Genomic DNA, 241,334 nt, shown 5'->3' on the forward strand with positions numbered 1-241,334 from the left:
AAACCAGGGATGCTACCATGTAAAACAGAGCAGTCAAAACACTCTGCTCATCCTTCCAACCTTGGGAAAAGAAATTAATATCATGGCATTTAGTGAAGAGGCAGCACAGTCGTAAATGAAGGGACTTTTTGAAGGCAGTGATTGAAAATAACCAGTTCACAAGGGAAATGGGCGGGACCAAACACATCAGGCGCACAAACCTAGTAACACTAATTGAGGTTATGTTCCTAGGAGGAAGAGTGTGACTAATAGAGATGGCGTGCAATTTTTTTCAAACAACAGCAGATTGTTAAAAGGCCTTTAAATGGAGTGATACAGCACGAGTGATCCCATCTCTTAACTTGTTTCCTGGCAAACTGAATTAAGTTTAATAGATACAAAAGGCTGCAAGCAGATACATGATCTTCCTCTATGGTTATGTAAACAGATTTTGATTTTGCAGTAACCTATGCACTTCAGCAGAGAGTAAGCAAAACTTAGCTCTGATTCCAGTTGCAAAGAAAGGGAAAAAAATGCAAATTTGAAGAGGAATAATAGAATGGTCTGGGTTGGAAAGGACTTAAAGGTATCTAGTTCCAACCCCACTGCCATAGGCAGCGACATCTTCCACTAGACCAGGTTGCTCAGAGACCTGTCCAACCTGGCCTTGGACATTTCCAGGGATGGGGCATCCACAGCTTTTTCTGGGCAGCCTGTTCCTGGGCCTCATCAACCTCATAGAAAAGGATTTCTTCCTCATATACAATCCAAACTTACTCTCTTCCCGTTTCAAGCCATTCCTCTTGTCCTGTCACTACATGCCTTTGTAAAAAGTCCCTCTCCATTCTTCTTCTAAGCCTATTTGAGGTACTATGAGGCCACAATAAGGTCACCCCAGATGTTTCTCTTCTTCAAGTTGAACAACCCCAAACCCCCAATTGGAGAGGTGCTCCAGCCCTCCGATCCTCTTCCTGGCCCTCCTCTGGAGTCACTCCAACAGGTCAATGTCCTTCTTTTTGAGGGTATCAGAGCTGGACACAAGTACTCCAAGTGGTATCCCACAAGAGCAGAGAAGAGAGGGAGAATCACCTCCCTCGATCTGCTGGTCACGCTGCTTTTGATGCAGCCTTCCAGGCCGCAAGTGTGATTTTATTGGGTTATGTTGAGCTTCTCATCTATCAACACCCCCAAGTTCTTCTCGTCAGGGCTGCTCTCAATGCATTCTCCATCCAGCCTGTATTTGTGCTTGGGATTGCCCTGGTCCAGGTGCAGAACATTGTACTTGGCCTTGTTGAACTTTCATGAGGTTTTCATGGGCCCACATCTCAAGCCTGTTGTGGTCCCTCTGGATGGATCCCCTCCCTCCACCATGTTGACCCCACCACACAGCCTGGTGTCATCAGCTAACTGCTGAGGGAGCACTCTATCCTATCTGCTCCATGATCTTGCCACACACGGAGGTGAGACTGACTTATGGGTAGTTCCCTGGGTCCTCCTTATTTTCTTTCTTAAAAGGGTTGTATTTCTCATTTTCCAGGGGAAATGTTTTCCTTATTAGCCCCCTTTGAAACAGAAAAGTTTGAGCTGTTACCAAAGAAGATGATTCCACTGTCTCCAGCTGAACTCTCAGCTTTCTAAAGGTTGCAGATCTGGCTGGGAGGTTTGCAGCCCATGCATTCCTTTCAAACTGTCCTTGAAGCTCCAAATAAAAGCAAAAGCAGCAGCTGTACAGGGCCTTCCCCGCCTTTGTATGTGCTCCTCTATTAGTATGGGCAAAGTACAAATAGTGGAAATCAAAGAAATTAATTTAGTTTTTCAAGTCAGTGGAAATCTGCTGGTAGCCTGTGTGAGGTCTCATGTCAGGAAGTTTTACCATCTCCAAAGCTGGGGCACAGGAGATTGTTTTCTTTCTGAGGGGAGTATTTTTAATGAAGCTGAGTCAGAATGTGACCTGTCTCGAAAAAAAAATTAGATGGAAAAGTGGAAAGAAGTTCCTGTATTAGTTACTAACACATTTGTTTCCCCTGTTAAAGATGTATGACTGCCCAGACTGGCACTTGCATATGAGCAGTACTTGCAAGGTACATCCAGGAGCAGAATTTAGCCTTCTGGAGATCAGGCCATCATCAGTGTCCCAGTCTCCCACCGCCTTTCAATAACCTGCCAGCAAAGCTCTGTGTGTCCTGAGGGTAAATTTTCCCTCTGCAGATTCTTCAGGAAAACTTCTCCTGCTTATGCTGTCATTCAAAGACATCAAGCCAGAAAGACCTAGGCTTCCTCCATAAATTATCAGCACAATTTAAATTTCTTTCTTAGAAAAACAAAGCCAAGAGTCTGTTTCAATCTTAAATGCTTCTCACTCTCATACCTGCATTCAGTGCACTGGCTCTGGACTTGCAAATAGCTATTCCACAGAGTCATATCAGAGAGAGATTTGAATGTTTCCATTTTTTTTCTCAGCTAACTTCTAATAAAATGCCCTAAAGTCACAGGCCATAGAACTTATGATTAATGTGTACAGAATAGGCTGCCTCAGTGCCCTAAAGAAACCAAAATCAATTACTGAGCAACTAAATTAACACTTTAGCTCATAGATAAATATGTAAATGCAATTCTTGATTAACACAGGAACTTCAACATCTTTCCCCAATGGCCATAACAACCACCAACACCGGCAATGCTGCTGTGCCTTGCTTCTGCAGTGACCATCTGTGACCTGGCTGGGGCAAGATTCACAGCAGAAAAGAACTCACAACAGACAAATAAACAAAGGCTTTCTCCCTCCTTAACAGCCTTGGAGAGGAGAAGGGAAGCTGGTGACAGGCTTGCTGCTGTCATGAGTGAGCATAATGTAAATACCTTGACAGGCAGAATCTGAGATTTTGACAGATGTAATACAGCTGCAAAGCCAGTAATAACTGAGTGTTAAACCCCCGTAGAGAGGGCACAGCCCATCTCTGCTGGCATTCTCCTTATCCTCTCTCCCCCACCCTGCCTTTGTAAGATCTTCTTTGTGGTTTTTAGCTTTTTCTTCCACCTCCTTTCCCCTTTCTTCCTTTTGTGCTTTCCCCCCATCCCCCTCTCCCTCTTGGGAGCCGGCAGTTTGGGCCCTGTGATTCTTCACGGTTCATTGGGTTTGCTTTGCAAGGCTTCATTCCTCCACATCAAACAAAGATTGCGAGGAGGAGAGCAGAGGCTATAGAAAGGAGGTTACATCAGGCATGTTGTAGACAGCACTGAAATGTGTTTGTAACCTTGCCAGATGGATGGACAGCCCCTGCACAGCGGGGACTCTTGAAAGCAGATTCAAAGTCATACATACCAGAGGGTGGGGAGGGGGACAGAGAGGCGGGATGTCAAATTTCCATATATTTCCATGAGCTTGCTGTCATTTCTGCCTAGCATGTCACTAGCAGCGTATTACAAGGCTTTTCTGCAATAGTCCTGCCTATTAAAAGAGTATCCTGACCTAGTTGCTTCATTTCCCCCCCAAAAATCAAACACATGCTGCAGAAAGATCACAGATGCTGCCTGGAGCTGGTGGGAAGCATTTCCTGTCATGGTTTGCTTGTTTGTGCTTGTTGCAGTTGCTGTTCTAAGCCATGCAAAACACTTAAGCGACTATAAACAGGGATATCCCCGCCACTCTTTGAGCTTATCGAGTTGATTCAGCACCATCCAGATACAAAGGAATGTATTGTAAACAGGCAGCTGCTTGTCACGCTGGTAAGTCGTACAGGTGCTACAGCCCATACTGCTCCAGTGCCTGTGGCCCCAGCCCTGGCCGGATACCCACAGGGTACCGGATACCCACGCCAGCGAGAGGTTCATGGGGAAGAGCATGGACCAGGGAGCTCCCACTGTAAGCACATCTGAACAAGTGGCATAATTACAAATAGCAAATAAGAGCATTCAGCATGGTTTATAAAAGGGGCTTTCAGCAATGGCCAGTCCTTGGTACTTCTCTTCTGTCAGAGCCCCAGGGAAGAAGCAGCCTCACAGATACTTCCTCCCAAATGTGGTCTATCTTGGACATGGTGGGCAACACAAGCCCAGCCTTACATCCCACCACACCACCACCATCAGCTTTGCTCTGTTGAAAACCAAAGGGATACCTCTGCCCAAGGTGCCCGGAGGGTGGGGGTTTCAAAGCAGGTTTACTCTAAGCATGCATTCTTCAGTGTTTCAAAATGGGCAGTTGTGACTGAATCCCACGTGGACAGATGGACTACTTTGCAGGCTGCACTGAAGGCTGAGCAATGCCCTGCCTGCCCCAGTAGCTGGGGCTTGTAAGGGACGATCAGAAATCTCCTCTCCCTTCTGCCAATTCCATGATACCAACCCCCATGGAGAAGACTGCTCTCCTCTATCCTGAGAAGCCAATGCCAGCAACACTTCCTCACACCACAGCAACTCACAGGTCCTTCTCTGGCCTTTGAGGATGGTGGTTAGGGAACAAGTTTTTCTAATTCGCATCCCCCAGAACAATATAAGTTTTGTCCTGAATCACATCTGCCAATCTTGGACTCTACTCTTATGTCAGCTGAGCCTTCCTGAGTTGTGATGCCAAGAGGGAGATGGTTTAGCTGGTTAGTTGAAGTGCTCCCAGTACTCAGAAAAGCTAGGACAGATTCTTGGCCACCAAATGCTGCCCTTAACTGGAGAGATGCATTGGGAGAATTCATTTTCTCAATGTTTGTGCCCAAGAAGGGCGAGACATTTTTTGAGGAATTCCTGTCTTAGAAGGTTTGACTGGTTTTTCAGTATCTAAAAGTATAATATTATGTCTATCTAGTATTCACTTTAAAATCAAATCCAATTCAATGCACTTAATTTATCTACTTACACAAATGTGCTGGTTTTGGCTGGGGTGGAGTCAATTTTCTTCACGGTGACTGGTATGGGGCTGTGTTTTGGATTTGTGCTGAACACAGGGTTGATAATATAGAGCTGGTTTTGTTATTGCAGAACAGGGCTTACACAGGATCAAGGCCTTCTCTGCTTTTCATACTGCCATGCTGGGGAGGAAGTTAGGGATGTGTGTGAGTCTGGGAGGAGGCACAGCTTGGACAGGTGACCCCAGCTGACAAAAGGGATGGTCCAGACCATATGGCATCATGCTCAGTATATAAAGTGGGGAAATACTGAGAAGGGGGGGACATTTGGATTAATGGTGTTTGTTTCCTCAAATAACAATTACATGTGATGGGGCCCAGTTCTCCTGGAGATGGCTGAACACCTGCCTGCTTATGGGAAGCAGTGACTTAATTCCTTGTTTTGCTTTTCTTGTGTGCATGGCTTTTTCTTTTCCAATTAAGCAGTTTTTATTTCAACCCATGAGTTTTTTAGCTTTTACTCTTTCTGTTCTCTCCCTTATCTCACTGGTGGAGGAGTGAGAGAGCGGCTGCATGGGGCTTGGTGGCTGGCTGGAGTTAAACCACAACAAAAAGCTAACCTACTTTTGAGAGAACTTTTCCTGTATTTTGTCTTCTGCCAGTGACAACTATGAGTGCATGTGTGTGTCTGAGTTTAGCCAAAGTCAGCCAATCCTTTAGTGGGAAAAAAATAATCTTGTTCCTTCTTATTCCACTGTCTACCTTCCTGCTCCCACTGCCATTCCCCGCTCCAGTGCCTGAAGGCCGTAAAATTTTCACTGAATTCACGGAATCCTCAAAAGTTTACAGGACAGGCCTGAAGACAACAGGTCTTGTGGCTTGAGAGGGGTCAGCTAGGCCTCCACCCATTTTTCCATGCCACAGACTCCCGCGTGCTCTGGCACATAGCAAGCTGCTTAGCTGCCACACCACTTCAAGGAGCTTAAAATAGGACCTTCCCTCAGAAGCAAAGGCAGCGGCTGAGAATGAGCAAGAACATCAGAATGAGCCTGGTTTTGCTTTTACACACAGTGGCTTTCCACTGCTTTTCTAAAGGCGTTTCTTGTCTCCGTGGCATTCTGTAAAACAAGGAGTATCGGGCCCCTCAAATGACTTCAGATGCTGCTGAAACATTTGTCACCGAATGTTAAAGCTGTTGTTTAATCACTTTACGCACAGCCAGATTCCTCCTTTTGCTTATAGAAACTTCTGCAGTCTGGTATGTGTTTTCAGGCAAGATCAAGCTGTTTTCCAGCAAAAAGGTCTTTTCAAATCTGCAGTCATGTCTTATTTGAACTCCAGCTGGGCTCCTTTCTGAGTGCAACTTGTCATGGTCTACAACACGTCTCTTTCTGTAGCTCTTGTTTTACCGTTCGCATTTGAAGCTGACTGAACTCCTGCCATTCTGTGCCCACATCACCTCCTGGTAGGAAGTGCTGGGAAATGGGGGCCACGACCACGCCATGCTTGGTTTGTTGCAATACAAAAAATACATTGGGATGCTACGTTACATTCCATTGTGTTGTGTTATGCTGTGCTATGCTGTGTTATGTTACATTATGTTACAAGCAGAACGCTGCAGCCATCTGTGCACAGCTACAGCCAGAAACTGTACGATGCCATGCATGATAGACAACTGGCTTGCCCAAATATCTGGTGAATACTTGACAGTCTGCTAGGACTAGTTACTGTCTAACCACTGTTTCCTACCCCCATTCACTGGTTAAATGCCAGTAATAAATCAAGTTAACATTTCCGGGAATTACAATTTTTGAGATTTCAAATTCACAGCTCTACATTGTCTGATTTTGCAAGCTAAATGACCAGTCCAGGATCTCTCTTAATCTACTGTCATGAGTGTGACAGGCCTAATCTTTTTTTCTGGGTTTTATGTAGGTTTCATTTTTGTTGGTTTTTTGGGTTTTTTTTCCTTTGTCACTTAAAACAAGAAAATTCAATGAAAAAAATCTGCCTAGTAAAGGTTAAGAATCTTTCAGTGATAGTTTAAATGATCTTTTTTTTCTTCCTAACTTCTAAATTATTTTAAAAACCCCTTCCCCTTACCCCAGTGGGTATCAAGCATAGAAGTAAATTTTCATTGATGCATAGAATAAATGCTGTCTAGGAAATGTCAGTTCTTTCTGCCTAGGAAACGACAGTTCTTCCCAGGATGGCTTTAGAGTGTTCAGATCAAGCGAAAGTAGACAGGAAAGCCCAGGTACATCCCAAAATTTAATGTAGCATTGCCAACAGACAATCTAGTTTTGGGGGGCTGTGCACAGCCCATTTTCACTGCATGCAGACATAGCTTGCAAAAAGCTATTCAGTCATTGATCTACTATTGCCCTGTTTGGCTGTATTCACAAAGCGGAATAAAACTGAAAAAGAAGATCGGCATACAAACAACTTAGACACTGATGCAGTAAGAGGATGTGTAGGATGACTGCTAACTGTAGGTAATTTCAGAGCTCACAGATAGTACAATCTCTTAATTTACATATGGCTACTACCCAGCAATAGTGGTAAGTGCAGATGGATAGAAATGGGTATAAAAGAAAAAAAATTTGAAAAGTTTACATGAAGTTTGGCAGTGTCAGCTGACCAAAGGGACCCAGCAGAGCAGGCCACAGTCAGGTCAGGCAGCAGAAGGGGCTGCCCAGCACACAGCCAGTCACCTCAGCCAGGGGTGACCATGCAGGGAGCAACATCTCCTTCCATCCACTGGCAAATCCACACCTCACAGGAGAGGACTTTTTTCCCCCAAATTTCAGTTAATCCTGCTTGAAAAAAAAGTCATGGAGTCTACCAATGTGTTCTGATTAGTTACATCTACAGACAAACTTGTCACTGGTGAGGAAAACTAAACAGATTCCAAAGCCCTAGATTTGGAAGATCTCAGCTCCTACTGAAATCACTGGGATTTAGGCACCTGTTTCTTCTTGGAGGTGATGAACCAAAGTACATCCTACATCTCCCACAGTTCAAAGAATTCCAAAACAGGAACAGGGCTGTAAAGCTTAATTTCTAAAAGCAGCAGTGTACCCTGTCAAAAAACTCGTGTTATATTTCATTTGGTTGCTGCTCCAGAAATACTCTCAGCAGCTGTTGCAGCATCTTGGTTGGGATTCCTCTCACCTAACTTTAGTCTTCCCAAGTGAGGCCTCCAATCTGAATTTGATCCCTTGGCCTCCCCCGCAGCCAGGCAGCTCCTCCAGATGGTGATTCAGAACTCAAAACACTTAGTAAGGGGAATTTCTGTGGCTTCGTAGTTGAATCTGTTTCAAACAATCAACTGGTTTATAAAATCCTGCCCTGAGAAAACACCCTTCACCCCATTAAAAATCACTCCATTTTGTTACATGGAGCATGAGACCATGTAAAATAAATGTGAAATAAAACAATTGTGTTTACTATTTGAGATTTCAACTGCTCAAAGGCTGTGAACCAGCAGGAAGCTGGCTGGCAATGGCCCACAAGAGCAGGGGTTCCCAGGGACCCAAGAACAGAAAATAACTAATGTTTTGTCTTCATTTCTGTCTCCAAGAATTAGGAGGAGCAGGGCAGGATGCTTTTATTTCAACAGCATCACTATTTTTGAATTGAGGGTGACAAAACCTGTAGTATCACACTAGCTAGAGCTGGAATCTTTGGCATTACAGTAAAAAGGCACAGAGAAGAAAAGGAGGAGAAGGAGAAGTGCTCTCTGGAGCCCATGGCACCCTTCCAGCACTGCAGAAGCAGTTCCGGGGCAGCCCATCAGAGTCAAGACAGCTCCCAGGGAGGCTAAAGAAATACAGTCACTTCCCCAAGGATCACTGGTGAAGTCCTCTGTGCCACAGATTTACCACATTAGCAAGCTTTGTTTAACAGCAGCTTATCCCTCCAGGTAAAATACACACCTCCCAAAACATTGAGCTCCTTCACTCTGGGTAAAAAGCAGTGTCTAGAACATGCAAAATTGAATTCTTTGTCATGCAGAGACATTGAAAAAAAGTGATTAGGACAAGTACTAAGACTTTTAGTAGTGTGGTAGACTAAGCTATTAACCTGGGCTGCTACTGTTGTCGCTGTGTGTAGGGATGGGATATTTCTGCTTATTCAGGCCACCTGAAGGAGGTAATTTAATTTACCAGTGTGGTAGTCAAAGCTGCAATTAATCCTCTGACTTGCAAATGTGGTGAATGCTCATCAGCTGTCTCTAGTGATACAGTGCTTCTGCATGGAGCTAAGGGATAAGGTCAGTCTTGCTGGGAAGTGTGGTGGGTTCTGATTGACTTTGGGTGCCTGCTGTAGATGCTGAGAGGAGCAAATGCAGTTTTCTGGATTGAGCTTCACAGATCTCTGCACAAAATTACTGGTGAGTGTTTGTTTCTACCTGCTAAACCCTTGTGCAGCAGCTTGGCTACAATTGGCAGAACAGAGCATGGTAAAAGCTAGCTGCTGAAAGTGTTTGTGTCCTCTCTAATTGTATCTGAGAATTCCTTTAGCTGTCTGATTGGTAAGGTCCTTTGAAAAGTGTTATTTTCAGATGAGGCAGTTGTATTTTTACATGTTGAAGCTCTGGTGTGCTGATATTTAAGTTTGCAGCAGAGTTAAATGTGATAGTAGTCTTTTTCTGGTCAGACTTTTCTTGATTATTGAGGTCTGGGCGCCCATCCTTTTTGCTTGGAGGGACTGGTCCCAGCTATGCTGAAATAAGTCTGTTGGAAGAGATGTTCTTGCTTTGGCCTGAGGTGACTTCTCATTTCCCCTCTGAAAAGAGAATTGCTCCTTTTGAACAGTTTTTTAATCTTGGCTTTTAGATCTCTTTCATGTGAAGAGGCTGTGTCCTCTTGGGACATGGCATTTCCCTTTCCTCAAACCCTAGCTCCTACAGCCTCTCCAGCTGGTGCTGCTTCCAGAAACCATCTTCGTCTCTGTGGTTGAAGAGGGGTCTCAACCTGTTTCTAAGAAAGTGAAAATGCCCCCTCATTCTTGGGAGTCTGCCTGTGTAAATCGAGCCCCTGTGTATTGGCCCAGGGCCATGAGGCAGAGGGGTATTTCCAAAAAGACTGTAAACTGGGGAAGGGGAGGCATAGAGCTGCTGGGGTGTGACCACTATCACAGCTGTGCTGTGCATATCTCAGCTTTGTGCTGTGGCCTCTACTCTGTTGGCAATTGAATTGAAATCAAAACATAACTCTATTGCTCTGATGCTCTGGCTGCTGAATAGCAGCATTGTGAATAAATCAGTGTTACTTCACAGAATTGCTTTAATGTGGCAGAATTGCAGCAATCAGGGTATAAAGTTAGATTTAAGAGTATCTGGTAAAGAACCTGATTGGCATTCAAAGGAAAACTGCTTTTGTTCACTCTTTCTGCAAGTGGGGGGTAAGCACCATCCAGAAGAATTAGCAGAGCCTGATGGCCAGGGTAACTCCTCGTTCCTGCTCTGCCCCTGATTTTCACCCTGTAGTCTTTATCGAGATAGTTGTGCTTCATACCATTTTTTTTCTAGCTTTAAGAACACTTATTACTTTAGCTCTTAGTTCTGTGTGAGACTGCTCATTTCACTGTAAAAAGAGCTATATGGGCAGTAAAGTACCTTGCGCTACTCAATGCCAAACTAGCCATGTTAAAGGACAGGAAACGGAATTGCTCCACGGCCAGAACTCTGGGTGATAATTGGAAGGATGCAATGGGATTAAAATAGTCCCTCAAGATAACCATATCTTGTCTTCTACAATGATAAATTAAGCCCAAATCAGTATTGCTGCTATTGATGTCTCCTCTGTGTTGATCTCAGGTGCATCCCACTGTCTTTGCTGTTGTTCCCATAACACATCTTCACCATCTGCTGCAGCCTTTAACCAGACCATGCTCTACAAGCCTTGAACAAAAGAATTAGCCTACTCCTCTCTACCAGAGAGGGGCTAAGAGAAAAAAAGATTGGTCTACTTTAAAAATAAAAACCCCTCAAGAGGTTGTTGTTTCTGGTTGGCTTGTGAGGGAAATGTGTACTCCAGGTGTGTCAGGTTGAGGTGGGCAGGGAGGGGATGCTGGCTCTCCTGGCTTCTAGAAGTGACAATGGGCAACAGGTGAACATTTGCTGATCCTGATCCTCAAGGGACTGCATAGCAAAATTTCTGGCTTCAAACTACTCTTGCCATGCAAATGGTGACCAGGAAGCTTGATTAGAGGGGTACCTGAATTTGGTTTTAAATACCAGGTTATCTTCTAGGTATTCTGTTTAAAACACTCGTTTTTCAGGCAAGCTGAGTGTCTGTGATATTAATGTAATTGGATTTGTCAGGTTTTGGAACCTCTGGAAACTTTCACTATAAGGCCATGGATCTGTGACTTTTTTTCCCCCCTCCCTTTGCTAAACCCATAAATTTTTTTTTTTTTTCTCTCTTCTTGCTCTCTTTCTTTTGGGCACAGAGACTTTCCATGTAGCATGAACTGGCAGAGTGAAAGAAGTCAAGGCTCAGTCATGGTATTGTGGGCACTCATATTTTAGTGAACTCTAGTAAATAGCCCTGTGAATAAATAACAAAAATACAATTTGGTTTTTTCAACTTCTTTCAAGATGGCAGAAAAAACAAACTGCAGCTTGCCCATTTGAAAATGTTTTTTCTCTGCTGGGCGTAGGCTAATTAGGATTTTGCAGATTCTGTCAAGAGTTATTCTAGTTTTATGCAGAACTGCCTTTAACTTCTCTAAAGTCACATTAGCATTGTTGGTCAAAAATAATGTCTCTGGCTAGATATGCCCCCTCAAAAATCATAGTGTCACTTTTTTATTGTTTTAAGGTAGAGATAACAGATATCTGAGAACTTGATTTATACATTCATTAACAGACATGGATGAACTAACACTTATTTTAATTTTTAGTGGTTTCTTAGTTGCATCTATGGAAGTCATACTGCTGCCTTTTCCTGGTCTTAAAATCAGGAGTCAAACACGGTTAGAAAGGGAAAAGGGATTTTACCTTGGTATTTATTTTAAGGATCCTTAGGTGCACACGTCCAGGTCATATGCACCAAAATGCACCCCGCCGAATATATGCCCCAAAAGATCTGGTATAACATTATAGGTTTTACTAATTAGCGTATCTATCAAAGATTCCCCAATGAGAGGCTCAAGTGGGCCCCCCTCCCCAAGGAACCTTCCCCTGAATGGTTCTATCTTAGTTTACAAAATGTGTTCTGGAGAGGACCTCGGGTTCTGGGGCACACTGATCCCTAACTACGAAACTTCCGAAATGTTTAGTCTCTTAGCTTAACAAACAAGTCCAAAAATGTAGGGGAAAAGCACTAGGAATACAGAAGTTGTAAAAGGTATAACAGGGGTATAAAAGAAAAGGCAAAAAATCTTCATGGCATCAGTATAAAAGAAACTTTCTGTGTCAGCATGTGCAAATTTATTTCAGTTTTGTGATGGAAAGTATAGCCTGTGGTTTGAGATCTTGCTGTGGTATGTTGGCACTAATCTGATTCAATCTAGATCAGGCAAAATGAATCTATTGTTTCTGATCCTCAGGACAAATCTGTTGCCACTTATAGCTGCCTGTATGACAACTTCAGTGTAAAAGGCCTTCGTGCTTCACAGCCTGGTTAAAGACCCTGAAAATAGATTCCCCCCCCCCCTCCCCCCCCCCCAGTCACGAGCTAAGGAATTAAATCTGCTCTTAGGATCTGGCTATCCATAACACGAAGGTATTTCTTTCTCTGCCCAAAGTTAACCTGTTTGTACTAGAACATTGTATGCTTTGAAATATGCACTGTTGTCTTCAGTGCTATTCCCAAGAAAAAAGACAAAGGTCTAAGGCAAAAGTGGCAATTACTGGAGTAACTGTATGGGACCACGTACAGAATTGCTTGCACCAGGATATTCCTGACATTCCCCTCAGGTGAGTCAAGAAGGGGGATGGAGAGAGCCCACAGGGAAGTAAAGTTCTGCCTTATCAGACTTCCTGTACAACTACAAAGCAGTATGACAAATAGTTTCCAGAGATCTTCTAGGTCAGCAATTTTGGAAGTCTTTCCAAAGCACCTTGGCTGTAATAGTAGCTGTACAACTTGGGTGTCTGCCTTTGCTGGTTCAAAGGCTCTTGCCTATCAGTACAACCATTTCCCTATGCAAAGCTGCCAAACTGGTTTTGTCCTGCCTTCAGAGTTCACCTATCCCATCTTAGGAGGCCAGGAATGAGCTGGAAGAATCCCTGAATTTGTATGGTGTGAAATTCCCTCTCTAGTTTCATAAGCAAGATGAATGCATTTGGACTGAAATACAGTGGGAATAACAGGCCACGGCACTTTTCTTACCTGGCTTTGATAAGTTATTTCCGCAGAAGTTGCAAGGTATTTTGCATATGTCTGGTGATCTCTCACACTTTGCTTGTAAATGGTGTCCTGGATAACAATCTGGAGTTGTCTGTCAACACCATGGAAAGCTCTTTGGTTTTTGTTTCGGCAGTTTCCGTGGTTCTGATTTACTTACAAGAAGTACTCTGTGAACTTCCCTATCCCAACTCCATAGCAGAGATCAGGCTCCAGACAGGTTTGCCATCCTGCAAAGAATTTCATGTCTTCCAAAACTCCTAAAAATATCATTAGTGAGTTATCAGCAGCCTGGAGACCCATGAGATTATTAGGGACCTAAAGCAAGACTAAATGATCTGGGGAGATCAAGAATTTGAACCTGATCTCCAAGGAAGGTGTGACACTTGGGATGGTCCTGTGCAGGGCCAGGAGTTGAACTCAGAAATCTTTGCGGACCCCTTCCAACTCTGCATATGCTGTGTAATTGCTTGTCTACTGGCTATGGTGAAAAACACAGGTGGTTTCTTAATTATGCAGCTTTTGTTACTTTGTTTTGCTTTCCTTTCCTTGTGTAAGAAGACTAACAAAGCATGATTTCCTCACTAGGGGTGCAAAAGGAAAGTTTCTTTTAATAGGATAGGAAAAATATTTCCTGCACAGCTCTAATGGTAATATTCTGTAAGTACTGACAGTATTTCAGGTAAGGAGTGTCTCTGGGAGGATGGGAAACTTCCAGGAAGAAAAATATCCCCCTAAAAACATCTGCTTCCAGTGTTTTCTGGCTCCTGTTCAAGCTCAGAATTAGCCAAAGATGGCCCCACATTTACATCCACCCTCTGCTCTTGCACGATCCAAGGGGAGGCAGAAGGTGCACAGGAAGGGAAGGCTTTGTCGTTCATATTTGTGGTTAGTCAGGCTTGAAAGGCGGCTCAGCCTCAATCTGAGCTGAACTTTGTTTTGGCTGACGGCTCTTATTCTGTCAGCACCAATTCCCCCATCCAAGTTCATCAAAGCAGTTTGTAGGAGCTCACACCTGGGTGCTCTTGTCAGTGGGGAAGGGAAAGCCATCAGCTCCCTCAAACATAAGAATTTTGCTCTCTCTGCTGGGTGAGAGCAGCAAGTACCAGCAGGGCAGAAAGCTTTATGGAAGGATAGTGAGTAACAGGCAGCAGCAGGGATGACTTGGCACTTGGAACATGTCCCTGCCACTGTCCCAGCCTCCTCTGTAGCTTCTCAACGTGCTGTTGTGCTGCTTGCTGCTCCTGCACTTCCTGGGGGCAGCCAGCTGCAGCACAGGCCTGGGCAGGGTGTGCTCTGGCTCCTGCTGAATTCCTCCAGTCAGGAAGGGAACAGTCCTGGAGAAGTCTGCGCATACAGATTGGTTCCAGCAGGCACTGGCATTCAGTAAACCTGCAAACAAATCCTGTGCCTCAGTGCTTAGCTGCTGGGGTTCCTACTTCATAGAAAGCCCTGTTGCTTACAGTATTACTTGAAGGAAATGGTGGGGTTGTTGCTGGGTTTGGTTTTTCCCCTCACTTGGAGTTTAGCCTTGCTAGCTTCCCTCCAACATAGCAATTCCTAGTGCATAGCAAAGATGGGTACAGAACACAGCATTTGTCAGTAAAAAGAGAAATTGTAGCCTTTACTGAACCAAGCTGAAGCATTAGATGACAGATTAAAGTCTTTAAAGCTAGGCCAATTCACATCTGTATTAACAGTGAAGTTTGAAATGCTATCTGCTGCCTCTCTGTACAAATTGTCAGATGCACACACCTTGCAAATGGCAGTACTATGTACATTTTAGTCTTGATTTTTGGTTGTGTATTTATTCTTGCTCACAATGAGCTGCTCTGCAGTCATAAGAGCACAGACATATGCACAGGGTCACCTCTTGGCCTGCTAGTTCTGTCAAAGGAGGATGAAGCCTCTCTCCTCCATACCTTTCAGAGTTTTCTACCTTTTTCTACTGTGAAATATTGGGTGAGAACGAAACCCCAAGTTGTGCAAGGTTGTGCTGGGGAAACAGCCAGGAAAAGCAAGTGTGTGGAGGAAGCATTTAGAGAGCAGAGGTTTTTAACTGTGGGATCTGAGATTTTTCACGTGCTAAAGGGGCAGTATAATTCTCTCTATATAATAGAGGAATTCTCTGTATATAATAGAGGAAAACCCATGAGAGCTATCCCAGACCCTTTGCTTAATGTTTGGGATTTCCTGCCCAGAATTGTTCATTTATTTCAGGCTTAAGTAAATGAAAAAAACATAAGCTCTATTGGGGTCCTGTAACCACAGCCTTGAGCAAATTGTGGTGCTCCAGAGCAGCAATTCCTATTGGTGAAAACAGAACCTTGGACAAAAGCAGAGGGAAGGGCATGTCCTGCCTCAGCAGCCAGGCATGCTGAGCTCTGGGCCCGAACCCAGCTGACAATGGGATCACAACAAAGGGATCCTAGCAGGTGGGTTATCAAGGTGATAACCAGCCTGTTTGCTGTGAGGTCAGGTTTTGGAGGCAGCTCTTCCTGCCCATGGGTTTAGCCTCATAGTCCCAGTCTCCAGAGGGCTGCTGCATGCCACCACAGCCTTTTGGCAAGTGAGCACTCCAGTCTGAGGTTTTTGCTCCTTTTCCCTTGCCCTTCACTAGTTACTTTCCTGCCTTCAAGGCTCCACAGCCACCTCCCAGTGATGATGGCACATTGATGCACAAAACAGTGTCCCCGCCGTGGAAAGGGAAATCTTATCTCTCTGGCACACAATGCTGGATGAATTATTTCCCAGCTGAAGTATGTTTGCAGGGTGGGCTTGGGTGATCCTTTCAGCTGGTGGCAAAGGAAACCAAACAGGAGGTGCTAACAAAGGAGGAAGGGCCTGTCTGCAGTAGGAAGCTTTGAGAAGTAAGAATTTAAGGGATGAAAAGTTGTTGACTTGCTGTAGCTCACGTCAATCTCTGGCAATCCTGTGTTTATAGATCTTGCATCCTCTTCCTGTTTACATCACACTCTTCTGAGCTTTGCACCATGTATGTGAAAGAATCTTCAAAAGTGGACACCCTTTCTGAAATAGATGCTTTAAGCTATGAACTCTTTTAAGAGAAAAAAATCTTCACACAACTCTATTCTTGAGGGGTTTCTGGTGAGCAATTTCAAAACCATTGTTCCTTCATGACTTACAAGTGCTGCTCTGTGGCAGTAAAACTGTGTAGTACAATAAAATTGTTCATATGCTACCTTGGGTTTGAAATGGTAGAGAAAAGTATAAAAGTTCAAAATAACAGCATGCCAAAGTAAGGACTTAACCACCCAATCTCCTTAGGAAGATGTAAAGCCGTGGCTTTTGAAGGGACATGGGTCCTTTGAAGTTCTGTACCTAGCTTTCCTTGTAGGAAGAGCCAAGTTCAATTTCTCATCTGGACAGTGTATGGAATTTAACATAGAGGTCTTGTGTCAGCTTTGGGATTGAAGATCCATCTTGTACCCAGTTGTGAAAGACTTTGAAAGCCTGCAGCCATAGGTGCTGTGACAACTGGCTGAAAGTACACCGTGAACTTGTGAGGCGAGGCAGCAGATGCTGAGCACACGGTCTGCGTGCAGCAAGGGGGCTGCAACACACCAAGGGAAATTAATTTGTTGCAGATGCTCTGTGAGTGAGCCAGTGAAGGATGGCCAAGAGGGCCATATTGCCTCTGACCTGTGTGCTACAGATGCTCATTTTTTTCCCCCCCTCACCAGCTGCATTTTCAGTGTATGTGACGGATGAGAGCTCTCACTTGAAACCTTTTACTGTTCTGTATGGTAAAGAATCGGGTATCCCCTGCATCCTTTCTGCTCTCCCTTCTCTATCTGCCTCGATGTCAGTAAGAGTAAGACAGACTGTGCCATGTTTGAGAGCTGAATATAGCAGCTAAATAAGGGAGAAGCTTGCTGGAGTCCTTAAAGCTGTATAGCAAGCATGTACTTTGCTAATCTTAGATGGGCTTTTCTGCCAGCATTTCAAAAAGAGCTCTGAAAGATCCCTTTTCACCATAACTACAATAAGAGAAAATATAGGGGATGACTCTTAAGCCAACTTTTGAGATGGAACAAAAGCCTGTAATTGAAGTTCTTCTCCAGGCGCCTCAAGGAGGTGCGACAATACCTGGGAAATCAAACTGAAAGGACTCAGATTAAAAGGTTGAAGGCAGTTGCAGGATTTTGCCTTCTCTAATTCATTGAGTATCTTCTATGAAATAGTTCTTTCAAATGAAGATGTTTCCAGTGTAACACTGGAAGGTCAAAAGCAGGACCTTGCACTCTTCTTGACTCTGCTTGTTCCCAGGCCTTCCAGGGCATGGCTCTTCCTGGGCCTGCCAAGGCTTTTTCTGCTTTGCAGTCATTTTGTTCAACCCTTCACAGCCAGCCTCCTGAGCCTCAATCCAAGCTGTTGCTGAATGGAACAAACTTGACTCAAAGTATGTATGTAAGCACCTGACCTGAAGGATCCCCACCTTCACCGGTCATTGCACCTGCAGCTTCCTTAGAAACCAGTGGAAAGCATGAGCACTCCTCTCCTTGGAAAGACAGTAGAGCCTCTTTGGCTCCTGTAAGACAAACAGAAGGAGAAAATACAGGAGAAACACAGCTATTGGATCCCTACTGGGATAGAATCTCAAATGCTAGTGAGATGCAGCTCTTCAGGGAAGTCTAATCACAGGTTTTTACTGCTGTTTGGGAGGGGCACAGTACTTTTTCTATTCTATCTGTGGAGTCCCACAAATAAGAGATAAGCAAAGTCTTTACTCCAGTGCCCTGGTTATGCTGTTAAGTTTGGCAGCCAGGGGTGCAGACAGTAAGGAACTGCCATGGAGGACAAGGACAGTCCCACTTTTTCACTTGAAATACTATTTCTGATCTGTGGGTTTCTGTTGTTGTCCTTGCACAATGTGGGAGGTGATAGCAGCCCAGAGTATCAGTGTACACTCTGGTCTTACGGGTCTGTAAATGCCACCTGCTTCACTGGGCTGTCAGACAGAAATGTTAAGTTCATTACCATGGGAAACTACAGTCTTTTGGCTTAAACTGAGCTATATGGGAGTCCTAACCTAACTACATGGAGAAAGCAAATATTTTTCAGGTGCTGGAAGACACCAAATGGAGGTGAGCCTTGAACTTGGAAAGGAGCAAGTCATCAGAGACCATGAGCATTTTCTGTTTGGTTTGCTCTGAATGGCCAGAGGACAGATAACTGATGAGCCAGTACTCAGATGTGGTCCTTGCTGATAATGCAGCATCAGCTGTCTGGGACCCCGCTGCTCAGTGAAGTTGGGCAGGCTGTTTGGTTTCTGTCCCAAATACACGTGTTCTCAACAGGAAGAAAAATCAGAGCTGATACTAATTGCCACGGCAGAGGCCACCTGCATGCAAGGGGAGGGTGAGCAGGCCCTGAGCACATGGGCTGGGAGAGGACTGGCCCCGAGCAGGGAATGCTGTCTGTGCTGCTGACTGGGCTGAACATAGAGGACAAGTCAGTCTGGTACTGATTTTGCTTTAATGGCCATTGAGGCTTGCTGGGAGAGATGATTCATCATGTGAGAGGTGAAGCTCTGGCTCCAGACTGGGGATGCTAGTAGAGACTGAGAAGGGATAAACTCTCACCAGCTGGGAGCATATCATAGAATCATGAAATGTCCTGAATTGGAAGGGACCCACATATCCAACTCTTGGCCCTGCACAGGACAACCATGACATGGTTGTTGAAGTTAAGACCTTTCTGCCTGCAGAAAGTGTCATCTGTTCAGAAAAAGTTTTGTTCTTGTCCAGGATGTCTTGAGCCCTGTTCTGAGCTAAGGTTTTAGGGCTACCGGCATCTGAGCAACAGGGCTGCTGCTCTGGTTCAGGTGCCAGCACAGTTCCCCCACATCTGAGCTGTGAATCTGTGCTGAAGGAACACACTGCATCTGATACCCTGGTAGATAATAAAGCCAGTTGTTCCTGGCTGCCTACTTATTTTTCGGGTGAAGTGCACTGGAAGTGAGGCTTCCATTACCTGGAGAGGAAGGTGGGAATGATACCTGCATTTCCATCTGTTGGAGTATGGGAAGAGCTTTACAGCTGAGGAGCTTACCTATTACCAGTGAATGCATGGCATTTCTTCTGCATGGGCAACAGTGCCTCTTCTCCTAAAAGACACCTGGGAAAATAAGTGACTCGTTTCTCATCAGGCTACAAGAATTTTGAAACTCCTCTCTGGGGTTCCTTCTACACTCTTCTGTGTGCCTCTTAATTTCCTGTAACAGTCCTAATCTGCTTCCCATAGGTACCCATGGGAAGCTTGCTATTGACCTCAACTGGAAAAAGGATTGTTTCTGTCCCTCATTACGACTGCTCTTAACTGTCGTAGTTCTTGTCTGTCTCCATCACAGGAGCCATTAATGTAATAGGTCAGAGAAAGTGAGCTCTGCCTCTGCCCCTCAAAAGTGTCCCCAGAATGGGGATGGAGAGCGCTGTCTGTGTGAGAGGGAGCTGCTCTAGCTCCCCATCCACTGTGGAGTGCTGAGACCTGGGGCTGTCAGAAAGGGCGTTTGCCAGCATTTGCACCCCCACGCGACGTCTGGGAGAGTGATACAGGTGACAAGCTGCCCTGACAGCTGCTTTTTAATTGCCTGTTCCTGAAGCAGCCTCTGGGCTGAACCAGCACTCAATAGCTTGTTACCTGTGTGGCCTCCATAGGCTTCCTGCAGAGCTGCTAGGTAAGAGAGGTGCTGAATTGACCTTGGAGCTTGCCTTATTCCTCTCCATTCCCAGAGTAACTAGGCACCAGAGCTAGGGTGAGCTGCCAATTTAATCAGTGCTCTTCCTCCCGCAGTAGCGTCACAGAGTACTGTGATCTTTCTCTCCAGCACTGGGAATATCCACATATAAGGCCAGGCCTCAAGTGGAGGAACTGGAAGCAGATTTTGTGGAAAAAAATACAGGGATAGTGGAGTCCCATGAGTGTTCTTGGGGCAGGTCACTAGTCCGACAAGAAGGATGCTGGGTTAGCTGTGGCACCCAAAAACCCTACCTAAAACCCTGCCTAAGTTTTAGCTACCTAAAGTAGATGCATGTAAGGCCAGAGGCAGGTGTAGAACAGGCTTGTCCAGGTCTTGGACTGGCCACTGGAATGTGTCTCAGGTCATGGTGCCTTCCAGAGAGATCCCTTCCTTCTTGAAAAGCAGCCCCTTTGATCAGTGACTGTAGAAGAGAAGGGTGATGCTCATTCCTCTGTGCTTGCTCTCTCATGTTTGCAGTGCCTTGGGCTAGCCCTTGCACAAGGCATTTGAGATGGGAGGGCATGGCAAAGAGTTGGTCCTTCTGGCATGGGCCAGCTACAAACACCTGTGTTACAGCAATAGTCTCAATGTCTGGGTCTTGCCAGGTATGTCCACACATGGCACTCAGTCTGAGACCAGCACAGTATCTGTGCTAAGTCTGGGACAGACCTGCAGTTAAAATCTGACTGATGCCACAGATCTCATTGCCTGATGTCTGTCCTGAATGTTTTCTTGTGCCCATACAGACTAAAAGAGATGTGGAAGAAGAGATAAAAAAAATAAGCTTCTGTGGTAGGCAACACAGTCTTCAATCCTGAGAGATCAAAAGCATCAAACTCCAGTCCGGAAAAAGGAAGATGTGGTGATGTGGTTTTGGGGAGAAAAGAAAATCAGAAAATGAGATTAGAGAAGTACTCATAGTTCTGCACGCGGCCAGTATGCAGAGCCTGCTAAGAGCCATAGAGATCTGTAATTACATTTGTATGGATTATACTAATCCATGAATTTGTAGCCCATGGGACCTGGGCTAGAGAAATACAGAATTATCAGGTAGTGCTTCATGATGTGCTAGTACATGTCTTGTGGCTTTTTTTCTTAACCCCAGGAGGACCTTTCTAGTAAGGTGTTGCTGCCCTCCCCCAGTCTGGGTTCTGGTTGACAGTGATAATTTGTCTTTTTGGGAGTGTAGCTTCAATTGTACATTTAGGAGGCAGGAAAGCTTTACCACCCTTTGAACTTGCTTTAAGGCACAGCATAATCAGGGATTTATTTAAATGTAGTCCAGGAATTTGCTTATGTGTTCTTATTTTCTTACTATGGTGTTGGTCATGCAGATGCAAGCAATCTTAAAATCACTGATCACACTTTACATTGCTCACCTTTGGGATTAAACTCACCCCAGCTTCATCTGTTCGACTTCTAACGTTCCTCATTCTCTGTCTTAACACTGAGATTTCAGGGTCCCAGCCCCCACAGGGGATGGCTCAGCTCAGGCTGCTCGCTGGCATTTCACTGAATCCCAGCTCTCCCTCTTGGCTTTGGTAATTGCTCCGATATCTCTGACAGTAACAATTTATTTGAGAATTTTTTTAACTTGCTAATGTCTCTGCTGGGACAGAGGGAACACTTTCATAAGCTCATTGAAGAGTAATATTCTCTAAAGAGGCTGGTGAGGAGTGTGGCTACTTACATATCCACCTGCAGCAAGGAGGTTGTGGCTCACTTGTAACACCTAACACATTATTAAATGGACTGAAAGATAAATTTTAAAATCATCAGCATCAAGGGATCAGGGCATGGGTTAAAGTAACTGACCCTTTCACTAAGCTGTTGAGCATCCTTCATGCCTCCTGAAACTGAGGATGCTGGAGGGGGTTGTGAGGTGAACATCTAGCATATCTGGTACTGAACACTTCAGGCTTAATGGAGAACACCAATGGGACAACCTCAGCTCAGTGTTTGACTGGACTATGTTTTGTGTTAGAGTTTGTGTTGCTAATGTTGTCTGCAGCCCACTAGTGAAGGTCACTTTTCTGTGGGTTCTGCAACCGTTATTTGTTGGACCTTGGATCTAGTCAAAGTGTTTTCTTTAAAGATGTACAAAAACAGGAAAGGCTGATGAATTGTGCCAGGGAGTAACCCTGAAGAGTCTTTCTGAGAAATCACGTGTTTCTAGGAATTCACACTGGGGGAAAAACCACATAAAGTGCATCTTCCATTTACTGGGGGCAGGGAAATAGCAATATAGTAATGGAGGGGCAGCAGGGATCACAAATGCCATTTGGAAAGTGTTAAAGCAGCAGTAAATGAATTTCTGAACTTCAGTGTGCTTGTGAACTGCTAACCTGATGTGACTGCTTCCTGGCACATAAAGCACTTTAAAACATGCTTCAGCATGCGATGCTGCCATCTGCTATGAGATGGTGGCATCTTCATGGTGGCTTATAACAAGAGGGTTTCTCTCAGCAGACTTCATGTGTTCCTCTGTAAAACACAGATGGTTTCATTACCCTGCCCAGACTCTTATTTCAGACCAAAGTGTCCAGGGGCTGATCCAGAGCATGGCCAGCCTTAGCCCCAGACACTAGTGGCTGTAAATTGCCATTAAGTTGGGGGGCACTGGGATTCAGTACTTCTGGCAAGAGATGTGGGAGGATGGAAGAGACAGATGTACCTAGAGTGGTTCACATGTCAGACACCCAGCACAGGTGTGCAGAGACAGCCCTGACCTGCTGGATTTAAAACAACCATGGCTGGACCTAGTTCAAAGCGTGTGGACTAATGGGTGTTAGAGAGGAATAGCAGCCTTTGGCTTGCTCCAAGATAGTCAGTATTCCTTGTCCTGACAAAATTTAGAAATAAGAATAAAATAAATTTTAAAAAATAGAACTTGCTCTCTGTCTTAGTCACGTAGTGCATCTGCTCTGGGCAGAAGGTACTGTTTGTTCCTCAATATTATTTGCCTGCTGCTCACCAGAGAGTCAAGAGAGGTTCTAAAACTTCATTAGAAGTCTCCAAGCTGGAAATAGAGAAGAGGGCAATATGGCCCTGAGGGTGGGGAGTGGGGGAAGGTGAGGAGAAATATCATGTTGTGTAGAGCATTTGAGATTTAAAACTCAGTCACATTTGCAGAGTAAGCTGATATCTGTGATTCCAAATGGCACGTGAGATGCTGCTTTGCCAGCACTCCTGGGGATGTGCAACCTGTTCCCTGGTTCAGTGGGGCTCAATAGAGCTGTTATTCCTTGTCTGCAGACTATTTGGCACCACCAGCTGTGATGTGGCTATGGTCAAAATAGGCTCCTAGAATCACAGAGCTATTTTAAAACTGGCTAAGCATTATCTGGCACAGATACGGATGTGCCAGAGCTTTCATACAAAACACGTCTGATGTGTTAAAGTATGACTTGGCTCCACAGAATATTAGAGATTCACTGGTGGAGTGAATTCTGAGGCTGATGTGGACTTCTCCCTGGTCCTACTGTAACCCTTTGCATCTGCTGCTGCAGAGCATCCTGTCACTTTGTGCACAGCCACTCTTTGGCATCGTGGGGAAGTGCAGCGCAGTGAGGATGCCCAGCCACACTCAGAAGCTTCCCTGGCACAAAAATGACAGCATTTATGTTAAGTAAGAAAATGTAGACCTACTTATACCAGCTAATTACTGTGTCAGAATCAGTTAATTAGCCCATGTCATGATGAAAACAGGGTCTTTTTATGTGCAGATAGGAATTAGTAGTATCAAAGGGCTGTGAGGTAGGGAAGGAGGAAGTGGCCCTGTGGATTGGATATTGTGCCCTCCAAAGAGGGAACTGCAGTCTGCCAACCAGTCCTGATTATCTTGCCCTTATCTAGACAATGTCTTCCCTGACTGCTGCATGAAATGTGGTACATCTGTCTATGAACTGAGGTTTACTAATCACTTCAGTCACTTCTCTTGGTTTTGGTGAGTCATGGGTGAGACAGTCCCTCCTTCCCCCTCTCAGTGTGAAGTTGATGAGACACAGTGGTGGAATGGCAAACTCCTTACTCCTGCCCCTGAGTGGGTGGCATGGAGGGTGCCTCCTCTGCCTTGGACTGGGCTGCTTCTTGGCAAGAGTATGCTACTCATTTTATCAACTAGGAGAGAGAATAAGAAGGAACTGAAAAAGGTGCCTCCAATGTGGGGTGCAGAATAGAAACCAGCAGTAGGTGGAGGAAACCCTTTGAGCAGGAGGTCTCTGTGCAGAGCAGGCAAATGGTGGGGAACCACTGTTTTTTGGATTCTCTCCACCCTTGGACACAGGTTTTTATCTTGGTTAATGAACCTGGGAGAAGGTTTCAGCTGGGGGCAAAACATTCATGACATTGTTTTGGATGAAAGATGAAATAAAAAAAAAACTAAGGTAGAATTTTTCCTAGTGAATCCAATTACGTCATTGCTGCTACCTTGAAATGCTGAAGTCCCTGAGCTGAAGGATCCAGACTTTTACTTTACTGCTGCAATGCCTACCTTCTGGTGCAGAGTTTCTGTGTCAAATGTCATCACTCCTGTTACTTATGGGCACAAAAGAGATGAACTAAGAGAGGACCATTTTATACCAGTTTCAAAGGGTAAAGGCACATGAGGATCCTAAGCAGAGTTCAGATGCTGTGGTTGCAAACACTGAAACTCTATCTTCTTGTCACCTTAGGCCAAGCTTCCCTCAAGCAGCTCGGACGATACTCCAAAAGTAATTTGTAAACTGCTTCTTGGGCTTAAACCTTATGTTTGGGTTAGAGCTGCTCGTAAAGGTGCAATTCAGAAGTGAAATGCACTTACTGGTTGCTATTACAAGAATCCAGTGTCAGTGTCTGTCTAACCTCAGGTTTCTCTAGCATTTTAATAGCAGAACACTGGAGCCGTGTCAGTGGTGTGCCTCTTGCCTGCATTTTTTTCCTGGTATCACTCTGTGACTCTCCTTGGGGAACTCCACATGATCCTGCACAGTTTAATGCTCCCTCCAGCAAAACCTCTTAAAGGATTACTTTGACTTGTGATTAGAAGTGGCAGGGAACACTTGGCAGATCTGAAACTCGACAAAGTAGTGCAGTTGGCTTTCTGGGATTATTTTTTTGTCCCCTCTTATCACAGAATGATTGGGGTTGGAAGGGACCTCTGGAGATCTTCTAGTCATCCCCCTCCCCACCCTTTCTCAGATTCAACTATCGCTTATGTTTTAAAGTTGTCAGATTGCAAATGATGCCAGGAAGGGCAGGTGGGGTTTGGTTCAAGACCCAGTATTTAGCCTAGGAGATGGTAGGAATGCTTATAGTAAAGTGCAGGATAAGCTCTCCTGTTGACAACTGTCCATATAAATTCTGTACTGTGTCCTTTGCTAGAGAAGGTCTCTATCTGCAAGGGGAAAGCTGAAGAAGGAGGCAAGGTCTTCAGAGGGCATCAGGAGGTGGAAAGAGCAGCTGAAAATCAGTATCAGACCCTTGGGGGAGTAGTTGAGGCTGGAGGAAGGGGAGCTGCTCGCTGGACTTATCCATCTGAGGGGTTCCTGCTGAAACTCATTCCTTTCCAGATGCAGAACAACACTGTTCTTCTATGTGGGGGTAGTTAAAGTTGTGAAGTCTTACTTTTATCCCCCAAACTGCACGAGAGAAATTGTTCCACCTCTTTGTGACTCTTTATGTAACTTCTTGGTCACTGGCTGGGAGTTGCTGGGGCAGTTTATTCAATCTGTGTGAGAATTAAGCTGCATTTAGTGCCCCACTGATATTTACAAGAGCATACGGTTGAAATCCTGTCACCAAGTCATAAGGAAAGGCTTGATCTCTAGTGGGTGCTGACTGTTGCAGGCTATGTAGTCACCCACATTCTGCCTTTTCCTATGCCAAATGCTTCCTGGAGGATGTCTCACAAGCTTTATTTCCTCTGCATCAATCCAGGATTATGCAAAGCCCTGACTAACTGCAGAGGACCATGTTGCCTTTTCAATTACCCCAAGCCTCACTGAAGCACCGTAGGCGTTTTCAAGATCAACCTGGTGCCCAAAGGCAGAGACATACATGAAAAAAGGGTCTGAACATCCTGTGCCAGATGCACAGTGCATCCTTGCCTAGGGGGTTCCCACAGACAGGCCAGGAGATCTGACTGTTTGCTGGTGAGTGGTGGGTTCACCAAAACCAGAGAGGCACGTGGGTTTCGTCCTAGCATTAGCGAAGCAAGAATCACCAGAAAGCTCATCTTGGACAGACTTGACAGCATGCAATGTTTTAATTATAAGGGCATTGGTGAAATTTACTGGAGACTTAGGTTTACATTCTCAAATCACTGATCTGCTTAAAAACCCTGAAGGACCAGGACCTCTGCTCTCTCATGTACCTTCAGCACTGGGCAGCACTGCTAATTGCTAATTTGGGGATAGTTTGGAGTCACCTATCAGGCATGAGAGGTTCAGCTCTCCTGTTTCTCTAAAGCCTTTAACAATCACTAACTGAGCTGCACAGTAATCACCCAGAACTGATGTGTTAACTCCAGCTGAGGCTGGTAGTGCTGAAAGCCTGTGCTCACACAGCCCAGCTTTGGTAGGGTCAGATGGAGATCCAGGCTACCCTTGACTTTTGAATCAGCTTTTGTTTTATGTCCAGGCGGATGAGTTTGCTTTGCCCCTGCAAAGATGGGAAGGAAGGTGTGCGAATGTACCACCATAGCTGATGATCCCCTGTGGGATCCTGAGCTTCCTAGTTCAGGCTGTGTGGTGCTGACAGGGTCCTGTAGCTCATCCTGTGATTCTGTGATGAGATTAACTCCTCTGGGAGAGCTGCTGGGGCAAGCCCCTGCCTGCCCAAAACGTACCTTTTGCCTCCTACTTCAACCAGTTTAACTAAACTTTCTTGCCTCTCTGGTGGTGTTCTGCCAGTGCTTTTTGCAGTGGTGGGGAGAAGATTAGTAGATACTTTGGGTGTGGGGTTAGAGACAAACGGCTCTGCTCTCTGCCTGGCTGGCCTCAACCTCTCAAGAAGCAGATGTGTACAAGACTAGGTTTAAAACAGCTTTCTTTGACCTGAGCCCTGGGGATCCTCAATCCCTGACAAGCATGCCTGCCTCCCCTGAGCATCGGGCTTTGGGCAGGCTGTGACCCAAAGCAGTGAGGGTAAAGCATCTGGGCTCTGTTTATTCCCTCGGATGGAGGATGCGTACGGGGGGGGGGGGGGGTGTGCCTGTGCACATGTGCAGAGTGCAGGGGTGAGCACTGCCACCACCACTCGTGTCCCAGAGCTGATGTGCCAGCCCATGGCAGAGGCAGGATGCTGTGCAGGGAGATCAAAGAGGAAAGCTGAAATGAAAAGATGAGTACCAGCAGTGGGGAAAAAGCCTTGAACTCTCGCATGAATTTTGCTCCTTTCTTCCAAATCAGTGCACCACTCAGGACATGCACAAACCATATGTTAAAGGTGTTAGAGGGATGAATGTGGAGCACATGTGTTTGCCTGAGCCTTTACCTCGGAGTGGACTGACTGGAGAAAAAGATAAGCACCCTGGGAGCTCCTGACCATGAGACATCAAACACTGCTTAGGTGTCTGTAGAGGACTGTCTGTGCACAGGAATTGGCAATATTTTCTTCTACTGATTCAACATCTAGAGCTAAATAACACTGGGTTCCCACAACCCAGTGACCATTAATAGTTCGAGGTGAAACTGAACGTTTACTAATATCTCTTGCAAAAGAGAAGCAGGCTCTGTTACCAATTTATGGGGAAAGTGAATAAAGAAATCCCTAAAAGATTGTTCTGCTGACCTCAATATATCTTCTGGGAAGAACTTCCTAAAGCCCAAGAACTAAGGCTGCAGAACAGGAGACATTAACCACGTGATTTATTTCTTCTCTTTCAGAACACAGTATTGCTCATTGGTTTTTTTGTTTGGTTGGGGTTTTTTTTCTTTTTTTCTTTTTATTCCCCCACAAGTGTAGACCCAATCAGTACTATGTTTCTAATTCAGGATAATAAAAACCCCCACCTACAGAAGGAAATAAAGCTGGTGATGCCTTTTGTTCCCACGTCATAACCAGGGAGTATTACTGTGCTAGAAGAGCTGCTCTGTGTTGCTGCCTTCAGTTCACAAGACTAGAGAAAAGTTCTATGGACAACTGGGTGTTTGGTACAGCTGTAGCATGTATTCATTCAAGGAATTTGGGGTACTTCATGAGAAGACAGAGAAGAAACACTTCCCATCAGGATTAATGGAGAGAGACTGGCTTCCCTTGCTACAGTTCATTATAGAAAATCAGCAATGGCAAATCACATAGGTCTGTGAGAGGCAGGGTGTTCTTTTCACCTCTTCTCTTTCACTTAACAAAATCAAGCAGCACTACATGGATCAGCATCATGAGCCAAGACAAGCAGTGCCTGATGGCTTGGTGCTGGTTGGGTTTCTTTGGGTTTTCCTCTCTTGCAGAGGATGATGAGCAGTGCTGTAAGCGTCTGCGCCGTCTCTCAGGCTGGAGTGCTGTCCAAGTGCTGTGGCAGTGCCTCTGCTTCCCAGCCACCAAGTCTGGTGGCCTGTCCTCCTTGCTACTGCACCATGACATGAGCCCCTAACTCCCTAGCCCATTAATCTGCCTGCACCTGGGAGGGAAGATATTTGGCTCATAACCCTAGGCTTCTCCCTGGTCAGGCTGTGAAGCATTTTGCAATAGCTTCACTCTTTGCTTCCTGGCAAAGATTTACAAGAAGGCCTTCCCTAGCATTTGCTTTCACTTGCCCTTTTGAGCTAAGGTCAAGATCAGAGAGTAGGTAAAATAGGCTTTCCCAACTTGCTGACACCCAGCTGTTCTGTCCTCCAACTCTGCCTCTGAGCTAAACAACAGTTCATGAAAGCATTTCTTCTTTCTGTGCCTCTATTTTTTTTTCTTAAGCTAGTAAGGAAAATGCATATATTTAAGGTAAAGCACTGTGGCTATTCCTCAGTTCTGCAGGTAGCATGCAGGCTGTATAAAATTGAATTGTGGTGTTTTCTGAGTCAAGTGCATTACATCTGGGATGCAGAAGGGCTTTAGTCACAATTTCTGGGGGAAAAAATCTCAGTGGATAATTATGCTCCCTGCTAAAAATTTTCTTTTTTCTTTTTTTTCCTCTTTTCTGTTTTTTTTTTTTGGGGGGGGGGGGGGGGGGGGTTGGTTTTTTGGGGGTTTTTTTTTTTGTGATTTCTGCTACATGAAACAACCAGTAGGCATTGCAAATCTTTCTCCATGTAAATACTAAAGGACCTGAGTGGGTCACACTTTGGGCTTTAGTTGGCAGGCTATCTGTGCTGAACTTTGCTGGTCTTCCTTACAACTTAATTTAGTTTGTCCTAATCTCCAAAGGGCTTCTTGTTCCTCTTTTCCTGAAATCTTGCTTGTTTTTAATTTGTGGGGGCACAGCCGAGTTGTCAGTGCTCATAAAGTCTTGTCAGTGCTGTGTACAGATGTAATGCCATGTTCTTGCTCTTCAGAGTTTCTCATCTCAGGGAGGAAAATAGCCTGGTCAACTATTCAGCTGCTGCTCCAGGAGCTCATGTTATTGAAACTAAAGGAGTAAACTGTGATGCAGTCCTGAAGATGTTCTACCTGTAGAGCTGTGCCTGGGTCTCTGCTGCTGCTCCCGAGCCTTGCCCTGGAGCTGCTACTACAGGGAATCCTGAGAGCGGGCACAGAACTTTTTTTGCGATTGAGCTGATAGACAAAATCTTAAGCCTACTTGACAAGAAAACAGAGAGGTCTTTCCTTTGGTGTTTCAAAGTCTCATTGTCAGAGAAGTAATAAATTCACGGTCATTTTCTTCTGGTAAATTGGGTCATCAGTGTGGAATGGTTTCTTAATTTTCCATTTCTCCAGTGAGATCTATCATGTGTCTCCTACCTGTGCCTTTAATATTCTCTCTCTTGCCACTTAATAAGCAGCCATACAGGAATACTATTATAAACTATTTGTTCAACTTTGCAGGTGATTACAAGAACAAATAGTCTAGTGTTGTGTTGACATCGTGTGTCCTTGACAATGCTCCAACAACCCCTTCCCAAAGATACTGTTCTTCCAGATAAGGCAATAGGGAAAGTGTGACTGAATACTGAATGTGCAGAACTCAAACATTTCCTTACTCACTCAACCCCAGATGTTCTTTTCCCAGCTCTCATATTCAAGTCTTCATTAGAAATTTGAGAGAAATGCTTTGCTGTGGCTGCTGGCTTGGCTGCTTTTCAGGTTCAGGCAGAATCTCCTTTATTCACAGGCCCTCTTTTCTTCTTTTTTTTTTTTTAATACTTCTCCAGAAACTTGTATTATCATCTTTAGCAGTGCAGAAAAATATCCAATATTTTAGAGCTTCTTTGTAGCATGTTAATCTCTGAGACTAAAAAAAAAATCTCTTGGTCCCAGTCTCATTTTCAATAGGATAGTAAACTAAGAGGATACATGAGGATTATTCTAATCTCACCCTGGAGCTCTTTCCAGCACTACTGCCTATCTGGGACCCATTATTGAACTGCCTTCTCCAGTGCTCCAGAAAACAGGCACTTATCTTGATTTAACAACTAATGATAGCAAAAGCCTGAGCTGTCATGCTTTAAAAATAATGGATTAGCTAATTGATTGTGAAAAGAAATATTAGGCTGGAGCTGAACACCCTTTGGAGTGCTCTCCTTTCCTTGCTTCCATCTTTAGTCCCTTGAGAGTATGTTTGTACACTGGGGGGGGTGTTCAACACCATCAACTACTCCCCCTACAAACCACATGCAATAGACTGGTGGAGGTGAGCTGCTTTTCCTCATCTTGCAGCTCTCCTGGAGCAGTTCATTGTGTGTGCTCTGGAAGAGCAAGGGAGCTGGGGATGTTTAACCTGGAGAAAAGGAGGCTCGGGGTACCTCATCACTCTTTAAAACTGCCTCAAAGGAGGGTGCAGCCAGGTGGGAGTTGGTCTCTTCTCACAGGTAATGAGTGACAGGACAACAAATGCACTCTAAGTGCCAGGGGAGGTTAATGTTGGATACTAGGAAAAAATTCTTCACTGAAAGGGCTGTCAAACATTGGATCAGGCTGCCCAGGGAGGTGGTTGCATCACCAGTGCTGGAGGTATTTAAGAGATGTGTAGATGTGGCACTTAGGGATGTGGTTTAGTGGTGGACTTGCTTGGCAGCGTTGGGTTACTGGTTGGGCTCTGTCTCAAGGTCTTAATCTAAATTATTTTATTATTCTATTGCTGTGGCAGAAGACAAACACACAAAGCCTTATTTGCCTATGCAGTCTTCAAACCTTTTGGGTCTGGGCTCTTGGCTAGGGACAGCACATGACCTGGGCAGAAAAGGAACTTCTTTCTGGAGATGTTCATTGTTTGCAGGTGGTGGGGAGACAGTCCACCCAGAAGTGAGAATTCTAGCAAGGATGTATGAAACTGGTGCTTGGGACACCATACACATTCTCCTGGCAATGAACATGTGTAAGAACATAACTTGGACCTCAGATACTGCTGTAGTCAGTGCACAGTCATACTAACCTCCCTTCAGCCCTTATCCATGGGTGAGGAACCGAGGGAGGGCAGGCAGGATTCAGTTGCACAGCAAGACTGAGTCAAGCTCAGACCCAAGTGCAGGTTTTACCTGTCCGTACAGCTCACTGTGTGATACTTATTTCTCCCTCTCATACTGAAAACAGCTACAGGTCAGACTCCAGTCTTGAGTATGTCTTTAGACTGCTTCCAAAAGGCACAACAGACTCCCCCAAGCAGACGAATTGCTGCTGTCAACAGCACAATAATAGTCACACACATGGTTTCTTTCTCCTTTTCTGTCCTCCACTCTCCATGATGAAATTTCTAAAATGTTGTACACTGCACAGAATGCGAACAGACATTGGGTTAGTTAAAAACATATTTCTCTTTATTTGAAAGTTTTCTATTCACAGATAAAAGGTAGTCGATACATTGCATAGTATACCTTTTGTTTAAAGTATGTTTATTATCAAATGTGTCTGAGAAAAGGGATGGTTACTGGCTCTAACTCCCCACAACAAACAGTGAAGTTAATGGAGTAATAAATTAAAGGAGTAGTAGTAGCCCATGTTACATATAAAATAGATGTTAACAGATACAAATGGAACATGAATGATGACTGATTCAGTTTCCCTTCTCCTTAGAAATTCAGTGTCTTATTAGAGTGGTTGCCTAAGTTGAGGTTTTTATTAAAATGCCGTGGTGCTCTGAAGCTTTGAAACACAAAAGCCACATAATTTTTTTAATTGAATGGGAATGTCTTCAAGAAACCTCACTAGTGGGAATGAGGGTGCTGTTCTCCTGCCCATGTGATGGTTGGGTCCTATTCCTATTGTTGAGCCCTTGCTGCTGCAAGGAGGCAGACTTGATGCTTCAGCTGTAGCTGATGCTGGCTCTAAGGCACTTCTAGGGCCTAACAGCTGTTTACATTGCAGGCACTAAGAATTCAAAGGACAAAACTCCACAGGGTGGGAGAGTGGGGTGTCATGCAACCTTAGTTTAGTGTACTGGCCATCATCTCTGGGCCTGTCCTCATGGTCCTATATAAATGCTCATTGCTGGCAATGCAGTACCCTGGGCTCTCTGTGGTATTGAACCAAAAGAAACAGTTTTAAGAGATGTGTCTTGTCAGTGTGCTCTCTCCTGTTTACCTGAACTCACGTGGGTTTCCATGAGTTCTTTCTGGCAGGCAGGTTTTCCCATGGAGCTGGTCCTGTGTGTGGGCTGAATGTCAGGGTGCCACCTGCACTTGTCTCCTGCCTTGAGCTGGAGGCAAACACCTTGTTCATCTGTTCAGGGGAGCTTCAGAAAGTGCCAGAGCTATGGTGGGGAGGTAGGTATTGAACAGGGACACGGAGAGATAAACTTGTCAAGCAGAACAGCGAGAGTTCTCCATTAGGGAACCAAGCACCAGAATCTATGCAAGCTGGAGCTCCAGGAGTCTTTACCACAATGTGAATGCTGGCCCATATATTACTCAATGAGAAAAGTCAACCATGTTCTGAATTACAGGGCTGTAATTCAACCCTGAGGATCTGATGACTACAGAAACCACCTGAGCTCTGCTGCCCTGGTTTGACAACTGTATGCCCCTGGAGGCAATTTTAATCCTGTTGTATGTCTCAGTTGCCTGGCACTTTTTCCCTCCCTCCTTCTGTACTTAACACTGAGGTAGAAGTTTCAACTAGCATTAAAACACACAAAAAATGAACAGAATCTGAGTGGGAAAGTAGTCCAATGACCTTCAAAATTTGCAAAAACACAATGTGGCTATAAATGAGTAACTTTACTAGAAGAGTAATTCTAAAAATGTCAGAAAAACAGTATCAAAAAAGTACAGTACTGAGTTGCAAGACGTTTTCTATTGTATTTTTTAAAATTCAGAGGTGTTTTTTTTTTTTTTTTTAAATTCACCCTCTGCAAAATATGGCAGGAACAGAATTTTTAATGGTATCAGAGATATACTGGTATCAAAGTACACACGGATTTTTGAAGACATTAACTCTTTTGAACAACTATCCAGTTGGCTTCAGTTGAGTATTGCTTTTATTTCCTATAAAAATACAGGTTTAAGTAGGTGTGTGTGTATATATCGACATATGTGTCTTGCAAAAAAACCTGCATTCCTTCTGAAGCTTGCAAGGAAGATCAAAGTAATGGTAGTAATCTTTACAAGGAGACTTAAATGAGTTATTGTTCATACTATATTTCAATATATGCAACACAAGTCACCAGCATAGGAATTTTTTTTTTGCCTTACAACCCCTGTAATACTAAAGAAAGTTTATATTAATACCTAAATAAATTCAGTTAAACTACTGCTATAGGGGCTGCTGTTAGTTACCTCCACTGTACTTAATACCACAGAGCAAATGAGGTCCAAATTTCAGTTGAAAGAACATGGTTAGCTTCAATTTCGCCCTATTGATTTAATTATTTGCAGGAATGTGAAAATACATTCAGCGTAAGAAAGCTGTTAAAGCCAAAGAAAAAAAAATCTTATTATTCTTAGAGCTATTTTCCAAGAAATACTAGATGTTTCAGCTTTAATGCTGCATTTTAAAATCAGGACAAAAAAATCCATGAGTAGAGGAAGACAGTGTTTATGAGCCTTCAAGGAGAGCACTTCACTGACATTAAAGGCAATTTTGCAGACTCACTTGAAATGTATCAATTTGTAATCTACACATTTACAGGAGCTGCTCTGCTCTGAAAGCTGTTTCCCAATCTGTGCCAAAACATGTGAGGCTGTGTAGCATACTTCTGATGATAGACCTCCAGGCTCTGTTTCTCCATAATTGATTTAGTTATTAGTTATGCAGGGGAGAGAAGAGATCCCTGAGGCTTAGTAAAACAGTATTCAGTTACTAAAAGCAGCCCTTTGTGAATTAATGTCATCCTACCAGCTCTTTCTGCTCATTATTCCTTCAAGTCTTGTTTTCCTGGACACCAGCTGTCACAGAGGAAGTCTCCAGCCTTTTCCTCTCCTGCCTCCTTGGCTGACTGAAGCTGCACCAGCACGGTCTGGAGTGTCTCCTTCACCACCTGGATCTCCCTCTGCAGAGACTGTGCAAGCTTTATTAAGGAATAATCTATAGGTGATTGGCAGTCCCTTTTCTCTTTCCAAGTTATTAAGTACATTCTTGTTCTGCTGTTCACAACAGATGGCCATGGCTATCTAATTGTAGCTTCAACTTCTTTCAAATTGTTTGGATTAAATATTAATACATTTCTCACACTTGCTAGCAAAAGAAAAATGCAGGCAAACTCAAGTTCTCAAGCAGCATTATTTAGCAGTTTAAAAAAGGGAGGGGATGGGGGATACTGCTTGGATACTGTTCTCATGGGAAGGAAGGAGATAAAAAATACTTGTACCATTGAGCAGCAGCAATGTTCCCTGTGCGTTCCCTGATGGATGGAGGGTGGACTTTCGCGCCAGAGACACAGACCTGGGTGGATCAGATCCCAGGTGTAGGCAGCAGGAGGAGTCTGACACACAATGCCAAGTGACCACAGCTTGTGTGGCATTAGTGAGCTCAACGTGTGCTATGCAAGGTGGGGTGGGAATCAAGGTAAGGAGCAAAATTAGCTTATAGCAGAGAAAGTGTTTCTGCTACACTTACCTCCAGAAAGCTTTCATGTTAGCTGAATTATCATTATAATTACAGTGCAGAACACACAAATATTAAGCTATATGAGACTCCACAGGGAATGCTTTGAACAAATTGAAAAGCAAAGAGGGCAGTAACAAGGTTGTACTTTTGTGTATTAAAAGGAAGAAGGCCACCTGAAAAGTATCCAATAATTAGAATAAAATGCTTCATTTGGTTAAGAAAGAGTTTTCCACATTTTATTTTCCTCTGTCTAGTTCAGGGTTCCTGCAATGAATTCAGGAAGAAACTGATGGCTAATGATTCAGCCTCTGAAAGAGACCTTCCATTTCCCTCTTTCTGCAGCTGCCCAATAACAAGAGGGAGGGTGTCAGGTGGTGACAAGGGGTGCAGCAGGGAGCAGACTGGCAGATGAAGGCAGGGCATTCACGGAGATAGTAGCAGCTGCTGACGTGCACAAGCCTGTTAAGTGGCTGGGCTTCCTTGGCAGTACAGCTTTTTGTGCTACGACTGGCCTCTCATGGCAACAAGTTTGTACTATCAATATATTGGCCTTTCTGCTGATAATCTTAAATCAACACTATCCATTCTTGGAAGAAGTGCAAGGACTGGGTGTAGCTCAGTGAGACAACCAATTTTATCCTCTCTTCTATAGCTTACACTATGTGAAGAAGAAAGCAAGCAGAGGCAAGTCAGAGCCTCTGAAATGCTAAACCAATGACCAAGTCCGTGCACAAGCCCTAGGGCCCATCCCATCCCCACTGAGGCCTCCTGGACAGGTATGGTAAAGGGCAAAGACCCCAAAAGACAGAAGTTGGTTCATTTCTAAAAGTATGTCATCAAATTATGCCAGAACCTCACTTCAAGGAAAGTGAAACAGGATGACATTGAAACAACTCAGTTTCAAAAGTACAACACACAGAAAGGATAACACACAAGGACAGGCTTTGTCCTTTGCAGAGCTCATACACTAGGAAATATTGTTTTACTTAACCCCAATGTCAACACAATGTCAAGAAAAAAAGACAGCCTCAGGTTATGTGACTGTAAAAAATAAACTGCTACTTTTGAAAAATTGTGACTGGACCATGGTAAAGCTATACAAACCACAGCTCTTTCAGGCAGCCATTATTATGCCTTTGAAAAGTCTTGGCTGCTTTTGATTCTGTTATCAATTCCTCAAAACATCATCTTTGTGTATTTAGATGCATCTACTATGATGTTTTGCCCTTAATATCTTCACGCTTACTTCTAATTTCTGGACAGCTCTGTTAATCTAAAGGGCTTCTGTCTCTGATTACGAGTAGTAGCAGCACACACAAAGCTTCTCCTATCCCAGGATCACAATGCACTGTACAAGGACAAATTAATTATGCTTTGCATCTTCTCTGAAGTAAGAAATATTATTATCCTCTTCTAAGTCCTGGATTCTCCACCCCTCTGCAACTTAATCATGAGGCTCTGCTGAAAACCTAAGTGGTAAACATAAATTCTGCAGTCCATGAGCACCATGAAACTTCTGAAGTTTTACTAATTCTGATGCGTAGTCTCTGACTACATGCTGTTACTTGTAATATTCCAAGCAATTACAAAATTCTTTTCAGGTAGAGAGAAAAAGCAAAACTGAAATGTTTCAGTGACAGTGGATGAGGAATCTTATAGGATGGAAGAAAATGAGGAAGACAGGAAAAAAACTGTTAACCAACAGAAAGACGGAGCAACAAAAAAGATGACTGCATAGTCTAACATCAGCAAGTTCCAATAACCTCATAATTAACACCACAAGCATATGTAGACAAGTAACTGTCAAATGAGCCTTTATGGCTAAGAAAAATATACGGTATATGGCTGAGCATGGCATCTCTATCCATGCACAGAGGTTATATCTGGATAAACAGCTTCACCCATTTTAAAAATGCAAATAAACAGTTCTGCATGGGTCCACATGAAAATGTGTCCTTCATGCTTTAACTCTCTAGTGCTGCCAATATGGAGCCAGTATCCAAGGCAGTAGTGAAAACAAGTGCCAACTGGGAATATTTTCTGGTCCTGCTGTCTTCCTCTGAAAACTGAGAAAATCTCCCCAATGTCAAATAAGCTGTAAATTAAGGTACTTGGGAACAGCTTCACACAAATGCAACCCATATTCAATAATGCTGCAGCTCTAACATTTTCTTGCTTGAAGCTTTTCACCTGTTTGACTTTGTCTCTTTGAAAAACATGAGCATCATGACAGAAGCCATGATTTGCAAGCAGATAAAAAGCAGGTCTAGCTACTGTAGAGACTTAATTTTTGGAAAAAATGGGGTCATTTTGCTCAATTACAGCTTCTGATCTCTCAGCATGGATGTTTAGGGAAAAGAGACAAAAAGTAGATATTATGAATCAGTTGCCTACCTATAAGAAAGGTTAGAAACCAGAAGTACATATTGTAAGATAAAAGGACATTGGAAGGGCAGTGAAGGACTACTATTACTCTGAGATAAGAGGCAACAGGATATTGGAAAGTAACTGCATTTTTTGGACATCTGAAGAAGAAATTAGTTCTTGAAAAACAGAAATAATCAGAAAGAAGTGGCTGGTTTTGGTTGTTTGGTGTGGTTTTTTGTTTTGTTTTGTTTTTAACCTGGTTAACTAACTATTCTGCTTGTTTCCAAAAGCTAAACTCCACAGTGCTCGCAGACAAGCTCAGCTCGATGTCCCACCACCTAACTGCAAGTGTCACTCCTAATCCCAGGCACCAGCACCCATGGAGGGGCTAAGCCAGCTGGAAAGCAGCTCTGCAGAAAAGGACCTTGAGGTCATGGTGGGCAATAAACTGAATATACACAAGCACTGCATCTTGGGGCAAAGGTGCCCAACAGCCTCCCAGGCTGGATTAACAAAAACACTGCCAGCAGGTGGATGGAGACGATCCTTCCACCCTAATGAGCACTGGTGAGGTATCATCTGGATGTTGTGGGCTCCACAGTAAAAGAGGAGGACTTACTGGAATGACTCCAGCACAGGACCAGTTTAATGGACTTTGGTATCCATCACACAAGGAGATGCTGAGAGACCTGGGACTCTTCAACCTGAAGAAAAGAAGGCTCACAGGATACTACCACTGTGTATAAATAGCTGAAAGGCAGGAATGAAGAAGAGGGAGCCAGACTCTTCTGACTTTTTTTGTCCACTGACAGAACAAGGAGTAACAGGGAGAAATTCCAAAATAGGAAATTGAATCTGAATACATGAAAACATTTTTTATCGTTTGAAGGTGGTCAAACACTGGACTATGTTGCACAAAAAGTTGTGGAGACTCCATCCTTGGGGATATTCAAAACTTGACAACATCCTGGACAACCTCCTCTAGGTGACCCTGCTTGAGGCAGGGAGTCGGACCAGATGATCTCGAAAAGGTCACTTCCAATGAAACCATGCTGTGATTGTGTGTGCTACATGCCAAAGGACCATTGAAGAGCCAAGACAATTCAGTAAGCATTTTGAATGACCTGGGTTTTGGCCTTTTTGAAGAGCACTCTTTGGAGCAAGGGAAAGACACTAAGCAAGTCCCTACTATTTCTGTATGAAGCCTGTGTGGTGCCACAGCAAGAGAGCAAAATGGCCTTTAGAAATCCATCAATCCATCACTTCTTACAAAATACAGAGGTATTTGCAGTAGTGCAACCAATTAGAATTTTCCCATTTACCCCCTTGATTACTGTCTCCCTCCTTCACATCCGTGAATATTTCTATAAACTAATATAATACCCCTCCCGTGCAAAACCCAAAATACTCCCCCAAAAACTACTAAACAAAAAACTGCAACAGAATGACTGCTACATATTGAAAAATTGAATACTTCAGTGGTCTGAATATCACTTGTTCCAGCAGAAAATGGAAGGCAAAGAAGCTGCAGCACCTGGAAGGAAATACACTGACCTATCCCCATCACAGCATAAAACTATACAAGTGGAACCATGTTCTCTGTGTGACATGCAGTAGGAAGGGCTCACCCTCCTGTCATCTAAAATAAAATCAAAGAGGGTGCCATTGCCACCTCTGAACTTGGAGGATCCCAAAATCTTCTACAGGTTCACCCAAAGTGAGATTCCTCACTGAGCTACAGCCAGGGCTAAATTTTACATTATTCTGTTGAAAACCTACTCTGGTGTAAAGCAAGACTTGTATGGGAGCCTGCAGCAGGATAAAGGTGAAGGGTTAGCAACATGATCTGCAATGTTTAATAATTGTTTAGGCACAAAATTCTGCTTTTGAAATAACTGATTAAAATGCCCATTTTAGGGCAAGAAAAGAAGATTGTTTTTATCATAATACTCCAGCCAGGTTTTCTTCCAACAAAGCATTTCCACCAAGAAGAACTATTACATGCATTCAAATCGTCTATCAAAATGTAACTACTAATTAAGAACAAAAATGACTGTGAAATTGCAATATAGGCTCCATTTAATTTTAGTGGGAATTCCAGGCCTTTACTATCAGGAAAGTAACACCTCTCATCAGCTCTGCAGACACCAGAACGAGTTACTTCTCATCCTTTGGTTTTTCCAATTAATGATGTGGACTGTTTTCATACACTCATTAATGATCAACCATAATTGAGTATTTTGTGGGTTTATTTGTTTATACTCCATAGAATTTAGCAAATATGTCATAGTGCTACAGAGAACTCTTAACATGCCCCTATTGTTTGATGCTTTTTATATAGAAGTGCAGTTTAATGGTTTTTGTGAAAGATTTCTACAATAAATTAGAATTGCAAGTGGGTCTGTGCCTATATTCAGGGCCAAGAAGTATCACTGGATTTCTCCTTTGTTCAGGTCATGCTGGCACTTATGACGAGCAGCATGGTTGATTTAAGTGTGCTATGCCATCAAAACATAGAATGAAAAACAATGACATCTGGGTTTTTTCTTCTAATACAAACTTAATTATTAATCAAAGCTATGACACACACTAAACATTGGCAAATGGCTCGAGAGCATCAGGAATTTATTTTTCTCAGTGGTGTCTTTAGAAGTCTTTTAATAATCAGACCACAGGACTAATTTACATCTGTGCAGCCCACAGTTAGATTTTTGACCTAATACATTTTGTAACATTTATGAATAAGGCAGTTTTTTTGGGAAGAAGATGAGAAGGATGAAAGTAAGCAGTGAATGGACTTGGAAAACTTTATCCTGTTTTCATTACTATTTCAGGTCTTTGAGCTCCTGCTCTTAGAGTTCTACAGATTTTTAACAAAGACTGCATGATTGTCCAGTACCTGTGATAGGAAATTGTTTTATCTAAAATCAAATAACTTATCATGCAAACAACAGATCCATCTATTAAATAAATTCTTCAACTGAGGTTAATTGTTGTCTCCTATCTTAGTGCTAGTTCCTGCAATACAGGCAAGTTACCAATGAGTGAAAGCTAATTTTATAGGCACTGAGCAGTCTTTATTTAAAAAAAAACAATCTACAGGTCTGTAGCACTGTGGTAGCTATTTTTCTCATTCCTTTTTGAAGTATAGCACAGTGATTACACGTACCAGATGGTAACATTTTATGCACATTGATCTGGACTACCTCTGAAATAGCAACTGAATGTTAATGAGGGGTAGCTGAATTGCTGAACTGCTTCTTTGTATGTCCCTATGTTTTAAACATGGCTTCTTATTTTGTGACTGATGGACCAGGATATCACACCGTGTGCATTTCTGTATTTAGGTAACACGAGCTGAAGTTCACTGATGATAGAGGAAGTCTGATCTCTATCAGAAAACTGTGGCTTAAAACGAGACTAATCTACAACTCTTCTGAAATTTCCAAGTATTAGTTTTAGTTTTTTAACTAACTCTCGCGGTTTCAACAGCTATGAAGAAATAGGCACGCTCCACAGAACATACAAACACTACTATTTCACATACGTCTAGTGTATTATCTTCTGGAACCAAATATGCAGTTTTCTGGCTTATTTTACCTTACCTAATAAACTATAACTATGATCAGATCTGACTGATGTGTTTGAATATTAACTTAAGTCCCCTGCAAAGAACCTGTAACTCCAACCCTCAGTGTTCTTCTATAAGGGCCACTGAGAAAAGCTCATTTGAGAGTAAATATATGCGAGGGAGAAAGGAGTTGGATGCTCTGCGCACACACACCCCCAAGACACATCCATAGAGCTCTGAAAAGAATGCACTGGGGAAACAACTGCAACCAAGCACGAACACTGCAAATATAATGAAAAGAAAGTTGAATAATCTTTCTGTATATTGTGTGTATATTGAAATGCTTAGAAAAGAAAGATTTGAAGTAGTGACCAATTACTGACTAGATTTCTCTCCTCTGATGCAAATCCCCTTCCCCCAGCACCATTCTCCCCTCCCTCTGCCCCTCACCCTTCATTCTTCTGTTACCTTTAAATAAACCAAGTTCCTAGAACAGGAAACTTGCAATGACTTGCAATAGATGCCCAATTACTTAGAACACAGTGGTATTTCCACACACTATTTATCCTTCTTTCTCTAAACTATCCCCTGCAGGGCTGTCCACCTTGACTTAATAGGAACTGAATCCTTTCTAGCACCATCATTACCTCAACTCACCTTCAGATATCTCCAAGGGCTCCTCTGCTGATCTCTGTCCCTTGAACATATTTGTCCTTCTTCATGATCCTCTCAACTGCCACCTCTTCTCTACTAAAACCTAAGCAGCTCAGTACTCTCATCTTCATCAGCTTCACTGGTTCTTACTTTCTTTACCCTTTCTTACAAGAACAAAATCTATTTTATGAAAAGTTCTTCCTATGAAAGTTACAAATGAAACAAAACTTTGTGCTCTTAAATTTTGAAAAATGGCCAAGGAATGCCTCATAAAGGTTAAGCAATCTTCAGAAAAACTGACAGATTAAGAACAGAAAGAGATAAGGGTGCATAAGACAGTATCTTGTCTGGTTACTTGCATTGGAGTGTTAGAGGCAGATTAAAATGTGTAGGATGCCACATGATGCATCTGTTGCCCATTTTCTTTAAAAAGAAAATACCCCAAACTACAGGTGACAATATGCACAGTCTGAGTCAATAATGTAGCACTTAATTCAGCCAAATCATGTTGGGAAATGCAGGTGCATGGACACTTGTATCCATGCAGCTGTTGGTGTGCTACGTATCTAATTATATGAGCATTACAAACAAAAGGATTTTAACAGTAAAATAAGGGCTTTTCAGTGCCCAGTCTTAATTTACAAAGAACTAACTCTGTTTAAAGCAATTAAAGGTGGATCAGACCACAGTGAAAATGCACTATAGGAAAACTTACTACACAAAAATGCCCATTTCATCAAGACAATCAATACTCCCATTCTTAATGTATCTAATCTACACTAAGAACTAGCATTCCATGTGAATCTGAAAGGCAAGTATTTCATGTGCATACTTACACAGATTGATATGTATCTATAGTTATAGCGAAAAGGATATGAATAACTCCTTCATCAACTCTGCAGGCGGAACTTTGCAATTGATCTTCCAGATGCACCAATTTCTCACTTATTGCTTCACATTTTTCTCCCAACTCTGCAGAAAATATGAAGAACTCCTACAGAAAGTTGAAAAAGAAAAGAAAGCACGTTTGCTGCTGACTGCACTTTTCTACATCAAATTTGCATCAAATTAAAGGGAAAATAAAATATTAGTAAGGGGATATGATACTTTGCAGTGCAAAGACATTGCCTGAAAGCAAATTCCCATTAGAGAGACAAAAAGCTGTTTCTGTATAATAAATTGGTGATTAATATGAAATGGAATGAGTTTGTGGTCTCAGTCTTCTTCCCAGCAGAAAAAAGTCATGATCTCACTTTCAGCAGACGATTAAAGGGGTATGAAGACTGAACTGCTCTCCTTCTTCCCTGTTGTCTCACCACAGCAGGGGAGGGAAATCTCCTGCTAACCACCCCATTAAGGTACCCAAATTTCAAGTTGGTCATATAAATATGATTTACACTTTTAGGTCATGTAAATATTTCAAGCAGCATCATTTTGGTAACTCTTACACACATAAAATATATTTTTATTTTTGAAGAAAAATCTGTCTAGAGTACTTGGGGACTTTGCTCAAGCAATCAAAGAAAATGCATCAAAGTCTTTGACATTACAAGATGAAATTATGCTTTTTTTACTCAGTTATCATTAAGCAAGATTAAATTTTCAAAAATAATGCTTCTCTATTTAGAATTTACACAGGCAAATACTTTTTCTATTTTAAACTGAGTATTTTAAACCAGTTTCAAAGCCCTTCTCATAAGTTTTTTCAGATAGATACACTCCACAAGGGTAATTGCTATATTATATATTTTGCATTGAGTAGTACTTTGAGAATTGACCCAAATAGGCAGCAAATATGAGAAGAGGAAAAGAAAAAAATCAATTCGTGCAGCTCTGGGACAAGCCTTTCCTCTCACTCCCACAGCACCATACATCTACAGTAATGACAGGGGTTATTTGTAAGAAAAGGTTATGGTGCCAAGATGAACTTCTGCTGGAACCATGTTAAAAAAAAAATTAGTAATTCATCAGCTGGAATCCAGAAAACTGGATCATCTCTAGACCTAGTCTGTGCACTCATCAATAAAGCTAGCTTCTAATGTGGCCATATATTATGTGCAGAAAGTTTTTCTCCTCAAAGGAGAAAAATACTTGGGGGTGTTTGCACTTATCTGTTGCTGTAAGACCAGACATCAGTGGTTGTTCAAGAGAAATCAAACCTTCAATCAAAGGCCTTTCAGAGAAATCATGCTAACACTTGTTGGAATGCTGCCCATTGTGAAACAATCTGAGTTTTGGTGAACACATTTACCAGATCTGCATTGTGTGCTATCCTTTCACTTTGCATCACACAGTGCATACACGGAGTTGAATGCCAGAAGAGCTCTGTGTGCTGGCACATCCTCTGTTATGGCACAGAGCTTTACCTTTCTGCTTTCCTTGGGCCCTTCCCAGACATGGCTATCCATCAGATCCCACTAGGACCAGCTGCAGCTCAGCCCCTGGATGGGTGGATTGGTTAAGAGGTTATGTCGCAAACCCCTGCAGCTTAGACACAGAGGAGCACAACGTCCAAGTCCCTGGCTCTGCACACAGAACCAGAGCTGCCACTTCCAGGCATTACCAAACCTGAGAATTGACAGCAGCACTCCACAGAATGCATGGCTGTGAAAAAGACCCACTGTTTTTAAAGCGAGAATATGGGAGGAGAAAGCAAACATTCTCCTTGCAGAAACTAGGAATGTCTTTTTCTCAAGATCAGGGACAGAAGATGAGGAAAAGTCTTCCATCCAGCTACTAAATTATCATTCAGCATACCAGCAGGACTCCATATGCTGTTATGGGTGGGATAACCCAGGCCATTTGTATCAATAGAAAGCTCTTAGGGAATCATTCTGTGACACACATGCAATAACAGACGACAGTCATCCAAAAGAACTTGGGTCTTAGGCTAAACAAGTCAGTAAACTGAAAAAAAACCCCAAGTACTCTGAAAGCACATCTAAAATTATGACCATGTAGAGAAAGCTCCACCTTTGAACACTGATTTTTCTCTAACAGTTAATTACACATAAGAAAATCAGTCTTCCCATAGCCCTCATTTCAAACAGAAGAACAACAAGCAAAGAACGCTCAGTGCTGCACAATCAGTGGACAGTTAATTTAGGAAGAACAGCTTTTAATTCCTGCACAAACTCTTAAGTAGCACTCTGACAAACAAAAGCTGCAAGTGAAGTATTCAAACCAGATGCTTTCTACAGACTGTGTACTTCAACAAAATGAATTAGTCCTGTACAGATCTTACAGACACATAAAAAGCACATTCTTGCTCTTATTACATCAAGATATTGAATACTTTAGTCTGATCCAGGTACTGCCTTTATCAAAAATTATTACTTCATGAGATTTTGGATCACATTCATGCTTGCCAAGCAGGATGACACTTCTAACCCTGATTTGAAATCACCAGTTACTACAGACAGACAAATTTTTAGAAGTACATGTTACAGTACACTCCTGAATACCTGTGCCATTAAGTATATTTAAATATAAACAAATGTCCAAAGGTATGCATTACAGTAAGGTACCCCTTTCTCTTTTATGGTACCATTATGGCAGGAACATTTATGCAGGTAATTGGTCACACAATTAGCTCTATCAGTAGTTGCTGTATGAGAAGATACATTTTCTCCACTTTAAAACTGCCCCCACATTTCCTACCTCATACATGCAAATACAATTAATTCACTGAGCAGCTATAAAAAGTACACTGGCTGGATTTGCCTAGCTCTGCTGTGAAAATCCGCAGTGGAAGACTTTTCCCTATTCACAGTGTCAGTGAATGTACAGGACAAAATGGGCCTTTTAGACTTAACCCCTCACTGAACTTCAGGTGAGTCAAAAGATGCTGGAGGCAGCATTTAGATACCTGGGTGATAAAACAAGCTCCGTGTTGCGAGCATGGCCTCACTCTAATGTGCACAGATCCTTAAAACCCAGAATAAAATTTCACTACAGCCTGAAAGCCATAGTGAATGAAGCTGGATGATTACACTTACTGGTGCACTGCTACATAATCTGATGTCACGTTTGACATTTTATTTTCCCTTTTAAAATAAAACTTTACAGCCAAGTAAAGAAAGGTTCCAGGAAGGACAAAAGGAAGGAACCCAGCAAACAAGCCCCCAAGACTGTAGGGTTTCAGGTGAATGCTTGTTCTGCAGCAAAGGCATCTCACTGTGGGAGTACAGTGCTTTGCATCAGTACTAATCTGTATTTTGAGTACTAAGCCTTGGGGAGTAGCTTCCACCCCACTGCAGTTCCAGTAAAGGCCTTTATTGATGCATTGGTCTTGCACTAAACATGCTCAGAAATAAGAGACTAAAATTTTTAACCCACTGGCTTTAATTCCCTTGTCAACTGTATACTTAGATTCTCAGTTAAAGTAATATGTCCGTTCTACCGCATATGAAAAAGTGCAGAGTATTCTTCCTGAATGAAGTACATAATGGTACATAATGAATCGTCCAAAAATGTAACAAAAATCCTGTTTACTTTGGAAATTAAGACAAAGGAACAATAAATACTACAAAAATGTAACCAGTTGTAACAACAACATAGGAAGACAGGGAAATCTAAAAGAGTAAAAGTCAGATCAAACTTGTTTAGGCATTGAAACCAATTTAATCATAACTAAATGGCTACAGTTGCACTGCAGAGTAACGAAAATAACTCTGTAAGATCAGGGTTATATTTAATTAGTCTTTAACTCCTAGTAATGCAGCTTAATTTCTCTTTATTGCAGCCATAATAGTGTATGGATAAACTATTTCTGCACCTACATAACCCAGCTGCCTTTGTAGCTGAAATGAGAAGCTCCTCCAATACCTTAGACAAGCATCAACTCTCAGGAACTTACTTGCAGGTGTCACGTGAAAAACGCAGGAGAACCATCATATAAATTATGATTATCCAGAACTTACATGATTAAATAAATAAATATGAAAATGGAAATGGAAGAAACATACAGTGCTCTCAAAAATACATAAGAATAATTCCAAATATTCAATCAATTCCACAGCTTCTGCCTCCAGACTCTTGTTTAAAAAATGTTTGATAGCCCAGAGAAGTAGATAGAAAAGATTTCTATTAGGGCCTTTCATGCCTGGTAACATCACTGGTAGCATTTTTATTTCACATTTGTCTATGTAGGCAGGAAAACCCCTGTCAGTGATACACAAACTATTCAGAACAGCTCCTGGTTGGAAACTGGCATTTTACACTGATCAACAATATCTCTGAGAGGAAAGTGGACTCTGCCTCAAGCTCAACTTATTAATAAAATACAACTCATCCAAGCTTGTAGGTTATGTCAATGCTACAAGATGCTGTAGGTCTTAAGACTTTGGTTATTTTTGCTCTAATGGCATTTTTAGGAAGCAGCTGGGAGAGATTGCAGGAGTCAGGAGAGAGCTGAAATGCAATATTGCTTTATGGATTTTTCTGTGAACAAGGAATGTAGCTGGCTGGTATTTTTTTTTTACCTCTAAACCCTTAAGGAGGTGAAAACAGCACAAATATGGGTATGATTTACTTTTTAAGGTGCAATTCTTCTGCCTTCTCAGAAAAAGTAGAAATTCTCATTCTCTCCCAAAGATGTGAAATTCCAATGCAAGAAATGATAAGAACAGACAAGGTTCCAGCTGATCCACTGCTGTAGCATCAGCATATTGCATCAAGAGCAGAGGTAATGGTTTTCACTTTAGTCTTATGCATTTTGTTTTACCTTTTTACCAGTAATTATAGTCACTTATGAGCAACAGCTCCTCGACAGCATTACTTGAGGAAAATGTTTGATCAGCTTTGCCAGTGCAAACACCTTCTGTGCTCTTCAATCTAGTTCAACAATTTTATACAGAAGAACCGGTATTGTAGTAGCTAGATTATTTTAATTCTATTAGGGATTAGAGTCTTTGGTGGTTGTGCTGAGAAGGAAGATTCCCAGATATATCCTTAAAATTCATTCTTCCTACAGAGGAACTTTTGTAAAAGGGCATTGCCTTACTTCCAAGCAGCAATATCATAATCCCAATAAAATAGAAGCTTTAGGAGACCTTCTGCAGAGTCAAAGCCAGATTTCTTTCACTGCACTAAACATTCTCTCCCCCATAATAGTTAAAATAAAATAACATAAATAACAACTACAAAAAGTTGCCCTTACAGGCAGATACTTCATATTATGGTACAAGCTTTAGAACAGTGATCTACAGTTGGCAGAAGTGCTGCATGTTTACCCTCGATCTTTGCAGAAGTTAATGGCAATTGTCAGCACTAGAAACTCCAGAATGTTAGGCCAAGGCATATCTTAAATAATTACTAGAAACAAAATGCAACCATCCGTGTCTGTCCTGCTCGAGCAGATGCTTCAGTCACACGCAGGCTAAGCACACATGCCCTCAGATAAATGAGCTGCACGGCCATGAGGTGTCCAAGGTGCAGGGGAGGAACAAACAACAATTTGTGTCTGCTCTGCATCCCAGATTTCCTGCCCCATGTGCATTGTCCCAGGCAGCTGCTGTAGATGAGGAAGGCCACTGAGAACAATGCATGTTACTCAGCACCATTATGGCAAGGCTGCCCAGGAAGCAGCCAGGGACCACCAGAGCCTGCTCTGTCACTTGCAGTGTGACCAAGCCTGCTGTGACTGTCCTCAGCTGGTGTCTGCACACATGGCTCCTTGCAGCTGACATGAGGTCTGGTGGTTCTGGTTGCAGGGTACAGGCTGCTCCAGGGCTAAACCACCCTTGCACTGAGCAGGTTTTCCCCCTGCTCCAAATCAAGATGGTTGTATTTCATTTTACCCTTACATAGCACACAACAATAACTAACAGTCCTCCTATTTATTTATGCTCCTTCAACTACATGTTTTATGTGGTTGAAGACTTTGCTTTTCAACCAGACTAGGATTTCTAAACATTTTATTTCTATTCCTTTCCTTCTTTTCCTCACTGTGTTCCTGTCTTCTACAGAGGGAGGTGTCCAGACCAGAGCCATAGTCCTCTGGAGGCTCTGGCATTCTCAGCTAAGCACAGTAATTATTTCTGTCTTACAACTGACATTCCCAGTAATGAGCTGCAAATGGCATTTGCCCTTTCTTCCAACACAATGAAGGTAATGAATCCCACTATATTTGTAGTCCACTATAAACCTAGATTCTTCTTCTGCAGTATTGTCAACTTAGCTGCTATTTACCATCTGTATACGTAAATCCGACTCTTTTTCTGCCTCAAACGTAATTTGCACCTGTCTTTCAACATATCCCTTCTTATTGATTTCAGACTATTCTTTCAATCTATCAAGACCATTTGGAACTCTAATCCTAATTGAAATTATGTTGACTGGCACATAAACTCCTGGCCTACCTCCTTTTTAAAGGCAAACACAAAATCTGCCTTTTACTGATCCCTTGGGACTTCCAGCTCCCTCTAGGAGTTTTCAAAGGAGCTTGTTAATGGTTTGGAGATTGTTTTTCTTGGCTCCTATGCGCTCAGAAGAAATTTCATCAGTCTAGCCTGACTTGAGTACATCTCATTTGCCTTTGGATCTTTTACTGCATTTGTCTCTTGCTAGCTTGTAGTGAATACTAGGAGCATTACATAACTGGACATAGCTTATAATCTTTAGAAAGACCAAAAGCACAGAGAGTAAGGAGGAAAAAAATTCTGATCCCATTTATTTTCTCATTCACCTTCGCTATTAGAAAACACACATGGTTTCTTTCACCTTTCCCTTACATCCATCTTATCCCTGAACTCCCTTGCCATTTCACATGTCTTTTGTTTAATGCAGCTTAGTGTGCTCGGGGGTCTTGCTGCTGCACACTTATGCTGTGCAGTACCATTTTAAGCTCATTCTTAGAAACACTTTTGTCCTGTCCTTTTCAAAACTTCTGAGCCACTGAAAAACTGCTGACATAGGTATGTAGTCTGTGACTGTGTTTGCACTTCTCTGCACCAAAAGAAGATGGTGCTGTACTATAAACCTGATGTCATCTGGATAGTACCAAAGAACATCTGCTCATTCCTTCTCCTAGAGAGTTTGTCCCACAGAAACCCCCCTATTGTCTCCCTGGTTTTGTTTAGATGAGCTTTTCTTTTGTGGAGGTAGCTATCTAACTTTCATCAGAAGAGGGATCAAGGTTGTTTCCCAATTACTTTTGCTCTTATCACCTTCCACTTACAGACTGCTTGCTTGTTCCATCAGCGTGGTTATATATATTTAGGAAACTTAAACACTACAACACACTCCCCCACTTTCTCATATGCAACAATTTAGGCATAAAGCCTTCCAGCCAGCTGTGACCTACCTCTTTCCCACCATCACAGCTTTTCCCACACTCCCTTTGCTAGTACTGATCCCCTTCCCTTCTCCACATGCGAGTGTTAAATGACTCATCAGAATTACAGTCCAATGTTGGCAATTCTTCCCTTCATGTATCTTCCATTACAGCTACAGAGGAGTGTCCCTGGAAAAGCATCTATGCAGGAATAGAGCTTTTCACTGCCTTCCAGCACCCTGCTGTGGCCTGACAGCAGTCTTCCTATTCTCATCCATAGTAGATTGAAGACCTTCCCTAATTGCAAACTTCCTAAAATGAGAGCACACTACTGCACTGGCTCATTTAATTACACTGGGACAATTCCAGCTCCTGCTGTGGGAGGATGAGGCTATTTACTAACTTACCAATAAAAATGCACAGTGGGTCAGGACTTGGAAAAAGAAACCGAAGTACCAAACTGTTTTCCCGTGTCCACACCCTGCTGTGCAAGGAGTCAGCATAGCTGGGTTGCATTTATAGGTGGTTCCTAGCATTGTTCATTCCCATCTCTGCTCCCAAGTCACTAAGATGTAACAATCTGGAATGACTAACTGGGTGCTCTCCTGCAGGCAGCAGGGAGACTGACCAGTGTGAATTTAGGGGACCAGAGCATCAAAGGTACATTTAGGCAAAACCTGACATTGTACAGGCTGCTGACACTTTCACGTCACTTCAAGGAGAGCTCTCTACAAGTCACCATCAATCCAGCCGTGGCAGTGTGGTAGAGCCTGGTTTCTCGCGTATTTCCATTTCTTTTATTTCTATCGTTGCTTTATATTCTCTTTATGCACTTTTGTCCCCCGCCCCCCCTTAAAAATTCAAAAGTCTCTCTGCTTCTGAGGACTGTAAGATATTAAGCTTTTGGTGCACACTTCTATAGTGGCAGCCCTGTATATTGTGAACTCTGGTGCCCTCAGTATTTTGCCCTGATGGCAGTAGGGCTTTTTGCTGCCCTTTATCCCATGGGATTACCTGCTCCTATTTCATGTCATCTACGGACACAAGCAGCTGCACAGTTTAACTATAATTCACAGCAAAGTTCACTGATCAGAAAGGCCATTTGCATTTCCTGCAAAGTTCACCTTCATTCTCAAGGCTTCCTGTTTTTATTTATGCTGAACTCACACAAAGCCAAGCAGTCTATCCTAGGTGTGACCTCATTTCACAGTCTCCTTGAGCACAATCTGAGCTTGGTGTTGCAGCTAGATTATCTTTCCTGGAGCATTCCAGCTGCTCCACAGTCTTTGGACTCACTGGTGGGAATCTAAAGAAATGCCTCATCTGAATAGTTATCCTAAACCTTAATATTTATTTATTTAATAGTTGTTTGGCTCGGAACACTTGTCACTTGTACTTGACAGGAGGCATGGATGCTGTTAGGGAAGGTGAACTGGGGGTTACTTGTCCATGTAATTTATTTGCTGGCTGGACACAATGCTTGGATACTAAATTTCCTTAATATGTAAGTTGCAACCCAAGGCATACCGATATAAAAATGGACCAGACTGAACCAGTACTCTTAGAACCAGGGTAACTCTCCTTACACATGTATTACCTTAACTCTTAGTGTGTAGGTAGACAGAGTTTTGTATTTTTTTGTGAGTGGATTTTTCTCACAGGCCACACATGTCATGTTACTCAATTATCCTAGCTTTCTTAAATGCATGAACTAGGTTCTGGCACATTTTTATTTATGAAAATGGTGTAAAATTACAAACATCCAGTATTTTCATTCAGACGAAATTCCTGTTACTGGGTATTCTGCTGCAGTATGTTGTCTGCTTTTATACTTCAAAAATAAATTCAAAGGTATTTTTAGTGGCACACAAGAAAACAACCTAAGCATAAAGATTTTGTTCCACTCTTAAGCATCATGACAGTGCTACTGTGGGCCTGGCTAAATATTACTCCTTCACCCCAGTGTGTTCATCCTGTAGTTGGTATGTGTTAAAAAAATTAGCACAGGATTTAACTATAAACTCCCTGAAATACTCAGCAATTATGCCATTATTTTCAATGGGAAAAAAAGGAAAAAAGGAATGAGCCCACTCTAGTTGTAATTGTGTTGCTTTCCCAAGTGTTCACACATTCTAGCAATTTTTAAGCAAAGGTAACACTATAAAAACAAGAGTCATTTGTTCTAATTGAGACAAAGAATAGTCTGTACAATATCACCACTTTATACTGCCTAGGAAACACTTACCTCAGATAAATGACCCTCTGCTCCAAATGAAATGTCTTCCATAACCTGTTAGAGATAAATTATTAAGTATATAGTAGATACATGCTATATAAACAGTATGATTTTAATGGAACTTATAAAAACCATATAGCACAATAAAAAGTTATGTAAGCTGAACAATTGCATCAATTTTCTTCACATGCATGAAAGATTTAAATTGCATCTGTAATGGAGCAGTGGCAGCCACCCAATATTTAAAACTATATTTGAATACATTTTATTAAAGCCTGCTTTGGCTTCCCACTTAAAACCCACAAGGAATACTGCCTCTAAAACTGAAGGACTAACTATAGATTGAAACAAACTTTTCTATCAAGCTCTTGCAGATCTGTACACCATTCAAGAGTCTACAGACTTTTTTTTTTGGTACGAACCCTGTAAATTGTTTCGGGCAGGAGAAATGAGAGACCCCATCAATGTTTCCTATTGGTAACAAATACTAACTATAGTCAGTTCCTCCTTCAAAACTTCCTTCATTAGTGAAGTCTATAAGAAATTAGCCAATGTTTCATTGACTGGCTGAGGAGCAAAGAAATTTGATGTTCCCGATGTTTGATGTCATTGGGAAATCATTAATACTTATCACAAGAGTGTTATTGACAATAAACTGAGATAGGGATATTGCTTTGGTATGCACACACACACACACACACAATAAAAGTCCAAAATCATTAATTTGCCATAAAATCACAATTGTTATTGGATACTATTTTCAGCAATCAATCTGAAAAGAGGTTTAAATTTGTCTTGCCTGTAATATTAATTTTCTGATGGTATTTTTACTGCTAAATTACATGTAAGCATTAAGCTTACTGAGATGCAACCCCTACCTAAAGAGCTGGCATTTTTACCAGCGGACACTCCACCCCAGTCTCAGATGCAGCAGAGGGGCACCGTGCTGCAGAGCTCCACATGTGGCTGCCCAGTGAGGATCTGACCATTGTGTACAAGCCAGCTGCCTCTTGCCACTGCCATCCTTTCCAGCTTGGATCAATGCAAGAAACACGCAAACGCTGACTTTCACTAATGCTTAATGCTGACATTTAAAACTAAGATTAAATTTTAAATTTCCAAATTATTTTCTAAGCTCCACAAATACACCATTTAATTAAAGCTCAGATGAATGCACAGTTTATTTAGCTTTCAAAAGGCTTTGTCCTTTACACATTACACGTTTGCCTCCTGGACCACAGGCCATCCCAATGCACAGTAATGAGTTACAGTCTGCTCACAAAGGTTTTCTTGATGCTTGCCACCACTGAATTCTGAAAATGTTGTATCATGTTCTGTGATAACTTCTTTTTAATGGCAGACACCACATTAAATATTTTTTCATGATGGTCCATTTGGTATTACTTAGACCTTGGTACCTTTTTAAAACTTAAACACATGAAGGCTTACAATTATAGAACGTTTTTCCAACACCAGAGTGATCTTCAGCTGACCCCAAAACATCATCCCAGATGGCCAGACTGAAGTATGTAGAGGAGAGGAAAAGACAGCAGGCCTTACTCTCATCCCTGTTCTCTATCTCTTTCATGATGAAAAAGTGAGAAATTATCTACAAACAATTCTGATGGAACAACTACCAAAAATGCTAACTTACAGAAGGCAAAACTACTGAATTTTGGATTTTACCTTGTAACTTTAATCACCTCAATTTTCTTGAAATCTAGTAGGTGTTTCTTTCCTTCATAGTGATTAAGAGGAAGCACTGCACAGCATGCCAGAGAGCAGAAGAAGAAAAAAGGACAGGTCAGGAACTCAAGCCTGCAGGTGCACGCACACCCATGTTCATGAGGTTACTTGCTGTTAGGGAGGTCCCAGCACACACAAATCTCTCCGTTTATTAGTTATCACTGGTGGTTTTGCTGTTTTTAAAAGCTTTTTATAAACGCTTTTGCTTACACATACATTATCAAGAAGGAAAAAAATAAAGCAAGATATTATAAGGAGTGGAACAAGCAGGCATTAATGTCTGAAGAGAAATGAAATAGTACTGCATATTTTAGAAATCACCCAGATATGCATCTAGCCATGTAGTAATTATCATTGCAATTTCCACCTCACTCAGTTTAAAAGCGTGGCACATTTGTGGGATGAAAACTGAAACTCCCCTTTAATTCTTCAGAGACTTAGAAGAAAATCAAGCCCAAATAAGCACAAAAAGTCTGAAATGATGGGACACCCTAATTTCATCAACACAGCTACAAGCTGGAACGTACACACCTATGTGAGAATTCAAGAATCTGTATCAAATACATTAGACAAGCTGACTGTCACATGACTGAGGGTAGCAATATTGTCTGCAACTTTGCTCCAGTGTTTTTAAAAAAAAAAAAAACATTGATAGTCTAATGAATTATCTGCCACTGAGAGAAGCACATCTAATTTAAGCAACTCAGAGTGGTTCACAGGTTGATTTTTGCTGGGCCCACTTTATTTAGTTTTCACCAAAACATCATTAATGATGTTTCAACAAGCTGAGCTGCCAATGCATCTGATTTTCATCCCTAGTTAACAGTCAGTGTTATAAAGGAAGCTTGATTTACTGAATTATTTTGGGATGCCAGTCTACCACATAAAAACTGAGGGGAAAAAAAACAATCAGCAGTCTCTTAGAAAGCACAGTTATGAAAACTATAAAATAACTGTTGACAGTTAATAAACCTGTGCTCACATGATAGTAAAAGAACAAACTTTCAAAGAATTTATACCTTACACATTTTTATACCAGAATATGTCATATTTTATGATTCAGTGAGGATATTTAATTAAAAATGATAAATGGCCCCTCTGCAAAGCAGTATCTGAGGATCTAAGAGAATGGCTCTTTCATCTATTTTGGTTTTCTTATTATTGCTATGTTTCTTGTTGCTTGTTTTTTTTGCTTTCTAAGGAAACCTATAGAGTAAGATACAGTTACATGCAAGAAAACTATAGCATACATCAACAAAACCAATATTCACCTGGCACTAGTCTTAGCTCTACATGACACAATAAATAACTGGAGAGCTTCATTTATAGAATTCCACTGTAAAGTAAATCCATCACCTGGGGATGAAATGTACTCTTCACGGCATATATGCACATATGCTATTATCAGCCTTTTGTATATTGTCTTGAAGTAATTAATTCAATAATCTCGAAGTACAAAGAACATGAGTCTTTCCTTCTGCTTCAGTGGCCAGTGGTGCTCTCTAGAAATTCCCTAATGGGGAACAGAGGTTGTAACACAGTTGAAGAGGATAGTCATCCCAGAAACATGGCAACCACAGCAAGCTACTCCTCTCACAGGGGCACCACAGCCTTGTTAAATAATATGAAACCACGTATTTTGACAAATACATGCTTTTCTATTAGGTATCCTCACTTGCTGACAAATGGGTATGAAAAGTTCCCTGCTAATGTACAAGAATAAGTTCTTCTATGGCAGTCATATAAATGGCTAAATTGAGAGAGTAAGCACAACATCACTTTTTTTTTTTTTTTGGCCACAAATATTGAATTATTTTTAAATAAAAAATACACTACCATATAACAGAGCACTTAAATGGCTTCAGAAGTGGTTTGTTTTTCAAGTCCATTTACAAATCAAGATGGATTTTTTCTTGCACTTCGGCACGTTCAAAACCAGAAGTTAGCATGATTTGTGTCAGGTTTTTTTGCTTGTTTTTATATTCTCCCTTGTGATGAACTACTAAGAGATGTTAGGGAATAATCTGTTATGGCTCTTCTCTAGAAGTTTAGATACTGTCTGTCACTTCTAATGAGATCCTATCAGTTTTACAACCTAAGCCATTTTTTGGGGGGCAAAACTTCCATGCTCCACAATAAAGAAAAAAATCTCATCTCCTGAAAGTATAAAAGCAGGCAGACCAACCCTAACTCCAGAGCCAGAATACAGTCGATATGCCAGGGCAGTTTCACTGTTGCAATGGGTTTCACTCATCAGTGGCACATAACTTTGCCTCAACGGTGAAGGCTGCAGGCAGCACTGAAGCAGAGGAAAGCTGTTTGAGTAAGCCATGATGAAACACAGCTGTGTTGCTCAACTCCCTCAAAAAACTGGACAATACATGAACAGTCTCATACTGGCAAAACTGCTTCCTTTTTTTCTGTCAAGTGTATCAGTCCTAGGAGTGCTTTAGGAACAGATGGAGGAGTACTGTTGGAACCTTGGGTTCAGAGAATTTCAGTCTTTCAGTGCTGACAGGCAGTGATCCTCAAAACCACACTGCATTTGACCTGAGGCCTTGGGAAAGGCTTCCCTTTTTATGTGATAGCACTGAGATTGTTGCTGTGTAATTAAAAAAGAAGTTTGTTATAACACTGGGTGGAATATGTAGAGATGTAGAAAATTTAGGTTTCTGGGATATAGTAATATACATGTAACAAGATGGAGGATTTTGGGTGTAGGTTAGCTCTTCTTTCTTCACAAGCCTGGGTGATCTGGTATTGGTTCAAAAAACCCACAGTGCAGACATGAATGGTTAGTTATTGGATTATAAGTAAAAAAAAATTAGTTGGCATTCCATAATTGGGTAGTTTGGGCTTTAAAAGACCTTGGAAGGTAGAACTCACGGGCCATTTCCACCTTGTTAATTTAGAGGCACATTCTGTGCAGCTGTACCATAGATAAGAAATAATAAACACCTGAGTCCAAAGAACAACTCTGCATCTCCTGTGTTTGAATCCAAACTCTGAGTAAAAGAACCAAAAGACAGAGGCAGAGAAAGAAAACAACAACAGAAAATTTAATAGAGTACCTCCACAGGTCCTTCCCTGATGGACATTTTCATGTTTATACATCAGCTTCTGAATGGATTTTAGTGCATTCTCAAAATGGAGTTTATTCAGGATACCAGGATTAGTCAGATCCCAGGCAAAGGCATTTACACCACAAAGTTAAAGCACCTAGGTGAAGTGAGCAGTGGGTGAAGTGCATAGTCTTAAGTTCCCTCTATGGCTGATAGAGACAGGAGATTATCAAAAAGCAAGCTCAAAGGAGGAGCTGAATTGGAAGCACTGCAAATACACTTTCCTGTTCCATTTGAGATATGGGGAACCATCCCTCAAGTCCTGCATATCTCTCCAGAACCAGAAGTCACCTCACTTTAGCTGCCCAGTTGTCATTCTTGGATAGCAAGGTTGATTTCAGGGAAACAATCTGGACTTGCAGGGGTGAAAGAGGTGATAATTACAGCACAAATATCAGGAGTGCTACAGAAACAGTCACAAAATCCCAAACACTCCAGAGCCTCTAAGCACTTTTGAAAGAGGAGCACAGATTTCCATAACCAACAGAACTCCTCATATTAGTTCAGCAGACTCATAAAACATATGAAAAGGGAGCGACGGGGGTGGAATCAAAGCCAAGCTGACCATTTTTAATAAAAATGTTCTCTATGTGAAGTCAGTCTGTAAAGCATTTGCCCTGGGAAAAAACTGCAAGAACTACTGAAGCCAATATAAAACCGGAATTTTACTAACAAGAGGAGATTGTACAGTAAGATAAGGGTCTGCTTTCCACTAAGTCTCAGCCAGTGCAAATGCAAAATTACGCATCAGATTTCAGAGCAATCCACAGTTCAGTGGCTCTTAACATCAGATGCAATTAAGCATAATTTAAATTTTTTTCAAATTAATTCCATAGTAATAAAACCAACAACTGCTGTTGGAGGGTCTTTTTGTCACAGTGGTGCTGTTGGGTGATGAAGCTTTTTTAACAGCTTGTTTACCTAGGCAGTACAGTTAAAAGACTATTAGATAGTGGTTGATTTTTCAAGCATTCCAGATCAGTACATGAAAACTTAAAAAGAAATTTGTCAAACCTTCTAAGCTTCATGATTTTTTCCTCCTTTTAATATCTGTTGGATGCTGCAAGCCTATTAGCATCTATTAGCTCAGAAGTCTTTGACGATTTCACTAAGGGAGGAAACCTAACTCTCTCCTCATGTCAGCTAACAATGATCCAGGCTAACAAGTCAGCAGAACCAACTCAGAATGAAACTTGTCAGTGAGATGAGGAACAACTGATAATTTCGGTTAAATACTTAGTAATTTTTCCTTTAAATCCTGATGTACATTCTGTATTTATTGCCTGCATAATTTCTGCATTTTAAGAAGACTGATGGTAAAAGGAAAAAGGGTTGAAGGGCTTCTGAGAAGCTAATAAGCTATTTTATTCCAGATTGGAAGCCAGATGTTAAGTTCATATTTAACCTGCCCTGCTGACTCGTCACCAAGATTCAACTCCTCCTCTCAAAAGGAAAACCAGCAGTATCCCTTGAAATGCAGCTGCAGACTACTTCAGATACCTCTTTCAGCTCCCTGTGTTTGCAGCAGGAAACAGCACCACGCTCTGTGCCCTTTCGTAAGTGACCTTCTTTTCTTTTTTCAGAATCAGGTGGGGCATCAGCAGTCATCTCCATCTCATCCATTTGGCTCTCTTCTTTCTCAAAAACACAGCAACTGGTTTCTTTCAGCTGAAACCCTTGGATCAACAGCTGACAGGCCTCCAAGTCAGCTTCCCACACTCTTTGGAGCAGCTGGCTCCCGCAGCTGAAATAAAAGCCAAAAGAAAATAAAACTGCAGTTCAGGGAGAACAGTTGCTATTTCAAGTAACAGTTGGGGTAAATGCTTATTATAGACAGAAAAATAAAAACATCCAAAAAACTTAAGTACCTCAAATACTCCCACAGAGATAACATTACTATATCAAACTGAAAAGCAATAAAATCATTGCCCTATTACGAAGTCGATGACAGAAAAACCTCCTTGGGTTAAGATGTTGCTTCCAACTGTACGGCAAACATGACGCTTTCTTCTGTTCAGACACAGGTTCAGGGGTCTTGCCTTTATAATCAGAGCTTCCTTCACACTGTCAGACACACAGGCCTGTCATCCTGCAGCCACGTGCCTTGGCTGAATTCACTGTAGAAGATTATATGTGAAAAACCACACAATTTACTGTATTACATCAGCTCTAATTTTTGGAAAATAGGTATACTAAATTTCTTATTAGACTAAAATGTGCTTGCTTCAGCACTGGTGAATCAGATTAGATTAAACCAAAATAGTCTCCCTTTTCTTCAGTCTTATACTTTTGAGTGTTGTCCTTACCTCTTACTAACATGCTTTGGTTTCCTTCTACTTTGTTATGCCACCAAAACAAAACCAAAAGTGTTAGTAAATTCAAAATACCAAACTTCTATAAACTCTTCATCCATTAATCATCTCTCAAACATGTACATTACAAATAACACTCCTGAGATCCATCCAAGAGTTATTTCCACCTGAAATAAATGGGAATTCTAAGTGTAGATAGCTTTTCGGAACTGAACACTAACATCACACTGTTTGTAAGTGATGTGGTCACATCTCCACTTAAAACATGTTGTCTCTAAGGAACCAAATGAGTAGATTGCCTGCTAGAGTATAGCAGAGCCTGGGATGGGACTCAGAAGCAGCTCTTCCCATGGCAATACACACTTCCAGACAGATTTCAATGTTAATAACGGCAATTTTTTTTTCACTGTTCTTTTTCAAATTATATCATTTACTATATAATTGTGAGAAATTATAAGTGACTTAAAAGAATAAAAATAACCATTTGATTTTAACTTTTCTGACTAAATTAAATACCAGCTTATCTTTTATTCCAGACAAAGGATAAAGGAGCTGCACTTCTCACAATGAGATCATTAATCTAACACAAGTATGTTTTTAACTCCACAAATTCTACAAAATGCCAAGCCGTAAAAATCACTCAGCAATATATTGAGACTGAGAGCAAAATCAGGCTTCAGAAGCTGCGCTATTTGATCTGTGCTTAAGAGTCAGTATATATGTTTATTGAAAGCATAATGCAGCATGGGGTCCACAAATTGGTCTCCCCCAAGGAGTTCAAAGTATCACTAATTAGAAAGGGAAGAATGCTTCACTGGATTACATGTCTGTGTTCCATCCAGGTAGCATTTCACTTACCAAGCCAGAAAAATAAAATAACCCCCACTGTTTCTCTACTTGTCAATCACATTATCATAGTTACACAGTCAAAACATTTTCCTGCAGACATACATAAGCTCATTTACTTGCTTTTTGAAAATGTTTTTTTGCATCTATAGACAGCTTATTATTAAAGGCTAAAAAACACTCGAGAGACCTAAACCAGAATTTGCAATGGATAACTTGTTTTGGCTACTTAATTTAATGAAGAGCTTTATTGACAAAATTAGGGCAGAGAAGGTGATGTATGCAGTATTTCACAGTGGGGAAGATGAACAGCATGTATAATAGTACAGCATAATGGTGCCTGGGCAGCTGTTATTTGGCCATGACTCAGCACACTGGTCAATGTGGTTTTGTCTGTGTCTAAGTTTTAAACACGTTTTAGTAATCAGCAATTACTGAACCTACTGCTAACAGATGGCTTTTGTTTGAAGGCCATCATGGCCTTATCATGGTATCTTTGTAAAACTGATACATCTTGAGCTAAGATGCTAAGATGTTATGCTGAACTTTCCAACTAAAACCAGTGAATGCACATACACTTAGATACTCTGAACATATCTAAGCCCAACATAAGAAGGCTCCACCTTTTAGTCTGTATTTTGGAATTCAGTGCCTTGAAGCATTTTTCAAACACACTTTTGGAATGAAAATTACTTTAAAGCTGCAAATAGCTAACACAGAGACATTCCAAACGATTATTAAAAATTATGTTGTCCCCAGCACACAAAAAAACTTTAGCTTTTACATCAGGTGTTAAAATTAAACTCAACTGAATTACAGAGATTGGCTTATTCATTTTCAGTCCACTCTAAAAGTGCATTTGCAGTCTCCATGAAGCCTCCATGGGTGGCTGTACTGAACACAGTGAGATTTTTCAGGTATGAAATGTTTCAAAATGATGGATCAAGTCTGGATGAGATTTTACATTATTCTTATACTTATAAATATTTCATGATTTATCAACACCTCTAGGTGTTATACGCCTGTATATAAGTATCAAAGTGGCATATGTAGCAAGTTCAACGAAGGTGTCTGGAACAATCTGCTGCAATCCACAACAAATCACAATCCATCAACCATTTACATAGACACAAAGCATGCCTTAATCACCTACTGATTCTGAACTGCCAAGAGTCAGTGCCAGGCTTTGTACAAACACCAAACACATTACAATAACAGCCTTTTTCCCAAGGCAACTTTTAAGTTCCAATCAGCAAGAGCTAGGATACAGATGAGGATGTTCAAAGAAACACAGTGGACTGGACACGGCACGTTAGTTACAGTACAACAGTTTAATTAGTTACACAAGTAACTGATTAATCTAAGTGGTGTCAAGAACATTGAGGCTTCACAGTGAATGAGTATTTTAAGGATTTGTGGGAGGTCAATGAAACATGTCATTACATATCCAAGATCTCCATCCCTTCCCAAAGGAATCATGTAAGAACACAAGAGATGCTAGTACAAGAATACAGTGGGCAAGTGATTGACACCAATGTGGTTTAACATCTACAGAGGAAAGTCAGTCTTTTCATATTAAAAAAAAACCAAAAAAACTGAGTAGGGAGTGTAAGATTGTGAACAGCCCTGACACTGGAAGCTAGTATTTAGTCTTAATGAGACAGAACAGAGGGAGTCAATGGAGAAAAACAAAGTGAAATGGAAAAAAAGACAGAAGTGTTCATTTTGAATGAATGAGTGTAGGACAAGACTACTTTTGTCAAGTCATGGCCAGGGAAACTGATGGTGAAGTAAGTGAGATGCAAGACTCTACATGAGTAATTTTTTAGCTGCATGGATAGCTGGGACAGGTTTTACCTCAAGGATACTGTGCAGAAAAGAATCTACAAGAGCAGGCCTAAGCTGACTTGAAGAATGGCTGAGACATCCACAGCAACACAAAAGGACGCAGCAGACAGAATTCTGCATTAGGTCAAGCTGATGATGATGAAGGAGCTGTCAGAGAAACAGAGCTGTTTATGGACAGGAGGAAACGGATGTAGAACAGAGAGGCTTATCCTTGAGTTCTCTTCATAAAGTGGCAATTGACACTGTAATTGCAGTTGCCTTTACTAAATGTCAAGTAGTTTTACTGGAAACACAACCAGGGTAAAAGGGTAAAAGAAGTAAAAAAGGATATCTTCCCTCTACTTGTGATGTTGGGTGAAATTCATGTCAAGAGACATATCCAGCAAGGGTTCTCTCTCTTGAGCTCCAAAGAACATTGCTCCTCTGCCTTTTGATGAGATTCTGGGAGGTATTAACAGGGGCTCTCTATGGCTCTCAGCACAACATTATTCTAAAGCTATTTATAGTGCTAACTGGAACTATGAGAACATGACTTTTCTTTATTGAGGGCCCTGCATACATACAAAAGGCACATTCAGTTCCTGAACATTGTGGTCTAAATGAAAACATGCCTGTGTAAAAATAGAAATAAGATTTTATATTAAACTCTATTTAAAAAAAAAAAAAACCCAAACCAAAACAAAGTTCTGCAAAACCTCCTCAAAAGCATATTGGAATCAACACAGGAAGATGTCACTACTTGTAATTCTCATCATCTATAGTTTTCAGGAATGCCCCTTGGTGAGTGAATTGTTACGAGTGGTTTATAACACCCTGAGGTCAACGCTGTGTGTTGATGAGGTTGCTTATTTCAAGGGAAATCCCTGTAAGAACCCTCGGATTGAAAGCCAAGAGAGTGAGACTGAAGCTAAAGGGTTACATAGTAAGACAACTATTCAGAAACTGCATAATCAAAAGGTAACTTAGAAGGGGAGATCAACCATCATTAAGAAGAGATATTCCAGATTACTTCCTTTTAATAGGTGAACCACATTAAGGTGCAGATTCAGGAAACCATGTACTTATCTTCTCCCAACACCTGGCACATATTTTAACTCTGCATTCACTGACCCTAAAAGCAGTTTTCTCTGACAAAAACAGCAAACAAAATGCAATAAAAATAGTCTGGCAGAAACAACAGGGATTTTCATTTTGACAATTTAAATGATTGGAAACTTTTGAGGCTTGCATAAAATGCCAATGGGAATCAAAAGACTTTGTTCAATATCCCCATTCTTTATTGAACTATTGTACAAACTAGGGAAAGTTTCTCTATATTTTGGTCACTTGCTTCTATTTATATTTTGCACCACAGGGAAGGAATGAGCTCTTCTCACTCAACACTTAGCAATGTCTTTGTTTCCTTTTCTTAAGGCAATAGCTGTGCAGTGAACAAAGGAGACAAGCAAAAGAAAGTATCCTCTAATGATACTTAGAGGAAAAAAGGCAACGGTATTGCTTCGCTCTTAGTAGAGCCTCCCCTTTTTATTTGATTCATCATATTAATTCGCAGTAATGCATTAATTAACTCTTCTTATATTTAACAAGTATTTACTACTTCAGAAATATGCTTTACTTCTCTTCTTCATTTAAAAAAAATAGAAGTTTCCAGCCTGATCAGTTCTTGTTCTTTAACCTTTATATTTATACAAAGGTCATATAATTATATATATATAAGGGCTGTTATATTTTAAGATACCGACAGCCAACCTGTGGAACATACCAAGGACTACAATGTGCCAATCAGTGACTCACATGAGGCTCCTGGGGGAAGGAGGCACATAATCCAGTTTTCCCCACCTGACTGGTGTGCAATGACAGACTGATAAGGGAGAAAGTACAAAGAAAATGTGGACTCTGCCCAAACAGCAAAACTTTTGTTTCCCCTTGAGGCACCTGCACACTAGAAAGTCACCTTCCCTAAATATCTGAAATCAAAACCTTTTTTTTTTTTTAACCCCCTTCTTGCAAGTCTCCCTAATCCTATAAACACCTTCAATGTAATCTCAATTTCAGAATTCAATTCCTTGCATTGTGTCCCTCCTCTCCATTCTCCACAGGAGCCAAAAATCTAATGAATTGACTTCGTATGATTCCAATCGCGTGGCTGTCTCCCAGTGCGGGAGACATTCTTCCTACTCCCTTATTTCAAAGCTCACTGATAACCCTTGTTTGCTGCTCAGCACTATTATCACATTTCTCCATGTGAAAACAAGACTCACTCCCAGAAAGAGACTCCACATATTCCCTCGTCAGATTAACAACCTACTCTACCCTGGAGAATAGCTAAAACTCCCAGGCAAAGTCTGAAGCTTGCAGTCCTTTTTTTCCCCTGGCACAAGCAATAGCAGCTTGCTTCTCCAACCTTGCCTTCTCCTCTATAAAACATACAATACTAACTACAAAACAACAAGTAGCTCTCCCTCTTTAAATGTGATGTTTCACCCACTAGAGAATATTCTGGACCAGAACCACAGAAGCCCAAGAAAGAAATCCTCACAACCCCCATCTAATTTCTGGACTTTTGTATCTTCAACACCTGAAAAATTTGCTCTGGGCTGACTTTTCTAGTATCTACACTTCATAGCCACAGTCAAGTTCTCTGCACATCAGGCAGATTCAAAAGACATCCAGTGCACCCAGACAGGATATGACAGTGCAGCACAGAGGTGAAGACACCACTTTGACGCAGCTGGAAGAATGGGTGATGGCAGTGGCTCTGCTTTCTACAGCATCCCAGGAGCAGAAGCAAATGTGCAGACAGGGGCAGATTTGAGGTAAAAGGAGAGCAGAGCCTCCAAACCAGCCCTCAGTGTGGTGGCTATGGCATCCACATCTCAGGACAGAGTAAATCTGGAGGCAGAGCACCTGGAACCAGATATCCTGTGTCCTTGTTGAGTGATCTAACCTCCACAATACTGCTATGGAACACCCACCACAGTCTTTTAAGTTGTGTTGGGATTAGGAGCTGAAGTGAACATGTACCATATTCACTTCAAGCAGCATCAATTTCTAAACATGTTCCAAACTTCCAGTACTTCTTGGCTTGGTGAGCAAAAAGAAGAGCAACAGTTCAATTCCCTCCTTGCTCACATCTGCCAAATTTCAGACCAGTCCTAGTGGAGAACCCCAAATACATTCAGACACCTGCTCGTCTGAGATATTTAACACTGTAGACACCCTATGCCCAGCATAAAAACCACTTAGAGAATGGAACTGAAGTGTAACACTATGTTGAAAGGAACAATGCCATGCTGGAAGGCGACCACTTAAACACTGCACTGTCTTCTTCGGACAGCTGCTGCCTGTTGCATGGTCCTTGCTTCTTTCACATCTTTGCTTGCCCATATCTGAACTTTCACTCCAGGAAAAGTGTATTTCTGCGAGTCTGGGAGCAGGGACAACTCTTTCAGTTAAAAACTTCAGTCTGTTCTTCACCGCCTCTGTTTTCTCCCCCTCTCTGTTCTGTTACCCAGAAGGTAACCCTGCCATTCTATTACTTGTGGTAGCTCCAGGTAGTGTCTTTAGATGAAGACATTTTGTATATATGCATAATGAGGCTACACCACCAATTCTATAAATTGTGTAATTAAGGAAAAAGCATAAACATTCTATTATGATGGGTTCTAAGATTTCTAAGGAATTTTCTCACATCTCACAAAAGCTATTAACTTGAACCGCCTTCATATTTCTTTAAAAAATTCCTTTCTGTGCAGAATTTTTCATAGAGATACACTAATAACAACAAATATGTAAATTCATATAAAAATACATGGCCCCTCACAGTAATCTCAGTAAACAAAAAAAAACAAAATAAATATATATCTGCCAATGTTTTCTGCCAATGTATTTTTAAAAATTAACCTTATCAATTATACTCATTATCCACAATTTTTTCCACTCAGTGAAACATTACCTACTGCATCCAGGATACTGAAGTTTAGCACTGAAATCTAAAACCAATCTGCTAAGAATTGACACCTTTTCTAAAAAAACCCCACCCTGATACGGCAACTTAAGGACAGAGCTATCACCTCGAATTTTATGTGGAATGTACATATTTTATGTCTGCTTTTTGTTTCCTGAAAGGCCTGTTAAAAACAATATTTCTAGTGCTTAAAACCAACAATAAACATTTGACTAGTGTTATTAAAAAACAACATACCACACAATATCAAACAATACTTTCGTCGTTTTCTCTTCAATTCTCCAGCCATTTATTTTACCTGGCGCAGAACTTTAATCATGGGCTGTCATCTTTTTACCAATATTCAATGTCATTGCATTATACTTAAATTATCTCCACTGGAAACACAAAATTACAGACTGCTGCAGCTGATGGTTTTCGCTTCAATTCTTAACACAGGGTGGATGCAGGAACAGGACCAACATGCCAGGTGCAGGAAATTCAGTAATTTACAAGGGAAGAAGGAAGGCATCTTGTTGAGAGCATTTATAATTCAATTCTGACCCTATATTTACTTTAGAGTTTATTTTTACTGTATTACCTAATCTATAATGTAAAAATTTACTACCTGCTTTCAGGGCTATTTATTTCTCTTTGAAAAAAGGAATGGTCCTCTGCCCTTACCTCCACTGAAACATCTATTACAAATAATCTATTCTAAGACTAAAAAACTTAACCTTGATAGATGAGGAGAAAGCTACCAGGGAATTCTTCTTATTATGCAGTTCACACAAAGCCAGCTTCTCAAACCTAGTTTATCATTCACCTTATTCATAATCTGATAAAACACCTTCAAGCTTGGTACTAACTCTGATAATTCAGTCTGTATCCTGCTTGCCTTTGGCTCCTGCAATAACGGCAAAGCCCCACAATGTCATTAATTTTGGTTGGATAGGAATTGCTGGAATAAAATATTTTTTCTGCACTATTTAATATTTGATCCCAAATTAGATTTAAAGGAGAGGCACGAATTAGGCCCTGATTTTGGAAAACGTGTATCTCAGTATCTATGTATTCCTCTAAGCCCTGTTCAGCTGAGCTGCTACACAAGCTTCAATACTTTCTTGAGCTTGAACTCCACAAAGCATCCAACTCTAGTGACCTCCACAGAAATGGAAGTCATTTAGTGGCTTTCAAAGTCACCACCAGTTCTAATCCAAGAGAATACACTTGTTTCTAAAAGTATGCCACAGGAAGAAAGCACAGCATTTGCATTGAGGCCACATTCTCAGCTGCCACAAATCCACACTGCTGCAAGAGCAGCAATGGCTATTTATACCAAGAGAAGAATGTGTTCTTATTGCAAAGCAATTAGAATAATGAGCCTGATCTCTTATTGCTTATTACATTCTCTGACCACAGTGCTAGGAAGCACATAGAAGGAATTCACAATTCTCCTATCATTTTTATTCACCTCTCTTCCCTGATATCAAACAGTTTAAAATATAATTCTCTGTCTGAAAGGATGAGAGATTTAGACTTTCAGCATCAAGGGAATTTGGGAATGTGAATCATCTTGTGCGCCACTGACCAAACAGGAATTAAGCATACATAATGATTAAAAAACAGGGCAAAGAAATAACCTTTTAGAAGAGGTACAATTGGGAAAGGTGATACATTGTTATCATGTAGGAATGTATCTTGAAATTCAACTTTTGTAACCAGGACACACCTGGAAAAACGAGAGCATTGGCCAAATACCGATGTCAATAGCCACGTGCTTACGGAGTTCCTCTGAAACATCCAAGGGCACCATATGACCTGCTGTAGTTGCAGAGTCATGTAAGTTCAGGAGCCAAATCCTGTTCTGGATCAAAAAGAGCAAGAGAAAGGGCAAGGTCTACAAGTCCTCCCTGGCTGGACCCTGCTACCTACAAAAACCCTGCACTGCTGCTGACAGCACACTTGAAGCTGCTGGGCCACACGTGTCTCCCCAGACTAGCACAGTACACTTCCAGGAGTAAGTACGTTAATTAATGAAAGCTTCCAAATGCTAGCAGGAAAGACTGTCCCAGTTGTATGCAAAATAGAGCTACCCTACATCTTCACACTTATGCTATGCAGATGGCAATACTTTATTTTCTACTTGTTTAATCACGATCAAGTTCCTATCTAATTGGCCAGCCAGGGCTTTGTGCGAATTATCACCCAAAGACAGAACAGGAGGATTTAGCAGCACTGGTGGAGAGCAGGCAGAATGGCGTCAGGCATCCATCCTCATCTTCCTTGACTGCTCTACAGCCATTACTACTGTTGATGGCAATCCCACTCAAGAGAGATGACTAAGCCTCTGTAATTGCACAAACTGGTTTCAAATCTTGTCTTCAGGGATGCATTGGAAAAGAGTAGTAGTAAGAAAATACACATCCACCTCTGAACACTTTTCTTGCCAAGTTCAGAAGGGAGAAGCTCTTTTTCACTACATGTATTCACTTACATGCAGCCACCAAGAGCATCTGGTAGGAGAGCAAAAGCTAAGTGCCATGGACCCAGAGGTGACAAAGAGCTTTGCTATCCCTCCCTTCCCTCACAGAGTCATATCTTCACAGCTAAAACGGGTTGAGGTTTGCATGAAATCAGCTCACAGAGAAGTCAACAGCAGGGCAGAGCTGGGCAAGGCACAGGTGATGCTGAAGGGCAAAGAGAAGCACTTTGAAGAGTTTACAGTTATTTTTCTCAGTAAGACTGGGAAAAGTTACATAAAATTATTGGAAACAGTCCTCTGTGTAAAGGGATATTCTTTAATCATTTTCTCAAACTCAGTCCCTAGTTTTCAGACTGCCTCTCACCTAACACTACTACACCCTGCTGCATGTTTTCCTTGTTATTTGAAGGGAATGATGAAACCACTGTCCTTTAGGTTGACAGTGTCCAAATTTAATTCCTCAGCAGCTACAGCACACTGCAAATACATCCTTATATTGTTGATCTTGGATCTTATTTTCAAATTCCCTCTGAAAATTCTAGGATAAGGTCAGTGGCTGAACACTCTTTGTGAAGCATAGTGGAGCTGTTATAAAAAATATTCTGTCATAGCCAAAGCATTTTTGCATAGGAAATGGGAAACTATTAAAAGCAAACCACCAAAGCTCATTGTATCAATCTTCCCTTCATTAATGCAAGCATACGTTAGGACCAATATCTTCAAGAGAAATTGTATAGGCTTCCAGGTCCAAAAGCCAAGAACCTACTCCTGGGAAAGAGGAAGGATGTATGACTGATGTCAGTCATGGTAGACATTCAATTCATAAAATGGATCCTCTCCACACTGAAAAGTATCACCAATTAACAAACAAGCAAAATTATTAATATGAATTTTAAACTCTTAATCAAATTCACATAATTCAAGCAAGAAGAGCACAAGAGATTAGGGAAAAAGATAAGAAAAATGTTACTTCAGCTCCAAAACAGGGAAATCTCAGCACACCAAAGCAGCAAAGTGATACAGAATTACTTACTCTTGACAAGGCAAGGGTTTGCAGCGGAGGACTACTGTGTGTGCTGGTTTTAGCTGAGGTAATTTTCTTCCCAGTGGTGAGTATGGGGCTGTATTTTGGATTTGTGCTGAACACAGGATTGATAATACAGAGATGCTTTTGTTATTGCTGAGCAGGGCTTGCACAGAGCCAAGGCCTTTTCTGCTTTTTCTACTGCCGTGCTGGGGAGAAAGTTAGGGGTGCATGGAAGTTGGGAGAAGACACAGCTGGGACACGTATATAGACCATATGACATCATGCTCTATATATAAGTGGGGGAAGAAGGAAGAAGTGGGGCATGTTTGGATGGATGGCATCTCTCTTCCCAAATAACTGCTGTGTATGAGGGGGCCCTGCTCTCCTGGGGATGGCTGAACACCTGCCTGCCCATGGGAAGTGCTGAACTAATTCCTTGTTTTGCTTTGCTTGCGTGCGTGGCTTTTACTTTCCCCATTAAACTGCCTTTATCTCAACCCATGACTTTTCTCACTTTTACCCTTCCTGTTCTCTCCCCGATCCTGCTGGTGGGGGAGTGAGCAAGGGGCTGCTGTGTGGGGCTTGGCTGCTGGCTGGGGTTAAACCACAGAATGTGACACTAATGAATTTCAGCACAGTGTTGCACTCTAGCTTTGCAGGCATGACTGACCAGCACCAGAACAATGCAGCATAAGAATAGGGCATACAGAATAAAACAAAATCCTAACAAAATATACAATTACTAACCAGCTAGAGAGGCTGTAAACTTTCACCACATTTCCTTTTCAAGCAAGGGCAATACTTTATGTTTTTAGAAGGGGAGACCCAGCCTTGCCCTCTGACAATTTTTGCTATGCTAAGAATAAAATGAATGGAAGACAAAGAGCCTAGAGGGAAGAAGGGCAAGATTTTCCATGAATAAGCAGCAAAATCTCCTGTCACCTTGTCTTTGACAATGCTGCACACTAACTACTGAAGTTAATTCAGTAACTTGGAAAAAGCCCTGGCTGAAACCTGAATTAATATGGACAGGGAGTTAGTAAAGGCTGTTCAACCATGTGCTTTGCTTTTTCCAAAGCTCTGAGGCACTGGAAACTGGCCTCAAATCTGACCTTCTTTTTTTTTTTTTTTCCCCTAAAAAGATTTAGTTTCAATGCTGAGAACAGCTAAAAAGAACAGAGCTTTCTGCTACTTCTTATCAAACAGTACAGTCACATGCCACAGTTCCCCTACCTCCCAATTAAAAATCAGTATTTGTGACCCAGTGTCTCCAAACAGGCAAAATACCAAAAAAATAAATACATATATATAAAAGGGGGGGGGAGGGGAAGACAATAATTTCTGAGGTTTTAATTCTTGTGCCCTTCTTCACTTCTTATCATCTTATATAGAAGCCAAACAGCTTTTTAAAAATGTTATATGTAACACATATACATTGGTGCAGTTTTAATTGTCTACTACAACTTCAAGTGAGGAAGTAAATTTTCTGTTACCTTCCCTTCCCCCAGAGTACTGTGAGGCCCAAAAGCCTACCCATCTCCCTCCACACCTTACACCAGCAGATGGTTCCCTAGGATATAAAACAAAGTTCTCCTCCCCTTGAAGCAAAAAATTCATTTTATCACTGCAAATTCAGAAGATTCCTGCTACTGCCACACAGTAGATTACTGCTACAAAAGACGTGGTGGGTTCCATCAGTGGAATTATCTCCTATCTTGTGGATGCCACAGACAGAAGTAGTAATGGGGGTGGTTTTCGGCTTGGTTTTTGCTTTGTTTGGGGTTTTTTTTTAAATACATTTTCTCACTTGGTGAAGGAAGCCGATTGCATTCTTTGCCCTCTATTTTTATTGCTTGTGCAATGTGCATTTCATCTATAGATAGATATTAGTCCTGCTAGGGCTGAAACACAAGTTCAAGGCTGGGAATCAAGAGTTCCATCCTGGCACAGACATGAGTTTATCAAGAGATCTCCACTAGCACATGCCACCAGATAACACTGACGATAAAATGCACATTATGCTGCAGAAACATGATTAGAAACTAATCTGCTGCACTTCTATAGAGATGATTTCCTTTTCCACACCCTGTGGGCATTAGCTACATTTTCCACAACCAGAAATGAAAGGCATAGTGAAGATTCTCCCCTTTCCTCCAGACCCAGTTAATCTAGGCTAATCCACTTCTGTGAAGCAATACCATCAAATTTCTTCTGACATTATTTAAATTTACTAAGAGCTTCCAAGATACTATACTTTGTCAGGAAACTGCAAACATTTTCAAATACATTGCAAGTGATCGTGAAGACAATAAGGATATTTAGTGAGAACCTGCAGTGTGGTCATGCAGCCTAAAACAGCTTGAAAAGTAATCTAATGTGGTTTAAAGGTGAGAATAGGTTTTCTGTGTAGAAAGTGCTTTATTATATTCCTACTATCCAACTTCCCCCCGCTCTATGATGCACAAAGGAGATAGGCAAAAAAAGGTGTCCCAAGGGATAGAGTTGGAAACAAAGGTAAGAAAAAAATACACGAAGTGGAAATGAGACAAGACCAAGGAAGGAAGACAGAGGAGCCACAATAAAGGAAAGAGCAGGAGGAGAATCAGAAAGTCCCCTTTCTAAGATTGCTAACTTCAAGGCAGGGCAATTAAAGAACAGCAAATAAGAAAGCACACAACATTTAAAGCAGAGGGGAGAAAACAGAGCAAGAAAGATGTTTACATTTTTCTTCTTTGTTAATTGGATTCACCACTGTGGAACTTTGCAAAACCATTAAAAAAAGAAGATGTATCTCCCAAATAAGACTGGGCCAATATAGCAACCAAAAAATCACCTGTAATTTATTAACTAACACACTTAGCAGTTTGCTTTCCATTATTCACAGCTCCTTTGATTTGTGAGTATTTTGGGCAAGTAAACTTCCCTCACTACAAAAGTACCAAAAGATCCATTGGATCTTGCCAAATTTCCCCTCCCCTATAGAAATCCATTTAAAATGCTACTTTCATTCACAAGTTCCTATGTTCTTGTTACCAGTTACATGGCTGAAAGTGATAATCCTTCAATCCATGGTATCATAACCTTTCCACAGCAAAGTAAGTAGTATGAGAAGAGTTGCTGTTTTCAGGCTGGAAAAGAATATCAGGAAAACATGAACCTTTAAGAAACAATAGTCCTGTTTTCATGACAGCCTCTCTCATGTAGACAGAAAAATAAGGTAACTGAAACAAAGCAGATGTATTGTTCACAACAAGGAGAACGGATTGTCCAAAGTAAAGTGTTCGATTGTTCCCATGAGAGTTTGGTGACACTGCAATGTGTTTTTCACTTTACTGAAACATGAGAAATTATTTGGTGGTGGTTGAAGGCCTTTTGGGTACCCATCAGTATGATAAAACTACACAGTGTGGTCGAGAGAGACTGTTTTACTCTAAAGAAGAGCAAACCATGATTTAGGCAGAATGCCTTCAAATGTCACTGGAGAGTGCAAAGATTTCTTCCAAATTTATGAATCTGGCAAGTTATGTAACATATTCACTTCAAGCAGCATCAATCTCTAAACATGTTCCAAACTTTCAGTACATAAGTTAATCACACTGAGCCTAGTCCCGCAGTCCTTTGTTGTAACAGCAGGCAACACAAGTGATTCCACTGCCATCCAAGGGCATTTTTTCACAGAGATAAGGACCACTCAAAAACAACAGCCTGAAATCATGAGCAAACAACACAGTTGGGGAAACTGCACCTATATAATCAATGTTAAACTAAACCACAAAATATTCCATACAGACAGGAACAACAGAGAAAGAGAGCTACAAATCTGCCAGGATACACAGTCCTTTTGATGTGTCCTGAGATCATCTTTAAGACCATCAGCAGTATGAAACACTGTCTTTCAGTATGCTGTGCTATTCAGAGCATTCAAACCCAGCTCTGCTCCCAAAACCATTTCTGAAACTTAGTATGTTATAAAGGAGACTCAAGACATGTGGTATGTAAGCTAACAATGAATAATAAGGGAAGGCAATAACTTTTAAGACTGTTCATTTTCACGTAAACTGGAATGTGATGTGGTGGCATTTAATCCTGACCTGTCCTCTTATAGCATGGGACTCTCAGAACACTGGATGTCTTGCCTGAAGGGACAGGATCTCAGTGAAGATGACATACTCAAATGCATTAAAAACACTGCCTGCATGAGAAACCCTTGTTTCTGACACAGAATACATGCATGCCCTAGCAGCCAGAGCAACCAGGCTGCAGCCACATTTGTTCTGAACTAGTCAAGTGACATTTGGTTGAAATGCTTTAAAAAAAAAAAAAATCACAGATGAGACCGGGTAAAACAGACCTTGTGCTTGATTTCTGCTGCTTCAATAAATGCAAGTTGCCTGTATCACACCAACCATCTTAACACCTCAGTGAACAAGGAACCACCTGGATGAGCACAACTTACGTGCTGTAAGTTAAGACTCCACGACATTTTCCATACCATGTACCCATGAGTGCAACTAAAGGCACCATTAATATGAAAACAAACATTGTTGAACAGAAAATTAACCCAAGACAAACAGCAAAAGAGAGTCAATTAAAGAAGAAAGGTTTTGCACACATTTGCAAAGTTACCTGGTGCTTTATCACTCAACAATGGCAAAGTAAAGTCATTGCAGTATTGCATCTTGTTATATTTGTGCATTTCCCCTTTCTTGCAGAATAGCACAGAAAATAGCTCAATAAAATACCTTTGTGTAATTGTCACCAGTTATTCTTGAACAATATTATTCCCCAAAAATAATTTCATCATTCCTATCTGGGAATTAGGAAAAGCCACTTAAAAGCCCTGTTTTTGTGATGAATGGAAGTCACAGCATAATCTTTCAAGGCCTAGAGAACAGTACAATCACATTAAATTCCCTCAGCTCAAGAAATGTCATCTTTACATCAGCTAGTACAAAAAAATTGTTTCCAGCCTGAGGCAGCTATGATAAGGGATTTAGAAGTCATCACCATGTGGGCCAAGAGATATGAAGGAATGCATCACCGCATATAAAGTATCTGCTGCTCAGAATTTTGGAGCTAATGTTCTCACAGCTGTGTATGACTTAGACCAGCTGGGAAGAAGAAAGGGACTAAATGAGTCACTAGAAGGATCTAGTATTTTGTCTAACCTGCATTCTAATACTCCAGCAGCAGAACTGTTGGTAAGCAAAATAAGATCAGATCATTATCCAGCAAGGGAAGGGGCTGTAAGGTCTCTTGGAAGCACAGTAGAAAACACACAGTCTTGGGGGCAGGCAGGCAAAGATGACATTTCAGTCCTATCTGTGCACTGCTAAGATACTACCAGCAGCTGGAACAGCCCTCAGCACAACTGAGGAGGGTCATGGGTTATGCAAAACTACCGCAGACCATCTGGCACTCCCAAGTATGTCTGTGCTGCTCCATAGACAAGAGGGAAAAGCTTTTGGAAAGCCTTACTCAGCAGCCTTAGCACAACAGTTCTCCTATAGCAGACATCACAGTTTCTACAACATGACATACAGCCACTAACAGCTCAAGATGAAATCTTTTATGGCTTTACAGCACTCTCTCCTAGGATCAGCTCGTGACCCTCACTCATTTACATGACTTAAGCTCACTTACGGCAGAACTTGGTGGTTCTTGAAAGAGTTGGATGGTTGAAGTACATTTTATTTATGTTAGTGATATAAAGTGCTAGCAGAGCCTTCACTTGGTGTGAAAACAAGCGAAATAAAAAAAAAACCACTTTCTGTGGAAGAACAAGGGTCCCACGAGAAGATGCTCATCTGAATTTCAATTATCTATATCAGGCAATTACTGTAAACTTCTCCTGTACAATCCCTCCTAAACGGCTCAAGTGATGAGCTGAAGTTATCCACGCAAAACTTCTTGTACTTCAGATATTCAGACATCCAGATGTCTCTGCTGAACTCACTTTGGTTACCCTAACTCTGACCACTTTTGCACATCTCCTGTTTGCTAACAAAAGGTAAGCAATTTGCAAGGTCTACCATGGAAGAGATGGCAGTGGTACTTACAATCTCAAGAGAGCAGCCAATGATTTAATGTATAAACTTGAGGAATGGTTTGATGTATGCTGGTGACTGGGAAAGAGACAGCAGCAACATTATTAAATGTGCTATTTGTTCATTCTTTTCTTGTTCATTCTCAACAACTGTCAGTCCACTCTCAGAATATAACCCATACTTTAAATAAGGAAAAAAAAATGTCAAGCAATCTGTATACTTAATGGGTGGTTTGCCTTCCTCGGGGTGAAACTAACAGATACTGAACATATTTCTGGGTTTTGTCAATGCATATTTTCCCATTTTTTCTTTACGTACAAGGCTATCAAAAGAGTAGCATTCCTAATGAAATGTGTTCTATTAAGCTACCCAACAATGGATGCATTTTTTAGGTCACAGTGAAAAGCATTGCACTTGTTTTAAAAACCAACAAACCAACAAACAAAAAACCCTAAAACCCCCACCTCACCAAAAGGTGCTCCAGCAAATAAGCTATGTTCCCCTCCCCACCCTCCAACCATTAAAAAAAAAAAAAAAGGACAAGAGGAATATATTCCACACTAAATAAAAAAGGTGGATGGGAGGGAAATTAACTGAAAAAACTGATATTTTTTAAACCTGAATCTTCATTAAAGCTGTTTTGTTATGAGTTTTCTTCATTAACTTCCTTTTCCTTCTGTTACAAAGTGGTCAAAAACAACATTTCTGAGAGTTCTGCTTTACTTTGAAGCTGTATCTTAAATTGAAGGGTTCTGAATCTAGGCTGTTTCTATTTGAAACATTACCTGGCAAAATTATATATTTCATCTGGAGAAAAGCTTTAGAGGCTTATTTGAATTCATGCTACCCAGACTTGATCCTCTTTTGGTTTCAAGAGCATCCCCAAAGGCGCATCCATGAGCCAGATGCAAATTCTACCTCTGTCTAAAATGTAATCTTAAAACTCACTCTTTAAATTTTCCTTAGAGACTCTTTCTTTAGCTTATGATATATATAAATGAGTAATCTGAGCATCTGTATGAAGACCGCAAATGAGAAGCTCTCTCATGTTACTGCTCTAAGCAGGGGCAGGGTTCAGGGAGGCCTATTGGGCTCTTGCTTGCTTTTTCTTTTTATTGCTCAAGCTGTAAAGATGGTGCAGCTAGCTACTTAAAGACCAAAGAACGTATTAAAAACAAACATCTATAACCACCTTATTAGCATAAAAATAAACTATTTTTCAAGACATCGTATCTTGGAAACTTCTTTCTGATAAAAACATTAAAGGTTTTCTCTTGCCATCAATTTTCAAACAAATTCTTAGCCCTTAATTACTTGAACTATTTTTAGACTTATACCATTTGCAGATCTTGGAAAACAAGTTCAGGAATGAATTGTCACCATCTGGGACCTGCAAACTCTATCTGATAAACCTCTGGAAGGAGAAACAAACATACAGATTCTCCAAGTATTTAACACTTAAAGAGAAATTTACTTCCTTCTGAGAGCCTGATATGTCTAATTAAATCCATACAGTCTAGAAGCATCAAAACATGTTGCTATACTTTATTTTTTATTGAAGAGTATGGTTTTCAAAAAGGCAGCACACAAAGTCCTTAAGATGTGTCTTAAACTAATGGACTGAAGTATATGGAGTAAAAATGTTATTAAGAGAGGGCTAGGCAGCACACAGACACAAAGCTTGATCTTCAGGTCTCTTTCCATCATTTTTAATTCAGATCTGAATATCTTTTAAATTTAAGAGTTGAGTAAAATAAATATTTCTATATTCAAAAGTATGAGTGAACAAAACTAAACATATAGAACCCTCTCTTTATCAATACAACAAAAAAAATAGCAAGGGCAACAATTTACTAATTATACCTGCTCAGTAATGGAAATGGAAGTGGTGTTAATTTGGAGGATTACATTTCATTAAGACACAAACTCCAGTTACAACCCATGAAAGCCTTTTTCAATACAAATACACTCATTCAGGGCAAAGTTCACTCACTAGAAGATTCCATTACAACAGCAGTGTAGTATTTGCTAACCATATTTCAAGGAGAAGCTGAAAGTCAGAAGGGGTCACCTAGAACCCCCTTCACGCAGCAAGAGAAGGAAATATAAATGTTAGCATTTGTTTTAAAAAAAAAAAAAGGCATAAAAATCTGTAAATTCTGCATTAGGATTCAGTTCTTAAGATATCTCTATTGTTGTCTTGGTTTGTATTTGCTCTCCACAATACCCCAAATAGGCATTTTTCCAAAACTGTTACACAGACTGTCATTACTTGCTAAAGATGTACAGAATTCTGGTAAGGGATTCCTTGGCCCTAATCAGCACTGGGTTTTGCATAGGAGCAGAAGGGTGATTTTTCACCCAGTTGTCATATCCCCAGTACTTCGGGGTTTCTGGCTGGACCACCACTGCTCCAGAGCAGTCCTGTGCACTGGAGAATGCAGTGATTCTTTCACCTGCACCCATTGCCAGGCTGCTGAACGCAGCCATGAACAGAGCTCTTAACACAATCAGTATTTCCTACTTTGAACTATTTTTGGTATTATTCTCATGCAAGTTTCTTAACACTTCTATGCATGTCAATGCTGCATGTACAAGCATCTTTAAGATTTCAAAGGGTCTCCACAATATCATCCTTACCTATGTAGTTTATCCTCCAGAATCTCCATGTACTTCTCAGCATTTTCTTTTACACTGGTCACTGCAAAATAAAGGTCAAAATTAGGTAACAGTATAACTGTACAGTTTCATGGGGGTTTTCTTTTTTAAACCAACTCATCTCTTATCCACATATTTTACACATATCAGTTAGGAATAAGAATTTCATTAATCTTTTTCACATTCAAATTAGAGTGTGGGTGTCTTCTCCCTTTTTTCTTGAAAGTCTATTGTCTCTATATTATAATAATAGATCGATAATGAATGCATTAACCTCTTTGTTGGGCCAGAAAAACTGTGAGACTAACAAAGGCACAGTTTGTAGAAGTTTCTTCTTGACAAAATAAAAAGCAAACAAAGACAACAAGAACAGCCAAAAAACAATCATCCCCACAAAAAAAGAAACATTACACATGCAGCTAGGTCCTCCTCTTTATCTTTAGGAGAAGTAAGCCAGCCTAAAACATGCATCAGTGCATGCACAACAGTCCTTTAAATTGTTGTCAATTTTGCATCAAACTTTTTCTGATAAAACCAAAACACTATAGAATGAAAAGAAATATCACTCAAGATTGTTATGAAATTCAGGTTGGGGTTTTTTATGGTTTGGTGTTTGGGGGGAGAGTTGTGTGTGTTTGTTTTTAAAGTTCAGACCTAGATATTGTCTGAGTCCCTACAACTTCTTCACCCAGAAGACACTCCAAAAGACTACTTACCACAACACACAACAAAAAAGCTATTCTTTTGAATTACCACCAGTACTCCATCAATGGTAGAAGGTAAACCTCTTTCAGGAAAGTGGAGCCTTTTAGACAATAACCATTTTCACAATATGACAACATTTTCCCCTCTCCCTAACAGCTGTTTGCCAAGTCCAAGGCTAGTAGGACTGTAAATCAGTTGGTCTCTTTTAAAGTCTTAATTCATTGTACATCAGATGTGTATTTTATATGAAGAGGCATCCTACAGAGCATCACTGTTTTTACACGCAAAACTTGGATCAGGTACCCCTGTGAATTTACTCACTCATCTCCCCCACCTTCCTTACAATACGATGGCTCCAAGCACACACACATATCAAGCGCTTCCCCTTCTGTGTTTGACGGGTTTTTTTCCTTCACAAAGTGGAATGTCACCCACCAAAACCTAACCTGAAAACTCAGCATTAACCAAATCAGCTGTGCTGAAGTTTATACACAGAGGAGTTCACTGAGGTAATACCATTAGCAGCAAGCATCAGGGTCAGTGTAACATCGACTGTCTGCAGAAGGTGGTGCTCACCAGGTCACACAGCAGTCACACATCACTGAAGCCGTCTGCAATGCAATGGCAAGTATAGAAGACATTTTGCAAGGTTGATTTACTTTTTGGTTGGGGTTTTTTTGTATTTTGTTTGTTATATGGGTTTATTGGATTAGCAAACAAACAAACCAAACAACAAAAAAACCTGAAACAAACAAAAACCCAAACCCACCACAGCCCCAGTAGTCTGGAAGCAGGACTCCGCACTATTATACTGTACATAGACAACTGCATTAGTTCATACATCCACATACCCAACTAATCATTAGAAGAGTGCTGGTGGACATTATGAAAAAGGGTTTATCAGGATTTCTGCAATGGCACTGGAGACTAAATAACTTTCCCTAGCTTGCAGCAGTTCTTTAACAACTACAGGGCTTAGTAAAAGCTCAGTTTCCTTACCATGCTGTTATTACTACACATCCTGCGGAACTGCGGAGAGCCTGCAAGACAGCAAGTCTTTCTTTAATGACACACTACAGCTTTATACAAATGGCAACCACTTCTTCCAAACTCCCTACCCATCAACCCCCAAATGCGCTGACCTGAGGCCCAGCGCACGCTTTGATAGCAAAAAGCTTCAAGGTGTACGGGTGCTGTACTTCCCCTTCTCTTGCCATTGTCACAGCGTCCTTCAACATGAGCTGTTACAACTCAGGGGCTTATTCTTTTGGATAATAAAGTCAGCAGATATTATTAATTTTCGGAGAGGGACGAGAAGAGGCGGAGTATCTGTAGCACGCTCACTTTGTTTCTAACCGATATAGTGACTTCTTACGTTACATGAAAGATAAACCTTGCTTTCAATTTCTCCTGCTGTGCTTGTCACTTTTTAATTGGGTTTGATCTGATAGAGTAATTCACACTTTCACAGTTCAGTCCTGCCCCTACATGCAATTTTACAATGCCCTTGAAGCACACAGCTTAATATATCAGCATTATTCAATGACAAAAAGTAATGGACAAGAATACACCACTAGTCAAAAGTAGGTCAGCAAAAAGCTAACACTCATTTGGAAATCACCTCACATCACTAAACCCTACTCTCTCCTGTCAAACGTTTTAACTACATTAAAAGAAATGCAAACTTTGCTGCTGAAAGAAAAAGCTCCCCAGACTAGCTTTGTCTCCTTACCTTCTTCTCTGTGTAATTGGAAAAGCTGTGACCTGGTGATTTTGCTGGAAGGAAAACACATCTTAAAAATCTGAGTAAGGTTACTTCGCTTGTAACAAACCGTAGACAGCACTGCAACAAATACAGAAATACTTCCAGCCTTTTAGTTCATCCATTGCAATAGAAGACAAGCAACAGATTAGCAGATTTTTTGTTCTAATTTAATGAATCTATTCACCATCACTTCAAAGCAAAAAAATGCAAACAGGAAACTGTGTGTGCCTTCAATCTGGCCAAGAAAGTACTGGATGACAGAGAAAGAAAAGAAATAACAATTTATGAGATTCTTCTCTGCAAGCCAAATAGTTTATTTTTATATTTAAGTGAATGGGGTTGCCTTTTTCCGTAAGTTCTCTGGGGATTTACATGCTTAGCTTATATTGGCCTTGAGGGGAGTTATTAAAATAAAGAAGTATAAATTCTCCATTAAAATAAAGAAGTATAAATACTCACAGAAGATCAGAATACCACGTTATTTGCTAAGACTAAAAATAAACTTTTCCTGTGAAGTCTTAATTGAAGAAAAGTGAGTCAGCATTTCTTTCTCTTATTTTATCTTAAAATTTTCTTCCTCTTTACAGCAGCAAGGTCCAGTCTTGGAATCAGTCCTGGTCAGACAGAACTGAGAAGCAGCAGTGAGCTCCTGTGGTGGCCTTGTAACTGCTACAGAATGTAAATCTGCCATTTTAGAAGCTGCATAAGTATCATTCAATAATTAACCTACATAGTGTTCTTTTAAAATAACATCACATGTCATTTCTCATCTGAAAGCAACCCCAGTGGGGTAATGCTATTTCTATTACTTACTAAGATTATTCGAGCCCGCATATGAAAGTGTATCATCACATTTGTTCTTCGGTCTCTTATTCTTTGGTCCTCAAAAATTGAGCTTAAAAGGACCTATGGACTATGATATATGCTTTGGATTCTACGATCATTATTTCCTAAAACTTTATAAAACCTGAGTATCTGACTGGAGATACCTTGAGCCCAGTGTTCATATGGATGTTCCAGATGTGCATACTTGGCAACTCAGAAGAATAAATCTTTAAAATTTTATAAGGGGCTTAAAAACTGGTAGTCAATATCATAGTATTCATAGGCCAGTAGTTCTCTACCAGACAAGTCATCCACTGAGTCCCAGAGATACAAAGTCCAAAGAAAATTCTTTGCCTTCTATCCTAGAAGGTTTTTTTTTTTCTTTTTCTTTTTTTTTTAAATGGATAGAGAGCATGGATAAGTAATGACAGAGTTTTCCACAAAATTAAAGCTTGGAAGAGCTGTGATAGCTCCTAGATCAATACCCAGCATAAAAAGAACTGCCAGACATCACCGGCCTGCATGACAAGACTGAAGCCTACAAAATTAGCCTTTCTGATCAACAAGCATTATGTTTCTTCTCAAATACTTTATTAGTCAGGTAGATCAAAACTCCCACTGGCTTTAATGAGATTTTTTCCTGACTTAAGCATCTAGGAATAAAAATCACTGCATGGACACGCATTCATCTACTCTGAGGATAGAATTAGGTGTGAACAAGGCTGACATGTTGCTTTTCCTGTCACTATTCTTTTTTTAAATGTAGAAGTTGTTATTAATACTAAGAGAAAATGAAAGCAGAAAATGACTCTATGAAAATGATTCCAATCTTTTCTGTCATGGAAGATGTACTACATTAATGCTCGAAGTTGGGGTCTGAAAAACTGAAGAATGGCTTTGATATATTTAAAGGTTCACTTGAAAAGACAGTCAAACTTCAGAGATGACATCTCAGCTGCCCAACTACATGTCAAGATGATTTATCAAGCCCCAGTAACAAGATTTTGGATTACAGAATGGTAAGGAATTTTGCATCCTGCAGACAGACGGGGGAAACCCCAAAGAACAAGCTCTGTGTGAAGAACAATGGCCTCTCTCTAATGCATTGCTCCCAAGGAACTCAAGTAGAAAGAGCAGAAAAGGTCAAGATTAAAGGGACAAAAATAAGTGCCTTAGTAAAAAAGCGTAAATACTCAAAAAAGACAAAGGAAATTCTATGCTGGTTCCCTGTCATCCAGTAATGAAGTAAATACCGAGATAGGTAGTTACTACCTGTCTCTTCCAGGAACTGTGGTTTGTTCTAAGAAATGTGCTAATTCTCTAAATATCATTGCAGAACAGCACAAAATCAGCCTGAGGAAATTACTGCCACCAGAGATGAGGTGGCCAAAATTTAGGGAGTCCAAATAGACTGGCTATTCTGCAATTAGAAGCACTACAGAAAGGTGAACTGGAAACACCAACATCTGTACTGAACACCTGAGAAATTAAAGCCAGACATTTAAAGACACAACCCAATCTTACTTGGTGGAGTTGAGAATATTCTCTGCCTAATTGGAGATGATTCCATAACTCAATCACGAGGTTTTTGCCTCCTTCTGTAAACAGCTGGCTTGGAGAACAGCATACTGTCCTGTCACACAACTGGAAAGCTGTGCTTTGCGGCGGCATACCACTGGAAGGCAGCTCAGGAGCAGCAGTTCTGCTGGGACTGAGATCTGTGAATGCAGCAGGGCTGTACACTATGCAGGGCTGCTAGGCAGCCTCAGTCCCTCTGGATGGAAAAGAGCCTGCAACAACAGCTGGGTGATTCAGTAATATTGATTTTACCATAATCCCATCCCACAGGAGAAGAGGGTGCTTTCAAGGATCCATTGTCAAATGACACTCCACTGCTTTCAGAGCCCTCAGAGGGATGGAGTAGGTTGTATCTTGTCCATGTGAAGATTTCCATCAGCATCGCTTGCCTCTCCAGCACGAGACACTCAACTGCTCTGATACCGCAGGGCAACTCTTCTGATACATAGAAGCAAACAACATCGGGAGCATCACTGTCTTAAAATACTTCGCTCACTCTTACATTTAAATACCTACAGCATATTTCCACTTTATACCCTCTAACTCTGGAAAAATATGGGAAGTAATAAAAATCTATGAAGAGTAATAGAGAAATACAAAATTGGCAGAACACATGACAGCATAGCATTTTGCCCCAAACACTGCTCTGAAACAGGAAAACACTGAAAGTACAGTGTGAACAACTCGCCTTCCTCAGGAAGTTCCCTTTGGAGCTGTGGATACAGAATGTCTACTGTTCAATTTCTCCCAAACACATTGGTACATCCTGAACAGGAGGAAGCATCATCTAACCTCCAGACATGCTGGGAATGGGTGGGCACTGCAAGCCCAGGAGAAGCAGCTTCCTCTCTCTAGGAGATCACATAAAGGCCAAGTTTGGCCAAGTTTTTCCAGCTTCTTTGGAAAGATGGCAGTATTTTACACATAGCAGAAGCAGGCAAAGAAAATGCTCCTTCTGCTTGTGTCAAAGTTCTCAACATATTTACAGATGGCTTAATTTGAAGACCTTGGTGCAACAACGATTTGGAGCCTGCAATAAGACAAGTGGCACCTTGCCTTTGATGTAAAAAATTACAGCTAAACATAGATAGCGTACAGAAAATACTGATTTTAACAGAGAATCCACATTCTGCTCTCAAGTTAGACGTCAGGGCAGATATAAGTTATGGAAAATCTCAGAATGAACAGAAGTTTGACAAAGAAATAAAAAACAGAAAATAGATCTTACATAGAGAAATGACAGGAGGTGCCAGCAGCTCTGCCTATAACAACAACTGACAATTCTGTCTCTGAGCAAGGCATAAAAGGTTTGCAGAGGTGACAGGGAGCAGGGGAAAACCACCCTGCATAAAAAGGCACATTTGAGAAACAGACACTCCCAGAATCTGCCTCCTGAACCTTCTTTGTTGTATGCAGTACTTTTCATCCAAAGAGACAGGTGACCCTTCAAGTTCTGTGATGATTAAATTGCCTAAATTCAAGAGAATTACCATACTTTCACATGGTTTCTGAGTTTCTTTCAAATTTCTGCAAAATCTGTCAAACCTGACACAGGGATTCCTTCCATGCTACATGAGGGAGACAGCGGGCAGAAGGAGGCAAATTACTTTCAGTAAATAATTTACCTTAAAAAAAAATCAGCTGAAATTTTATGCATTGTTTTATTGCACAGTATCAAAGCAAGCATACTGATTTTAAATTAAAGGGCTGTAGGCCCAGCAGTCACCAGAGCACATAACTACATGACAAGAGACCTGCCCTGATACTTCAAGAGACTGAAGTGTAGGGAGGCTCACAAAGCAAACAGCAGCAGACCACCCACCTGTCCAGCCCCAGATGTGGAAGCAACCTCCTGGCCTTCCAACTTCTCCCCTGCATGTACCACCTCTGCAGTAACCACAGGCTACGTGCAGATCCCCTATCACAGGTTTGGTCACTTTTCCACAAATGATTCAAAAGCTACAAATGACAGGAGTGCACTAAATGGAATTTTAAATTGGCTGCAGAAAACCAGGAAGAAAACCATTCCTACTTCATGCATTTGGTACTGGATGACAACATTCTCACTTCAGGGGAATCTGAGCTCAAACCAAACTCTCTCTCTGTTTTACACTGCTGACCTAAATAAACCAACTTGCCCCAGAAAGGTCTTCTTCATTGCAGACAGGTTTAACTTTATTTAAAATTAGATAGGATATGGATCCATACACAATTTCTAGCTCCAGAGTGACTGGAGTACCACTTCTGGAAGAATGCTGGAGATCTTCACCAATAACATCCTCAGGGGATGGAGGCGCCTGAATTCTCTTATGGGAAAGTGAGGGTTGAGTTTTCCTCTCCCATTCCATCACATGGATAGGACCATCCTGTTTTGCTTGCTTCTCTGCAGCCACCAGAATCATTGTTTACATTTTGTTACACAGTAACTTATTAACGACTTTAGCATTGAAAGTACAATCTCTTTCCCAAAACCCATGAGAAAAGTTTCCTTTCACTTCCTATTCCTATTTCTCTTGCATTCTTTACTGAACAACTGGGGAGGAACAAAAGGGAAGGCAGAGGTATCAGAGAGCAATCTGCTTACATTTTCTCCTACCTGGTTCTCCTCTCTGCCTGTTTGCCACCTATTAATTCAATCCTCTGCTGACCATCTGTTCAGCCTCCCCGCTCAAAAAAAAAAATTTCCTTTTTTCATTTCTCCTTATAAAGCAAAGCCTGAACATCAAGGAGAGCCATGTGTCCTGCTTGCCCTCTGTAGATTGTCAGCAGTCACAAGACATCATCTGGAAATCATTACACACCCAAAAACAAGGCAACCAGACTCAACATGTGCAAAGGCACCAGAAGAGTTCAAACTTGTTACTTGAATTTCCACAAGTTTTTCCTGGAAGTAAGATTTATTTTAAAACTGCTAGATAAGATAAAAAGACCCAGAATGAGCCCTTTATATAGCTATCCAAGACAAACAACAGAGAACAATTAAGGCTTTATGCATGGGCTAAGCTCCACGACAATTACTGACAGCACCTAATGCCTATGTTATGAAAAGCAGGAACAGATCAAACATTTTTGTCTGATGAGACAAACTATAAAACAAGTGAAAGCAGAATTCAATTTTTGGCTTAAGAGGATACTTTACAGCTAATATGGATGATCCATAGACCACTGGACACATGTCACAGCAATTCAAAAATATCAAAGCTTCTAAAAGACACAGTATCTGGTTTCAGGTGGCTCTTCTGCTGAACTTTCAAGTATGCAGTATTACACCTAATGCTTTAGTAACTAAAAAATTATATTATTAACCCATTTTGGCTTTTTAATTTAAGATTGTAAAGGAAAAATGACCAAAGATTTCTCTGAATCACTCTAACCCCTCCAGAATTTTTTTCTAAAATATCTTTGCAAAATTTCATGCTAGTCTTAATACTGCTGATTATTTTTCCCTATCTCAACATGCTTGCTAGTCAGGCCATACAAATTAGCAAGAACCCAGGCAGCTACAGAGAGACAACCATAAGTCAGAGGAAAAATTATATTTTTATTTCAACAAATACAATTATTTAATGAAGAAGATGTTTTTGTTCAAAATTTTATAGAACAAAACCACATCACTGCAGCATAACAAAAAAAAAAATTTAGAAAAATGAAATATGCCCCCAAATGCTGCTGTAGAATCTGGTTACTAAAAGAGATTAAAGGGAGAGCAGCATACAAGCATGAGAGCTTTGAAAAGCCACAAAAAAAGGGAAAAAAGTGTTTAAAAAGCCAATGCTATCACTGACAAAGGAAAATCTCAAACACCTTCATAGTAGAACAAATTGCTACTAAGGCATCAGTCCTTCAGGTAATTTTAAGGAAAGCAAAGTGGACCTCAAAGGTATATACTGAAGGTTAGAAGTAATATAAATTGCAATAGTGATGAGAAAGAATATTCAGCATTGCAAGCTATTTTTTAACAACCTTGAAATGACATCAAATAAAGCAGGGACTTCCTGTACCAAGGCTTACAAACGAGACCTGCAAATAGCACTAGCTTACATTTTTGTACTGCTGTTCTCTCCAAGGATCTAGAACAGGTCTTCAAACTTCAGAGAAGCAGCAATTTCTTTTTTGAAAAATAGCTGACAATGAGACCATGATACAGAGAAGCAGTGTCCCACATACACTGAAGTTTTCAGAAACCCCTTGTAAACTACTTGACCACTGTTGGCTATACCAGGCTTCCTTTCTGCAATGCAATTACAGGGCTTCCATACAAGAAAAAATGTGAAGCTGCCCAGCAGAGAGGCTGAGCAGAGCCTGTTCTGTTCAGCCATTTCAGGGACAAGGGAGCTCTAATATATCACTTTCCTTAATCCCTAATAATCTTTGCCCTAGCTGCTTCCTCCTTTATGCATTATGCAACCTGCACATAACTGCATACGAGTTTCATTAAACCCACAAGTAATATTTGGCTATGCCTGACACATCAATGTAAACATGATGCTTTTGACCATGAACATGCAGTGATGCCTTAAAAGCCTCTCTGCTCCTTACACACAAAGCTGGGGCAGAGATTTACACAATGTATGTGGGAGAATTACTGCAGCTGAGCAAAACAGATACACCTACAAGACTGTATGTGCACTGAGTGCTTCTACTAATCCTGAGCACCCAAAAAGGCAGAGTCACAGACACAAGGGCGCACTCTTGAGTGGACAGATGTTTTTTTAACTGTTCTCAAGACAGGATCATTAATTTAATTGGCTGACTTAAAAATGTTGTTTATACTATAAATTCTTTGTTAGTTTTCTTACTAACTTCCTAGTGCAAAACTCTACTACAGTAGAGTTCTTAAGAGCAACGGCTTTAATATCTCTAAGCTAACGTGGTCACAACGAAGGGATAAGATTTCACATACGGTGATAAAGTGCACTTTATAAATTAGTTGTACACATCACTTTACATTGCATAATAAAAATGGGTTTCCAATGACATTCCAATGGAAGACAGACTCAAGTACATTGCAAATTACCACATAATCTTCCCTGATGCTACCCTCTCTTTCTTATCTTTTTTTCCTTGATACTGTCTTCTGTCACTAGAATTAGGCATAAATCTGCATCTTCCCCTTATCTGGATAACCATAAAATATTTGAGCTCCCTGTAACCTTTTGGTTTTGTGGGTTTTTTTAAAGAGACAATTCATATTTAGCTTAGAAAGATGATGAAAAGAGCAACCTTATTACTAGTTCAAAATCTCTTTCTAGATTGAAGCAGACAGTTTCAGCATCAATAGAAAATCTTTTATTTGAATTAAACCCTAAGACCTCTGCTTATGTAATGTCCATAAAGAAAAGAAATTAAAGACCTTGCCCTTCATATCGAGTCTCTGCACTGCTATATTGTAAGTAGGATGAGTGAACTCATTCTTCAGAGCAGCAAAATGCTTTAATGCAGGGGCCATTAGAAAAAAACAAACAACTAAAATAGCAACTTCTGTTGAAATTGACACTTTCTTGACTTTTGACTGACTTTCTTTTTCGTGCATTTTGTTTGCCATATGACCCAAGCTGTCTCCCTCCCTGACTCCTAAGTCTATGCTGTTTGTGTCATTTTCTCCTCCGTTGTTCTTTTCAGTTTCCACTCTGCCTTTCAAATTCTTCTTTTTCAGATTTTGTCAGCTTTTCTCTTTCACTTAAGCTGCAAATCATTCAATACCACAAGGAATTTTACTCCTTGTTTTGCTCTTCATACCAAACTTGCAGTGTTTAAGCCGCTTCTAGAAAAGAAAACTTGTGTAAGGATTTCTGAGACAGCAGTTTGTGGATACTTTACTGGTTGTTCTGGTGATGTTGAAACAACTTCCCAATGGCTGATGCAGACTCTTCTACAATAGCTTAATTGAACATTTTCTAATACCAAATGTTCTTTAGGTATGATTTCACATGCTTAGTTGATGCAATCTTCACAACCTAAATTATTTTTCAAGTGTCACCTTGAAAAGGCAAGTTTTAGTTTCTTAAGTTTTGAAGACATGAGGCAGAAATCTAATTCTGGCAAAAATCAAGGTCCAAATCTTCAGAATATCCCAACACCTACAGCAAGAACAGCATTATGAGGCTATTCCAAAATGTACAACATTAGGATTAGAATTATGCCTCCTCAACCTTCTCACTAAGGTGCAAGAGAAGCAATAACTTCTGCACACTCCCAGGACAAACTAATCAGCTCTACAGACAACATCCATCCATTTGTCATTACTCCTTCATGGAAAAGGTGGACAGGCAGATAGAATGTTGGTCCACCAGCTGGACCACAACAAATCTGGGCTCTGACACCTAAGGAATGAAATCTTCCATGAGTCTCACAGCCTGAACATAGAGAAGATGACTCAGGTTTCCTGCTCAGGTATCCAGTCTAATCATTGGGCAGTTAACAGCTTAAGAGAGACAGTCTGCCCAAGAAACACACTAGAGTAGTGCCAAAAAGAGAAGTGGAGGGAGTCAAATAGGAAAAAGAAGGAATGACGAAGAGCAGGTTGAAAGGTACTGCTGAAGAACTGAGCCCAAGGGAAACCCTGTTGGTCTGAACTGGTCTGCAGCAGACAAGCAGGTTACAGCTGACCTTCCAGGGCACTCTGTTCACATGTGAGTAGAGCCAAGTGCTACAGTTCACCACACTGGAGAATAATTTTTCAATTGAGCTGCTGCCTCTTTGCCTGGCTGACTAATTAATATGTCAGTTGAACAATTAGAGTGGCTTTTCTGTCATCTTCCCTAGCAACTGAATTTTAAACATTGGGACAAATTGCCCACCATCTAGTAGAAGTGGACTTGCACCAGCCTGCATATTTATGCAAAGTTGAGGAACATTCAACAGTTTTCTCAGCTTTAAGGTTTTCATAGATTTTGCTGCTAACACCAGGTCAAGTTGTAGAAATGAGAAATGCTCACACAGCAAATGCTTCCACAGTGTTGGATTGTAAGAGGCTTTTTCAAAGCGCTGTTTGTGCATTTTAGCCGTGAAACTTCCAGGGATATCAGTAGGAGTCACACAGCTAAATCCCCAAGCAACACTTTTGGAAGATGACTTATATTTAAAGGAGGATTAGAAGAAAATACTTCTTAAGCCATTTTCCATGTAACATTATCAGTCTAAAATGTGGAGAAATATGGAGTCATTTGGGGGAAATATATGATTCACTGGGTATCAATTTTTCCATCCAATTAGGCTGGGCAGCTACGCTGAGTATTTAATACACACCCTTGCTTCCCCCACCCTTTCCACAGAGTGTATATATTAAACACAAGTTAAGACTTCTGGGTTTTCAACTTTGTTGATTTTACATTCCTTCTGGGATTGAAAGTACTACTTTGTTTAATTATTTTTCCTCTACTCATCCACAGTATTGAATGACAGTAATAATGAACTCAGAATCATTGTACAAATCCCAGTAGGAACCATTCATAGTTTGCTAATAGGACATTATATTTGCATTACCAAGTTCAGTTCAAAGCACATTGTGTAAATTAGCTCTGAGGGTTACTACCAGGAATCTAAAACCAGAACATCAGGTCAATTAGCACAGCTCCAAAGCACACTATTTTGGGTCAAAACAAAATGGGGTATGATTAAAATTCTAGGAAGTCCTCTTCTTGGGCTAAGAGCCTTTTAGAAGATGTCTGGTTTCACTTCTGGGAGAAACCAGAATGCCTCAACTCACAGCAGTGACCCCGATGCCTGATAAGCACTACTGACCTGTTCTAAAGAGGGGGCAAAATTAACTCCCAGGAGGTGTGGAAATCCTCAGAACCACATAGAGACACTTTCTTTCCCATCCAAATTCAAAGAACAGATGAGTATGAGGAAGACATAGAGGATGAGTGAATTTTACACAGAATCTATTGCTTACATAAAAAAGCAACTAACGCACAAAAGATACTCCGTTTCCTCCACAGAGACAAACCCAGCACGCACCAACCCACAGCCAGAGACTAAAAAGTTTAATAATGCTGAAAGGAAGCCCACAACAAATTAAGGCAAGGAGTTCCCTGTAACAAATACTGTAGGACTATTTACTTTTAGGGCAGACAGCAAACATGTACACACACACAAATATGGAAGGAGTTTATGAACTTAATGAACTTCAGAGCCCACATAGCATCTTCGGACAAACTGCTGGAATGGAAGCATGCAGACATGACAGGAAAAGAGGTATCCTAATGAAGGTCTACCTCAGGACTACAACTCCAATGAAGCCAGAAGACGTTACTTAAAAAATAAAAGGAAGGGCCAATGGATATTGTTCTGGTCAAGGCTGTTTACTGGTCTAAACACTACAGTCAATTCAGATCAGTCTTACCAAGCCATCAAGTCAGCCCAGTACATGGGTTATACCTGGGTTACTTATGGTCTGCCTGGCCAGAGCTGATCTTAAGATTCTTTCCTTAGATCATTTTGTGATTAAGCTTCTGAAATTTTTGTCTAACTGCCTTGAAAGGCTGCTTATTCTGTAAATGCTAACACATAATGCATCACTATTCTCTGCAGAAAGATACTTGAAATAACAGTTAGGCAACTTCAAAATTATTTTACATTAAATTACAGGATTTCAGATTATACAATAGAAATCATTCAGTAGACAGGTTTTATAGTCAACTGTATAAAAACGGCCATTCCTCACACATGAAGATGGCTAGAGCTGGGACACAGAGGGGTATTTCATCATTAATATTCATGAACCTTTAATTCATTAGGCAGCAGCCTAATGGATCTATAGGGGCTGAACTAAGCAAAATTCCTCACAAGCCCTGAAAGAAATTACTTTAGTAATGTGATATATACAGGACCAGGTAGAAAGGTATAAAAAAAGAGATACTGGGAAACAGATTCAGATGTTCGAGTCAAGTACCTCCACAAAATACTTTCAGGTCCATGTGCACGACCAGTTAAATAGCTGAAACCTCCTGGTGGAAGTGGTGAGAATGAAAGGATTTGCCTGTGTGAGAAAACAGCACACAAATACATAACAGATTCCACCCTAGCTGCAATGAAAACTGATGTGTGAAACAGAAAACGGGCTTTTACTGAATTATAAATAGCTGGCAAGGACTGAATACTCAGCTGGGCGAAAAAGGCTTTATATGGAAGACAGCAACACATGAAAGATCAGAAAGCATACGTAAATTGAAATAAAATTAATATATTGTCAGAATACAAACAAACAAAAGGCATATTTTGGAAAGTAAGCAATATAAGATGCTTACTATTGCATGACAACTCAGCAACAAAGAGAGATGAGCTAGAGTGCTCAGAAAAGTATAAGCTATTTGGTATAATAAGTGCTTCTGAAACTAGGTAGAGTAACACAAATCAATTGACTGCTTATTGTATACCTATTCAGTAGCACAGGAAGGCTGAGATTAGCCTTAGGAGTCTTAGATTACAAGCACAAATGAATTTGCAGCAGCAGTGAGGCAGTATGTTACTTCAGGATTCAACAGGATCTACTGTGAAGAAAATTCTCTCTTCAAAGGACTATTCAGCCGAATTTGAATTCTCCAATTTTTTTTCAAATCAGCTCATGAGTTGTTTTCTTTCCTTATTTCAATTACAACTGTTCTTTTCAATTTGCTGCTCTTTTCCATTGGGTTCTTCACAGCTAATGTTTCTTCCATCACTTTTTATAACCAATAAAGAGGCAGAGAAACTGTCAAATATTTTGTTCTGAAGAAGAAACAAACAAAAAAAACCCAGCAAGATTTTGTGTCATTCTGCCTTTCTATGTCCACACAGAAATATGAGTTAGAAGTACCCCTTTAACAGATACACAAATGTACCTGAGTTTGTGACAGACTTCCAGGTGCATCCATGCAGGGTCAGGGCAAACAAGGCAGGGGGAATAAAGCTTAAACACAGCTTCCTCTGTGTTTAACGTGATGCTGTCAGTCTGCTATCATCTCCCCAATGAGTGGTGCAACTCTTATTCTTAACTGTGCATTATTCCCATTTTCAACATTTTTAAAACCAAATTATCTAAAGAGAAAAGATGTCCAAACGGGAATCATACCCTAAGAAAATGCATTTGAGTAGCAGCAATTAAATACTCACTTTCTAAAAAGTTGTGAGGCAGAATTGCTTAATAATGATTCATTTCAAACGAACCCAGAGAAACTCAGATTTTTAATAACTTCATTCTCCTTGGTCTTCCCCAGAAGATATTTAAACAGGGCACAAGACTGCAATCAGCAGCAGTGAAGCGATTATTGCTTCACTAAAGCAAAACGGAGCATGTCAGCACGGGAAAATACAGCTGCCTACTTTGATTTCTGGCATTGCATCTTCGCTCAAAATACACTTTTTGTGGGAAGTTCCATGACATTTGGATAGCTACAATTCTTTGAAAAGCACTCACATATTGATGTTTTCATAACTATTTTTTAACAGAGTTTTGAATGCTTGTTCTCCCACAAAGCAGATGATCTGTAAGAGGTATTGGCCAGCTGAACTGGTCAAATTGACAACTGGGGGCCAGGTATGGTCATTTCACGAAACTCTTGACACGCAACTCCTACCACATGAGGTTGCCACCTCTTCCTGCTGGCTTCTTCAAAATTTACTAAAATCCATTCTCTGTGGTTTAAGGAGCTCACTCTCCTCAACTTTTTCTGTCATGTCTTCCTTGAAAAACAGGAATCTCTGGTTCATGGAGGTTCTGGACCAGAAGCACACTTGAGGCCAGCAGAGAGTGAACAGTGCCACCTCCTGCCCCACTGCCCTGAGCTCATGGGCCATGCCAGCCCTCTACTGCAGCCAGCCAGGCATGTAATGACTTACGAGGTTCGGATGGCACGACAGACCTGCCGAGCTTGCACAGCGCAAGGAGGAGTGGAGAGGCAGACAAAATGAAGGGGAATGAAAAGAAACCCTTGAGTAACAGCTTCTGTCACCCTGCCACAAAAATCACTGTATAGTCTAGTAAGAATCCCCTTTGATTAACCTTTTATTTTCCACCCTCCTTAGTTAATGAACTAGCAACGAAGGCATTAAATGCCATTGGATTCCTTCTGTTTGATTTGCACTGTCTTAAGACTTCCTCAGGTCTGAAAGGTGTTAATGTAATCTGCTTTCTATATGGGCAATGCCACACAGATATAACACATCCCACTTATAACAAAAATAAAAGTAATTATCCTGCTCTGCTAATTATTTGAAGATTATTTGTTCTTTTGTGCTAAACTGCCCAAGAAACAGGCTCTGCAGCTTCACTATTTACCTATAGTGCCTTTTGTATTTACAGTGATTTCTAGGAAAACAATGCTACTCTCAAGTACATTTTTATGATGGATTTTAATTTTCCCTGAGGGTAATTTCATTCTTAGAAATGACACAATAATGTAAAGGTTCTTTAGACAGAGAAAAAATATACAGGCACCCTAATAAGCTATAAATCCTTTCCACAAGCTTCTGCTGTCTTTTAAGACTCTTAAATTATCTTTGTTGCTGTGGATTGGGTAATCATAGCATTCCAGATGTGGATGAAGGAACCAGATGGACAACAGAGAAAATAAAATCCTTCACTGTCCAAAAAAGTCTATTTCAGGAAAAAACTTCTTGCAAAAAGCACAGAGGCAACAACGTACTTGGGGTACCCTGATGGGAATTCTAGCTGATGGGAACCACAGCTATTTCAGGTCAAGCAGCTTCAGACCAAAGTGATAGCTTGTATGGCTGGACTGTATTTAAGGTCAAATTCAGCCTCTTGTAAGTGTATTTTGTTCACTGCAACTGCTGAAATAAAATGAGGAATCTCATTTTTTCCTAAAACAGTGAGCAGATTAAATGCCCTCTGGACTTGCCAGGATAGTTAATAGAAAACCCCTTTGGGAATTATCTTTTGGCAAAAAGAGAGCAGCTCCCAGGCTACTTGGGCTTCTGCCCAGGATTAGGACATTCTGTACCCAGCAGCCTCCAGATGACAGCTGCATGCAACCTCCTCCACGAGAAAGCAGTGGGGTGTCCCTCAGGGGTCAGTACTGGGGCTGACGCTGTTCAGCACTTTTGTCAGCCATGCTGATGGCGGGATCGAGTGCTCCCTCACCAAGTTCGCTAAAGACACCAAGCCTTGTGGTGCAGCCAACACACTGGAGGGAAGGGATGACATCCAGAGGGACCTGGACAGGCTGGAGAGGTAGGCCCATGCAAACTTATGAAGTTCAACAAAGCATAGTACAAGGTGCCACACCTGGGTTGGGGCAACCCCAGGCACACCTACAGGCTGGGCAGAGAAGGGATTGAGAGCAGCCCTGTGGACAAAGACTTTGGGGTGATGGGCCATGAGCAATTCAACATGAGGTGGCAGCATGTACTCGCGGCCCAGAAAACCAAGGAAATCCTGCGCTGCATCCAAAGGAATGTGGCCAGCAGGTCAAGGGAGGTGATTCTACCCCTCTACTCTGCACTTGTGAGACCCCACCTGGAGTCCTGCATCCAGCACTGGTGCTCCTAACATAAGAAGGACATGGAATTGTTGGAGCAGGTCCAGAGGAGGCCACAATATTGATAAAGAGGACTGGAGCACCTCCCCTATGAACACAGGCTGATCAAGTTGTGTCTGTTCAACCTGGAGAACAGAAGGTTGTACAGAGATCTCATTGCAACCTTCCAGTATCCAAAGGGGGATACAGTGAAGCCGGAGACGGTCTCTTTGTCAGGAATGCAGTGATAGAAGAACGGGGAATAGGTACCAACTGAAAGAGGTTTAGATTAGATATTAGGAAGAAATTCTTTACTGTGAGGGTGGTGAGACACTGGAACGGGTTGCCCAGAGAGATTGTAGGTGCCCCAACTTTGCGTGTTCAAGGCCAGGCTGGGTAAGGCTTTGAGCAGCCTGGTGCAGTAGGAGGTGTCCCTGCCCATGGCAGGGGAGGTTGGGACTGCAGGATCTTTAAAGTCCCTTCCAGCCCTTAACATTCCACATTTCTATAAACCACTCATCATCCTACCTTTAAATGAGTACCATCTGCTCATGAATCCCAAAAACTAAGTGATGCTCTTCACAGGGAGAGGAACTATTTCACCATTTCACAGTTACATGAACAGAGAGACCCAGAAAGACATGGGTACCGTGTCAACATCAGCTTGAGAGTCCAGGATCAGAGACAGGAGCTGAATCCAAGCGTCCAACTGCTCAGTTTTTTGCTCCAAACTGCACACTGCTTCAACAGACCCACAGCTACAAAGTTAAGGCTATTTCTGGTGCTTCATTTCTAAAAGCATTACCGAGGTGAAAGCAAGTCCCATCCTCAGCTGTGAAAGAGGATACGCTGCATACTGCCAATGCATGTTTCACCCCACATGATGGGCTGGATCACTGTGTCACCTGAAGGACCAGAATGATTCAGAAGTTCACTGGGGACATCCTTGATACCAGAAACAGCCAGTGTTCAGAGAGATTGCTTTCCAGCCTCCAGCACAGGGATGCACCACCTCTCACACCAAAGGACAGCTGGGACATGCCAACAGTTCGTGGAGGGCAAGGCACCCTAGGTGACAGATTTTATGACTTATTGTGACTGACAATGCCTATCAAGGGGCCCTCAAACTCTCCTCAGAGGAGACTGTAACTTGAAAAAGTCAAAGCAAAAAGTTAATCAGCTGGTACGTACCACAGAAACAAACTCTAACCCCTTTAATCCTCTCAGCAAGGCTCTGCTTTTGACCTCCTTTTTTCCTCATTTTTTTTTTCTACTTCCATTCACCCTTCTTCAAAAAGACTATCAATGAAGGTATTTCATCCATCTGCAGTCACAGGTTTAGTATCTGCACCAACTGTCTCTGTTGCCATAGAGTTAGTGTCAGCATGCAGCTTAACCCCAAAACCACATGCAGAACATTTGCAGCTCAGGTGGGCTGGAGGGAAAGGCAGCCTTTGGGAACATGGACATGTCGAGGTGTATCGTAAGCACAGGAACTGCTGCAGAGAGAGGGGTTAAAGGTTAACACAGCACTTCATTCTGAATCCAATAGATTCAAAGGATGGGAAGAGAGGGGGGAAGACAGTAAAACAGAAATGGGAAGATCCCATGTCACAAAACAGGACCGTTCTGCATGGACATTTAGGTCTCTGCATCTTTGAAAGACTGGCTGATAAAAGTGATGTCAGCAAAATCCCGTTTTAGCTGCATTACTTAATATGCTCCCAGCTCAGCACTACTATCCCCTCACAGACTGAAATGGCCAACACACACAAAGACTGACCCCAGTGTGAACAGCTGTCTCCAGTGCTGCATCAGCACAACCTGTCACAGACAAGTTACTTGCCACAGGGCATAACAGGGAACACCCAACCCAAGCACAAGTCGGATGGTATTTCCATTCAACGCTGATTAGCTTCCTTCCTATTGCTATCATTTATTCACATTTCCCTTTACCATTTTGATAAAAATTCTTCTGCCTAAAAGCACAATGCTTTCAGAATTTCTAGCAAAAACACAAAAAAATATTAAGAGATCCCTCAAAAAGCCCGTTGAAAAACTTACTTCTGTTCTGAGTGGCTTCAACTAAGTTGAAACATTTATAAGTGAAAGAAAAGCATGAAAATAAAACCAGAACATCCTCATGAATCAATGCAACACAAAACACAAGGAGCAGGAAGGACCCACATTAGCAGAAACATATTCACAACCGTCATCTCAAAATTACCAAAATCTTTCAAAAGATTCACAAGCCAAGCTTGACATACAAGCTTCAAGCATTTTTATGTTACCTAGGTGCAGTACTCCTCGTAAGAGACAGAAAGCGCCAGAGAAAACATGTGAACACTTGGAGAAATAAAAAAAAAAAAAAAATCACTTATCCCATTACTCGCTCTGATGTTCATTTTTAGTAAGTTCAGTTACTAATTCTCTCATTGACCGTTTCATATCCTTTTTCTTGGTCATCTCCTGAGATCAGCACCTCTCTGTAGTTACAGCTCTTGGGGAGCAAAACCCAACTCCGAGACCTTCCTTTATCTGCTCTTCCTGAGCAATTAAACCTTTTATCTAATAATAATGGATTTTGAGTTCAACTTCCCATAGCATTCAGTGATGTTACTAAAGCTCTGCTTCAAAACAACCCCAAATCAACAGCACGCTGCATAAAAAATAATGATAATTGAGGACAGCATCATTTTAAATGGTGGTCAGGAATAAGGAGCAAAACTCTGAATTATAAAGAAACAAAAAATTTTCATTCCACGATTTAGAAGGATTCTCATATCTTTTCCATGAAGACTGTATCAGATTTGACAGAGAACGACAGAACAAATTACTGATGGGGTGAAGCACTGCAGATTGAATCAAAGAGTTCAAATAGACAGTGCTCACAGTACTGCCACTGGAAAAAAAGAAGGGAAAATCTCTTTGCCTCAATCACAGCTCCTTTGTCCACCTGCATAAAACTCCCAGACAGAGTCTGGAAGCCTACTGCTTCAAGTCCTGATGAGCATTCATGGTTCACAGTAGGTAACTGGCACAAGAAGATGTAACAAGGATAGAGCAAGGGGTCATAGGGCTCAACTCCTCTAATGACAGCCTGTGTGGAAGGGGAAGTCAAACACAAAATGTGGTTGTTCTGGGGCTCAACTGGGATACACAGAATTGGCTCAAATGAGATAGCAAAGCTATGGCAAGAAGTTTTTTGTGTAATATCCTTCATGCTACTCTAATACAAGTAGACACAGATGGATTTGTGTTTATAATAACTTTAGAAAGTAGGAAGTCATCATTTTCTTCACAAAACTCATTTCTGATGATACTTAAAAATGTATGAGTCTCAGTAGCATTAAAATTTTTCTGAAACAACAGTATTATTTTATTAATATTCCCTTTACTTCTTATAGATTTGTTTTAAACTAAACAATAAAACACAAAACATGAAGATAAAATTGTACTAGTGCAGTTCAGATATAGATTATTTTTTCATTTAAATGTTTTAGAAGTATCCAGGAAAAGCACAAAACAAAGAAAAAATTTCAGGTCAAGTGAGGATAGCGTTATCCTTCTTGCTGATAAACAAGCGTTTGCACATATTGCCTTAGAATGCATTTTATCTTGTTGGCACAAACAGCTTTGATATGAGAATTAAGGACAAAAATCATTGCTTGCTAATCTCTTGATTGTTTTCAACTGAGATAAACTAAAAACTGTGACGGGCATTTTCAAAACACTACCATCTCCTTGTAGAAAACATATCAATTTCAAATCTCAAAGTGTTCCTAAAGTTGCTCTGAAGCAAGGATTATTTGATAAAGCTTGTTAGAGACCACATTTTGAAGAAAAAAAATTGTTCTGGAGCACAGTCACGTGCACAAATAATGTTACGGTAATGATTCAAAAGCAAGGCTACTTCAAAGAAGCCAAATTATTCTTCAAGAAAGTAAGAAGTTTATCAATCAGATTTTCTCTTCCTAATCAAGTCATTCACTGTTCTCAATGCCACCAACAGATCAATTTAGTTCAGCAGCAGCGCTACATAAATCTGAATTAAATATTTTTGTGAGTTCAAATCACCTTGAACGCTTTTTCTACTCCAGACTTGGAACACGGCAAAGAGCTTAAAAAAAAGAAACTTCATCGATGCCAAGAAAGCACATCAAGGACTTCAGGTTTTAAGGAAATGGCAGCTCCCTCGGTTATAGTCCAAGGGCCGTAAGACTGGTACAAGTGAGGTGCTAACCACCTACTTTCTGACACCACATGCACTGTTGACCTCCTACAACCTCTCAAGGCTTCTGGCTGGAGATGGGGGTCAGGAAATGGGGATTGCATCTTTGTAACAGACTTCCCATGATAACGAGACAGTGAGATGAACCAGTTCATCAGTCTGCAGCTGGAGACTGAGGTGAGCTGGTTGCCTTTGCTGACCTCAGAGATACAAACTGCTCAATCCTTCTTCAGTGGGGTCACCATGGCACGTTCATATCTAGGGCACAGGAAAAAGAAAAGGAGAGGCCTGACTTGTGCACCTCTGGAAGGCAAAGAATGTGAATGAAATGTGATGATGCCTGCAACACCTGATAAGGAACCGCTTGACTTCGCGCAAGCTTTTACAACATGTTTGTCCCTGCACTCTTGGACCATATCCACCATCCAAAGAGATGGATCTCTCTGGATTTTTTTACCCCACTATCTTTTTCCAGAAGTTGACTGTACCGTCAGAGCACCTCACATCCAACAAGATCAGACAGGGTCAGGCCATAAAAATGCGGACAAGTGGTGCAACATCAGGAGGCAGAGAACAGCTGAAATTGCTCTAGGGAGCACTTTCTGGAGAAATATAATCTGATCCATGAAACCATAGAAAACAAAAGCAGAAAGCACCCTGGCAGAAAGAGAACCAGCCTGGCTCTGAGAGGAGGCCAAGCAGCACAAACTGACCACCTGATGGAGCAGAAAGAAACCCAAAGAGAGGAATAACAAAAGCTTTATTTTTGCAGTCACAGTGGTAACTGCGGCCAGCACAGTGCCTGAAATCACAAGCACAGCATTGTGTACCATTCTCCTCCAATCACACCATATGGACATGAGATGGGGTTCGGTTTAATGCTGCCCTTTGATACTGGTAAGAAAATGCAACACTTTTACAAAGTGAAAAATGGATCCTGACAGAATAAATGATTGAATAAACCAAGACAGGTGGCATATAGATGAAGCAATTTTATTGTAGAACATTGTCTGCCTGGAAAACTGTGCAACAGCAATTTTTAATTATAAATTCAAGGTCAATATAGAAAATAATAAAAATGAGAATTTCCAGTTCACTGTTTTAGAGGCCTCAGAATCCTCTAGTCCTAGCAAACATAGAAAGTGTTAGCTCTTTCTTCTTGTGTTACAGGAAATCAATGAATGCAGTTTTGAACCCTTTACTGTATACTGTAAGAACCTAAGTAGAAAGTAAAACTAAACCAAAAAAAAAAGCCAAATAAGTAACCACACCAATAGTAGCCTGCAACAACTCTGGGCTAAACAAAGATCTTCCTTCCTGCAACTGAACTTAAATAATCTCTTTATTAGTAGTCCTCCTATTAAAAAAGAATTGCCTCAGTTTATCAGTGAGTAAGGATGCTGGGGAAGCTTTTACCTATTTTACCTACCCTCTATACTTCTCAGTTATTCACTTCTGAATCATAATATTGGCTGAAGAAGACTCAATTAGTATAAAATTCAAATTTATTTCCTTGTAATTATACAGACTATAAAATCCATTGCTCTCAGGCACACTTTTTACACATGCACAAGTGAAGTGCCATCACTGCATCTTCCTTACAGTTTTTTTCCCTTGGTTACGGTTGTGGTACTGCTGGATAAGCTACAAAAGCTGAATTTTTCACTGTATTGTGCAACAATTCTCATTTCTTCTGGAAAAAAGCTCTATAGTTTTAGTCCAGTTATAACAATTACTACGCAAATCCCTCAACTCTGCATGGCTACCCAGCCCTAGAACTCATTACAGATTCATTAGAAGCACGGTTGCTCCATCTTCTCTTTAGATGCTTTGAAATGTAATCATTACCATGAACTGGGGGATAATACTGCAATATGAACAATTGTGAATTCATCACAAACCTTTTGTGCTGGTGCACAGGATTCTTTCATGCTTAATTTGTTATTAATCATAGTTTAGATTATAGTCACTGTTGTGGGCAGTTTTTAAAAATACAAAAAAACAGCCTGCATGATCTTCCAACTAATTCCCACTCTGCTCACAGATTTTACCAAAAATATTGAGAAAGACAAGCAGAAGTTAACTATTCTTCCTGGAGACTGGAGTGTCAGACTATTTTTAGTGGGGTATGGAAAAGTTCAGAAGAGAGTAAGGCAACTGAGGGTTAGGATGAGAGGGCAGGCAACTTGAAAGAGCAGCAGCTGTAGCAGTTGCTTCTCTCAGAGGCACAGATGTTGAAGAGAGAGAAGTAACCATGATGCAGGACTGACAGGAAGAAATGCAATACTAGAATATCATGCCTCTCTTGATTTAAAGAGGCAATAAATACGTACCAGTCTGAACAAAAAAGAAGTACCTCCAAGATATTTAAGCACAAAAGTAAACTGCAAAAACATCTGAAAGTATAAAAGGTTATAATTTGGGTGCTTTGATGCTGTTTACCCCTGGAGAAGTTCCAGGTTTTGTTATTTTTTAGGTTATTACTGACTATTAGGTTATTGCACACAGCAATAGTTAAATCTCAAAGGTAAATAAGGAGTGAGCAATACAAACAAATGTTCACGGTAAAATTGGTGACTTGAGAGAGTCTCTAAAAATGGAGGGGACTTTAACCAGGCAGAATTGGCAGTGGTGAACAAAAAATATGAACAACAGATTACTGCTGTGGACATTAATTCTGCTGAACTAATCGATGCAATCAAATACTTCACATTGGAGCTGCACACAGCCACTTCCCAGGTTCCCAGGACAGGAGCAGGAAATCTTCCCCTTAAAAGTAAGAGAAACATGACAAAGATTTAAAGGGGAAAAAAAACCCAAAAAGCATCGCGTTACTATTCTTCTATTCACTATTACCCAGACAGGTAAACACAGTGATGGACTTCATCTACTACACAGTTAAAATCCCCACAACATCTTCAACTGTTATTGCCCCTTTTGTTGCTCCAGATACATGAAGATGATATCACAAAAGGTACCAAAAACCATTATCACAAGAAACTGAAGAACAATAAAGCAACCAATGTTGCTTTATTCACGGCAGAACACTGACAGCAAACCAAGCTTGGGGTTTATATAACAAACTTCTGCAAAACTTCACAGCAAGATTGTTTTTCAGGCAACACAAATATGCCGAAGTCTGGGGGGAAAAGGAAGAGGGAGGAAAGAAGGATAATTCATTCAGTGCTTTTTGGGAGAATGAAGTGGTCTGTACTTGCTCACTGGAGGATAACACAGAACGTGTCCACACTAAGCTGTGCAATGAGGGGGGGTGAATGTGAAAAAAAATCTCTACCACTGCTCAGAGTCACAGAACTAAGGCTGAAAATAAAGTATTCAAGAAGAAAGCCAAGACATACATACACACAAATAAACAGTACTCTTTTTTTCTTTAGCAGAAAAAACATGGGTGGTCTGCAAAAAATTGCTTGATATGTGATCAATACATTCATACCCATACATGCTGCAGCAAGAGGCATCTCAAAAGTAGTTCCCTCAGTAACTTAGTGAAGCATGTTTTTGTATTAACAATTCCATTCTAATCTTCTCCTCCTCTAATTTCACCTAAGAGATTCAACAAAGCGACTTCATCGGAAATACGCCATCCAGAACCACGACTAAAAAGGGTACAGTAAAAACAAACTAAAACTGCAGTGCAGAGGCTGATCTGACCATTAAATGCACAGCACGAGAAGATAATTGACGCATCCATTTTGGAGCGATAGCAAAGCAGTCACCAGCGTATTAGAAGCCACTTGATTGCCTGCCTACTATAAGAGTTAAAGACCTATCAGATGTGAAACAAACATTTCATTGAGCTCTCCTTGACATTCTCTTCAGAAGTGATTGATCTGAACAGAGTTCCCTAAGCCATATACTGAGTAGTTAAAACTAGTGGCACAAGCCTTCAAGTTATAGTTAGGGGGTAAAAACATGGCAGGAAAAAAAAAAAATCAAGCATGAATTCCCCTTCCATAAACACTGAAGTCTAATGTTAGATGTTAACAGGAAGCTTGATCTGTTTAGAAACAGACTCCTGCAGATCATGACAGCTACTTTATAAGATATTATTTTGCTCGTCCTGACTTCTAATTTCTTACAGAATTAACTGACTGCAATTGGCCATTTGCTTTCTAAAGTTGCCATTCTTCACTGATAATGGTATTGATATTTCCACCACACCGCTCTTCACTATCACAGACTGGAATTCACCAAGGGAATAAGCAGAAGAGATCAACGAACTTCAACAGAATCCTAAGATCCAGTTTGCCACAAATCATATTTAAGTTCTCAAAAATAAAAGAATTCTGCACTTTGCCTCTTCTGGAACACTACAAAATCATTATGTGATATTTAGAATGGTACAATAATAAAGAGAGAGGGAAAAAAACAATTAGATGCCGATTTCTAATACAATGCTAATGACCTTTCAGACTTGGAAATTTTCTGAAGAATCACTTCTCATTATGCCGAAAAGTGATGCTGCAATTATTCTGGCAATTTGTTGGTTGTCTCCACCACTCAATATGCCTCTGAGTTCACTAACCTTCAAGTACCACCACCAGCAAAAGCCTCATGAGTTTAGTATCCCTGCTTTCGCAAGAGCACAATGCTCAACATCTGTCTCAGGTATCAGTGTAGTTAAAATATTACATTGCTCATTAGAGAGGAAGATGAGATCACCAGGAAATACTTTTATATATCCTCTTGGTTAGAGGCAAAGAGGACTGGCAGTAAACCTAAAAAGCTTCTCTCTCTTTCCCTGGCAGTCTGGATATTCTCCAACAAAGTAAACTTGTCAGTCTCTTTCCCTCCAGGTGATAAAAGAAATAAAATACTGCCTATACTTTGTCCTGTCTTCAGGAGAGGGCAACTGTCTATGAACTCAAATGGAAAGAAGCATTTCCCTGAAGGTCTGAGTGAAATACCTAAGCTCTGTCCTGTCTCTCTTTAGCCTTTCTGATGGCTAGCTCTAAGCAGTGGCTGCAGATCCCACTCAAGGCACTAATTCTCACGAAGCACTGTACAGGACACCCATACACGTGACAGTGTGTCGCACCACGCACGGCAAGGTTTAGCACCTGGAAGCCAGGTATCTGCCTTGCAGCACCCAGTTCTTTCAGTTCAAGACCTCAATAACTTACTAAAGACCAGTAGGAAAAGTCACATTAGGTTGTCTGTGAGAGACATTAAGAAAGCATTTGCCTGGCACACACAAAGGGCAAAGTCAGACTAAATAATGTAACAGTCTCTCCTGGCCTCAACCCTGTGTAAAAGGAGCTTTATCTCAGAGGGGCTTGGAGACTAATTAATTTGTGCTTTAAAAACCCCTTCAGAAACTTGGAAGAATAATGCTACCCTTCTTGCAAAGTATTCATTCCTCTTCAGTTAATTTAATTCCGATTCCTTTTCCCTCAGCATGTATCAGTTCATCTCCCAGTAAGATACACTGAATAAAGCATGGAAGGTGCTTTGCAGTTCAAGGCTGATGTTTGCATCTGTTGCTTCAACACATTGCTTTTGTATTCTGTATGTGTAAGGCTGACTGAAAAATTAAGGAATAAATTAAAAAATTCGACTGTAATGAGGCAAGTGAGTTTGCCCTTTGTTCCTCTCTGTTGTCCTCAGCACGCCAGAAGGTTGGGAACAATACATGTCTACTCATCTGTGATCACCTACAAGAAAAAGGAGAACTAGGTACATCTGGGAGGCTTAATCTCCTTTCATATTATCCGGATATCAGCCTTGCTCTGAATTATGGTGAAATAAAACAATGGGAGCATCACACCATACCTCCTGCACAAAACCAAGCCTGCCTCCAACTAGGTACTTCAGGGAGAAGACTAAACACTGAAGAAAACCATCCCAGACGCCAGGATACTAATCCAGACACTGGGAACAAACTATCCCAAAGACGTGCTAACAAGAACCATAGCTTGCCAGTTCAGGGACCACTCAGACAATCTCCACCAACACTTATTTGCTGAAGTGAATAATACAAGAAAAATTTATCCTGAAAGAACCACAAGCCTTGCACAGGAGTGCAGGAGCCAAAGATACAAAAGTGGGGAGCAAGCAAAGCTGCCATTTTGTTCCCTGGAAGAGTACTGGAATTTAAACACAGCCTGACCTTAAATCGTTCTTAATCCACACTTCTACTTTCTAGCTAACCTTTAAAAGACATGGCTCTCTTTGCACAGCAATCATCGAAGCAGGTTCATCCACAACCAAATCATGCCATATGTCAGAATATATACTATATATTCTGAGAGTACAAGACAAACTCTATTTAAACAGTTATAACCTACCAGAGTTGTATCTTTTTATTTCCCTCATGTTTGTTTTATTAAAAAATAGTAAGCTGTGTTTCTATTGTGATGTTAATATGTTTACACAAAGCTCAGCTTGAATGACAGTGGGTTCTTCTTAAAAGGCGCACAAAATACTAAAAAATTGTATCAAATTCACTAAATAAACTATTTTTTCATTACTTGTGTACATATGAAGAAAGTTAAGTTTATCCAAATTTGTATTTTAAATTGATCAAAAGGAAACATTGCCTCAGATAAGGGAGTGAACACAATCAGTTCTGGGTCCCAAATTACTCCAAGATTATAACCATGAAAGATGTATTTGTTGAAACATGGCTTTTATTTGCAGATTGGAAGAGGAGAAACAGGTTTCTCAGTATTTTAACTCAGTTCCTCAGTGCTCAATAAACCAGTCACTAAACTGAATCAGACAAACTGAAATAGAAAATGACCTCACAACTCCAGCAGCAGAGACAAGAATGACACCGAGATGTCAAAACCTCAGTTTCAAACAAACTGGGATCCCAGTTGCTTGGAGTCCAAACTTCCCTTCAGATCAGTGACTGCAATTTACTGTTAAAATTTTAAATGCACATAACTCCATTTTGTACACAAGCAGCTGAAGACAAAAAATGTATTTAAAACATCATAGCAAGCTTAGTTCTTTGCTGTTTCATGATCATATCAAACCCAGTTTCAGACCATTTGTTTTCACCTTTGGTTCTAAACCCACACCAGTGTATTTGCTGGGGGTCTGTATCTGGACACTGGGATCTGCAGATGGATGTGGTGCTGTGCTGCATGGGGTACTGGCCCTGAGCACACTACCAGGACAGGCTGCACTTCCCTGGCCTCTTCTCCCTGCCCCCATTGCTCTGCTCTTAGGTCTTGTATCTTCTGCTACACAGAGGATATGAATCACAGCTGAAATTCCCTCAATGCACCTTGAAATAATGAGGGTTTACTGCAGGAGCACTCTTCCTTCATCATTCACATCCTGATACAAGCCCCCTACCCTTCCCAGTGTGAGGATTTATTTATTTGAATCACAGGCAAATAAAGCACATCTACGGAGTGCCGGTTCTGCTAGCTGCTCTCCAGGGACACCTACACTGCCAATATATTCAACTGGGTGTTAATAAACCATAATGAGTCAGCAGAAATCACTCCTATCCCAAGCATATTCCCTTGAGGGTGCCAGCAGATGTTCAAAGGAGAGATCAGCAGCAGGGCACTGCCAATTGCCTCCGTGTTATTTTAACCTCACTTGTCTGTTCTGCTTTTAATTGCCTATGTCATAAAGAGGGACTAAAAGAAACAAATCTTTTTGATGAATATAGTTCACTCCTGCAGAGATAAAAATCTAGAAAATCCCATTCACACTTGCATGGAAAGACACACATAATATTACATTATCACCTGGAATGGTACAAAGCCATTGTCATCTGAATCAATTGGTCTCCTGTTTGCCACACCATACAGCACAATAAAGCTCAAGGGGTTTTGTCCACATTTCCAGATGCACATGGTTTAGTGGTGGACTTAGCAGTGCTAAGTTAGTGGCTGAATCCTAAAGTCTTTTCTAACCTAAAGAGTTCTGTGACTTCCTGCAGTAGAGAGCTGAAAGTCCCCCATGGCAGAACTCTTGCAAAAGCACGTACAGAATATTACATTCAGCTCCGGACACCTCATTACCAGAAAGATAACACATTAGACAGAGTTATTAGAGAAACAACAAAAATGATAAGTGAAGACTGAAGAGAGTTATTACATCAAGACATTAAAAGTTAACTGCATAAAGGTTGCCTAGGGAACAACTTTCTGGGGGACACAGTTACAACCTGTAAATATTTGAAGGAAGGATATGAAGGACATGTACACCAATAAGGAAAACAAATTACTTAGGATGGAAAAAACAGATACAATTGTGAATAAAAAGATGAAATTAAGAAATGTCTGACTCTCAAGAAAAAAAAAAGAAGGGTAATAGAAGGCAGGCTTTGAGAAGCCTATTGCTTGGATGACTTAATAGGTCTTTTATATTCCTACCTCCTGTAACTCCATGATAATAATGATGGAGAAAAAGAAAGGACTCAAAGTATGAAATCCAATTAATTCTTTGCCAGTAGGCAAACCATCTTTATCAGGTATGTTGGCTTAGCAATAAGATTAAGCTTGGCATGATAGATCCTACCTGTCAGTTAGTCAGATGTAGCTTTTTGTAAAGTCTTCAGGGAAGACAAGTGTTTTTATACTTTCATTAAAACACAGACTACATCCATCAAAGGAGGAAGTTATATTAAAAAGATCTGTGGCATTTTCAGACTAATCTGTGCATCTGACCAGTGCCATATTTAGCATTATCTAATCTGTTTTGTGCATCTAACAGACTGCAAACCCTTTGGGGCAGAAATCCCATCCTCCTCCTCCTTTTTATCACACAGTGTCGAGTGTGTTGACAGTGCTCAACAAATAATAGCCAGATCCAAGGAAGGGAAGAAGTCAGAGCTGGCACACAGGGTGTAGTATTATTTTCAAGGGATGAACCCTTATATTAGTAACAGGAGTCTTCATGTACATTCCAGTAGAAGAATAACTCCTACTTCTCTCAGGAAAAAGAACTTTACAAACACAGAAAATGTCTCAGAACACTCCAAAAAAAAAAAAAAAAGTTCATTTGGACAAGTACAGAAAACAGCAGAAAGAAGTGACAAAGAGGACAAAAATTATTGAGAAATGGAAGAAAATAAATACTGAAACTAAAATTTAGTTTAAAGTTTAGACTAAAATGAGGAGCATTTTAAAGACATATACAATTTGTATGAGTGATACCGTCTTTAAAAGCATAGTCAAGCATCACTTCTCATAACAGTTCATCACTGGGGTATATTTAAAAGAACCCATATCAGTGTACTTCTCTGTTTCCATGCAAATGTTTCATCCACAGCTTATACTATTTATTGACACTATTTTGGCTCATAAAAAACTCTTGTAGAGGCCCATGTAAGGAGCAAACAAGTCTGCTCACCATTTTAGTATCTGCCAAAGTTAATTTTTGAAAGAGCATATAGGGACATACATGGTTATATAACAACATGCTGCCCTCTAAGGTGTTCTGAATTAAAACTTAACAAGCCACAGACTATTTATAAGATCAGGGGGAGCAAGCTATTGCTGGCAGCCTGCATGGCACACCTGGACACTCCTGTGACAAACTCCTCCTTTTAATATCTGATATTTCACACACATACTAAGACATTACAGACTCATGGTTATAAACTCCAGCTTGGAATCACATACCCCTAACAACTTTAACTCCACCATCTTGAATGTTTGTTTTTATGCAGAGATGCAGCCTTTGTTGCTCTTAGATGAACTTTCTTCTAAGAAGTAATGCCAACACCAAATGAAATACTGATATCCAAGCATGAGACAGGTTTTACAGAGACGCTTTGTTTTTCAAATGCTCTCAGTTAAGCATATGAAGCATCTGCTGTGTACTGCTCCCTGCACACAAAACGGATATTCAGGAAAGTAATTTACATTAAATAGTACAGTGAGGGAGATGAACACTCCTACCTCATTTGCCACAGCCTTCAAATGCTCTGTGCATTTACAGAGTTGCTAGTTTCAGAAACGGTTGCAATGTAGCTTCTCTTTCCAAGGATAAATTAGCTAGAAGAATTTAAAATACATATTCAGAAAACTAATTTCTCTGGCTCAGTTTTCCAATCTTTAATAATCAAATCAAATGAACCCCAGGTTTTGATAAATAACCTGTTCATAATAATTTCTGTTCAGAATGATTTCTATTCATGGAATAGAAATAGAAATTTCCTGACAAATTTTCATGTAGTATGAGAAGTACACTTTTTAAAAAAATTATTGCAAGACTTTTCTGAGATAAGAAAATACTATTTTACTCGCTTTTCATTAAACAATTAATGATCCTTTTTTTTTTTTTTTAAGAAAGATATAGTCATTATGTCATTAAAAAGCCTAAATTCCTGTCAAAGTCAATAGGACTTGAACACTTAGGATAACTTACTCTGCTGCAAAAGCCAAGTGAAGGGAGAGTCTCAAAACACACAGCTGTACCTCAAGTTAGGTTGCTTCCAGCTTCACCCCCTCAGCTGTCAAGTAGCACTTGCAGCCAGATACGTTTTTTGCAACTCGTAAAACTTAGGGGCAAAACCAAACACAACGACAGATTTTGTAAGAGTGGTGAGAAACAAGCTCTAAATAAAGGAGGAGACTTTTTATCAACTCAAATGATTTTGTATTTGTCCACACCACTTTTAGCATACTGCTACTACAGCGACAAGTAAGGGCATAGCTCAACAAATCTCAAACAAATCCAAAATTGGGATTATGTTGGAAAGCCTATCCTTGTAGAGACCCATAATTTTTTTGTTTCTTTCTTTAGAAATCAGTTAAATATCCAAAGAGGATCATCAGTGTCTGAATAAGTTCATTATCAAGGGAAAGAAGGGACAAAAAACCTGCAGAGGGAAGATGGGTGAAGGAAAAGAGAAGTCACAGCAACTATGCAAGGTCTTATATACCAGAGTCAATATACAATTGAAGAGCTATTCTTAAGAAAGGCAATATTATTCTGCTGCTTTCAATTCCTGACTTTTTAGAATTAAACAAGGAAATTGGAACATTCCTCGGGGCTCTCTGGTTTGGAGCTCAATGGACAGCCCTGTGCCCACACCAGAACTGTCTGAAAACCAACATGCAACAGCTGCACTCAACGTGAACTCGTGGCAGACGGATGCGGTCACCAGCAGCATGGAAAAGAGATGCTATCTCTTCTGCCATCAGCATGTACATGTTCTCACAAAAGCCAGATGACAATTCATAGACAAAGGGAAACCCCATGAAGCCTCACAGAGTGCCTACCAAACCCCCACTAACACTTGTGCTTTGACAGCCCTAGAGATGCTCTGCTCACAATTTAGCCCTTCCAAGCTCTGAGCTATCACATCATCTTTATGAAAGCTTACTTAAAATTTCAACGGGAATGACCTCCATAAAACTTTACACAAAACCATCCCCTTGGACAGACTTTATGAAAGAGTGCTGTCCTCACATCAGCTTCCATGTGAACTTTGCTTTGCACCATAGTCCTGAGGAATCACCCCAGTTGAAAATGAGGACTGTAACACAGCAGCCTCCTTACCTAGGGTTTTCGTAAGACTACCAACCTCTTTTTGCACCACCCCCTAACATTTCCATCCCATTCTTACCCCTCATTTCACCCTGACTCTAGAAGCTTCCATAATCTCCATACAAATCTACAGCTAAGTGTTTTAGGGAGTCATACTGCAACAGAGGGCTCATTTTTTTTCCTGAACTGATCTTCACAAATTGTTTTCAGTTGTGCTCACAGCATAACCCTCAAAACTGAGATACAGAAGTAGAAATCCTGGTTTCTATGAACCTGGGTAGAAAACTTGTATATCAGAGGTCCATAGGCAGATCTACAGAAACCCTTGCTGAAGCACCTGTTTCCCTTGGGAAAGGTAAAGTGGAAACTTAATTTAACTTTTTTTAACAGTCAAAACTGTAAAATTAAGTTCTGGAAAAAAACTTGACCCAAAACAGTTTTGCATGGTATTGCTGCATCAATAATCTCACTCTGAACAGATAAAACTACTTACATGTACACAGGCAGGCATGTGGATGTATTCTTTGATGATTTCATGATGATGTAAGCTTCCCAGTAGCCACACATGATAACACAAATTTGGTTTCACACTCCTACTCTTGTCCAGTCCCAGCATAAGCTGGAGACACTGAGGCAAAGCAGGGTAGGCACTTTGGACACGCTAGATTAACTGTGTGCCTGCATGCACAAATGAGCACGCTTAGAGCGGCTTTTTAAGGAAAATCACTTAAATTAATTTCTTCCCACCTAAGGAACTTTTCTAGATGGAAGACTAAGATGTGTCCCAGCATACACAAGCAAGACAAACTGTACTGGGTGGTACTCAAAACTCAACAGGAAAAATGCTTTATGAGAAGTTCTTTCATTAAGGACAACTCATGACACGTCACACAAACCCACAGGAAGAGAAACTGCTGACTGCAGGGCTTTGGGATCTAGAGAGGTCTAGATCCTGTCTGCCATTTTAAAATTCTCTTACACAATAACTTTAAGTTGGGTGACGATGACCTAACTTTTGTGAATTATTTTCATTCTTTCCTTAGTTGTCACTTTAATTGTGCATAAAAGGGTTTCAGAAATCTGTTTATTAAAATTGCCCACATTTAATCTTATACTAGGTGTTCTTCTTCAAAGAAAAACAAGAGAGAAGTCCAGAGAGCAATGTAATCCAACTGCAAGTCCAACAGCAGATTTTCCCATTTTCCATACAACAGAACTAGTAAAGTGAACACATAAAAATATAAAATAAAAGGAAAAAGAACATTTCAGTATGGTTCATTATGAAATGCCCATTTTCTTCCTATTGCTAAAAAAAGGCTCAACACTAGCATCGAAAGGAAAATGGCTGCATACCTCAATATAACAAATCATATTCTGAAACAATAATTCACCTGTAACATTTATATTGATTTTTACAGATAATAATATCTCCCCCTAAAACATATTTCACATTGTCTACATTCCACTGATCAGAGGTGTTATATAAACGTTTCGATCAATCTGATAAAGCTTTTATCTACACAATGCATATCCTGCAACTTTGCTGAGCTCCAAAACATGCAGGGAGTGCACGCTAGGTAAAAAGAATCTGGATTTTTGTTATGGGCTGTTACCTTCTATACATGCACTACCTTGCTAAGATCACACTACCCTGGATTTACCAGCAACCATCAGCTGTTTGTGTTTTCTACAAGAAAGTAACTGCATCGAAAAGGAAGGTTTTACCCAATACATTCTATGTGTTTGGAAAATATTCTTAGGTTCCCTGTTGATACAGATACAATTTTTTTTCATCCTAGCACACTGCCACTGAGTTCTAGTTCAAACTGATGAATAATACATTAACTTTACTAACACAGGAAGTCTGACACGACATGTCAGCATGGTATGTTGCATGGGCATAACAAGATACAGGTGAGCAGTAACATTCATGAAAACGGAAATTGCATTTATAATACAGATGCTAAAATCAAAAATTTGTATTAAGGTAAGTAGTCAAGAGAGAGGCGCTTGAGGGGCTATTAAAACCATTAGCAACAAACATCATCTTAAGGGATTATAAAAATGTTATATCTGACTCTCTAAAGTCAGTGTACGTACACTTTACAGCACCTGCCCAATTCCATTTCACTATTCCAATGAACCTAAATCCTGACTTTCATGGAACGGGCCTAAGAGACGATTCAACTGCCATGCTTACAATGCAGTGCTAATTCTCATGTGCAATTCCCATCAATGCATAAAATACCTCTGCAGGCTGAGTTGTAGCTGTAGGAAAGGAGAGTAACCAATATTCACTTTATCTAGACTACCAATAACTCAGAAATCTGACATAAGCAAATCCATCCTGAATACGGAAGTCAAGACATAGAAAGGCCTGCCTTTCATTAGTGATTACTTGAAGCATTTGACTCTCATTCTGAAATTAAGCACGGTCTTTATGAACCAAATAAAGGCTCTTAGCTCAAATCCCACAAGCAACAAAGGAAAACAGTACTTCCACCTCTGTCAGTAAAAATTATCACGACAGAAGACTAATTCTATGCACACAGTGGCTACACAGAAACAAATCTACAGCAGTGTCAATGCACCCGCTTTTGTTCCCACTGTACTGACATTTGAGGAAATGTGTTCTCTATTAAAAAGCATTTTATGCAGCTCAATCACTCATTACTCTGCAGGCATTTCAATATTTGGCTTCATTACACATTGCAGCACCACCAGCAGTGATCAAGGATAATAATTCAGTGTCAAAGCAGCATTCTGACATTTTGAAGTTAAGTCAGACAATGACCAGACTTGTCTGGTCACTGTCTCAAGAAACCTTCATCCTCTCAAAGTGTCTGTTTACAAGTGAGAAGGTGGATTCATCCATCCCAGGAAATCTGGTGCTACTGCAAGGAGCTCTAGAGGCTCAGTGTTACCTCTCTACTTCTCCACCACTTCATTCTGAAAAAAACAGTATCCAAGCTCAATCAAGCCATGCATAGGCTTGCACATGGATACACAGTTTCCCAGATCACTGTATTTACTACCTGCTTTGCTTGAGGAAGTTTTAGTCAGTCTCAGCAAAACATTCTGTGATGCTCCAACAAATTTAAAGACTTAGCAAAATGTCTTATAAAAGTCTTCTCACCAGTTCTACTTACTGAACAGCCTGCCTGTTTGCAACACTTCCCCACCCCATTATATGTTGGTCTTCTTTCAGAATGAACTCTTAGCCTGTAAATGCAACTCAAGTAAAATTTTGAGTTTGTGAGGCCTCCTCCTCCTCCTCCATGTGAAACAGCTCCAGCTGTTCCACACTGCACTACTGCTTGAAAAAATTACCATCACTAAAGGTGTCAACATAATATCCTAATTTAAATGGTTATTTTTCCCCTTGTTAAATCCTCAAATGTTTTGAATACAGCACCAGGGTATAATAGAATGTGAATAAGTAATGAAAGATAAAGATGTGGATTTAAATAAAATATCCCCTATTACCATCCTGAATTCTTATCTATTGTTAAGACGACAGCCATCTGGAACATTACAGCAAGGTGCGCATTCAAAAAGAACCCAGACAGAACAAAGTGCCATTCAAACCCCTCAGTAACAGCCTTAAATCGAGTTTTAAGAGGACACCTGGCTACCAAGAAACACTGCAACCGTGCCGGTTGATCTTATTCCAAGCCTGCCTTCTGCCGCAGGACGCGAGGCTGGTGCCGCGAAGGCAGCTGCGGGCTGGGCGCGCGGCGGGGCAGTCCGGGAAGCGCGGCTCCCTCCCGCCGCCTCTCCCGCGGCAGCGCCGCCTCTCCCGCGGCAATGCCGCCCCCTCGCGCTGCCGGGCCGGCACAGGCGGCCCCCGGCCTCCCTCCCAAAGGCCGACACCGCCCTAATTGCTGATTAATTACAGCCTTTCACCAAGGTCAAAAGGAACATTCCGAGGCAGCATAAAATGGGATCATGTGGAAAATACATCATATTAAAAAAGCTTTTTTTTTTTAATAAAATCTGATATTTGCTGCCTTAATGTGTACAGAGCTTGCCTCTCACAGTGCAAACCCTGCAGTAAGGCACCTCTCTTGTGTATGAAAATAGTGGCGCAACCCACACACCAAACAAAATTCAGCAAACATGAGGCTTTTCTCCAAATTAAATCATTCTAGAATATACTTTCTATTGAAATTAATTCTTTCCCAAACAAGGCTGGCCAATAATGTTACAATACCTGTAATTATATTGATGTGGTATTTGTAAGAACATCAAACTTTTAAATTGATCCAATTCAGAAAGAATGGAAACAGCAGTGCAGAGTGAATGTTGAGTGCAAGCAATAAATCATACAAATTGCATAATTATAACTTCCATGACTCCAGAGACAGTTTGCACTAGGAAAGGCAATGCATGATAAAATGGGATGAGTTTTATAACCCCTAAAAGGAGAATGCTCCAGTATAGTAGTCAGGACACGGAGGCAACAGCACAGTGTCTCCTCAAGAGCACATTTGACTACTGGGGACCCCTCACCCCCCTGCAGCAGGTCAGAGGTCCTGGAGAGGTGGATTCAAATCCTAGACACAGAAGAAAGTGAATTCTGATATTGCACACTGACATAGTGCTGGGTCACTGATCTCCCATTTTTTAAGGGGAAAGGCAGAGGGAGGAAGAAATTTAATTCATCTGATTCCAGAGGTTTCCATGGGGAGGATACTTAAGATATGCTTTTGGCTGAAGGAAATATTTCATACCTTACCAAATTAACAGCTTCTTCCAATATTCAACACCTTTTCTTCAAATACATCCTTGGGTTTTGTGCATCCTCCCTGCCACCACTTAAATTGAAGGGGTTTTTTTTTTTCCCCACCCTCTCTCCCAATTCTCCACTTCATTAGATAAAATAAAAATAAATTATTTGCAGTATCCAAATCACAGCTGCTTCCTCAGGACAAGGGAGGAGCAGCCCCCTTCCCTTTTTCTTCATTGCAACTGATTTACTACACCAGTCACAAGCAGGCTGAGCCAGTGCTGCACCCTGCCAGGCAGGGTGTTCTCCAATAATGCCAGCACAAAGTAAGTGGCAAAAGATGACCTGGCATAAGGCTTCTCATAGTACTTAGTGAACCTGTTGGAGCTGGTGGTACAAGACTTCAGTCAATGCTACAGCAGTTTAACTTAATCTTACTTTCTCACTCCTAGCAAATTGCTCCCATTTTTCAACCAATTTACAGCCCACATTCCTACTCTCCTGTTATAACTGTTTACAGTAAATCAAATTTGCCTGTGATTGTTGAAGCAACAACTCTCAACAAAGAGGGAAACAAGAACATATTTCAATCTAATAAAATAAATGATGGCAGATTAAGTTCTCTTTTAAAGAATGTCTTATCAAAACCTATAGAGAGACTGGCATTTCAGAGGCAAGGGGATGGTTGCCAAAGCTGGGAAGAGTTAAAGATCCTGCTGTCACTCACACATAGTGTGCCAAAATGACAAAAATAATGTGTGAAGAAAGCAATCACCTACAGGTAGGAACAGGGAACAAAAGCTAAATGAGTTTTTCCTGTGCTAGCGACCTTTGACTGCAAGACAGACAGGTAACTTTTCCTACCTAATCTCTTATTACAGAGTTATTCTTGAACGGCAACTCTTCTATTACTATCCCTTTTACCTATTTTATAACTTTAAAGGCTCACAGTACTCAGTCTCAAACTACTCACTGAAGAATACCCTTTGTACTGAAGGAGAATTCTTCATTAAAGAATCATTTCAGGTAGGCATTTTCCAGAAATCTTTTAAACTCTATAGCTCATGGAATTTCCAGACACATCTTAGGTACACAAGTTTATCACCAGTCCTACTGTTCACCAGCAAAACACCATGGAAGAAATAAAGACAGACAGGGATAATAATTCTAATGCCAAGTCATCTTGGGCGCTCTGCTGCTTAATACAGTAAAAATACTCCTCTGTGGGATCATCATCCTCTGCCTTGAGAGCTTAGTACTTCATCACAGCTCAACATGGACCTCTTTCCTAACAGGGAACTGAAAGAACAGATGGGAACCTGGAAAACACTGCAGAAGGAAACGCACATCTGCGATGTGTGATGATGGCACAATGAAGCCAGGATTACCCCACCACAAACCCTTTAAGGGCCACATTGAACATAATAAGCAGGGTAAGAAAAGTATTGGGTTTGTGGTTAGGAAACTGTGCCACAGTGCAGGTCCACCTGAGAGTGCACAGAGTGTTGTCTCTGGCCTGGTTACCATCACCAAGAGCAGACCACCTTATAGCAAGTGGGAGCAGGATTTTGATTGAAGGCACTTCATCACAGCACCTGCATGTTCTGGGACAGGAAAAGGACCTGGCGCTGTAGAGCACTACACAGAGACGGGCCTCCTGCTTGAGAGTTTCAGATACATTGCCTCTGGGACTGTGAAGTGAAACACCCTCTGTTTACACTGCCCAAATACAAAATACAGCCTAAAGAAATTTCTTGGGACACTGAGAAGGTATATACACAGAAAAAAGAAGCATAAATGTGTGCCCATTTGGGTTATTCTCTTGCACTAAACATGTAGGCTGGGGAAAAAACATACATGTCAGTAAATATTGGCAATTTTTAGAGCAACCACCTAACTACCAAGCCACAAATCATGCAAGTAGAATGAAAAATCCATAACTCAGGTTTGCTACATGTGGATTGAAACAAGGAAGAGGGTCCATATTTTTTTGAAAATTAAGTAACATTAAGCATCAAATGTGGAAAGCTCAGTCAAACTGGGAAAAAACAAACGTAGTAAAAATAACTTAGAGAACAGAAAATTAAATTAACAGTGAAGTGGGCCCGTGCAAGTTACTTCAGGAACATTTTGCATTAGAAAGACTATCAGAAATGAGAGAACAGCATAACAAACTAAATTAAATCATTTCACACATACACAGATACAAATAAAAAAATACAGAAAATTCAAAAGGTTTGAACAGAGATGAGGAAAGATAAAAGAAAAATAAAGGAAAACTACATGTCAACTGGACTTAGAAAGTTGAAGGCTTACAATGAAAGTAAATATATAATGAGTAAAAAGATTAAGGGGAAAGAAAATGAAAAGTTGTGAACAAATTAATGCTCAGATTTTAGAGGTTAAAACTTTTTTTTTTACTGCAGAGATGCCTGGCATCAGAGATGGAGAAGTATTAAAACACATGTTTTGCAGAATGCTTAATGGTAGAAAGAGGGTATAAAATAAACACAGATAAACATAGAGAATGGCAAAGATGACAGACTCTGGGGGTTCAGAACTTTTAAAACAACTCCCAAAACCCCAGAGAATTTTAAAATATAGAGGTTTTCTTACTTCTTTATATTTCCTTGAAAGGCATAAGAGGATGCCTGGTACACTACAGGGGGATGCTACAGAAGCAGAACTAAACTAATAAATGCATACCCTGGTGGTTCTCAGCCACAGTTCAGCATTTTAGCACTGTGACAAAGTATTCTAACACAGGAAAAGATCCTGCTGCCTTGGTACTTTATCCTGCAAAATTGTGAATACATCTTCCACTTACACCAGTGAATACTGGTTTTCAAGGTCAGACACACAGCTTGTAAAATGCTCTATGCTTTTAGAGCTCTGTGTTTTCCTGCAGTCTCCATTTCCCCAACCAATCCACTCCTACACCACATAAGTAACCTCAGCAGGGGTCACCACGAGAGGCAAAATGAAAGCAGCATAAGAATGAGGAAACACCTACATACTGGGCCTTTGAAGAATTGAGTCAGAGAAGGCTTGTGTACAGCATCTTCTTTTAAGAATAAATAAATCAAGTAGAGAGTGTGGTCTTGGTGAACTGTGCACTGTCCTGGAAAAGGTGTGAAATTGTGCTCCATACGATTAGGAGCTCAGACAAGCAGGACTTCAATGAATTATTGAATTGTAAGAAAACAATTTCATATAGCATAAGATGGAGACGAAAATAAACCATGCAGAGATTGAAAAGTATTGGGAGCTAGTAAATTAAAAATTATAGAAAAAAAGTGGGAAAGAAGAGAACCAGGCATTACTGCACAACCCAATGAATTTTAACACTAATAGAAAATGTCACCATTCTGCATTGGGCTTTACTCATCTAAAAAAATACCAAAACAGGAATAGCTTCTCTAGTTATCATTCTATTTATAAAACAAAAGTTCCAGAACATAAGTCTAACAGAAGTTATTGTTTTTGATGATCCTGTTCATCTGCAAAACACAGTAAGGTCTCTCTGAACTGATTCCAGCTGCAGCTACATATAAAAAGCCCCAAACAGTTACTGGGCATTGACAATAAAATCTTTGCTGAACTCTTGAAAAGGACAATTGTCCTGTCAGTTAAAAGGCTCATTTTTTTTTTAATCTGAAGTTGTCAGTTTCAATTACTAGCCATTAGAAATTATCACTTCTGCTCTGTCTATCATCATAAACATGTTTCTGCTGTCAAGTTCTGGTCTCTGAGCAGGTAGCTGCAGCCTACCACCAAAGGATCTCGGACTTCTGTTCTTTAAGCTGAACAAAGAACAGCTCATATCTACAACTGGTTTCAACCAGCCTCATTGGCAAAAACTGTTAGGACACATGGGCTTTATTTTTCATTTTCCTCTGGTCTATAATCCATAACAGACAGGTTGCAGGCAAAATGTTTCCGAGTATTGGCCAATTTGCTCTTGAAGCATCCTTGGACTACGATACCGACACACCATCCATGCTTTTTTGGGCTGGCAAAAGACTAAGCCAAGTACTTGCCAGAAACTGTCAAAAGCTCCATTCAGCACTACAAAGCTGCAGGAATTGTCATGTGCCTGTCTAGAATTTTGTTATTTTCAAGTTTTCCCCAGCTTGTCATTACTTACCACATAAGCAGAAAGGATATGGAGAAAAAAAGAGCTAATCTGATAAATATCCAGATCTGTGCTTTTGCATTGCAATCTAAGGTGCTGGAAAGGACACCACCATATTTGATGCTTCAGCCAGTGTCTACAGAGGGCATCTCTCCCGATGGAATAATATCCTTCCACCCAGGGATGTGGCTGTCCACTTCATGAGCTAATGAACAACGATATGTTACACCAGTACTCACACAGTTTTTTCACAGGTACTGAATAGAAGTGAATAAACTTCACATTTCTAACATTTTTCTGCTGGCACAGGAAAATTTTTATTTTGATCACTAGATCAAGGAACACTTAAATAGATTAAGAACTAGATCAAGAACATATATATACCCAGAAGACTGTACACTGGAAACCTGAAAATACAAGAGCAATACATTCCATTCAGGTCATTTTTTACCGCAGCAACAAGAACAAATGCTACAGGTGATTCTGCTGGAAATGCCACACTGCATATGCTCTGACTTGTAAAAAAAAATGTTTTTCTCCTAACTACAGAGAAACAATATCCTAAAGTAATAAATTAACAGTAAAAGTCAAAGGGCTGTAAGTTCACTGAACTAAAATCAACAGCAACTAGCTTTTAGCTTAAACACTCAAAACACCTGATTCTTCTTTAGTAGACAAGGATGACCAACTTCAAAATTTATCATTTTGTGATAAATCTGAAGGATTTCCTAGTTCCAAGAATTTCTGAACAAGTCCTGCTCTATCTTATGTGGACTGTACTTTCATCAAAATAAGATGACTTGCATCCAAGCAGCTCAGCTCAGAAACAGATGCTGCAGCTTCAGTGTGGAGAATGCCAGAGGTGAAACCCTGAACTCTGCTAAAACTGGAGGCAAAACTCTTACTGGTATCAGTGGATCAGAACTTCTGCCTCCGTTTTCAAAATTCTCTCTCCAACAAAACATTCAAAATCAAGAATATATAAAAGATCTAAAATAACTGCTGTTTTCTGCAGGATTAAGCATTTTCCAAATGTTCTTTAAATAAAGCCTACAAGGAGACATGGCTGGTGTCTATTTGCTTTTCTCTGGCACAGAGCACAGATTATTTTTCTCTGTACAATGTTTTAGAATGCAGGAACTGGGAAAAAATTAGTAGATAAAACATTACTATGACTTCTGATCCAGATATAGGATTGTTTATCTGCACAAAAATACACATAGTTTCAGCCTGTCATTTCCAGCTCACATTGTTAATTATATTTCAATGCACCTCACTAGATAAGAGGTATAATCCAGCCAAAAACATATAAAGGTTGTAGTCCAAATTATGCAAGGTGTCTTGCAGCTGATAATTCCAACAGGTAATGAACTGTTTAATCTTACGCAGCTTGGCAAACACGCCTGTTTATCTTTACCCAAGCCTTCAATGTACACATCAAACCACAGATATCATCCACAAATATGATGACTGAATCTTATTTTCAGTTAGCATCAAAGTTCTAATTATGTTCTACTACAATATTTTTGCGTAAAGAAACCAGGTTCAAACACAACAACAAAAAAAGTAATGTTTCCAAATACCCACTTCTATGAATTTCTTATATTTCTTACATGATCTCAGCCTATCAGTTGAAATCTGGCAGGCCATCAGAAATACTAATCACAAGCACCTGTTGCATACAGGCCACCGATTCTTTGCAATTATAGATGACAAAATCCCTGGGCTTTATACTATCACCTGCTATTACCCTCTCCCATGCCTAAGTACTGAGTCTGTGGAACACAGACCGCACACCAGGATCATAACAGAAGCAGAGGTTACCTCCATGCCTCGTACAACGAAACTGTGGCCCAATTCCATTGAAGCATCAGCAAACTGCCTCTGTTCCTGCTCAAGTAAGAAGAGAAATCGAACTGAAGGACACGGAGTTCCAGTTTCTAACTCCAGGCATTAGCAATTCCTTGGTTTTCTGCCTTTAGCTCCAATTTATGTTTCCAAGCACAGAGAAAGAAAATTCTTGGGCACAAATTTTCAGTTTGCAAACCGGAGATGGAAGGTACTTAACTCTGCTTTAAATACTAAGATTTCCATTGCCTCCAAATAATCAGTTAGGACTTAATGGAAGTACAGAAAAAGACTAAAAGCTTAGAGAAGATGTAAATACATTTTCTTTGGGGAATCAAAGTCAGAACAAATAATCTCTCTTTCCTCCATTAAAATTCTCTGTATTTCTACTTGTCTGTCTTGGTAAGACGTGTCCCTTGGAATAGGGCTTCTATTGTAAAGCCTTCTTTACCATAATACATGTTGCATTAAAATAATTTTAGGAACAAAACGCAGCTCTTCTAGAAAGGATTAGAATTTCAGTAGGTTTCTTCTGGATTTATCATCAGGTATTATACCTCCCCCGCATTTCAATAAATATTATCCATTACTCCAGATTTGGTTATACTTCTGCATATCTGTGAGTATAAAGCCTGCAGCATGCTTGGAAACCTGTGGTGATTGAAGGAATGAATTATACAATGGACAGTAATTTCATTCACTTTAAGTATTTAATTACAAAGTGAAAACTCAGTCAAGGCTGATAATATCCCAATTTTAAAATATCTTTTACAGAAACCTTCGTTTAGCTTGTATCTTTACAACTGTATTTGCAAATAACTCAAAGAAAACCTTAAACAAACAAAAGCAAGAAAGAATGAGGCAGAAATTACATCTGACAATCAGCAGGAACAAAAACTGGAGAAAAAAACCCCCTGTATTTCATGAGGGACATCTTGTATTCCAACTGGAATGGTATAACCAGGGGTTTCTTTTGCTTAGATGTACATACTTTTAGATGCTGTATCTGAATACTGTCAGTCAATATCAAAGCAAAGATGAAAGGTAATGTCCGAGAAAAATAAATATCTGACTTCAGTCAGTGAGGTGAATTTACCATCAATGTATGGAGGTATAATTCTTTGCAAATTTCCATGTATTTATGCAAGCATAGAATTAGATTTGTACACTGTAACTCAACAACACTGTCAAAACTCTTGAATGAAAACTTTTGGGTGGAAATATACTGAAGTGCTAAGATTTTGAATTAAAATACACAAATCTGGAAAATATCTGCAATTAAAAGGTTAAACAGTATCTTTACTCTCTGTTTCTGCTGCAGTATACTCCTCTTCTAGCACATCAATTTTACATCAGTGATCCCAGATGACCCAAACCAACATTTTCTTGCTTACAGCTAAAAAAATTTTTTAAAAATCCAAAACAGTAACTGAATATAAAATGCTGTACTATTTTTATCTTCAATTTGCAGAAAGTCTGAATATTTGAAAGGATAACTGCTTGAGACTGGTTTCATTGAAGTACTACTTGAAAACAAATTGACACTATTTCTTAAATATTCTATCCATTTCTATACTCACCCTCAAGAGAAACTAAATGAGGCAAAGTATCCTAAAGAGCCCTTTGCACATTTCTGGGACCTGAAAATATCATGCCACATTAATATAACTTGAACATCATCAAAAAAAAAAGAAAACAAAGCAAAACCATGCTGTATGATACTGAGAATAAAAACCAAAAGGAACATAACTTAAAAGAAACCTGTGAATGGTAGACCAACTGTTCATTGACTTTTTCAATAAAACGTCATGCTTTAAGAGACCAAACACTGTTTTCATACTTCCAACCTATAAATGTTTTGGGATCAAGTTGTCAAATACGTGCTGTAATCCCATTCAAAAGGTCCTGGCCAGATACATACAGGCAGTACCTATATGAAATGGCAAAATGAACAGAAACACAAAACCAATTCCCTGAGTGCCTCCATTACCTCACCTGTGAGCCAAGGAAAGCCATATTTACCTTTCCTTGAAAATTAATTTGATCCTATCTGCTAAGTGTCACTACACATCACCACTTTTCTTGGTCCTCTTCTGAGCACCCCACCACCAGACACAGACTTTTCTGCCTGCCTCTGAGCAGCTCCAGTCAGACACAGCATCTTTCCGACAAAACTGGAATTCTCTTAACGTAACATGTAGAAACAGCAGCTGTATACTATCAGGAAGAGAGTTACAAATTTCCTAGCATGATATATTCAAACTCCTGAAGTGGCAAACTAAGAATGTTTGTTGGTTGTCACCAGGGCTAGTGTCATGCTAAAGGAGTTTGAATTGCATATGGGAACCTGTTCTATCTGGGCAATGAACAGAAGACACTATTTTTTCTCTCTTTTTTAATCCCAGCTTTCTGGCATTTTAGCATCTCATTCTTTTTGAAACCAGCTATAGGCATTGAGATTTCACAATTTTTTTTTTTCTTAATCTGAGCCCAGTACCTAAGCAGATGCAGCTGCAGAACCAGAATCGAATGAAGAATGATTAAAATTGGTGGTATGCATTTCCACATTTATTCCAAATTTAACTCATCTGTGTTGCTACTTCCTACTTATTCTGTTGCATCGCTGTCAGCTGAAGAAGTTGAACTAAAAAGCAGAGCAATGCAGAAACCTAGAGCAGAGACGGCAAACCAGAATAATTTGATATGACGCCCACTCCAAAAGTTTAATGCACCGTGTATATAGCTGGCAACAGCATTTCAGATGTAAAGAAATAAGTTGCCTGGAATACTATCAGAACTTTCTGCTTGCTTGTTTGCATGCACACCAGCACAAGAAAGCGCTCACACTGCATTTTGGGGGGAGGTTGCCCATCTCCCATTGCAGTAGGAACCTGTTCAGCGACGCTTCTCACCATTCAGTTGCACTGCCACGATTCCAACAGAACCACTCTTATGTTCCTCTGGCCTGAAACTTACAAAGCCTTGATGTCTCTGTGCTTATCCTAGTTAAAGATGACATCGTATTCCCTGAAGAGACTCAGCATAAAACTTCAGACCAAGCTCTATTCCTTGCACCTGGTAGATAACCACCTCCATGACTGCAGCATCAGTATCGGGTCATTTCAGGAGTTATTACTCTGTGTGTAATTACCTCACACTGCTGTCTAAAAAGTATTACACAGGTATAGAAAACATGTCAATAAAATTATTCCCATCACATCTTGGAAGAAAGAGATAGAAGAGAAGCTCACCTTTGAGCATCAACAGAGAAACACCCTGATCAAAAGATCTCTACAGATATCGGCCGGCTTTGAACCAAGCTGCTTTGTCAGTTCAAGCTGCTTGAATATTTCATATTTTCTGAATTACACATATTGGCATCTAATTATACAGAAAGGCCAGATTAAATTTAATACCTCCATTGCATTTATAAAACTAAACCTCTATGCTGCAAGTGAAAACCAAAGTATTTTACATATTTAAATGAACAACATCAGACAAGATGACCTTTATAATCACCATTATAAGAAACACAATTACAGGTGACTCAAGACATATGGCAAACTTAATTACGCTTAAACATACTGGTTTCCAATCTTTTCAATCATGATAAAAATTGATATCCAAAATAAAAATGTGTTTGAGATTTTAGTTACAGGAAATGCCTAGCAGAATTTACTCCTTTTACATTACTAAATTCTGCTGACAGTATCTATCAAAAAAGGCAATTCCGTAACACAAAAAAAACCCCTTCAACTACTTATAGTTAAATATTATTTAACAAAGATGATGTGGATGCTTTTGTGGAAGCATGACATGGAATGAAAATCATTAGTCTGAATTTGATCCTCAAAGCTTGCTAAAAATTTGATATGCAGTTACTACCATTACAGAATTGTAAGACCAAAAGATCCATATGCATATACTTAACTTTTAAGATCCCAAGTGCTCTAAAAATAAGCCAAGAAAATGAGACCCATGCTCACAAACAGTGATACACAAACAAGCACAGAATATGCATAACACTGCAAGTCCATGCAAATGCAGGAACACCAATTTTTCAAATGAAACAGCAGAGAGAATACTAACAAGCAGAGGGTAATTACTCATGCTGTATTTGCCCAAGACAACACAAAAGGAGCTCTGCAAGACTGGGCTTCTTGGGGATTTTGTTGTTGTTGTTTTATCCTTCTGTTTTCCTGTGTGGACATGACTTTTCCATGCTGCCCAACAGAAGGCTGCCAAGCACTACTTCGGAGCATCAGCTCAAAGGATGCTACCAGCTGCACTGCATCACCACCGAGGGTTTTACACCTTCTGTGAAAGCTAGAGTGACCACTGGCTAAGTCCTGGAGGATCACTGTTTAAGCAGAGATGGCCATAGATGTAAGCAATAAGCCATTCAATTTCACCACTCACTATAATGACAACAAGTATTTCATAAAGGTGTGACGTGCAGAATCTAATGACCTCGCACAAATTAGAAGTGGAGACACTACGAGACTCAGAGCAGCTTCTTCCTCATGGAAGCCCACCTGTTACCCACCATTTGGGTTCTCCTTTAATGATTTATTCAAACAAAAGCAATAAAAAAGGTTCAGCTTTTCAATTTAGAATCAGATAATCGCTCAAACACAGGATGAACTATAGAAACAATGCGGAAAGCCTATTTGGTGCAGAAAAACCAGCACCGAGGAAGAACATTAAAACCACCACCTGAAAAATCAGCAACACAAAACATGGAATCATTCTGGTTGTGTCACAGGCACATGGGTTTATGTCATACTTAGTTGGTATTTTTTGCAAAAATTGAAAATGGTGTAAAATTGTTGATAATCTTTAGACATCTTCAAATAGCATTCCAAAGACCAGTTGTAAAGAGAAATAGAGAAGCCTTTGTATTACAGATATTATTCAAAACAAATATTTAAACAAACAAAAACGGTAGGTTTCCTGGTGCAAAGCACACTGCACGTGTCTCTATTGTAGGACTTTCTGTGTTGCATCTACCAGAAAAAAAAGTCTTTGAAAGAGAATAAAAATGCTTTGTAGCAAATGATCATTAACAGTTTGATAAATCACACCCTATACAATTGCATATGAAGCACAGAACCTTCTTTTCATAAATATTTCAGTATGTAATAGCGAGTATTACATTAAGCAGCACCACTAGTGCTTTCTGCTGTCCACACAATATTAAGTTTTAGACTAATTAATTTCATCCTCTCTAACAGTCAAATATGCGGTTTTTGGAACAATGACTATAAAAGCAATAGCAGAATTTTTGTTATTCTTTGAAGTACATTCTGAAAACATTTCACTCCTAAGTAGTATTCTACAGCTAAAACGTTGGGGTTTTTTATAAAAAAAAAAAGCAGATTAAAAAATGGACTCTGATAGGCTTTTCTTCTGTTAAACGGCCAAAACACTGTGAAATATTCTGTGCAAGCATGCATGGTGTGTGTATTGAACAAAAAGTAAAACTGAGTGTGAAAAATTTCCAGCTTCCCAAGAAACCCCTCTGCTACATCTAGTTCCTTGTTTATTAAATGTATCTGTTCAATTCCAGAAAGCTTGACTTTACAAGCAGGCTGGTAAGAGCTTTAGGACTTACACAAGCAATTTCTAAAACAATAAAACTCAAGGATGGCAACAAGAGTTGAGGAGAGAGACTGAAATATCAGCCTTCAAATAGTAGTTGGGGTTTTGGTTTTTTTTTAAAGGGTTAAAAATCTGTTTTCATGTGCATGAAGGCCTTTATTTTATATTTCCTCCAGAAATTAATTCAGTATAGAAATTCTACTTAACATGATTTGGCAAGCACAACCTAGCAATTAGATCAGGAAGCACAGTCCCCCCTAGTTGTGTGTGTACATGCACTACTTACAGGAGATGCTTTCCCAAAAGTGTAACAGGGGCAAAAAAAGGCAGAGAGCAGCCAGGAAAAGAATTCAGCAGACGAGGCAGGAAAACTCGCCCATCAGTACTGGTGGTGAGAAAACCACAAGAGGGTAAGTTTCACTTCCAGCCCTGGGTTACAAATGCCAATCAACCCAAGCCAGGATTTATAAGCAGAATCCAACAGTTTGGCAGACAGGCAATTAATTAAGCTTCACTTGTCTGGAACGCAAGTCTAGTTGTTTTGGGCTGGAAAGCAGTTCTCTTCTTTGCCACGACAGAACCTTCTGACTTTATAAGACAGGTCTGCTCAATGATGAAGCACAAGACCTTCAGTGATTTTCCCAGAACCATCATGTCATGCGGTCCAGAAGAATATAAAGCTCACACAGAATCGCAGCACCACTTGGTTTCACTTGTTTATTGCAAGTGATTGATTCAATCAGGATTGATGCTAGACCATCAACTGGGAAACTGTTTCACCCCCATTCCAGGTAAATTACATGACCTCTAAGTCTCTGGCTTTCCTATCTGCAAAATGACAATAAAAGTTAATCACTTTTATAGCAGCGTTTTGACGGCCTCAGAAGAAAGTCGATGTCTAAAGGGCAAATTAGTGCTATTCATCCTAAAATGCTAATACATAGCGTTGCTTGTCAATGCTTCTATTATCCAACATGAAAAACATATTTTTGAGCATCTCTAAAAATATGAGAGTATTTTTTATCAAATTTCCTTTATAGGGAGCACTGACAGCTCTCAGTGCAGTAAGCCAAGCCTGATTTTTGCACTACATCTGCAATATCTTTTATACTTGGGCAGCTGGCACAGAGTGAGAAAATTCATTAACATGCTAATGATGTGTCCTATTTAAAATTCCAGCTCTGATTATTGTGTGATTAAGTCTCTTCCCTTGATGTCTGCTTCCTTATATCTGCATTACTGTGAGAAATCAACAATTATTAATGAAGTAAAAAATAGGTGACCAATTTATACACAAGAGAAAGACAAACATACACACATATTTTAACATTTAATTTTATTGTCTTATATTTTCCATACAAAATAGTATTATGTTCAGTAAAAAAAAAAAAATCAAAGTAAGTTTTCAAGAAGCTCACAGGCACAAAACAACAATTCAAGTGCCAGATGACAGAGAAATAGACATGTATAGGACCTAACCCTAACCCTGACCTAGTATACGGGTTGGGGCAGGAACACAGAAAAAAAGGCAGAACTGCCTTTCTCTGCAGCAACACAGATTTTATTGGCATAAATGAAACACCAGGCCTAAGGCTGTGAAGTAAGTCAGGTCAGCTACTCCAACTCAAATTACACCTTTCACAGTGCAGACAAAGCCAACACAATTATCTCCAGTTCTTTCAAACAACAGCAAAAACAAATGGCAACAAAATTGTATTCCAGTTCTTTATGCTTTATTTCCTAAACATAAAAGTGCTGTGCAAAATAGCACTGTTTCATAAAGGTGGCCTCTCTTCCTCAAGACATCATCAGCATACTGTTTTCCAGAGTATATCTGAAGGCTTACATTCAGTTAAATGTGTTGGTATCAGACCCATGCTAGCGTTCTCAGATATTTCCATTTTTGAAAGGAGAAAATAGGGTAGATCACATGTAAAGAGTCAGGGACAACGAAAAGGGAAGATGTCAGGTTTCAATTTATGTATCTCTGACTAGTATCTACTTGGCAGCATTTTATTTTAACACAAGCTTAGATTTCTCCTTATGCCTACAGAATCACAATAAATTAAAAGAAAATCTACATAGTAAACACTCAGTATTTTGAAATTTATTGTCACAAATTCTGGACAGTAGGGGTCATGTGAAGAAGGTATCTCCTTACAGCCATATAAATGCAAAAGGAGAAAAAGAGCCTATAAACTGATACCATTTCTGTTGTTTCAGCAAGAGTCTTGCAAAGGTTTTATTTAAAACCCTGCTGAACTAAAACACAAATGAGAAGGTACATGTGTATTATAGGAAGTTTAATCATCCTAGAAATAAGAGGGAAACAAAATGGACTGATTAGAAGGTCAGAACCCTTTTCAACTCACTTGAAAATCCAAGGAAAGAAGAAGCGTTACCTCATCTGCATTTCTGGGTTTGTATCACAAAGCACCAAATTTGAGGAATTTTTTTTTTTATTTTATCTAGATTCTAAAAAAGCAAGTTCTTATCTAGAAATGTGTGTGTATATACATTATTTTATCAATTTTTAAAACATTGTCTTAGATGTATCCAGCTGCCTACAAATCATCTTGTTTCTAAGGTAGCTCTACTTATCTACTTGCCTATGAAGAAACTTCATATGCTTCTAAAACAGAGGCACCTTCCTCTCTTCACCCAACCTACTGCTCGTAAGATCCTGAAAAAGGAAAGACATCTCAAAATCCTAGAGATTTAAAATAGCTCTCAGAATTATATTTAATTGTTTAGAGGTAATTATAGTAACTGTACATTTGTAATCAATCAAATATTACTGAGCCTTTTCATTCAAGCAAGCAGCAAGGCCATTTTATCTGCTTCAACTCCAGGAGTAGAGCAGACAAGAGAGTAAGTCAAGTCTAGGAATGACTTTGCTATTTGATAATCTGTCTTTCCCAGTAATGGCAGACAACCTCCCCAGTTCCACCACGACACTACAACCCAAACACACTGCTCATAGTTGTGTGAGAGCAGCACTTGGCAAGCTGTTTAAACTCCCCCTCAGACACAAATTTACTACAAGAACTCTTGTTTTCATAATCAGGAATCTCTTGCACCTCATACATTCAGACCCACCACCAAATGTGTTATAGATGTACACACTAAACACTTAGTTACATATACTAAACATGTTCCTGTAGTCACAGCCAGACACATCTACTGCTTCTGCATAAAGACCACATGTTCCTCTGTATGTGAATACAAGCACAGTGCCAACATTACTATGATAGAAATGGGCTTAGAAAAGAAAGGTTTTGAGAACTGGGCTAAGATAGAATTCAAAAAGTGGTATATTGCTGGGGTATCCCTTGTTCCCCATGGCCTCCCCCAACTCCAGAGGAAACAGCTGAGAGGATATTGAACATACTGCCGATCTAGGTCATTGCCAGACTTTCCTCAGAACAATCACTATGTTTTGTGAAATGCAGAATGATGCATCAAACCCAGCACACCTCCAGGAGATCAGGACTGAGAAAAAAGCTTAACAATCTGTAAACTACTTACCAAAGGCAGTCTCTCCTTGTTCAAGTTCTTGTTTCAGTCTGGTGTAATCATCTTTAATTCTCTCTAATTTTCGTGTATTTCTGGCACTCAGAACCAACAGTTCACTGAGAAGTCCTTCCAGTCCCTCCTTCTCAGATGTTAGTGATCTTATTTCTTCGGCAAGATCCTTCGCAGTGCCAAAATTACCTCCTGCATATTTTGTGGGGGCAGGGGGAAGAAAGAGGAAAAAGACAATGAAGCAGACACTTGCAACATCAGTAGCTTACATAGCAATCCTGGGAAATTAGGCAATTATACTTCCCAACAGCAACTGAAAGACCAACTGGAGGAAAAAAAGAAAAACTGCTTTGCAAGCATCCACTTCATTAATATTACAATAGTAACAATTGTAGCTGATTTAACCTTACACACACATAAATGGTATTTTCTTTAATTATTGATACAATTTACATGTTTTCAGGAAACCTGTTCGTACGGGTTCACACTTCAAATAATGCTATACTGTAATTCATTGATCATTGCAGTGTTATCTATCAGACCATTTTCTTCTTTTGGAGGACCCCTCAATTCACAGTACATTTGAAATAGAGGCTGTCAACCTGCTGGACCGTGAAGTATTTAATCCCTGAACAAAGCAGCCCTGTGCTGGTTTTTGTAACAAGCACCAGAAGGTTGTTTATGAATGACACATTGCATTTCTTAAATGGCCTCCACCTCAAGCAAAGATCATCGGGAGATGCTCTTCTCAGAGAATATATCCAGAAGTCACAACTCTCCACTTCTGGCTCTCCCTGAAGCATGAAATGTCATGGACAGGCAGAATGCCTCAGCAGCACCAGCTCATGCTGTTCTGGAGTTTTTAAAAATGTTTGGTTCCTTTGGACAGGGATCCAAGTAAAAAGTTCAACTCCCAAGTGGTTTAGAGTGTAGCCTAGTAACATTCATCCACTTAACCGTTCTGAAAACCATTTTTATAAGCAGCTGGAGAGGAATGTTTCCTTACGTCACAAAGAAGTCCTCCATAAACAACATTAAATGACAGTGAGATACTCAACCATTAAATTACTTTTAAATAGCAGTAGAGTAACTATTAAAATGCTACATTTACATAGCTGTACCAAAATCCTTTCAATGATTGAGATACTTGGCTGGGGGGAAAAAAAACCAAACCAACAAATACACTAAAGACCCCCAAACCCCACCCCCCACACTTCAATCTAAAGAATTCTTGACAAAAATAATTTCCATATAGAATTGCCCAATAAAAGAAAGAAGATCTCTAGCATAAGACTTAAACTCTGATAACATCCTAAATTAGCAAAAATTTGGTGATATGATCTAATAAGCAAAGGTACCTAGTAAGTAAAGGCACTTAGAAAATTTAGCCTTGAACCAAATATTAACATAAAACACATCCAGTCACACAAATGTCTTGTCAGCTTCTGAAGTATGTGTAATGACTTTAGACCTCTGAAATCACTTTATAATACCACCAGCATTATTCAGAGGTAAGGGTTTGGTTTCGGTTTTGTTTCAGCAATATAACAAACAGTTGCTTAGACACAAGAGATCAATTTAAAAGTTTATTTTCATAAATCAAACAATCAAATCCACATCAGAATAACCTAAATTATGGCAAATTAAAAAATTATGGCAAATAAAAAAAACCAGCAAAGACTCTGTTGCAAACTCAAGCGGCTGTACAAGGGCAGGTGTGACAAAGGGAGGCTGCACTTACCAAAATACTCTGCTAAAAACTTCAGCAAATAAATCAGGTTTAAAGACTGAACATTGCTAAGTGTGGTAGTCTTTCTTTGCATTTGGTTTTTTGGTGGTTTTTTTTAGTCCCAAGGCTATAGTAGTTTCATTCAACTTCTTCCTCTTTTAAAGCTGACATTTTCTTGTTTCTTTTTAACAGGTCAAAAGTGCTTCATTTCTAATTCCCTGTTAAAATCCTATTTGCCACTTCTGTCTTACAAAGAATTATACAATTAAATAATTACAAACATACTTTAAAAATCATAGGCTCTTATGGCTTATCAGTGCTTTACTGGGAAACAACAGCACAAATTTTATTACCTTAATTTATCATGTTTCCAAATGGGCAAAACAAAGCAGCAAGATAAGCAATACAAAATCACTGGAAAAATGGCAAATATTCAGATACTTCTAAGGCAACAAGACTTGAGTCCACCTTTATTCACCTGAACTCATCCCAAGCATCAAAGCACAAGAGCCTTAATAAAACATGAAGGTGAGAAAATCTTCATTAGAATTTGGAGCCTGCTGTTGAATTTCAGAGGACAGCACGGAGAAAGGTATGATATTGCATATGAAAGTTTTATATATACTGAATGGATCTGAATTCCCAGAGGAGAAGTTTACATCAAAACTGAGGCTATAAGGAAATGGCATCAGATACACACCCAAAAGCCAAAAAGACACCCTACCTGATGCAGCTTCCCATGACAGCAAAAATGTCTGAAAGTCTGCAGTGAAAATTCAGAAGAGCATATAAAAACTCAGGCATCACAAGTACCATTATCAGTGAGCTCTGACCTCAATCACAGCAAGCAAAGTAACTGCTTTCTAAATGCCATAAGAAAGTTGATTTTAAAATTAATATATAATCCATAGCTGCCAGCATTGAAAAACACCCTCCTAGGTTGTTTTTTCGTTGTTGTTGTTGTTTTGTTGTGGGATTTTTTTTTTTGTTGAGACAACATCACATTGGATGCCGTACAAACATTCTGAAGATGTATGTCAAGATATTTTATTCTGCTAAAACCCTCAAATATTAAAATTCTTCCTTTTGATCAAATAATTATTTTGCCTAAGTGAATACAATAACTGTTACTTTGTCAACTACTTGGAGCTATGTTTTACAGAGCGTTCTAGTTGGCTGATATTAGTTAAGTCAGTCTAACTCTTCCCACAAAACTCAAAAATCATGCAGCCAATAGGACTGCTCGCTCAGAAAATCTGTATAGAGAAAACAAAGCTAAGGAGTTAATAGTCTAAGAGCAAACCTGAGATTCTGGTCTAAACCACGGCATGAGACAGAGATTCTATGAAGGGGATTGAAGAGCAAGATGCCACTTTTCCCATCTTCCCTCCTGTCTTGCAGTGATGCTCGCTAGAGATGTGCAATTTTAGCCCCTGCATACATGTTTACATAAACATACTGGGTGCAAACTGCTGCAGCAAGCTTGCAGTATCCAGTGCTCTGAACAGGTAACGTGCTTGCAGTGCACTGTCATAAGGAACTGAGTATGTACACTTCACTTTGAGGGACTGAACATTACCATTATCTCAAAAGACAGCAACAAAACAAGTTAAACCTTCCTCCTTAATCTCGCCCTCTGGGGCTCTCTCCTGCCATGCATCCTTCATCCTCTACAGAAAGCGACATCAGGTAAGCTCCAGTGGCTTGATGTGAATGCCAAAAATACCAGCCAAATCAAGCACAACACTGGAAAAACAGTAAAAATAAAAAAAATGCCCAGGCAGAAAACAGCCCTATAATTGCTTTTACTTAGTGCAAACATGAGTATATTTCCCTTATTTCCTCTCTTCCTAAAATTTTCCTTGTATGGCTACAGCTAAATAGTACTCTGCACATCAAATATATATAGAGAGATAGAGATATATAGATATAGATATATGGAGAGAGAGAGATAGTTACATGCCACAAACTCACGCTCATTATAACAGCTTACTGTCAGATTTTACTATATTGGGCAGATTGCTGCCCATTTAATAGCCTTGAAGTAAAATATCATTATTTTGATACCATTTGCCAGCAACAAATTGACTAAAAATATGGTTTGAAATGCATCCGATTTTGCAAAAAACAAGAAATACATTATTAATTAAACTTACTTAATATCTCCCCCTTCACAATATAAGATAAAGTTAAGGGTCCACAAATGTTTTACTCACACTTTTTCCTCATATTTATGGCAGAATTTACATACAACCATAGTTACCATTATTTATACTTGAAGCAGAGAGAGAAGTCTCACCCCACTGAAAACATGTTCATTGTAGTACAGACAAAGGAGTAATTTTTTCATTAATAATAAAGCATATCTATTGGACACTAGCTTAAATGTAGCAAAGAGTAGACTGGTCATTCTTCATCATTATCTATAAATTAATTCTTCATATACTAACAGCACTACCTTTAATAATTCATAAGAAAGTGAAAATTTACATTTTAGCTTAGGGCATTTTCCACCATAGTATTTATCAACGGCACTGGAATTCAAGGCTGAAAATCTTCCACCCTATGATTAATGAGGATACAAAGTGATTTCAACACCACAAAAGAAATTGAAGAAAATAAATATCATTCACCTACTCACAAAGGAAAGGGAAAAAGCTAAAGACATGACAGAAATGTAAGATTCTGGAAGCACTGCCAGTGTGTTTGCACCTCTGAAAAAATAAACTGCAAATGAGGGACAGTCTACCATCTCCTGAAACATTTTACAAAAATCCAGCATATTTGAATTGCAATTATTGTTTTTAAGCAATAACACATGTCAATGCTTTTATGAAGCATAACACAACTGAATGATTGATGTGATCCTGGAAGGTAATTGCCATCTAGAAGAAGGTGAGAGATCCCAGAGACATACAGTTGGAGGAGCAATTCTCAGTCACAGAGAGCCTCTTGTACCCAGACTGAATCAGTCACCACAGAACAACCCAGAAATAAAAATTTAAAAAAAAGAAAGGGGTGGGGGAGAGGGGGAAAGTGCAAATAAATAAACCGAAAAGTAATAACATTTCAAATCAGTAGTAACAATGGAAAGAGGGACATCTCTGTCCCCTTCCACAAGTGTTTTCTCTCATCCCCTCCAGAACACAGCACAGCATTTCTACAGGGTGATAGAACCTTCCCTTCACAGCTCTCACATCTAATATGTCTCCTTTGAGCACAAAATCACAGAAAAGGAACTGCCAAAAAGATAACTTGACCTTCTCTCCTGCTCCAGGGATAGCCGCTTGGGTAAGAGAAGCGTAAGAGAGTAAGTTGTTTCATGACTGACTTCTCCAACAGAAGAAAAGATTTTCTGCTGTCTGGTCACATATTATGCTGGGACTTCAGCTACAATGAATTACTCTCGAAGTTCACTGAAAGCCAATAACATCCAGAAGTCTGACTTGAAAATGAGATTAAAAAGACAAACAGCATAATGTCCTGGTTTCAGCTGGGATAGAGTTAATTTTCTTTTTAGTGGCTGGTACAGTGCTTTGTTTTGGATTTAGGCAGAGAATAATGTTGATAACACACTGATGTTTTTAGTTGTTGCTGAGCAGTTCTTAGCCTAGAATCAAAGACTCCTCAGTTTCCCATGCTCTGCAAGCAAGTACACCAGAAGCTGGGAGGGAGCACGGCCAGGACAGCTGATCCGAACTGGACAAAGGGATATTCCACACCACAGAACATCATACTCAGCAAATAAACTGGGGGGAGTTGGCTGGGAGGGACTGATCACTGCCTGGAAACAGGCTGGGCACTGGTCTGTGGATGGTAAGCACCACTTCATTGGTATTATGCATCACTTGCCTGTCTTGGGCTTTATGCCTCTCTCACTCTTGTCTTCATTACCATCATTATTGCTGTTATTTTTAACATTAGTATTACTATATTTTGTTTCAGTTATTAAACTGTTCTTATCTCAACCCACAAGTTTTACTTTTTTTTCACAAGTCTCCTCCCCACTGTAAGCAGAGAGATTGTCCACATAGTACTTAACTGCTGGCTGGGGACCAACAACAACACAGAGCTGTCTGAAGTCTGAGGGACCATTTGAGAGTTGGTTTGGGGGACGCACTAGCATTATTTTTTAAATGAGTTAACAGGCATGCCAAAAAGTACACTGCTTGCACCAATACATGGGGACAAATTTTATTCCGTGGAGTATAAAATGAGGGTTGTGGGAAGACATGACCATACACGGCACTGAATGCTGGAACCAGACACTGCAGTCATGAAGCTGAATTAATCTCAATATGCCTCTGATCCATCAACCCAGACTGCTGCTGGAATCAGGAAGAGGAAAGTGTGGAACCAGCTATGTCATCTGACAAGATGCAGACCTGTGCTGGACTCCAATTCATCAAAAAACTGAGCCTTCATGAGAAGGCACAAAGAGGCATTGTTATTTTTGCCTCTAAAACTAGGCAAGTTCTGCAACCACTACGGAACAACAGTTCTCAGAAACAGAAAAGATAAAAAAAACCAGGAATACCACTACCTTCCAGTGAAAGACAAATTAAGAGCTGTATGTGGCATGTCTGGGGAAGGACTCGATATCTTACCAAGAACTATGTGTCCATTCATATTTCTGCATGAAATGACAGACCACAGCACGAAAACAAGGCATCCACATTAACATGAACCACAGATGGATGGCGGAAAATGTCCTTCCGCCTGCACTGGCATCTTCCAGCCTGATGGCGCTGTCCCCTCTCTAACATACGCATTCCCAACAGGAATACTTAGTACCAAAGCTGGAAAGCTCGGGGCTGTTTTTGTTATAGTTGGATCCATGCTGAACTTGCCCTCAATAAGCATCAAAGGGCAGCCAAAGAGGCAACAGCCCTAACATTAAGCTTTGTGAAATATGCTATCTAGTATTTATGTCATGTTATTTCTAAAACCATGTTTTTACATTGACATAAGGAAAAAAAAAATCTTATTGTACTGCTGAAAATCATCCCACAACATCATTTCCAAGCAGCTCCCACTTGCCAGTACTTAATGAAACAGAGGTAATGATATTTATAGGATCATGACATATGATCTCTAACTGGTATAGACAGTTTTAAGATCAATTTTTTTTTTTAAGCTACATGTCACATCACTCTAACTCCTGTGTTGGGATCTAATTTGTGTTTGCAAAGACAGAAGGAAAGTTAATGACATGCATCTCATGGATAACTACATGATAAACACAGTATTTCATTCATGCCTGCTTAGCTTCCCACTAAGCCACTTTCTGGCTATCCAGTCCCATGCTAATATGCATTCTCGAGAGGAAAAAAAGTTCTCAAAGAGCCTATGAAAACACTGTAAAATGTACCTCAATAAACCTCTTTTATTCAAATATAGGAAACAGACAAAACAGGACTAAAAATTCATTTTAGTTTGCATCCTCCCTCCTATTCCAAAATTATTTTCTCACTAAGGAAAAACCAGAAACACACGATTTCTTATTATTTCCTCTTGTGTAAAACAGCTCAAAATACAACAATAAGATTCAATAATATTTCTACAGTTGTGTTCACACTTGCTTAAACACCATCTTACTTGAATTTTCTTACCAGCTTCCAATTATTTCATCTGAAATTTATTCCCTAGAAAAATTTCATGCTAAATTGTCACACAATGCTGAAAAAAAGAACAGAGTATCACGTACTGTCATGTTCTTCCTATAACTGACTGCAAAATTTTATAAGCATGTTAAGAGCCACTGTAAGAAGCAGCTGTTAGAAAAATCACATGCAGGTTTCTAAGCACTGACATTAAGGTGTTTTTTGTAATTAAAAAAAGACCTACCAGATGCTAAACTATAATAGTTCATTGATGAGAATTTATAAATGTGCATATCAACAGTAACACCTCATGGCATCAGGAGTACTTGTTACCTATAATTACCTAAAGCTACTGACTTAAGAACTGGAATTTAATTATCTTCGGAGAAAAATTCTGGGCTAGCATCTCCAGAGTATTAATTATTAGTTATTTGTCCCAACAGGCCAATCAGAAGTAAGTGAGGTGCTGATATAAACTTTCTGAATTATAACTGTTGATAGAAATACCTCTTGAATGCGTAAGTATGGGCTTATTTTCTTTTTCCTATACAAAAGCTCACTGGAATTTAATTTTATTTATTTTATGGCCTTCAATAATCCAAATATTCACAAATTTTTTTTTTCTCTTCCAAATTTAATTTTATACTTCTTCCCAGAATGAAATAATAGGAAGGAGAGGCATTTATATACATAGTATTGTCTCTTGCATCTTTACAGTATCATTTATCATACAGCCTTAAAATCCAAGGTGCTGTATTGACAGCACTAACAGAACTGTTATGCTTACACTGTATTTATTGTGGTATTTTCCTCTAAAAATAATATCAACTATATTCTTACATTTTTTGGGGCAAATACATCAGTATTTTAAATCAATGTATTTGTATTAGAAAGTACAGTCCATATAGCAAATTAATGTTGTCTGAAGCTGTCAAGATAGCCATTAAAGGCTGAGGTATATATCAAGCCTTCCAAGTCATCACATCATTAAGTCACCACATATGAGCTCTGAAAGCTAATTTTCACTTAATAACTCTATTCTTTAGCTCATCTAATCTAACTTTTGGGATACAGTCACCTTTTCGTTTTGACGCTGTTCCAAAGTCACTTAACTCTTTCTGCTTCCTCAAAAATGCTACTTTAATCAAAAATGATGTGACATCTGTATAGAGAAAAACAGTTGTTCTCAGTATGCATTAGTAATGTTTTTAAAGACATTGTCTGAATGAATTATGTAACTGCTACATAAAAAGAAGTAACAGACATTTAACCCTGACTGGTGTTTCGAGATTAAATGAAAACCTCTGACTTATGAGCAGTAAAATTTATTATTACTGCATATTTACAAATGGACACTATAATTCCTTCTGAATGCCATACTGTTCCAAGAGTGTCCTTAAATAATTGCATATTACCCAACTGAACATTCTTCCAACTTCTAACAATTGAATAATTATCCAGGCTGTTCAATAACATTGTTCAATAACATTGCTGAGAGATCAGGAAATATGTACATAAAGAGTCTTGCTTAAATCTTAGCCAGTACTTAGAAGGTTAAAACATGCTTCTTAACTATGCCTTCCTTAAGAGGTGCCTTTCATTTACTCCTAACACAGGAATACAGAGAAACTAGAGTAATTCAGCCTCCTCCATTATCCACTGTTCATTGGTTTTGCCTTATTAAGTAAAAAAAAAACAAAAAAACAAAAAAACAAAAAAAACAAAAAAAAAAACAAAAAAAACAAAAAAAAACAAAAAAAACAAAAAAAAACCAAAAAAGAACCAAACAAAACCAAAAAAACAACCAAACCCCACCACTATTTTTATCTCTTCCTTCCTCTTTCTTCTTCTGCATTTATCAAATTTTTTCTTCCTGACTTGCTTCTCTGCTAGCTAGCCGCAATTCGCTCCACATCCTGGCTTTTCTGATTTTACTCACTGCATGCTCTAAGACTATTCCTGGTGTTTTCAGATTTTTTTTTTTTCTTTTTTACTTACAGGTCGTCAGAGAAATAATTTTCTTTTTATTCTTATATCTCCCCTGTGTCCTCTATATATAACTTTGCATTTTACATAAATAAGCTCCATCACATTGACTAAGTGTATCAGTATCTTACAATGAGGTAAAGAAATTACAGTATCCACTGTAACCAAATTACCTTTCGTCCTTGATTTTCAACCATGCTATGTAGAATTCTGCCTTAGTAACAAATTAGGATTGTACCATTCACAGTCATTAAAATTCCCTGAAGCAAGAGTGAAAAAAGAAACAGTGCTTCTTATCAGTACAAAGAAATTGCACTGATACTTCTTAAAAAGCATAGAAAGGCAGTCAAAGAATTGTAAAAACAGTTTATAGAAAGAGCAGCATTAAATTGCCTTTGGAATTCATTCCTGAAACAAGCAACCTCTTTTAAGAGCTAACAAGTATAAAATACTGTTATGAATGTTTTGGAAACGGTCCTCAAGTTGTCATTCACTCTCTCCAAGTGTCAGACTGCAATACAGCTTTTCTGGCCAACTGCTTCCTACATGCAGTTGCAGGTCCAGTTTATGGGCTGCTTTGTTCTCAAGCCATAAAACCCCATTTCTGAAAGTGAGAAAATTACCTACATTTACACAGCCTATGGGTAGAGAAGGACGATTGCTTTGTTTACCTCTTAGAGGTGGAGAGAGAAATAAAGAGGATTTCCATTTAAAAAACGCATTGTGAGAAGTAAGGAAACTGAGCGTGCCCAGCATCAATACAAGATCTGGGCTTTAATTTCCTTTAGGACTTTGCTCAAACCTGACATCATTCACTTCTGGCAAACAAAACATGACACTGCAGAAGGTGTCATTTTAAAATAATTTGTATGTGCAATACAGATTCTTGCATATAATTGAAAAGATAAATCACATATGGAGAGCTACATCTCATCTTGACATGTATCAAAAACCCTTTAGCCTTTCTTTACTTGGTGTAACACTGGAAAACTCCTTGTACTCTAGCCCTCATTCCCTTCTACTCAGCTTCCTCTCTGAGGGCAGGTGTCTAGCAGAGAGACACCTAGTGAAATACTTGCAAACCATTTGCTGAATTAGAAAACCCACCTCTTCCAACTTAAGAGAAAGAACTGAGATCTGCCTTTTCTCCTTGGTGAACAGTGCAGCAATCCCAAGCAAGTACCATGTAAGGCTGTTATGTATCAGACTCTGTAATCACATTTCAGTGTTTTACTGGTTGTAAATAACATGCGTGAGTGCTCCAAGGATGAAATTGCTCTTTCGCTGCTAGCATTAGTTGTTTAATGATCTGAACAGCAGAAGCTGCCAATTATTGTATTCCATTTTAAAGTGTCATTTAAAGCCACACTTGTAATTATGATACCTTAGCTATAAATTTATAACTTAGCTAGAGAGCTCTAAGAATGTAACTCATAGAGTCCTGGAACAGCTATTGATGATTATATATCGATTTCACCTACGGAAAAATACCATGTGTTTTGCATGTTTACTGCCTACCACACAGCTTCAGACTTTTGCCAGGAGTTCCAAACTGTAGAGAGGGACCTGAAGTACCTTACACAAGGCATGGCATAGCCCTGTTGTGCTGGGCTGGCCACGACTTCAAGGGATCTACATAAGCACATGAACAACTTTTCCTAGCAAGTCTGTTATGAAGAGGTCAACGACTGCTCTAATACACTCCTTAAGAATGTTAGTCCTTCTCATCACTAAAAACTTACCTGAAACAGCCAGCATTTTGGCTTCGAGTAGAGCTGGTAGTTGAGTCTCAATATCACTCACTTTCCTCCTCAAAGTACTGCAGAGTTTCTGACTCATGCAAACCTAAAGTGAGGCAGACAGCCATGATAGAGAATTTATTAATGTAAAAGTATAAGGCAGTTCAAATGGGGCTTCAAATGTTCTTGGTTTACAGACATGACATAACATCCTGAAGCAAGGTAAAAAAAGCTTAATAAAAAGCGATGTCTTCACAGAAACACCCAACACAAATCAAAATTTCCAGGCTGTGCTGCACATTCTATTATTAAAACAAGGAATGGTATTAGCATTAGCTACCTGCATGAGAGAGGACATGTTTTACACCTAGATACTGAGGCTGCACACAGAAGAAAGGCCATCTCACAAATTCTGTACAATTTCAGTATTAATAATCATGCTTGAAGTGGAGCATAAGTAAACCAGTATTTGGAGATTAAAATGCCATAAGATACCATGCGCACTGACTTTTATACAAAATACACCATGCTCTGCATTTTAACTGAAAAAAAAAAAAAGGCAAAGCAGCCTTATTTTTTTGCACAGGCAACAACTAAGGCTATACCAGCTTGATATTGTACTTTGTTTCACAGTCAGGACACACAGAGGACTAGGGTTCAGGTTTCTGATTTTCCCTTGCTCTCTTTTTTATCTTTTTAACTGGAGGTCCTTCAGCAATCAATCAGCTTTGGTATTGAAAACACGGAGAGAGAAAAGAGAAAACAAAATATAAAGGAAATTCAGCTGTTTCTGTACCTTACACTTCAGTGTACATTGCCACTTCAGAAGGAGCTTATGCAGCATGCAAAATTTATACAAGCCCCACATATTCAAAAATGTTGGCATTTACTCCATATTGCATCATTTGGGAAGGAAAGGAAAACGAACAAACAAAAACCCTTCACTGAACTAAGGCAAATCCCTTGTTCTGGAGGCAGATGTCAAACACTTAAAATTGTAGCTGACACTTAAGAAAACATTGCATTCATTGGAACCAAAGGTAAAGCAATAATCAAGATAGGCACAGGCCAGTTCTGAAATGATGTGATGTGAAAGGAAATCTCCAGAGAGAAGTTCCCCTGCCTTCCTTCCATTTTTCCCTCCTCAAAAACAAATGCCATGCTTGTTAACAGAGGCACAGTTATCAGTTCACTTTTTAAGAGCAAAATTTTATAGTTCTAATGGTTTATCTGTTTGTACAATTAAATTATAATAGTTCATATATGACAATAGCTTTAATAACACCTTCTTCCTTTACTGAGACTATCTGTTAACTACAAATGGGTCATATTTTTTTCTTGAGTCAACAGAACTATCCTCCAAGCAGTAACTGTTACTTCTAAAGACTTCAGAGTCATCCTATTAATTTAAAAACACATATCGCTTCTGCACCTCCTTTAATTTTTAAATACCCAGATATCTCACTTGGTTTCAGTACACCCTTATAAGTGACTCACCAGCTAATTCAGTTAAAACATTTTTAAAACCCCAAACCTGTCAGAGGTGAATAAACGTGCCTAAAAAACCCAAAGGCCATGTCTGTCGCCCATCTCTAAAATAAATCTGAAAGTTTTTAATGACTTCTTTCCAAGCAGTACTCTCTCTTTAGGGGCACTAAATGGCTCAGTGAATCGCAATTAGATGGGGAATCTTTCAGCTCCAGGAAAACTGCATGAATATATCCCATGCTGATAGTAACTTAAAGTCATTATCACTAGACAGCTGTTTGGCAATTATGCAAAATAAGCTGGGATGTTTAATCAGTTTCTAGTGAGCACTGTCCACTTTGTAAGCCCTACTGTCAGAACAAAGCTTGCTGGCACTCTTTATTGATGGACCAAATGCAGGTACCAGAGGCAGAAAGGCAGTCCCTCCAACTCAGAGATGATTCTTCTGGAACATGAGATAAGTAGGTTGCCGGGCCTCTGCTTGTATCTATGTCACATGTATTCTGTAGATAAATGAACATTAATCTTCAGACCTATCATATGGCATAGTACAACAAAACTAAATGAGCAAGTGGGAAGGACAAAGTAACATCCCCTAAACTAATGGCACTGCTTCTACATTACATCAGGTCCACTCTACAAGCTCCAATTCCTTTCATTTTTTCTAATTATTTTATCTTCATAACAGATACCATTATTCATGACAGTAGCTTATTCAGCCACAAAGGAAAGGTTATATCTTAGCTAACGAGGATGGTGAACACTCACAGAGCCAGTGTCCTTGGCTTCCAGCGAACACCATCCTCCTCTAACCAGCGTGACTGCAGGGGCCTGTGGCCTCAGCAATGCTCTTTCCCTGCTCTCAGTGACCAGCTCTGCTGTGACGCACAGACCAACAAGCTCAAAAAAAAGCTCAACAAGCTCAAAGTCTAAAAAAACTCTTTCAGTTTCAGGAAAGTGGTTTTGCAGCCAAGTATTACTGTATCTATTTAAAAATCCTCTTCAGTGGTTTCTGAGGTTTTTTTAAAGCAGAGGGTTTTTTTTAAAAAAAAAAAAGCCTCTTGTTTAGGAATATACCTTACTAATCTGCGTTCAGATGCAAACGTTACTCGAAAAAGCAGTCTATCTGAAACCAGTAGGAAGCTGGTTAGCAAAGATATGCGGAATCAAGATGAAAAGCAGCAAAATATCAAAGGCAAGTTTGTCCATTGTCATCCTCTTCCATCTTTCCACCGTATGATGTTAATCTAAAGTGGCAAAAACAGGGACAAGGACAGCAACTAAAGTACTGGAATTGACCCTCTCTCTCCAATCATCTCAAGAGAAAAGAAGTTTTGAGTAACCTTCATATTTCTTTATAACAGCACCTTCGAAAAGATAAAGAAATTTTGCTAATGATGCCTAAAGGAAGGAACTGTCTACCTGGTCTCCCACACAGCACAATCTTGCCATTAAGGAAAGCAGATATTAATTTCTGAAGGAAGGTGTTGAATAGGGGACAGTGTTCCCTTCATTAGCAGGCAAAAGTTAGCTTTCGCAGCCACAGCTGAAAACAAGAGAGATGAGGCAGAAAAGGCCATAGAAATGCCAGAGGCACGGGGGAAAAGGAAAGACCTTTGACAAAGGAATGCTTTCACCATACAATAAAACTGTTTCAAAGACCAGCTCTATTTATTTTGAGATGAAAATAATAGGATGAGATGATCTGAATAAACAAAATAGGAAATTATTTGGAGGAGTCTCACTACATGCTTCCTATTTATCTTCCATAACAAATAAAAGTAATCACATAGGAATGGAATAAAATTAAAATAGTATTTTATCTATTGAAAATTTAAAGAAAAAAAGCAAGCTGTGAAATTCTACCTCACAGACTTCTCTACTGTTACCCAATGTTTCAGCTGTTATTGAAAAGGTCTCTAGATACTATGGTGATAAATTAAAACCTCATGAGACATTTTCTGGGGAAAAGGCAAATTCCATACCTTATGGTTTAGCTTGCAAATAGCTTGAAACAACACTTGAAACATCATATTGAGCTACTGAATGTCTCATTCATTTTAGTAGATGAGCTGTAGGTCAGTTTCAATAATTTCCTTGATACTTCATTCATTGTCATTTAAAAAATACAGGGGGAATCATCATAATAGTCTGTATGAACTTTCTCAAGATGTGGGTCTAAGCAAAGAATAAAGAAAAGGAGCTCAAAGTGGAAGAGAAGGAAGGAATGATAATAAGATGCAAAGCTTCAAATTATCTTTTTAACAGTACACAGTGAAAATGTTGGTCAAGATGATTAGGAAGAAGAGATTATAGACAAAAGTTTTACTGATTTAGGTGAGTGCTATTAGAGAAAGAACATGAAAAGTAAGTTTATTTCAGAGTAGAAATTCATTATTAATCAAAACCCAGAAATATTTTTCACTCCCTGTTTCATACAGATCTATGTGAATAAGCTAGAGCAAATGGAACTTTTTTTTTAGAGCATTCATGGAGCAACTGAGCCATTCTGAAATTAAATTTCAGTGTTATATTTCTTGAGAGGAGCCCATGAAATAAGAAAAATTAGGAAAAAGTATTAACATTTCTGGTTAGAAACAAAAATTATGCTGAATATACTATATCACTTTTCTTTGTATTTTTAAAGGGGTATGAAAATGAGATTGCTAGCTAGATTATTAGTGAAATGGTTGGGAAAAGAGGTACTTAATTTATGCTCTTCCCTTTACATCAACAAAACCAGTTAGAGAGGAAAGTAAGAGACTCTGTATTAAGAGCTAAAACATTCAGCTATGACCATGATTTCATGAAGCTGAGTCTGTTCCTGAATAGAGACCTGAGCAAGAGGACTGATCACTAGTAAAAAAACCAAGAAAGAAGAGATTATTCCATCTGCTTCCTGAAGTATTATAATCTCTGTGACCTGTTCAAACAAAAAGTTGGGGAGGGCTTTCCAGTGTATGCTTAAAAATATTTATGTGCAAAATCTTCTTAGAAGGAACACCACAAAACCAACTTCCAAAACAAAGACAATTTATTAAGATGCAAGCTGTGATCTGCTTCCGAAAACATTCTGAAGAACTGAAAACGTGTACTTACTTTGGCAGTAGTTTCTTTAATGGACATGCTGAACATTTGTTCTTTCTCCTGAAGGCTAGAAGGAATTAAAATAAAATAAATAAAATAAATAAGTAGAATAAAATAAAGTTAACCTCTGCTCAACACAGTCTGCTACAGAAGACACATTTTCATACAGAAGTGTTAAACTGACTCGTACAAACACAACAGAGCCAACATAAAACCAAGATAAAAACTACACCTAGTTTCAGGGTTGCTAGCGACTAACAGCACCTTTACAGTTCTTTATTAATGAGTATACAGCTTTTACTTACCATTTGAAACATAATTACAATTATTTGTGTAATCGTAATGTCTTAGAAGTTCCTGGCAATGTCCAGGACTGGTGCTTTGCTAGACTATCATCCAAACACCTAACACAAAGGTGTTTCTGACACAAAGAATTGGCAGTTTACTATCCTCTTACAACTCAGTTTTCACCTCTACCAGAAAAAGTTCAACTACAGTCACTTGTTCTCACAGTAATTTTACGTGAAATACCAGTACTCAGTTTCTTCAGATCCAAAAAACCTACCAAATATATGTATCAAATTGATGGAACAGTGGGCTGAAATTGAGGCATCACCCATGCTTGTATGAACAAATTCAAGGTTTTCTTCCACATATTATAAGCAAGTAGGTTTCCTACTTTTATATTACCAAATCTAAAGTAAACCTTTGCCTTTGGTTCTTGTAAATAAATTCACCATTTACATTTTTAACATGAAGTTCAAAAATCCAAGTCAAACATCAGGAGTTTGGAGAGAGATTATTTTTTGCAACTTTAATACTCCTCTCTCTCTGGCTTAGGAGGAATACACTTTTTATGCAGTGCTCAATTACTTTATCACATGCTACTTTCTTTTCTGTCAAACACCTCGATTCTGTGTACATGACAGCACTCTCAATTAGCAGCATCTCAATTTTTCCTCACACCTGTGTTACAAAACCTCTACTTCTTTCATGATCTACCATTACTGTTTTTCCCAAATAAGAACTATTAATTTATTTCTGAGCTTTTCTCTAGTGTTTGGCACTGAAATATCCAAACATTTCAGAGACATCACTGGATTATTTCAACGATACTCTTGCATGGTAAGGCAGTGTTGCATTCATCTTACAAGTGGAAGAAACACAAGCCACTGTCATTCAGAAAGCGCACTATGACTGAGTGCCTGTTTTGACATGCACACAGTTTCTGCTGCCTGTGCATTTCTCTTTTCTATGCATTTCAGTTTTCTTTTGAGAACCTGCTCGTATTTTCTAAGCACAGCACTTACTGAGCCCTATTTCAAGAGTCAGCATTTTCATGAGCCTGAATCCCAAAGCATGTGACGTTGGACTTGCACTCAGCTACTGATCACCTACAGAAAGGCTGGTTGGACCATCTTGCCCAACTGCACGCAGGAGTGAAATAGCCTCAGAGGCAGAATTCAGCACATCACTTAATCACATTAACGAGGCATCCATTTGCATCGCTGTCCTAATACCCAGCTTCATGGAGCACACACCTTTTCTATCTACAGCCCAGCAAGGCCTGTCACCTCATTACCACCCCAGCACCTGTGAAATGCAACAAACAGAAATGCAGCTGCCTTCCTATGTAAAAGTTTAATGACATTTCCCACATAGCAGTCTCAATTTTCTCCCTTTTCTACAGCAATATATGTGCAAAACACAAAGTATTGCATGTGTAATGATGCCATTATCAGCTCCCTGCTTGCCTCTGGGCATGCCAGAGGGAATGAACTATTTAGCCATTTCTTTTCTTATGCTTTGGAGTTCCCAGTGACTTTCAGCATCTCCTACAATTGGCATCTGAGCTGGTCAGGTTATGTAAAAAAAAAGATGGGCTTTGTGTACAGAAGTCAAAGAGCAGCAGCAAGGCTGCAGTGTGTAATTGAATGAATAATGGGTGACTGACCCAATTGTACTGAAACTGCCTTATAAAATTCAACTCAAAAGAGCCAGCCAATAATAAAATGTAAAGCGCAGTTATAGCCAGAAGAACAACAATATATAGCTGGCAACTCTATCCAACAAATACCTTCTGTGTGCTCTTCCTCTTTTCTGTTTACTTTCCTCACAGAAAGCCGCCACAGGTTCATACATTTCACTGCTCTGCAGAACTCACACAGCTAACTGGAACAGAGATCAATTTTTAACTTCTTTTGAAACAATGCATCCAGAACAGCACTGCAAGCTAGGACCCAGTTGTCAAATCTGTGTTGCTAACAAGGTACACAAGCCCATGCAGACTCTCAGGACCAGGTGCTGAGTGGGAAAAAACACTCTATTACCCAGATTTCTTTTCTATGAGTCTCTAACAAGCCACTGAAAAATAAATAAGGAATCAAATACTGCCATTTCAATGACACCAGAACTACAGTTTTAAGATAATTTTGCAGAACTATAGTTTTAATGGAATTTTATATTAATCTGACCTATATCAATAAAGGATATCATTAGTAAGCAATTAATGTGACACAAGCTAGTGATAGCTGGATTAACCAGGGACTCAAAACTAAAGATCCTTTTATTAGAGATACAGCATTCACAAAGACTCTTACAAGTGTATTTGTATTATTTATTGTATGAATTTCACAGTAGTACTCTCTTTCGAATCCTTGTTAGCCTTCAGAATGATATCATAGGAATGCCCTACCCCTTGTAGAGATTAGCCCATCATACAATGCACACACAGCAATCAAGACCACGTACAAACCAGCCATAGTTACCAACTACAAACTGCTTTTAACTACATTTATTCCCAGGTTGTTTTCTTCTACAACAAAATACTGTCACAGAGAAGGCCCTCACAAGCTTTCCAATTAGCTGACAAGGTAATGACCTACAAGAGTAACCAGGCAGTCAATACTGATTCATTCTACCAACAAAGAGCTTTAACAGCCATGATCTGTTACATGTGACTTGAACCAGAAACAGTATTTTCTTTTACAACCACCCTGGAGCATCGTATTTCATTTTAAGAGGGGCATTCTGTCATCTTAAAAGCTGCTTTAGGTATTACTACAAGGGTAAATGGCTTTAGAAAGAGCTCCTTGGAATAACATTAAATTCTTGCCTGGGAAGGCATCTACTCGTTGCTGTTCTTCTCTGACAGAACAGCTAATCAAGAATTTGACAGCTTCTCCTCACAGTCTTAGCAATCCATTATAAGGACCATTTAGAGCTTACTTCTCAAATTCAGTATAAGCTAACTCCATCACAGAAAAAGCAAAGTTCTTGACCCAGCTGATGAAAGGACTAGAGTAAGACAGGAATTCAATTAATACAAATTTAACTGACTAAATACGAAGGAAAAGAAAGGTTTTTAACACTTGCAGAACCCACAGGAATCTTCATCCATGCAGCTAGCCACATGGGCCTTTCATTTAAATGACACGGACTTACAGACATTGGGATCCACTACAAGGAAAGAAGAAAAGGAACATACACCTGCTGTATCCCAGAGTATCACTGTATACATGCTAGACTAGAACAGGGAAGCAGGAGCTGAGGAATGATTGCATTTCTGGATGATACATGAAGCAGTACTTTGGCAAAACACGGACTTCGGCTTGAGAGCTGCAGGAGGGTATGGGAATGATGCATGTTCAGGAACTGAGGTTGATCTGGCATGTAACAACAGACTATGGGAGAAATTTTAAGATCCAAACACTTCAGGCAGTACTCCTCAAGTATCTCATTTTACTGATATTAAAGAACAGCTACTAAGTATATTTAATTGTAATAACACAGTTGGAACCTGCTGAGATAATATTCATAATTGGGAATGGTGTGCAGGCAAAATAAAGGAAGACATTTCAATGCAATAGGGGACAGAGGGAAGACTAAGAATTGAATGGTCTAGTTCACACATCCTTTACTCTTTCACAGGCTTCCCACATGACCACAGAGGACATTAAGCATCATGATATAATAGATAATGTTCAAAATGTCTTTTAAAGAATCTTCTGAGAAGTTATGATTTGCATGCAGGAATTACAGATACTGTGGAAGTGGCTTTGTTCAAAGGAAGGCTAACTAGCACAATACTGGGAAGAATGGCTTTCTCCTAAAGGAAGGCATGTTTCTGAATGTCTTTCCTTCCACTATGCTAGTATACTTCCCTTTGCATACCAAGCTATTATGTAGTTACATTTTGCTTCCTAAGAAAAAATTCAAAGAATGCAAATGGGCAAAAGGCAATTCATGCTGTTCTCCACGTTCAAGATACATAAATATACACACTGCTTAAACAGAAACAGTTCCTGTATTAATAATAAAATACATACACAGCAACAAAAAGTAGAGTCAGAATTTAGTTTCTGTATCTGCACAACAGAACATACCACACATATGGTACCAGTATAACACACATGAATACTGTACTAAAAATTATTATTTTTCATAGAAAAATTAAGCTGCTGTCTCTGATCCCTGCCTGAAGACACTGAAAGACAAGTAAAAAGTCATTTAACAGCAAGCATTCTCCTTTACATTACTGTCACCTATGAAATTATTATAGATCTTGTAATTTCAGTCCCAATCTCCACACCACAATACAGTGCTTAAACAAAAAGCACTTTAATTTCTTTAGAACTAAGCACAGGTCAACAATTTAAAATTACCCATATTTGAATTTCTAATTCAAGAACAACAGCCTAGAAGCCCATGCTCAGATTGTATGCAGAAAGCATGATGGGCTGAACCCTCAATTCATATGACTGTGTATTCCCTCCTGGATAAAATCAGCAAATTTAAATAGTTTACAGTTTGAATTTGGCCAGAGTAATGAGACTGCCTGCAAAGGATAACCTCATTCTCACGATCACAGCCTGCAGAGAGCATGGCTTTTACAACTTTATGCCTTCTAACATGATCCTTCCTCCGATTCTGAAGTCACAAGCTGTACTGTCTTAGAAAATGAAAATATATAAACCAAGCCCTACACTTGTAGCCTTGCTTTTAACAGCAAACAGAAGCTGACCTTCAAGAAAAGCTTTTGTCCAGTCCCTTGCAAAAAAAATCAGAAGTGCTACTTGGGGAACATTTGGTGTAAATGTCTGCTACAGTCTACATCAAGGCAAAAATCCACCAAAAATCTTCAGTGTATGGACTTCACTGTGCCTTTAGGGAAGAAATCCACAATATAAAATCAAATCAATCAATAACTTCCTTGTATTTTTATAGTTCCCTCAATGGGTATATCTCAGAAAGCTTTGAAAACAAATCAGAAAAAAAAGCTTTGAACAAAACTATACTTAACAAGAGGCATCTTTAAGTTAGACATGTACAACTAGGACTAAAGAAAAAAAAAAAAAGAGAGAAAACATACTTGTTACCAAAGTTTTCTTGAGGAAAACCAACAGATTATTATTTACAGATACCATGGGCAGATTTTTACCAGGACAAGACCTACAGGATGCTGCTGGTCCTACACTTCTGCTCAATCAAGGACATTCAGGGCTAGAATGCATTAAATTAAATTAAACTAAGGTAAACCAACATTTTTTGTTTACTTTTGAAACTCTCTACTACAAAGTTTGATTCTATTTAATCAAGAAAGATATGGGGTAACAAGATTTTCACTCTCTGTGATCCTTTCATAAACCTGTCTGGGCTATACATCTGAGTATCACCATACCGAGAAAGCAATTTTTCGGCCAAGCACATAAGTTCCTTTTCATCTTTGTGCAACGATCTACAGGACTTAAAACAACGATATTTTCACAGCAGCATAACTTTGTAATGGGAAGTAAAATCACCCCTTAAACCTAAGTCAGGGTTTTCCAAATAAACTCTGATTTTTCCTTGGATAATGCACCCCACAGAAAACTTCTATATGATGAGAGAGCTAGTTAAAAAATTACAAAAATGCAAATTTTTGCTCAGCTGGTGTAGTGAAAATCCAATTTCTCTATCTAACCCTGACAGTGCTCTTGAGGCAAGGACTTTGACATTAAATAGAAGGAGAGAAAAGTTGTGTTTAACTCATAATGAAAATGAAATTTCTGGCAGCTGCAAGGACTAGTCACCTGAATTAGAAGTAAAATGCAAAGTTCCACCTTGGAAAACTTCCAACCTCAAAAATTAATCTGATCTCAGACAACAACTATCAAGAGATGTACTTTAAGTTACAGGCGCATTGCACCTTCTGCACATTTCAATCTACAAAGTTCTCGAAGGAATATGAATGAGAACCCAAAATTATGCACCTACCTCTGAGCGATCTGAGAGCTGGTTTTGCTCCAGCAATTTGCTCTTCTCCAAGCTATCATTTGCAGAGCAGTATTTCTTCACTGCTGCTGTATGTCAAGGATTGCTTCAATACATGTGCTTCCCCACTCAGAATTTATCAGGAGTCAGAACTGGAAATACACCTTCCCAATGTTTGTATAACCTCAGCTTACCAACAGGGTTTCCCACTGACTCACAGGTTGCTCAGTGACTGTACTTGTCTTTGTTGAGTCTCAAAGAGTTACACTTACATGAAGTGTACTTTAAAAACTCATCATCCTGCCCAGCTCAACATACACAAAAACTCTTAAACTGAGTCAACTCTTATTTGCTGCAGTGCTGCCAGACACTAGCCCCAGTCAGCAGACTTGAAGAAAAATCATAGCATTGGATGACACTTCACAATTTTTTATAAGAACGATCAATAAACTGTTATTTTAATGCCAGCAATACAAGGACACAGGCAGAATCTCAGTATGGTTTTGGGGTTTTTTTACATAAAATCACTCTAACAGAAACAATCAGTTCACAGACACCTGAAGATGTTGCTGGCATCTTTAATCATCACAACAAGCTCAGTTTTCATTGCCATGTATTGAGAAATCTTCTGGTCCTATAAATCACCATTCAGACAGCCAAACCAGCTGGCTGTTTCAATCAACCAAACCATTCACATGGTGCTGGATTTCCCAACACTCTTCTGCCAGCTGATGCTGCAGGGCAGTTGAAGCAGTTGTTGCTTCAGCTGCTATGGGGAACAGGAGCATCAGACTGAGAACAAAGGGACAATCAAACAGCTATCTGCAGGAGCAGTCCATCACATCCTAACTAATATATTCCCCAGATTTTCTGACGTATCAATAGATCCCCATTCTTCTGCTACATTTGTCTGGAGTGCACAAAAACTAGAGCTTGCCCACAGCAGCTGCAACTATTCTCCTAAGAACAACATCCATTTTACTTCACTGATGGAAAGGGTCTGTCCCTGGGTATTGTTGCTAGCTGTTTCTCTTCATTATCTACAAACGAATTCAGTAGCACACATTGATTGAGACAGCTGGTCATTTTTCCCTAAAGAGAAGTAAATCTCATTGTGTACATACCCAGAGGAATCAGCACATATGTGGCCTGGGCTTTATAGGCTCCTATGTCCCACTGGATGCTGTTCAAGCAAGCAGGGGAAACCAGATGCACAGCATGGAAAACTAGATTCCTCATTACACCATACACGTGGGTACTCAAGCAAGTGCTACTTACCCTTCTGGCTGCAACTTTTTCCTTCTATACTGCTGCTTGAGAGGACAAAAAGCTGCCTTTAAGATTGCTCAAAAATAATTCGGGTTGACAGCAATGGCTCTGTCCTCCAAGTTGGAAGACTGGCTCTTTCCTTTCTCTGCTCTGTTTTTAACCCTGCCCCATTCTTCCCAAGAAAGGCCAGTGCCTACAGTGTGGGAATAGACTCTGCAGAAGCCCTTTTTACTCCCTCCAGCGGGATCAGAGACATTATGAACTTCTGAGTCACGTTTGCACCTTCACAGGAAACAAATTCACTTCGTGTGCCAAAGCACAGACATTTTATGGAATGTCAGGTTTTCAATACATAGTTACTCCTATAGTTGCTGCCACAAGTGAGAAGAAAGGAAACAAAGCCACTTGCCCATTAACTCTACCCTTCAATCCTAGGCAGAGGACAAAGGAATGAAATTAATCCTAGGCAGACAAAATGGAGAGGAAAACACCTATCTATCTACAAGAAAGATGAGCCTCCTAATCAGTCAGCTCACATAAGATGAGGCACATCTCTTCTTTCACCTATGACTTGTCAGAGCCTCTCACAAAAGACTGCAGCCAAGTGCTTTGAGAAAGCTGAGATGATGGCCTCAAAGACAAACTGAGGTGTGGGACTAGCTGAAAATGACACAGACCTATTATCAAGGCTCAAACTGGATTAAGACATTTGATAAGACATTAGGAATTTCCCTTCAAAATCCGAAATGAACTCCAGGCATCACAAAAGCAGAGTGAACTGGATGAATAAATCATCAAGTCCAGTTCCTTGCACCACTGGCCGCCCTCTAATAACTAATACATGTAACAGAGAATTTACTTATCTTATGATGATCCCACAAACCCACTGTAGAATAAACTCCAACTAGTTAAAAATTGTTCCATGTGAGGAAGAGGTGGAGCATTCAAATACTTTGAAACGTGTATATTTGAATTTCTCTCAACCAGCAATTGGTGCCCAGACAATAGTCCAGATGGAACTGTGCAATTTCTTTTAAGAATGACACACTGTAAGGACACATGCATCTGCAGATATGGATAAAACAAAGAAACTGCTAAATGGAACTAAATATGAACTGACATATAACAGATTTCCCCAGTTTTTATTGTGAAATGGAAATAAATAAAGGAAACAACAGCTATTGAAGTGAATAGGTCAAGTAATTAAAATGGTCTTATTTTTTAATTAGAAAACTCAACTTACACTAGTTAAAATCCATGTATTTCTGAAATGGTGTCCACTTCAGTAGCGAATATGAAAATTAAATATTTTTATACCTTTTGCAATCTCCAGAAGAAAGTACTTCTTGCTGAAACACTCAGACCCACTTTCCTCTGATTTCAGTGCGTTGCCTTCAGTTAAAACACTAGTATGTGTCACAGTGCACACAACACCAGCTGCTCCCACCTTTTACACACATCTCCACGCAACCCCACGCAAGGGAACTGAGCTTTTGCCCTGCAACTTCCCCGTTTTAAAGTAACGATTACACCCTTTAGCTTACCAAAACCAATTAAGCCTGTCTGGATGAGCAAAACATCCACATTCTGCAGTCTCAACTTCAGTGAGAATTCCCTGTCAAAACATATTTCTTCACCCATTAACCAGCAGGTTTTAACCGTGTCTTCCAACAGCCATCGAGTAAGGTCCATGGGTAATGTGCCTAACATTTCTCAATTCTTCAAACTCAAAGCATGCTTTAGTTATTGACAAAGGCTTTTTGTATTTAAAATGTTCACCACATACCAAAGGCAAATAGGACAAAATAAAGAACAACAAAGAAAAAATAACACCTGACAAGAAAAATAAGCTTAGAACCAATGCTCATTGCAGTGTTACATTTTACTTGCTCTCTTCCTCCTACACACTTCTACTTGGGCAAGTATTCTTTGTTTAATATGTTCTCTCATGTTCCTGGAAGTTTGCTTCAATATATTGAATGAGTTTTATTTTATAGTGAACTGCAAGCCACCAAACACAATTCATTACAGCACAGATTGTCTTAAGAGATGCTTCACACTAGTCTTGCCTGTGTTACTCCAGTGCTGAATGCAATTCATGTAGTCAACAAATAATTAAGCAAAAGCACATTATAGCAGTAGTTTACTGACAAGCACAATGTTGTTAGAATAAATACAGAGTATCTTGCAGCCCAGCAGGGAGGAGCTTGTAATTTACTGCCCGTGGATCCTGAATTTGCTACACAAGCACTGATCTCTAGCATATGTGCATGAGTAATAGCTTTATTTCTCACACAGATACCTCTAAATTTGGAAAATTTTTTTTCGCCCCTCTACAATTACTCATAAAATAAAATACACATTTCCAGGAAAATCTCCTTCAGATTAACTATGCCAAGACTTTGGAATTTAAGACAAATATGCTGAACTAACATCAACCAAGTATTTAAACCTGTTACCTAATAAACAATACTTCTTCCACAAGAAGTACCAATTTAGAATAAGCTAATGCAAGTTGCAACCATGGAAATTCTGGTGAAACGAAGGAAAAAGAGTTCACAGCAAGGGTGGTGAAATGCAGGATGCCTAGCAAGGCTGCAAAATCTCCACCCTTGAAGATATACAAAACTCAGAGAGATGGGGCCCCGAGCGACCTGGTCTCGTTTGGAAATTGTAGCCTTGCTTTGAGCAGAAGTTTAAACAAGATTATTGTTTAATTGCATAACAATCTAAGGGATGCCCATAGGCACACAGGAATTATACCCACACCAAGTGTCTTATGTGCATGCTGCTTTTTCATCTTACAGAAGGAGAACAGAACACACCTGGATTCAGACATAAAATCTCTGTACCTGGGGTACGATAGACTGCACAGCTTGAAAAAGAAGCCACCCATCGCTCAAGCTCACAGTTAATCTGAAAGAACTCTCACTGTTAAATAACAGCATTTATGTGTCCTGCATTAGCTGAGATGGAGTTAACTTTCCCCACAGCAGCCCCACAGTGCTGTGCTTTGCATTAGTGGCTGGAAAGGTGTTGATAACACACCACTGTGTGCTGGCACAGCATCAGCACCCTCTCTCCAACATTCCACCCTCCCACACCAGCAGTAGGATCGGGGTAGGCAAAATCTTGGGAAGGGACATACCCAGGACATCTGACTCACACTGACCAAAGGGATATTCCACACTATAAGATGTCAGGGATGTCTGCTGAGATAAAAGTTAACAAAAGGAGGAGGAAGAGGGGCATTCATTATTTAAAGTGTTTGCCATCCAGAGCAACCACTACATGTTCTGAAGCCCTGCTTCCTGGGAAGTGTCTGGACAACACCTGATGATGGACAGTAGAGAATAAAACCTTTGTTTGCATGCACGCAACATTTTGCTTTCACTTTAGTAAACTGCCTTTTCTCAGCCTATGGATTGTTTTCCATCTTATTTTCTCTCCCCAGGCCAGCTGAGAAGAGGGAATGATAGAGTGGCTTGGTGGGCACCTGGTGTGCAGCTAAGGACAACCCACCAGAGTCCCAATAGCAGAACTCCAGCCATGGTAATGAGAGCAGAAGCACCTGACCACCAGCGACAACAAAGTCAATCAACAAAAAATCCCACAAAAGTTTCATTCATTGCATCTTTTAAAAACAAACAGAAATGAAAGAAATTATTTTAAAATTCTCATTCCAGTTATGAACCCACTTTGAATAATGAATGCCTGTTTTCTCTCAAGTGATTGTGCTATTCATGGTGCTAGTAAGCAAACAACTCAGAGCAAATTCCTCCTGAACCCATACTATTTAACTCACTTTTAAATAATTTCCCAATGAGGTAAATGCAACCCAAATATTACAGCAGCAATGAGAGAAAAAAATAATCTGAATATTCTTTCATAAGCAAATCCAAAACTAAGAAAACTAAAATCACTTTCTCAGACAGACTGCTTGAGGTCTTCTATTCCTCAATCTCAGAAACATAGGTATAAAATACTATTAAAACAAGCTAAACTTAATGCAAGAAACTATTTCCCATAACCTTATTTAAAATTTTACACCAATGTCAAAAGAGAGTACGTGCTCTACAAAATGTTCTGCTGACTTAAAAAAAAAAAATCTGTAAAATTAGCACACATGAGCAGCAATTTCTCATGAATGCTAATACAGCCAAACTAAATCCAATAAACATGATGGGAGAAAAAAAAATTGCAAGCAACATAGTTATTGCTTATCTGGAAGAAAAGTAAGTTAGGATAAACAGGAATTTTATTTTCTTTTGGTGACACTGCAGCAGTACCACTCTCAAAGTCCCATCACCAACATCCAGTACAGTTTCAGTACTTCAATTGCTTTTTTAAATAAAGATGAGGTTATTTCCAAAAGACTGCCAAGAGTAGCTACTTTTCCATTTAAAGGATCCATAATCCTGTACATTTAACTGTGAGTGTCCCGAAATTATTTATGCTGCACTCTCTTCCTCACTGCCTTGCATCCACTGTCTGAGTCTAGCACTCCTCACCACACCGGACTTTATTCTAACTACAAGCTCATGGAAGCAAGAAGCATCTCTAATACTTATTTGAATGGTGCCTAGTACACACTTCCAGGCTGTGAGAAATTTGTTTTAATTACTCCATTACCAAACTGGGGAAAAAATTCCACCAGTTAACAAGAAATAGTGTAATCTGATGATAGGAATTACCAGTTGATGGATACATATGCTATCTGTAGGTGGGTCTTCATCATAAGAGAACATTAAGTGCAAGACATTCAAATAACTACAAACTATTCTGAGGACGAACATCAATATTAGAACTCCAACATCACTTCTTAGAAAGTTTCAAAGTATCTGAATCCAGATAATTAGCTGGCACAACGATGAAGAGAACAACTGACAGCCAATTCAGCAGTTCATACAGGAAGATACAAGAGTCTACATCTAAATTGAAATTTAAATACCTCTTTATTGCTCCTGGAAGTTCTAAACTGAATGGAATTCGATAGGAGGATGCTAAAGTGTCATCCACAGCCTTGCTTATTTCCTGCAGCTCTCTTAAAGAAACGCAGCCAAGTAAAGCAGCCAGTTCACAGTCCTGTGACTGAATAAGCCTATCTTGTTCTTCAATTTCTCTTCTTAGTTGTTGATCTTTTCCTTCTAATATGGCCAGTCTTGTTCGGAGATCTTCAATTTCTTTCTGCATAGAACAAAAACCAAAGTTTACTATGAACCCTATAAAAGAAATCCATTTGCCCATAAGACAAAAAAGTACAAGTGTCAAAATTAGCATGTATTAAATTTGTCCAATTTAGCAAACATTAAATGAGACATCCTCTTGCTGAGACACAAAAATTCTCATGTGGGTTGTACTCAGAAACTCTAGTGCTTCCAATAGTCTGAAACTCACCACCTCCATTTCAATACCACACTTCAGGTTCCTCTTCCAACACCTACTGTCAGCCATCTTTTACTTTTAAAATAAATATTTACCAAGTTCACATGTTAAAAACTTCCACCAAAAAACCAAATGTCAGATCACCCATGGCAACAGAATCTTTTCTACAGGCTGGCAGCTGAAGTGATCAAACATCTATCCTGCAGAATACCCCTGCAATGGTTTGTCTAATGGCTCCAATCTGACATGACTATCTAACCAGCCCTTCTGATAATTAACAGTTCATTTTAACTAAAAGCTCAAAATCCTTCTCTTTACTTAAAATGGGCAGAACTTCAACCTCAGTTGCACTCATTTTTCTAGAAGTTCAAACTGAGTGCATCATGATATTGATGTTTCTTGTAAGAGCAAAATATAATTTTCGGAATCATAGAATTGTGGAACCATTAATGCTGGAAAAGAGCTCCAAAATCATTGTGTCCAACCCTTGGCCAAACAGCACCTTGTCAAATAAACCACAGCACTAAATGCCATGTCAAGTCATTTCTTGACCATTTCTGGGGATGGTGACTCTACCACCTCCCTGGGCAGCCTGCTCCAAAGCCTGACCACCCTTACAGTGAAGAAATTCTTCCTCATGTCCAATCTTAGTCTCTCCTGGTACAGCTTGAGGCCATTTCTTCTTGTCCTGTTACTTGTTACCTGGGAGAACAGACCAACCTGGCTACATCCTCCTTTCAGGTAGAGAGTGATAAGGTCCCCTCTGAGCCTCCTTTTCTCCAGCCTAAACACTCCCAGCTCCCTCAGCTGCTCCTCATCAGACTTGTGCTCCAGACCCTTCACAAGCTTCACTGCCCTTTTCTGGATATGCTCCAGCACTTCAATGTCTTTCTTGCAGTGAGAAGCCCAAAAATAAAAAAAAGCTTCACCAATTTGTATATCATCCTTGCACAGGTTTTTCCTTGAAAACCCAACATATAGCTTGCAAGGAAGGAGCACTTCTTGAAGGGATCTGGGTAGCTGAGTTAAAGTTGTCGTTGAATTGAACGCCATACTGGAGAATTTGATTCTATTCCTACATTTCTTGCTGTCTCTGTGAAACTTTGCAAGCCACTTAAACTATTATCTTCCCACATGGCCAAAGACTGTATGTTCATCATTTCTATACAACCTGCAAGAGGTCTCTGACATGCTATCTATAGGCTCTCAATAGAAATCAAAGCTCAATTCCATGCTCTGATCACATTCAGTCCAACTAAAAATAAAAAACAAAAAGCCAGAAACCCAAAACTAAATCTTTAGTAAGTAAATAACTAGGCATTACAAAACTGATGTTAGAAACAACCATATGGCTTTTTATGGCAATTCACTTCTCCATTCTCCATCTGAGCAAATGGCAATAACACCCAAAATGGTGTTACAGAGATAAAATTAAGTGGGTTTGAATCACTAAGATGCAATGTTGATTAATACTGCAAAAAGAGCCCACTCGCTAATTAATAAATTTGTATTCAAAAGGTTTGAGTGGTACACAGTAGAAGGGGTCAAATACTGAGTAAGGAAGAAAAAAACCAGTATTCTGAATATCTGAAGTGACACTTCATCTATGTATGAGGTAGCAATCTAGGGGGGGGAAAAAACCCCACATACTTCAATATTACAGGCTCTCCTAAAACATACATACTATGCACAGATAACAGACTTTGGCATTTCTTTGCTTTTTTACAGCTTCACTTTATAACCTTAGCATTAAAATAATGTTTTCAATGCAATTTCCATGAAGTTTAGCTCACTAATGCTCATTTTGTTAACAAATGTACTTTCAGGTTTGCTGCACTGTAACCAGCTTCCCAAGTATCACTTAAAACAAGAAGAAATGGTCCTTGCATGTTCAAAGGTTGACTAGCTCCAAAATTTCAACTTATAATAGTCCTGCACACCACCAGGTTCACCAATTATTTTCCTCCTCCTTTGGTCTTAGATACGGGAACAAGAGAATGGTGTGGCCCACGTTTCAACCCACAGAGGTATTTGTCCAGGACAGAAAGGTCAGCAGACCAAAAACATGAGTTTTGCTCCTTCCAGTCTCAAATTAGGCTTTTAGTGTGCACAAAGGACAATTCTGTCTCTGTGCTAGTGGCTTGGGAATACTGCCAAAATCTTAATAGGCCCTACTTAATACAGAGACCTCCATATTCTGTGAAAACATAGTAATTGCAATCACTGCAATAAGCAACATACATGGGAACAGAAAGGAAGATGAAGGGAATCTGGTTTTACAATCACACTTTTAGTACTGAAATGTACAACATAAATAGATACCAGAAGTACACAATCTGCATTCACAGAAAGAAAGCTGCTCTGCTCAGGAATAGTTCACAGGCATTCTTGGGAGCATGGAAATTTTAATCAGTAAATTGGAATTCTCCTGCATTCTTTCCCAGAAATGCAAAGAAGCCTTTAGCATGCTCTTGGTCAGCCTCCAGGGACAGATAAAAAGGGCTTGAAGTCTCGGCATGGAGCAGCAGATGATATTCATCTCACTAAACATAAGCTGGAGTTTTACTTTGCAGATTTAAGTTTAAACTGAGATTTCCAACACGACAGCTAATCAGTACTGACTGTAAACTTCCAGCTTCACTTATGGACTGATGGTCTCAATGAAGTAGAGATTGTGGTAGAAACGGTAATACGTAAATTATAGATACGACCACAGGTTTTCAAATCCCTGAAGACAAGTGCAGAACCAACAGAAGAGAAGGCAAAAGAAAAAGTAAAGAAGAGTGGGGCTGAGGAAAATTAAAAAAAAAAAAAAAAGATTACTTCTGATCATGCAAGATTTTGGGCAGGAGCAATCTTTAGTGGATGCTGGGTGCAACCAATCACCACAGATCAGCCTTCCCCAGAACCTTGAATTCCTGGTAATTTTGATAAAATGCTAATAAATAGCATGCCTGCACAACGGTGTGGTTAATTTTTCCCTACTATAACTACAGAAGAACAAAGATTCAGCTTGAGCAAGTGTAAAAATTAGCTGTTGAGGAGTCTTAAGTACAGCAGTTTTCAGTTCAAAATCTTGACGTGGCTCTTGGATGTCTAGATTAAAATAGTTTTCTGCACACTGAATGCTGAACTACACTTTGTCTCCTCTTACATGTTGATGAAATAAACCTGAAGAATACAAAGGTGATGAATAGGATAAAAAAGACATTTCTTCATCTAAGTACAATTTTGCAATGACCACATAAGATGTTTTTTTCTATTTCTTTGTAAGTTTTTAATATATACAAATTTATGTGTGTACACATGCAGAGATTACTACACTAATGGATGCACCAAAGGGGAAAAAAAAAAATTACAAAAAATTATTTCAAGACCACAAAAAAAAGGAAAACTAAGTCTACTAGGTCTCTAAGGCACCACATCGCTGAGTGTGATAACCAAGGTTTAAAAGACACATAACGAGACAAGACATTGAGATTTTTGAAGGACAGAGAAAAGAAAGAGCTAAATTTTGCTTAAAAGGCTTGCAGACTTAAAATTGGACAAATGCCATCTTGAAACATTCCACTTGCCAAACTATCACATTGTGACATCACATGTCAGTATAAAGCTATTGTTAGCAAATGCTGGCTGCTTCGTGATGATTCCTTCATCCTTATGAAAAGGATCAACCATTTTTCAGGAATAAAAGCTGTTAATCATGTATTTATAATAAATTCTAACCAGAAACAGATGAAAAATTTTTGTCTTAAAATAAAAACTTCTGAAGATCAGTGTAGTATTAAAACATCAAATTATAACAAAGAGCACGCTTAAAAAGATGATGAGGAAAGTTAAAACACGCACACAAGCCACCAAACCTTCCAGCTCTGCATCTCTGTAATGAGATTAACACAACTCCTGTGGCTGCCATCTCCAATCATCACTTAGATTATCGACTGGACTCCAGCCAAGGCTCTAATTACTACACAGAAGCAAAGTCGCTATTACAATAAATTTATTTAATTCTGTGTGACAGCTTACAAGGCTTTCCCCACACAGCACTGGTTCTTATACACCACTTCCCAGTTCTGTTACCTGTAACCGTTTCTTTTCTTGAAAAAGCTGGTTTCGTTTCATGGCCGAAACCTGCATCCTCTCCTGGTAAGTTGATCTCAAAAGTCTATGCTCTTTTTCATGACAGAGACCATTTTCTTCACGTCTAACCCTTTGAAAAAAACATGACAAAAGCTAAAAATTAGAGGTTTTCATGAGTTTCAGTGTCTCAAGGATTAAACAGATCAGAATGCTACATGTTACCTTTAAAGTCATAACACTCCACCACCAGAATGATTACATTTCAAACAGATACAGTTAGAGAACAAGAGATTTTTTTTCCTTGGCATATCTTCCTTTATTATCTCAAACATTTACACTGTTTTTACAACACGATGAAGAAAGAAAATGGAAAGCTTGTATAGCTTCAGGCTTCCCCCAGCTTTATCATATTTCAGAAATTTATCCATCACTGCCTTGAAAGAGACAAAACTAAGGCATGTAGTTTCTATCAATACAGAGAAAAATCTCTTAGACAGAAGTTTAGAAACTTGCCAAAGCCATTTTTGCAGCTTCTGTCAGCTTTTGGAGACTACATTAGAGATCATCTGGAGTGTTTGCTCCACAATGCCAAATTTTACTTCTCTCTTGCACAGCGAGTTCTTTCAAAATCACAGTCAGTGGGCTTCCTCCCAGTCATCTGTACAACCCTCAGTTGTAAATCTTTCCATGACTGGACTCCAAGGTAATCAGCACACTATGTTAAGTATCAATTCCATAATCAGCCTCTCGAAATGCACCTGCAAACAATGCAAATCCATTTTGCCTTCCATGTTCCCCCATAAGAGCACGTGCGCTTGCTAGGGCAATTGCATTTCTGCGTTCATCTCTAGGGACAAGTGCATGCACCTCCACAAAAGGAGTACAGATTCATTTCAGTATCTTGTTTAAAAAATACTGTGTCTCAGAGTGGTTTTGAGGCATAATTTCCCACTGTGGTCTTGCAAAGCAAATACATCCATGCCACATACAAAACATGCATTGTAAGTCTGGTTTAAGCATGATTAATCACACAATTATGATCTCCATGCACAGGTGTTTAACAAGCATGTTGAACCAGAGATTTTCATCTATTCTGCAGGACCATCAAAAGACAAACACTTTACTCCCTTCTCTGTGGGCTGCAGAATTTACTGAAAAAGCAAAATAAAGCCTCGGCACTAACATAGGTATCATTAAGCAAGATAGACATAATGACAAGTGTAACTGTATTTCTGTATTAACAGCATGCATCAAAGAGACATCCCTATTATGATGTGCTAGGCCATCACTGTGCCTTACAATCATTACAGGTGCCTGTGGCTCCAGCCAACCACACTTCCCAGCAGCTCTGATGCCACCTTCTTCAAGGTGGAGCTGCATCATTCCTAGAGAAGTATGTAATAAACTTCCAAGTGGCTGATCGAAATTTAGAAAAAAATTTGATTATAAACATAATTTATTTTCAGAACCTTCTTGGAAATTCAATGTGTACTGTCTATTTGGGGCTGGTGGAAGAAAAACAAGATCTCTCTAATCTCACCAAACCCGACTGATTACACAACCACAGCATTTGTTGTTCCTAAGCTAAACATAACCAAATTGGGCTCCCACCACATGCCCCCAATATCCTGTGTCAACATCAAATGCATTCACTTAGAAACTCATCTCATAATGTAATCAAGTAAAATAAAACTGTGGCATGAATTTCAGCTTCATCTCTTAAGCTGCCATACACACTTTTCATTTCAGAATATTGCAAAAAGATGAGATTGACTTAACTACAGTAAAATTGCAATGATCTGGTCTTCTGATGCTAGTCTGATCATCTTTTTAATTTTCCAGGTAAAAAAGAAGTCTTCTTGGGTATATTTTTTTTTGTTCCAATTCAAAATGAAAACAAAAACTGAAGCCTACAAGTTTTCCTTGGAGAAGCAGTTATGTTTTCCACCGTACTATCTAAAAATACTGTTGGAACAGAAAGAACTTAAACTCCTGTACAGAAGACAAAAGGTACTCTTGCTGTATCAACGAGTCAGACCACAGACAAAGCAGTGTAAAAGGCTACAAGAATCAAGCAAGCAAAATAAAAGGGTGTCACAACAACAGTATTCAAACTTAAGCTCAAAGAAAGGAGTGTGCACAAGACAAAAAAGAGAAGAGGCTATCCATCTGACCCTGAAGAATGGCACTGCTCCGACCTGTGCAAAGAGAAGAGTTACAGATCTAATCATCCAAAGAACAGGAACACTTTCATAAATATGTTATAGCATCTATTTTATATATAAAAGTATTATATATACATTATATAGGATAAAAATAAGCAAGCTGTATCTGAGGGATGCTTTAGTGACTCAGTTTCTATGATAAAGAAGAAACACTACCTCTAATGCCAAAATCATTATTACAAATTAATGCATAGAGCAAACACATCTTAATGACGAAATAGAGAATGGCGTATCCTAATCTTTAAGGGATAGTTAAATAGCCTCTTAGAGCTTCAGAACGTAGAAGAAAACAGCTCTGAAGGAGTGCAGTTTGTTTTAAACCTCACTTATTACTAGATGCTATAAATAGAGGCTAAAAATACCTTCAAATTTTCCAATTTCACCAAAAAAAAATCATTATCTGTACTTATTCTATCTAATTTTCATGTCTATCAAAAATTACACCCAAATGTATTGACTAGCACACTGCAGCCTTTATATGAACAAGCTGCCAGAAAACAAAAGGCTTCTCTTCTTTCATTTGTGCTGTTGCACTTGAGAATAGCTTTCAATACCTAAAAAGTATTCTCTTCTAACAGTAACTAGGAGCACGGATGAAGACAGACCAAGAAACAGAAACAATTTCTTTTTCCTAAGGTAAGTACCCCTCTTGGGCCATCCAACACATCTTGCATTCCCCCCATCTTTGAAGCCATCCCTTCAAGACAAGGTTTAGAATTTATTTTTGTGGCTTTGTACAGTGCTGAGCTCAATATTGCTGCTGTATAAGAAGCGGTACACAAAAGGAAGCTCCCAAAGATCTATTCATATCAAAAAATAATCTGGTTTTTACTTTCTATTTAAATATCCTTTCATTGCCTGAAAGGGAGCATCAGAATTAACTCCACAGGGAAGCGTTGCTCAAGCTGCGTTGCTGTTGTATGCTCAAGCTGCCGTGTCAAGGATTCAATCCCATTCCCACTCAACATCAATGAGAAACATTCTATTTAATTCACCAGTTCATCATGATCAATGTTTTTCAGGGGAATTCTGAAAGAATTGTAGAAATAAAAAAAGGGGGGCAGGGTGGGACTTTCACAGACAAGCTCTGATACGTTAGGCGGTCATTAAAACCCTTGATCAAAATTATTCATAATTTATATTCCTCATTTTGAGAAAAAGAGAAGCATCATTTTACACAATCATGAATCAACAAACTTACCGATGATCAGCAGCCCAGCACAATGTTGCCTGAACTTGGGTCATGAACCTATCCAAAAAACTGCTGACTGATGGCTGCCTTGAAGGAAGCTGAAATTTTAAAGAATTTTTCTCCTTCTCCAGTTCTTCCAGTTTCCGTCTAAATTTATCAGCTAGAAATTAAATTTAGAAAAAAAAAAAAAAAAGTTAAAAACTGACAAAAGTGTCCTGTTTTACCTGGGAGAAAAACAAAGTCTCTCAACAAAAAGTAAAATCTACCTCTCTGAGGGTTCGTCTTCCTCTTTTCATAAAATATATCAATCTGTTCTGCTCAAGGGCAAATTAACAAGACTAGAACGTAAAACATCAAATAACCAAGATGCCAAGCCACTTTTTTCTACAACAAGGACAAAACTGCAGGCTTCCCAGCACTTTTTTCATTTCATAGGGCTCCAAAGAATTGGCTCAAAGTTATCACCCATGCTCTTCCTAGAGTAATGGCTGAGAATTAAATTCTAGGAGAAGTGCTACTCTTGGCTGCTTCAGCTTGTCTTAAAACTTAGATAGCAGTTACACATTTAAATTTTGACTTTATAAAAAAATTGTACTGTTATTAGCACTGAAGAATCACACACAACATAGCAGTATACTTCAGCAGAAAATGCACGTGCAATTATAGCAATTAAACAATTATCACATTCCAGGCTCTCCTGAATCATGCTCAGTTTATTATCCAAAACAAAAAAGATTTACCTTCAACTTTAAATAAAAATAACAGTAGTCCCCAAGAGATTGCTTTGATTCTACCATAACCCTACATGTTTCTTAGACTAACCACTTCTCTATGTAAGTTACTTATTTGTTTTCTGTCCCTGTGTAGAAAACAAAGGAATATCATTCCAACTACTAATTATTAAGTCCAGTACGTGTATCTTCTATTGTGCCACTATACCAGCAAAATCATATACATGACAGATAACAAGCCTGCCAGTCCAAGGCAGAACACCTTTGACGATACATTAGTCAAATTAGAGAGTTTTGAGTTAAACCACAAATGGAAAACCTTTACAGTTCAGTCCTTTGCTCGTGACCTCACTGCCTACAATTTTGTGCGATTAGCGATCCTTTCCACATTTTCAATACGTTACTATCAGAATAGCATCCATCTGTGCGTGCTTTTTATTGCTAATTTCCTTTCTTTATCCTCTGAGGGGATTTAAGAAGATAAGTTGCTTACATTTGCTGGTTTAGCAAAATGATGCATTTTTACAATAATCTATCATTAGTATTGATCTCCATTCTGCTTCTGTGCCAACGGTGTAGAATAAAGACAGAGCCCTTACTAATAAGACTAGATCTTTTCCCTGTCCCAGCACACTGTTCCAGGGTAAACTCACTATGGTGTTATCATCTGGCTGCAAAATGTCAGAAAGCCCTTGCTGAAATGAGCACCCTACCCCACACATACCCACGTGCATACCAATGTCCTGCAAAGCAGTGGAGGTGAACCACATCTGTGACGCATTTCTCGGGGGCCACAGCTAAGTTGATTCACCCTATCCCTATCACCCCACTGAAACTGAAATTTGAGCTGAGATTCCCAACCAGAAAAACACATCAGCACTTGCATGCTAATATGCCACTCGGCATTGCAAACTCAGCCATCAAAAATACCACTGTTACAAACAGAATAGTAAGGGTTGAAAGGGTTGGATTGTGACCAGTGACCACTGAACACCAAACCACATGGAAACACTTCTTTTTACTCACAATCCTTCACCACTGGGCTTGCTGGGAGTTGTGGCAACCCTCTACAGCCATGTAACAATGTCATCATTGTTCTTCGACATAATTATGCTTAACTGTGTTTGTGTGTCCAGTTGTTTAATCGTTCTACTCCTACTCCTCCTGGCCCTAAAAACATGCTATTTTGGGAAGGAAAACAGATGAGGGGATCCACATGCCAATTCCTTCTCTCTCTCTCATTAAGTCTTGGCTGCATCCTGCTTTATATATTCCAATCTGCACAGTATTCAATTAGTTTTTACTAACAGACGTTTCTAAATAATTTGTTCCACTGGCATCTAATACTGTCCCTGCTCAACTCTGTGGGGTCCCGTGTGCACCCACAGAAGCACGGGCGGGTTCAGTGATACAGTCGGTAGCAAAGAGTCGAGAAGGGTACCTGCATGCATTCCCTTGCTTCTACACTGCCTAAGGGAGCAGAGACAAACATGATTCCAAACCTCACAGTTTTATCCAGGGGCACGGAAAAGGCGGGACTAGGGAACGGGGACCAATGGGGAAGCTCTGGGGGAGTGACAAGGGGTAGAGGCTGACAGCCAACTGGAGAAGCCAAACTGGGATAGACTAACATAACAGAACAAGCATCCTGGGAGAAGCCTTTCTGGTCACCCTAACCTAAACCTTCTTGTGGTACTAGGGACTTGTCTTACTGAAAACTCTCTGTCCCTTATAATGTATGTTCACCAGCCACCATAGGCATCTTATAAGTAATATGGCTGGTCATATCCACTTACCTCTCTGCACTAAATGATTTTTTATCCATTTATCTTTTCAGAATCACAGTTACAGGTCACGTCTTAAGAGACTCCAGCACCACTGAGCTGAACACTGCAGCACTCAGCTTCTAGAATCCTCTCCTGGAAAGGGGACCTCTGCCATTTAACCTGGCTGATATCTTCAGTGCATGGAGAGACCCAAGAACCTCAGTGCTAGCTGAGCAGGGAACCATGCAAATAAGGCTCATCTCAATCCAGCTTTCAGTGCTGCAGCTCAAGAGAAATCTGGATCAAGCACAAGTAATGGAAATGATGAGAAGTCTAGCCAACAGGATGTGAAAGAAGGCAATAAGCAGGGTTCCTCAGACTAGCAGAGATAAAGACTGAGGTAACTTCTAGTACTACTACAAGCCAGCAGGCTGCAAAGAAAGCAGTAATAAAATGTTCCCTTAGAACTTGAGTCCTCAGTAACAAACCTGAGTTGCAGCAAACAATATGAGAAAAAAACATTAGATATAGTGAATCACTAAATCTAACTGCCAGGGTTAGACAGGAACTCTCCACCAGTGTTGGTTTTCAGGTCAGACAGACATCTCTCAGGAATAGCTCTGGCAGAGTTTTAAGGTTGAGGCCAGAAAAACCGAATGTATTCTCTTGTTTTAACAAGGAACAGTGCCAGATTCTGCACCTGGGATGGGGCAACCCTGGATGTACGGACAGACTGGGGTATGAGATGCTGGAAAGCAGTGCTGTAGAAACGGGCCCGGGGGTCCTGGTCGATGGCAAGTTGAACATGAGCCAGCAGTGCCCTGGCAGCCAGGGGGGCCAACCCTGTCCTGGGGGGCATCAACCACAGCATCACCAGCTGGGCAAGGGAGGGGATTGTCCCACTCTGCTCTGCACTGGGGCAGCCTCACCTCGAGTGCTGGGGGCAGTTTTGGGCAAAACAATATAAGAAAGATATTAAACTGTTAGAGAATGTCCAAAGGAGGGCAATGAAGACGGTGAAGGCCCTTGAGGGGAAGCCGTATGAGGAGCAGCTGAGGTCACTTGGTCTGTTCAGCCTGGAGGAGACTGAGGGGAGGCCTCATTGCAGTTACAGCTTCCTCCTGAGGGGAAGAGGAGGGGCAGGCACTGATCTCTTCTTTGGGGTGACCAGTGACAGGACCCGAGGGAATGGCCTGAAGCTGTGTCAGGGAAGGTTTAGGTCGGATATTAGGAAAAGGTTCTTCACAGAGAGGGTGGCTGGGCACTGAAATGGGTTCCCCAAGGAAGCTATCATGGCACTAATTCTGAGAGAGTTCAAGAAGTGTTTGGACAATGCTCTCAGGCACCTCATGTGATTCTTTGGGCTGTCCTGTGCAGGGCCAGGAGGTGGACTTTGGTGATCCTTTATTCCAACTCAGAATATTCTGTGTGAGATTCTGCGTGATCTCTTCCACCATATTTTCTAGGATTTTTCAGCCAAGAAGCAGACACAGAAGGCCTTTGCTATTACTAAGTCATCAGACTCACAGACACAACTTTCTTTTACTTTCATTTTAGTCTTTTAAGCATGTTATTCCAACACAGAAAAGACATTCACAGAATCCAAGAACTCACTGATAGACTGGGACACCAAGAGAAACCACGTGCACTCAGATATCTCCATCACAAAGAAAGGCTTAATACTTTCTCTCTCCCATACTTCATTTCAAAATAAGTTACTTAATGCACAGCTTACATGCCAAAAGCAACCCCCCCCCATTTAATGAAGTTCTTAAATGACCAAACTTTCATGTAATCAATACATACTGTTTTACAGAAGCATTTAAAATTAGGCCTAATTTTCTTTATCAGCCTTTTATTTCACTGTATTCTGGTGCCAGTTTGCTGCCTTGCAGAGTCCTACAGATACCCTAGACAAAGCTCCTACTTCAGACCAAACAGTAAAAGTTAACTCTTAAATTACCCTTCATTGCAATCCATTACTGTGCAATCCACTACTGCCTGTGTACTTAAGACATCCCACTCACTTTAAAGCCAACCCAGAGTACAGGCCTGGAAGATGCTAACTGCTGTTCTCAATTAAACAAGCAGCAATCAGAAAACAGTAGTGTCTCCAAAGATCATGCTTTGTGATAGCTTTGTGAAAAGGAAGCAATTTCCATAATTTCTAATTGACCATGTGAGAACATCTGGCTACCTCTCTACTTTTTACGTACTCTAAACATTGGTTTTATTCCTCCGAAGAAAAGGTTCACTTTATCAGAACTACTTACCATTATTTAAAAAACATTTATGAAAATCATTTCAGTAAGGAGAGAACCTCATTTGCTATGTACTGCATATATTTATGTTTATTTATGTCTGTGCTAATAAGTGGGAATATAATCAATCACACTATTCTACAAATTGCTGGACATTAAAAAAGTGTTTCTTCAACTAGTTCAAGGTCTAGGGAAGGTCATTTGATCTTGCTCCACAGTTCAGTAAAACAACATCTTCCCTTTCGCCCTTGCATTCCCCCAAAATCTGAAGGCCCTAAAAGAGGATTTGTATAGGATTTATAAGCATAAATCACACACTGCAGCTCTAAAGTAATTTTTCTTGCCTGCTAGATACTTCCAGAGACATGTAATCTCCCCACCATTTGCCTTTTTAAAAACTTTAAGGGTCCAAGATGACTGAAGTGTCTTGTATGCTCAGCACCAAACACAGTTATGAAGATCTGAACCAGGTTCAGATCCAAAGACCACTCTAGCAGCCTGTATCCAAAACCACACAGAGTAACAGGACTTTAGAGAGGAGATTAAGAACCAGGGTGCAAAGTGCCCCCTCTTTCTGTTCCTGAATCTCTAATGTCTGTCAGCTAAAAGACTTCCTGTGCAAGATACTACTCTTAGATCTCTTCGCTTCTTTAAGTGAGGGAAAAAATAAAACCACCAACTGGTGGACATCTATCCACCAGAAACTTCTCTCTTCTCAGGCTATCCATGCTTTTGGTCTCTAAAACACACTATAACAGAGAATATAAAAATTGAATCATGAATTATTTAAACACATACCCCATTTGGTAACTTGACGAGTCTAATGTGGAGCTTGAATATGTGACTGAAACACATCTAGAGAGCAGACTAGTAAGCAAGGTGTCTACAGCCCAGTTACTAGCATTGGCCTCCTGCAAAGTAACTTGCAGGAGAAAATGTAGATCAATTAATATCCAAATATGACACATAAAGACATATACTGTGATGGGACCTGAAGGCATTACAAGCACCTGGAATACCTATCTGCTCTTAATTTAAGGATAAAATAATTAACCATTTAACATATACACAGTCAAAAATAAACACACTTGATATGTATAAAATGGAACTTCAGATTACTCTTGGATAGTTGAACAGCTAGCCCTCACCATGTGCTGTCTGGTCATCGGTATAGAGCAAAACCTTTTCTACCTTCCATTCAGCCCTGCACATGGAAAACCAAAATAAAGCCACTGCAGAGTCAAACTGCACACCTGGGCAAGGCTGACTCCAAGACATCATGGGGCTGGGGACAGACACCACAGAAGCAACAGGAGTAGCGGAGTTATGCCTACCCTACTGACTGTGTGGACTAAAGGGAGAACATCTGCAGAGCAAAACAGTTCAGTATTGAGGCCCCAGCTTCTGCATTTCAGAAGGTCCTACTTCAAACTAGGTTTAGTGTAATGCCATGGATCAAAGGACAGATAGTTGAGCCTCTTGGGTACCTCTACAGCACATCTTCAGACTTTGTCTCACCTGAAAGAAAACCAACCCATTGTTCTACAAGATTGCTCTACAGTGCAAAGCAAAGCATAGTACATGGGACAGGTGGGACAAGTGGGAGATTCCTTTCAAAGGCTCACGCACCTAACTTGAACTGAAATTTTATTTGGGCCAGGGCCCATTAAATCCAGCAGTCAGTGGAAAAAGCAGCTCCTGGGAAGGCCAGTAAGCAGAGGCTAAAGCTTTCCAGACAAGGCTGTAACACTCTGTGTACCACAGCCAAACATTCATGTTCAGCTCATAAAAAGGCAGAGCAAAACACAAATGTAATTATCCCACTTAACCACCACTTAACTTTTTCCATCCCAGTATAAAAGGCAACCTTGTGAAATTTCACACTCCAGCTCTGCTCCTGAACTATCAAGACTATCTTTAGGAACAGTGGAACAAACCAAACTCCTGGCTGCTGAACACCCTTTGGAGTCAGAAGCTACTACCACAAAATTCACCCTAAATCAGGAGGGCCAAAATCTACAGGAGCTATAACTCCATAATTCCTTGTTTTGTGTGTATTCCTCAGTTATTTGTCACTCTTAGTACAGATGACAAACCCTTCTAATTCCTGCTGAGATGCTCGACTGATGGTTGTCCCCAGTTCTGGTGCTATTTAAAGTTAAAAGACTAGCAACCAGAAGAGTACAAGAGAATAAGTCTCCTACATTCCCTGACAGACTCAAGGCACCAGAGTAACCGAAACACCCAGCAATGACCTGATGTGGCATTTGATGCCACAAGCTCCCCCTGCTGCAGTCAGCATCAGCTGTCCATCCTCTAATTCCTTCTCCTTTCCTAACAATGAGCACCACTATACAAAAATCAGGGTGGTGGAGGAAAGGGAAGGAAACCTGGTACTCAAAATAGTCCCTTCACGAGAAGCAATGGAGAACACTGTCTACAAGATATTTTAAGACGGAAGACAGCTCAAGCCTGCTCTCTGCCTCCCAGCAAGCTCTGCATTTTCCACCCATCAGTTCATACCAATTACAACTCAGGAAATTGCTGCCTCCTTAATATATATAACATTTCAGAATTCAGTGTGCTAAACTACTGTGTTGCAGCAGAGTTGGGAAGTCTGAAAGCTTTAAAATATACAAGAACAGACACTTTTTAGCTATTATTACAAAGGGAAGCTTGGCACATTGGCACATTTAATTTCTCTCCTCTAATTTGTATTGAATTTAAGAGCATTCATTTAGCTTTGAACAAAAAGCTACATTCTTAGAAGTTTTACAGATGCTTCCTCCAAAGCACAGCACTAAGATTTTCACCTACAACTTACATCTTAACATTGGAAAGCCTGGGCTGTATATGAAACTTCTCCCCAGAAAGGCACTAGAACAAAGCCTGGGGCAAACTTTTATCATAAATTTTGACCAGTGCCCCTACTTCATAGAACATTCACAGCAGCAACGTGACTGACAGACTGTCACTCAGATCTGTAATTGGTTCTCTGGCTCTCAATAACAATAGTTAAAAGGATTTATGGGCACAAGCCATAGAACTCCATGGGTTTTGTGAGAGTGTATGTACAGTTACTTTAATCATCAGCAGGAACATTAGCAAGAAGCCACAAAGCCAGAAGGGCTTTGTCCAGCACACCTCTGGGAAATATGGGGGTTGAGAGCCCAGCAGGAAAATATCCGAGTCCTGACTTGGACAATTAATCTCTTTAGTTACTTGGCCAATGTTAGAAAAATTTTGCTTTCTCATGTTACTTTCTCTTCACCTGGCAATGATGTAGGGTGAACTATCCTCACAGCTGTTATTTCTGGGCTGAGCTTAAGGACATCAGGACTATTTGGATAAACTTACACTATAATTTCCTGTAACGTGACTATCCTAAAAGCAAAGTAGTTATTATTTGCCACTATCATCTCACAGAGGAGCCTCCAATGGAGGTTCCAATTGTACTCGGCTCAGACAATAGTACTGGGGGGGGGGGGGGGGGGGGGGGGGAAGCTCTACTCCAACAAATTTACAATCCACAAAATAAATGAAGAGAACAGTGCATCAGACCTACATTCTGGGTGAAAATTAGGGGCAATAATTTCAGCATACTAGAAACAGCTTAATCTCCATTTCCCTTAATCTGACACTTCTGAAAAGTGTTAAGTTTTTGTAATATCTTTAATAGCAACATTTTATATATTAAGACCTTCATAAGTATTTCACATTAGAGCGTAAACTAACTACTACTATAATTTTCTAAATGCTGAAGTAGTTACATTTTTTTAATGTGCCTGACATGCGTAACAGTCAGTGAAATAGTGGGTAGTTTTCTGTATGTGACAACCTTTGTAATTCATCTTTGTAACTGCATGAGAAGTACAATTCCATAGTTTCTATCCCCTATAGTCTTTCTCTTCAGATTTGCTGCATTTGTAATTTCCTTCAAACACCACAAGAGTTCACAGATAGGCATGTGAACATTGGAGACATCATTTCTCCTTTAGCCAGTTCACAATACAAATTAAACAATGCCCCACTGTCTGTTTGCTTTCCACAGTCTTTCCAATGAAACCACCAAGATCCTTACATTTCCAATATGACTTTACAATAGAAATAATTTACAGTAACATCGAAAGATACATTAAAAGGGAAAAAATAAGCTGATTTCTTGTGCACTTTATTTGATACCAACATTATTCTGCAAGCAGTGCTGACAGTACTGTCACTACATATGAGATTTTAGAGAAATAAAGAAAAACATACTGCTGACTCCAGGTCAAATCTGTATCTTTAAAGATGTCAGGCTATGCAGCACAATGGCACAGACAACTATTGTGTATTAAATTCTACTCTAAAAGAGATCTCACCAGACAAGGAAGCTGGCAGAAATCAATGCAAAGCTCCTTGGCTTCCAATACAGCTCCTTCTTTTATCAGAGATGGTAGAAGAAAAGGTTTGGTGGAGGTTTCCAATCAGTGCAGTTCATACACAAGAACTGTCAGCTGTATATTAATGTCAGCTGCAGACAATTCAATCCCATTTCACCATGTCCCTTCCCTTGCTCCAAGAATCTCTAAGCCAACATCTTTCTTCACTGCCTCTGAATAAATGCCATGGGTTTATTAGAAAACAGGTGAGTCAATTAACAGTAAACTGTGCAATGTTCTACAACTAATTGCATTGTATTGTAAGATACCTGTAATTTTTATAAAGTTCTAAATACTTCAGAAAGAAATTTTGAAATTGGATGGTCTATATCTGGGCTTTTATAGCAAGGATGTTATAACTAGAGACAATCTGATTATGTTGGGACTTTTTCATACCAGGCTCTATTTAAGCACATATTGTGAATCTACAGTGCTTTGTTCCAGCTGTCAAACAAAGAAAAGGATCCTTTATTATTGCCTAACCTGAATACATTGAGAACACCATCCTAAAGCATACTGTTTGAAAGATTTTATTTTTTGTGTGAGAGAAGTCACAAAGTAGTGTAGATAATATAAGCAGTGCTTCACAAAGGTTTATCTTCATAGTTTTAAAAGCCATGTTGCAAAAATGCAGAACAAAGCAGCACAAAGTCTAGGCTAAGAAGCACCAATGAGTAGATGTAGAGTTGCTTGAAGTTTGAAAGAAAACAGCACAAATTTTGAAGTGTGGTGTATGTTAAATTGTGGTATGTTTCCCAAGGACTATAATAAGGGAAGAAATCAGCTTGCAGTTCTGCTTAAGCCACCAGCTACAGATCAACAACATCAAAACAAAATGCAATTAGCCAACATTATCTTCCTTCTGTGGCAAGGCACACTGATGAAAAGGTATAAAATACTATTTCTTATTGATTGAATATTACACACAGAGAACTATAAAGAGAATACAAATATGTGCATGCAGCCCCAAAGCAATTGCTCTGAAAACTGCTGTGGACTCCACAAGGAAACTTGAAGCTTCTAGAAACAAAAGATGAGAGAGAAGATAAAGTAAGTCTTTGTGGTAGCAGAGCTGAAAACAGTACATCCATTATGGATGAGCACCTGGATGCCAGAATTTTACTTTAGGTTAAAGCAATCTTTTTTCTGCCTCTCTTGTTCCCTGCATTCCTCTTCTTGAGCTCCCACAGTACTGCTCAATGTTTGCTTGAATTCCAGGTCTCCACTCCCGCATTTAATAGTCTACGTAACCTCAAACATATAGATCTAGTTTTATTGTTTCTTCCTTATTCCCAGTGCTCTTCAAGAACTAAAACTTCACCATCCAATCAAGCTGATAGCCTTCCCCAAGCACTCTGCATCAGCAGATGCAAAACCAAAAACTGTTTTAAAACTATTTAAAAAAATAAAGGCAAATTAAAAAATAGCATATAAAAGATATTAACTTAGTTCAGCCTAGCCACTTTTCCAATTTCTACCATCCATCACTGTTCTAGCACCCAGAAGTTACACTCTTCTACTTTATACAGAAAGGGTCATATCCTAAGAAATCAAGCAATAAGAGAATGGTTTGTCATTTGTTCTCAGACTATTCTGACTATCAAAACCAAAAATGGATTCACGAAAGTTAGAATTTCATAGAATCATACAATGGTTTGAGTTGGAAGGGACCTTTAAGGTCATCTAGTCCAACCCCACTGCAACAATCAGGGATATCTTCAACTAGATCAGGTTGCTCAGAGCCCCATCCAGCCTGACCTTCAGTGTTGCTGGAGATGGGGCATCCATCCACCACCTCTCTGCACAATCTGTTCCAGTGTTTCAACCACACTCATTATAAAAAATTTCTTCCTTGTATTTAGTCAGATCCAATAATTTCCACCAGCTCCAGGAATCAAAATTCAATGGCAAAGCAAATCATTGAAACACAGAATAGCTGCTGACTGTTAATATTTGGTGACTTACTTCCCAACCTTCCATTTGAACTTGGCCTTATTAATCAATTCCCTCTCAGCAATTCACAAGCACCCTTACACCCCAGTTTCTCCTCTCATTGTTTCTGCCCTTTGATCCTCTCACCCCTGCCCACATCTTCCAGCTAGCATCTGCTTCTTTCTCTAGTCTTCTTTTCCAAAACCAGAAAAAATACAGTTTTTAGCTATGTGACTTACAGTTTGTTTAGCATACAGATACAAATACTAAGCTCTTGTCTATTTCTTAACTACCGTCTTCAACATTGCTTTCCCAAGTCTGTTTTTGGTACCAAAGCATATACACAACTTAAATAGTTTTGGGCAGCGACAACTGTAGCTGGATCCTGCAACTTCCTTTGGAAGGCCAAAAAAATATAAAATATCAAATGTAAAAGCCGCATACCCTTTTCTATATTTTCCCCTCTGGAAATTAATCTCAAGCACACTTTGTCCTATTGATCCTGAATGTCAAAACATCCTACATTCCTGACATTCCCAAAATGTCACCAAATCCTGGAAAAAAACCAGAAGGTTTGGTGGGGCTCAGAGTACTGCACTAAGTGAACTTCTCTGAAGAAACAGAGTCTGAGGCTGAACGGAATCAAAGCCACATCTCACTGACATAATCTCAGAGGAGACATTTCCTCTGCCATCAAGCTGTACGTCCTGTTGGCAGCTTTGCAGGTTCTCATTGTAAAAATTACTTGTGTTTTGTTGAACTGACAACTCAGAGGCATCAGTTCCCTGAAACAGATCTCTACCGACATATCATGGCACTGGGAGAGTCAATGCCCCCACCACATTCAACCTGTTACAGAGGCTTCCAGACACAACAAAGGTAGCAATTTTGTCAAGCTTCGTCTTGGAGCTCCCCAAATTCCACCACCAGGGACAAAAAATGGAACAACTAAATAGAAGGCAGGCAACCCCCTCCCCCCAACACTGTGTGGGGTATCGTCAGGAGATGATGAAAGGCTTAGATGATTTGCTCAAAAAAGTCCAACATTCTACAAACAAAGTAGAGTAAGAATATCTCAAAATTCTGTTTCCCCATCCTCATCCATCTACCAGTACTTTTACAGAATTCTTTTGTGGAATTATCAACAGCTCAGGAGTACTACAGGAAGCAAAACAACAATTAAGAGTTGTTTGATTTCCCTGTGGGAAGCTGACAAAACAATCTGTCTGCTCTGCATTGAAAAGATTTACATGAACACATGAAAGAAATTAGCATAGGAAAACTCAACAACATAAGTATATTTTCCTTCTTGCTGGTTCCCATAAACCTCACAAAACACTGGATGCTAACCAAAATATCACAGAAACCTGCAAATCACAAGCATAACATATGAAGAAAAAAAAAAAAAAGATAACCCAGGAGTAGTTATAGGCATAATCAAGACAGCCCATCTAGAAATAGTAACTTTTCTTAGTCCACAGTTTCTTTTTATGCATCTACACATACCTGCATTTTCAGGCAAAGAGAAAAAATTTGGGATATACAGCATGGTTTCACGATGGGTTGGTTCTGCCATGACTGTGCCAGGTAGCTTCAAGTCACAGTGGGTGTTCTCCCATGAACACCAATTCTACAGTGCTGCATTACAAGGTCTCAAACCAATAATCTTATTTCTTTCAGCTTCTAGGTCCTCTGTCTGTAAAAACACAGATAGCAACAATTGCTCCACAGGGGCCTCATTAGGCTTAATTAACACCTGTGTGAGATCTTCAGATAAAAGGACAGGTGTAATTACACAATCTGAACTGCTCTTTGCATAAGAAACCTTGTATTAACCCTTTCATAATTTGAGCTTTTCAGATTCTGTTCTATATAAAAGACTCTCACCTACTGGAGTCACCTCTTAATCTTCTCATTTCAAAAGCACATGAAGCTCATCATCTTCCCTGTTTTAACAAATGCGATCCTGACGTCTTTTTTTTTTTAAAATCATTATTCCCCACTTTCCTTCCTTTCTCATTTGCACTTTAGCTTTTTACACTTACAATATTCCTTTCATCCTGGCTCTGAGCTCTTGGAAGCGTTTTGGGTGTAAGAACTATTATTCCTCAAGCACACAGGACAGCGGGTAGAGCTGCACAGGAGGAGGTCAGCAGAGGTCAGCAGGTGGAAGAACAAAGGCTCTCTAAGGAAGTTCCACAGCTCTTTAACTCTACTTTTGTGCTCACTTCAGCAAAGCAGTTAGGAATGAGAAAACGCCCCATCAAGCACTAAATGCCATCAGAGGCCTGACTGCGAGGAGCAGCAGCAACCACCCAAAGACAGCCACTGCAGGAAGTCCAACCTCCTCCAGCATGTAGATCCACAGAAGAGCCTCTCCAATGCCCAACCTGAATGGAATGCAGCAGCGCCAAGGCACCTTCACTGGTCCTCACACTTCAAGCTACAAGACTTGAAAATTTCACACACAGGCTCACTGCCTTACCCAGCCCATGAAGGGTCACTGCCTCCAGCAGTACCTCTCCCTGTTCAGCAGAGCCTCCAGAGGCTGGAAATGAAAGAGGAAATGCCAGACCAGAGTCTGTGTTGACAGAGCTAGGTGGGAAGGGGAAAGAGGAGAAGAGTGGGACTCTGATGGATGCACCACTAGAAACTGAGCTTGGGGAGAGGGATTTGGATATTGCCATGCTTTCCAGAAGGGGTTCAGAAAAGCACATGCTCCAGAAAGGATGAGAGATCTGCTATTTTTATATGAACCCACATACAAAATGCAGAACATATTTCAAGTGTGATCCTGTTGTAGACCCCAGAATTGCAGCTCACTGGATGCAGGTTCTGCTTCCAGCCCCTGCAGCACATCTCCTGCAAGCATGTAAAATAAATGCATCAAAGCCTGCTATCTTTTGTGGCATGCATTAGCTACAAATGAAAACTTTGCAAGAAAATAGTTTTATTAGCACACAGCTTCACAATAACTAATCTGTGCTTTCTTTGTGACTTACAATCAAATAGCATTGCTACAGTAGTGAATCTTCCTATGAAATTCATTCTATGCCAGTACACCCACACAACCTGTTTTACCATAGCAAAATAAACATTTCTACCCAGCCTCCCACCTTGACTCTGTCCAGCAGCATCCCCTGCTACTGAAATTGTTTGAGCAGATTGTCTTTGAAGTAACAAGGAATATGTTAATGTGTCTGTTGTTAACAGCAACCTCTATAAACACCTAATTTTTTTTCCCCTTTCCAAATATCTCCTGCAAATGCAACAGAAGAGAGCTGAGCTGCTTTCCCCTCCCACACCCATTCAGCTCTTTTTTACTTTACCTCAACGGACAGCTTAAGAAGAACTGTGGTAAAATACATAGATCAGACAGATGGCATTTGCTGCTCTTTTCTCAGTCCTGCTGCTCAACAGCCTTAAAAAGCCACGATAATTCATTACTTAAATAGTCTCAGGTAGATCCTGAGTTCCACTACAACTTTTTCTTATCCATTTTGGAGATGAAATTATCTTATTTACAGGAAGTATCCAGAGCCTTCCACCAGAGCAGAAAGAGATACTGGATTAGAACAAGACACCTGAAATAACTGACTTTTGCTCTCTGCTTTTAAATTTCTCCTCAACAAGCACAATCCTCTCCCTTCTTTAACAGATTTGAAGAGCAGCTGACATCTGCACTTCCTGGCTGGAGGAAGAAGTGGGGCAGGATGGTTTGGTTCTCCTTTATAGTTCTCTTTACATTATCCACTACTCTCACCCTAGAGTGTGCTTATAGCTCCTCGCTCCTCCTCACAACCAGAACTTCTCTCTTCCCAAATTATATCTGGCCATTATTTCTCTAATATATTCATAAATAACCAAGAAAGCTATTTATACACATATATATACACACACATCCATCTATGGGTAAAGTGCACATACATATATACACATACACATACGTGTGGCCATCCTCTTGAAAGTCATGGCTTCCTTGTCATACACTGAAAACTGTTTATCTGACATTTATTCCTCTTTTCTTTTTATAAAACAAGTAGCAAGGTCAAAATATAGAAAACCATTGTTATTTAGTTACAAAACAATGCAGAAATAAAAAGTTAAGCCAATAGGTTTTACTCTGAAATGTCACTGTTTGATAAGGTTTACTGGAACCTCAGTTAACCAGCATTTAAATTGCAATTTAGGCAGCAGTCATTTCTAAGCAAGTTTTTCCTTAGTGATGGAAGACATGCAAATAACTTTTATCACATTATTTACTAGAGGCTCCACATTTCCACACATAACTGCTTCCAAACAATAAGCTCCCATCAAGTTAGTGCTCCATCAAATCTGTCAATTGCAACTCATTTAGCACTACAGGGCAAGCCGACACATTGCATAAAGGTCAAGTGGAAAAATGTCCCTTCTACTACATCAATGTCTAGATTGGTAAAGGTCACTCCATCCAATAATTGCTACTACAGAAAATAACTTTGTTGTAATCTACATCATAGAGGGGAAAAAAAAAAAAATGGAGTTCAAGTATTTCATTTTTTCCCAAGACATGACAAACTAACATTACTGTCATTTCATGGCTGGAGTTCATTGGGCTTAGAGTATCTAATTAGAACTCGAAGGACTGTGGTATGGCAAGTGATGATACATCCATTTTATGGACAGCTCACCTGAAGCAGACTGAAATAGCTTGCCTAAAGTTAAAACAGCAAAAAGAAAATATGATTATGTAGACTACAACAAAACAAACAAAAAAGGTAGGTTTGGGTTTTTTCTTTCTTTTAGCTCCCTTTTCCTGTCATATCAAAACTTTCTTCTTCTTCAAAAAGTATCACTTAATAATTTGTAACATCACAGTGTGTTGTAAAATATAAAATTAGCATATACAGAAGTTAGCATCAGGCCACTTTAATGCTGGAGCTGAAATCCTAAGGCTAAGTGATCAACAACCCAGCCTGTACAGACACATAACCCTTGTCACCCAAGGAAGCCTGGAGTTGTATTGCGCAATGATGGAAGAGAAGGGAAAGGAAGATATTCAGGTTCTCCTCATCTCATCCCTCCACCACTCGATTCATACACAACTCAGTTTATTCTCAGCTTCCATTACTAACAAAAGATTAAAAATTCAACACTGTTGCTTAAGATTCAGATCCTGTATCATCAAGACAAGTTTGGAAAAAATTTGACAGTTACTGGGAAGAACGATAGAAATATTTTAGAGTCGACTCTAAAACAAGCAAAAATAAAATAATCATGAATCAATGCCCTGATTGTAAGCACTGGGCTTCCATATTTACTGCAAAGCAGCTTAGGTCTTACTAGACTTTCCAGATATTAGCTGAATAGAACTAAAAACTGCCTGCATCCTAAGCAAGCTTTAGATTAAGACAAAAAGAAACAACATTCTGTTAAAGAAACAAGAAGTTAACCAGAGACATCTGCAACTCTGTCCCTAAGATACAGAAGCAACATTAACTACCTGAACATTTCCAGAATGAGACTAACGGAAATTAAATCATCATTAAGAACAGAATCAGGCCATCCTGTAACTAAGTACTCTAAGAGATACAGTAACAGGTATCTGAAGCCACATACCCCTTGTTCAAAGCATTATCTCTCCACTAAAAAGAAAAAATCTGGTATAGCACAGTAACATCTATCTCCTTTCATAGGTTTTCACTTCTACGGGAAGAGAAGGCTGGAAGCTGGCAAAGGGACAGTGTGGCATTCTTCAGACCTCTTCACTGCCACTTCAGCTACCACATGCAAGAACAGGAATGATGTTTGTTTTACCCTCTGGCAGGTTTCCTAACTGTGTCAAATTCAAGTAGTTATTCAAACATACTCAATAGCAACACTATCAAGACCTTAGAAAGCTGCAACGGTTTCTTCAGTGACAAGCACTATGAATGATGGCAGCATCAGAATGTGAGGCCGCAAACAGCTGCAGTAAAGAAAACCCAAAAGAAAACAGCTTCTCAGTAAGAGAGCGAATATAATTTTTAAGTGTTTTAGGCTAACAAAGCACTGTGTTTGATGAATGTCCCTCAATGTGTAGATGCTTTAGCTGTAACTGCATTGACACAATACAATATTCTGGAGAATATCACCCCCCCCCCCCCCCCCCCCCATTCTGGAAGAAGTTGTTTACTTGGAAACTTCATCAAATAGATGCATACTGTGTAAATAAAATTTGCCCTTGGCCAGCTGTCTCCTGTCTGAAGAAGGGAAAGCTTATGGATCCAGAACCTAAATATAAAGAATCTGATATCCACTGAAGCCAGCGGGGTTCTCAGATGCACAGTCTATTGGCAGGCTGGAGTGGTTACATGAGCCTAAGTTGCAGGAAAAAAAATTATTTTGCTTTATAGAGGGCTAAAAAGAAAAGTTTACAGATGCTACCTTATACCTTTGTCAGCACAATAGGTACATACAACAAAACGTGAGCATATCACACCAACAGAAGAAACCAAAACAGTCTCGAAGCGAGAAGAACTGCCAGACTAGATCAGACCCGGGTCCATCCAGCACTGGATCCTGCCTGCAGCACTGACAACTGGATGTTTCATCTCTTCAAAGGATGGAGAGAAAAGCCTACAGGGCAGCCTGCCAGCCTCTGCAATACTGCACCCACCTCTGGTGCTGGGAAATTCTACAGACCTCTTTCAGAAAGCTCCAGGAATTACCAGGCTGCTATGTCTTATATTTAATGCAATTATGCTATGATGAGCAATTAGAAATAAACCCTCAGACAAAAAACCCTCATACTAACTTTCAAAAAAACATTCCAGAAATAACTTTTTTAAATACAGTTAGGCAGAAGGTAAAATCAGGTACAGTAGGCAACGTGTCAAATACATGAAAGAGTAGAATAAAAAAATGCAACAAAGTATTTGCATAAAGTTTCAAAGAAAGTAAAATTCTAATGTTATTCTTTAAAAAAAAAACTCCTATTGAATACTTCCCTCTGTACAACTGCCTTATCTCCTACATTATATCCCAGTTACTGAGCTTCACCAATGATCAAAAGCCTTTGTTTAAAAAAAAAAATTCTATAGAAGTTCTCCCCAATGCCACATCATTTGCACTGTCATCACATTCACCTTCTTTCTCCACTGTTATTAAACAAGATAATTAGCATAAAAGTCAAAAAAAGTGAGAAATAAATTCTGTTATAAGTAGAAAAAATACCTCTTGTTCAATTCAGGCATTCCTGGTCACTCCACCCAGTTTCACAAATTTTCCTTTGGAAGCCAAACAAACCATTATTTGTTCTTATACTTAACCTGACTCTTTAGATTGCTTACTGTTTTTGAAAAAGGATTAAGATACTCAGATATTAAGATATCCTCTAGCACTGTGGCTTCTTCTCCTTTCCTAGTTTGGCTTTATTTCTAAACCAGCATCTGCTGGGGCTGAATTTGCACAGTAGGAGCCCTGGCAACTTCTCATGGCCGAGGTTAAGACAGTAAGCAAATAGTTGTTTGACAGCCCTTTTGCAGAAAGGGACCCCAAGCAGAGTATTTCTGAATGAACAAGTGCAAAACACCAGAGGACAAAATCCACCCAGAGATAGCAGTTCTGACAGATTTGTATTTCCCACTGGTGTCACCCTGGTAATTAGCACTTCCTTGTCCACTACGGTCATCCCCACAGTTTTCAGTAAGCTTGGAAGCAGCTGAGCAATAAAGGAAGAAGCCATTTAAACACTGATCAAAACCCAAGCACGGCAAGAGAACCACCTGCACAAAGACTATGCACAGGCAGTTCAGCTCTGAACACATCATAATACTGCTAAACATATCCCAAATCCACAGGATGTTTCTCTCAAACACGTATTTAAGGCCAAATTAGGCTCCTCACCAATAGAAGGAAGCAGAATCAGTAACAGAACACCAGGTTGGAAAGTACCTCAAGGATCACCTGATCCAACCTCTCTTAGAAATGCACAGTCTAGACAAGACAGCCCAGGACCCTGCCCAGCTGAACCTTAAAGGCATCCAACATTGGGAAATGCACCACTTCCCTAAGGAGATTATTCCAATGACTGACTGTCATTGTGAAGAATTTTCCTTGCATCCAATTGGCACTCTTACTCTCTAGGAGTAATTAGTGCCCATTACTCCTTGTCTTTTCATTGATTCCTTGCAAAAAGGGACTCTCCATCTTCTTTGTAGCCACCTTTTAAATATGGGGACATGGTGACAAGGTCTGCCCCTAAGCCTTTTTTTCTAAAGGCTGAACAAACCCAGTTCTCTCAGCCTTTCCTCACATTGAAGGCTTCCAGTCCCTTTGGTCATCTTTATGGTCCTTCTCTGGAACCTCTCCAGCCTGTCCACATCTTTTTTTTGTCTAGCAGGGACCAAAACTGAACTCAGTATTCCAGGTGTGGCATGACAAGTCCTGAGTGAAGTGGGAAAAAGTTGTAAAGCAGGACAGTCGTGAACTTCATGAGAGCTGGCAGTGATGAAATATTCATTCAACTTTTTGACCTTACCCTGAGCTCCCAAGAACATTCTTTGATTGGAAATAAGCATAGCACCAGCTTCATTCTAACCTTCAAAAGAAGTCTGCAGCAGTTAGTTAATCTTGGCTGAGCAGAATATTAACATCAAGGAAGTCTCTCTATTTCTCTATTGCAAGTTGGTTTGGGTGGTTACTTTAAATCCCTTTGCATAGAAGGGATGATTGGTATTTTTTGCGACTTTCAACTGACCTCAGTATCCTTTGCCTACTTGCTTGGAAGCCAAGATGATAGGTTTGCATGCTACACATCACTTCAAAAAAGACCTCCAGCTGTCAAGAGTCAATTGGCCTGCAGATGAGAACTGAGAAAAAAAATATCTGGTATTTCACACTGTTTTCTTGATTTTTCCAAAGGTTATCCAGTCTACTTTGGTAAAAGGATCCTTGCTAGTTGCCTAAATGCTTTCTTTGCTTTCCCAAGGGTACTTACAAAGTTCTGCACCCCAGGTAATACTCAGCAGTATTTCTCTTAGGCAGGCATTGGAGATATTAGGAACAATGTATGCTGTTGCATTACAAGACAGATAAATCTTGGATATTAAAAATGGACTTTAATATGATATGAAGTGTAATTTTGTAATGGATAGGGGAAAAAAAATTAAGATTGTGTAAAAGAAGCATGAGAAACAAGACACTCCTTAGATCTAATAGGCATCAACTATACATACCTGAACAACCAATCATCCAAACAACTCTTTAGATCTTCCTACAGACAAAGAAATGTGAACCCTAAAGGCATCTGCCTTATGTGAAAGAAATTCAAAAACCCCTCATCGCTCTTGGCTAAGAACACCATAGCTTCTAGGATCCTGCTCCAGCAGTGGGGAAGACACACAAGCCACTGACCTGGCCCCTTCTGTTCTAGAAAGAACAGACTTGGGGAAGCGTAGAGAAGGCCAGGCAGCACACTGGACTCTAGATCCAGGAACTGGGAGCACAGAAGTTCACTTTTCTAATGGAAATAGAGGAAAGGTTGCCTCTTAGGAAAGGAAGAGCCAGGAGTGTTTAGAATCAAGGAGGGTACACTTCCCTGAAGAACTGATTTTCCATCCCTCCTAACTTCAGAAATCAAAATTGATTTTGTAAGCCAACATTCTGTTTCCTATTAGTTGCTCTTATCATCATTCACTCTGAACAATTAGAGACATTCATAAGGAGGTTTCTATTAAGGAATCATACGTTATAAAATTAAAGCAGGGAAAGAAAGGGCTTCTAGACAAATTAAAATCAGGCACAGCATGCAAGGCAAACTTGGCCCCTGACATCAGAGGGACAGGAGAAACGATGCTGTTGCTCGCACTCAAGGGAGGCCAGGAAATGGGGTGAACCTCACTAATAGCACAGTCCCTACAGGAGCATACATGGGGGGGGTTACAAGAAACCTCTCAGCACAGGCCTGTTAAAGTCAAAGTTCAAGTTTGCTTCCTTCAAGCTACAGCCCACAAGATGCTTGTCCAGCAGAACGAGACCAGCTACATTATCCCCTTGAAGGATTCCAGCCCTCACATGACTTACACTTTTTGCAGTCAGCATAGAACTGAGCTCTGGCTTGAATAGGAACTGAATTCATTGTTTTTTCCTCATCTGAGCAAAAGCAGCACTTTTCAGGACACTTTAACAAGCCAAAAAAGCTTCATTTCACATTTTTTGACATAATTTTTTTTTTCCTACATTCAACAAACAAGTGTGTCACAAGTAAAGAAAGTAAGTCAAATACAGCTCAGCTGCTTTGCTGCCCACACTGTTCCCAAGTAACTCCCATCTGTTTGCACTGGTGAGGCATCAGCCATTCACACACAGACAGGCAGCCTTGCCTTCTCCTTGCTTGATCGAAAAGGAAAGGATTTCTTGTCTTTTTTTTTTTTTTCCCCTGAGAGAAGCAATAACAATGGAATAATTTTAGCATGTAAGGTTGCCCCTATATATTCAGCCTGAGTGGGTCAGTCAATACAACAGCTATAAGTAGGAAGAGCTTAAATATTTTGAAAGCAGGAGCAGGGCAGAGAGAAACACCTCTTGTATACAGTCAGGCATGTTCACTCAACAAGCAAAGTGGCAACAGTGCATGACATGGGGAGTAAAGATTATTTGTTTCTCTGCCAGATTTCTCTCCTTCTTACTTGGAACTTCATGATCATTTTCAAAAACATTCCAAAAAAAAAGTAAAACCCATTTAAATGAAATAACAGCATCCTGTGTATTCCTCAGAATAAGTCCTGGGAGTTACAGGTCTAGCACCTGAGACAGGAAATACCAAACTGCACAAAACTCAGACTTCTCTAAAGGCAGACATGAACAGATTTGTGATGGCAGAATAATTATATCAGAAAACCATTCTAGCAGCAGTGCTTCTGCAGGCACAGAGCTCTGAAACAGAATTAAATAGAATTAAATTTTAATTCTGAAGTAATTCTACTTCGGACTCCCTCCCTTCCCTCCCCCCGCCATACTTCTTGTTTTTATCCTCCTCAGCCATCTTCAACATTTCCTTCCCTGGAAGATCTTGTAATTTTATACAATATTATGATTTTTTTTTTTTTTTTAAATACATACATGCTGAGTCTTCTTACCCTAGGTTCTGCAAGGCAAGTGACATAACGTGACCAGAACCTTTGTTCAGAACTCCTCACTATTTGAAAATATTATTATTAGACAGCACCAGAATAATCAGTTGTTGAAGCCTGCCCGTGAATGAGGCTATTTTAGCTCTTGCTCAAAAGTGTTTTCTCCACCACATAAAGGTCATAAGAAAAATATTTCAAACCAACACCCCTGCACTTCAATATGAATTTGAGTTTCATTTTAATTACTGCTGTGCACTTAGAAGAGCTGAGCTTTTTGTTTTATTCCTTTTGTTTGTTCTTAGAAATGCCAGGACAGCAGATTCTCTATGAACATGGGCAACAAAGCATGGCATTTGGCCTGTGAATAGCGAGCAGCAGCTACTGCTCGTACACATTTGAAGGAGGTCAGAATCAGTGTAGCTTCCTTAAGATACCAGGGCTACTGTGTCAAATCGGTAAACTCAAGACCTCAGCAGAACTACTAATGGGCTATTGAGCTTTCTGCTTACAGTTCACCAGTTTGACTCTTGCTCAGATTAAGGATTGAGAAATCAGTTCCCCTTGAGTGGTATTTGATGATCAAGACTTTTCAGCAATAACCCTACTAGTGGGCTTTGCACTGTGTTATGGGGTACAGCAGTAATCTTTTCTCTCTGCATTCCTATGTGCTCGTAATTAAGAGAGCCATTTAATTTTAAATGACTCCCACTGAGAAAGTTCTTGCTGTCACTCAGGATTCAGACTGAAAAGAGCCCAGCTTCAGCCCAGTGCAGAGCTGCAGCCAAAAGTCAAGCCATTACATCATATGCCTTATTTACCAAAAATGAAAAATACATGAGAGCACTTAACACGCTTTTGATAACACAAGAAAAATTAACTTATAGGTTGTATTGCTTGGCAGGGGTTTTAAACATACATTTCACTTTAAAACTATAAAAGTCTTAGGACCAAAAATAATTTGCTTCAGAAACAGATAAAGTAGAATTAAGTTCCAGAATCGAGCTGATATTCACAACCCTACTCATATGCCTTTTCTTTGTCATTATTTATTTCAAATCATGCACAACTCTAGAAGTGACAGATCACTGGTGTGACTGCATGGTTGATCTTCACCACTATAAGGAAAACTAAAGAAAAAAATAAAAAATAAGAAAAATCACACCATTTAGTGACACCAGCTTTTCCACCTGTGCTTTCAGAAGACTTTTGCTAATAAAAATTCCTCCAGAAGTCTCTAAAAATATTTTCTATTCCAGCAACATTTGTTTTACTGCTATTGGTATGCACAATGGGAAATTCCACACTACTTTTGAATTTTCAATTTTCTAATACATGATCAGTATTTCTTTTTCATGAAAAGAAACCCTTCCTAGATGATGATTTTAGTTATCTATATGTTCCCTTGGTTATTCAGATTTAATGAAGCAGGTAAAACTGGTAATTTACTTGACATTATCAATTACCAACTACTACAAAGTACCGAACTGACAGTTTTAGAGAAGCAAATGTCATATCCTCACTGTTAAGTTTCAAAGGCAAGCATGGAGTCTACTGTTTTGTAAAGCAAAACTAGAACTGTCTTTTTCCCTCACACACATCACAGCATCACAGTATGGCCTATAGTACATTTATCACAGCACCACAAAACAGGTAGCACAAGGCTTGTCCTGCTGACTAGCAAGCCAGGACAACTAGTTGAGTTAGAACAGTAAGACAAACTTTCAGGCATGCAAACTCTTCCACACCAGTGTGTCTAAAAGCTTATCTGATTATGGTCAGACTCCTAAAGACATTGCCCTGTGACAAACCTTGTCTGGAAGTCATGGCCGTGCCAAAATCCCACACTAAGAATGAGCGTATTTAAGTCCAGAAGGTCAACACCTGTACCTACAGTTAAAGATTAATCTCATTTGCCTCACAACACAAAAGGAAGAAAACAATGAAAAATTTCCCACATATTTTGCACAGAGTTAGACAAAAAACTTACAAAACACATTTGTTCAAGAGTGCTTCTTAAATATTGAAGTTATATTGCTACTCCTGTCAAATTCAAGATGTCTCCTGTGTGTTCTCACTCAGTGTAGCTCAAGTACACCAGCTTCTCAGAACACATCAGTTAGTACCTCTTTGCACCATGCCCCTTGAAAGTTTCTTCAGGCAAGAGGTAGAAACTGAAATGTCTGAAATTTAGATATTGCAATTCCTGATCTTAGAACAGCCTGTTCCAAGCTTAGGCTTGGATATTAGCACAGCATAGAAACATTTTAGGTACAGCACATCATGAAAAAAATTAATCAGGTAAAAACCCACTCATTTTATTATCAGCTCTTATTCTTGATACCATTATCCTGAATGCTTCAATATATAACACACTCCCTGATGCTGGTGCAAGGCAACAGATTCTGTGTATGGTGCCACAGCACACATAAACCCAAATGGGTTTTGTTCTTTATTTCCCCTGACTGAGTTTCTCAAGAAGCTGAATGACCTCTGAAGAGCTTCTAGCAACCCCAGTGTTAAAACCTTTTCTCCAAGATGTTATTTCTCCAGGGAATTATTAGCAGGGAGGCATACAGGGGCACTTGGCAGTGCCAGAGGCACACACAAATGAACACCCACAAATAGATCAATAGTACATTCTGCCATGATCTAAACAAAAAAGGCTGTACATCTTTACCTGTATGTGGTTCCAACATAGTGTGGGAATTATGCCTCCACATCACCCACCTTGCTTTTTTCCCAACTTTGCCATACATCAAACCAATTCAACTTACTCATTTCATTTACTTTTTCACATTCCAAAAACCCTCACTGAGCACAAAGATGTTCCAATTACTTTCCACACTTCAAATCAAAACCCACCAGCAATCTTGACTGGTATTAAACTGGTAGGCAAGTTTAAAGCTCACGTTACCTGACATCAGTTTGGATGCTCCTACAGTCAGCATTTCCTATAGACTCACTGAGTCTTTGTCCAACACATGCTATTGTTTAAGAATGGTAGGAATTTGAAATTTCCCCACTTGGCCATTTTTATTACAGCTTACTGCCACAACCCTATCACTGTCCTAAGAGCACTAAAGATCTCCATGAAACACCACATTTGCTACTTTTACCTTCCACAAGTTAATAATAAGAAAGAAACACACAGAAGTTTGCATATGCCAAAGGCAGGGCAGTGAAGCATCAGAGAGTACAGACACACCTGCAGAACTATGAACACAACGTGGGCAGTTCGGCAGGGACACATGGACATGAAGGACAGGAGGGAAATCTGAAGAGAAAGCAGAAGTTAATTGATTGAGGCAATCCCACTTTGCAGAGGAGTTTGGAAAGCAATGGAAGGGCTGCAGAGATCTCCAACAAAACATCCTGTTAAGGAATTTGACCAGACACCATCCAACAATCAGCAAGGAGCATTATCATTTCCCCACAGAGGACTCACACTGGAAGATTTTCATGTTTGCTTTCAAATGGTAGTCACGTTCATTCATCATCTTTTAAATCCAAATTCACACAGAAATTGCATTATCATGACATCTAGAAGTTTCTGCCCATGTCCAGTCATTTATTAAGCAGATAATAATTGAAAAGAGCAGATGTCCCCCTTCCCTTAAAATTGTTACATCTTAAGTGTAAGACAAGGGCAGCAAAATCAGTTTCTAGTTGTTGGTTGAATTAATAACCATGCTGTCTCCAGTGGTCATATTGCAAATGAAACACAATTTTCTTATCCAGTGCTAATATTTCTAAAGAGCTGGGGAAAGATAAGTCTGTCCTGAATATAAAATTTGTTTTCAAGTGCAAAGTAAGCAGATGGGCTGGCTGGGTATCAGGAGAGCCATGTCACTCACTCAGTGGGTACTGTCCAGATAGCACATCAACACTTCTCCCGAGTTACACCCATCAGAACCCAATGCTTCAAACAGCAATTCAGAAAGTAAGATCTTAAATTACCTATAGTTGCTTATTTTGTTCATATTTTTGTCATTGCTTGTTCATTTGTAAAAGACTAACCAGGCTGTCTGGGAACAGCTTGGCTGCATCATGGACTGGGAAACAGAGCCTGACTACCCTAGGAGAGTGCCCGGCAGTGTCAGTTTTAGACAGCAGATGGCCAGGAGCAGAGAAAGCTTCCAAGCACTCTGCATGCCAAAACTTCAGCAATTTTCCTTTTGTTAAGCAGCTTCCAGAAACACAAGGAGCTGAACCTCTTCACTCTGGCCAAGATTAAAATACAAGAGCATAGCAGAATCCCATAAAATACTACCACTTCCTAAAAATATTTAGGTTGTACAGTTTAAGCAAGATACTGCATGACTGCAGTTTCTGCTCCAACATTGGCTAAGGAATTAGAGATACAGAAAACACAACTGCATTCTCAATGTGGAGGTATAACCAGACCAACAGCAAGATCTGGTTCTACCTCAAAGACACTCACTGATGTGAAACAGAACAACTGGTATAAAATAAGGATTCACATCAAAAGCGTTTCAAGAACCTGTTGAAGATGCATGTGTTTCATGTGTAATGACTAAAAAACAAGAAGTCAAAGTACCCTGAAATGCATACCAGACTTCCCTCTCATAAGCATTGGTCACTGCTATTTTAGTATTAAAAGAAGTTTTTCCAGCTGTCTACCTGACAGTGAGATAAGGAAATTCATACCTTTAAATTGTGACTCCTGCTCAGTTTTGTGATTAAGAAAAAACAAACCCAACACAATAGCAACTGGATAGGCCTAACACAGATTGCATAAAAATAAACAGTGATGTTGTTACTGCTGCTTGTGGACAGAAGCCAAGATGAAGGATTTGAACAACAGCATTTTGGTCCACAGTTTCAACTAGCACCACACAAAAAATGGATATGTGCAAAAAGACTTCTATCTTTTCATTTCAGTCTGCTATCTTAGAGAAACACAGACAAGATGGTAGAGGTGCAAGGCTTGTGCTGCCTCTGTTTTGTTGCAAGGTAAATTAAGTCTAAAATATACTTCACATAAGCATTTACTATCCTTAACTATCCAGACTCTTTTGGGGAGGTTATTCGAATTCATCAGAGTAAGACAAGATAAACAAGATCTACGCCACAAGGATTTGGGGTTGAAAATTTGTACAGGCCCTTTTTTCCCCCCATCCTCTTAACAGTTTTACAGGAAAGTTATAAAAATGAAAAATGAAACCCAGAAGACCTATCCACAGATTTCAAGAAGCTTCTACAAGCTTGTGGTGAAACAAGGCTCTGATAGTGTGGCATAACAGAAAGCTTTATTTGCTCCATCTACCCCAAACCCATTGACAAGTCAGTGGCCTGCAACTGCAAGTTACAAGCTTGCAGTAAGTCTCCTGTGTCACAGCAGCTCTGCTCCTCCAGCATTCACCACTTTTTATTTAGCCAGCAGCCTCAGCTAGAGAGCTTCACTAAGTATACAGCTGGGTTTGAAGATTCAACTTCCAAAGGTACATGCCACACTGAAACAAGTCCAATCCAAACTGACATGTTCTTCGAGAGTTATTTCCAGATATAGCTTCTCTCAAATTTGCTGTCCTTCCTCAGAAAGAAGCCAAGTTGCCTTCGTTTCTGTGTCCTGTTATAGCAGCCATCTGTCAGGCAAGCATTTTAGTTCAAAATAATAGAAGCACAGTAAAGCAGGGATTCTATCCAACCCTCATCTACAAACAGCTCTTCCAAAAAAAAAAAAAAATTAAAAAACAAACAAACAAAAAAGACAACAAAAAGAACAACACACCACCCACCTGCTTGAATATCAAATTGGTTCAAATGTTTAAGAGCTATGACTAGAAAGAGTACTTCAAAGTGGGAAAAATATTGCTCCAGTTTAAACTGCAAAAAGAAACTTGTAGAGGCCAAACAGGTACACATCTGGTCAGGTGTTCAGAGCTTTTGCAAAATTCAGCATTTGCAAGTACCACTGTAAGAAGTGGCAAAGGCCTTCCTCTGAGTGCCACTTAACATTTTCAACCCAAGCACTACTTAACAGGATTCTCCCTCATTTACTCTCTCTGCAGTTGTCTTAAATAGCTGGTTCAAGTGAGCAACAGCATCTCTTCTGGCGTAAACCTACCAGAGACTAACGGTTACAAAGTCTTTCCTTTCCCTTCCTATTCTTGTGATTAAGTGAAAATGTGCAAAATGAGACTCAAACTCCTACACACCATAGGCCTCTGTCCCTGATGCCCTGTAGATCCTGAGACATGGAAGGGATGATTGGTATTAAGAGGTCTTAAAGAGCACAAGCAAAGAGCAAAAAATAAAGAAAAAATACGCAAACACGATTTGTCTGCAGAGCACACAGCGCCCAAGTCCATGGCAGTTCACCAATTCACATAGCTCATCCTTTGAGAACTCACCTAAAATAACTGAATGCTTACATGATGTTAAATGTATCTACAGCATGAATCCTTATTGCTGAGAGGATAAATTTTGCCACCACAGGCATAAATGTTTCTGTGTTCCTCCTGTCATGTTGGACTGATGAGGAGTTGCTCTGATCTGCTCAATGACCTTCACTGAAGAACCCTAACTCTGAATTGCATGGGGGAATTAGCATTCCCTACCAGTTGCAAGCAACGCATCTGCAAAGGAAAAATTTCTGTAAAAAATAATTATAATAATTTAAAATAATCAGTAGTTCTGAGGAAACTTTTTTCTGAGTAACAAGATGGTGTGTGAGCCAGTAGTGGAGTTCAGCAGCAAGACTTGGTCCTGACAGTTACCAATCCACCTGCCTCTTGCACCAGGCAAGGCTGAGGATCTCAAGCAGCAAAGAACAGGAAAAAGGTTTTCAAATGTTTGGCCAATAGATTTGTACTGAGCAAAATACACTTGCTCCCACTGCAAGCACAACTCCCACAGACACAAAATACACAGTCTCTTTTTTTTCCTCCTGTATTCAGCAGTGTGTTTAACCTTGGAGCTGTCAAGCTCCATCATGAATAATGAGCCATGACAACATTCCAAGTGATCCTTGGAGAACAGACCAATTTTTCCTATATGCTATGCAAGGCAAAATGCTTATATTCCCATGGTATAGTACCTGCTTTAAAAATATACAGTAATGTGGCCATCAGGAGGAGACCACAAGTAAATACAGGAAAATAAAAAAAATCACTTATTTCCTGATATTTCAGCACCTAAAAACAGCAAGAGCAATAAAACACATAACATCCTAATGGTTCCTCTTTAAAATTACACTGGGACTGAGCATATTTGTCTCACTGAATATGCATTTCACACAAGCATTTCACAGCCGAGGAACATCTGCATTTGAAACAACCCACGACAGTTACAGCATGAAGAGAGAACACCCTGCAGGTTTCACAGCACCATGACCTCTAGCACAGAAGCCCCAATGTGGGACACGGGGGTGGCCTCCAGGCCGAGCAACCTCCAAGGCTCTCGGAACAAACACAGCCTCCACCCCACACACATGGCACTGCCAGAAAGCGTAGGGGAAAACGTAGTTATCTGAATGACTGATTGAAGCTCCTCTACACCAACACCCTAACCATGCCAAGGCAGGTCTTTCAGAAAGCACAGCACAGGTAACCAAGCAATGGCAAGAGTCATGTTTGCTGTGCACTTCTCAAGCCCAAGGGGAGGAGGAAGACAAAGCAAAGAGATTCACCCAAAGAAAGGAAAAATTAGGAAGAACAAGCTGAAGACTTAAACAGGCATTCCCTTGTCTCTTAAACAACAATGGAGGGTTGTGGCTGCCCTTAAAAAAAATCATCCCTCATTCAGGAAATAAATGCTAATTCATTAACATTAACCTGGCACTCACCATGTTCTCTAACAGCTCGAGCAGCATGCATTTGTTCTGTGTTTCTTCAAGGGGGAAAAACAAATATATCCTTATTCCAAAACTGTTTGCAACAAGGTATTTGTCCATTGCTTTGCAGGGGGAAAAGCTTGCCTTTATTTCTGTGACATGTCCTAGACTTGTTGCCACAACTGAAAACATAGTGCATCCCTTTTCCCTCTCTGTAGGGACACCACTTTACTTGTAATTCAGTTTCAGTTACTACCTCAAACTACAGGAGCTTTCAAAAAGCTCTGTAGAGCAGGAAAGCAACAATGTCAAACCTGTGATGCTTGCCTTTCCTTAAGGTGTGAAGTTTGCAGCGTCAGACAGCAGAAACCAGTTCTGAGCACTTAGAGGAGTTTCAAGTGCTAACACATCTCCCTCTCACCAAGAGGCCTTCCCTGCAAGACTAGATGACTCTTAAAGAGCTGGAGTCAGAAAATTGCTTCAGTTTCTTGACTATGGTTGAAGCTGGAGAGGAGACTCTACCACCAAAGCAGTAGTTACACGTGATAATGTATTTATTGCCAATTTAATTTTCCCTTTGAGAGTCTAGCCACACATACCCCTCCTCCACTTGCTCTCCCTCCCCTCTACTCACCTCTTGCATGTCCAGGGCATTTTACAGCTATTCTTATCACACTAGAACTATCCTTCCCCTGCAGCACTTCCAAATGAGCAAGACCTGTGTTGTCACCATGCACAGCACTACCATCATCTCTGGTTCAAAACAGTTCTGCCCTTAACAGAGGACTCACTCTACACTCAAAGTCATTTCCCAAATTACAGGATCAGTAATTTTCTTTCTAGAATTACAGTTAAAATATCCGCAGCCCTCCCCATGCACCATGTCCACTTCTCCCACCCTCTGATAATACACTGGGCATAAATGGCCCCACATCATGGCTCTGCACATGTAGCAATTCCATTCCCTGCTAGCAATATTTGGCGATAAGATTTCTTCAAAGAAGGCTAATTACAGATTTCACTTGAACAGAAATTGGTACTGGGCTGATTTGTAAGCTCTTTAACAAGCTTACAAACTTCATGCCAGGGAAGACTTTGTTCTCCACCAGGAGCAGCAGCATAGCTCTAAAAGCAAAGGTGGAAAGCTGTGCCACTGCAAGATGAGGAAGGAAGGTCACAGCTCTGATTCTCCTTGCAGCACTGCACCTTCTCCAGGCAAGTCTTACCTTGAAGATACACTGCCTGGGTTTCACAAAAGGAAAACTAAGGAAGCCAGTTCAGCTACCATGAAAACAATGAAAAGCAGTCACAAAAGAAACCCCAGCTGATAGTTCTATCAGAAGTGGAACAAAGACCAGTATGACAGAAGCAGGTCAAGAACTCAAAAGCTAGGAATTGATAAAATTAAGGATGCCTGGTCACATGCACACATGAAGCGTATCATTTTCTGAGAACAGTGTCAAGATGGACTTCTAGTTTTCAAAGGTATGTGAGAACCCAAGTCAAAGTCTCTCAAGCACCTCAGCATCTAGTTCCATACCAGGACAAATATTTTCTGTGTGTGTATGTCAGACTTCACACAGAAAACAGAAATCCCACCTGTGGATTCTCCTTACCACTCTTCCTCTCTGTGCCCACAACACCTAGTGAAATAACATTTCAGCCAGACTACTTTTCTGAGGGGAATTAATGCAAGATTCTGCAAACCACCCTCTGTGCTAACCCTGCTTGATAACTAGGGTGGAATTGAAAAGGGTAAATGATAAAGTGATGGTCAACAGAAGGCTGGGCCTTATTTAAGGGTAGAAGACTAGTGCCCAGGAATTCTACACAAGAGCTTTCTGGGAAAGATTCAACTCAAGTCATCATTTTTCCCTGTGGTCAACGACTATATGGCATCACATGGAGATGTCACACCTGATACACTGAAATACTGCTGTCAGACTGGCTGACTGCCTAGATATCCCAGCTGGAATCTGTGGTAACCATGCACACTGAGTACACAGCTGTTGGGAAGTCTCCAACTGTGAGCTCAGCCCACAGGCATTTAAAAAAGAAGAGTTATGAGTGTTACACATGTAAAGCACATGCATCAATAATGTCTATTTGACAGAGATTAAACCCATAAGTATCTACTACATCCTCAGATTTTAACATACCTAAAGGTTTTCCCCTTTAGGAGATGCCTCACTAAAAGAATGACTTGTGACAGTAGCAGACTTTTCTCCTATATACAGGCAGGCCTTTAAGAGGCCAACACTCTTGCAAAAGCACTACACACCAACACCCTAGACACTATTAAAACACATTTTCATCATTTTGGAGACTCCTTTGGGGGCAAGAAAACAGAGTCATGGTACAACTGCAGGGCATCACACATTAATTTGGAGAGGCAAACCACAAGTCTGACCACTGCCCAATTCCTAAAAGCAGAGAATATAAAAGTGGCAGGAAAGGAGTTATCTTTTTCCACCCTTATTCTCTGAAGTGACCATGCAGATTTTAATGAAACATTTGCGGGCTCTTCCCACTGAAGATAGATCTAGCAGGAAGAATTTAACTTAGAACCTCAAGATTATCAAAATATGAGTACCTGAACACAGACTATCACAACAGGAAACATAAGAAACCCAATGTGTGTTAAAAGATGCTCTAATTATTAATGGGCACACACACAAAGCTTATCAGAAGTGCCAAGGCATTTGAAAGAAAAAGCATTATTCAAAGATAGGTATTTGCCAGCAGCTGTATCACCACCATATTCTCTAGCTGATTTTGATTGAACTCAGTGGACTTCAACTTAATCCTACAGGACAGTATCATTCACTTCTGTAATAGCTACTGACCTTATTTTTATGAGCCCTGTTGTAGGGTCATGACTAAATGTGACAAACAGCAAATCTCACTCTGTCAGCAGCCAGTGCCTGTCCTTTCTCCTTTTGAAGCTTCCACTCATTTCTGCAGGTTTTTTTTTTTTTCAGTCATGCTGCTTCAAAACAGCTGATCCAGATGGTAGGTACTTGGATTTCAACCTCCCCACATGGTGATGTGGCTCAAGAAAATAAAAACTGTTGCTACCTGCTGCTGACCTACTTTAATTTCTTTCCTGCCATACAACAGAAAAAACAATACAGTTCATTGAACTAGTTTTCCACACCTACTCACTGCTATGTAGGAAATGTAAAATAAAACTAATAGAGGAAGAAGGAAAGAAAAAAAAAGCAGCATGATCCAGTGGGGAGTAGGGAGGAGCAATTCTCACCTCTATCATAGTCATCTTCCTCTATTGCTTTTTCCTGAAGCCTCTGAAGCCGTAAGATCAAGGATTTTAACTATGCAAAGAAAAAAAAGTTAGTTATGATGAAGCTGCATTTAAAAATATGTAGGCTATTAACCTCCACATAATAGAAATTTAATGGATTACTACATCACTACAATGGCCAAATTTTGATAGTAAATCCCAGTATTTAAGCAGACAGACCTATTTGGAAGTCAGCTGAACTGCAGCTACATGAGCCAAGCATGGCTTTAGTCCTAACACATACAGAGAATAACAAATGGTATCTCTTGAAAAGCAAAGGAGATCGTGCAATCGCAGGATATTTCTCACCCTTTGAATAAATGAAAGTACGATTATTAAAGGATTCTATCAGCATGACATCTACTTCTGATCACATTGTACTCAACAGTGTGTTCCCAAGCTCATTCTGACAATTTTTTACCTGAGTTTTGCAGAGAACAAATATAAAATTTCCATATGCAAACCACATTTTATTCTGTAAATAGAAATGCAGTATGAATACTTTGGAACAGGTATACTCATGTTATGGGTCAGAAAAGAGTGTTCACATGCACCCAAAATATTTCATTAAAATACAATTTAGGCTCATCTACATAACGTTGATATTTGCATTTTTGCAATGCAAATGCTAGATGAGGGGAAAAAAGCAGAACACCAAGAATACACGAACCACATACAGAGTGCTCTCTCACATTCCAAAAGAAACTTACCATAATAAAGTCTTATTTCAAAAGTTAATGCTTCTCTTCGTTAACATCAAGAGTCCAGACCAAAGTTCTAAATTTACTAAAAATTTGTAAGGCCTTTACAAGTTTTTTCTGTTAAAAGAAATTGGTTAGAAGGTAGGTTTACTCCTCTCCTCATTGCCATGACAGCCACAGCCTAACTCAGCTGCAGTTACAAGACTGGAATGTGTTTCTTATTAAAATTATGCATGACCTGTACCAAACAAGCCACTATCAGCCCTGAAAAGGATGAGCCTGGAGAAAGAAGCAGCATATATTCTCAAAGTCCAAAGCCTGAAGGTGCTTGGGAGAGCATTAAAATCCATACTTCAGACATCCTGCACTTACAAAAGATTGCCCTTTTCTCTGAAGCTCTTTCATATTCAGTCCCCATATTTAAACTCTAAATTGCATAGAGAAAAATAGGTACAGCCAGTCAACAACTTAATAGAAGCACTCAGTTATCAAAACTGCACATCAACACACAAATCAGACAATCAACAAACAAACCTTTAAATTCAGGATATCCCTCTAAACATGGTATGTGAAAGTGGACTAGTAAGAAAAGAACTATAAAAATAAAGCTGGAAAAGTATCCAAAAATGTTTGTTTAATAATAGGCTATAGGATGCATACATTCCCATTCCCTCTGCGCTTTACTTTATTTTGGTTTTCACTTCCTGAAACTCCAATCTTTTTTCTCTGAGGCTGGTGAGGAATGCAAATGATACTGAAGGGAGGAGCTCTGAATCCCCACCGTAAATTATTTTCTGTGTTTTATGCCTGACTTTTTATAGAGTTTCAAGGCAGCCTGCAGTAGGAATGATTCAAGTGACACTTTTTTCATATACATGATGTATAACAACCATCTATAGCGAGAGTACAGCTTTGCTGCTGCTGGCAGTGTTTATTCCATCATGCACCACAGTGGCAGGTCATTTAAAGTCTGCTTGGGTGCCACAGCCCAGGCACGCCCACGGCAAACTGACTGATGCTGCCACTGTAAAGTGCTTTCCATTTGCAGGCTGGGGAGATATTTGGAGCTCAACTAATCAAAGACCTGCTTCCGCTTCAGTGTGGCATGTCCTATACGTGTACCACATGAAGATCACTTTTTAAGTACAGACAAAGCATCATTTTAACAACTTTGGTATTGTCTCCTTTTCTCGACTACCGTTGCCTTTGTTCCTTTCTGAAAACTTTGAGACTTCCTCATTATCATTACAATAGGAAGGTGCTTCAAATTAAACATATACGACTGGCTAACCAAGGGCAAAGACATCTGAGGGCCCAAATCCCCAATTCTCCATTCAATGAATTAATGAATACAGAAATTAAAGATAGCAATGTTTCTTTTGTGCCTATCAAATAAGCAATACTGAAAAGAAAGAAAAATCATTTCCTATTTTGATTGTATTATATATTCCCAAATTTGCAGTGAATTAATTTCCCAAACCATCCCAGACTATGTGCACATTGCAATTCCAGGCATGAAACCAAAGAAACTGCTCCTTGTCAATGTGTGTGAAGTCTGTAAATAAGAGAACCTAGTTTGAGTTCTACACACATCATCTATGAAAAGAAAGTATTAGAGAGCATCATAAGACCAGGTCAAATGTCATGGCAAGTAAAGAAAGAATAAATATTTCTCAGCCTTCTGTCTTACCCAGACAGCAGGTTTGTGCAAAGTCTCCCCAAAGATCTGAGTTTCTGAAAGGCAACCAAGAAACTCAGGCACTAGTGAGACAATTAAAATAAAATATTAAAAAAAAAAAAAAAAACCAAAACCAAAAAACAACCCGACAAAAAAACTCCAACATAACCCCCACTACCCACACAGTGCACCTTGAACAAATTAGTGAAATCTATTGTGTCCATATTAGTCTCCAGATTACTGTTTCCTGTGTGCACAATGAAGCCAACACTTGGCTCCTTTGATCAGGCAAGCTCAGAATGGTTTCCTCCAATGCCCACCCTACTATCATAAAAATATAACACAGCTATCCTTCTTAAAGTTTCCCCACGCCTGTCCTACAAAGAACACAGTGAATTACACTGCCTGTAGATGTTGTAGGTATAAATGTGGGTATATACATATATGCAAAAAGACTTCTGACTCACCAGCCCACTACTCCTCTGGAGCGGAAGGGGAAAAGCAAAAAGGTTCAGTTCCCACATGGAGACAGGGACTTGACCCCCATTTTTCTTCATATGGGGAGAGCACCTATTAGATTACACACTACTTTCACAAAGTTGACTAATTCCTAAAAATCTTTGGCTCAACTTAAATATTTCCATTTTAAAATTTTAGTGTTGTTACATCATGATACTTCAAGAAAAGAGTTCTTACCACACCCCAATTTTATACTACATATACCCCAAACTGCAGACAAAACAGCCACCTGTGAAAAGAAATGGTACTTACCGAAGTCAGAAACTGCTGTGTGATGTTAGAAATGAGAGGATCAAAGTTCCAGTAGAACATAGAATAGGGCACTGCAACAATATCACCTATTTTTAAAGGACCAAACAAAACCTGTTCTCTCTTTTTTATCATGCAGAACACTACTGTAAAACTCTGAACAAAGGCCACAAAAGCCAGAAATATCTGAACTCCTACATAAACTTTGATTTTAGCACTATAAATAAAAATATTTTGAGGAAGAGGAATCAAAAACAAAGTGAGATTACTGACCTTTAATGTACTGCGGTTGCCAAGCAAGCAATCCTGTAGCACTGGTTCATATTTTTTCATCAAAGTATCCCAGTTATGGTCACTAAAGCTACTTTCATACCCTGAGGTGACAGAAGAGCCAGCAGATGCTGCATCTGAGGAATCTGTAGAATATGAAAATGTTGCATCTATATCCGAGAGAACGACAGTCTCACTGTCCTGTAATTTATCATTGACTGGGCTCTCATGTTCATGCTGCAAATCCTCACTGGACCTGGAGAAGCAACACAAATCTCCCAAGTGCTCATGAGTTTGTGCCATCTCTTCTGGCTTCTGCAGATTTCCTGTGGTTTTGGGATGCAGGACGATTTCAGCTTCCTCAATAGATTTGCCTTCAACATAATTTATTTCGGAGGCCGACTTCAGGGAGAGCTGTATGAAGCTGAAACTTGAACTAAAGCTATCATGTGCACCAGCAGAATAAGAAATACCGTCTCTGTTTTGATATTCACAGCTGTTATTCACTTCTGTCTGATCCAAAGCATACATGTTTGAGGGCTTGCTCACTTTAGTGCTGTGGCTTTTCTGCCATGTACAGCACACGGCAGAAGCATCTCCTTTGCCTGTTGTGGCAGCAGGGCAAACCCCTATCCCCGTGCTATCTGACCGTGGACTATTGCAACATGAAAGATTTTCGTGGCATCCTGGCGTATTTCCCGTCGTGGCCAGTGGTGTTACCCCATTAGCAGGAGGTACGGCACTACTCACTGCACTACAGCGCAGGAATTCCACGCTATTTTGGCACTGCCTGCGCCGAGCGCAGTTCTCAGAGCCTCCACAGTGCTGCCTGCTGTGCTGGAGCTCTGCTGGGCTGAGCCCTGTGCAGGCACCCAGGGACTGAAACTCGATCTGTCGCTGAGCTTCTGGCCTCATGTATCCAGGTCTTTTTGCCAGTTTCTTTTTACGAAGAGAGCCCACCGGCATTAATTGCTGGCGATCATCTGTAGGGGGGAGAAAAAGTCAGTGTTTCTGCAGTTTTCCAGGCTTAACATACTGTAGCATCTGAAAATAGTTGTTTCTGAAATTTCAAGCAGCACATCGTTTTCAATTTCAACAAAACACAGACACTGCCCATACTGCAGATAGAGAACACTGTGTATTCATTCACTTTCTAAAGACTTCGCACCTGTTTTTAAGTGAACTCACTAACAAGCTCCTCCATCAGGACACAAACCTGGGTACAATGAATCACATCATCTTCCCTATTCACAATATCACTCTGCTTTTCCATTCGCAACTTGCTTAGCAGCACACTGAAGCAAAAACTTGCTTTAAGTTTCTCTGATCCAAAATGATTTCAGACTTACAAGCACATCTAAGATAGGACTGAATCTGCATCCAAAAAGGTGAGAACCACGATCACAAAGAAATTTTGTTCATAACCTTGTTGTTGCCGTGTGTTCAATTGCTTGTGTTCATCTCCATGTTTTAACACCCTGAGCAGCAAGTGGTTCAGGTTCTGCTGCCATAACAGAAGCAACTGTAACACCCTGTGGTTGCAGATGTTGGTCTAATGAGATATTGTACAAGTTGTCATTTAGATTTATGGTTCTACCTATTGTCCGAATCGTAAAGTTAAAGCTTTGCATGAAGAACCACCAATCCTAGAAAACTAGTAATTCGCAGCATTACTGAAGTATTAATATCATTATCACACAGCTTCTGCTCAGTAACTTATTATTTCCTTGTACATACCTTGTTTACATAGATGAAAAGAAATTTGGTGTTTGCAGAGAAGAGGAAAACAAACAAACCAAGCCAAACCCAAACAAGATAAAAAGATCACAGTAAACATTAAAAGTGGGAGATCAGAATGTAATGACTGGGTTTTCTGTATATTTTAATATAAGTATTATTGGTAAAAGATTATGCGGTGACTACTTTCATTTTCTCATGGATTTACTGCTAGTTAAAAGGTATTCCATTTGTTTGTCCTGCACAATGGGAATCAATGGGAATACAAGCCCTGCACTATCATCCACTCCATAGCACAAAAAGATATTGACTGGACCTATTTGCCAGAATCCCCCTTCAAGGGGATCTGATGCCTAGCTGAATTATGCCCTCTGTTAGCTGCCCTCTACTCACTGAAACAGAATCAATTGGGTGTTAGAAATATTCATATCACCCACACAGAGCTCTTCCAAAAACACAAGTTTCCAATTTTTTTCTTTACATTTACCATTCCTCTCTAACCACAACCCTTTGTCAGTTTTTACATTGATAGATATGCACGTAATCTAAACTCCTCAGCAGCTCCTAACACAGGCCTCATACGCACCTCACTACGATGACATCCAGTACAAGAATTTAAGCACTGAAACTTCCCAGGAGAATTTTCCCAACATTCATTACATTCTCTCCAAATAACCTTCAACAAAAGCAAATGATACATTTTCCATATACTAGAATAGTGGCACATCTCACCATGGGACTGCAGTTAAGCTTCTGTATTCTGCTTCCTATCACCATAAATTAGAATATCCCAGCAGTCTCTTACATTCTCTTATGTCTGAAGAAAAAAAGCATCACAAAAATCAGAAGTAAAAAAGGTCATGGAGTCCATCAGCCTGTCTACTATAAAAAGACAGTGAAATGCTGTACTGGGAGTAATTTAATAGAAGAACAACAAGCAGGAATCAGCCTCAGAGCAAGGGAACAAAAACTGAACAAAACGTTCTTTAAAATTTAATTCTTTTAGTTTATACACAAAACAATGGCCTAAATTTGACTTCAGCAGAAGAAATCAGTCATGCATAAAAAAGTCATTCTAAGGCTGCATATAGTCCATGGCCATTTAAAAAGGCCTGTCACAGGCCTCGTCTGTAAAAACACAAAAGGTTCTCTGGTTTAATTAACATCAGTTTAAAATTGATCTCACTAAATCACTATGAATTTCTAAAGTAGACAGATAATTACAGCTCTTTAAACACCAAATTTAAACTAAGCTAATGTAAATAAGGTTTAAATTGGCCAAAGTATTAGATAGTCTCACCAAGGGAACTGGATGCAATTCTAAAAATTATTGTGGAGCCAAAGGGGTACAATTCCAGTATCCTGAACGAGATCACACACAGCCCACACATCTCTGTGCTCCTCACAAGGTTCACAGATAACCCTCTAGACAGGTTTGGTATTCAGTTCCTTCATGGACTCCAGGTCTGTCTCTCGGTGAGTCCAGCAGCACAGATCGCTCCCCTGGATACCAGAACAGAGCACTGCCTCAGTTACAATCAGGATGATAGTTAGGCCAAGCCATGAGCCATCCAGAGGATGCTGCAAGGACAGAGCTGCAGGTCCTTCTCCCCAGTGTGGCTGCCCCTGAGAGCAAGGCAGAGTGGACAGAGACAGAGCTGGGACCAACATCGACACAGACACTCATACCTTCCCCAAAGGATAAGAGAGGCCCCAGCCTGATCCCCAGCTCCAGCTAGAGGGCACTCACATTGCCCTCAGCCATCACAAAATCCAGCCAGGTAGTTACTACTGCCTTGGGTATACTGTTTGGGCACTGTTTACCCTTGTGCCATGTCTCTGTTCTCAAGATTAGAATAATTTCAGTTGTTCATTATCACATATCTGAGATACAGTTATGTAAATTTTCTCTGCATAGTCTTTCAACCACAGCCTGCTTTGTCTTCATGTCAGAGAAATTAAACTGAACCAATTCAGCTGGCTTATTAAAAAAAAAAAAAAGACAGGCCTTAAATTCTTCTCATCACTACCTCAGTTTGAAGAGCATCAAATAACTGTTGGCAATTAACTACAAGAGTATCAGAATGGAAACAACTGAAGGCAATTTTAAAACCCTACACTACAGTGTGTCATGCATTGTATGAGACACACATTTAGAAAGAGAGAAAAGCCACAAATGGAAGAGCCTTTCAATTGTAGTATTAAAAATCAACTTTTTTAAATATATATTTTACAATCTTAGAAGATGATGTAACATATTTAATGGCAGATACGTGCAAATTACTTTAAATTCAATTACGAAAGCTCAGAAATATTTTTAACAGCTCTTTCACCACAGCAATCCTTCCTGATGACCAACATTTCATAAAAAATAACAGTTCAGATCCAGAGCAGAGGGAAAAAGAAAATAGTCTATTGCTGTAAAGTAGTGTTGTTCACATCTTAGTTACACTAGTGAGATGAAAGAGGGAGAGGTGAAGCCTAAGAGCATTTCCCACTGATGGAAAGAGTACATTCTCTTGTACCCAGTCTGACACTGAAGGACAGCAAAACAGTCATCTCATTTATTTTAGGTCATCAGTCTTTGTTTTCAGCCACAAAAGTGGCAGTTCAGGTTTTTTGACCAAATGTTCTAACAGCATCTGTGGATAAAAAGGTGTAGATACCTTCCATTTTTGTTAAGTCCAATAGAATTTTAGAGATCAGTACAGAAACTCTGAAGTGATCACCTCCTCACTCCTACTTTAAGCATGTAATGCAGAATGCTTGCAAGTTCATTTAAGTTCTCCCGGTTTTAAAGATAGCTCAACTATCTGAATACACCTATATTATACACAGTTCATTTTTATTAGAATAACAAATTCATCTTCAGAGCATTTGCAGGTGGTAACTGATGTGGAAGAAAAGGTATTTGGTCATATTCAAAGCCAACTATCAAAGCACTGCTCCAAGCAAATTCTGTAGTTGCTTCTATTAAGGAAGCCTTAAACACCTGCATCAAACTCTACACAAAGTGAGTGAGTTTCAAATATTTGTTATTTACAAACATACACACATAAATGTTTTTAACCTATCCAAAACAAAAATGAACCATTCTTGGAGATTAATCTGACATGACAATAACCATGACTGTTCAGTTCCTCTGTCACAGAAATATGTAAAACGTTGCAGGTTCCTAACCAGTTATAGTTTGACTCATTTACTGAATTTCAAAGACACCACTAAATATGCAAAATAAGATGGTGCTGATCTCAACACAGCCTACGCTGAAACAAACAAGCACTATCTCTTTGCACAAATAAGCTTTCAAAGAAAGTCACTTTCAAATAAACATTTTCGTAACTCTTAAAATGAAAGGTCTCACTTCGCTTTTTCATCTCACTTGCTCTCAACTCTAACTGTGGTTTATCTAGCGTTCTATAAAGTGTATCTATAGAAGGCAAGCATGGCTGAGCTACATTGTATTGGATATAATGATACAAATTGTTTCCTCACCAAGGCACGCTGTGATTTCTAAGGTCACAGACTGGGTTCAGTTATTCAACTGTTAAATTTCCAAAACATCTCAAATAACATATTTTCTGAGGTCATTAAATGCATGTCAGTTTCCATTCTTCATTAAAAAACACTCAAAGAGTTGTGCATTGTGAAAGCCAGAGTGCTCTTCTTTAGCCAGGGTTTAAATAATTGTGTTTTTATTGACACACTCCCAAAATGCATGTCATTGAGTTGTTACAATCAAGCCACTTAGCTCCTTAATGCAACAACTCATTTTAAGACATTTGATGAAACTGCAGCACCTCTCTAGAATTAGAATCACATCAGCTGATATTAATACCCCCATCAAATTTTTCCACACCTCAAGAAATAAAGAAGCAGTTTAAACCTGGTCTAGCCTCAACACTAAGAAAGAAAAAAGAGTCTACCAAAAAGTAAGTTGGTAAATAACATTTCCCATGTCAGTAACAATTTAGCCAGGGGAATAAGAGAAATAACCTTTTCCTTAACTACACACCTGTTACTACACCACACCTCACTTTCCAAATTCATCTCTGGTTGATCAGCCTCAATCTAATCACTCTCCAAAGCTCCTTACACAACTCACTGATGTATTTCATCCAACCCACTGATACCCGCCTTGGCCAGCTAGAACTGCCAAACTCACATCACCAGCTGCTTAACAGAGCAGTTCTCAGACTCCCCAGTCATCACTAACCCTACACTCAGCCCAGCGATCCATCCTGTCTACCATCTGATGGACAACAAAACATGCCAGGGGAGAACACAAGCAGGTCTGGAAAAACAAGCCAGTACCAGCACAGGGTGCCTTCAGCACAGTGAATAACAGAAGACACTTCCCCAAAAATATCCAGCCCAATTTTTTCCAAACCTGTGGGCAAATTTCTTTTTAACTTACAGTTAAGTTATTGAGAAGAATTTATCCAGTTTCCAAAGAGGCAGATGGACACACAAGTTGCAAGCCTACAGAGAATACTCACAACACAGAACCAATGCTTATTTCAGGAGGTGGGGTGTGGGTGTGCGTAAGGTTTGTTGTTCTTCTTCCTGGGGAAAAACTCTTTTGTTCCCAGTTTCAATGCAAAAGTCTGTAGAGGCAGCCCATGCAAATGTCTTAAGTGGAGAGAACACTCTGGTTCTTTCAGTCAAGATGTGACAACAGCTTTAAATGTTACACAGAAATAGGGGAGCAAGGATGTTGCATAGAAACTGTGAAGTTTTCTTAGGTAATAAATTAATTTGCAAACAACACTTAATGGGTTTGCAGTCATATCTCATAAAATCATTTCACCAAACACACATGAAACTATGAAATCAGTACACAGCAGTCCTTTTCAAAAATGGTCTATTTAACACACCACACTTCTCTTTCATCACTCTGTCTACAGACTGACAGTGTGGATTCCCACTACTTCTGCTCAGTCAGATCATCTACAGCACGACTCTAATATAAAACTCATCAGGAGGGGAGGGGAGGGAGGAATTAAAAAAAAAAAAGTGAAGTGTGAGAGCACATTGACAGCAGTCAATTTCTAATTCAAGCACAGTTTGAATGCTCCAGCTTGGAGATTTGAATTTTTAATTTCACCAAGAGAGTGGGTTCCAAATTAAGCATCTGATGCACAGTCAGTCTGAAACCAGAATTGAGTTTACTGAAATAGAAAGTAATTTTCTCTTAACAGCTCAGTAGTGATCACATATAATGAAAATAAAACAATGTGGCAGCTCCTGTATTGCCAAGGGTGAGGAGTCAGAAGGCTTTTAGCTTTACAATTTAATATCAAAGTCCCAGGACAAATGTTCCTCCTTTCCCTGCTGAAGGAAGTTCACCTTGTAGCCCCAGTCAGGCTGTCAGATGCAATGTCCATGCTGTCTAGGCAACAACAGAGATGGAATGGAGCTCCAGACATCAGGAAATCTGAGCACCAAATTCCCACAGAAAGCACAGCACCTCAGGATGCAGATTAATACACGATCCTGCAAAAGCCAGGCACGGACACAAACTGCAGTCACAGCAATGCATAGCACACAAGGCCAACCTGTAGCTAGGAGAAAGGCAAAGAAGTGGTGCTGGTCCCTCACCCTGCTCCCCTGAAAACAAAGTCCCAGGGCTTTACATGAAGCCTTGCAACTCTTCATGGTCCAACAGAATTTCTGTACTCGGGTATTGTTTGCTCTTTGCAGCAGCAATTGTGTGAGCTGTACTTTTGCTCGCTGACAATAAACTGCCGCTCTGAGATAAAGATTCTCCAGTGAACCCATGAGGCACAGCCTGCAGCACCACTCTCCTGTCCACAATGCCTGCACAAGCAGCTTCAGTTAATGCAAGTCCTTGCCAAATGCCAGCAGATTGCTCAGCATCATCAGCCTGCAGATGTTATAACCTGCAAGGGATGAAACTGTGCTCCAGCAAGCAGAGCGCAGTTCCCTTGGAGACCTTCACTGGCAAGCGGGAAAGACACACATGATATCCCTTTTGAGACCTTCACTGAGAATATGGCTTGGCCTTTACAACCCTTACCGGAGGCTGTAGACAGACAAAACAGAAGCTGGAAGTTTGTTTTACTGGGCCCCAGAACACAAAAGTGAAGACGCCAGCTATATCCTTTTTCTTTAGCATGGAGGAGAAAAGTAGGTTGTTCAGATGAAATTCTGAGATTATCTATGAACAGGCTATGGAAGAAATACTATAGCAGAGATTGCTGAAACTGCAGCAGCATACTAACCACAGGCAAGAACAATTCTAGCAGAAATCACAGCTCCTTCTAAATGCCATAGGTCAGAAGTCACTCTGCCTAGAGCAAGTCAGGTATCTTTAAAAAAAAGTTTTAAAAAATTAACATTCCAGGAGAGAGTAGAGTTTCTCTCTAGAAGGTAATGGCACTGAATTACAGAATTTAGCAGATGTGGCAGCACAGAGGGACAACAGCTGTCAATACAGAAGTCAAGAATAAACAGCTAGAGAGCACTTAAAGGAGGCACCCACCAGCACTAGACAGCTAGCTCTCCATACCCTCCCATGTAGGAGCCCTGGCATTAGAGGCCAAATTCACTATTTCCAACCCACATCACCTGGTACAGCAGGAACACGGAGATCCAAGCAACTGCCTGCTCAGCTTCAGGCAGGAGCTGAGAGTAACCCCATGACCTCACACCATGACTGGAGACTGAAGACACAACAGGACCAAAGCCCGTTCACACACCTTCAAAAGCCATGGCCACCAGAAGCAGACATGGATCAAGGAATACAGCCAAGCAGCTGCCAGTCAGACTCCAGTCTGAGGGAGGACATCACCAACAGATCCACTTTGACTGTAATTCACTCATTTTGGTATCCATCCTAACTCTGCTGATACCAACACCACACATGCTTTCAACCGCTCCCATCAACCCCTGACTTCTTTTACATCGACTTTCACTGCATTTCAATCATCGCTTCCCAGTTACTCCTCTCAAACCAAGGGCTCATTTCTCTTCAAGTGAAAGAGAGTTGATCCAGAAATCCTTTCAGTTGCTGCTCTGGAACTTTGACCAAACTTTGGATAGGTCACACTTCACAGTCTAGAACGATAACCATCCACAAAGCTCCCAAACAATGTTCCAAGCTAAAGACAGATATTCTCTTTTCCAGTACCAATTTCCTCAATACTACCTCTCCGGTCCTTTCCAAGTTATCCTTTTTGTCACAACCCCAACATGCACAAACCTCCCTCCAGCCCCCCTAACAGCATTGCTCTCACAACAGCGAACAAGCATGTCTCAACTTACCCTCAAAAATCCTCCTCATATGAGCTTCCAGGCCCTCCAACTCCTCAGCCCACCCTGTTCCTTCCTAGGTGGAGAGATTTCCTGCTTCACACTGCCCATCAGCAGAGCTCAGAAGTTTCTAGGCATCCCCAGGTGCATTTAAAAGAAGCCCAGCCCCACTTCAGCTGTGTTCATTGATTTCATTGCTTCCCTTTAGTTGCTCAGCTTTCCGGCTACCAGAACTTCAGACAGTTCTTAGGGTTTCGTTTACATCTTTCACAGCACACAGAGTTTGTACGACAATCTAAACCAAACCTCACTCCAAAGGCACACTGACTCCATTCATCCCCTTAGAGATCATCTCAATGAAAACACTCTCGTGAGAGCTTCTTTCCTGTGACTGTAAATCACTGCTATTCATGTCTAGGAAATCAAGACAATTACCTGTCACAATTTACTCTGACATTGTCCCTGGGCTAACATACATTAGCTAACAACAGAGGCTACTCTTACTAACACATATCTATGCTGCTCAACAAAAGCACAGACTCCTGCCAGAAGGAATTTTTTTTAACATATTTCTGACACATGCTGTTTGTGATTCACGTAAAGTACTACTCCCTAAGTACAAGCCCATAGTACCTGCCACCTTTCATTGAACCTTACCCATCTGCTTTTATTACCAAAATAAGTGAAAGCACAGTATTAATCTTGAAAGAAATTGTGCCCCTATGTGAGATAGCTTGTTTCTTGGGTGCCAAGGACTCTGTGGGATACTGGACTGAAACAAAGTCTTTAGTAAAATACTTCAAGTTAAAAACAAAAAAGAGAAATCAACACAAAAATCAGACCTTTCAAAAATATTCTCTGTATTAAAAGAATAAGCCAATGAACAGTTTTTCAGGTCAACATATTTGGATCCATCTTAGCATTTTAAGTGGATAAAGAAAGTGCAGAATGTACCATATGGCATTAAACACACACACCTGAATAGATTTGCTTCACTAACAAAAAGCTTGGCAGAGGAAAACTTTGAGTGTCATTCAGATTGTTTTCCAGAATAAATATAGATTGTTAACTCATTACTTCCAATACTGGGGGTTTCTAATTTATTGTTTGCTTTAGAAGACCTGAATTCAGAATCCAGGATCAGCAGGGTCGTGTGCAAGGTAGCTCATATTTGCATATCTCTTTCAGGTGTATGGGATAGGTCCCTGTGTAACTGGGGATTTCTTCTGCTTCTTTCAGGTTTACACATAATACTCCTGACAAGTATTATTATTAAGAAGTAGCAGGCAGAACTGCTGTAGCTTCCTTTCAAGGAAAGCGATGCAATTTCAGAGATATTTGATCTCATGAGTTCTGAGGTGCAGCAGTAATCTGATGCATTTGCTTTGTGGTTGAAGCAGACCATGTGAGAAACTACTCAACTTACACCAGTCACAAAGCATGCCCAAGACAGAACAAAGGACTAACACAGGACTCCTGAAAGACAGCTCAGTATTTTCACTATCAGAATACACCTAAAGCTTTGTACCTTTAGAACTCCTGTCTTCATGAAAAAGGTTGGAGACTTAAAAGCAGCACTTGGATAGAATTTTATCTTTATATTGTCTAAGCTATTAAACCTTAGGAGTTGCAGGTCCCCTTGAGGCAGATCCTGCAATAATGCTATTCTGTCTGGTGAATTTTTACTGTAAACTTCAGGTTTAACTTATATTTTCACCAGACGTGTGAAGCAAATACAAACATCATATTTAGAGGACTTTTTGTCCATAATGACTTGCACCTGTCTACATTTCTGTACTCCAAATCTAAACAAGTCTGAGACCTGAGACTGGAAAACAGATTTATAAAATATCTGTGTCAAGTAAATCCACTAAGATAGTCTCCAGACATAAGTAGTTAATTGACAGGCTCCTTTAATTACTGAGTGACCCGGTCACCCCTTTTGCTGGAAACCTTTTAAATTTTCTCCTGACTAGGCAGAAAGTAAAACTCACAGTAATTTGAATGTACTTGCAAAAGTTCCACAACCTAGAAAGCATCCTCTCTCTCTCCAGCCCTCTGTGAGCAGGAATACATTGCATGACTAGCCTTACAAAAACAAAGACGTGACAACAAAACCGTGAGAGATACTCAGAACACACGTGTATTTTCATTTCTGAACAATAAAAGTGTCATAGTGCTTCACTGAACAAAAACATATGAAATGTCTTAAATTACCTGAAAGTCTGAGTCATAAGCAAGGACTCTGCACCAGAGAAAGCCAGGAAGGCAGAACTAAGAACATCTTTAAGGTTAGAATGCCCTCTTTGGGTATAAAGACATATTTGCAGCAACAGTAAATTTCATTAAGTACAGTGCTATTTTATGCTGTAGGAAGGAAAGCAAATCAAAGAATGCAAGTGTGCTACTCCAAGACTTCTAAAGATGTCAGAAATGACCCTCTAATTACCCTCTACTAGTAACAATGTTCTGAAGATGCTGCATAACAATAGCGAGGATGACAGCAATCCATACACAGCAGGGCAGAGGGACAGACAAGAAAGAGATGGGCATAACTAAAAGCAGGAAAGCTTCCAACTGGATACAAAGAAAAACTTTTTCACCCTGAGGGCAGGCAAGAAGTGAAGCAGGCTATGCAGAGAGTTTGTAACGTCCTTGGAAGTTTTCAGGGCCCAAGAAGGTAAAGCTCTGAGCAACCTGACACAACCCCAGAGTCAGTCCTGCTTTGAGCAGGGAATTGGACCAGAGATCATCTGAGGTTCCCTCAAACCCAAACTATCCTAACCTACCCCTAAGATTTAAATACATGCCTCAGGATTTGCAGTATTCCACTAGTTAACGATACCCACGACAAAAGTTCAAGAGTTTCATCTGTGGAGATGCACCCAACCTTGCAAGAAAGCAACTTCTCTGATTTATAACTCCACAAAGGAGTCACAAGAAGTTAGCAAACAATAGTTCAATCACATTCTGGAAGCTGGAAACAGCTGACTTTCTATAAATAAAATTCAGAATATAGTTCAATACTAGAAATAAATAAGGTCTCAAACAGCATTTAAGCATCCATCATCCACACACAGAGAGAAATTACAAGCTTTGGTGATGGGTCAGGGCCTTAAGCAAGACAGATACAGTAGAGCATAACAGCACAGGAACGCCAATTGTTCCACAGCAGCAAGCCTTTAGTAGTTAGCTGGTGATTAAATGATGCTCATGAGCATCACTTAAATGTCACTTTGATCTATTGCAGTTATTTCACAAAATCTTTATTACTGAGGCTTTTTTACTGCCTGTACAAACACTGGCAAGCATTTCTCTTTGCTATATTAAAAATTATTTTGATACCTATTCCTAGGCTGCTTGCCAACTGGAAGACAAGATGGAGCCATCTGTGAGACTACAACTCTCTGAAGACACTTGCCTTTCAAAAACATAATCCCTTAAATGGTGCCAAGGGCATTACACACAAAAAAAATCTAACATCACGTCTGAACAGCTGCAGCAAAACCTGCCTCTCACACGAATTTCCCAGCAAAGGAAGGAGGAAAACCACCTCTGCCCAGGGAATGCTGCCTCTACCCTATCCAGTCCATGAAGTCTGATTATGACATAAGCATGTAAAAAGTCACGCCTGAATACTTCGCCACACAGATGTATCAGGCAGCCACAACTCTGCCAGAGATCTAGATGTTATATATAACTGAATTAAGCAGCAAACAATTCCAAACACTTCTCTATCTTCTCTCTCTTGGTTTGGTAGAAATTTGAGGGATTTTTGGGGCAGGTCTCTTTCTTCTTCCACTACTTAGCAATGTTGGTGCTCAAAATATGTACTCAAACTGCTACGCAGGATTCCTTATGTCCTCTGCATCATCTTTACCTGTCTGTTTGATTTTGATTATTATTACTCCTGGTATTGTATTATATTATCCCTGCTTGCCCCCTGCCTTGTAATCCTCCTTTTAAAAACTCCTTTCATATTTTATATCATGATTTCCAAGCCATTAGAGATCACTTTTAGACAGCTAACATGTAGAACAATTACCTGCAAGAAAGACAGCGACTCCATGTACTTCTCATGGCTTGCACTGAACAGTCATTCTGGCCTCTCAGCATTAAAACCACAGCCAACCTAGACTTGCAAGGGTCACACTTAATGCCTAGGCTTCCAACTTCATGCCTAGGCAAAGCACACAGAGTTTCACTAGGGCATGGCAGCACACAAAGCAGTAACACAAGAAGTGCACGTGCATCCAGATCCGGGAGAAAAGTCTGGACTCTCATCAAGAAATTCAGTGCCACACCAAACTCACCAGAAACACAGCAAAACAATTGCTACACACCATGCTCGCTACTTGTAACAAAGTTATTATTTTAAAATAATACTAATTTAATGCAGAAAGTGAGTGACATGAGTATACACTGCCTACTTAACCCAAAGATGGAAAACCTTACTAACTGCACTGTAAAAGACAAACAGAAGGCCTTGAAGAACAACAGGGCAAGCCGGTAGGTTTCACAAAGGGCAATCAAAAGTCTTATGGATTATTCTTCCCAGAACAGCAATGCTGGTTTTTAGCTCCCAGTCCTACCTCACACAGGAAAAGACAGTAACAAATCTTCTCCTGAAAATCTACACCATAACTATACCCAAGGTGGGCAGAAAGCATCTCCTCGGTTAACATGAAATGGATCCTAACTTGACCCTTGAACAGATGATCCCATGGAAAATTCTGTCATTGGCAAAAGCTGGCACCATAGCAGGAAAATTCTCAATCAGCTAAAAGAACAAATATACTACTAGTAGTGCTCACTGCATATAAAAAAAAGAAGCGGAAGCTGATCTTTTCTTATCTTACAGCAACTCGAGACCCCCTGGCAAACCTGGATTTTCCTCCGTCTTCATTCTCATAGGAAGCAGACATCCAGTTCTGATGGACTGCTCAGAGAAAACCATTAACTGGAGCAGCTCTTCTCTCACAGCCAAGTCTGTACAAGTCCCCAGCAGACCACAAGCATGGGAACACTACAGCAGCTGTCTCACCATGATCATGTTCAGGCTCCCCAGGAAAAGGGAAACACAGTACCTGTTGATTATTAACTATCTTGGGAGCAAAACCACACAGAGGATCGGCTGCTCTGGCACTGCACCCCAGGCAACAGTAACCAGGCCCTTCTTACACAATTTCAGTGAGGGTCTCCGCATGATTTTCACTGCTCTGAGCAAATGAAAGCGTACTGCAAGGATTCTGGCAGGACAGGAGCAAAGTGTCAGCATGGTGCCCTGCTAAAACAGTGCTGTCCCACTGCAGTGGCAGCAGAGCTTGGGACCATCCAAGGTGTCCAAGAGTTCCTCATGCCCAAGACTCCACATCACTGCTGAAGCACAGATATTAGCACCCTATCCACATCACTCCCATCGGAGACACAGCAACCAAAAGGATGTTAATAGTAAGGAAATCGAACTAAAACAACTATCATCATTTGGTAAAATATCACCAAACTCAGCAGCTGTGTGTCACATCCTGTGGAGACTGGTGTGCCTATGGCTCTTCAGGAGCAGAGCTGGGAACGCAGCATAGCCAGAGCTCAGCTTGAACTATTAGTGCGAATACTGACAGGTTAATGCACTACTCATTAAATGGGAAAAGCCAAGCCCCAGCAAACAGCTGTGCTGCCCATTTCCCTCCATCACCTGGATCTCCACGGGCCATTAGCAACAGGAAGCACCTGAAACTTAGACAGCACAACGAAATTCAATCTCATTCCTGCCTCAGTAACCATCCTTGTCCAAAATCCTATCAGAGAACAGAAAGCTCTTGTCCCCAAAGCCACGCTCTCTAACAATATGGGGAAATTAAGTTGATACAATCAGCCTAGCTCTTGCAACAAAAAGTCAGATATTTTATGGAACTGAGGCTGCCTCAATTTACCACCCTGAACAGGCTCAGGGATGTTCCTTCCTTTGAACCTCATGGTGTTTCCCTGAAGTAAAACATTTACATGTGGAGGAAGGGGAACAACCAACCACAAGAATTAGATAGCTGTAACGTAAAGAAAAAGTCTGTGGCTACAAGCATTTGGCCTTGTAAGTGGTGTCCCTCAGCACCATTCCAAGTGCCTGCATATCTGCAGGAATCATAACCCATGAGACTAAGCTGCTACATCAGTGGGAAGAATGCTTACCACCGTAACAGAAACAAAATACTTCAAGTATCCCACTAAAACAGCAAGAAAGCAGTTTACTATCATGAAAAAAAACCTATTCTTCCCCTTCCCATGCTCTCTGGAGACTTGATGGCTTCCCAAAAACAAAACAAAAAGATGTTAAAAACGGTTTCCTTTATTGCTTAAAGCATATTTTTCAGACCAAAAGGCCTGACTGGTGATTTAAACTCAAATTGCTGTCAGATGAATGAGCTGAGCTAGGGACTATGGTGCTCACCCCATTAATCAATAAAGTTGTGAAGCCATTGACAAACTTCATTACCTACAGACACATTCAAAACATCACTATAATCAGATTCTAATTTTCCATTAGTATTATTATTCACCATTAAGCACAGTCTTGAAAAGCTACACCAATGCCACATGCCTCACTACACAGACCTGGAGACTTTCAAAACAATTCAGAAAATCTAGTGGTATCAACTCCCAGATCCTGCCTCTCCCACAGATACTAACCCTTTGATTTTATTTCGTTTTGGAATATTCACTATCAGCCTCTTGACTTTTCACTCCACAGGCTGCCTCAAAATCTCCCTACTTAGAGATTTTCCTCTGTAATGGTTTCCTGCCCAGCTGACCTCTCGGCCCAGCAAAGCAAAACTTTCAACAAGAGCACATTAAACCCCTCCAAACAACCAACTCTTCAGCCATTGCAGAGAACAGGGAAAGTTCACATACACCACATCCATTCTGCTCTTAATTTCAAGGAGCCACTTTTCCCACACAGCTCTTTCCCAAAGAGATTTTATAATCTAAGGATATGTACAGTGTGTTTAACAAATTTCTGTTCAGTTGTAGTTCTGACACGGTTGCTCTTTCATTCAATCCATAAACACAGGCAGTGCATACAACCTTAAAACTAAAGGAGCTAGCTAAGCACTACTAAGAAAATGTATTTTCCACTTTCCATCCTTTATTCTGAGTACACAGCTGTTTACATAGTAAATATTTACTATTCAAGGTAAAATCTAATTTGGTTGGGGGTTTTTACACTTGTCACTGTTATGACCAAACAGAGTGACAGAGGGCAAAAAAGAGCAGAGTAACAAGACAATTTACCCTGACACAGGGGTGACACGACTAACACACCTATTTGTAAAGCAGCAAGAGAGGAAGGGAGGAGGGGGTGAGAAAAATCAGAAAGTGCCATTGATCACACTCATTAAACAGCTGGGTCCCAATTAGAAATATATCACACAGAGATAATAAGAGGTGTTCTGGAAGGAAGCTTGGCTGTGAGATGAAGGAGGGTCTGAAACACAGCAAGCAGCATTTTGCAGTACATACAAAGGGGAGGCAGAATCCAAATTCTGCAAGTCCCAAAGGAATCATACCAAACAAAGAAACCCTACTTGAGGCAAGCACATGATCTCACTCCTCTGCCTGCAGACTTCAGATTACTCATTAAGCCACTTCACATTCTCAGCATCAATAAATAGGGAAGTAACTCTATGTCAATAGCTAATTCAATTTCCATAGAGAAAACATGTTTAGCAAACAAAGTACGCCCATAGTGGATCTCAGCTTCCACAGCAGCAGTAGCTAGCAGGCTTGACAAAAAAATATTTCTCCTTGAAAGCATTTTTCAGGTGAGCTGTTAATGGAATCCACACCTATATGCTAAAGGAGAAGAAAAAAGAAAATTACATGGAGAGTTAAATAGTTAACACTACACAGAATTAAGGAAACACCTTCAAATAAGGATACTACCACGCTTAAAATAGGAACAGCAGCCTTTGTTCAGTGCCAGAGGGCCAAGTTTTTCCTCGTGTGACTGCTGGTTTACAAAGGGCGCATTCATTCCGAATACATAAGGGTTTTGCAGCAGTCTTCCTTCACGAATATTGAATAGTATTACAACATACCCTGGGTTCAATCCTAATCTAAGTGACACAGCATGAAAGGGCTGCTTTCTGGAAAGAGACAGAAGATGCTAAGGATGAACTTGGAAATCACTATGGCAACTCCACAGGTCCCTTCCCGTTCACCTTGGAGGCAATACTCCAAAGGAGACAGGAAAACCCCTTTCCACAGGAGCCGTTAATATGCATTATGGCCAAAACCAGAAAGGTCACAGACTGCCCCTGCTCAATTAGAAAGAGGGCTTTGCTCAAAGAAACACAATGCTAAAATGGGAAAAGAATAAATCATAACTCCCGAGGAGCACTCATGAGGCATCACACACCCGAGTAAATTGCACTTGAAAGGTCAGCTGGTTCAGTAGCTGTCAAGGGCTCAAGCTATGGCGGGCAAAAAAAGCCTAACCGAGTGTGCCTAATTTGTGAACAAAGTCAGAATTAACCTTTAGGGTTTTCGCTTTTGTCAGTACAAAACATTGTTTGCAGTGCTTTCTGTCCTCCTGTTCATCACAATTAATTTCTCCTGGTGCTAATAAATCCTCTTTTCTTACACGGACCCACTACAATTCCACCAGCAGCAGCTTAGGCCCAAAGTTTTGACTTCACTTTACTGAAGAGAACAAAGGATGATTTATCTAAATTTAAAGAGGGAGGAAGCCAGTGGTTATACAATACTTGCCTCTGACTGTTTTTTAGAGTGCTGCTGCACTGTAATCATCAGTGTAATATATGAGAACGTGCCACTTTCAGTGCCCAATCTCAAAGAGAGCTATATAGAAAATTAATAACTCTGATAGCATCATACACTGGGAAGAAAAAAGACATATTGGATATGGTCCTTATCTCAAGTGTACAAAACAGTGCACATAAGCATTTGGTGGTTCTTGTACATTCCTTCAGTTTGCCATGATCCAAATATTTTAAGTAACCACAAATCTCTAAACTCAGCATTTTTTTCATTTAAATCAAATATTTGTTTTAAACACCTCTACTTTCCAGTTTCATAAGGGCCTAGAAGCCCTATGAATAGTAAAAAATGTACCGTAGCTTCAACTGAAAAACCACGGTCAATGCCTTCCCAGAATGAACCACAACAATTTCAACTTCAGCAATGAAATGGGGGAATACCCATACATCACCATTAAAGGGACTTTAGTATTTTAACACCAAGAAAAGTTTTAATAAAGTAGAACTTCTCCCATTTTCAAGAGTTACTGTAAGGCAAATAGCAAATTAGCAAGTAAATGAACCAACAGGAAGGGGCAAAACCAGAGATAATGCATCCCAGGGGACTTCACTTACTTCTTTGAAAACTGTCATTACTTCTAATTAGCAGCAGCCCTTGCTGGTATACCTTCTGCAGCATATTTTGTGGAAGCCTTTATTATAAAAGCACTTCACTGCAGAACTTCTAAATTGCTATTCAAAAGCAGAGCAAGAAGTTACTCAAGCACTTGTACACAAAGATTTGTGTGGATTACCAAAACAGGAATGAGCTGTTTTCTATTAAACTGTTGGCAAGGACAACTGAAGTGTTTGAATAAAGTCTTGGTGGACTCATGGGGCTGGGAGAACCACGTATCCCAAACAACCCAAAAGACAGCAGAGATACGTAGTGAGAAATACACCTTTCTTTCCCAGTTGTCCTGGGAAAGGTGAAGTGTTTTTTTCCAGAATTTCCCCATGGCTCCAGCCTTTTGCCAGCACCAGCGTTGGTAAGGAGGGCAGCCCTAGTTCAAACCAGCTGATTGCTGCTGCTCTGAGAGAAGAGGAGAGCAGTTCATCCCCATCAGAGGTCATGGTCTTATAAAATTCAGTTATGTATAAAACATATTCACACAGAGTGCCCGCTGAGAAGGCAGTTTTCTTTTTCTTCCTTAAGCCAGGACTAGAGACTGGGTGACTTTCCTAAGAGCACCATTACTTCCCTCTTTGCAGTTAGTTATTCAAAAAATAAACAAATAAACTATACACCTTTGTATCAATATAACTGCGCTCACACTGGCTGAAGTGAAATCAAAGTATCTTATCTTTTGAGTTAAAAAAAATGGTAGCTACTTTAATTCAAAGTGCAACACCGTTCCGTAGACCGCGTTAACTGCGAAACAAATGCCAACATCACCGGGAACTTAAAAAAAAAAAAAAAAAAAGAAAGAAAAAAAAGACCAAAAAACTCCTAAAACTTTCGGACTGTGCAATGAAATATCAGTATTTTTTGACCGAAAAAAAACTTCCACCCCTACGTTCTCCCCATACTCAACACGACTCTCAGGAGCTGCCGACGCTCCCAGCCCAGCCCGAGGGCAGCATCCAGCCGAGCCACCCGGCCCCTCCAGCGGGGAGCAGCGCTGCCGGCGCCGGCCGGGGTGCCCCGCGCCCCCCGCGCGGTCAGGGGCTCCCCCTGTGGAGCTCTCCGGGCGGGCACCCCCGCGGCCCCGCTTCCTCCCCCGCAGCACCCGCGGTGCCCCGGCCCCCGCTCACCTGGGCCCGCCGCGTCCCCCCCGCCGCCGCGGCGCCGCCTGTCGGTACCGCCCGGCCGGGGCTGCGGCCGCCACATCCCGGCCCCCGGCCCGCACCGGGCGGAAAGCGGCCCTGGCCCCGGCCACTCCCCGCCGGGGGCGGGCCCGAGGCAGCTCCGCCGCCCTGGGGAAGGAGAGGGCGGCGGGCGGGACCGGCTCCGGAGGATGGTGGGGTGCGGGCGGCGGAGGGAGCGGTGCGGCCGGGGCTGGGCGCACGCACCGCCCCAGGGAACAAGGGTCCTCCGGGATCCCGCCCGCGCAGTGCTCGCAGGCTGTCTAGGCTCTTCTGCTCCCGCAGGTCTGCAGCACTAAGTTAGGGGGGAGAGGAATCAGGGAACCACAGAATCGGTCAGATTGGAAGGGACCACAGTGGTCCAAGCTTCCTGCTCAAGCAGGGTCATCCTAGAGCACATGGCACAGGATTGTATTCCAGATGGTTCTGGAATATTTCCAGTGAGGGAGACTCCACAACCTCTTGGCACAATCTGTTCCAGTGTCCGCATAGTAAAGAAGTTCTTACTCATATCCAGATGGAATTTCCTGTGCATTGGTTTCTCCCCATTGTCTCTTGTCCTATTGCTCAGCACCACTGGGAAGAGCCGGGCTCCATCCTCTTCATACCTTCCCCTCAGGTACTTAAAAACATGGGTAAGGCCCCCTCTCAGTCATCTTTCCTGAGGCTGAACAGGCCCAGCTCCTTCAGCCTTTCCTCAGAGGGGAGATGCTCCAGTCCCTTTAATCATCTCTGTATCCCTCCATTGGACCCGCTCCAGGAGCTCCATATCTCTGTTGTACTGAGGAGCCCAGAACTGGATACAGCACTCCAGATGCGGCCTCACCAGGGCTGAGTAGAGGGGCAGGATTGACTTGCTGGCAATGCTCTTCCTAATGCATCCTAGGATTCCATCGGCCTTCTTGTCCACGTGTGTGTGGGCATGGCTCACAGACAGCTTGTTAGCACTGGGACCTTCAGGTCCTTTTCCACAGAGCTGTTTTCCATCATGTCAAGCCCATGACTCATACCAGTGCCTGGGGTCATTCCACCCCAGGTGAAGGACATGACCTATGCTACACGTACAGATATATGGCCTCCATCTCACACGTCCCAGCATCACAGGGGTATGGCTACAACAAATACATATACCAAATGTACTCTTGGAAAACAATTTATTTTCAGGTTTAGCCATACTGGGCGCTGCTTGGTTTCAGAGCCATCATGTGACCCTTTGTGAGCCCTTCTCCACCAGGACTTAAAAGGATACTAATAAAGTCTGCAGATGATACAAAATTGGGAGGAGCAGTTTACTCCTTTGAAAGCAGGGACGCCCTGCAGAGAGACCTGGACAAATCAGAGGGCTGGGCAATCACCAACCATATGAAGCTCAACCAGGCAAAGTGCTGAATTCGGCACCTGGGATGGGGCAACCCTGGCTGTATGGACAGACTGGGGAATGAGACACTGGAAAGCAGCACCATGGAAAGGGACCTGGCGATCCTGGTCGATGGCAAGTTGAACATGAGCCAGCAGTGCCCTGGCAGCCAGGAGGGCCAACCCTGTCCTGGGGGGCATCAGCCACAGCATTGCCATCTGGGCAAGGGAGGGGATTGTCCTGCTCTGCTCTGCACTGGGGCGGCCTCGCCTTGAGTGCTGTGTGAGTGCTGGGCACCACAAAGAAAGAATGATATAAAGCTCTTAGAGAGTGTCCAGAGGAGGTCAATGAAGATGGTGAAGGGCCTTGAGGGGAAGCCGTCACTTGTTCTGTTCAGCCTGGAGAAAAGGAGACTGAGGGAAGACTTCATTGCAGTTACAACTTCTTCGTGAGAGGAAGAGGAGGGGCAGGCACTGATCTCTTCTCTGAGGTGACCAGGGACAGGACCCGAGGCAATGGCCTGAAGCTGTGTCAGGGGAGGTTTAGGCTGGATATTAGGAAAAGGTTCTTCACCCGGGGGTGGTTGGGCACTGGAACAGGCTCCCCAGGGAAATGGTCACAGCACCAGCCTGACAGGGTTCAAGAAGCTGTTGGCCAACACTCTCAGGCACATGGTGTGATTCTCAGGACTGTCCTGTGCCAGGCCAAGAGTTAGTCTCCGTGATCCCTGTGGGTCACTTCCAACTCGGAATATTCTGTGATACTGTGAATTCTATGAATGTGTTTTCATTGCTTTTGTCTGACTCCACACATCTTTATGTCACAGAGCTTTTTCATTTTGTTGTAAGGTGCTATCATTTATATATATGCATGGGTTTTGTTGGGATAGAGGCAATTTTGTTCGTAATAGCTTATTTAGGACTCTGTTTTGGGTTTGTGACCAGAGTAAGGGATGCTTTAGCTGGGCAGTGCATACCCTGCTTCTTGAACTGCCCTGCTGGTGAGCAGGCTAGGGTATACAAGAAGGGACACAGCTGGGGACAGCCTGACCTAAACAACCCAAGGGATATTCCAAACCATATGTCCACATGGTGTCATGCCCAACAGTAACAAGGCTGGGGGAAGGAGGAGGAAGAGAGGACGTTCAAATTTATGGCATTTTTCTTCCAAATTCACTGTTATGCAGGATGGAGCCCTGCTTTCCTGGGGATGACTGAGCGCCTGCCTGCCCATGGAAAGTGGTGCACGAGTTCTGTGTTTTGCTTTGCTTACGCATGTGGCTTTTGCTTTACCTATTGACCTATCTATGCCTCAGCCCACGAGTTTTCTCACTTTTGCCTTTCTGATTCTCTCTCCCATCCTGTTGGGGTGGGAGGTGAGTCAGCAAGTGGCTGCATGGGGATTAGCTGCCTGCCAGAATTAACCCTTAATATACAGCAAATCATTCCAAGTCCTTTTACTAAGATCACTGTACCTTTCCTGAGTCTGTCCTCTTGAACTTACATATCATTGGAACAACATGAATTTCTGCTAAAATCCCCTTTCCTGTTTTGTGTTTTAGGTAATTTTAGTCCTCCACCATCTCCTGTGTATCTTTTCCTCCCCAGTTAACACATACATCTTCTTTTGCTATCCCTAGTATTTCTTTACTGACAGTTTTATTTCTATTGTTATTCATGGTTATGAGCTTTATATAAGCTTATGAGTGCCCACTGACTACAGCTTTTATTAACTTTCCTAAAGTGGTACCTGCTTCAATCATAGATCACCATACCCATTATATTAATCATGTACATGAAATCAGTGTTTTCGAGGTGGCCTCCATCCATCCTAGTCTTCAAGAATGCTGCTTCCTTCTCAGATGCAGGAAATGCAATTTTAAGTTAAATATACCATCCTGTGCACAAGGAAGTTTTCACAACATTCAGAAAAGTTGCTAAAAAAAGCCCAGGTTTATCTAACAACTGTCATCTTACTGATTTTCTCTGGTTTCAGTCCATTTACTAAGAAATACAGGACATGCTAAGAGAGTTTTGACCTCCTGTTCCAGCCTGCGCCCTTCCTGACTTGTGAGAGAAGACAGCAAGCAGCTGTGCCTCACATGCCAAAAATAGCCACACATCCTTCTCCTTCTTCCTTCAGCCTTGCTGCTGTGCTTCTGATTCAAGTGATGTGATGTCAGTGCTGGCTCCCATCATTCAGAAAGAAATTGGTGGTGAAAGGGCAGCTGTATGGGTGCAGACAGGGGCCATCTAGCACACCCTTGCCTCCAGCTCAAAGCCAGGGCAGTTGTCTCAGCAAAAGCAGGAACAAGGCAGCACCCACAACACTTCCCCTTTGGACTCTCCCTCCAAAGAGAGAGACACATTGGGACCAATGTGTGCCAAGGGGGTTCCTCAGCTCAGTTTGGTTTGTTGAGTCAGTAGCCTGCAGTGGCTCTCATGCTCTCTGAGGGCTTGCCCAGCCCCACCTGGAGCCCACTTCAGCTTTTGGCCCACACAGCACGCACGGGTGAGGGATTCCCCAGGTCTCACCTGCTGCACAAGGCACCAGCTCTTGATCTGAGCCTGGCTGTGGCTCCCTGCCTTTGAAACCTCCTGGATTTTTGTGCTTGAAAAAACAGATTTTTTCCAATGTATCTGTGCCTCTGATGATTTCCTGTGTTAACACATCAAGTAGTCCCTTTTCCAAACCGTGCAGTGCTAAACTACTCAGACTGACCTTGTACACAGCCCCTCTCTAATTTTTTTCCCTTTCTGCTTTTTGGGATGAGGGGACTAAGTAAGTGTTCAGGTTTGCTATGGATTCCTGCAGTGGCATCTTCATGCTTCTTGTTGTGTTCTGTGTTCCTTTGCAAATGGTCCGTAACACTTGATTGAGTGCTGCCACACACTTAACTGATGTTTTCTGATATGTAACTAATGCCACCGTTTCCTTCTCATTGCGATCACTTCAGAGCTTTTCATCTTATATGAGAGGCTAGGATTTTTTTTCCTGGTAGGTGCTGATTTAGTCTACACACAGTGAATTCCATCTGTGGTTTGATTTCCCAGTTATTCAGCCTCGCAAGGTCCTTCTGTTGTTCTTTGCAGCCAGCTCTTGTTCATGCTACCTCAAATAACTCAGCATCAGCAGCAGACTTGTTTCAGCAGCTTATATGGTGAACAGCAGAGGTTCAAGAGACACTAGTCAATCCAAAGCTACCAAAAGGTACATAGTGTCAAAATAAATATTTAAAGAAGGGGGGCATGAGCTGTACTCAGGAAAAAAACCCTGCTAGTGAATTCTGTGCATCACTGGGAGAGTTAAAGTTTATCCCAAACCACCTCACTTCTGCTTCAGGTGAGCTCGCCTTACCTCATGTGTGCTCACATCAGTGTGTATATTTAACAAAAAAGTCCCACCACAATAGAATACTCAGCAGAGTGTAATTCATTACCTCAGATGAAAATCAGGAATATGTGCGAATATGTGTTTGTGTGTACACAGAACATGGCATTCTGTTCCTTTATCCAGAAAGGAACTGCTTTTCAACAACCATGCCCATTCAATTGCCAGACCACTGGAAAGGACTTGCACGGGGATGGCAGATAGTTTTTACTGAAGACTTTAAGCAAAACTGGAGAAAAAGGTGCAGATACCCTTCTGAAGCAAATACTAGTAGGGAAGAATAGTATTCTTGGGTTTTAATGCTGTTTTAATTGTGCCCTAACCTAATCATAACCATAACCCTAAGTCTGATTCAAATGACATGGTGAGACATCCAGAGATGTAGAGAAATCTACCCCCTCCAGTTTGCCCTAATGCACTTTTGGGCAGTAGTTAAGTGTTTAGATTGAGATGGATGGTGTAAGAAATTACACAGAAGAGCATACCTAACAGTGGATACTATAATGCTGTCTTTAGATTAGTCAGGAGGGAGCTGGAGCATTTTGCTATTTCTTAATTTTCATTTTTCATTATAATGGCATATACAGGCACAGCCACCAAAAGGAATGGTCCTGCCTGCTCCCTCCACTACTTCTCTGGTTGTGCCTGCCTTCCCTTTCGCCACCCTACTGCCTGCTTTGTGCTGGCAAGAGAGTTTCTCTGGGTCTACAACGAACTAGGAATGGATGTGGATTCAAAACTTTTTTTCTTTTTCCACTAAAACTTTTCTCCACTTGAAAGCAACTGTGAAGCTACAGCATTGCATGTTGCATCAGAAATCCTACCAAATTTTAACAAACTGTCTCTGTACTGAAGGCAGTGCTGCTGCTTCTTTCCTTCTCAAACAACTTCCTGTGCCCTCATTCAAGCTTCAAATTGACCCCTGTTTTCCACTGCTTGTCTTGGCCTCTCAGCTTTTCATTATCTACACATAGCTGCTGCTTTGTGTGTACCTTCGCTTCCAATTGACATCAGTGTGTGAGAGCTCCCCCCTGCACCTGCTGCCATAGAGAGCAGATTTCCTGTAGCTGTGTCCCTTACGACCTCTGGTTCGTCTCATAGCTCAGCTGCAAACTCTGCCTTTCTTCTTCTTGCATTCATCTTTGTTTTTCCCTCTCTGCCCCATCGCTGCTTCACGAGAGACCTTTTCTGTTGCAGTAGTAAATAACGTATTCATCAAAACATGCCGCTGAAGGGAAGCCAGCTCTACTCGCGAATTCAAGTCAAATTTTAAAAAAAGGTTTTGCCTGGCATAAAAATGAGGAAATCCCAGACATGTTAGCCTTATTTATTTTTATTTCTTTAGGATCAAGACATGTTGATCTTTTTAAGCTAGGCTCACATGTGGCACTGTGGCATCTATCATAGACCAGAGGAGTAAAAAACCATCACGCTCATGGTCTAATATGGATTTTTTTCAAGCTGTTCTTCTCATCCTCTCTCCTTCCCTTTAAAAACCATTTGCACGGCACCTTTTGAAGCATGGCTGCAGCATGGACCGGGAGAGCTGCGGTGGGGTGGGAGGGTGGGAAGGGGTGGCCGGTGCGGAGCAGCAGCACGGGCTGGCACAGAGCGCAGTGAGGCGAAGGCTGTGCCTGCGGGAGGTGCAGCACCCAGCCCAGCTGCCCTGTCGCACCAGCAGGCTCAGGACACGGGATGAGGAGAGCCGTGGCTGGCCAGCAGGCTGGGGACAGCAGCTCAGCTCAGTGGTTTGCTGTGGCCATGGGCTCCGGCTGCCCTCTGCAGAAGGAAGAACCTGGACAATGCTTTTCCATTGCCTGGTCTTGCTGGAACTACAGTCTCTGAGCTCCTTCCTTTTCAGCTGCATGCCTGGCTTCAGGTCACCACCTATTTATTTCCCTGTGGTGACATCTTTTGTTACACTGTCTTTCATATTCCTTAATTTTCACTTCAATTGTTCAAAATCAGAAGAACTCATTTCACTTTCAGTGATGAAGTTCACCACCAAATGATTGTTTTTCCATCAAAATCAGTAAAAGCCAGGGTATTTTGGGTTAATCTGTAAAGAACTTTTAAATATATGTACTTTTAGGTCACCCACAGAACTGAAGCAAAAATTTTTTTGCATGGTTTTAATCAGTGCTTTGGTTAGATATACCATCATACCCTATCCAAAATGAGATGTTCTAAATTTGTGCTTTAGTTAATTCTGTGGGTACCACAATACCTCTGGAATATGCTTTGTGATGTGATTAGCATAAAGGTAATCTTCCTAATAGATAGGGAAATAAAATAAACCAGGGTGCCTAATGTGAAAGGTAAAAGTCCCAGACTCAGTTATTAAACCACAGAACTCCTAGAGACTTCAGCTAAGCCAGGATTTTGCTAAAAAAAAAAAAAAATTAAACAGCTTTTTGAAACAAGCTCACGTAATTCTGAAAGAAAAAGACAAGACTTCTATGTGATTGTTGTTGCAGGTGAATATGTTTCCCTTTCCAGAGTCACCTGTTTCATTGTTCATCTACAACCGTAACAGAGCAGCTCTTTGGCTTTACTGGCATCATTTTCTGATCCTGTTCCAAAGACAGTAACTCAACTGGCGTCAGGGTAGTCTTCAAAATAAGAGTAAAGCTGATTGCTCATTATCACTCAATTAAAAATATTTATGGTATAAATAATCATATATTAGGAATAACTCAAAATGTCTGAAGTCCTAATCCAGTGGATATACAATTCAAAAGAGTTAAGCCTCTCGATGTTTATTTTGACTGAATGACTTCCCATAAATTTAAATTAGTCCAAGAAAAGAATTAAGTTTCCCTAGAGATACCTGATCACTAGCAAACAAGGTGAGGATTCATACTGCTGTTTTGCAGGCTTTAAAAATGGATTTTACTCATAGTAGTGTGAACCAGCCATAATTATACGTCAGTAGATCAACTAAGAACAAAACTGTGAGAAACAAAAGCAGGAACACTGGTGATTTGAAAAGCAGAATAAACATATTTTTCTCATCAACTGTCCTTTTTACTGAACTAATCACCAAAAATCCCAAATTTCCTCAAATTTATTTCTCACACTGTTCAGTATCTACCGCTTGTCACAAACTGGGGTTTAAACACTACACTACAGCCACTAAGTAAACAAACATTCCTGCATTAATCTTTTTACATCTGGATATGGAATTACTTTCTACTGAGCTGTCATTATTATGGTGGGATTTTTTTCACAGCACATGTGTATTTGGATTTGAAGTTGTCATTATTTGGCTGTAGCATTCATTTAAATAAACCTTACTCCTTTAACATGTCATCTTAGAATGGCCATTGTATACATCCGTTCTCATGTGTGGATTGAGTGGGTCCCATAGAGGGGAAGGCCACTTTCTCCCATTTTCATACCTCATAAGTGTAGGATTACTTAAATAATGTATTAAGCAGAAATGCACAGCACTGAAAGTTCTAATATCTAAAGCATGTTCCCTGCATGCCAGAAATCCAAGGGGTACTAAAGCAGGATCGCCATCTGGGGATTGAAAGCCCCCATCCCACTGCTGTAGGGTTTGCCTGAGAATGTATAGATGGGCAATGTAGCAGGCATCCAGGCATTTCTGAGGAAATGGGAAAATACCTTCTCTCTTCCATGACCTTCACACGCCTTGCCTGTTCACAGGTATTTTCCTGACTGCTAAGCCCGGAGCCAGTCCTGCTGGTGGTACTGTTGTCTCTGCCTGATTAGAATTTATAAGGAAGTATTTCTCTGGTTGCTGATACAAACTACATGTAACAATTCTAGGAAATTCTAGTTGTCAAAAATAGATTTACTTTTTAAGAAGTAAACTATATGAATTAAAAAGCCCTCCTCATTTTATTCTCCAATTCAGGAAATGCCATGAGGTGACACAAATTTTTCATTTATTAATGCCTGAAAAGAGGAAAGCTGATTCCATTTCAGACACCATCAGATAATACTTTTGCCAGAGGATGTTATTACAATTTTAGGCTAAATATATAATATAAATAACCTGTCTTCTGCTATACAAAAAATCTCTACTGGCTGGAAACAATTATTGTGAGATAATACATGGAAGTTTGCCAGCTGGGCTTGTTACATTTTCTAGCTCTACATTTATAATTTACATTAGTGCACAGCACTATCTCCAAGCACAGCCAAGGCTCTGCTGCTCTATTTATGAACCTACTTTATGTATCAGTGGCAAAATTATACGGCTGAAGTAAACCATGCAGCGAAGTAATCTAAACCAAATCCTTAGAAGATATTAATTTCCATTCAGGAAATAAGCACCACCTTTAAGTGGACCACATTCAATATGAGTGAATTATTATTCCAATTATTCGGCCAGCTTTACGACTTGCCCATGGCTTAGTGCCAGCATTTTGCTTAGCAGACTAATGAAAATTTGATTATCAAAGGCACCAGGTCAGCTGCACACAGCGGCAGTCAGGGGGCAGAGAGGGAGCTGTAGCAGTCACCTGGGTCAGACACAAGGCCAAGGAATTATCCATTACATCATTTTATTATGTCAATAATAAAATTAACCAAAAATGCTCCCAAGAGCATATTAGCCTAAGGACAGGTGGATGTGGACCCAGTTTTCCCTGCACCAGTGATCTGCAGAGAAGGGTTAAGTGTGGGAAAGAGTGTCCTGCTGAGCCTGCCTTGGAACAAGGGACATTCATGGAGGAAGCAGTCATCCCTCCTGTGCCCACGAGTGTTTATAAGGGAAGGCAGGGCAGAGATGCACAGGGAAGGGGAGGGAGAATACAACTTCAACAATTTTATCCATTCTTGGATCAGCAAGTTGCAACTGTGCTGGAGGTGAAATCCTAGGAAATCTCACAGACAGATCATAAGACCAGTATTGTACAGAGAAAACAGACCCTTACCATGTAACAGCTTGTCAGCAACCTCAGAATACAACAGAGCGTGCCCTGGGAGCGTTGTTATAATGTCACCCGTATTTTCTTGGTCTGATCACAGAAAAGAGGAAAAATCTCTTTGGGAACAAATGTCTGGATGGAGATAAGGCTGCATTTGCAGTTCATGGTTCCTGTGTGATTTGCTATGGAAAAGGCTAAACGTGTCTCCATTCAAAATGTTGAAGTTAGCCCCTGGGAAACATTCTCCTGGTGAAATGAAAGTCATGGAAACTGTGCAGATGCCTGCTTTTAAATGGCTGGGTGAGAATGAAAGTTTTGTTTCCCTTTTCAATTTTATTTCCTTATTCCTTGCACGATACTTATTTTAGAGAGAAAAAAGAAACAGGAGCAAAAGTGCTTGCTTGGCTTTTTGAAGTTGGACCAAATGCTTTGTCTATAGCAGAGATGGGACTCTGGGGTGGGGGAAGGTTGTTGCAAGGCTCTGTCAGCTGCTGTGCTGCAGATGCCACTTCTCCTGACTGCCAGCGTGTGGGCAGGAGTCTGGCACCTTGGAGGGCAATGTTGGTTAGAGGGAAGATACCCTGATTTGTGCTTATCATCCATCTGACATGTGACAAAACTCGGCAAAAGCAAGATTTGTACTAAATAACTTTGGGTCACCAATTCAAAGCCCCAAAGTTAGGATATTCATTTGTCTTACTGGCAGATCATGGGAGGACATCAGTCTTCACAAGGTCTTATGACAGCCTCAAAACCTGAGTCACCTTCTGGAGGCTCCCATCTCTTCCAGCTGACTGCAGAGGGAATCAGGGAAGGTCACCTTCCTCAGCTTAGCACCCCAAACTGTGGGAGATGACTCTGGGCTATACAAATGGCCATGCAAACAGAACTGCTGAGATTCAGCCCTTGGGAAAAATAACCAGAAAAGGAGAAAGTGGTGCATATGGTTTGGCAGAAAGCAAGAGGGAAAAGCAAGAGAAATAGGGAAGGCAAAAGAGAAAAAGGGGAAGAAATAGAAAGGAATAAACATGAGCAATAAGAGGGAAAACAACTACCAAAGGGAAGTAACAAAGAGACTACGGGGGTAAAAGTGTCTGAGAGATCAAGCAGAGCAAAGTTAAAAGCAGACAAGTGACAAGCCTGAGCATCTTGTGGAGAAGCTCATCCCTGCGCCTTGGCAGAGGAGCAGCAGCTGCCTGAGGCCACCAGAGCCACTGGCTCAGCCACCCACAGGGCCTAAAGAGAGCCCTGCATGAAGGACACTGCAGTTTGGTCTGTCAGGGTCACTCCTGTGATGGCTTCTTCTGCCATTCCTGGCAACAGCAGAAATTCAGCACTTGGTAGTCGGCAGCCAGAGAATGGAATTGTCTTTTCCGCATGACAAACGTACAGCACTGTTCAGCAGACACAGGGCGGGGTTTGTGACATGTGGTACCAGCAGGAGGAATTTTTCAGCTTTCTGTTTTCAATTCTCTTTTAGACGTGAAATAGTTGGCAAATTATTCAGTGCTTTTTCCTTGCTCTGCTGCCAAAATTATCTCAGCACGACCAAGGTAACATAAGCACAGAGAAGCCTTCAAACATATTCAGTGGGTTCTGGAAATCTCTGAAAACACTTTTGGTTTAACTGTTAAATGTCTTTCATACTTACGATGTACTTGGAAAGTTACACAAATCTGTGTGTTATACAAACCCAGTGATTAAAAGCCACTTACTGGCTCATAACAGTAAATATACTGCTGAATGGCAAAGTTAAGTATGGTTAATAGGCAAGAATGTGGGAGGCATTAGCCAGTGTAATTGCTTTATTACATTCTATTATCTTTAATGGAGTTTTTACAATTGTGCACACACATGTACCCACTGTGAAGATACCAAATTAGAAATAAAACTTTGGTAGAGGCAAGCCACAACTTAACTATTTAGACCATTGATAATAGGACCACCCTTGCAGCTGGATTACGTACTGTAAAACGTAGTGAGATGCATTTTCTCTTTGAGAAACCTACCTGACCACCACTTGGTACCGTGAGGAAGCATTCCTGAGGGGTGAGCCTGCATATCTGGGAAAGGAGCATCCAGGCTGTGGTACAATGTGCCCAGAGCTGCAGTGAGAGGCCGAGGGAGGCACAGAGGAAATTCTCACAATTGCCTGTTTCCCCACAATGCATTAAGTGGCTGAATGATCACAGGCCACAACTGAATTACAGGAGTGAGTCACAGAGTTCAAAACAAGAGCATCCACTAATTGTTTCATGGAAGAGGCTCAGGGAAGTCTGAAGAAGGATTTTGTAGGATATTCTTTTACTCATTGTGAGCTTTGCAGTCTTTTGTAGCAAAGCCAGCCGTTCTGATCTGAGAGTTTATTTTACGACTCATAGCCCAGGGAGGGCTGCGCTCCAGGGCTGGGCATCCATCCCTCATGGGCAGCTTTTTCTGCTGTGAGCCTGGAACAGCACTGGAGCTGTCCTCTGGAGCTCTCAGACACCACCAGATGGCAAATGGGAGGAGGGGATAAGTGGCCTTGTTCCCAGTCTAGCTGCTCCATCAGCTCTGTGCAAATGTTTTGGTCAATTTCATTAAGATTTGCTCACCTGCATTTCAGGTGTTCAAGGCAAGAAGATGACCTGTAATTTTTATTTGACAAATATCTCTACCCCCAAGCCTCTGGACTTGGATGAGGTGTCTCAATATCAGCCCCTGAGCCTTGCTCAGTGGGGCTGTAGAGCCACATGCAAGATGGGGAAAAGCTCCTGGCTTCTGGTGGAGGTTTACTTTATGGGGGCTGTATCACCATCCTTGTCTTGGCTGATGAATGGATATGAGTGTGGGGTTCAGCGGGCATGTGGACCCAGGGCCCCACTTCGCCACAGTCTGTATCCACATCCTGTGTGTGTCGTGGAGTGTCAGCTCCTGTTTGGTCACATAAAGACAAATCATTGGTGCTCCTGTGATGCTGTTACACCCTGGCCATGGGCACTGGGGATGTATGCCAGAGGGATGAGTGCAGGCACAGACCCAGGCGTCAGACAAACGTCTGTGTACATGCTGAAGGTTAGAAGGAGGGGCTAAAGGACATTCATCCACTGGCAGATTGCTCTGCCGAGGTGGTCACTGAAGATGAAGATGGCTTCCACAGTGCTTCTTACCGCAGCGTTACAAGCACACTGTGATTTTATGGCTTAGGTCTGCCCCATGGCTGTGCTTTGGCCCTTCCCTGCCCCTTCCTGACCATCATTCCCCACAAGATGCTGCAGTTGAGACACATTCAACCCACTTGCTTTTACAGTGCTGATTCCCTTGATCTCTTTGGCCTATGTCTTGGACAAAGAATCTGTTTGTTACCCCTTCTGGGTAACTCAGCTCCTCCACGAACGCTCTCACCCCTGATTTGCCTGATTTGTGTCATGTCCCTCTCCCACAGCTTCACCTCTATTGTGCTCCAAATTACTGGGATCCAATTTTCAGAATCCAGGAATGCAGAAAATAGTCCAGGATCCAACCTGCACTAGTGGTATAGAAACGTCTGCCAAAAATGTCTTAGTGTACATTGGCTTACTATGTACCCATTTCTCTAGATAATTCAGATTTGTGGTCTCCAGCTGCTGTCCAGTTGATAACCCTGAGCTTTTCCTTTCTGCTGCTCTTTCTGTCCTTTGAGACGTGAAGTCTCCTCTCATTTTTGCCGTCAACTTTCTGCTTCCACACACCTGCCTAAGACAGGAAAGGATCACAGCCTATCTGCTGGACTGCTGTTTTCCAAGCTAAGGCTTATTCAGTATCTCTCAGTGTTCTTTACAGTACTTCCTTACAGATCAAAGCTAACCAAGGCTCATGACTCATTTGTCTGGCGACATGTCCTTTTCTAATTTCAGTTCCAATCCGAAGGTAAATTATTATGGTCTCACCCTTGTATTTTTCTGAGTGAAGAGATTGAACAGTGGCTGCTTCTGGACCCGTCCTCCACTCAGGCTTCACTTGTGGAGAAAGGTCCCTGCTGTTGGCAGGAGCTAGGTTCCTTTGCATTTTTTCTACTATCTGAATTTCTATTAAAAAAAGAGGACAAACTTTTTTCCACTGACAAAATAAAGGTGGGAAAATTAGCAGGCTGAGAAAGTGAATAAAAATTAGATACTTTCACCAAAAATTGGAAAATTTCCATGTTTTGCGCTTGGATTTAATGCAAAGTCCATTTGGAGTAAAGGTACTTGCCAAATTATTATCAGAAAAGTGAGAGTTAGCAAAGAGATCAGCCAGGATTCAGAAGGAATCCAAGTTAAGGGAAAACTATCACATTTGGGGACCATTTACTACAATAGTAACACTTATGGTCTTGTATTTAAAACAACAGCTTGGTCTCAGCTGCCTAAAAAAACCCATTGCATTACTGCCAAGTCATTAGCTTACAAAGCTCCAGGCCCTGTCTACACACAAGCCTGCCATCAGTTTAACTAAAATCACTATTTAATCCATTTAGGGCAATCAGCACAATCCTTTTTTTGGGTAACCAAATTAACCTAAATCAATACAAGCCTGTTGCAAGCAGAGACAAACAATTTAAGGACATCAACATCAAAACCTGCATTAGCTCAGGCAGTGCGAGTTTTGTGGTGAGGCAGGAGCTCAGGTCAAGCCAGGGAGGTGCTGCCATGGTTCTTTTTGTGCCATAGAGCTGTGCCTGAAGCACATCCAACAGCAGCTTTGTGTTGAGGTGCCCAAGTGGTCTCTCCTGCTACATGCACGATCTGGATCCCCACCACTTCTCAGGATCATGCCCTGCTATGTTCAGGAGCTGTGGCCACCCTCTCCCTGTCCTCTTCTCAGCCCTGAGCCCTGCTTGACAAACCCAACCAGCTTCCTGGAGCTTGAGGGGAAAGGTGTAAGACATGGCTTGCATCAGTAGAAATCATCAGCTTCAATGTCCCAGGAAACCTTGTCTGAACTCTATTCTCCTGTGCTGAAAAACTTAAGAATGTAAGTACAGACACAGCCCTTTATGACAACATCCTCCCTCTCCGTGTTTGCAGCTGCCTGGGCAGGAGACCAGGTCTCCTCTCCAGAGACCTCCTGCACCCTTCTCCTGGAAGACAAGGAGGAAAACAGCAGCAGCAGCTGTCCAGGGCACTGGCTGTTTCCCCAGGGTGTGCAGGTCTTGCCTTCAGTGCTCAGCCCCTGCAGGGGCTGCCCAGCACTCACCCATGCTGAGGGAGGGGGCAAAGCTCCCCGCAGGGCCACCCTCCAGCCAAACACAGCACCCACCTGAAAGGAGCCTGGGCCCAAAGGGGGCTCAGGGGATTCCTCAGCTCAGTTTGGTTTGTTGAGTCAGTAGCCTGCAGTGGCTCTCACACTCTCTTGAGGGCTTGCCCAGCGCCACCTTAAGCCTGCTTCAGCTTTTGGCCCACACAGCATCCACAGATGAGAGATTCCCCAGGTCTCCATGCAGTGTGCAAGGCACAGCTCCCGGTGCTTGCTCTGAGCCAGGCTATGGCCAGCTGCAGTTGATGGTGTCTAATTCTTCTTTAGGCAGAGACAGTGAGTGGTTGCTCCATATCCATCTTTACAGCACATGTAACTCTGTAGGCCTGTATTAACCCCTCCCTATCCAGCCCACTGGACTTGCAAAATGTCCTTCCACAGAGAAACTATTCCCTACATTTAGTCATCCTTTCTGCCTTTCTCTGGACCTTTTCCAGTTCTGCCATATCCTTTCTGAGGTAAGGGATCAGCTGACCCAGGGATTCATACAGCTACATTTATATAGCATATCCTTGCCTTTATTCCTATTCCTCAAAAATCCTAACATAAGGCTGGCTTGTTTTGCTTACTGACAATCATTGAGTTGATATTTTCTTGGAAAACATCCCAATATTTTGAAGGGGGTACATGGGGATTATTTTTCCCTGTGTATTGCTTCACATCTACCTGCACACAGTCTGTTTCCCCATCCTGTCACTCTGCAGGTCCATATTGCTCTTCTGCATAGTTTTTAGCCACCTATTGCCTTCACTACAGTGGATATCTTATCATGAGCAAATTCTTTCACCTCACAGCTCACCTTCTTTTCCACATCTTTATGTGTATGCTCTGTATGTGTGCACAGGGTAGCGGGAGGGAAGTGCACAGGAAATAAGGCAAAAATCCAAGTATGTACTCATATATCAGTTATCCCATTTTCAGGTGTTGCGTCAGCAAACATCCGTGGTAACACCCTACAGCAAAATGTGACTCCCAAAAGCAAAAGAGACCAGACTCAGAAAAGCAGGGCCACAGGCAGGCCAGGGGAGGGCTGCCAAGTTTCAGAGACACCTTCACAGCTGCCTATCTCCGAGTTTTCCTGCTGCCCAGAGGGAGCATCAAGCTCAGCTCTGAGAGCTCCTGATGACCTCAGGGAGAGCTTTGAGCTTTGGCCTGAGGCAAAGCTACAGGATGTAGCTGTTGAGTCTCGGCAGCTTAGGGATGCCACTAACTTCCCTGCTGAAGCTGGGGATTTCAAAGTATTTTTACTGAAGACACCAGCTGGAATCTCACTGGAGTTTATCCTAAAGACTGAGAGGACTTGCACTGTCTCTGGCCTTTATACACGTTGGGTCCTGAGCATTCAGAGGCTCACAAATGAAATCTGTCTTTGTTAAGCTGTGGCAGAGAAAGACGGAAATCCCTCTGAAACCTGTGATCTTCCAGAGGCAAAGGAACTGCTCTAAAACAAACCAGCATCTCCTTCCTCCCATGGCTGTAATCCAGAAAGCAGTTTACAATAATGAGGTATCTGGCCCCCAGCTAAACTACAAAAAGTCAAAGATGCTTAGATATGCCTGTGACAATATAACATAGAACAGGGCTAGTTTGGTACTGCAGAATGCCTGGGTAGCAACAGACCTCTGCAGCCATGTGTCCAGACACACCGACCTCACCTGATCTTTTCCAGTGTGCCAGCCTTCCACCCTGGAGCTGGGAACAGGACAGGCAGGAACTGTGGGTGTAAGAACAGGAGAGCTACGCTGTTCTCTGGCTTTCAGTCCCAGAGGGGATATCCTGTGAAAGGTACCCTGTAGGAGAAGGACCTAAAATTACCCTTGAGTGACCTTTAGAAGAAGAATCTCCAGGGTGACAGGGCCACCAATTCTAAGTCTATTGATGCAATTTTATAGGTGATTGTTATCAGTGCCTTTCCACTGGGGCAATCCAAGCTACAGCTATGGCTGTGTTATCCCCTTTAAAAGCCTGATGTTTCATCATCCCTCTGCTGTGGTGCATGCCAGGTCTCTCCTGGCCTGGGGCACCCCTGAGCAGCACAGGGCAAGGGTGAGATGAAGGAGCAGGACAACACAAGGGACCAAATCACCTTTAGCATTAACTGGGCTATGTCCCAGGGCTTAACCACCAACCCCAGCCCCCTTCTCTTCAGGCAGCGCAGCACAGCCACTTCTTTTATCCTACAGACACACAGTGGGTTTGGAACCTCTCATGTTTCTACCTGAAGGTTTTCTGTGACAATCACAGTCAGGGCAGGGAAGCACACAGGCACATTCACACATGCAGAAGCATTTGATTTTATACCAGGAGTTCAACAGCCAAAAAAGGCTTGCATTTGCTTGTATCGCTAGCATGATTAGAACATAAATTAAGGACTTTAGGACTCTGGTCTACAAATCCTTAGAGCACTGGTACTCCTTCAAAGTACTAGTTCAAATAAGAACATTTGTATAATACAAATCTGCAAGAACATATCTGAACAAAGTTTCTCATGGCTTTTTATTTACCTGCCTTCAAAATACCATATACACATATGATGAGCTATACAATAGAAATATGCTCTTCTCTGGTATTCCCCAGATTTCCAAATAGTAGAGGATGCACAGAGTAAAAATTATTACTATCAGAGACCTACCTCAGTCTAAAAATTAAATTTACACCACATCACTGATTGTGTTTATAAGTACTTAAAGAGAAAACAATAAATAACTTGTAATTCAAGGCCAAAAGCTTGAGCACTCCAAAGGCTGGACACTAGGTGGCAGAAAAATTATAGGTTCTCCAGTAACTGACACATACTCATCCTTTTAGTAAGAAGGCAGGCCCAGGGAAGTTATAGCATGTGTCTCAAATAAATTGAAAGTTTATAGCTGCCCCGCTTTTCCTGATCAGTTCAAAAAAGCACAGACCCTGTTAAGTGTGGGGTTTTTGCTCCTGCAAAGCAACATTTCTCCAACAGCCCATCAACCAGGAGC

The 241,334-nt window shown here is 40.5% G+C and overlaps 1 protein-coding gene across 1 annotated transcript; it reads right to left on the reverse strand.

The window, feature by feature from the left end:
* Positions 1-31,800: 31,800 nt before the first annotated feature.
* Positions 31,801-223,472, reverse strand: DISC1 (DISC1 scaffold protein). The gene is made up of 14 exons (XM_032102313.1): positions 223,408-223,472; positions 203,831-204,810; positions 200,372-200,441; positions 167,120-167,270; positions 163,694-163,823; positions 159,180-159,415; positions 146,720-146,774; positions 142,136-142,238; positions 131,079-131,267; positions 78,171-78,231; positions 58,520-58,763; positions 52,161-52,205; positions 42,517-42,634; positions 31,801-34,502 (listed from the first exon to the last, which is right to left on the reverse strand). The coding sequence occupies exons 2-14, from the start codon at positions 204,791-204,793 to the stop codon at positions 34,354-34,356; spliced, it is 2,514 nt and encodes an 837-aa protein (XP_031958204.1). The 5' UTR covers positions 204,794-204,810; positions 223,408-223,472; the 3' UTR covers positions 31,801-34,353.
* Between the last annotated feature and the right edge of the window lie 17,862 nt (positions 223,473-241,334).

Source organism: Corvus moneduloides, chromosome 3 (genome assembly GCF_009650955.1).
Source record: "Corvus moneduloides isolate bCorMon1 chromosome 3, bCorMon1.pri, whole genome shotgun sequence".
In the NCBI taxonomy this organism is placed as follows: Eukaryota; Metazoa; Chordata; class Aves; order Passeriformes; family Corvidae; genus Corvus; species Corvus moneduloides.

Coding starts and splice junctions, on each gene's coding strand:
- DISC1 (XM_032102313.1), bottom strand. CDS start 204,793: ATGCCGGTGGGCTCTCTTCGTAAAAAGAAACTGGCAAAAAGACCTGGA. Junction 58,764..78,170: donor CTGGAGGATAAACTACATAG/GTAAGGATGATA, acceptor CTTTTATTTCAG/CTGCGGGAGCCAGCTGCTCC. Junction 52,206..58,519: donor AACACAGGGAGCTGAAAGAG/GTATCTGAAGTA, acceptor TATCTCTAACAG/GTTATGGAAGACATTTCATT.